Genomic DNA, 288,358 nt, shown 5'->3' on the forward strand with positions numbered 1-288,358 from the left:
GTGGGAGGAAACTGGAGCGACTGAGGAAAGCCCACGCAACGCAGAGAAAGACCAACCCCAGCACCATCTCAAACCGGCGGATATTCTCACTGTGAGGCGAGAGGAGCGCAAACAACTTTTCTTTACCTTCCTTTTTTAATCTCCTTTCAGACATGCAGTGCACGCTGAGGCACCGGATGGCCCGTGGCCATTCGTATGAAGAGCGGACGGCGTGGAACCCGAAGTACTGTGTGATGGCCGACAGTCAGATGCTGCTTCTGAACGAGGAGGAGGTGGTGAGAGCGGAGCGCACACACTAATCTGTCTGTTCCCTCTGTGTCAGCATTGTCTTTCTCATCCGTCGTCTGTGCCTCCGCAAAATTTATCTCACGTCCGAGCCATTTCATCACTTATTCCCCCTTATTACTTGATACGCAGCCACGGTTTCGGTAACTAAAACAACTTTATTTTAAAGAATTCATCCCGCTGCAGAAACAACCAGGTTCGCTGAGTCTGGTTCTCTGCCTCGGTTGTTTTGATTAGTGTCACACTGGATCATGCAGGTTTCAGTGAGATTAAAGAATTCTCTATTAGGTGCAAATGACAGAGTAATTGGAGTTACATTGTTCACTCAGCAATACCCTGACCCTGATTCAAAGCTCCCTCCGACATGTGGTTACTGTTTACCTGAATGCAAAAAAAAATAAATTGTAAAGATTGTGTGATATGTTTAAAATCAAAACAATATAGTGTGTGTTTTTAAGAATGAAAATATGTACTGTTTACAACAAAAGTAATACAATTCTTCAAATTGCCAACAGCTCATAGAGCTAGACAACATATTTTAGTACATTTTGACCCTTTATATAGAAAATATTTAAGATATAGGATGTTTCTTGAGTTTAAGTCAGTTGAAATCTGCACCATTATACATCAAGTATACCATCAAATCACCAAAAGTACCCTAAAACTAACCAAAATCACATAATTTGTTAATAAATTCGCACATTTTTCAACATTTACAGGCATTTTGAGCTTGAGTTGTAAAACCTTCTGTCATAGTGGACACACACAGCTTATATATTACATCAGAAATATATTATTTTTAAATGAATACATAATAATTTGCTTCACATGGATGTTTGTAAATGGACTTTAGCCCCTTGAAAATTGCCTCAATCAAAAATTGATTTCCTGCACTGCAGTGTTTCTTACAAATGCACATTAACACCCTCCCCAATAAAAAAAACCAACAAAAAAGTGGTGCTGAATTTCCTCCACAGTATTACTTGAATGATGTATTATTATTAAAACAAAATAAACAACAATCAAACCTCAGAAAGTAGTTCAATTCAGTTGCAGTCCCTTATTCAGCCACTGGGAGGCACAGTGGCATTCATATGTAAAGACATCAATCCATTGACATCTGTGTAATTCCCAGACCAACTGCATGCAAAACACTTCTGTCAATCTCTCCATCTCTCTATCTCATTAATGTCATCACTTTAAACATCTGCGACAAATTAAATTACAGCTTTTATGCACAATTTCCAATGTTGCATCAGCACTCTGGGGGAATGGAGCAATATTTACAAGAACTCACACCAAATGTGACAAAAGTAGCCAGAAAGCTCAGTTATTGGTCACGTCAAACTCTTTTTTTTTTTTTTGGTGTTTTCCTCCACCGACGTGACTGCTCCAGCTTTAGTGTTTCTTCGCTGGCAATTACCGAGACACGCCGCTCTAAAACAATTCTAATTACAGGGAGAAATATTTTTTCAATCGCCCCGCTTGGCAGCCTTTCCACAAGAGTGCTTTTTGTTTCCCCCGCAACATGGAACAACGGCTCTGAAATGCGTTTGTTTCCCAACACCCCGGACTCTGGTAAGGTCAACCCGAGCGCCGCTGGATTTCTGTCATGTCAGCAAACTGCAACGCGGAAGGAGTGATGCACTCCTGTAATGGCTTGTTTCAAATGAAGGTGCGATGGCGAAGCTTTGACAGCTGAACAAGCTGCAGGAGTGCGAGTCAAACATCAAGTCGCACAGCCCTGGTCAAATGTTTGGAATTAAAGGTCTCATGTGTATGATTCGAAAGGATCTATTTGCAGAAAAGCAACATGGTGCCTGTGACTACGTTTCGCAGGAACCTGAGATTAAATCTGTGTTGTTCTGGGGAAGCGGGTTATAATTAATTGAGGCTCTGGTGTTTCTACTGTAGCCCTCAAGTGAACAAACGACAGCGGGCAGTGCTTCAACCAAGTATGTCTTTGGATTGTGTGAAGTGGACAGAACATTACCCGGTTGTTTTTAGTGAGTCTGACCAATGTTTTCCGTGTTTTAAACCATTGTGTTTGTCCACGGATAGCTGCATACAGTATATGCTAATAGCTCTTGGCTTTAGTAATGGGGCGTTGTTGTTGTGGCCACTATCTTTAGGATTGTGACATCATTCTACCTGCTGCAGTAAAAGATGGATAAACTTAGCAGACAATTGTCCACCAGACCACTGATAGATATCTATACAGCTGTAGGGCTTTTGGTAAACAGAGATTGGCTTTCTTTCTATTTTTGTGTTTGACTCTTTATTATACCCTTTTTGCCTCTCTTGAATTCTGTTACTGCCTCTATCAGTTCATCATTGCTCCCCCTTTTTCACCGTTCCACGATGAGGCAATATGGAAATCACAATTAACGTGGCGTATCAGTTTAGATAGTTCATGTAAACACTGTTGTTGTGTGTATACTTTCTGGCTTGATGTTGTATAGAGTTTTTTTTTTTAATCAGAGCACAAATGATGCTCCAGTTGCGAGACAGACGGCAAAACGAAGAAAAGAGACACGTGAATACAAAACAAAGGGCAGAACGGTATCGACATTCAGCGAGTGCGTCACATTTCTGCAGGGCTGCGACGTGGAGGCAATAAAGCTGAGCGGCAGGTGCGATTCCAGGGGGCCCGCCACGATTCAGACTTATCTCATTTTCACCTTCAGCTTCTTGTGAAGTCTCCATTTGTTTCCCGAGCCTGTGGAGCGGCGAGTGTGCGCAGTGATCCTGCAGATCATTACTTTTTCCATGTAGCTGTCAGTAGAGGGGGCTCATGACGTGTCTTTTCTTTCTTTCTTTCTTTCTTTAATGCTGAGGTCATTAAAAGATTCCTCCTACGATCAGAATACTTAAAAGAAGGTTTCAATCAGCGTGTGTGTGTGTCCAGGGCAAGAATTACCATGCTGTTGACATCTGACTGATTTCTTTGGAAGGTTTCGCTCAGGTTTTTGGTGAAGGAGCTTCATCAGGACAATCACAAGTTTAAAATGTAATCCCTATGTGTTCCCATAGAATCTTTGCACTGCATTAATGCTCTTTGAACAGCTTGTGCCTGTGAGCAAGTTCAGTAGTCGAAGACGGTCGTTCTTCTTGTGCTGCGATTCCCTTCACATTTCCTTGGAAGGGTTCATTCACCCGAGCCCCCAGCTTCAGGCACACTTTCAGTAGTTTGTTGAATAAAAGTTGTAGGAGTGTTTTCTTTATATTATTAATTGCGTTATGAATTCATTTCAGAGATGTAAAAACATGCAAAATATCAATACATAAAGAAAGAAAAATCAATTTACACAAAGAAAAATGCCCGCACACACATATATATATACAGATATACACATACACATAAAATGAGTATGTATATACTTATACATGAACTACAGATAAATAGATAGATGGATATATAAAATAGATCCCTACATTTTATGAATATACATAAGTTGACCTGGGTTACATTTCATGTTCTTCCTGTGCTCCCCAGGAACTCAGCGTTCTCCTTTAATCTAAAAACACTTATTTAACCTGCATTTCGCCCCAGAGTCTGTTGGGAAAAGCTCCACTAGAAGCTCCACTGGGGGAAAAAAAAAAAAATACTCAGTCAATTCCACAAACACAAAAATAATTTGTGGAGTTAATGTAGTTTAATCATGTCACACATTTCCATCTATTCATGTCAAGTAGATTGAATCCCATTTATTCACATTATCTGAACATGTATTAGAATGAACCATTGAACAACAAGAAACTCAATATGCCCATGTTAATCAAACATATTTCTGATATGTAAACTAAAAAACTGCATAGTTGATTTTTTTTTTTTTTTGGCGTGTAAATATCTGTCACAAGCCTGAACCTGAATGAATCACCTCCAGGGGCTGGCTGACTGGATCCCAGCTATTTAACAGATGGATTATTAAATACTGAGCTTTTATTAAATTAACGAGACACGACATGTAACTCAATCCCCTAAAAAATTGGAAACGTGGAAGGCGATATACTGTAGATCTCAGATCAGGATAGATGTAGAAGAAGTAAATGGTTTCTGGCACCTAAATGTAAAATGTAGGTTCTCACTTGTAAAGTCAATTATTTCATTGGCTTTGAAAAGAGGATAGAAATTGGATGACAGAGGCTTAATGCTGAAATAGTACAATAAAGCCAGAGATTATACTCTAATCCCTGCATAACAGCAGGTGTCACTGAGAGCAAGACGATCAGGGTCTTCACGGTATTGTGCTGTGTGACATTAAAAAAAAATGCAGCGAATGGAGGTTTGGATTGCAGCTCATAATAATACTGCTTCGTCATAATAGCACTGACGTCGCACTTTGTCCTTATAACAGAAAAAAGTGTCATACAAAGATGCATCCTTAAGCTTAAGTCACGCAAAACAAGCAAAGAGCCTCACAGGGAGGATCAGTGAGATCAGCAGAGGCGCAGGGAACACGAGACAGACAGGCTTTGAGTTTCGGGGTGTGAGGGTGTTTGATAAGCCATTATCACTCCACTTGGAGGACATCAGGCCCTTTCTCTCTCTCGCTCTCACTCACTCTCTTTTTTTATTTTTTTTATTTCTCGACTCACACACCATATCCCTCCTTTCTCCTTTGTCTGTTTAATCTTCTTGAGCCAAACATTCGGCGTGCAGGAGATACGCGCCGACGCTGACTGATGCGCGCCGAATGTCTACTCTGTTTTTATTCAACGGCCGCTCGTTCATCAGCGCCGCCACGGCTATTGTGTGCTTCTGGCCACACGCGGCATTAAACACGGTGACCAGAGTAACCGCAAACGACACAGATAAGGAATGTCACCCAAGTATTTCATACATTTTTAAAGCCACCATTTTTCCCACTGTCTACTTTTCCATTCTGACATTCTCCCTATCTGCTCAGCGACTTTTAGTAAATGCATTGCACGTTTTATGTGCTCCGAGTTGTCCCCGTTCCTCTTCTCTCTCTTCATCTTCCTGAGCTTTACCCCCCCCCCCCCCCCCACCCCCCCCCCCCCACTCGTTGTTTTCGCAGGAGAGGCGCCCCGCGTCATGCAAGGTCCACCTTCTGAGACGCACCATCAGCGTTCCAGTGGAAACGCAGTTTCCGGAATACCGCAGCCAGATGTCCACTGAGACCGGTGGGTAGCGCGAGGACGACCCTCTGCAGTAATCATGACACGCGAAAGTTACTTCAATTACGCTCTTCGACTATTTTCACTCTAAAACCGACATGTGCGTTTTCTTTAAATGGAGTTTGAGTCGCTCGACTTGAAATCACTAGAGTACACTGCAATCCTTACCTTGTCCCTCTGGTGTGCAGCTTCCTGTTGACGTCATCACCATGGCAACAGAACACAGTCAGGTAAACAAAGCTCAAATCAAAGATCAAGTTCTTGTAGTTCGTCAACAGATCTCCATCAGAAGAAGTTTCCTCGTCTCTGCGTCCTTTTTACTTTTTTTTAAAATTGAAAACGAGTCGACCTTTAACCCGTCCGCCATGAGTGAAGTTGCTGATCAGCGTACAACCCGATACCAACCCTGGAATGTGAATCGGTTGGCTGATTCATCTTTCTCATGACATTTAGACATGCACACACGAAATGTTCACTCACCACAGAGCGTTGGGGTTATTGTGTTGCCCAGTTAGTGTGAAAACAACTTTTATAAAGTGATTAACAAGCTACAAGATCTGTTGTGAATGGTTGTACCAACTCGTATCTAGTTTTTTGCTGTGTTTCTACAAATTCACATTATAGAAACGGGCACATTCATTCAACATATGGGGGCCGGCGTCCTTCTTTATCCATCAGTCTTCTATACCGTGCTCTCCTGTTCAGGGTCACGGGGCGCTGGATACCAGCTGATCCTGGACAGATTGTCAGTCCAGCACAGGGGAAACATGGAGAGAAATAACATACACATAGTCAGGGGATTCAAGGACTCTTTATTGTCATAGCATTAGACTGTTAAATGAAATGGTATGAAATTCGGTACTGGTGGTCCGGGTAACGCCAAACTATAAACAAGTTAAGAATCCAATAGTTTAAAATCGAGAGTCATATAAACTAGGACGGAAGTAATGTAACTAAGCACAATAAAAAAAAATCTGTACAGTGTTTATAATTTCAGATAAATCAACATGTAAATAGGTACAAGATTCACACCAAGATGCAATTTAAGGTCATCAATTACTAACCTCACATGCATGTTTTGGACCACGAGGGGGAAAACCCTGGCCTGAATTGCATCATAACAATAATAGATTGAAGTTTTAGTTGGAGAAGGTGATTAACTGAGAATGAAATACTCGTTATTTCATTCTTCGACAGTACAAACTGGAGAATTTAAAAGCGTGTTTTGTATGAAGGCTCTGCGTTGTGCTCCCACAAGCAAAAAATCGGACACGATGCTGCGGAGGTGGACGTGTTGGTGGTCGAGGAAGTTACAGCAAAAAAAAATCAAAATATTAGGAGGCATTAACAGCAGCATCTCTGGACAGTTCAGATCCTTTTTCAAACTCGTTCAAAACAGATGCAATCACAAAATACATGTTTTTTGGACATTGCTCCCGATTTCCTGTTTTCAGGCAAAATCCATAGTGCGTGTTATTTTGAACATCAGTTATACAAGCGTCACAGTGTTTGCACAAGTTATCTTTTTTATGTATTTATTTTGTTAATTAAAACTTCAGTCGATCAGGCTCATCGTTGCCTGTTTCAGTCAGTGGAGCTCAAAAGAAGCACTTCCCTCGCCCCCTCAGGCTCGCACGAATGCAAAACGAGCCTCGCATTGCTCACAGGCCTGGATAAGACTTCTGAAACTCCATTCTTCTGCCTCGTATCCACTAGATGGAGAGCGCACCGCTTCAAAGCTTCACTCCGCACTTGCAGTGATTCGTCTTGCCCGCTAAAAGAGACACTCAGAAATTCTTTCAAAGGGCCTCTGTCAGGTTGCGCCTTCCCTGCTGCTTTTTTCCACTGAGTGAGCATACGGTTTATTTAATACTTCATAGAAATACAAGGATTCACACGGAAGTCAAGCAGAGCTTCAGTTATCACTCTTGGAGGGGATCAGCCAGATGAGACTTGAGGCGGCACTGAGGTTTCCTATTTAAGCGTTTGTAACCCACAGCCACCGTTGCTGGGTGGCTAGAAGGCATGCAACACATTTTAAACCCGTCTTTGAATCTGTGTCTGCAGTTAAATCACTTTTAAATGTTTCTTTTTAATCATTTTTGTGATGTTATTTTACCTAAACTATAAAAAAATGAAAGGAAAAAAAAAAAAAGATCCGTTATGAGAGAATTTCATGTGTTGGAGCTTGATTCATGATGAGATTTGCAGGTTTTGCAAATGTTCACCATTAGAGGGCGCCATTTAGGTTGATTTGTTCAGGAATGGGATTATTTCTCTGGTGAAATGAAAAGCATCAAGGAATGCTTGCTGACAAATATTTCAGTGCTCAGCCTGAATGCTTTTTTTTTTTTTTTTTTACACCAATGCTTTTCTTCCCATTTCCCTTTATCTCCCCAGTAAGGTCACATTTTCTCTGATATTATGACGAGACCTCGATAACGAGACGAGCTGAAACGTCCTTGTGTCACCCAAAAGTTATGACTGATACCCAGCGTTCCCTGCATAGCACATATTTTCCCCCTCATCTGCAGTTCTGTGTTCAATCACACACGTACACGCGTAATGTGAGCGTCAGTTTGTCGTCTTCGCCCGCCAATACAAGCGACTGCACGTTGATGAGGAGTCGGCACACGGGGCGTCATTATGCTGGATGTGTATGATTAAGTCACAGAGACGGAGGCTAAAAGAATAAACACAGTCTGCCAGCTTCTTCTCTAATTACAAGATGCTTTTTACAACCCTGTCAGCGACAATATGAAACATTTCAGGCATGATTATGTAAGGTAATTGCTGTGTTCAGATTCAGATTTTCAAAAGCAATATACATTATTCTGCAAGTTTGAGGGAATACATTATCATATATTAATTCACCTCTGCAGTGATTTTTTGTTGTTGTTGTTTTGTTATTCATTTAAAAATGTCTTATATGCTTCAGTGTTCTCTGGTACCCAAGGTGTTTGAAACAATTTCTATTTTGCAAGTTTTAATTCTGAAGGGAACATTTTTTTTAAATAAATTTTAACAATTGAGTTCATCACCTGAGTTGAATGGGATGTTAACTCACTGGTGAACAACATAGAAAAAAAATATGTGAAGCAGTTGTTTCCACACTGTGGAGAAACATTATTTCCATCTGTCCTGTTGTTCTTTATTCCTTCTTAATTTACCTTAGATTGGCAAATGTGTTTGATGGACAGGCCTCCAGGCCAGCACGGTGCAAACGGTCAGAGAAGGAGAGAGAATTCCGTACTTGCATGCAATTTAAAGTCAACGATTACACTGGTAAACATGCTTTTGCACTATGGGGAGGAAACCACAGTACATGGGGGAAGCATGCGCATGTTGAAATTATCTGGAGAGTCATTTGTTATTCAGATATAATGGGAGCTTAAGTAGGGCATCGACTGGACATGTTTTTGATTCACATTCATTATTTTCATGCACAGTTTTTTAGTGTGACGTTTAATATCAAGTGGGAGTGAGGTTGCAATGTGATGAAACACATGGAGAGTAATTTGTTCTCTGTTTGTTTGTCAAAACATGAAAACATGAGGGGAGGTTCTCTCCATCTCTCATGGATTAAAAGCGCATTCACCAGAAAAAACTAGTTCCACCTAAAACAAGCTGTCATGTAGTAAAAGTGAATTTTTAAAAGAAATTTAAACTGTCATATCCATTACTTTATCGTTCACCACGTCCTATTTTATTAATACATTTTTTATTTTCACAATGTTTAGCATTTACTCTGAAAATGTCCATTTTAACAAAACCAATTCATTCATTCGGATTCCTTGCAAAACTTAAATGAAGAGATTTGAGTCAATAACCATGGTTAGGCAAACAATTACCCCCTTGTTGTCACCAGCTTGGCTCCTCTGATGAGGCGAAGGAAGTCTATACACAAATTTTAGTGTATAGAAGTCAGTAGAACAGGTGGAAAAACAGCTAATTCAAGAGAGGGACCCACTTCCTGGTGTGAAACGGAGGCTACAGATGGGACACACTGTTTCCAGCCCAAACAACATAAAACCCACACGCCTCAATAAAAACCAGCCTGAGCCTCAGCCTGTGTAGGAATCATGTGAAAACCATAAATGTATAATAAAGAATACACCATAAACAAAGAAAAGTATGGAATAAACAAAGTTAAAAGGTCAGACAGTTTGGCTCCCCAATCGGGGGATAGCGGCCATACAGTATCTGACAACGCTGGACAGCGCACGTAGTTCCATTTTCACACGTCGATGACAAAGCAGTGGACAAGCGAATGAGGCCTGGGTCTGCTGTGAAAAAAAAAATCGGAATTTGGCGCTTTCATATGGCCACAAAAACAGGTCGGATAAGGGTCATTTGTGAGTAAAAAAAAAAGAAAATCTGAATTGGGTTGTATTTCCCTGCAGTGTGAACTGCAACCAACACATGCACCTTGCTAGAGGCCTTGGGTCCGTCCCAACTGTTAAAGAGTTTCAAACATTTGATTGGTAAATGGAGATGGCCTTGCAAAACTGTTCAGTCATGAATTCATAAATCAATATATTGAGGGGAAAAAAAAAAATTGCTTTAATATTGCAGCAAAATGAAACGACGTGAGAGCTTCATTTAAAAACTCTCAAAAATTCTAGTATAATTTAAAATAACCAAGGACCAGAATTAAAAAAAAAAAAAAAAAAGTGTGATTTTGGTGGAGAAAAGGTGCTTAAATCTGTCTGTCGGTGTAACCTTTAAAGCTCCGGTTTGTGACTGTGCATATGTGCATGTGCACCTGTACCTGTTTTCAAGCCCACACATTCACATCACAGCTCCACAAACGCCTGTTGTCTGTGTTTCGCTAAATTATTCATTGGCACAGGACCCACCTGCTTTTGTCCTTGTGTGACACCCGAGCTACGAATAAGCATAGAGATGAATAAAAAAAAAAAAAACTACACTTAGATGAATAAGACTCCACAGCGAATCAGCGAGCGCCCTCTCATCTCATCCCATCTCGTCCTCAGACTGAATAGCGAGCGGCTTCCGCCTCTTTTCTTTTGAACTCGTCAAGGTTTCGGCACAAACACGCGTGAGACGGCACGGCGCTCCCACCAGAACAACTGAGCTTAATTCTAGTGAGGTGAAAGGGTTTTTTTTTTTCTTCTCCCTCTTCATCAAGCTTTGAAAAGTTCCCGACTTGTGCTTGTTGGGCATATGCTGGCCTATTTTCTACTTTTTCTTGCTGCAAGCTGTGACGTTATAGATAGGATTAAAAAGAAGTGGGTAGCTGACCAAAGGCTGTTTAAATTATTTTTGCATGCCTCGGGGCTCTTAATGCTGCCTCATATGTATTTTAAGCACTGCTCGCGATCTTTCTCCTCGGAGGCTGTAATTACAATCAGCTCGCGATAGATTGTGTTTATTAACCTTTTTGTTGCTGTGGGCTAACATGAGAATTTTACCACTGAATGTTGCCAATCCGGTTCATTGACACGTGATTTAGCAGAAACTTCAGATGGCTCAAATGAACGTATTTGCTTATTATGTGTTGAAAGCCGGGGTGTCAAACTTATTTTACTTCAGGGGCCACATACAGCGCAGTTTGATCTCAAGTGAGCTGGATCCATAAATAATAGCCCTATAATCTATAAATAACTACAACTCTAAAGCTACGCCTTTGTTTTAGTACAACAAAGTAATGATATATTGTGAAGTTCATGACTATCCTTTTACTATTTACATCTTCAAAGGCATAAAACATTTGGTCACATAGCTGGAACTCAAAAATAAAGTAGGCTAGTTCTTATTATGTGCAGTATTAATAATTCACTTTAACTATGAGTACAGATGAGTATCGGCTTGATATGGAAAAAAAACATTACATCACAGCGATAAGTCAGACAATTAACTTTTTTTGCTGAAAACTAGAGCCAATTATAAATAGCTAAACTATTAAAAATGTTATTGATTGAATGGACTAGCATAAGTTCTGAAAAGCAGGATATTATCGAGTATCTGCGTGGAAAAAAATTGTTGTTGTTTCGGAAGCCTGTACTGTGTTACTCACAGTTTTCTCATGTAATTTCAACTGTTTGTCTTTGAAATATAAAGGATATTGAAAGAAATCTCTATTTTGTTATTATACTAAACCTATTTGAGTTTGAACGCAACAGTATTTGCATAATTAGCAACTGTTATCTCACATAAAACACCAAAATTGTATGACTAACCTGATATTGACCCATTAAAGAAATGTTTTTTCTTAATTTCATACATTTCTTATAATTTACAATAAACCTATGATAACAGGACTGCGTAATTACACCTGCTGTGGTTTTATTTGAATGAGGATGGATATCTGCTCCTTCTGTGCCTTTCATTTGTGGAGGTGTAAACACTGCGGTCTAAATAAAGACCCCGAGACCCTTTGAGGAGCAGGTCTCTGCAGGTCTACTTCCACATGAACTCCGGCGCGATTCTGAATGCCACACACACCGAAAACCTTGAAACCAGGAGTGTCAAACATAAAGCCGTGCAACAGGCTCCAATTCCGCCCAGGAAACAATTAGGCAAATCTGTACATCTGTCAAAGTGAGTTTGTAAAACTTAGTTTTGTAGAAACTGTAGAATTAATGTTGCAGTTAGGAAAGTCAAACTACAACACGAAAGTCTTCCAAAGTTTGTCGAGGGATTGTTTCTATTTGTGTTCCGATGTTAAAACTGTCGAACTGGATTAAAAAGGAAGTGTTTACTGTGGGAATACAGCATCGTTTCTGCTCCATGTGTTTCACACGATGTTGGCTGCATTACCATTTCTCTTTTTTTTTTTTTATTCTGACATTATTAGGTTCTCTGAGTGATGAGAGAAAAAAAATGAGCTGAGGGTGTAAAATTGATCAAAGTGGAAGCATTAAGTGCTGCCACACAACCCCATACAGTATCCCGCTCGCTCTCTCTCTCTCTCTCTCTCTCTCTCTCTCTCTCTCTCTCTCTCTCTCTCTCTCTCCTCCCTCTCCCTCTCTCTCTCTCTCTCTCTCTCTCGCTCCCTGCTCTCCAGAGAGTGGCTCAGTCAGACAGATGTAACACAGCGGTGGAAGTCTGAGCTGAGCTGGCAGGCTGCAGGGGCCGGACCCGAGCCAGCAGCTCTGACTGGAGAGAGGCACGGCGGCGCAGGGACGGGAGCGGGAGGAGATAAAACGGCAGTCGCACTTTCAGTAGCTGCGGCTCAGCCGTCGAGTTGACTTTGCCTCGGGACATGGGCGTGTTGATCTGGGCGCTTATTACCCCGCAAATTTAACATGGACCCCGACACCAGCACCCATCCAGAGGCACAGCATGGTGAGTACGAATTGGGAGCAGCGGGGGAGTGGAGGAAGAGATAGGGGAAAGGATGAGAGTGATACTAGTGGAAAAAAGTTGAAATGAGTGTTAAGTGAACAAGGGAGTCACATGGTTTTTTTCCCGTTGGCTTGTTATTACGACTCGGCTCTCCATTTGGCTCCCAAAAGCTGTTGACTGGGGCCTCTGTGGTCAGTCATGAATAGGACTTCAGTCTGTTGGGCAGGAGGTTAAAAGGGTGAATGGTGTTACATGGCAATTGTGAGGATTCAACTGTTTCTCTTTTCATGACCAGTCTCCTCATTCCTTTAACAGGGTTATAAAGTTTCCGCTTTACCGAGGCTGGGCGAGTTCAAAACTGCAACGCCGAGCGGAATCTCTCTCCGGGTTCCAGCCTGTCTTCAGTTTTTTTTGGCTGTGTTCGGCGCGAGCTTCAGAGCTGGAAAGCCCTCCTCGTGGTCTTTGAATAAGAATAATTAACTGTGGCATATGCGAGGGCCGTGGGTGTACCGTCTCTGCTCAGAATGCAGCCAGATGAATTGACGGTTCTGCGGGGTTCTCGTGTTATTTGCAGACTGTTTAGCGGTCGCACCATGTGGGTGTTTGTGTTCGCGATAGAGAGCCGAACGAAAAGAATGAAAGTGGGAGACGGGAGGGGGAGAGACAAAGAGAAAGAGTTATGTACACAAATAAATCCAGGGGGATCGAGACTTCACTGTAGGCCAGTGAGTGCTCACTCTTTTGCTTCCCCCTCATTTTTCCGCTACCTCTCTCTCTCTCTCTCTCTCTCTCCTCTTCCCTTTTTTCTCCCACCACTCTGAATGTTAGAGTCTAAACTAGGTAGTTGAAAGGCAGAAGAAGTGGCGTATTATTAACTTGGCTAGAAAAGGCGATGTTTTGTCTTCATGGCCAACGGGAAGGACTCTGCTGTGCTGCTGATGAAGAATGTGGTTAACAGAATGAGTCAACAGCGAGCATATTTCCAAGAGACCGTAGTTTCTCCTTGCCAGCGTCTAAGCCACATTCGCTTTATGCACTGGGCCGTCTGCCATCCCAGAGAAGGAGAGAGACAAAGAGAAAAGGCACAGAAAAGTGGGGAAAGTCAAAACTTTTCGGTTTTTTTGATCCATCTCCGGAGACGTGATAATATTCTGACCCGAATAAGTGAGAACGTTCAGCCTTTATTCTCACCTGCATAGTAAACTCACCTAAAAGTAAAATGTCAGCCGCTTGCAGTAATAAACTCTGTGCGAGGAACTCCTCTAAAGGTCCGGTATAAATAGAAAAGTGACAGTAGAAGGGGCAATAATCTGATATTCTCAGATTACACCTCAGGCTTGCAGGTTGAAAGAAGAGCTTATTAAGGCTTGCAGGCATCAATTTCCACTCTCTCACACATCATTATGGTTGTTTGTTACCAAAGCAGGTCCTTCCTGTACTTTTCTATCGATGTGAATTTCTCGTAACTATGGCAAGCATAGTTTCATCTGCAGTCTGATTTTATCACTGATTATAGCACAGATACTGTGACCACATCTGTTGTTTTTTATGATTCTCAGCTACACTTACTGATGATTAAAAGACACAATTTCCCACATAGTTATCTTTATTAATATTACAAGGGTTGATAAAGTGTGCTTTGGGCATTTCAGCTCACTTCTTTTCAGTTTATGCTGATAGAGATTCCATTAAGTGGGTTCACTTTACCAAAGCACAACTTTCCAACACACACGGATGCGAGCCAGCCATGAACCTAGAACCCCCATATCACACATGCCTTTCTCCTTTGTCACTCAAAATTACTTTTTGCCTATTAATTGTCCCACAGTTTATCACCAACAACAATGTTTCACTTGAAAAACGCTTTGTTTTGTGTTTTAGTTTCAGAAAAAGTTTGTATTTACATGGCAACATGTTCAATATGATCTCAGTTTACATGGAAAAGGCAGAAACACTGAACATGATGTTTGGCCTTAATTTCATAGGCATTGTTGGTTGTTTTTGTAATGAAACCATACACACATGCAGACAGAGAACACCCCGCTATAAAACAATGGCGAGTACACAGATATTTGTATGGACAGACAGCAAACTTGAATTTTTTTTTATTACAAGTGATTTAACATTAAAACTACCAACATTTAGGAGGATATGGACAGAGAGTCATGACACTATGAAGGTAGGGATTGTTGTCTCACATATGCAGAACTGCGCTGAAAGAAATGTGCAGTGGCAGCGTTTCAAAAAAGTTGTGTTTTTCCCCGTTATTCCCCATTTCATACATGCCCTTAATTTTAATGTTTTCCAAAGGAAAAATGTGCAATGCATCTTCCTCTTTCTCTCTGTCTCTCTCCCCCTCTATCTCTCAATATATATTGGTAGTTCTATTCAGAAAGAATCAACACCAGACGGAGCTCAATAATTCATTAGAGTTTGTCCAGGTTGACCTTGATATTGGTTTGTGGGATCAGCTTGGGGCATCCAAAATTATTTGGCAGGGCTGGTTGTGGTACAGCTGTGCAGCAAAACAAGTTCTTCTTATGGCAAATGTCCCACCACACATTCGCCTCATACCCGGCAACCACATCTCTATTAGACGTCACGATTATTACATTTGCCATGGTCGTTTACAGAAGCAGGCAGAGATGAGTGGAGGTTTCAGGCAGGGAAGTGGGTAGAGAACTTATCCACGGCCTTCATTGACATGTAAATAGGTCTGCATGTTTTTGTCCTAGATGAGAAAGGTTGAATGCCTGCTCATGTACTCGAGGGGAAAACGCTACAGGAACAGTTTTAGTGTGTGCGCTTTTTTTCCCCCCTCCTTTTGTCAGATGGAACTTTTATTAGACAAGAGGATTAAACCAGCTAAGATTTCTTAATGCTTTTTTTGGGGGGGAGGAGAAAATAAAATCACAAGTCATTTTCTTTCTCTCACTTTTCATTTGCGAAGTGAATTAGCGTCTCTGACGAGAATTCTTCAATTCCCACATATTATCCAGATGAAAGTGCAGCCTTATGAGGTGAAAGGGCTGCAGGGTTTTGTCATGAAGAATGTCGGGCTTTGCATAAAAGATTAATTCTCGCTTGTGTTGTCATGTGCTTAAACCCAGCGGTGGTCAGACTCGACATCGGGGTGGTACAAGCGTGATGTAAATTTCGGAGCTGGGCTGTCTGCTCTGAAGTTGTAATCCAGCTTTTAAGCCAGGAAACATGTACCAGACCACATGGCCAATCCAAGTTGTTTCTGATGTACCAGAGGAGTTGCAGCCTTGGCAGACAATTGTTGTCTCGAGGGTTGAGACACTGATTAAAAAACCACGATACTTAGACTGTCCTCTTTCCATCTGTAAACTGTTGGTGTTTTGAGGACGATGTGTTCTTTGTGTGCGTGTGCGTGCGTGAAGCACTTGCATTTTTGCGAAACATATCCAGACCGAAACCCTCAATCACGCCTTTTAAGAGGCGTTTTAGAGAGGCGGGGTCACTTGTATTCCTCTTTAAAGGGCTATTTCACAATCTCAGACTTCCTCTCAAAAGTTTCCAAGTTTTAGACTTGATTCAATTTAATATCTTTTTTTTTTTTTTTTCTCCACTCACTACTTTTTCATCAAGTCTTGCCGTCAGCTGTATTTTGATAGGCAGCTTTAAAGCTCTGTGAAATCAAGGGAAACTGCAGCGTCAGATATTCATTTCGCCTCACTCTGCATGCTCCGTCACTATTCATCTTCTCACATTGTTTTCACACTGTTTTCTGATGTTTTATGCTCAGAAAATATTGATTACAGCTCCTTTTAAGAAGTAGAATAGTCTATAGTTTGTTCACAGTTCAACAATGAAACTTTTGCCTCATGTCATGATGGTAAGCTTGGAGAAATGAATACATTGTCTGAATTGTTGCAACAATTAAAACTCCGAGGCTAATGCCTCCTTGTTATGCAACAGTCTGAGGCAAATTTCGCATGAATGGTTGGCGTTAAAATCACAAGTGAACAGCTGTATTTTACTCCCTCGGGGGTGCAAGTTGTAATGTAATCACAACTTGTTACGGCTGGCTACGGTGTGGTTGATCTAGTGTGTTGACTTCCAATTAAAGAGTCGATGATTCGATCTGCTATTTCGCCTTCTCCATACGTGACCATAAGCAACACACTGAAACCAAAATTGCTCCGAAGGGTATGCAAGTATGTTGCAGGACTCACAATTGGTGTGCGAGTGTGCACGAACGTGTCATGACTCAAAACACACGACGACACAGAAAGTAAGAAGACAAGAGTACTCTTGATCATAGAGATGAAAAAGGGGACGTGCAGTTAAATGCAGATGAGAGTTGGAACCAGTGACTGAGGTGTCTGTGAGAGTAGGCAGAAGTCAATATCAGATATTCAGTGGGTGGGCAGAATCGTAGCCGGATCCAAGGCAGGTGGGAAACGTGGAGCTCGGAAGAGATCGTCTGAATGACACAGATAAACTAGCAATGTACCACAAACGTGAAACCCAGTATATACGGCTATCACCAGGTGAAGACGATCGCACACTCGGGCACAGGCGAAACATATCCTGACGGGAGACGTCCAACTCAAACATGAAAAAGACTGATGTGTGTTTACGCTGAAGGTTTTCATGTAAAAACAGAAATGAGCGCAATACTAATTCTCTACTACTATCACTTTAGTGGTACTCCCAGAGTTTATGGCCGATTGCTGGATTAGTCATATTGGTAACTCACCCTTTTAAATGCACATATTTGACTTGATTATTTCGAGCTCCCACTCATGCCAAACCACATGCCTCAGAGAATATCTTGTACCTCTTTCAGACCTTGTATCTTTCACATTCAGATTGTGTTTACGTTCAGCAGTTTGTATTTCACACTTGGCTTTAAAATTAATCTCAAGTGGCTGCTGGCGATGGGATTTCACTTCCACAGTTATATTTGACTTTATCTGTGAGGAAAGCTGTAAACGTTTCTCAGTATAGAGAAAAACACACACACCCACAGAGACACACACACACACACACACACACACACACACGTCACACACATTTGTGGCCATGCAAGTACACAAAAGGATTGCTATTGCTATTTGCATAATAGAACTACTTTTTTTTTTTTTTTTTAATAAATTGATAATGAAAAGGCTGGAAACAAAAAGACCCTTGAAAACAAACACGGACAGTAGGGGACAGAAGAGGGGAGCTCACCTCGGTCGCTTCTGTTTCAAAGCGCTGCGAAGCTATTTGTTCCAAACTTGACCAGATGGTCCTTCAAAGAGGTCAGGGACACGTTTGTGTTGACACTTCATGTTTTGATAAATGTATTTCTCATCACTTCTAAATAAGGCTTTCGCAGTCTGCTCCTTATGTGTTCTTTGTTGCTTTTGGGTGTCGTGCTACCACTGATCACCGTAGCAGGAGGAAGCGTCTTTATGTATTTGACTGTTTTTATCTCATTTAGCACGTTTCATGAATTTTATTAGTATAATTTAAAAAAATAAAATTACCATGAGACAAAACAGGTGAGGAGAAAAGAAATACTAAATATGAGTACACTACAAGTAAACAGCATTAAAATGAATGATCACGTGAAACTGTATTAGACTATATTTAAGAATTAACTAAAAGAGAAAATGTGAAATAAAAAAGGCAATGTTTAATTCTGTTTTGAACCTGATCAGTTAGGGTTATAGATGATAAATGTATAAAAATTGTGAAATTAATTGAATGAAAGTTCAATGGGAGGATAAATAACCATCAAATAGGTTTAAATTGATTGCTTCAATCCATATAAATAAATGCATATACCTGCTGAAGAAGCCTTTTTGTTCACGTTTCCACACTTCCAATTGTAAAAGTATTCTTTGGCACGTCAATAATTGACAAGTGACAGCTCCAAACGATTAATTCTGTTTGCAAAAGAGGCAAAAATAGAAAATAGATGACTTCTGAATCACTGCATTGCCCTTTGAAAGTTCCAACCCTCTGCTGTTGCAAAGGAAAGATTTGGAGAACAACATGCCACAAACATGTCAGCCTCTGTTTATGTGTCTGCTACAGTGTGTAATTTGCCTGTTTATGGTAGAGAGCCACAATAAAGCATTTGGCAAACAACAACAACGAAAACATTCAGCCTTGCTTCTCTTGAGTTGTCTCTGCTTTCCATTTAACCTCTGAAAAATCGGTTTAACGTTACTATTAATAAACAAAAAAAAAAGTGGAATCTTGGGTTTTCAGCATATAATCACAATACTCCAGACAAGTCAGCAATATTCCGAGTGATGCAACCTTTTCCTTAAACTTCTTGACATCTGAGCAAAAGTCTTTCACTGACTCCAGTTTTCTCTCACAGTTTGGCTCACTTTTCTTTTTAAATGTATGCTATGGTAAAAACAGATCCGCTTTTTTTTTTATTTTTTATGTGTACGTATTGGTGAGGAATTAGGATGCTGATCCATAGCAGTCCAAGTTTCCTGACACATGAAAAGTTCATCACACACTCAAAACTAGTGGTGTGATGGCAGATATAAATAACACATTAAGAGCAGAGCGAAGCAATAACCTCAGCGAGCTGACTGGTGGCCAGCAGCAGCGGTGGCTCGGCTCCATTTGGCCCCATTTGCCGGCGAGCCTCCCTGATGGGAGACCGTCAGTCAACAGAGCGCTGGCATGTTGGGGAGCAGGGGGCAAGAGGTGGGGAAGGGGTGAAGATGCATTAGAAAGCCAATGTGTATAGAAAGAGTTTGCGAAACAATGGAGAGTTGGAGGGAACTTGGAATGCAAATATACTCTTACGTTCCATCTTTTCTGTGGATGTTAAGCCAGTTTGCATTGCGATGTGCGCCACTGCCTCTGTGTGTGTTATGGTCTCTGTGTGCGTCATATGTTTCGATGTCGAAATGTGAAGTGTGTGTCGTCCGCAATGAAAATCACAGCGAGGAGCAGGAAATGAGTCCTGAAGCTAATTACACGCTCACAACAAATTCATTGCGGGGGAAATGTGCTCTTCCCGCCCGTCCCCGTTAATGTTTGTGTTAATGCAGCGAGTGCGAGGAGGACCAAGAGCTGAGCAAGAATGAGCAAAAGGAAAAGGAGAGATGGGGAAATATTGACGTGGGCGTGCGATGGGGAAAGCTAACTGCAAGACGTCAGGAGAGGGATGCATGGCATAGCGAGTGTAAGCCCGTTCTTTTCCAATCAGATTCTAATCAAAGTAGGATGCTATCGCCGCGAGATGAACTGATTTTAATCAGTGCTTTGTTTATCGTTCGTCATTGTTTATGTGGCAAACTCAGTTACAAATCTGTCATAATCCACCAGAGTATTCATTTCAGCAGCAGGTCTGCTGGGGGAAAATTGAGTTATCTGAGCCTGAAAGTGGATCTGTGGACGACTAGCAGCAACAAGGAACTGCAAGTTCCTCAATCAAACAATGCTGCTCCTTATTTTTTACCATCTTACAGTATGGAAATCACAATCAACTTCGAATAATAAGAGAGAACCAAATATGTCGTATGCAAAGCCGCCACGGGTCCCAATTGGTGTATTGAATTGTGTCGTGTATTCATGAGAAAAAGGAGTAAAAGATTGCCTTATGAATAGAAAGTGCGATAATAAAATGTTTTAAGTGATAGAGGGATGGCATCTGTCTTTTTAATCATCTGAATCATTTGCGATTGACCAGTTCTGTTACCTACTTTATTCCCACTGACACGATTAAATCTGATAACCCTAACTCCCAAACCAATTTGATATTTTCCAAATTTCTCTGCATTGCAATCAGGCACAATCAAAGATATCAACAATATGAGTTTACTCGGTGCCATCATAAACTCAGGAATAATGAAAAACTGTCCTGAATTGAAGGTTAGTTATTTTGAAGAAAAGTGACAAAACTATTTACACGCTGCTCTTTTTTCTGACAATTCTGCCACCATATGATCCAAGTTAATTGTTCTACTAAAGGTTTATTTGTATGAAAAAAAATTACAAAAAATGGGATTGTACGCCCACACACGTGTATCAGCTGGTCTGCCAACATGGGATAGGGAACCAGTCCAGAGGGTACCTCGCCCTTCCTTCAGTGTCATCTGGAATCTGCTGTAACCCCTATGAATTTGAGATTGACGGTTCGGTGGATGGATTGAAAACAGCAGTAGGACACAAGCTTAATCCCAATCATTTCAAATTTCTCTCAAAATAATGTTTGCGGGGATAAACTCTTCAGCCCTGACTTAAAAAAAAAAAAAAAAAAAAGCTGGGATCAAAGATGACTGGATGGGCCTGAGATGAATTTGACAAGGTTCTGTTGCGTCTTTTTCTTGAATCCTTCGGAGAAGTAGAGCAGCTATTGAGGATTTCACTAGTTGAACTAATCCTCTCAGCACAGCAGTGTCTTACATTATCAGATCAAAGGGAAGTCAACAACACGCTCATATGGGGGGAGGTGGGATGGTGGATGGAGCTGCAGGATTGCCAGCAAACGGCATTTGGATGACGCAGTCAGTGGGTGGTGAGAACGTCACGACTCCCTCAACCGGCACAATGTACGTCCGCTTTTACTACTGGATTCTGACCAATGAAGACAGAAAGCCTACAGAGAACAAGTTGTAAATGAGTTGTGATCAATGTCTGAATATGAGTGTGGCCATGATGATGCATGTGTGCCAAACCACTTGCCCCCCCCCCACCCACCCCCTCCCTCCCAGTTGCCCCACTTTTAGCCTTTTATGAGTTGAATTCCCCTTGGAAACTTCCCACAAAAAGCACTTGCTGGCGCGGTCGGCATGGCAGCAGTTTGACCCTCAGCGTTGCACACAAGTGGCTTTTTGTCTCCAAAATGGCAGATTCCATTCCTGTCTGTTCAGCTATGTATGTGTTATTTATGTACATTAAGTTGAGATGCAGGTTCTTTTCCAGAGGAAATCATGCAGATTGTAGCTGATGACAAAACAAAAAATAAGCTTAAGTAAGTATTGTTGTTATCTCTGACTCAGCATATCTAAGGAGCGATGTCTTTTTGTTTATATGGGAAGTTTTGTCACAATGCAAGCATTTGTTTTAGTATTTCAGCTCAATCATGAAAGTCAGAGACAATCTCGAAGTGGAATGTTGGTAAACAGGTGTCGTTTACTGCTGTTGTCATTGAAGCCTCGGTTCTTTGGTCACATCGACTCTCTCTATGCTCTCTTTCCTGCAGGTATGCTGCTCTCCATTTCCCTTATCTCCACTCTCCTCTCTGTCAATCTCGCAACTTTTAAAATCTTGAGATTTCATCTTTTATTGCGAACATTTCATTCTCAAATAAATGCAGAAAGAATTCTAGGCACAGACTAAGTAAACATGCAGGCTGAACCCTAATCTCCACTGCTCATGCTCTTAACTTTTCACACGTTCTTGGAAGCAGACACACGGAAAATTGACTGAGGAACATAAACAGACTGACATGGGATGAGGGATCAGAGGGAGACAGAAAGGGAGACAAACAGAGGGGGAGATAAAAGGAGAGATGTGTCACAGTTGTGTGTTGGACTGAACTTCATTGCATCGCTTTTTGTCCCTGTGTAACTCTATAGCTTACATACCAATGCGTTCACCCACTGTGTCACTTCAGCTTTCAGCACTTCATCTTTCCCATTTTGGCACCTCTTCCTTTTTTCTTTTTTTTCCCTCAGTGATTTTCCTGGTAATTGTTTGTTGAAGGTTAGATCTTAATCAAACTTCGACTGAAACGCTTCGCTTTAAAATACCAGACGACCACGTGCTCAATTTCAATGTACTTTTTTTAGATAAGAAAAACAAGCAGCTTGGATTCATGACTGTCATGAGAATTGATGGCTGTTGTGTCTTTTAACTCAAGTCGCCATGGTTTCATCCGAATGGTGAAAACTCCACATCAGCGTTTTCAAGTAAAATCGGAAAACTTTTCATTTAGTTTTTTTCATTCCGTCCATGTGTACAAAAACGGTGCTTAGAGTTGCTACGTTGCTACAAATGCTACATTTTTTTTTTTTTTGAAAATGGCTCCCAAGGTGGGGCTTTTAAAAAATGCTCCAGCTGCATGGAACTGGAGATAAGTGCAAGTTTTTGAAAACGCTGTTACTGCACATGTGCACCACGGCATTATTAAATAGTTCCGCCGCACATGTGTGAGTTGATGGACAATAACAACAATGTCGGCCTCCAGTGTCACGACTCCCAGTCCATATTCTCCTGGGACTCGGTTGTTTTAGAATGTAGTCACGTGGAAGAGCAATCCAACTTTGTCGTCTGTCTTATGGTGCTCTTGGACATGTTCCAATCTCATTTTGAAAAACTTGGAGCAGGCAAAGCCTCGGGCCTCTCATGATCTCTGGCAACCCCCCCCCCCCCCCCCCCCCCCCCCATCTCCACCTGGGTCCAAAACCCCAGACTGGTAAGATCTGCTTGAGGAAATAGAGTTGACAAGGGTCTTTATTACATTGTCAACTTGCTATGCAATTGGTTAGTTAAAGAAAAAACCCCCAACTTATTTTAACCTTTTCATCATGCTGTTAAAAGAGCTTCCAAGCTTTGTTGTGCTCCCGCTACACACACCTGTGATCATCCATGCTGGCCACATTTAACTGCCGCGTAAAGTAGAAGAGCACTTTGCTTTGCAGCTAAAAAAGCTCCACTAATAGTCATAAACCCAGTTTGGACATTTGGAAGTCATTGAGCTGCTCTTTAAAAACAAAGGCAGTAATTATCAGCACAGGATCCATCCAAGAGCTCTCATCACCAGATTTTTTCTTTTTTCTTTTTTGCACCACAAATGAAGACAATCCCAACAACAAAATGTTAAATTGGAGACTTTTTATGGTTGTGATGAATGCCAAAGACACAGGAAACATATGAAAGCAATAGATGGATATGTTTATCCCATCTTCGGAAATGTCGCAGACTGCCTCTGCACCAGAACAATTTGTATCATTTTACATTTACTGGATTTGAGTGGGAACCGAGCCAGGGCTCAATAAATTTACAATGAAGGGGAACACATCCTTGTATTTTTTTTTTTGTTAAGGATATGAGTCAAACTTGTTTTTGCTTTTGTAATGATGTGTAGTTAATATTCTAGATTGTTTAATCTATAGATGTCAACGTTGGCCAGTATAGAAAAAAAATCCTGTCGTTTTACTGTTTAGTCTACTAAGTGATTGGCTAAGAAGGTACTAATGATTAAATCTGGTGTGTGTACATGTCACCACATCACAGCTTGGTTATTCAAGCGTTTATTTGAGTCTGTACTCAGCTGTAAGGCTTCACTGTGAGCAGATGTAGTGACAATAGTAAGGTAAGAAGTCGGAGTGGCCAGGAGAAAACTGTTGTGAATAACAGGAGGAGGAGGAGGAAAGGGGTAACTGTCACATCTGTGGACAAATGCCCCCGCTTGACAAATGTCCGTCCAAGGACAGGAGCAGAAACCTGAGAGTGCTGTTCTTTGGCAGGAAGGAGAGAAAGGGAGAGACGTGGGAAGAAACAGGGGAACGTCTCAGCTCAGGCTTTTCCTGCTTCGGCCCGCCGGTCTTTGTAGAATCCTCTGGGTTGATTTGGATACCCAAAGACATGCTGGTAGATTTGTGTTCTTTTGCCACAAGCGTGCTGCACAGATTAAGGAAATCTCAACCCCTGCTTTGACGATAAACATAAATATGTATTTCAGCTGCTGCGTCAAGCTTCACGAGCTGAAATGTGAATGCCAAACTCCAGTGCGAACAAATCGACAAAATAGTTCTGACCGTCTGCGTCGCTGTGGAAGGTTACATGTAAGTGCCCAGCAAACTTCAGTTAATGCTTTAAAGCTGGAGCGTGGTGGTGAGGCCCGGTCTGGTCCCGCGGTTTTTGGTCAGCCGCAACAAAGCTTCCCATTGGTCGGTTGTGAGGCAGGAATTCAGCTCTCTGAGGTAGAAACTCCTCCTCCTCCTCCTCCTCCTCCTCCTCCTCCTCCAGCCCCGGGCGCTGAGGCACGACGGCATTCCCAGTGCATGTACACACACACATATACAAAGGGAGGGGGGGGGGGGACTGCAGACTCGGGTGTTACAGACATGGGAAGATAGAGTGAGGAAGTGAGAGAAACCTACAGAAAACAAAGGGCACTCGTATGTCCTCTGTTTGTTTGTGTGTGTGAGTGTGTGTGTGTGTGTGTGAGATGTTTCTTTCTTCTTTTTTTTTTTCCACCCTCGGTGAGTCTGTGAGAAGGGGGAGGACCTGAACCCAGCTAAGAGTCAATATCCCTGCAGGAGTCCACGGGACCATCCACACACACACACACACACACACACACACACACACACACACACACACACACACACACACACACACACACACACACACACACACACACACACACACACACACACACACACACACACACACACACACACACACACACACACACACACACACACACACACACACACACACACCTCTCCAGTTCAGTCCACTGCAGCTACTGCAGGAGGGCAAAACAGAAGGAGCAACACAGCGAGGGAGCTGGAGTGTAAGAGGAGGAGGAGGGAGAAATCTCTGGAGTTGCTACTACTTGTTGCTCCTCGGTTTTTTTCTTTTTCTTTTTCTTTTTTTTCTTTTCGTACGGATAGATGGTTTGCCTTCAGCTTTCCCAGCGGCGGTGGGACCTTGTCTGAGGTGAGCGCTCACTCCACTCTTTTGTCTCTCCTGCATGAACCGGCCAGTCGCGCTGAGAGGAAAAGGGGGTCTCTCTTGGTGGAATGGCGGTGTGGAGGTACGCTGTGGGGGTATAAGGGGGAGGTGTGTTGGGGGGGCCCCCCGGTTTTTCATGTGCCACTGTGGTAGCATTATGACACTGATCTGTCATGCAAGAAGTGACTGAGGAGAGGAAGGTTAAAAGCCACAGAGAACTTTTCTATGTGCTTCTTAGAGGCATAGTAAAAAAAGTAAAATCATCAGTATGTGTGTGTCCAGATTGGGTCCGCCATGCAAACACATTTATGACGTCTATCCACCTCTTAACTTGTGTGTGTGTGAATGAGAGCAGAAGGATTTGTCTCCTTCCGTCAAGGCAACAAGGTAGTGTTTAGCTCCTGTGTAGTTTTCATTTATCAGCTGCTGCGTGATTACAGTGTCCCGGTAGATAGAGTTAGACGTCTGCAGCCTCATCATCATTCCTCCACCAACATGTGTTTACATGCTGCAAGTCTTATTACCCACACATCGAAGGGCTGGATGTCAACGATTTAGAAAGTTGCTCTTTTTGACCTGGGTGTTGGTAATTGTAGGAGAGGTAAGCATTTAGGTTAATTGTCAATTTTCTCTGAGTTACATGGAAATATTTATTTCAGTTTCCAAACTGAAGAAAAACATTTCTAAATATTTTATTAATTGAGTTTCTATTTTTTTTTTTCTTAAGATGGTGTATGTCCGAGTGAAGGGCGGGCATTGTTGTCCTATTATTAGACCGAACCGGCCGGCAGCTGTGGGGAAGGAAGTCGGCTCAGAGCAGCCGGAGAAGAGGGATTACTGGGAACGCTGAGCAGGAGTTATGGTCCCACTTCTGGAATGTCATTTCTTAAGGTGGCAGAATCAGTGGAGGGGAAGATGAGTGAGCCAGGGCACCGGGCATCGATCAGTGGTGGCTGAAAGGAGGGAAAGACATGGAGGCGGGAGGTCAGCGGTGGTCCGAACTCATACCCTCGGCTCTAATTGCAGCTTATAGCTGCTGTACAGCTGGATGGCATGTGTGGTTGCTGATTTATTAAGGCGGATTTGTCAGAGCGGCAATGAGATTTTTCTTCATCAAATAGCACATTGATGGTGTTTTGATTACCGGATGCTGTCCAACAGACAATTTTACGTCCCTTTTGTATTCAACAGACAGCCCAGTAAGGGTTTAATAGATTACAATAGTCATTCAGCGATCGCGTGTTAGATTGGAAGTTCAACCTTTGTCGGAGCAGCGACTCAATTATGCAACTTCCTCTTTTTAAATTTCTTTTAGCTTGACAATGATGAGTTAATGACGCTCACCACAGATAAGGCACTCATTAAAATAGGTTTGATGCTTTGGACACATTGGAGACGTGTTGAGCAACCTTTATTGCAATTAAAGAAAAAAACGATTGTTGGTCAGTTGTGCTGGATAGTGTATGAGATGTTTCAGTAAGGTTTGACAGCCTGTTAGAGACATTAAATCACAAAATAAACACCAAAATAAAGACATATTTATAATTGGCCAGATTTCCTTTTTTTGTGTGCAGATTTTAAGATCAGAAAACTTTCCGGATCGAGTCTGACCTTTCCTGGTGGAGTTTGCATTTTCTTCCTGTGTTGAAACTGTTGAAAAAAACATGCATTTCAATAGATTTTTGATGTGGAAAAATAAAATTTACTTGGTTACTTTTCCACTCCTGAACTTTGGCTGTTGACCCTCAATTGCAGCTGCTTTTAAACATGCTTTTGTTTCCATATCTCAACTGCAACTCTACACCAGGATTTACGGAATGATTACTTGGGGAAAAAAGAGTAGAAACGGCAGATAGACTATCTAATCTCTTTTACAGTTTCAGCGCTAAGTAATCCTGAGATCACATACGGATAAACCGAGCGATCCATTCGTCACTGATCAGTTGTGATCTGGTACATGGCTACAGATAAAATGAGCCGGTTTTCATCCAAGTTGCAGTCGGTGTCACAAAATACTTGATTCATTTTCCCTCAGCTAATCCCGCTAATGGTTTGGACTCCTGCATTTAATAAACACCTCAGTAAAATTTTTACAAACTAAGCAATTTTAGTTTGATTAAAAGTTGATAAATGAAATACAACCGGAACGGATCCGTCATTGAGTACGGCTTGCTTAATCCTCATAACATCTTTTTTTTTTTTTTTTTTTTTCCCTCCCCTCGGGCGGCTCGGGGAAGTGAAAGCTGACTAAGTGTTCTGATGCAGTGAAAGTGGAAGGAGTTGCTTGCAGATAATGATTACTTGGTGATTGACTGCTGTGATAAACTGCTGCCACACCGACTAACTCGATAGTAGAATCTCAGTATTATTCACATACAGCGTCCCTGCTATCTTATCCCTCTCTGGCCTTCGAAGCCAGCAGAAAAGGCTTTGTTTTGACTCGCTATTCCGGGATCCATTTAAAAAAAAAAAAAAAACATTTCACTGTGTTTGATGTTATTGTGTTAGCTGCAGGTTGCCTCACGCTAAGCTTGTGCAATCAGCATGGGGGATAGACTGATAGTCGTAACTTGTTTGGCCTTTTTTTTTTTTTAACATTGTGAAATAAAGAATTATGGTTAAGCTGACCAGTTATCATCTTAATAAACAACAGAAGATGTTAGTTTTAAAGCTGTCCACCTTGTTTCTGTTTTAAATATTCAGTGCTTTCAAGATATGGTCTCTGTATAAAAGTGGCTTTATAAAAAATATATATTTTTAAAAGTCAGAAAAGGAGAGATCACACACGTGACGAGACGTGCTTTCTCTCACCCATTTATATGTTTGACTTTGTAGTAGTGTATCGGTAGAATGCGAATAGTGTGCATTACTGCCCTTAATCCAAAGTTTTCATTCATACGCTATCAGACAATAAAACTCAAACATCCAGCCCTGCTTCTGCTGCAGTTCTCTGAATAAAAACAAAAAAAGAAAGAAAGAAAGAAAAACTGCCGTGAAATGAGTTAAACTCACAGTCAACAAAGAGGTTTTGATGTGTGTAATACAGCAATATATAAAAAGCATCCCCATCGTGTATGTGGATTTAAATGTGGTGGGAGGGGTGGTGGTGGGAGGTAGAAGAGGGTAGAGGGTGCTTGTTATGTGGCATACCATGCAATTACCGTTCAAACGTGTGTTTTGCTGGGTATGCTTGGTGTGTGTGTGTGTGTGTGTGTGTGTGATAGACTCAGATAAATGATCTGCTTAGTTTTGTGTCTTAATTTCATTGGGATTGCATGTTTGGGCATGACTCTTATCCGCACGCTTATCGCCCATTAGGATCTAAATCAATTGGCCGTTTCATTGCTTTCTGTCCCGTAGATCACTAATGACCGCCGAATTCAGTAATTGTTTGTTTTGTTGCCACAAAGCGCTTCTTAAACAGCAAATTACTCCCACTACTCAGTGCTCGGGAAGCTTGAACACACACTCAAAGAAATCCACAATAATCTTGCAGATCTTACTTAAGTAAGAAAATTAACAGCATTTTGTGAACCATTAATTGAATTTAATCACCATAGAAATAACACACAGGAATGCTTATCGAGGGGTTCTCATAAACAAATGTTTGCATATAAGAACATCGTTTTTTATATCTATATATTTGCAGTGTGTGTATGTGTATATATATATCACATGGTTGCACATGTGGATAAACTTGCACACTTTTTGTCATAAGTCGACATGTTAAACATGGTTAGACGATCCATATCTGAAATGAAACAACCATCTCGAAGCACCAGATGAGCTTTTTGAGTCGGTCTACTTGCTGCTCATGGAAGTCGTATTCAATTCTGAGTATGTTTATGTAACTAAATAATACAATTATGAATCCATTTTATTCGTATTGCGCTTTTTAAGACACCCAAAGGCACTTTACGTCATCATAACAATCAACAAGCATGAAATCGAGAATCATCACAGAACAGCCATAAAACACACATACATAGTAAAAGATAATAGATTTCTGCTGAACGTTAAACGCAGTTTAAGCACAAGGTGCTTTCTGACTTGTCCATCATGCTGCTTCCAGTTGCTGCAGCAGGAAATGTGACTGTTTGGTTGCTGTGATGATCAAAGAAGTACCAGTATTGCTACACACTGTCATGTAATGTAATGCCTGTTGTTTTTTGAGTTTGTTGTTGTTGACATTTAATTATCCACTCGAGCATCAGTGGATCTTTGTTTTTCCTTGCTCTTTACCCAGATTAGTTTGAATGAAGCAGCCAAAGCTGTGACAACAAGCTTTTTTTCAGTAGCTGTGACAGCTTCATTTTAAAGTGTCTATTTGTTTAAATACGGAGCAGCGTGGGTGGTAATAGTAGCAGAATTTCTTTTTTTCCGTCCCAAGTTCTGAGAAGAGGAATTCTTGATAAACAAAAAGTGAAGGTTAAAAAAAAAAAAAGGATCGAACTGAAGTTGTTTTAAGGGCAGTCATTTTAATTTAATGTTTAAGCACAATACTGCTTTTTTTTCACGGTCCCATGTGAAAAATATAAGAAAGCATGACATTCACCCACCAAAAACTTGTCATGGTCCACAAATTGTGAACTAGACCCCACAGAAAGTACTCACAAATCAATTCAGAACTGACAAGGATCCATATTTTCATCAATATTGATGAAAGTAAAAAAACAAAACAAGATAACATTATTCATATATAGCTACACGTTTGGCCATCACAAAAAAGAAGAAAAAAAATTGTGGAGTAAAAATATTTAAATAGAAGTTATTGTATGGCATTATGTGGGTTGCTCTGACGTAATATAAAAAGTTAATGTGAAAAACATTTTAATAATGGTTTTGTGATATATTTTGAATCTACGACATATAAAAGAACATCACCTAATGTACAGATAAATAACCTTTCATATCAGATTTACAGATTGCCAGCTAGACTTCTTGCTGTCGTCACAAGTATGTGACATTTCAACGCTATTTGCACTTTATGCTGCTCTCAACATGGAATAAGTCATTTTTTTTTGGCGCAAAATCTAAACCCATCTTTATGTCCATTTTCTTTTCTGCTTTATCCACCTTAAATAGTCAGTCCCATTAGGCTGTGGTTCAAAGCATAAAACCAACGCACACACAAGGAGAACATGCAAACTCCAAACTGGCAGTGGACTTGTTGTGGGAGTGAGAGTACTTCCATACCTACATGCTCAACCCCCCCAAAAAAATTCACTTTAGAATTCACAAATTTTTTTGTTGTTGTATTTGAATAGGGTGGTGTGATTCAGTGATTCTAAATAAACGTGTAACTCTTCTTTAGTTTGTGAGATGCCCATAAATTCGAAGTCTCGTGTCTGTCTGTCTGTCTGTCTGTCTGTCTGTCTGTCTGTCTGTCTGTCTGTCTGTCTGTCTGTCTGTCTATCTATCTATCTATCTATCTATCTATCTATCTATCTATCTATCTATCTATCTATCTATCTATCTATCTATCTATCTATCTATCTATCTATCTATCTATCTATCTATCTATCTATCTATCTATCTATCTATCTATCTATCTATCTATCTATCTATCTATCTATCTATCTATCTATCTATCTATCTATCACGCTGATTGCCTAATGTTAAACACAACCGGCTCTGTGACGTTTAAACTTCTTTCCACGCTGAAATACGATCTTTTAGAAGCTTTTATTGCTTGTACACTTTGCAAGATTTAGAGTTGTTATTCAGATGGATGAAAGACGCTGCCAATGAGCGAGCGACATTATCAATCAGGTTCATTTTCATAAGATTATTCTCGAGGACATGGAGTGAGGGAGTGTTTAATTTGCTGATTTGTTGCTCAACATTAAGGATCATTCTTATATTTGCGCTCGCGGGCGTCCCAATAGCAACCGCATTGTTTCAGATTCATGTATGACACTTTGCGAACACGCCTCTGGTGATGGATTGTACCTCTCTGTTTTATTATCCCGGCACAAACACGCACACACACACACATGCACGCATGTCGACGATGTAAGAACGCGGTCCAATAATGTTGAGGGCAAAACAGGAAAGAGGGGAAAATGAGCTCCACTCCCAGAGGTTCCCCCTTTCCCTCCAGTGTACCTCACTTCCTGTCGCATAACTCCCCCACCTTCCACACTTGCATTCCAGCAGCTTTATGTCACATCGGTGAGTTTGTAAATGCACGTAGGGAAAATGTAATTGAAGAGCATGCTGGTTGAGGCGCTAATGACCTGAGTGTATGGTTGCGTGGCCTGTATGTGCTTTCCCAGCCAGTGGGAGCCCGCATTGTCCCAGATAGGTGCCCCCGATCTCTCTGAATAGCTCCACGTGTGCAGCGACAGTAGCAGTGAAAATCCAGAACTGCGGATTTGCTTTGCTTCCTCCTCCTGCCACTTATTGGCAACTACTACTTCATGTGCGGAAGGACGCAGACATACACACGCCCACGGTGTGCATGCTGGAGACTGTGAGATTGCTGTTTATAGCGATCTGGATGTGGATTCCCACGCTACAATGCTGTTGCTGATCAGAGGGTTGACTGCACTCACAGGCCACCTTTGGTAGTGAAAGAATTCACTCTTTGAATGTTTTGATGTTTGTTTGGGTTTTTTTTTTTTTGTTTCTTCTATCTATACGTGTGTTTAAACTTGTTACAGACTGTTACTTACATCGCTGAAAGCGTTCGAGATCAGAAGGCTTGTTGCCAACTCTGCTTCTTCCTACCAGGAAATTGCAAAAAAAAAAAAAAAAAAAAAGTTGTTTCACCTTGATCAGCTGTTAAAGCTGTAAGATTTTCCATTAAAAAAAAAAACTAAAAAAAAATCTTTCAAGTTAACTTTGTTCCTCTTAAAAAGCTCCCTGCAGCAATTTATGTGGCAGATAAAAAGGAGCCATGCTGCTTTCTGAACTTAATTTCTAAAAACAAGCTCTTATATAGAGAGTGAGTCCAAATTTAATGGTTCCAGCAATTAATTAGTTAGCAGCCAAGAGTCATCATGAGGGCAGTACTTCTTCACCATTGTTCCTTAGTCAACACTTCTTGCTTCTTCTTCTCGGTAGATCTTTTTACACTGCAGGGAGCAGAACACTTTAATAAAGACTATTGATTTAGAACTTGTAAAATCTAAAGTGTCTTTGCCCGTCTGATTGAGTAAAACGCTGCTCTGGCTTAGCTGGTTCGATAAATGTTGCTATCGATCAGCCAACATAAAGCAGCTACTTCCTGTTGAGTTTTTTCATTGTAACTCATAGGAGTGGGAGTTTAATTTTTTGGGGGGAGAAACCAATTTCCTGAACCCCCAAAAAACAAAAACCCCAAAACAAGCACTATAGTCATGGAAAAGTTTTCCATCTTCTCTCAAAAACATTGTGTGAACAGGTCCTCATTTTCCATCTTTCTGACCAGTGCAGGTTTTATAAAAAATAATATGTGATTCCAGATTCCAGTTACCCCTTTATGAAATACACAAGTTACTAAATGATCAGTGAAATTAAAATTAAAATTATTCTTAATAATCTGCACGGAGCTGTTTTATCTGCACATCTGTCAGTGTTGTGTCGTTATTCTAAAGTTTGGTAATTTCCAGCACAGCCTCTCCACTGTTCAGAGATATTCTTTGGCAGTCACACAGAAATCTGCACAACACCAGTTTATAAAAGAAACTGATTTATGAACTCATGAGAATAAAAACAAGTGGTGACAAAACATCTGAGATTAACTACCCACATGCAGACAGCTCCTAATAAAAATAAATGGCGCTTATCCAGAGTTGTAAATGCATCACAGCTACTTGGGGACATTGCTGACAATTGGACAATCTCTCTTGTTGCTGTCCAAAGTTAGTTCTTGAGTAGACAGCAGCTCTTTAGCTATTTCTATTTATGACAAAAGTAACAGGCTCACCAAAAATATCTGCCATTGTGACTGGTGCAACCCTGGTGATGACCTCTCCTTACAAGTTCTCTCTGCAATCTTGACATGACATATAATCTCGCCTGTTAAACAGGTTCAATTAGAATAGAAACACAGACGCAGGAAAAAGAGGACTGTTGCATTTGACATGGTTAGATAATATCCCCGATGGCCTCTGTGGTGTCTTTTCGCAACTTGTTTGTTTGTTTGTTTTTTTTCATAGGACGCACAGGAGTGTGACAAGTGGTGCATTTGGCGGTGATCTCGATGCTGAGTTAAAGACGGGCTTTATTTCAGCCATGTAATCAAAAATACATTCGAGAGGCTGAAAAGAGTTTTAGCGGAGGGAAAGGGAAGTGCTTCCAGTCTCTGTCCATCCATCAATCCATCCATCAATACATCCATCAATACACTAGGCACACGCAGTCCATCACATGACAGACACCGGAAAGAAATAATAAATCGATATCAGGACAGAGCATAGATGTGTGTGTAAACAACAGTGTCACAATAACAGGGTTCAAGAACGACGTACACACGATGGCTTGAGTTGCAAAATAGTCGAGGCATTTTTATTTACAACAATATTGTGCTTGGGCATCGTTGGACATCCACTTCAACAAAACAACAACAAGAAAAAAACAGCAGTATTTTACAGAGGCTTCAGTCCTTCACAGGTTGTGTCTGGTTTGCCAGTCAGTCTAAGACTCTCTCTCCCAGACACATGCGGGTCACAGGCTTTAAAATGACTAGCCCCTCCCCTCTGGACCCACCGTCTTTACAAACCTTTGGCGGTATTTTTTCCTCAAAACCACACAACATCAAAGAAATGCATTGTGCAGTAAAATCATTTACATAAGATCAAAAGTGAAAATAACTTCTTGCCAACACTTTCTGTCTTCTTTCAGAGTAAGGCCATCTCATTTGGAGTCTGCAGGCGAGCCTAGAAATATCCTCATGTGAATTTATTTGCACCCCAAAAAAAGACAGATGGGATGGTGGTAAGAACGAGATGTGCTATATCCTCACACAAACATAAAGAAGTTAGCAGTGAAGTTTTACATTGATTTCTCTCCGTGCACAAACCTTGCATGAGGATAAAAATGTATAGTACAGTGACCCGATGCTAGTGCAGCTTCAGGCTGGGAGAATTACTCCACCTGATAACAAAAATTAGTTTAAGCTGCGTTTTTTTTTTTTCCCCACCGCTACTTCAAAAGATATGTAATTTTCCTACCATTGCTAAAAATCCTGCATAAAACTATATGGCCTTAACGATATAGTGGAAATTACTAAGTTGCACAGTGTGTGTGTGTGTGTGTCCATGCATAATAATCTCTGCAGCACATCGGCATATCGAAGCCACGGCGGTTACAGACATAAAAGCATGTGCTTGTGCGCTCGGCGTAAGAGTGTGCAGGTGAGAGCTCAATTAACAGTCAGCACATTTACACATATCAAAAGGTCAGCCCCTGATGGATGGAGACGCTTCACAGAAACCTCTGCCAGCTCCTGTATTACACTGGCAAATCCCTTCTCACCTCTTCATAGCCTCGCGCAGTGCACCGCTTACATTTCACATGGCCGTTTAAGGAATTATGCCTATTGTTCATATGACAATAGGGTCTCTGTGGCTGAATGGGATGTAGTAGTCTTTATATGGGCTGTCACGGGATTCCATAAATTCCAGCATACAGAACTTGAAGCATTATTGGATAATGCAGGGAACATGATCACATATTACCCCAATTGGTTACAATATGTGGGTTTCTTTACGACGTCTGGAACGGACAAGCTAAAATGTAAGCAGTTGTTTTTCTTCATTCTGTCCACAAAGAGAAGGGAAAGTATAAGGAGGGGCAATGAAATGCTGAGGAATGAACTGAGAAGAGGATAATTGAAGCACTAGAGTCCCACTTCTGTAATGACATGGTTCCTCACCTATAAAACTAGCTTCCTGGCTGTCCACTTTTTTTTTTTTTTTTTTCCGGTATCTTTACAGCCTGTCCTCTCAGGCAGTTACAGATTCCAACACTTGAAAGAATTTGTGTAAAATAAACGTGCAACTTGTTACCTGGACAAGGGGTTTCTTTTTCAGGAGAGGTTAGGAAAGCTCCAGAGAGACAGAAGAACAGAAACAAATAAGCGAACGAAAATAATTCACTATAATTCACAAAATAAAATAATTTTCTATGAAAACACACTTTTTAAGTATTTAAATTATGCAAGACAGAACTCTAAGAGACTTTTACACAACATTGTTAAGTGAAAATTGTGCTTTGGATGTCCGTTTTCATGAAAACGGTGCTCAAAGGTGGTTTAGTAACTATATTTGACAGACGCTGTAATAGAAATCCAACTTGTTTGGATGTTCATGTATTCACCATTGTTAACGTTTACGGCGTATTCTTCTCTGTGCACGTGCAAATGTGGTTTCATTACAAAAACAACCAATAGCGCCAACTGGTGGCCTTGCATGCTAACTCCAATGTTTTTAAATGTTGCTGTGTGGCAGCATTGTGATGAAACGGAAGATGAAAAGTTGTGTATTCTCTCCCATTCAGTAATGTAGAATCACACAAAAGAAATCTAAACCTAATTTCTGCTTTCCTTCATCTGTCTTTTTTTTTTTTTTTCACAGTATTTAGCGTGAATTCAGATTGAAAGGGAAGTGTCCCTCTGGATTAAATAAGAAAAAGGATTACTGAGAATAGATTGACAGTGAAAAACCTATCAAAAGCCTTTAATGAATTTGTGTGAAATCTCAATCTATTTATCTTCAAAAGAGATGAGCATACACGCATGATTCAATGTGAGCAGCGTATGCACCCAGCAGTTTGTGGCTTTTTCTCGGCTTGTTTCTTTATTCCTTTTTGTTGTTGTTGTTTTTCTGCTGGTCCTATTGTGTTTACCGGGAGGCTGGTTAGTGGTTTTAATCTGCAACGGATTGATTGGAACAGATTTTCCCTGTGTAAGCGTTCCGCTTACATGTCAACAGCAGAATGTGGGCTATTCAAACTGTAATCCTGACATTGTCCCTTTGATATCCGGCCTCACTGTATGTTTACTGTGCCACGGTGTGTGTGTTTGCGTGTGTATTACTGTTTAGAACGCAAAACCGACTGGTGATGATACGCTGATGAGCTGATCAACAGTTATTAATTCATACTGTTTAAATGGGAGTAAAAGCACTAAACATTAGTTCAAGTTCTTATTCTTTTTAAATTTCTGTATTACTTTCATATTGGATTATTGATCAGCTAATGAAATCATCCCCAATTTTTTTTTTGGGATTGATCCCCTTTGCAGCTCATAAATAAATGAAAACGAGAGTTTTAATTTATCGATAAAGTTCTTCCTTTTCCACATTTGTAACTGCAACTCCGGCTCACACACTTAGCCAGTCGACATTGTGGGCATTGTGAAATGCTACATAAAATGAGCTTGGTAAACACAACAAAAAAAAAAATGGAGTTGGCAGACCTTGAGTCCCGGAGAGGATTCGGAGCTTCACAATTGTGTTTTGTTGCTCTTTCGGGGGCCTATAAGGATCTGAAATCCACAAGTGGAGAAGGGAGATAAGCAATGACGTGCTGCAGGAGAAGGTGCCAACCTGGATCAGCACCACACAGTCTGCAGCCAGTAAACATGCTATGAAATAGCAGTGCTGCAACTGTGAAGCACTCAAATTAGGAGGTATTACAGCAGTAGTTAGGTAGAATGGTGCGCAGCGGAGTGCTTTCTTTAACCACACTCACGAACGCAGCAGCGCCGGAGGGGCTCTCTCCGATGATCGCTCTCTTTTGTTTGCCACCCACCCGAGGGCAATGCTGGCTCTGCACTTAGATGACTTATCGGGCTGTAGGTGCAGATTGGTGGACATGTGCTATTTCATGTATGTCCTCACATTGCCATGTTGGCCTACATAATATCAAAACATGTAATTTTTTAATACGGGGTGTTTATGTAATAGGAAGGCATCATAAATAATATGTCACAATTTCCCTGTGTTGGAGAGACATCCATTCTTCCATCCCACAGAGTGAAGGTAAATGATAAATATAGCAATTCTATACATTATAAATCCACTTTACTGCTGTGAATTGGCAACAAAACATAAAATAATGATGTCAATATATTGCAACTCTATACTATAATAGGGATGATTTGTGCTTCTCACTTCACTCTCCCTTCAATCATCCAACATTAAGATCAAACTTCCAACAGGTTTGTATAACTCAAACCAGCGCAAACATTTTAGATCGTGGCTGTCAAAGGTGTGGCTCACAGGCCAGAACTGGCCACATTGACTTAACCACGAGGGTATAAATGATTTTCTTTCCTCTCTATGTGGTCAGTTGTTTTAGGTGATAAAGATTATTACACAGATGCAAAAATGTATTTACATTAATAACAATTTCTAGAATATGACAAGTTATTCTTGTTGCTATATTTTTGAGTTACAACTATCCCATACACTGGAGATCAAATTGCGTTGTTTGCGGCTCAGCAGTTTCTTTCTGGATTAAAAGTCAAGTTAATCCTGCATACCTGGCTGACAAGTAGCTGAATTGGAAAACATTCAACTATGGGGATAACCTCCATCTTTTCATCTTTTAAACAGCTTTATCCTAACTGAGGGTGAAAGCAGGGTACATCCTGGACAAGTAGCCAGTTCTTTACTAGGAAAACACAGACGGTCACATTCATCACGTAACCTTACAGGCATATTTTTGGACTGTAGGAGGAAACTCATGCACGAAATGGGAAGGCAGAAAGGCCCAGCCCAGATTCAAAGCCACCCGCCGCCATGTGGTGAGAGTGTGAACCACTAAACCAACAAACATGACATTGCAGTGTATTTCAATTTGACTGTGTCTTATGTCACCAGCGTGACTCAGAGGTTTTCAGGATAGTTCAGGAATTGATAAGCAACTGAGAATTAATTCTGTTTATTTTCTCCAAATACACATTTTAAAGTCGGTGAACCCTTTGAAATCTCCTTCTCCTAACATATAAAGTATCACGCAACCTTTTCGATTTCATGCTTTGTATCGAGCTTCTATTTACTACAAATCTACTCCTATTCTGGGAAACGGTCTCCCCTGAGTTAACACAGCCATCTTTCTTAAAATGATAATACTATTAAATAATTACCTGAAATGGTTAACAGCAGTTTCTTGTGACTTCGCCTAATGGTGCCCACGAGTATGCATTTGTGAGCCATTTGTAGCACATTTGGTTTTGCGTTGACGAACAACATTGTCAGAGGCCTTTTCAGTGCTCATCTCAAGTGGTTGCTTCATTATCGAGATCCCTCTCATCTTCGCCTCTCTCGCTCTCTCTCTCTCTCTCCCTCCCTTGCTCTTTATTCCTTTAATCATGGCAAAAAAAAAAAAAACGAGTTCACCTCCCCTTCTCCTCCTCCTCCTCCTCCTCCTCCTCCTCCTCTTCCCCCATCTTGCATATCTGTTTGTCTCTGACCAGCAGTGTCACACAGACTCCTCTGTTCTCTTTCTGTCTCCAGTCTTGTATAATGAGTTCTGCTTGGTGGGACAGGACATTCTGCAATTTGGCCTTTACTCTGAGGCCAAGAGGGAGTCGGAGGCATGAATAAGAAGAGGAAGAAAAGGCTGCATAGATGGCACCCGTTCTGTCACTATAGCAGCAGAAGTGCGAGTCGGTATGGTCGGACCCGGGTGTTCAAAGAGTAATCTATGTTGGCTTTGCTTTAATGGCCACCGAGAAGAGGTCACATTGTAATGAAGCATAATGGCTCTTTATTCCTCTTTGTTTACGGACAGGTCATTATACATTCAGGGCACCATATGCCATCTCATGCAAAATGTATGTTGTGCATGCACAAATTCACTCATAACTACCATTTTATTCTGATTCAAGAGAAGAATAAAAAAAACTAAAACAATGTATGCCAACCGAACTGTTTTGTGTTGCATCACTGCTTGTTGTTAAAGTCAAAGAAATCGTTGGAAAAAAGAAGAGTGAAGTAAAAAATGTCAACAACATACTTTTTTTTTTCAGAGCAAGTAGATTAAGTGAGAGAGAAACCTTTTGATATGACTTTAAGTGGGCTGAAAAACACAAAAGTGATTGTTCATATGACGCATCAAAATTAACTTTTGGACATCAAGTACAAACTTTTACTAATCATAATATGTACCCAAATCATTCCTAATTTGTGAGCATTGTTGCAGAATTATGTAATTTATCTGGACTTATTTGTATGTATTTGTATGAGGTTTCAAAGCGTGTATGTTTGTTTTGTTCTTAAATGTCACTTGTGATGGACGGAGATGAAAATGGGTGTTGTGCCGGAATAGTTTAGAATATTTGTGTATGAAGTGCTGCTTGAGCAAGCTTGTCTTCAGTAGGTTGTTGGCCCAAATTTAGCCATCTTCACTACCGGTGCATTGAAGTTGGTATCAAAGGCACCGGATCCAGGCTGACCGGTTTTCAAATCTCCCGGGCAAATGGAGAAACAGAGAAAAATAGAATTCTATCACACGTTTTTGAAGTTTTCCAGTTCCTGCGCTGGAAAAAAAAAAATCAAGGTCCCCAAACCTTCCACTGTAACTTGTTTTCATAGTTAAAGTTCATTATGAATAGAATGAGTCCAATGCAGTAACTCAAAAGAGATGCCGCGCAGTGTTTTATGTCTGTTTAATTTTATTCTAATGAACAACTTAGTCTCCCAAGTGACTGTTGATCAGAGTCCCGCTTGTGCTTTGAGTTGTACACGATCATGCTTTCCAGAAGGGGTCAGTGTTGATACAGGTTGGATCTGCCTTTTTCCAGCTGGCAGGATTCACTCACAAGGAGACTCAATCTCTCACACCACGGACCATTTTTTATCACGTGAGTCGGGAGTCGGCAATGATTGCATTATAAAACAAAAAACGATGTGTGCAGCAACAGCGTGCGCTAGTGTGTCAGTGAGCTGTTGTTGATCGTTGAACTATAGTGAATTCTGATAACCAGCGATCAATATGTAATCAATGTTAATTTTTTTAAATCATCTATAAGCATTGCTTATTCTATATTTTTTTTCTTCAGAAATGTAAAACATAGCTTTGTACATTTTTACTGCATGGAAAATCATTTGTATTCCCATTGCTGACCTGTATGAGGTAAAGAGGCAGTAAAAGATAGCTCACTCTTTTCTCTGGCTGACAGGAGTTTGTTGCTGTTTACACCAAATAGGACGTGACTTCATTCTACGTAATAAAGTCAAGTTGTCTCTTAGAGGGTAAGCTATGATCAGCCCAAGGAGACTCGAGCAGGAGCAACTATCAATTTTAGCTTATCCGCTGCTTGTAATCCATACTAATGTGTTTTGCCATTTCCAGATGAATACGACTCTCAGTCCTTGAATCTTTACGGTTTCTAAGCACACGCTGGTTTTTCTCTATTATTCCCGAGTCGTCTAAACCCCCATGACTCTGAGGTGTTTTTTTTTGTTTGTTTGTTTTTTTTTTTTTTTTCGCTCTAATGGCTGGCAATATTTTTGGTGTAATAGCCAGTGTGTGTCACGTTCTGTGTGAAACCCACCATTCACGGGGAGACAATGGAGTGAGCTGTGTTAGGAATCAATGCATCTCTCTTTTGTTTGCCCTGAAAGTGGAATTAGCTCCATTTTCAGAGCAGCCTTGTTTTAGAGTATAAAGGTTCTGTAATTGACTTTCTGCTTTTTCGGGGACTAAGTATATCTGCAAACCCCTGCCTGGTCTGTTATCTCTATTCCCTATTGTTGAGGGGTTCATATGAATTCTGTGGTGTACTCATGTGTATAATTAATGTTGAAGTGGGAAATCAATGGAGTTTATATGTATATACAGTGTTTTGAACTTAAATGAACTAAATCTCATTCAAATTGTTCCCGATCTGCTATCATACTGCTGACGTTTACACTCAATGTGCATCACATGCTCAAAGTATTTCAAGTTTTAGTCTTTGTTGTTTCAATACTTTTAAGTTTCAAACTGGTCTGACTTGTGGTTTTCTTTTCTTTCTTTTTTTTTATATTTATTTTCCATTTCGGACCTGATCCATGCCTTCTGTTTAAAAGGTAAGACATTTTTACTTGTGATTATTGTTCCAAATGTCCTTTGTACACACAAAACACTTTTTCACACAGTTACATCAATGGATCTCTCAACGTATTAAGAAATGTAATTATTTGGTGTCATATTAAACTTCCCCTGTGATCATTTAGTTAACCAGAAAACAGTATTTCAAGCAACCACCATTTCCTCCATGTTTGTCTCCTGCTTGATGACTTCTTTTGTTGTACTTAATGTCCTGTGCAGATGAACACAGTCATCTAAATGGATTCATCATGATGGGCTTATATTCAAGCCATTAGTCATATCATCTGCAATAGTTTTTTGGGTTTTTTTTTTGCAGGTATTTTTCCCTCTCCTGTTGCAAATGATCAATTCAGTTGGCTGAGTCACTGGGTAGGAAGCAATTAAATAGCTATTAGAAAAGCCTTATTTTGGGTGAAATGCTGTCATGCAGAATAAAGAAACTGTAAATTAGAGTTACGCATTGTCAGGCCTAATGAATAATTCTGACATTATTTTGGAATTTGTGTTATTCCAGGCAAAAATACTAAACCCAATGCTTTGGTGTTTTGTTAGATTTCTCATTTCTTGTCTGAAAAGGCGAAAAGAATAATTAAATCCTGAACAAGCTGTCTTAAAAATACAAAGAGAAAAAGCTATTACTACTTCAGAAAGTGTTAAATGTACAGTATGTCAGTGGAAAGCAAACTGACAATCAGGAATGACACCTATAGTTTCGATCTCTGATATTTGAGTAAAACTATACTTATTGAAAATTCTTGTATTTTGTTATCACAATATGGCGATACATTCCTAAAAGGCCTCTTCTCATTGCAGTAACAGTTTTATCAAATGAATGATTACTTTTATTAAATGTTGCTTGCGCAATCGCAAATCATTTTATCACCAGTGTACATCACGCCATTTACTATGCCGCTAAACTCCTGTTTCCATGAGGAGGACTATCAGCTCAAACATCCTGTGCGAAGTCACTCCTTTAAATAGGAGTTCAGTGACAGGGTAACAAGAGAGTTCTACATTCATCCACTTTGGTTACTATATAACTACACCCCTGTTTACTGGAGGAGGGGCTCCACATGAATCCTATACTGAGTGATAGTGATATAATAACAATGCTGATATGAATTGGAAATTATATGTTGTTATATTGTTTAACTCTTGTTCGTAGGAGGATAAATCCTGAACTAAGCTCCCATTTACACGATTTATTCTGTCTTTTTTTTTTCTTTTTTTTTTGCATTATGGAGCTCGGAGCCCCTGAAAGTTGTTTGAAAATGGGTGCCCTAGTGGTCTGTCTGCAGGGGGGGGAACAAAACTTTTCTGAAGCACTGCTACTTGAGGTCAGCACCATCAGGTAGCTGTTAGCCTTTTCTATTTTAGACTGACCTGGACATTTTTGGCTTCCGGTGAGTTTTGTAGCATGAATTAGCTCATGAATCTCAATTTCTTTGTTTTGATGCTTACAGTTGGATAGTGGAGCATCTTCCTCCAACTTACTGATCCCACTCCAGCTCGTAGTTCGGCGATGTATACCGGTACATTAATTTAACAAGTGACAAAAAAATACAATAGTTACTTTCTTGACGTTTGTTAAAAAAAGTACAGTAATTCTTTTAAACGCAAATAGGGAGCGTAAACTATTTCTATTTTTTAACTGCTTTGGTTCTATAAAGACATTCCAGCTGGCAGACACATTAAAGAGCTATAGGTTTCCCTCACAATTCTGAGTCTTTTTATTATAATTTTTTTTTGCCATTCACTGGTGCCTTTGTCACTGAATCAGACAAAATCTGCTGAAACTCTTCATGACCCCGGTTCCCTGGTCTACCTTGCCTATAAACCTGGATCCTGTCAAACAAGAACTCATTGTGCCTCACTGCTCCCAAAGTGGCTGTTATATACAGACTGGGCAAATTAATGCACTTCAAAAATTCAGGAAGAAAATGGAGCAATATGTCTGTCATTTGTGTGTGTGATTAACACTCAATGTGATCTATGAATGCAGTTTTGGGTCTTTTTTTTCTCTGTGACGCAACAAGCATGGTTGCAGAATCCAGGCACAGTGCTCTCTTTGTGAGGGGTTTGAAAACATGTACAACACTGTCTTCAGAGTGTTTCACAAGCCCAGCAGCAGCAGTGTGGAGCCTGAAGGCTTCACATTCCCCCCCTGCACCCCCAAGCACGAGGCTCCGGCTCGATGTTGACTGATGTGCACTGACTAATGGTCCCGCTAAATACTCTCTGTGGGACCGGTGGGAACAGTCAGGCCCATGTTAGAGGCGTACAGAGACGTACACAAACCGCTATATTGTGTTGCTGGAGGTTTATGGGCTGAGGTAACGACGAAAAAAAAACAACTTCTCGCAGCGTGCGGCGTTATGATCCCCACTGCTCTCACTAGCGGCGAGCGGCATCACGGTGAGCGATCGAGACGCCGCCGAAGGAAAATGCAGAAGGTGAGCGTGAGAGAGTGGGAGAGGAACATTTTTGATTAGCTACAATCAACGAATAAACTCATTCAGCTTGGGAAACAGTAGGGGATGTTGATTACAACAAGGTTGAGATTTGAGTGGAGGATTTTTTCTTTTTTTTGGCGCCCTCTCTGTGCTGTTGTTTCTGCTCATGCATATTTATGGCAGTTTTTATGTTTCTGTTATTGCATGTACATTTGTATTTAGTGCTTTTGTGGCCTTTTCTGTGCTTTTACAATATGTCGGTTCACGTGGCGCGCTGCTTTAACGTGGTTTATGGCTGCATTCTGTTGTCGTCGTCAGCGCAGGGGAGTGTGATTTTGGAGATTTTATTATCGTTATTAGTTTTAATTTGTGTAATCGTGTGAAAATGCAAAGGCAAACATGGATATTGTGCAACATGGAAATGTAAATACTTTTACTTTGAGCCAACTGCCTCCAAATGAGATTAATAAAGTAAAACAGCGGGGTTGCACTGATGCTAGTGTGGGATATCAGGGCCAATCCACTACTCATCTGACATCATCCTCTTAGCAGAGGAGCTAATCAGTGAAGGAGGAGCAACGTCAGCTGTGTTGAGTTTTTTGTTGTTGTTGTTGTTTGTTTTTTTACCAAATCATCAACAATAGCAGCAAAAGTGAAGCTGACTACAAATGATACACTACATTTTTACTAATTGGAAATCTGATTGTGTCTCTGTGGACAGAGAAGGAATGCTTATTCATTCCCCCCCCCCCCTTCAGCAGTGCGACTATTCATTACTAAGTGTTGCTAAGTGGTGACGTGGTTTTAGGTTGGAGTTATGAAGAACGGCCTGCTGGAAAGCATCTCTGGTGGCACGAAGCATTTAGACCCCACAAGGACAAATAGATGGTGATACCACCAAGTAACTAGAAGATATTGAACATGAGGATTTTACAGCAATTAAATCTGAATTTCTGAAAAAGAACGTCAACTATCTTCATAGATCACGGATAGATTCAGGCCCTGTAATCTGCAATCTGAAGGACATTCCTGATCGTTCTCAATAACAAAGACAAACCTGCTAAAAGGATAGTGTGTGTTATTTTCTGTCAGCTTCCATTTGTGTGTGTGTGTGTATGTGTGTTCAATATCCAGTTCCTGCCTGTTTTTATACACAGAAATCTTTCGTAGATCAGGGCTTAGTGAAAATGGAGATCCTGGTCATTTCTTAATTAAGTTAATATATTGTAAATATTGTAAAAGGCTATAAAAACTGTATTTAATCAAATCTGCTGCATTTAAACTGTATGTATGCAACCCTACGTATCACACCTTTAAATCCATCACATTACAGTCATGCCCTTATTCAAACATCTGACATCTGCCGTTCCCTCATCGCTACTGAAGTGTGCCGTGTCGTCATCCTGAGATCTAAAGAGCTCTCTGTGGGGTTCAAAAAGAGGAGGCAGCGGAAGCCTGGGAGTCTGTCGGAGGATTTCAAAATATCTCAAAATGATTTTAAATGAATCATTCCACCGCACGGAAAAAAAGCATCTCCAAGTGACACAGATTTCAAACGACTGCCAATTTGTCCAGGACCGGCCCGGCAAATTTAGCCTGGGAGCAGAGCTTTTGATGTTTCCGTCCGTGCAAATAAGGTTCTGGTTCTGATACCTTCCTGGTGGAAATAGGACATGGCGGCATCCGGATTGAAAACAAGAATCAAGAAATTGATTAGGCTGGCAAGAGTGGTCATTTTCTATTAACTTATTGACGTTTCCAGTTGTGTTTGGAACCAGGAGTCAGAAGCAGAAGCCTGGCTGGCCTGAATCCATGCTCCCCAATGGCTTTCCATTATGTGCCGTTATATTTACTCATGGACTCTGGTCAGCCTGCCTGACCCTGGTCTTCACGGCACGCCCGATTGGTTGTGCTAAACTCTTTACAGCCTATTTACATCTGCTTCTGATAGGCTGTCACTCCCAGCCATGCCTTTCTTGCCCTGGGAGGCAAATTAAAGTGGCTGGATTGTAAAACCTGGAACGTGAGTGGGGGCGACCGGATCAGGAGCCACTGGAACTAACCCCCCCCCCCCCCCCCCCCCCCCCCCCGTGGTGTCAAAAACATTTTTTTTGGCCTGTGTACTGCGCCACATGTTTTCTTATCTCGAAGCGTGAGGTAAGATTGCTGTGGCTGATGGAGGGAAGTGAAGCGTGCCGTCATCTGCTTGCTGCCTTGTTAACTCCATTCCGCAGAAGAGCTTCTCTCGACATGTTTTCAAGGCATTCCAAAGTTTTCTCCTGTTGTTCCCAGCCACATAGCATGCTCTTGCTCCCCCCACCTTCTTCTTTCACACACACACACACTCTCACACACTCATAGGAGAGGGAGATAGTGATTGAGCATGTGCATGTCTGTGTTAGAAGAGGCTTGCTCTACCTGCTTTATGAAAGTGAGACACCAGCTTTATGGTTGTGTATAAAATTCCTTTGGTGCACTCTTGCACTGGGAACAGAAAGCGCTTTCCTGTCATTCAGGATACACACTCACACAGTATTCCGGACACCGTGCCTCTGGGACCTCACTGTGGGAAACTTTGAAGGGGGAGTGTTTAGAGCCGGAGCAGCAGCCTGAGCTCGTGGGACAGGACACGAGTATTGAGCAGAAGTGGAGGTTTGATGTTTTAATCTCTCCCCCCCTCTTGCTTCCCTTCTCGCTCTCTCAAATGGGAAATGATTTCACCGCAAAGTGGATTTAAACCCGATACAACTCTATGAGGTCTTTAACTCAAGTAGAAGCGCATGTCAGCAAGTGGACTCTCAAGCAAAGTTTGCTATAAAGAGAGCGGGACTCCAAAAACTTTGCCTGCTGTTTATCTTCACAACTCCAAGAGGACTTGCGTTGCGGATATATTTCTCACTGGCTGGTGGGCTTCTGTGCGAGGGGGATCATCACCATGGCTGGAATTTCTAGGAAAGGATCTGGAAGACCATCCTACTACTACAGATTCCTGGGCAAATCCCGACTGCAGCGTCAGCGAAGCCGGTCCCGCAGCCGCACCAGGCCGTCAGCCAACAGGGGTAATAAATACTACTAGTGTTGGAAGAAGGGGGGAGAAAAAAAAAAAGCAACCATGCAGCAGTTTTAGCCTCGTATACACAACGGGATGCAAGTAACAGCCTGGTAACATTGTTTCTGTTTGGATAGAACTCACATGACGTTGCTCAGTGGAAAGTCAGTAATCATTTTGACAGCATGTTTCTGATTACAAACTCTGTTTGTGGTGTTTTGTGCAAGCAGATAAGTTCCTCTGAATGGACAACACGGCATCACAAAAGAGACTGTTCACCCCTCCTGAGGTGTATTTCTGCATAGCTCACACCACGACAATGCTTTCAGTTAAACTGTTTCGACCAGCTTCTTGGCAACCGTTCATTGTTTGAGATGTGTTTGGGTTTTTTTGGCCCCCGTTGTTTAAAGAAAGGTGGCATGACAGTTTGGCGTCACTATTACCAATGTGATGCTACTCTCACATTTCACCATCAGCACTTGAGGGGTCACAGATCAGTGTTAACTTGCCAGGTCCTTGTTTTGGGCACTTTGCCTGCAAATATTTTCGTACTTTTTTTTTTCTATATGTGTGAACATTACTCTCTCGCTGTCTTTTTGTTATTTTTTTTGTCAGCACCGTGACCTCGAGCGACGTGTTTGTTCACTTTGCGGCTCTTCAGTACTTACAGCTGGCAGCAGTGTTTGAACTGCAAGGTTATAGCGATAAGTCTGCCCCCAAGGCTTTGCTGAAGCTACTTGAATTGAGAGAAACGCAGGTTCTCTGAAATCTTCTGCCTATTGATTTTTTTATTTTTTTTTTCTTCTCTTTCTCCAAGGGAGCTGCTGTAACTTGCCAACCAGGATATTAAGTAGAAAGCTGTTGCATATCAGTTGCTCTGCTGTGGTCATGTTGCAAACTTTCTCCAGACAAATAGTTTCGGCAAAAAAAACATCCAACTTCTTTAACTTTTGCTGAGTCCGAACCCCGTTTGTTTGGCTATTTCTTTTCTTTTTTTTTCCGAACTTACACCGCGACTATGCGTCGTTATGTTTTCTATAGTAAGAGCCAGACAAAGCCAGACCCGCTGCTGAAAGAGACAAACACAATGTGGAGGTGCCCGGTTGGTATGCCTTCACACAAACTGATGAAAGAGGCGCTTTGAAGTCTCCCCCTCTGTATCATTCGCTTCTTTAAAGAGCACACACAGACACACTCACGCACACACACACACATTCGGAAGCACATGAATTAAGTACAAAGACGCACACACACACACACAAACACGATCTGCCTTGATCTTTGTGGCTAAGTGCAAGCTGCACTCACAAAAACTTTAACACACCGACTGCACATTATCACAGTAGCACACAGGCGAGGAACGACAGCTCGCGCCCAGATGAAGGAGAATACCACGAGCAGCTCTCAAGAGCAATAAGCTTTTTGATTTTTTGCAGTAGCACAGATGAAGTAGGTTAAAGTAGTTGTCTAACTGTGCGCCGTTTCATATTAACGTGTTTGAAGATATGTTCATTTTGAGTACGGTCGGGTGTTCTGCGTCTTTTTTGTTTCAATAGGAGTGTAATTTTGGCCAATCGCTCTTTATAATTTGCACCACGGACCCAGCGATTCTTTTTTTACAATGCATGCCCTTTCTGCCACAACCAGGACTCGGACACAGCTCCCTGAAATTCCAGCCTTAACCTGTTGTACTATGAATAAAAGTAAAAGAATATTAATTACAAAGCACACTTGTAGAGGAAGGTATACCGTAATCTACAATGTTGTAGTGGTTGACTTACAGCAATCTGCTATTTCCAGGTACTCTGGTTTCCTCCTACATTCCAAAAACATGCATTTCAGGGTGATTGATATCTTTAAGGGTCTGTTTTACATGGGGTTTCAAGTGTAAGGGCATGTTTTTACGTTTTTGTTTCAGAAAAGTTTTGCATTTATACTGCAATCTTTTGACAATGTTATCTGCACAATGTTAACGATCTTGTAAACATGGTGCAACTTTCAGCAAAGAAAAATCCATGCCGCTTTACCCAGGAGTTGCCGGATAGCCAATACATTATATCACAGTGTTGTTATTGTTGATACAGACCATTCTGATGTGTAAATAAACATACATTTTGGTTTGGAAACTTCTTATGTAAAATATGTCATTGTTCTTCTTTTGAACAATAGTCAAGTAAAAATGTGCTGTTTTAGCATGAAATGTGGGCATAAACACCCCCGTGATAGTGAATTCAGGAAGATTTAACCCATACTTTAGTTATCTAAGGTTTCCTAACTGCGCAAATCCGTTCACAAGATATCTTCGGTGCACAAACAACACTATATGCTGAAATGTGATTTCTTTATTTTGTTTGAAAAAATGTAGCTGCTTTCGATCATGTCACTTAACTCTCGATCAATCCCCTCCTGGATTCTCTGGTCTCTGAGGAAAGTGACTGCGTTGCCTTATAGTATATCAGTGTTTCAATGTGTGATTGCGTTTCCATCCGATGTGTTCTCTAACTCGTTTGAATAAGATTTGTGAGGAGAAAACTTCTTTCCAGTAAACACTTCAGTTTGCCTGCAGCAAAACAATATGATATTACTGAAATGTGTCTCCTATGAGAGGCCCAGCAGCCTAAGAGAAGAAGGAAAAAAAAAAGCATAAAGGAGTGTCTTTGTTCACGGCGTATTCATCAACAGATGTGTGAGTTTATCTCTAGGAAGTTACTGTGGCCCCCTTTTGACGGACACACTGTTTCTGGTCCGGATCACATGGCGGTTGCGTGAGCTCATGTGTTATTGTTTTCCTTGCATGTGTCTGCGTCTGTGCATTGTTATCGGTGAATGGAAAATCTTATATCAGCTGGGCTCACCCCCGCATCACTCTGGATCAGTTTCCTCTTCTTTGCCGGGGGTTGCTGACATTTACATACAAAACTGACGCTTATCTTGGACGAAGAATAGCCAAAGAGACAGGCAGCGAAAAAGGGAGACACATTGTCTGATCAGGCTTGCTATGCTGCGTTTCAAAACTCTTGACGCAATCAAGAACTTGGGTCTCAACTGTTGTGTGATTGGCGCTCTGTCATCAGAAATGATCTCTTTTTGTGTTGCAAAACATAAATGTATGCAACATTTTTCCCTAAAATGATAATAAGAATGGCTCTACGGTCGTTTCCACTTTGTGGATTTTCACTATGCGACACCCGAAATAAGGGAAGGATTTGCTTCCAGGAGTTTGTTGAGCTACTCATCACTGCAAAGGTCCATTTTTTTTAATATGTTTTTCCAGGTGACAAAGGACAGGTAGGGCCTTTCTTTTGTCCTGGTCAGTGTTACCAGCCAGTTCAACAAACTCAAATATCAGACGCTGCACCGGAGCTTTTGGCACCGATCCGTTCCACATAGCTGCTCATCCTCAACCTGCTGCAGACACTGCCTGATAGCGTTGTGAAAGCCCAGCAAGAGAGAAATCGCTGGGCACTGTGATATGAAATGAGTCAAACTTCCAGTTATGTCCAGACGTTTGTCAGTTTCTTTCCTCCAAGAAAGTACAAAAGGCTCTTTGAGTGTCGAGGCATGACCATATAATAGACTTTCATATCGGGTTTGCTCTATAGTTCTCCTCTGTAGGCACCACTATGGAACATGGATTCCATTGGCTGGTTTCTGTGCCGATTGCAAAAATCCATTGTGATTTGTGGGCGGCTGTCGTTCAGGTCAGAGAGCAGGTCACCTTTCAATAACAAGGCTGGTGGCTTAATTCTAAAACACAAAGTGACTTTGGGCAATGTGAATCAATGTGTCTAGCCGCACATTTTTGCTATTGAGTCGTTCATTTAGCAAAACTGCCAGTGGAGAACTTTGCATTGAGGCCTCGCTCACAGGTGTAGCATTATATCTGAATGACAACGTGTTGAATTTGAATCTAGCTGATTGTTTAAAGCACTTTGAGATTGGTGATGTGGTAAAATGTTGGCTTTGTAATCGAAGTCAACTGTCATTTAGACGATTTTAAGCTTAATTGTACGCACAATACAGTAATTATACTATAGATCTTGCTTTATTAGCTATTGTTGCTGATACTCGGCAATGTCACAAACTGTTGCTTAAAACTTTAAAAGGATTTTGCATTGAAAAGTTTTCTCACAAGGAAGTCAGGGAAACTTTTCTGTCTCCTTGGAGAGAAACATATTGGAGGAAAATGAGGTCTCTGAAAAGGCAGATGGTATTATCAAACATAATATTCGGTCTTTTATTTCTTGTTAGGTCTTGTTAGGCAGATTCCCCAATCTGCTGAATTAAACACTCTTTGCTCACCAGATAGTTATCACGTATCAAACTTTAGGTTTACGGTACAAAGTGTTATACATTACACTGCCTGGTGAGATGTTTATCGACAATTTGTGGGATTTTCTTTTCTCTCCTGGTTTTATCATCCAAATCCGCAGGTTATTCAGTTGCAGGAGAAAAAATAAATAAATAAAAAAAATTCTGCCTTTGAACTCAGTCTGTTCTCGCAGACTTGTAGTTTCACTTGACAGCTTCTAAAATGTCATCTAAACACCACCTGGCAACTGTGCTACCCATGACATGTTGTCTTACTGTCCTTCAAGATGACATTTAAGGAAAGATGAAAGAACGAACCGTGCTTTTTTTTTTGATCCCCTTGGGAAAATTGCTTTTCGTATTTTACCCACCATATTTAAAGGTAACTTCAATTACCCGACTTGTAGTCGCCAAGTCCAAAGGTCATTGGCACCACTGCCACATTATTGTTCTCCAAGGTATCTAAAAGATTTACATCGACTTCAACACAGTTTTGGTTTTGTTGCAAATCTCAACAATATTGTGAAGTATTTCTTTGGGGGACAAAAAAAAAAACCTTCATAAAGAAATATAAGATCCACACACCACCTGATGGATGACAAGTTTCTTTTTATATGGGGTTCAATAGCATCAATCTTCAACAGCTTTAGATCCCATCCACACGGAGACATGAAATATTTTCGTGCTTCACACAGCACTGAGCTCATGATGCCTGTTTCAACATAGGCATGGTGTTGTTACTTATTGGTTTTATAATCCGATGTGACCCAAAGCAGATGTGCCACTTCATCATCCGTCCGCACAAATGATAATTGACTCTGGATTGCATGACCATCTAAAGAGGTTCCCACTCCTGCATGACAACAAAAAGACCTTGGCCATGACCTTTTTGCGTAGAATCATGTGTTTCCTCTAGACATGTCAGAAAAAAGTTTAGTTTTTTTTTAAGGTTAATTGGTGAGGCTAAATTTTCATCTAAAGCTGTTGTCTTTAAGATGAATGTATGAAAGAATTGTACCTTGCTCATGCTAAGCTAGGCAAGCGAGTGACTCGAGCACAACTTCTTGTATCTTCTATGTTTTATTCATCAGCTCAAGCACCTAGTTATCACCTGCAACCCTTGATCAGTGGAGCAGAGCCCTGCTGACTGAGGGTGTCGGCAGTGTACATCCAGGACAGGTCAGCAGTCCATCACAGTCACAGAGTGAGATGAAAGTGGGAGCCAGTACAGCACTGTGCAGGAAATTACTTGAGCAAATTATGCAAAAACATGAATCATTCCTTTAAAAAGGGTGCAGGAATTGGCTCTAAAACTCGCCTCACAGAGAAAGAAAAAAAAAAAAAAAAACATTGAGAAGAAGTGCTGTGAGATGAGAGTAGCATCCACAGTTTGGAGGACATGTCAGGTCAAGTTAAAGTTTGCAGCTCTCTGTAAAACTTTGTATCACATACAATCTCTCAGTGGACCGTGTGGGTCCACATCAGCAGTGCTTTGAAACGGACTGGGGGAAAATATACACAGAAAGAACAACCGAAGAAACTATGGAAGATGGAGCTACGTGGCAGACAAAGCTCAAAAAATGGAAATTTGCTTGCAATATATTACATTGAACACATGAAGTAAACCATAGCGAAATGTGCCACAGTAGAATATGTCGGCAGAGGTAATGTGAGCGCAGCAACCACTAAAAGGCAACGTTTCTAATTTTTCCTCGCATACAATACACACACATTGGCAGATCTTCGCCAGTGAGAGCAAGCAGCCGTAATCACAGCAGCGACTCAGGCGAAAGCAACAACTGCATCAAAGTGTGAAATATCACAACAGTAAAGAAAGAACGACTGCCAGTGGCTTGCAAGAAAAGCGTTTGAACCACTCAATAACAACTCAATAATGCAATACCACTGACAGTTACAGCTCGTAATCATATCCTCGCCGGGTTATCGCCACGAAACAACTTCTTGAGCTGCGCTGCTGTGTCATTGCGTCGATGTTATGAGGCTGTTTATGGCGTAGCCAGATTTTGTGTTTGCGTGTGGGCGTCCGCCGATGGGAAGCGAGGACGAAATCCATGCTGATGGAGAGGAAACGTGTTTGCAACGACACGCATGACTTACACCTTAACAATGCTTTCAAACAACCTGTGTGAAGTGTTTGATATCCATCTTAAATAGTGAGGTGATGGGCAGGATCAGACCTTAATTCATTGCCAGAGGAGGAATTATTCTCATTTTTTTCTCAACAGATTAGACCCTTTGAAGTGTTTTCGCAGTTTGTTCCTGAGCATCTGAGATTAAGGTCACATTTTAGTCAAACAAAGTTTTCACTAATAAACACAGGCAGCCGCATTCTTTGATAATTTCCACCTAATTTTCTGCACTGTGACATCATCGGGGCAAGGGGCTGCAGCGTATGCGAGATAAAAAAAATAAAAAAATAAAAACTGTAGAAATTAAGATGATGTTCCTGCTCACTTTGCCAGTTCAATATTAAAAGGATGAAAACTGATAATTGAGTCAATTTGGAGTTTCGGGTCGTATATGAGCAAAGGAAAGATGTGAAACAGAGGAAAGAGACGGTGGGTGTAGTAATAAAGCAGCGAAGAGAAACCACCAGAACACCACATCATCTCGATGTTTAACCCAAGATTACTTTCCAATCCCGGTCGCATTTACTGCAGCCTTCGTGCCCGTCTCCTCCCTTTTCCTTTCCTCTCAGCTTTTAGTGAATCATGGAGATGGGCCAGATGACGTGGTGCTTCTCAGCACCCGAAAAGAGTCCAATAACAGGGAGACAGGTGCAGGCTAATCCCCTTAATCCATAGATATCAACTCAGATTACGAACCAGAGCCAGGGTGCAGTTTTGGAGAAGCAGCTAGAGGTCTATAGATGATCGCAGCCATAACTCACCGTAAAACTGCCTGTCAACATCCAGCAGAATGCGTGCACTGCTCAGCTGAGCTGTATTCTCATGCACTTAGATGTAAAAGAGCTCATGCACAAGTGGCAAGGTCAGCAAATGTGCATCAAAGTGTATTCAATACATACGAAAAAGTTGCGACCTTATGTAAAATGTTATTATAAATAAAAATGAATGGTACGCAAAACCATTGAACGCTTGTACTTGATGCCAAATTGCACAAACACAATATTTATTTAGTTTTCTTTCCCCGCTTAAGAAGTTGAGATAGAGGCCAACAAATATTGTAAAAGTGATTTAATACACGAAGACTTTAATGAAATATAATTATAAATAATAAAAAAAATGATCAAAAACTGTGAGTTTCTATAATATATTAATAGTGTACAGAATAGATGTAAAGGACAACAGTGAAAATGAATATTTCAGACTCTCAAACATGCATTCATGAGTCTGTGGACACACCTTGCCAATGCAAAGAAGAAAGTACCTGCAGGTTTGACATGCATTTTATAGTAATTACCATAGGTATTTCCATTTTATTTAGAAATGTAGACATAAATACACACATCAAGTACAGCCCAGCAAATATGTTGGTATTAGTTCGTAGATAATGTTGTCAATATCAAAACATTGAAAACTTGAAGTAATGTGGTAAAGCAATAGTTTTATTTACTAGTACAACTAAAGCATTAAATCCACAAATAAGAATAATTCCACTATATAAAGCCATCATAAAGATAAGTTGCACTATTGAATCTAAATACACCAAAATTAACACCAACATAAAAAAAAATTTTAAATCATCAAGGTGAGTTTTCTCCAGCTGCTGTAGTTTTCTTTCAAAATAAAAAAAAAAAAGCATTTGAAGTTGATTGGTGACTCTAAATTTCCTGTTGTTATGAATGCGTTTGTTATTCCTTGATTGGCGACCTGTCCAGGCTGAAATTTGGCTTTGCTTGTATTCAGCTTGTCAGGTTTTATCTGAGCCTCATGTGGATAAAGCAGTATTGAAAATATCGGTGCAGTAATAATGTGAACTTGCATGCATAAGTTATTGTCTGTTTATTACACATAGACTTTTGTGTATACATTATGGTAATTAACACAATAACCTAGAGAGGAAGTGTTGCGTGGGCACAACTTAAGAAATGCAGCTGTGAGATTATATGGACTTGATGTATAACTTTAGCAACTTGAAAAGAAAGGCCAATGTTCTCAATTGAGACGGAGCGTGCTCGGGGTGTCTGCTTGTCCATGTTATTGAGACTAATAGGATCTCAGTTACTGGAATGCTTCTGCTGCTGCTGCTGCTGCTTGTCGCCCTCTGCACAAACACAAACTTCCACTCCTCCTCATCCTCCTCCTACCCGTCCTCCTCCTCCTCCTACTATGTCTTCCCATAACAAACTGCAGACAAAGGCATGCATGTGCCAAACTAAACATGAAGCAACGCTTTCGCACCCTCTCTTTGGACGTCACTTGAGCGTGGCTGCATATAGAGCGCTTGTGTCCGTGGCAAACAAACGCGTTTCAAGTCGGCTCGAGCGACACAAACTGAGTAGATCGGGTTCAGTTTGGAGGTGCACGCCTTGCACCATCAGCCCACAGCCGGCTAAGACCAGTGCGAGCCGCGAGTTAAGTGAGCGTTGACTGTGCGGTGAAATAATTCTCCTCTAATCCCCCCCCGCCGTGTCCACGGAGTCGCTCCAAGGAGATGGAGCAGCACCTCTTTATCACCCCATCATCTCCGCACTGAGCAAATACAGCATCTCGGAGGTCAGAAGTCCAGCGCTGTCCTCACAGCTCAGTGTTAACACATTATAGCCCCTGTGTACACACACACACACACACACGCTCTCTCTGTTCTTTTCTCCCAGTCTATGTCACACACCAGCACATGTTTCAGGAGAAGCCATAAAAGCTTGACAATCGAAAGCTGTGCCTGTGGTACAGTGTGTGCCCGGGTGGGCCTCGGCTCTGACCTCCATTACATGAATCACTGTCCAGCTGGGAGTCTGTTACACCACTAAGAAGGCTTTTCCTTGTTGACGAGATGGATTACGAAAAAAAAAAAAAAAAAAAAGAAACTTCTGAGCCCATTGGTTCTTGATTGACATTAATTTGTAGTTTATATTCCAAAGACAGATGGATAATTTTTTTTTTCTTTTTCTTTGCTCCTCAATCTGCCAGTCAAGACAAGTTCTAGTTGTCTTTTGCTTGTGGGGGGGGGGGAAAGAAAAAAAAAAGAAGTGAAAAGTGATGTATTTGTGAAGGAAGCGGGATGAGAGGCAGGGTGGACCGAGAGAAGATAGTCATCCAGGTAGAGAGAACACAGTAAACACAGCCTGACAGCCTGTGATTTTGGCTACACATTTCACCAGCCCAAAGAAAGAGAGAGCGTGTGTGTGTTTGATTTCTCCACTGCTTTTCCCTCCTGTCATAACAGGAGAACTCTGCATTCTCTGCGGAGGCTACTCTTCAGTCCTGTGGGTATCGACTACTTAAAATGCCAACTCATGCTGCCGTTGATAAAAGGATCCTGTACTCAAAACTTTTCAGACGTTGGCACAGTGAGCACATGTACAATATATTTTTTCTATTGTTCAAACTTAATAAAGCTTAAAGCCTTTATCAGGTGAGTGGCCATATTGGTCATTTGTTCATGTACGATTTCATGAAGTATTAGAAAAAATACAATTGCTGCATCAAATGGAATTGAAGTATGCACAAAACAAGTAATAGACACATTGAAAGCATGTTTAGCAAACATTATGAAAATATGACTTTACATGCGTTCTACTAAATAGTGATGAGATGTCAGGTAACCACCTATAGAAATGGAGTTAGAAATAATATATCTTTCGAATACGTTTTGAAGCAATAAAGTATGTTGGATTTTTGATCGTTAAACACTTTACAATACGTCTCAGTCTACATAAATGTTAAATATTGGTGTTAAGTCATTATATAATGTGACCTTAAAGACTGCTAATTGAAAAAAAACCAAAAAACAAATATTTAAATGAACTTTCCACTCCAAAGTACAGAATCCTTTTTCACCAGCTTTCCACTTCCCATGGCTTCATCGGGTTTTATTGCATGTTTGAACTTCTCCGGTTTGGTTTTTTACCATCACGTCTCTTGTACTTATTACATTTGGCCACAACAGGAAGCTGTTTGATGCTTCCAAAAAAGCCTAAAAAGCCCTGCGGCGGTTGCCACATGAAACAGGCACCGGGCTGGAGCAATTATCTATTGAAGACTTCATATTTCTTTTCGGAGTCTAATGAAAGTGAGTAGTAAACTCGTGTTTGTTAGTTGACTTAAAAATAAATAAATAAAATAAAATATTGTAACTCTATTCACAGGGTGTGCGTTTTACAAAGTCCTCTCTTTCTAGAAAGTGGCATCATGTGTTGTTGAAGATTTTAGTTCTTTCCTCTGCCCCTTGAACAGATCAGGTAATGCGTGACTTATTATTAAAGAGCGCAAGCTATCAATTTAAGAAATGTATTTTTGCTGAGATTTTCTTTTTGATCGCAGACTGTAATGTGATCACAGATCCAGATTTGATTTAATCCAACTTAATTTATACAACACAGTCATCTCAAAGCATTTTTTTTTACAGAGAAACACCATGCGATTCTACATTCTACATTCTACAAAAAGGAAAACTCAGTTTTATTACAATCAATAAGGTAATCACTGTCAATAATCTGAAAATGTATTCTATTTTACATGTAAAAAACCAATAATGATATAGCTTACCAATAAAGACAGTGTAAAAGGATATGTGAGCCATAATTGCAATATTACCACAATAGGACTCCATTTCTTTTTTTAATCAAAAATCTGGATCGTGGATGGCACAGTTGTAATATTCATCCATTGAGGAAATGCAGTCTTTCAATAATGGTAAGAAAAAAATATTTCTCTATATCATGACACAATTGGCAGGTTATTGACTTTATTACGCTCAAAATGGTCCAAGCATATTACATTACTGGCAGATATTACCTTATAGGTTGCTCACAGCTGGCGGCTTTCTGCTGTTCATTACTTCTCAACGTGTTTGTTTGTTTGTCAACGTGTTACCGGGCAAAATGCTGAACCTCCAAGCTGCTCGCAGTGTTGTGACTGCATTGGCAGCTTTCACTACCGCTGTTTTGAGGCAATGGTTGAACGTGAAGGAACCCATTCAAAACGGCTATGCACGAAGTGATATTGGCCGTCCCCAGATGAGAAAATAATTTGAGTTTCATGACCGGCTTGCCACTACATTGCACACTGCTGAAGATAATGTGCTGATCAACGTGACACCAAAACAATCGTTTGCAGACTCCCAAGTAAAATGCAGAATGATGCTTTTTCACTTTACACAAATGCTAATTTAACAACGTCTCCATTTTTCATTTGGCTTTATTTAATTAATTGACTTGCCAATTGCAGTGTGCCTCAGTACAGTTACTCTATAAGAATCCATATTTAAAATATACTCCCCATAAAAGGTATCACTTCCGCACAGGCAATAAACACATACATTAAAACAAGACCATTACCGCAAATCCACAGCCTGCAGTTGCCTAAATCCATCACAGCAAAGTCGATATATTTAAAAACAAACTGCCATCTTGGAAAACCTGAGCAGCAGGGGCTTCTGGGATATAAAAGATGGTGTCGCGGCAGCTCAAGTGAAAACATCAACAACAAAAGCCAGACTTTCTCAAAGAAGAGTATTGAAGCCATAAGAATACTTTGAAATGTTGTGAAAAGGATCGTTGGCTTTTTCTAGTTGCGAATCGAGTTTTTTGGTGAAAAAACGTGCACAAGTGGGATCAATGCCTCGGGAATGTGTCCACGGTGTCCATTGTCACCAAGACGACAACAAAATGGGGGATGTTCTGGAAATTTGAATGCTGGAAATGCGTGTTTTTATGAATGTGATGATGCATTTCCTTAAGAACAAGATGTAAATCAACCACTGAAACTGAGTCCTACTTTATACAATTTTTCTCAAGTAGATTCTGGGAGAGAAACTTTAACATACAGGTAACTGTAGTGTTATTCTTATATATTCTTTTCTGCTGTTGTGATTGTCACTGTTGATTCACTGGTCGCAAATAAAAATTCCCTTTGATTCGTTATGCAGGTAAATAGAGGTAATAAGCTTACAGATGCCAAACAAGACATCTCAAAGAGTAAAATCTGCAATACAGGTTGATTCCCCATTCTGTGTACTAAAGCATGTGTTTCTGGAGCAAGCAATTTTTTTAAAATGCACGCGGCATTTATCTATAAAGACAACGCCATCGACATGCATATCATGGAAGAAGTGTGAAATAAAGACCTCCAGCCACCCCAGTTCAGCAGGAGGATTACTAACACCAGGGAGACGACGCTGACTTTTCAAGTCGCTCTGGTGGTAGAGTTTCAAAAAAAAAACCAACAAAACTTGTAAAACTGCATCTCACTTACACCAGCTCCTGTGAATTTCATCTTCCATCACCGAGTCACTTAGCACAACCAGCTCCTTGAGAGATAAGAGATCACAAAAAAAACAAGCATCACTTCAGGCTAAATGAATGATGTGTGCTAAAAAAAAAAAAGTCGTTATTTTCGTTGTACAAATGCAGCAGAGCTGCTGCAAACGTGCAGAAAACACTCATCGCCATCCTTGTTTTGCCCTGTTTGGATGATTAACTCGATGCTATCGGTGGCCTGTCTGACAGTGTTTGTGACACATTACCACCTGCCTCGGTTGCTGTGCCGTTTGTTTTTTGGGATGTGGGGTAGGGGGGGGTTGGCACACGTGGATTGGGTTTTTAACACTCAGTCCTGCCTGCTGTGCTTTAATTTCAGCCCACATGGGAGGATTGGATATCACTTTGCTTTCAGAAGTGAGAGAAGCTGTGAACTGTACATAATAGGCCTCATCTCATGCCCTCGCTGCAAAAGTGTAACATCCTGTGCTGGTGAAAGTGGGAGAGGAGGGTGGACGTCCTCCCGATCACTGACCCAAGCACGTCTGGTTAGGAAATGCAGAGGAAATATGGAATCTGACCTTCATTACGGCATTTTAAATGGAAGGAAGGAAATGGTAAGGAAGGGAGGGAGCTTCAGATAAATAGACTGATCGAAAAAAATGTTTTTAAACCTTCTTAATCGGCGTCTCGTCATCGCCGTGTTCGCAATCGGTCCGACCTGCAACCACTCCCATCTCTTAACACCCAGGTTTGTGATTCGCATGCAGCACACACGCACAAAAATGGAGGCGATCATCACGTAGTCCATGCTGCTTTAACCCCCTAAGGCTACGAGCCCTGCGGCCGCTTCAGCCAACTGTGAGCAAGCCTGGAGGAGGGCAAAAATCAAGACTGAGTGGTTTTATCTGCGGTAGACGGCGACGGAGGATGGAGTCAGGAGTTTGGAGGCAACGCAGGCAGTTACAGAGCCACGAGGAGACGGTGACAGATGAGGAGAGGATTTGATTCGATTTGATGTAGGAGGCGAGGGGGCGCAGCGATACAGCACGAGAACTGAGGCCGAGCGTTAATCCGAGAGCACACGGGAGGAAGAAGGCGAATTGATGAAGGGGAAAGAGGACGACGAGAGCGTGATTAACACAGAAAGGTGGAAGACGGAAGTGCAGAGGAGGGATTGATTGTAAACCATGGCACTTCTCACTATTTCAAGAATACGTGTGATGCGTCAGAATGAAGGCAAAAAGTTGAGAATAAAGTCGTAATGCTAGTCAATAAAGTTAAAACAGTGTTGAAAAAGTTGAATAAAACAATTCTGGGAATGCAATGAAGACATTGAGAATAAAGAGAAGTTTGAAAATATCTGGAGAAAAAAGTGGAAAAGGATTGTGATAAAGGTTAAAGTGAAAATGTTGACCTTTGGCACTCTCATCTCACACAGGTTCCAATCCACTTCCAATCACCACTACTATGACTACTGCTATTCCTACTACTCTGCTACTAATACTATTACTAATAGTGTTTAATCCAAAGAGAAGCTTTTTTCTCAACAAATTCACGACAAAAAAGAAAGAAAGAAGCTGAGGCCCAACACTTGTTTCTTTGTTTTCTTGTACAATTCATAAAAACTAAAACATAAAATTTTTAAATAAATAAACTAACTAGATTTCAATGGTTTCTTTATGTTTGAATCTCTATCATTCATTATTATATGCCTTCATTATGAATTCCCATACCCAGAATATTGTGAACATTTTGACTTTTGACAGTTCAAACATGGCTGACCTTTTGACTTTGCAGCCGTGTGCAGACCCTCTGAGTTTTTTTTTTCCCATCCAAGCCCTCGCTAACAGCTCCCAACTCCAAATAGCTTGAATAAACAGCAGTTACACAGACCCACTAAAAATGAGAAGCGTTAACAATCCCACACCAGCCACCACATGTGCTACAAAAAGCCTCTTTTCATGATCTTCATTAGTTCGAATTCGTGTTTTAATTCAAGTTTTATTGACTGCGACTGTCTGTTTGCCGTCTGCCGGTGGGCGAATCGGTGTCGCCCCACAGAAGCTGCGGCGAGGCAGAATTTTCCATGCGCGTGCGGAGGTGCGCTCGGTATATTGCGTGCAGATGTCGGCAACATGTGGAAGCGTAGATTGCGATTTCACGAGACAATTAGCCGACCAGCTAATTGATGTGTGTTTCTATGCGTGTTTATGTGTGAACTTCCCCCTGTTAGGGCTCGTAGCAGCCAGCTGTGCACGAGTTGGGGAGATTTCCGTTATGAAATTACACAAGGCTTGAGGGGGGAAATTTATTGAAGATTAGCACAGAATCTCACGCCGCCGATTTAATTCAGTCTGCGCTGATGATTACCTTAATCAACCCCGTGTGCTCTCTGAGGGTTGTTTAAAAAAAAACAAAAAAAAACAAAAAACAAACATGAAATACACTTCATCTCATGGCGGTAGATATTTCGGTACCGCTCTTGTTTGTTTGTTATGATGGGGGGAAGTAAGGCAGGGAAGTAATTTCTGCAAATGTTTTACTGTGACGAAAGATTGCGACGGTTTCCTCATGCCCACATCCCCAAAACAACATGACAATTTTCCGCAATCGGAAAGGTTTTCAGCATCATTTTGTATTTATTTATTTTTTTGTTAACTTTTCACAAACGTATAACCAGCGCAAGAAGAACCAATGCACAGATTGTATTGACAGTTCACTGCAAGGATAAACATCCTCTCGGTACCACATCCACCTGAAGAATTCTTATTATATAACATGTGTAGAGAATAAAGAGGATGTTGAGGGCATTGACAGAACAACAAAGGCATATCAGGTTCATTGTTATTCAAAATATGCCTCCAAAGCTGTACTGAATATTTTATTTGCTCCATTTAATAAAGTGTCCATATTTTTACACATGTACTTGTATTCTATGTAAAAGATATGCATCTTCTTTCAAATAAATAATTATAAGTTCATGGCAATTATTCAATACATGATTAAATATTATGTTGAACATTGAAATTGATTGCGCTGCGCCTTGCTCTGAGAAATCGTTTCAGCTTCCATCCATTGCACCTATTTGATGCTTTCAACTTGAAAATATAATAAACTATGAAAAACTACATTGTACAGCCAGTTCAAGTTTTCAGCCATATATCTCATTCTATCAGTAAATCACATTTAAGATCCAAATCCCCCCCTTATCATTCATAATATAATTGAATAGTGACACCTAATAGCATGTAGCCAATTGTTCATAGAAATTTGCTCAAAAATGTGAAACGGTTTACACATTTTCAAAACTGAAAATTATTAAATATATGTGATTTTGCTCATTATGATGCCTTTGAATACAATTTACCATGTATAAATGGTACATAAAGCCGTATTGGAAGTGTTTGAATATAACTGAATAACTCTGCTGTGCATTATTCTGCTGTTATTCAGCAGAATAATGCTGCTGTGAATGTATAAAGTAGCTAAAGGGACTCGTTACACCTTCCCTCCAGGCCTGCAGGTTTTGTGGACAAAGATGGCCACTGTGGGAGTCCTTTGAAAGAACCTTGCGGGAAAGCTATTTCATAGATTCATGTAGGTGTTCAGCTTAAGGCATAACCTTGATATATGTGTACAATTAGAATTTCAAAGTTTTGACAACATGTACTGGAATACTCTTCTTTTTCTGTAATAATTAGTTTCTTATACTTGCATGTGTCATGTCCAACTGATGTAACCTTCACAGACTTGACACTTGGATGATCTCTCTGAGGTTTTTTTTTCCAACATATGCAAGAAAATCTGAAATGTTCTCTGTAACCTGACACCCGTATATCCGACTTCTGCAGCAATCTCAACTGCAGTACATTTACTTCTCCGTGACATCAAGCCAAATGAACTCTCCTTCACTCATCACATGCGTCTTTGGGCTTTGGCTGCCCATGACCCTGTGGCCAGTTCACTGCTTTTCCTTCCTGTGTTGATTGATGTTGGCCAGTGTAGGTCAGGAAAACCCCCACGAGAGCTGCAGATAAAAAAAAAAAAAAAAAAACCAAGACGTCTTACCATCACAATTCAACCCTGGTCATATTTGCTCAAATCTTTCATTCTTGTGCTTGCCCTAGTGGTGGCAAGGTACAAAGATTATTATCCTGGGTGGCTGTGTAATTTAATTTATTTTATTGTATTTTATTTTATTTTATTTTATTTTATTTTATTTTATTTTATTTATTTTTTTTTTTTATTTTTTTTTATTTTATTTTATTTTATTTTATTTTATTTTATTTTATTTTATTTTATTTTATTTTGTATTTAATTTATTTTTATTTTATTTTATTCAGTTAGTCGTACACCGCTTAGAGCACAGACACAAAAAGCACTTCAATACGTACGCAACGTTTGGGAATATTTTGCTAAGACTTTTTGTAACAATTTGGCTAACCATTTACGAATACATCCTATAAAACACTGTGAAAAAAATGTCCCGTACAAAGCGGAAGGGAGAGGCACCTCATGAAGGAGATCAGCGTCTGTTGGCAGCACAGCAGCCAAAAGCACATGAAAAGGCTTGAACGTTCAGGAATAGTGAGCTATGAGTTTTGTTGACGATTCAGCAAACAGTTTCTGAGAGAAATCGCCAAAAAACGGAGGGAAAAAAAATTCCCATGCAAAGTGGATAGGAGGAGATGAAAGAAAATCAGTCACATGAAATTTCCTCTGGAATTCCTGGTCTTTTCCCATTTTCCCGCTTCGAACATACCATATCGCACTCAATAACGGGCGGTAATAAGTTCCCCTGCCAGTGGTCTTAATGTTCTGGCTGGTTTCTTGTGGTACCTGTTAAATGGGCTTCATGCTCATGTCTCCTCACTAACTGCACATTTCTGGGCTTAACGTGTCTCGGCGGCATTACAAACTAAGCTAGTTTAAAATCAAATCCTCCTTCGCAGAGCAGTGGATCCCCCCCCCCCCCCCCCCCCCCCCCCACTCAGGGGATCGAGAGACGGGTCCGGATTTTTCAATTACAGGGATTTTTAAGGACGTCTGCTCAGTGTCTGCCCGAGTTATGTTTGTCTCCGCTTTGTTGCCGCAGACGGTGTTTACGTGTGTGCCGGGGAGTTGTGTGGGCCGAGAAGGCGAGCCGGGGCTTCCAACGCGCAGCGGGAGGCGCGATTCCTCCATTCGTTCTTCAATTACAGAGCACACTAATACAGTCAACCAGCCTGTTAAACCGCAGACAGCTAATTTAGCACGGCTCGGCTTGACAAGCTAATAGAAAGGACAGCGCTGACAAACAGAACATGGGCTTGTTAGGGTCGCTCCTAATGTAGAATATGTTAGACGCGTACAAACCGCAGGTGTTTTTGTGATGGCGTATTCATACATTTGTGCATATATTTAGTTCATTTATATGATCTAAAATAGTTGCAGTAATCAGTCACTACTTGTTGTAGTGTTAGCGTATCCTTATGTTTCCTAAAAGGTACTAAGTTAATTAATATTGGTAATAATAGGCATTGTTGTAATATTAATATGTTTTTTTTTAAGGACACGGTTTCATACTGGTAGCATTATTGCAGTAGGTGTTTTTAATATTGGTCCCCCCTCTCTCTCTCTCTCTTTCTCTCTCTCTCTCTCTCTCTCTCTATATATATATATATATATATATATATATATATATATATATATATATATATATATATATATATTTTATTTTTTTTTATTTTTTTTTTTTTTTTACATAATATTAGACATGCCTGTTAATATAATGCAGTCAAGCTCAGTGTTGAAACTTAAACTTCTCAAGTGGTCTCGAGCAAAACTGAGCCTTATTGCTTTTCTAACGGCTGTTATACTGAGTCACATTACATTATACAAGCATCCCCCAATAAAATTAATAGTTTGTGTATTAGGAGTTGGTGTTTTTAAACCTTAAAGCGATTCTAGGGAGCTTTGTGGCCCATATCTGTGAATCTAGATGATTAGATTAGCGGGTCTGTAGGGAGTTTCCTCATAAAATGGTCAATGCTCTCACTCCAAATTATAGACTGCACTGGGTGTGTGCGTGCGTGCGTGCCTGCGTGCGTGCGTGTGTGTGTGTGCGTGCGTGTGTGCGCGCAGTTTTATTCCTATTAGAATCACACAGTACATTTATATGTAATGTCATTATTTCCCAATGTCCTAGATAGTTAGAGGGCTCATTTAAATGATCCAACGTGGCCTGAGTGATGCCCTGACCCCTCGTGTTATACAAAGGCCTCGGAATGAGATAATGTTATATCATCATATCTGCCCTACTTATATGTGTTTTCCATCCTCAGCCCGGGTCTACTGACAAGTTTTCAGCACTCTGCGGATATTAAATTAACTTTTTTTTTGGGGGGGGGGGGGGGGGTGTTGTCATTGTCGAGTTGAAATGAGGTCTTGTGCATCCAGTTCTAACTCCTGGATGACTTTTCTATTCATCTTTTCATGGGCTGCTTTGCAATGTTGTCTGCCCTGTAACTATGTCCCGGCAGTGAGCGATGATCGCTGTCTGAAATCTGCAAAGACTTGCATGGCTGGCATCAGTCGCATTCCTCTCGGACATGTCCAGATCTGCTGCGCTCTGCGCACACGTGTGGTCTCTCCGCTGACGCGCTCGCCCTCACCTAATGGCACGCGGTCTCCTGTGTCGTCATCGACCGAGCAGATTACAAAGACAGGCACGTGATAACTAGCGTACGTGGAAAAAGTCGACTTATTGTACACAAGCAAACTCTTGACATGCAACATTTTGAGAAAAAAAAAACACACTGTGAACATCCCACATCTCATGCTCATCTATAAATGAGTCATATTTTTAAATGTAAAAGTTTCACCGGTGTCAAAACGCCGGCTCTCTGCAGAATGAGTTTTGAAGTGAACCCAGGTCACTCTAATCCAAGTTCCCTCTACGCCCCCCCAACCTCCACAGTCTTATTTCCGCCATGCTGTCGGTGTCAGAGGTCTGTCTTTGGCGCGGCGTTGTAGCTCAGTTTGACGTTCTGTCGAGGTTATGTTTGTTTGGAGCGTGGTATGTTTCCCTCGTGTGCTTATGTCGGTTTCTTCTTGCCCTCTGGTTCTTCAGACGGGGTTGAAAACGGTGGGTCAAGTGAATTGGGACTTTTAAGAGTGATAACTTGCTGACAACCAATAACAGGCTCCGCACAGTCGGAAGAGAAAATATCGCACGGTGGACCACTCTGGTGGCGTATCGGCTAAAAAGCTCTGAATTCTTGACATTGTTGGAGTTAGATAAACAGATCAATTCCACTCTTGTGTTGGTATGCTAAATATGAAGGTGGAGCAAGCGAAGATGAATAGGTGAACTAGTAACAGAAGAAAGTACAGGGGTGCTTTGTCCAAAGCAACATTTCTCCCCTGGGGGCACCAGGGAGTTTCATGGGTGGTGCAACAGCAGGAAAAACCTGAAGGAGAGGGGAATGCTTGCCCTTTTTTTTTTTTTTTTTTTAAAGAAATGATCTTAAACAGAAAGATTGGAGAGTGAGATGTATATTTTTACAACTGAACATATTTCAAGTGTAGTACAGATGAAATTCAGCTTGAAAATAAGCTTCAGTGCAACTCAATCAGTTATGACAGCCACAAGCTACATATAAATACAAGCTAGTTTATTGCTTGTAGATCCCAGCAGCTATTACCAATAATATCTGAATGGGAAAGAAACATAAACTTCTCATTGGTGTCAGAAACTTTAATTTCCACCACATGTAAACAATTCAAATGTAGCTGATTTGAAAGGAATGCTGTTTATTTCTTGGTACAAGCCCAGACTATTGTGTGCCATTCAATCACGTCTGGCAGACGTAACCGGCCAGACTGCTTATAAAACCATCCAAAAGTCAGCAGGTTGTGTTGAATTTAATTGTGTCTGGACCTCCTGGAGCCTACATGAAATTATGTTGTTGTTCAGGGCCGGTCTACCAACCACTGTGAAGCACGAGGGGAGGGCTTCTTCTCTCCCGCATCTCCTAATGTTTTGGCTTTTACAGTAAAGTCTTGATGCTAACTAGTATGGCTGCACAACATTTATCACATTTATTCTTACTGTAATATTAACGCGCAAGATGCATATAAAAACTACCAGTGAGAACAGGTGATGCACGTGTACTATATATGATGTCGGTAAAAAAGAGACCAGCCCAATCAAATCTATTTAATGCTCATCATGACCAAAAATCCCTGTCAGGATGATATAGGGTTGCATGTGGCCCCCTGAACTTAAACAAGTGTGACACCTGTGATCTACAGAGTCTCCTCCAGAGAGGACAGGACGCCGACGCAGTATGCCGGGGTCCGCAGACAAGGCCACGCCCACCATGGAGCCGACGTCCACCGCCGCCACACCTTTCCGAGTCACCGTGAGTACTGTGAGTGTGTTTTTTTTTGTTTGTCTTCAGTATTTATTTTACCTCGAAACTTTGTGTCTGCCTCAGTCTCTCCTTCGAAGGCTGATCACTTTCTTCTTCTTCTTCTTTTTTTTTTTTAAACCCCCCCCCCAAGAGGCTGGTCTGGAGTCCAGACGGATTCACGCCAATCTGAAACTCATTTACTTCAAATGTTGAAATGGGGCCTTTGATGTTTGCCGTCTACACATCGCACGTCTACAAACTCTGGGTTTATATTCAGAGCACTATCCCCCATTGCCCTCTTACATCCTGTGTGATTTTTTTTTTTCCATTGAATTTCACAGGCAGAGCTGTTTCCACACAACACTCCCACACCAGTTTTCACAACCGCACACACACACACACACACACACAGCGGTGTCATTCACTCACTCATACGCCCCCACCGTCTCTAGTCTTCTGGATTCATGAGCAAAAAACAAATGCAGATCCATCTTTTGGCTGTCATCTTCCTTAATTCCACGATGCCTTCCGTCATGTTTAATTCAGTAGATAAACAGTCAGTTAATGAAGCACAAAATTTCTCGATGAGTCATCAATTTGGAGATAATTAGCAATTAGCTGTGTATATTTCCATTAATAAACAATGAGCGGGGAGATGATGAACCGGAGGTGAACTGTAAACACTTCAAGTTAGGCCAGCGGGGCCACCAGCACTCAGCGCTTAGCCTCTCATAAATAATCTGCCAACTTTGTGTAAACTTCATCCTTCGCACCCGCTTAGCACAGACACTAATGACTGAAGTTAAAGGCTACAAGACAATACATTCTTCCTGGAACCTGACAGTTTTTAGATATGTACTTTCATTTTATTTATTTTTTTTGTTACGATGATCACATTTATACATGTAATGTTTTACGACAAAGGTGGGGGCCTGATAGTAGGGGAGGAGAGGGATCATTCAAAGGGATTTGTAAAAAAAAAAAAAAAAAAAGTAAAATAACAAAAATGAAATTTAACAGACTTCATCTTGAAGTGTTGAACCACCTGCAGAGTGAGAATTAACTGAACCAAAATAGCGAAGACCTGATTTTTGGAGTGGCACATATCTCTGACAGATGTATTCACACTTCCAAGTGACAAGAGTGTCAATGAGATCCCATGGTATGCAATGCTCTGATAAGCTACTTTATGAAATAATGACTTAACTTTCAGGGTTATGTATCTTCCTGAAGACAACTTCCTTTGTCAACTCAACAGAATTTTTTTTAAACAATGGGTGGAATACTTTCTCTCTCCTTGAGATCCCTGTGGAATCTTATTTAGTTGTGCCAGTGAGGATCTGGAGCAACCAAACTGTTACTGACGTGTCAAAAAAATTAGGTTTTAAGCAAAAAAAACAATGTCCATGTATCTCAAAACATTATGGATCGCTCTCCGCTGCATATGTGTGCACACATCAGTAAGTGCACCGTTGGTTGTTTTCATTTTCATGTACAAACCATAATCCAAGTCATATTTTCTTGTATCAGGCATATATTGCTTGATATTAACTGAATTAACACACAAAGAGAGGAACAGGAGAGGAAAGAAGTGTGGGGAGACAGAAGGGGTCAGGTGGCGGGGCTACGTATTGATTAAGTGTCTCTTGAGCGGCTCTTCCGCTCTCTAGAGGGAGGAAGGTTGGGGCAGCTCTGCAGTAAAGTCGTTCCGTCTCCAATCACATGAACACTTAACTTGCTCCTCTGGTTGCATTTAGAAGCAATTCTTGCACTGGGCAAGTATAAGCTTCCCAAGTCGACGCTTGAGCCAACGCATGCAGTTTTCATTATACCGCCCCCTTCTGGCCGCCAAAGGTGTCTTCCACAAAAGTTATCCCTGCAGCAACTTTGGACACGTGTAAATTATATAACACTTTGCTAAGCTTTTTAGGCGAACCCCTATTTAAATGAATGTGGATACGTCAACAGTGATTAACAGATAAGACACTAAAAGTGAGATTTAGTAAGTTCACTGCAGGATAGGGTACAAATTTCAGGATACAGTCAGGTACACAATGTTGTTTTTTGCCACTCATTTTCTCCTGCATTTCCCACTTTTAGCAATGACAAACCACCCCACACTTTTCTTCCTCTGGTGAAAAGAGTTGTGGTGACATCTAAAGTACCCCTCCTAGGCCTTGAGCTAAATCTGTCAAAATGTTTTTCTCTCATGTTCTTTGTAGAAACCGGGCTCAGTGTCTTTGTGCGCACACACGCACGCACGCACACACACACACACACACACACACACACACACAAATGCATCCTCTCGATCCTCTCTCTCTCTCTCTAAAAAAAAAAAAACTATTTCCCACCAACGGGCACGGACAAAATCTCTTCAAAGCCTAATCTTCCACAGCCAATTCAAAAATAGCAGAAGATTTCAAACGTTAAATCTAGAAAGTTACAATTTAGTACTTTCTCTCCCATCCAGTGCTTGCTTAAGGAGCGAGACAAACAAACCTTATCAAAGTCAGTCACGTCCACATCCCCCTGATTGCCAGCTGGATTGATTCTCCTTTGCGACTGAGCTCCCTGTCCAATCAGCCCATGCCTCCCATCTCCTCTCAGATAATAGCAGGGGGTCTAATTGGACAGGTATGCCCCTTGTTTTCATCAGGGTGTGCTCGAGGAGGACAAGAGATGTTGATCTGGAAACGGGGAACACCCCCGCCGATTGTCCAGGCACTGATTCTATCTGGTGCTTTAGGGGAGCGTGGAATTGGCAAGGCAACGGGAACAGCAATAACTTGTTGCATGCATTTTACTTTAATTTCATGAGGAACGATGATTACATTAAAAGGCACACTGACGTAACTGGATTGAACTCCTGGTGCTGATTTAATGGAGTCCTGCCGGCCGAGATAACAATCAACTACTGAGACACTTAAACTGTAAACAAAGTAAATATGAATGCATACATTTCAGAGTCAAAGAATTCCCCTTGGACCCCGTACAATAAACCAGGACACAAGGGTTATAGAAAATGCACATTGAATCTGCCTTGAATCTGATTATTCCATCCCCTCGTTCCCCTTAACTGTCAACCGGAGAAATATAGAATAATTAAAGAGCTCATCGAAATTCACAGTAACATGTGACACTGTAATGTCCCCTGTGAGGTTGCATTGGCTGTGATACCCTTATCGTGTTTCTGCGGGCATGTCGGGGGTGTGCAATGTGAAACTGCAAAGAGACAGACATGAAGCTCAAACAAAGCATCGTAGTGCCAGGAATGAATTTAAAAGCAGTAAGCAAGGATCTCTGCAATATTTACACGCTCTACTCAATTAAATTTTTCCTTCAGGCATCGATGATTTGAGTATTTTTGTTTTTTTTAAATCCAAATAGGTGTTCCGAAAAAAAAAAGCTCTCCCTCGAGGCATGGAGTTATTTATTCATCACTTCTACTGTACACCTCAGTCTTCATGGTTGTAGAATGTTGTTCTCCACAAAAATACAAAAAAATAAAATCATTTTCAATCCAAAAACTATTGACACAAACAAACAAAAAAAACCATCAGAAAAACATCCCTCCATCAACCCCCATGGTGCAAGAAGATGTCCAAAAACTTTCTCCAAACTTTACATTCATCTGCTTTGCTCATATTGTGGTGCTGGAGTTTGCACGTTTTCCCTTTGTGTATATTAGTTCTCTCTGACAGTCCAAATGTTTTGACTCTTGGTGATTTAAAACTGCTAATCCGTCACAGGAATAACACATCCACACCTACAGGCAATCCTGGAGTTACAGATTAACATTCAAATGCATGCATCACTGTTAGAAGTGACTCAAAAGAAGGTTGGCTTTGCGACCAAATGAGCTTCTTCGGATCACACATCACTTCGATTATATGAGCCTGAAATATAGACACGCAATAATGAGCTTAGAAAGCATATAATGGTCTTCAAAATGTGACTTTTTGAAAACAAGGTGTTTATAGTAATGGCAATGAGGAACTTCAACATGTCATGGCATGTATTTAGGCAGGGGACTGAAATCAGTGCTTGGCCCTAAAGACGAAGACAGATACAGATGAAGTCTGTATTTCTTCTGCATAAACTACATGCAGAATTTAGTAGGTTATTAGGGAACTAGCAAATGGAGTAATACCACTGATGAGCTGTTGAGGGCGGTGTTGTGCTGTATAGCTCATGTGCAACCAACTATAGAAAAACAGAAGACAACAAAAGTCACGGATCCACTCAAGGAAAGTCTGTGAATGTAGATTTGAGTACAAATACGTTTTGAACCAATTTCATTGGTGTTTGGATTAGAAATGTTGTCCTTCATGAAAACCAATAACTTGCACTGCCCTCTACTGGATGTATTGATTAACAACCACACCAGCGTTCCAAACACAAGACAACGGAAGCAAGTTTGGCCGTTTCCTCAGAGTTTCTGCTCAAGTGTAGTGGTAAAATAAATAACATCCCATAGTGAGAATAAAGGTTTGAGTACAATTCATGTCGAGTAACATGTTGAGCTTGTTTGCATATTCTCCCTGTGCACACATGGGTTTTCTCCAAGATTCTCAATTTCCCGCTGTCCAAAAACATTGATGATGACCAGATTAGTGAAACAGGAACCCCATACATTAAGATATAAGCGGAATAAGCCAACCTGACCTCTCTCAGTTATGATTGTCAGTTCTTTCTTCTTTTGATCCCTGAAGTCTCTTGTAACGATTTGTCTTGCACATTTGATAAAAACCACTTCACAATATACGCCTTACAGAAGAATAAACCATATTTGATCACTTTCTCTTTTTTTGGGGGGGCGCATCGTCCTTCCTCTGCCTGCAACCTTGTCCCTCGTTTGCTGTACTTTTTCCTTCACTTTCCTCCTCATTTAGTTTCATGCTTCTTCTATCAACTCATGTTCTGCCACCTCCACACTCTGCTCCACTTTTTCCATTTATCCGGCTCCTATAGCTCATCCCTCCCTGGCAGGCACCGAATGTCATTTTCTCCATTTTTTTTTGACTGGTCTCACCTCTATTTCTGTTCTCTCTCTCTCTGTCTGTCTCTCTCTCTCTCTCTCTCCTTTTATTATTCTTGTTAAACCAGCTCTCCCATTTCCTCTCTGTTCCTGAATGTTTCCCCTACCCTCTCAATCTTCTCCCTACGAGGAGGTGCTGAAGGCAAATTAAATGGTAGCGTTTTCACAGTGCTCCCACGGGGTCCCGTCTCCCCGGTGGGGTTTAATCGGATGTTAATATCAGTCACTCCTATTCTCCAGACTGATTGTGAGTGTGAAAGTAGCGTGTTCATATCTGTTGACCTTTAGCCTGTCCAATAACTGACTGAATAATAGAGCTGTGTGTGTGTGTGTGTGTGTGTGTGTGTGTGTGTGTATTTGTGTGTGTTTTTTTTAATGTCGCACTTCTGTCCACATGCTCCAGAGAGAGTGAAATGGAGATACAGGATACAGACAAATCCAAGGAATGATGGGTTTGTGTATCCTCTCTCTCTTTCTCTCTCTCTCTCTCTCTCGCTCTCGCTCTCTCTCTCTCTATTTATTTTTTTCCTATTTGTCTTATTTCTATGGATGAGTAAAAGAGAAGCCTTTTAATTTGCCAGCTGTTAATATGCTAGCACACACACACACACACACACACACACACACACACACACACACACACACACACACACACACACACACACACACACACACACACACACACACACACACACACACTCCACAGGCTACGCGGGCGTAAACATGAAATGACTGACTTAGAAGGAGGATTGTGATCGCTGATATGTGGAAACCAGGACATGTGTGCGTCAGTGTTTGTGCGTCTGTGCGCCATCGTTGATTTCTTTCCTATTTTTTTTTTCTTTCTCTCCTCCGACGTATTTCTCCATCAGGCAGTGGGCATCTTTCGCCTTTTCACTTCAAGCCCCTCGTCATGTCGGCGAAGCAGCCTATCCGAGGGTGACGCCGAAACACAGTCCTTCATAACCGAGTCTGACTCATATCTGTCATTGTTTAGAGTGGCGACTATGCTAATGTGTCCACATGCCCACACACACACGCACACTCATCCGGCGTATGGGGATGAATTGTGCACCCGCACGGCTAATACTTAAAGAGAGGAAGGGGGGAGTTCGATAAAGAAAGAGGCCCCGTCAAGAGCATTAGCGCGTGGCGCTCGCGGACAGCGGTGACTCAGCCCCGATCATTTAGCTAATAGCTCCTGTGCACAGCTCACTGGTGGCAGGTAGCAATAGTAACCCATTTACTGCCCACTTCTTTGTAGAGGCACTGTGGCAAATTTTGACCGAATTGGGAGTTATTCATACAACCACAAAGTTTGATCATTAATGATGGTTCAAACAATGTGATTTATATGGCGAGACCTCTCAGTCGAGGGATCCATCATCCCCATCTAATCAACACATTCCCCCTGCTGATGGGTTATTGTTGTCGCTCGCTGAATAAAATCAATTTTCCTCTCATTGCGATTGAAAGTTACCTCACCTGACTTGACAGAAATACATGAAATGATCGTATCCATGTAAAGCAGAGCTGGAATACCGAGAGTGAAAGTCACACGATGAATAATGTCCAACGCGACAGTTATAGTTTCACAATAAGTTAGATGTTGATGTCAGATTTGTTCATGAGGCGAGGGCGTTTTCAAGTGAATGCGAAAAACCTTCGTTATGTTCTGGTTACTGGTTTCTGAATAGTTTAGCAAGTAAACAACAGTGGCAGCTACTGGAAAGGGTTGACTCCCAGTCCATATCTTCATGGGTTGTGGTAGTTTTATTATATTCTAGTCACGCATAATCCAACTTCGTCGTCTGCCCATATGAATGTCCATGTATTTGCCATTGTTAATGATTATAGCGCATTGTTATCTGTGTGCATGTGTGTTGTGTGTGGTTTCATTACATAAACAACCAGCAGCACCCACTAGTGGCTTGACAGTCTAACTACATAGTTTTCAGCGTTTCTGCCGTCGATTCAAAATACTGCCATGTTATCGCGAAACCAATGCGTTTTCACTTGACACCGGTCCTGAAATTGACAACGATTTTGTTTTTTAGCAAGGATCCATGATCAATGGAAAGTACTAAAAAGGGATGCTAGTTGGAGGTTTTAAATTCGTAAATGGCAGTTACGTTTTGACATCTCTCACACCTGTCACACGCTTTATTTCAAATTTAAATTGATCTCTATTGCATATGTATTAAATTCCTTCTAATAAAGCAATATTATCGTAAACTCTGGTTCCTTCACAAATCACATCCTACTCAGATGTAACACAATTTTAACCATATTTATATTTATGATAATTACCATGGTGATTTATGAGCTTAATATTTAGTTACAGTGCATTAATGAGCTGCTGACAGTGTGAATATGTTCAATTTCTTGGTGGAACAACTTTCTAAAATCCTGTTTCTTAAGCTTGTGTTCTCATTTGCATTTTTTGATCTATCGTTAATGGCACTTCTACTGTCGCAGCACAGCACAGTAATGAGAATCAATGCAATGATTGGGAATGGCATCTCTGCTTCAGAACAACTGCAATGCATCAAAATATGCAGAACTGCAGTGTATGACTATTATTGCCCTCTTGAGTGTCATTTTGTCCCTGTGTTGGTTTATATTTTTTTTGCTCTATTTTTTTGGGAGACTTTCATACAGTGGCCTTGTTGGCTTTAAGCACTCTACTTTCAAATGGGATGTTCAAAGTCCCCATTGCCTCCGTTCTGCAATGCACAAATACTTGAGAATACTTTATCTGATTGAATCTGGTTGCAAAACTCATTTGAATAGACAATAATTTCACAACCATCACAACACTTGAGCAACAAACATTGTGGCTTTTTTATTGTGTGTTTTCTCCATGACTGTCTCCTTCTTATGCATGGTTGAGTATTTCAGCATAACATAACATTATACTGAACTATAAGGACCCTCGGAGTTAGAGCAAGGGTGTGAAATATATGACATGCAGGTGAAAACCACCCCGGAAATGGATTGAATCTTTCCCAAGAATATGATTAAAACACTAACTACTCACAAGCTCCCAAAGGGAACTCTTCTGTGGGTGTGTCCCTGTAACTCAAATAACTGGGTCAGAGCTCAACATCATAGTAGTAATACATCGTAGTTGTAGATGCTGGAATTAAAAGAGCAGGTTCTCTATGAAGAAAGTCATGATACAACACCTGACTCAATATTTTATTTTTTATTTTTTTTTTAAATTTGACAGGGACAATGTAGTCATACATAGTTACAACATGAAAGATGCAGCTGATGCGACACATACAGAGTGTGTAGCTAATGCTAATTTTCAACTCCTGTCCCGGGTTGAGCTTTTCTCTGTAGTACATACAAATTATACATCCAGGCGGTGTATTTATTTGCACTCGACATACAGTATCTCATTTGCACACGATCGAACAATTCCATCCATATCTTTCTGCTGTTTCCTGTATGCTTTTTTTGCACCCTTGAAGGAAGTCAGGGTCAGTTTTTCACTTTGTACAAAGAGAAAATTATGCAGTTCTCTTGGCGGTGGTGGGACTTTATGAATAAAGAAGTCTGGTTCCAAAGGTACAATATTTCCAGTGGTTTGAAATGATGCAACTTAAAATGTATTATGATGGCATTACTGATGGCCTACGCCTTAAAAAGATATACATGCATACTATTATTAAAATGAAAATGACTATTTCTCTCCTCAAGAGACATTTACAATCATGAGTCAGAACAAATAATATCTGATGATACCTGAACATCCTGATTTTTCACTCCCCGATGTGGCTTAAACTCTCAAAGTGCTTGATCCTGCATTTCCCATGACGCAACCCTTACAGTTATTTTTCCCCTTTTCTGGTAAATCATCGTATCTTTCAAACGCCATGTCCCAGCTTTGTGATGCATAATGGCTTTTATGAATTTGTTATCACCGTGCTCCAATTGAGTTATTTTCTCAGAGTTTTTGAAAAGCTGGCCCCAGAGGCACGTAAGAAATCGCACAGACTGACGGGTTCCCGAGGAATAAACTGGATTTTTACATGTTTAAAAAAAACAAAAAAAATCAATTGTTATGTGTTTTCCACTCACTCCGTTTGGTGTTATTTTCCAGCATTTTTTTCCCTCTCAAGCCGTCTTATTTCATCTTGTGGGCTCCTCTACAGTTACCCCAGTTCGTCTCGTTTGATCCATCAACGTTACGACTCAGAACAACTTTGGGGGTTTTCGGCCACGAAGGCAAACACGCTGATGAAACATAAACATGGACTGCATGGACTTAAATATCCAAACATTAGCAAGTCTTTGTTGCCAGGCCAGGGAGTCTCTTGACAGCAGGTGTTATTCATCAGGATGCTGCGGCTCCTCTGATCAGCTGGCAGCCTGTCTAGAAGTCACCCTCTAATTATCCCTGGTCCATTGTTGCCCAGGTCGTCCAGTTCACACCGGAGGTGGTAATTATACAGGTGTGTTAATGGCCTGGATGTGAAGGAAGGAGGAGAGGTCTTTGAAATGTGCCTTTTTTTTTTTTTTTTTCCCTGTCAGTGCTACATGAAATGTGTCCCTGTGTGGATGTGAGATAAGGTTAAAGCTTTGCTCAGTGTTTCTGAGGTTATACGAGTTTTTTTTTTTTTTTTTTTTTCCCTTCGTTCATTATTTAGATCGTGGGTTTTCAAAGTATTGGATTCACTTCCCAAGAGGGGTGCTGGGTATCTTCATATCTATGGGAAGAGAAAATTACAAGCACACTGTTGGCTAATGTTAACAATGCCCGGGGCAGAATGCATCAATTTTTAGTATCTGCAGTGAGTAAGTGTGAATTGAACAGAAAACAGGACTTATGCTGATGATTACATGAAGTGTGACTTTCTATAGACCGGTTCCGATGAATGAGCGACACAGTGGATAAGTGGTTAATAAGGCTGCACAATACATCACAAAGGTTTAGTTATTAAGATATCAACATACATAATATACATACCCCAAAGAATTTACAGAATTTTTTCCCATGGGGTTATTAAAGTGATTCAGGCCATGTTTACGTGTACCCAGTTTAAAAAAAAAAAAAAAAAAAACATTTTAAATGGATATTTCCCTCTATACGTTTAAAAAAATATCTTCATATACAGCTGGTTCAGAGCTGCTATGAGTATGCCAAACCTGTAGGTGGCAGTGTAGCAAGAAGCATGAAGCCATGATAGGCCACCAAAATCCTGGGAAAAAAACAGGATGTCAGGAATTGTGAAGTAAATATCTGCCTAGCTGCATTGAGATGCAAACAGAGACATGGATTTTATCCACATCTCCACTGTGGACAGAGTTTTCAGGAATCATCCTTTGTGGTGAGTCGTAGCTGCGTTTATGTGTAAATGCGAAGCCCAAAGACAGAGAAATATCATAATTAAAAAAAAAAAAAATTCAGATACCCAGGTATGTGTAAACATGGCCTCAGATTCTGCATATTCATATGCAATGAATTATGTTCACACACACCATGCATTAATCAGCATGCTGGTGAAATCAGATTGAAGCAGATGTGAGTATCTGAAGCAAAAAAGTCTGAGAAAAAAAAAAGAAGATATTTCCCAGTCTCAACTGGTGTAAATTCGGTGCAAGGGAAAGAGCACTGTTGTTAAGAAGAAGGAATCTCAAAGCAAAATGACTTGACCTCAAATGTGTAAGCGCTTGTATTTATAAGATAAAATAAGGTTGGACTTTATTAATCCCACATGGAGAGATTCAGTATCCTAAATGATCATAAATTATATTACAAGGTCATTGTCGAGGCATAGGGATCTTTCTGTGACGATTTTTCATAATCTCATTGTCTCAAAACCTGCTTTTGCGGCGAATCCTTAGTACCGAATTAGGTTTGAATGTGACTGTGTTTGATTGTCTCTTGTGTTTTGCACTGTTTGCGCCCTGTTACCACAAGTTGGATGAAGTAGTTTAGAAGATGGATGGCTCTGAGGAAGCATTGCCGGCACCATGTGTTATCTCCAAACAGCTGCTCACGAACGGCGCCTCGATGCAGTTTAGACACAGTCATTATGTTCATATGTCAAATCCTGGCGACCGAAAGCTAAAAGAACTGTGGTGGCGGGAATAAATTATTCCAACCATTCTAGCACACTAGATTTAACCAAAGTGTCTGGTCATGTTGCGCTACACATGTTTAAAGCAGGATAATCTCATTAAATTGACAGTTATCTTTTAATAGCCATTGTAGAACAATGTAGACATTTTGAAGTAGTAAGAAAGCAGGGATGCATGGTCTAATTGTGATTACTTTTGTATGATTGTATCCATTTTATTTAAATTGGGGGCTGTTGTAGTTGTAGCTGTTTTCTGTTTTGTAGATCAGGGGTGTACTAAACTGAATGCTAAATGACTTTGACTAAATGAAAAAGAGTTTGAAACTTTAATGAATCTGTGCTCCAAATACTTTCAACGAGCTCTTCAACTATTTGAAAAATAAACATTCTGCTGCATTAAGTTTAGCTAAAAAAAATAAATTGTATTTAATGTGTGGGAAAGAAGTTGTGTGGGTATATGTTATTGAACCATATGGTATGTACGTCACAGACAAGATGATACGAAAGCTTTAGGATCTCATTAGTGAAATTCAGACATTTAATTTGATGTGATTATTTATTATTGTTCCAGCTGTGGTTATATATTTTTTTAACCACAGCTATGACAGTGGGGGCGGGTGAACGGGGGGGTCAATCTCCGCTGACAGGTTGTGCTAAAAAGCTGCACCTGAGTCCCAACTCTCACTGTTTTACCACTTTGTCTTGCATATTGGCGCTCTCGTGAAGTTTCATCATCTTTGTGTGTGTGTGTGTGTGTGTGTGTGTGTGTGTGTGTGTGTGTGTGTGTGTGTGTGTGTGTGTGTGTGTGTGTGTGTGTGTGTGTGTGTGTGTGTGTGTGTGTGTGTGTGTGTGTGTGTGTGTGTGTGTGTGTGTGTGTGTGTGTGTGGCGCCGTCTTGAGTGGCTCGAATGCCCCACATGCCACGTGCACACTCCTCCATTCAAGTCCACCTCTTGTCCTCTTTTTTTTTTTTTTTTTTTTTTTTTTTAATTCCTCCTCTTCTTTCTCCTCCCTGCAGTGAAAATCTAAATTGGGTCTCAAAAAACTTGCAACATCCTGCCATTCCGGCACCACATCTCATTTGTTCATATTCTCTCGCCGCTAATGCCAGCCAACAGTTGCCATGGAGACGGCGAGGTGCTTGGGGGAGTGTGATTGCAGATGTTAGAAGAAGCAAACACACCAAGTCAGACAAAGGGAAGAATGGGAAAACTAATAAAAGAGGTGGAGGGGGGGGGGGGGGGGGGGGGGGGGGGTGTACCCATTGAATTAGCGCACAAAAGTGATTGCGAAGCGGGCGGTGTTTGTACACTGCAGCATTTGTCACAACTACAAACACAAGAAGCACTATAATTTCTGTATAAATACAACCTTTCAGCCTAATCTGTCTGTCCTCTTTGTGAACATGCCGTTAGCCCAAGTCCTGTCTGCAAACATCTTAGATAATGTTTCGTCTCTGTTATTTCAAATGTGTCAAACCTGATTTTATTTCTTTTTCTTCCTTTTCCTCTGAAAAGAGCTGTACTCATTTATTACCTTTCAATCATCCACAGCTCTCTGAATCTTGAGTTGTTGGAGCATAAATACTGGTCGTAATATGTCCTGTCCTGCTGCCAAGTCATTGACTTTCTGAGACTTTTCTGACAAAACAAGCAGCGACGCGGTTTTATTGACCGTCTTTTTTTTTTTTCCAACAGGGCTTTTTGAGTCGACGGCTGAAAGGGTCCATAAAACGCACCAAGAGTCAACCCAAGCTGGACCGCAACTCCAGCTTCAGGAACATCCTGCCGGGCTTCAGGAGCGTCGACAATGACAGGTATGTGTTTGTTTGTCACCGGCGACGCCGACTTGTGCTCATGTTTGCTCAATTTGTCCACGTGTCTGCGCTCAACATTGCTCCGTGGATTAGTATTTAGGTCACTGTTGACATTTTTCACATTGCATTGTCAGCGCATTGTGAAAAAGGAACAAATACTGACTCTTAAATCTGTCATTTCTGATGGTCCTCGTTTATTCCCACTTTGAAAACATGACAAATTCCCTCTCCTCATGTCATATCAATCATATATCATATTGTTTTGTATTTGAGTTGAGGTGCTCAGTTCATGCTTGTGCATCAGTGTATGCTGAGATTTGTTGTTTTTTATATTATATTGTCAACAATCAGAACAAAAAAAAAAGTGTGTATTCTTCAAAACGTACTTATTTGCATTTAAGTCAATAAGGGGCATCAAATGTATTGAATTCTAAGTGTCAAGGGCTCAATTCATATTATAGTATGAATTTAGATATTTATCCTAAACTCTCTGTGGTGAATAACTTCGCTTAGTTATTTTCGGTTTTGTCGCAGTTTTGCTTTTAGTGTAATTAAAAAGATCTTTAAAAAAAAAAAGATCATTCAGAGAAAATGGCTGCTTGACAGTCACATCACAGAAATATGGTGTTTTCTAAGCTCCTGTCAGGCAGAAAGAGACGGCCCACCTCCAAAAATAGACACCACAGGGTCTGTTGGGTTTGCTGAAGCCATCTCATGCTATTACCTTGGTGTCAATGTCAGGCTGAAAGGCGAGCGCTCTGCCCTGAAGAAATAGTTTCATATCAAAGAGAAACTCATCACAGCATTCGCATCAACCTGAAATTTTAAGAGCTGTAATTAATAAACAAAGAAACAAGCTGTCTGCCTGCGACTTGTGGTTCAGCATCACCTATGAGCGAATTACAGCTCAATAAATGCTCTCCGGCCACTTCATTAAATACAGTTTAATATGATCCAGAGCAATGGCTCTGCCATAAATTCCACCTTTACCAAAATTACAATGTTCAGTTCAGCTTCAGATCATCAGAGAGATGCTCTTTTAACGATGAATACATATTTTAGTTGTAACCCGCACTGCTGTTGGGCTTGATTTATTGTATTATGATGTATTTATAATAGCTTGCCAGAATCCTACCTTGATAAAAATCAATAAATAATGAGTCATTTAATAAATGTTAGACAATAGCGCAACATTTAAAGGGACCAAAGGTGAACTGTTGTTTGAAGCAGGAATGTTTTAGTTTCTATATTTGTATTGAATAATTATAATAATTATCATTATTATTAATAATAATAATAATAATATAAGTAAAATCACAAGGCTAGTTGAAGTGTTTGGTCTTATTCTGCAGACAAGCCACCATCAAGTTCACCTTGGCACTCTTGTGAAAAAGAAAACGCCATCCCACATCAGACACAGTTCTCATAGACAGCGTCGAGATCCCCAGACCTCTTAAGAGATAAGCATTTATGACCTGAAGCGTCCACATTCAATTAGGCATGTCGAGTGCGAGTGCACTCCTCTTAAGAAAACACCTCTGCAGCAACTTTAACCCATGTCCTTTTGCTCGCTAATTACTTATGCTGAAGTTTTTCACTGAGTAAGGACACAGTTGCTGATGAGTGCAGGAGGAAAGCGAAAGTAATCAAAACTCTTCTCGCTGTTTGCCGCTCAAGGATTCGTCAAATTGAAAATTATTTCTTTGCCTCTGTTGGTATGAAGTAAACCAATGTGTTGACGAAACACAGCGGCTGGTGGTTTGAACTGGACGGTGGCTTTTCTGTGTGAGGTTTGCGATCCCTGTGCCTGCGTGCGATGGTTTCTGGATACCAACAGATATATTTGATATGTGATTGTTTTCTATTTATCTCGACCCTTTGAATGAATATAAATACAATTTTGACGGTTTTGAAAGAGTCTACTAAACAGCCATTTTCAGGGTTGTCGAACTCAGGGCCGCAGAAAGTAGACGAAAATGCAAAAGCGATGCGTTTCACTTGATTTAAACGGGGCCCAAGCCTGCTGTATTTCCACAGTCTGCAGGAGCACTTAGCTGGTTTAGGCTCCATTGGCCCGAGCTTGAATAAACTGTGATTGAATGGCAAATGTCTTCGCATGGCGCCCACTTTTACCACCAAGGTGCCAAAAAAACAAACAAACCCCACATCCATCCATTTTTGGGAAGATCAGTGCTGTACAAGTTAAATCTTCAGCCCAAATCCAGCATGTTGTGGTGTTTTGCTTCTTGCTGTGATAATTGCCAGTTCATAATAAACTCTCCCAGTTTCCCCAGGAGGTCATCCATTTGGCAAACATTATCCCTCTCCGGCAAACCATGTCAATTAGGATTCCAGACCAGACTATGTTGATCTGTAATCACTCTTCCTGCTCACGCTGGATTTCTTTCTTTTATTTCCATCGCCTTCTCACGTATGCACAGCTAACGGCTATCGCTTCCCCACAACTATCATTTCCTGTCTGTTCCTGTGCCTGGGAGAAAGCCAAGGTGTCCATCTGTGGAGTTTAATTAATGGAGGTGCAGCGTTTGAAGAGATGTTCCATGGCTTTCAATATCAAAACTCTGAGCTGTGAGTTACTGCCTCTCTTCATACTTTTAATGAGGCATTAACATCACTGTCAAACTTACACAAGGGAACGCCACCAATTGTTCGGCGCGGAACACGGTGAACCGTTCCTCTGGTGCTTGGCGGACAAAATGAGCTCACCTCCTCTCTCCTTTGTCCCGCTGTCTTTTCTCATTCTCCTTTCCACTGATACGTGTATTTTTTTTTATAGGTTCTGTGTTTCTAATCTCGCTCCCTTCTCTCCGTCTCATACCCATCACGCCCCGCGCTCAAAATCGCCTCCTCTATTTTTCAAACAGCCGCGAGGTTCCTCAACCTGTCGGCATTTGTGTGTTTTCCCCCGATAAAGCGCCCGGCGAAGCAAGGCAAATATGTGAGGGGGGGGGGGGAAATGGGAATGTCCAGGAGGCGCCCTATCTCACCTGGTTCGACACCGAATAACACATGCTATTATACACAGCTCAGCTGCAAATGCGCAACTCCAGCTCCTATATAACAGTCGATCTTCGTCCACGTATTGTCACAGTGCAGGAGAACGAGGAGTATGTCATGCAGACACATTGTATGGGCAGGAGACGGATATAATAATACCTGTGTATGTGTGTATGTTTGTTTGGGGGGGGAGGGGGGAGAAGGACGAAAGCATGAAAAAAAGATGCAGCGTGAAAGAGTAATGTGCTGTGAGAGGAGTCGGTGACACTCCCTGTCAGCCTCGGAGCAGCCTCCCCACAGAGCAGAAAACACTGCACGAGAAGACAGGCTTGGGAAACTGGCAGAAGAGGGAAGAAAGATGATGAGATGCAGGAGAGTCGGAGGGAGAAAAAAAAGAAGAAGACGAAGAGGAGGAGGAGGAGGAGGAGGAGGAGGGAGGGAATCCAACACCATGAAAATTCCCTAGTGAGCAGATGCGAGAGATGCAGTGCATGCAGAGATCATTTAGTATTCGCTGTGTATCTCAAAACGCTGACCACTGTTGTACATTAGTGGTTCTGCTTTAGTCCGCGAGGTTGCACTTGGTTACTTTTCGTAATTACAACAACTCTACAGATTACAGCCGCTGTTGTCGGGCCTGATTCTAGTGTGGGTTTTCTCCCCGTGTTTGTGTTGTAATGACATTGTTAGCCCCCGTGGCCCGAGGCGGTCTCGGGAGAGGGACCTGCAGATGCGGAGCAGCTGGACTTCCAAAATGAAATATTAATCTGCATTAATCAGAGGCTGGACACTCTCCGAACACTCTTATCTCAGCCAGAGCAGATGCCAGCAAGGCGCCGGGTGCACGCACTAACGCTGTACACACAAAGTAATTACTTTGGTATTAATTTTGTTTAAAATAGACCGAAACAATCGAATGTGTTTAGTTGTACCTCGGCACTCATGCAACTGACTGTTTTGACAAATTATTGACAAAACTGACAAATTATAGTCCAGGTTGTTTTGTGCGATTTTCGTCCCTCCCAGATGAAAGATTCCAATCATTATATATTATGTCTTGGCTATAAATCGGTGAAACTCAGTGAGACCAGTTCAAGGACAGCGGTTGTCAAAGTCAACCTGCGATTTGAATTCAGCATCAGATATAAGGTGTGACCTTTACTGCTGCTGCCACCGACGACCCGTTTGTTACGTTTACATTTACGTCGGGGTTTTTTTTCTTGTTGGAAAATGAAAGACCACTACAGTAAATGCTAACATAAAATGCTAATACATGCTAACGGTCGTAGGCTACGATTCAGGTTGTGTTTTCATCGTGCAATCTGCAGACCGAAACATTTTTGTCTCTGAGATAAATCATTGCAACGATAACAATTAAGTAACTGGAAATTTGCAACTCAGATTCTAAATGCAAGTGAACATAATACAGATAAATTCTTTCTTTATTGCTTCTTTTTCAAGTGGAGCTTCTTGGCATCAGAAATGTACTTTTTTTACTGTATTTTTTTGACACGGAGAACATGCATCTGTGGGATGAGCAAAAGAACCGTAAAAAAAAAAAAAAGGGGTTCACAAACCGAATTTTGGATCTGATAAAAGACTAATCTGATAAAACACTGCAAACTCTACTGTGCTTCACTTTCGGAAATAATGTTTGTGGTATTTTCTTCCATAAGCCACTGCAAGAGCAAAGAAAGCTTTGTGAAACGCTGGAAGAAAATAACGAGATGAAGAAATAGATAATATGAAAGCCGGAACATGGCGTCCGCGTATCAAATCATATCAGTTTGCTTTCAATCAATTAAATCCCTTCCTTTCCATCAAACGCTCAGGAAATCAAGAGAAGTTATTTAAAAAAAAATCATTTATTTATTGATTGGTTTCTTGTTTATTCATAAGATATTACATTGCATATCTAGACATTTACAATCGTACAATATTGCTTTATTTTTTTTAAAGCTTTAATGTGAGGGTAAGGAACAGATGAATCATATTATATTGTATGTTGTGGAAAATTAGATTTTAGGTACACATATTTGAACACCAAAGCTCGACGGCATGTCTGCTGCACATGGACAACTTTTCCCCATCTTTCCTGACAATGTCAAAATACATATTTTGCTTCAACCCATCCAATTTTATTTCAGATGCTATGTTTTTGAAATTCCTGAGAAGCACGACCTGTATTCTGAAGGCAAACCATGACTGTGCTGCAGGTATTACAGGCTTCACGTTCAAACCCTCACCTTCTGAATGCCCACTTACCCCGAGCCATGCTGGACCACGTCAGTAACCGTGTGTTTTAATGTGTTGACCCGCTTCGTGCCCCGCTCGCCTCCGGTTGCCCTCCTCTGCTCGGACGCGCTCTGCAAGCTTGCCGTGTATCAAACATTATCTGACCCTCACGACTGTAGCCGCCGCTCCCCCTCCGTCTGATCCGCCTCGACCTCGCCCGGACGTGCTGATGAATATCAAAGTGCAGGCGATGCGCGGGCTACTCGGTCCTCTTTCGAATCGGACGCTGCAGTGCCGAACATGCCGAAGTTGATTTTGGCACATTCTTAACGGAGCGCCCGGCCCAATGTGTTCACGGCCTCTCTGTGAATTTGACCGTCGTACTTTTCTCCCTGCTGCACCGTAGTAGACGTCTTCATGGCCATTATGACTTGGGGTCATTTCCGGAGTTGTTGGACTTAATAGCTGTGCAAAGAGGATGTGTTTTAGCATGCATTTGCATTTTAAATGACTTTGACATGTCTGTGCTCCAACTGGACTCATTAAAACCCAGACGCACCGAGACATCTTCCTCACCGTGGAGATGTATTATTAAACACACTCACTTTGGGCTCTGTCGTGGGTCTCTGCGGCTTCGCTGAGCATGCCTAAATTATTTCTGACATTGCTACCCCCTCCCACACACACACACACACACGCACACGCACACACCAAGATGACATGCTGTCCAGCTTGGTCGTCACTGAGTAATGAGAATAGTTGGATTTTGTAGCCACAGCAAGGACTGAATGGGAATGACTGTGATACTGTGTTCAGGAGTTAGTATCTGTAACTGTATGCGTACTATAGAAAGACTGCTTCAGGAACACTTTATGTTTTCCCGTTGACCAAAAAAAATGAACAAAAATGTGTTTCTGATCAATTCAAAACTGTCCCACAAATGTGTCTCACTGATACTTTTGGTTAAGTCCCAGGCTTTTCAGGCGTCGCCTAACGAAGGCATATTTTGCATTTCTTTTTTGAGAATATGAAAATATCTTGTGTTGTATTCAAAGGTGTGAAGTAAACCTCATTAAAATATCTCGCTCTAATTCCAGATTGTTTCAGAAGTAAAAGCACAGTGGCGCATTTTCATCAACCATACGAGGTATTAAAGTGATATTAGTTGGTGTGATGTACGACGATTGATCGTGTGATTGTGAACGTCTCTGTAATGGCTTTGAAAGTCTTTTCATTTTTGTGATGTGGTCTTGGTTAAATTTGGATTTAATGGCACCTGAAATGAAGTTTTGGTGTCTGTTGAAAGGACCTGGGAATATTTGAATATGCATTAAACGAGGCAAGCATATGACGTACCATGGCTTATAGTGCAACCATGGCAACAAAGTAAAGGTCACTGTTTAATTGAGTATTGGAAAAGATTAGAGTTTATCCTGAACTCATAATAATACAAAGAAATCGCTGTGATGTATTGAATGTAGAATGAATTAGATTACATGTGTTTACATTTTGTTTATTATAGGATGTGGGCTGTGGTGAACCATTACAAATTAAGGATTTACCCCTGGGATTAATACAGCATTTTTATTCTATTCTATTCAATTTTTGTCAGGTATCCTAATAACTCAGCATTACTCTTTTCTAAAGCCCAAGTAATACATTAGGAGTAACTTGAGAATTTTTGATTTGCAGTAATGATTTACATTATTTTAATATCTTTCAATGCTTCTAATTTAACAACATTTTTTTTTTCCTATATGAAACTTTTCTCTGTAAGTTGTTCAAGGTTTCAGTGGTGTAAAATGTGTTATGGCATAAAGGTGAAAATGGGCGGAGATTACATGTAAATGTCAAGTAATGGCCGCTCAGGAGCGTTTACGCTGTTACATGTGCGATAGCACCAGATGGAATCTTCGATTTCTGCCACGGAAAATGAAATTAAGGCATTGTACAGCTTTGCCGTTAACTGCATTAATTAATGGTGACATAAAATAGAATAGAAATTCAAATGTTCCAATATTAGTCAATAATTTATTGGACCAAGGGGCTATTGTGCATTAATTATACACGAAGTTGTCCTATCGCGTTGTTTGCTCAGCCAGATTAGATTGTCGTCTTCCAGGGTGGGACAGATGCATCTTCCCATTTAATCTCGGAATGGCTACCATGGCAATTGTTGCAGGTGGGGATGATGAAGCATCTCCGCATGTCTCGGAGTGAGGAAGACTGATGGCGAGAGAGCGGCATTGTGAGGGAGAGAGACATCCATCCATAAATCCAATAACGTGATGACATTTAGAGTTATTAAATTCTGTAAACATTCCCCAGGTAATCCGACCTGTAATATCCGTTTCTATCTCTTCCTGCCTTCTTCCCTTTTTCCCCTCCTCGTTCTGTGTCCCTCAAGCCTCTCGCACACTCACTTAGTTACCGACGTTCACGTTTTTGCTCTCCCAGCATCCAGCATCTATCAAGCTTTCATATGTGTGCCTCTTTTCCCTTTGACATGCTGGGGGTTTTTTTTTCTTTTTTATTCATCTATATATATATTTTTTTTCTGGTTTGTTTCTTCTGTCTCCCGGGCCCATTGCAGCGTGGCAATCATTTGTCACTTTGGCCCGCTCTGGCTTGGGTCTCTCATGCTAATAGTTGTGTTTGCTGCTGCAGTTCACTGGTGGAGTTCTGCTACATTAATCCCAGTCCGGCGCTCAAATACCTCAGCTTCTATCCTCCTCTCTCTGCCCTCTTTTCATTTGATGCAACAATCACATCCGCACTTTTTCCCCCCCCCTTTTTGCTCCCTTGGTCATGACTTGCAAGATCCTTTATCTTCATTCTTCATTCTCCTTTGTTTCCTGTCATTTCAGCACTGATGCTGATGGTCACATGTCCATTCACCCACACATCAGCCATTATTTATTTATTAATTTTTTGCTGCGAGCCACATGGTCTTTTTAAATCTTGGTGCAGTCTTCTTTTTTTTTCCCCCACAGCAAAGATAGCAACCTGGATGTTGTCCAGGGGAAGGAGTGCACTTAGTGACAACAATCACATGCTCAGTTACAGATTTTTTGCCAATCTGGAGGAGAGGGAAAAAAAACAACAACAAAAAAAACACACGCACACACACACGCAACAGCAGTGCTTTAATTATGTTCATTGCAGCAGTATAATTAGACAGAGGCATCTTTCTGCTTCTCTCTCTGGCATCCTTCCCCTCTCCTCCTCATTTACATTGCATCAGCATGATTCGTGGAGTTGAAACACAGCTCTCAGGGTAATAATGTGTTTTACGCAGCTGGTTTCCGCTGGTTTCACCTACCACGGTGCATTATTGAGGTCTCTTCCATACAGGCATGAATGCATCGAACGAAGCCATCAATAGCGTCTCGAAACTTAATGCCTCTAATGTTGTGATGGTTTCCAAGGCTCGTCCTTTCAGTTTGAGATCACATTGAGGGAATTTATGGATCCTGGAGTAATGCAGTGTTGTTCAGTTGCTTATGCAGAGGTGGATGTTGTGAAAAGGCGGGTTTGTCATGTTTTTCCGTTAACTAAGTGCACTTCACTTTTATTCAAGGGCAGAGATAGCTATTCAGTTTTAAAGTTCTGTGCACGCAGGTGTGTGTGTGTGTGTGTGTGCGTTTCTTCTGTTTCAATGCTATTTCAGAGTCAAACAGAACAACCTTCGTAAACTGGGATCTGTGGATAGAAATTGTGTTACAAAAAGTCCCCGAGGCAACTTCATTTAAATAAGATTAACTTCCAAGACAATCTTCTGAATGTTGCTGTGCTGCCGTTGGAGCACGCGCAGCTACAAAGTCCATTAGCTGTAGATTTGCTGAAATAGACCTCTTGAGCTCTGAAGAACCCTGTTTGTGAGTGTCGACACAGGAGAAATAGTTAAATTATCATTTCTGTTTAATATTTAAGAATGAAAAAGACAAAATAAAATATTTATTCCTAATTTACAATATGCAGTCAACCGTATTATACAACTGCAGGCAAATGATTGGACTTGAAGGCCCTGTTTACAATGATTCATACATACGTTAATCCAATCGTTTTTCAATTCAGAACCTTTCAGCATTTAGATGCCAACATTGCAGTTCATCTGTAGGGCCACTAGTGGGGGCTAATTATATGTACTTAAACCACTTAGGTATCCATGCAGAAGAATAATATGCTGTATACAATTCATCTCCTTTGGCTCTGGTAGACAACAGCATTTACTCAAAGGCATAAATTAGAAATCAGTCCCACAATGGAAATATATAAATTGACTTCTTTCTGTAAAACAAGCCATACACATACATCACCTGAATCATTATGAGACTTTATTTTCTCAATGACTTTACCTTAAATTAATTAATTATTCACAATTAGGCAGACTTGAAAGTGCCTCAAACAAATGCGAATACATTCCACAGGTGAAGGTCTAATTATAGTACTATGCAGATGTGCAATTAGAGTTCATATGACCTTATTTCTGCCTCTTGGATCTGCATCTATTCTCGTGATTTTCTGTCTTCGGGCGATGCATGCGTCTTTCATTAGTTCATTTCTTTTGTTTAGTTTTTTTAAGATAGCATATGGGAGTGTGTGCTATTTGCATTACAACAAATCAGTTAGACTTGTGTGTCAGTTCATTCTAAGAAGATTTTTTTTTGTTCCTTTTAAATACATTGCTGGTATGATTGCTTCATAAACTACGCACTTTGCAGCAGACACGCCCCCGGGGCAATCATAGTGCTGCTGACACCTGCCCAGCTGGTGGGATTCCATGGCTCGGTTGATGTTTAACCCCGCTGGGTTTTGTGTGAGCTCAGGCGAGCATGGCCAAGGGTCTCCTCTTTTTCATTCTTTTCCCCGGGTAATGAGCTGTAATGGATCGGGCCTTGGGCGTGACAGGAATACCGAGGCCCCCATCAAAGCAGCGCCCCGCGCGTCCCTTTAAAAGACTGCTCAGTGCGCCTGCAAACACTCATTTACTCATTAATTCACTTCCCTCTTTAATCCAAGCCGGTCGCAGGCTTTTTAGTTATTTATCGCAGGCTGATAAAAATATTAGAAATTGTGTAACCACATCAAAACGTCACGGTTTGTGTTTGAATGTGTGATTTTTGTACCAAAACAAAGGTGAAGTTAATGGTAAAAGCCTAAAGAGTGGGGACTCTTTTTCTTGTTTATGTGCCGATGGTTTCTAGCCTGAAATAATCTGTGCAAATATAATAAATAATAATTTAAAAAAAAGCTTTTGTTTGGGTGGAACACTGAGAAATATTCTACTTTTTTGAAAGCGGCACATATTGAGACGTTTCTGAAATACACTGACACCGGCTTTCCAGATGGTTTTCTGTTTCTCGCACAGACCTGCTAAATTACTGTGGCGATAACACGAGATGCTTTTTAACCACTTTCACTTCTTTAACAGCCCTCTACGCCACTTTGCAGCTCTCTCGCTCTCCATTTTCCCCCACTTATTTTGTTGTCTGTGTCTGTGGCAGTGGTATATAATCTTTGTGATGTGTTTTTTCTACTCCGTCATCGGCCAATAAAATACTATATTTTGCCATATTCAGCCTCTTTAAACCATCTGAGATCTTTTTTCTTTTTTTTTACAAGCGATTCAGAAAACGTCTATTACGACTGAAGCTTCACAATTTATGTTTGAATTAATGAGTTAGTGAACCTACCATCACAAATTGGATCCTCTCTGTGATAGTGCCTTGTCATGATAGAAGACCACTCGATGGAGCTTATATGTAACGTTCAGTGTGATTTAATTGGCGAGGGTTTTTTTTCCCCAGCGTGCCTCGAACACAGGACAAAACTGAACAGTCTGTCTGATTGTGGACGAATATTAATCCCTCCATGTATAATGAACATTTCCTGTGGTTTCCTTCAAAGCAATTAAGGTAGCTTGAAATCTTCTGGTCCCATCGGCTTGCTCAAAATCTCAAATCTCAAATGACAAGTGATTGGTATTTTCAAACATCCTTTTTGAATCACTTACCAAACTAAAAGTCACCAGAAATATTTTCTCTGAAGGTTTTGCGATGATGATAGCCACGAACAGCAGAAAGGGTCAATTCCACACTTTATGAAGTTCACATTTGATAAACTGTCCTTTTACAACACATGGAAATCCTGAAATCTGAATAAAAGAGCAGCAATTTCAACAATGTTGTGCCTCAGTTCAGTGTGTGCTTTATAACATCACAGCAGATCACAGTGGATTTCTATTAGACTATTTACATTTTCAAAGGCATAAAACAAACTCAAAAATATAGCAGACGAGTTTATGTTATGATCATAGTAACTTAAATTATCTTTAATGTTGACACATTTCTACATCTGTGTATTAATCCTCATCACATGCACTGACTTAGCATGTAATACAAACTAAAAGTGGAAAGAAAATAAGGCATACCTCTGTGCGCCCCTGGTAGTCAAATAAATATATTGCAATTGATGTCATCATTCGTCACAGCTGGCAAATTTCATCTCGAGGGCCAAATTGGACTCTCTGGTGGTCCAGTTCTGGCCCACAGGCCGTATGCTTAACACCCCTGTCATAAATAAACCTTCAACCTATGAATTTTCTTGGTGATTTAAAGTTAATAGTATTTTGTTTGCATTTGATTATGAGATGTTTTGCGACTAAAAAAAGAAAAACAACATTCATTCATTAACACTCTTGGTCAAACTTTTATTTACATACTGTAATTACTAAATACATGCAATTGAAATGAGGCTAAAAGGACTTGCCAATCGCATAAAGTGTGAAACTATTTGATTCAACTCAACTTTATTTATATCGCACCACGACATTTCTCGGATAAACCCGTCAAATGTCTTATATCAATATTGGTTCCAACAAATTCATTTAAAAAAAACACCAAGTGCCTTTTTGCATGGTTTAAGAGACATCAGATGCATTATAACGCTTGTGATTTCTCAAACTCTTAGATATGTTACCGCATCTGCTTTAAACACCGTTTGCGATGAAGCTGCGTGTGATGGCAAGCTGTCACGCTGGGTTTCCTTAAACACCAACTAAAAGAGGGATCGTGAGATTTGTGCTTCACACCTGAAGTTTCTAGCACCTGGAGGAAGTATGGGTTACACACTTGCATTCACCATCTGCTTATCCAGGATGTAAAAAAAAAATTAAGAAAAAAAAAAAAAAGAAACTCTCTTTTTTAAATTGCAGCAGATTGATCAGCCGTCGTCCTCATGTCTGATTCCGGGGATGCTAGCCAGCCAGCCAGCAGCGGCTTGGATGGCTCGGCCGAGCATCATAGGCAGGCCGGCTTCCCGTCGCGTTACTGCTTCTTATGATTTTACATGGCCAGCTCCCAGTTACATCTGGCTCGCATCCCTCGCCGATAAACTCAGTGTGATCCTTATTAATCGCTCAATATAGAAACGTCGGCCTTTCCAACTCATCCTAATGCACTAGTGCAAAGATGGGCACCCCCCCTAAAGATGGACGATATCATCACTTCAGGACCCGGTAGACATTTATTCAATTAAAATGGCCGTCCTACACGTTATTGTGTTCGGGAGCCCTGGTGTGAAACGGAGTCTTAAAAAACTTTGATTCTCCGCCTGATGATGCCTGATGGGCTCCCGCTGTGCTTTATTATCCACCAATCACCATTCCTCCTCCAGACGCTGCCTCATCAAGGTCAGACTGTCGCCGTGTATACTGGCGCGTCCGCTATTAAGTTCCAGTCCGTGTGACCATATCTTTAAAAAGTAAATATGTTGTGAATATGAAAGTAAGAACAGTAGACACTTGCGTGCCCAATAGTTTCTTTATCATCCTAGTTTCATTGTGTTGAATTACCACATTGTCCTGCTATGCAGATGTTTGACTGATGAATACTTTATAAATTTTTTGGACAAATAATCAATTTTTAGGTTTTTATTAATAAAATATTCATTCCATAAGGCTCGTACAGAAACTCAGTGAAGATGGGGGGGGGGGGGGATTGGCATTTGGTGTAACAGCAGCTCAGCTCTGATGGTGCTGTCTGACCTAGTTACAGACAGAAATGTAAGCCTGTTTACATCCCTGCCTGCTTATAGCCAAGCTTTTGATCGTGGATGGGCTAATGCCGAAGTCAACAGGTACACTTTCCCCATTTCCAGAGCACTCTCCCGTCGCTCTCTTTTGCATACACAAGACAACCATTGTAAAGCGGCGTTTCAGTTAGAGGTTTATTTATTTATTTATTTTGCTGCTATGGAGTAGAATCAGTCACAATCTATTAGGCCGACTCCAGCGGTGCGGTCCCCACTGAGGCCTGTCATTGCTTTGCAGTGCATGTTCATTACATCGAGGGACGTAAATCCACGGACACACAGACAGACACACGCGCCGAAGTGAGCGCGATGGTGTCAGACGGATCTCAGGCCCTCTTTAAAAGTGCCGTCATTGTGAAGTTGGATTGTGTCTGGGTCAAATGTTCAGCTTTTCACCGTGCATTGACAAACCCTCTCGAAATGCTGCCTTCACTCAGGCTGCACTTTTCTTTTCCATGAGAAAATGCAGCTTTTGATTTTGTTTTTTTTTTTAATGATAATTTTTTTGCTCAAAGTTACAATTTACGAATTTTGAACCTAACATTGCTTCGACACCTTTTGCATAGTTGCAAAGTGCAAAAGCCATATTGATATATTTCAAAAATTACTGTTTCGTTTAATGTTATATTTATTGGAAAGCGTTCGTGTTTACTGGAAATGCTCTTTATATCAACTATAAGGGTGGCAGATTTGATACGAAGCACCAGTGTAAAGATCCTTAGCTTTAGAGTCGTTCACTGTGATAATTAATTACTCATTAAAGACCATGTTATAAAGCAGCCATATCTTTTGTTTATCGGCATATGCCTCTGTGATAAAGGAGATTTGTGTCTGAAGGTCGTGCTACCTTTTCACTCCTCGCACTTGTTGTAAAGACAGAGAAATGCAAAGCCTCAGTACAACAGCAGCTGTCAAGATTCTGAGTGGGGCCACAGACACAAAGGTTTTTCTAACTTCCTGAAAGACATTTTATTTTTCAAAAAAAGTTGCTTTTTTTCCTCTGTTTCTACGAAAAGTCAAAGCATGTTCGAAACATTCCACCTTGTGAAGCCATTTTCAAAAAGTTGACTCCGACCATCATCTTCATGTAAACAGTCCCGCAAAAAGCAATGGCCGTTATATGTTTTACGAGATTACATAGAAATGCAAACCAAATTCAAGACAATGCGAAAACAAAAGAAAAATGCAGTTTAAAAGCAACAAGGTTGTCCTTAAATATGAAATACTCCACACACACAAAAATAGTGGCAATGTGAAATTAAAGCTAGCCGACCAGGAAATGGAATCAACAGTATTCGATTCCTTCAAAATCAATTGAAAGAATAGACTTAGACCTACACATCCGGGCTCAGCTTGCCATTAAATGATTGAAACGTGTATCTGTCGTCACTAATGCTAGTGAGTATTGGATCATTCCTACTCGGGAGTCCTGATGAGGAGGATGCTGGTTAAATGTTGCTGCAGGAGCTGGAGGCCGACTCCATGTTACTCCGCGTTACAGGTGCAGATAATTGGGCCGATAAAAGGAGGATGGTGATTAGTGACTGGTGTGTGTGTGGGAAGGAGGAGGAGTGGTGGCTCCAGGCTTCCCTAATTGGATTAAGCAAAGAAGTTACCCTCCAGATTCTAAACCGATAGAGAGAAAAAATATATGAATGAAGGAATCAATGAAGGAGAATTCCATTTAAAACCTCCACTATGCTTGGTTCAGGCAAAAAAAAAAAAAAATATCATCATTGCAGTAGCAGTTCTTCCTTCACTGAAATATGGAAAACAGTTTAAATGAGCGGTTGGCTTTTTTGACACTTTTTACTTGATGATAATTATCACCTTCGACCTGCAGTTTGGTGGAGTACAGGCTGTTATCAAGGCTTTCTGCGCCCTGCAGAAACAACGCCAATATCTGACAGTCAAATGTGAAATACATTGCCAGTAATCTCTTCTAATACAACATCATCATCCTTCCCCCTCTTCTTTGATGGCACCGGATTGGACCTGACCCGGCTCTGACTGTAAGACTGAGTAATTAATCCATAAGCCACAGCGGGCCAAGCTGAGATCAATTCAAATTTGTTTTTTGCAACTTTTTTAGTCGGCTCCAGTAAGTATTTCTATTTTTAACGCCGTCTTCGGAGACTCAAGTTTTTAAGTACCTGCACTTAATGGCTGTATTTATCTATTATCTGAAGATGCATTCATCTGATACTTTCTCCGTGCACACTCATCCAGTGCGGAAGGCAGCAGACTTTGCAGCACTGTGAGTGCGGTATTACAGTCACTTGGTGACAAGAGAGAGATGATTTATTTGGGGTGGAGGGGAAACAGGTGTCCAGAAGCCAGAAAATAGGTACTTTTCTTTAAGGATACAGTCATTTTTAACTGAACGATGTGGATATGACTTGTTCTTTTGTTTGGAGAGGGTGTAAATATAAAAGTGTGTGTGTGTGTGTGTGTGTGTGTGTGTGTGTGTGGGTGTGTGTGTATGGGTGTGTGTGTGTGTGTGTGTGTGTGTGTGTGTGTGTGTGTGTGTGTGTGTGTGTGTGTGTGTGTGTGTGTGTGTGTGTGTGTGTGTGTGTGTGTGTGTGTGTGGGGTGGGGGTGATGTCATGTTTGATGACATCATTGGCGACGTGCAGCGAGTGCAGATTAGTGGCCGTGGCTCCTCTGAAACAACTCCTCCACAGCTGCCCCGGCTTATCGGTGCGTCCCGCCCGGCCCTTTTGCCTCCCCCGCCGCTCCCACCCCCCCCCCCCGACCCATGCCCACCCTGCCAGTGGTGTAAGCTCTAGAAATAGCATCTAACTCGCCCCGATCTGCTCTGCTAGTCTACCAATCCCAGCTTAAATTGAGCGTAGCGACACCCTCCCACCCACATTCCGGTCCCTCCGCTACCAAACCCTTTCGGACGGCCCCCTTCGGCCAAGTTAATTTCCCCAACACTGAGCTCCTGCCTCACATGTACAGTGTTTTTTTTTTTTTTGTTTGGTTTTCTTCTTGCCGTCTGTGCTCCAGATGACGCGAGTCCACGCTTTGGGCTCGCCGGCTGGCGGCGCAGCAGCAGCGGTAGCTAATAGCGGCTCACCTCACACTGGAGTTGACAGGACAAAGAGCACACACACACACACACCCACACACACACACTCCCACTGGAGCCACACAGGGGGCAGGGCCAAACTAGGCTGCACAACATACACATGTGATTCCCCCCCCCCACCACCACCACCATCACCACCACCACCACCACACTATCCACAGGCTCCTCCCTGCACAGGGAGACAGAGACGGGAGGCGCAGTCAGTCACTAACTGTGAAAGGGAGAGCTGGAGTTACTAAGAGGGGGGAGGGAGGAGAAAGAGGGGTAAGGGTGGTGGGGGGGCAAATCCTTGTCACTCCTAAATGTGAGTGACATGTCGGGGTGTCTTTGAATACATGTGAGAGGAAAGAGATAAGCGGGGGAGAGAGAAAAGGGGGTGTGTGTGTGTGTGTCCAGTTTTAGAGACGGCACAGGAAGTAGGACAAGGGTGGGAGAAAGAAAGGAAGAGAGGGAGCAAGCGGGAGAGGCAGAGCACTGTAGCGCTCATTCTCCACCCCTCGCCTTAAAGCAGCAGCGGGAGGGGAGAGAGACGTATTCGGGGAGTGAGGGAGGAGGAGAACAAGTAAGGAAGAGGAGAGGCGAGCGGCAGTCTGCATCGGCAGCAGGGGGAGGGAAAAAAATGGAGCTCTGAAATCGCCTTTGCCCTCATCCATCCATCTCTTTCTTTCTTTTTTTTTTTTTTTGCCCCCTCTTATTCCGGCTTAAGCCTGGGCTTCTCTCTCCGCCTGCCTTCGATTGTTCTGAGAGATTCTTGACAATGCCTGGTGAGTGCTTTCCTGCTTTTCACGTGTCACTCCCCATCCTTTGTGTGTTGAGTGTGTTGGGTCTGTGCAAGGAGGAACTATCTTCATTTTTTTTTTTTTTTTTTTTTTTGTGAGCGTGTGGGGGATTGTGCCTGCAGATGCTTCAAGCGAGACTGTTTACGCTCCTCTGCCTCTGCCTTGTGTTTATACTCCAGCTGTGCTGCTCTCTTCATTCTCAGCCTTTCCCTGTCAGTGACAACGCTTAGGGAGGATGCCTTTTGCCTGAACACACACACACACACACACACACACACACACACACACACACACACACACACACACACACACACACACACACACACACACACACACACACACACACACAGACACACACGCTACATTCTGCGCACATCCAGGGAACTCATGTCATTATTATATAATTGTTTTAACTCCCAGTAGGTTCTCATTCAGAGCAGTGCATATACCATGAGTGAGATTACATAAACCGCCACAGATGACTGTGCAACCTTCTAAAATATGATCGGTTGCCTGCTCATGTGAGTGACGGTCACATCCGACTTGTAGCAACACCACACGAAGCCGGCCCGTGGGACAGAGGGCATCCAGCTAACACAAATCAGATGACAGGGCCACACTATGAGGTCAGACGCTGGATTTTATTTTTGTTTTTTTTTTTGGGGGGGGGGGGGGGGGGCTGGCAGTCCAAATCGCATGTTGGAAGGCAATTTGCAGCTCAAACAGAGCTGTATTGTTGGCAGAGTTTGTGAATGACACGGAGCAACAGCTCTTTTTTTTCTTTTCTTTTTTTTAATTACAGGTGCGTTCTAATGTTGGGGAAATAATCTTGTTTGTCCAAATATCTAAGCGGGTCCTGCGTGTGACTTCCCATTCAGCTTGATGCAATCTTCCAGAACCCATTTGCACGTCAGCTGTGTCTTGATGAATATTTCATATTCACATGTACACAATTTTACAGTCGGAACAGAAATCACATGAGCGTAATACATAATATACATGCTCCATGCATGCATGAAATTAGCAACCCCCCCCCCCCCACGTACACACACATAAACCATAACTACATTATTCCGGTGTGTTGAGTTGTTCAGCTTTAATTCTGTTTAATTAATTAATAAGACAGATTGAAAAACTGGACGCCTTCACTTCCCTGTTGCTCCTGGAGAGGGTGATTCAACCGAATGGGGCGAGTGTCATCTTTGGTTTTGAGAAGACGTAAATGGCTGTTTGGTGGGTGATGATTTGCCTGCTTGCTTACTGCAGAACGCAGATAGGTTTCACTGCGAGAGCTCAGTTGGTGGCTTTTTATTGCAGCTTGCTGCTGAGCACCCCCCCACCCCCCCCCAGAACAAAACCGAGCTCGACTTCTGCGTCTTACAATGCAAGCATTTGGGGCAGTCTATGTTATGGACTGACTCTCTCCCAGCCCGAGGCTTAAGATCTCCTTGCATGCATGAGCAAATACTTCTGCACACAATAATGTATGTCCGCTTGCTGTTTTCAGATTTGTTTTTCGAGGGTGGGTGTTTTAGTGTCTTATTTGTATTTGTATTTTTTTTTTTTTGTGAGCTGGTTACTCATACAAGGAATGAAAGTGGGAGAAATCAAGCCGTTAGTCACGGAGTCATGGCCAAAAGGAACGCTGGGGAGGGTCAATTTAAGATTTAAGATAGACATAGGATTTAAATTTAAAAAAAAGAAGAAGCCAAATGGTAAAATATGCGCTTTAACAGTCAGCAATTGTTTATGCCCCTAGTATCTTGTGCACTAGTTAATTCTGGGTGACTAAATCTCTTATGCAATGTTCAGTCACTTTCCAGATTGTTGCTCTTAATTCTTACTCTTTGGCTGAACCCTGTGCAATGGGGAATACTGGAGTATTAAAATCACGGGCCTGCATCTGTGGACGTTGAATCACTTCCTCGGCATATCCGTGTCCCAACAATGTTTGCAGGGATTTGCTCTGTGCAGCATCCTTGCGCTGCCCCGCCGTCCTTCACATCATGTGGAACATCATTGTTCTGCTTCCGTGCAAGTACTCTGTCATTGTGCAGATCATCTCCGTGAAGCCCATTGATTTACTAAAGGCTGATGAAGTGGGGCAGAGTATTTGATCAGACATGTCGAGAGAGAGGAGAGGGGTAAGGGAGAGGGGTGCCGGGCAATACAATGCCTCGCCCTGAGGCTAATCAATTGGAGGTTAAGACAATTTGGATCACTGTTAGTTTAGAAAGCGGGGGAGTGAGAAGCAGATGCTGCTGAAAGCTTAATCAGCAGTGTTCCACCATGGCCAGACAAACGTGATCATCCAAATAAGTCACAGGAGTTTGTTCAGGATCGCCCTGTGTGAATATCTGCTAGATCTGTTTACATGCATCTGTCTTATATATGCGGTTTTATCCAAACCCAGCTGACTGTGGGTGAAGGCGGGCGATACCCTGGACAGATAATCGATCACAGGGCCAAATACAGAGAGACAGTCACACCTCTGTGCAGTTTAGAGTGAACAGGTAACCTCATGTGCACTCATTGGACTGAGGGTGGAAACTGGATTACCGAGAGAAAATCTACACAGGAAAAGAATACAGATCCCACACAGAAAGGCCCTGAGCTAGACTAAAACCGATTATGAGGTAGACTACACAGTGTTTGCAGTTGACTCTCAATTCCAGTCTGATTCGGGACCATTCTGTGTTAGGTTTTCATGTTATCCCTGTGCAAGTGTGGGTTTTCTATGGTTTACGACCAAAAAACATGCAATTGGGGGTTAATCTGTAATTTGCCTAAAAGTGTGAGTGGATGGTCAATAAAGTCAAATCATAACAATGTTCTGCAGAATTGTCAAACCCTTCTAAATGTAATGAATGAAATGGAAGTTCACTTTTGAAGTCTCATCTTTGACATGCTCAAGTTTAATTTTTTTGACTTGCCATTAATTTTACTCACATTTCTCCAGTGCACTCCTAAAGAACCCATGACCGTTTCTCGTTAAAGCGAGACATATCCAGCAAGCACAATTAAACATTCTGATTCTCCAAATGTTTCCTATTTGCAACAGTACGAGTTAATTTTCAGTAGTTTCCCTTTTTTGCATCAGAATTACCCCATCTTCCTGTTTTTATTCAATTTGCTTTGGAGGAGGACGAGTGGGTTTGAACAGGCATCAAGCTGGTGTAACACGTTTTAAATACTTTATTTGAATCCACAAATTACATTCAAGTGTGCAGGATTCAAAGGGGAGACGTTTGACACGTGCTGATTGCATTTGGTCTTGTTTTAGTCAAAAATGACTCATCTGAAAAGGATTTACAGTGTTTAAAAAAAAAAAAAAAGGAAGCGGGAATGTCGGGGCTTACACACACAAAAAAATGTCTAAATTCCAAACGTCGGTATTCAGTTGGTTTAAAGCTTCGAAATTCATAATCCACATCGGCTAATTGGAGGTTAGAATATCGGCTTCGGTCTTTACTCGCCACCTCAAGTCGACATTCAGCGACGTTGTTCTGGTTCTCCTCCACCCTGTTAGGGAGAGGATGAAAGAGGAACATATGTTCATGACGAGGCGGTGTTGTGCGTTGTCAATAATTGAATCACTCATTTGCTCTCTCTTGCCCCGCAGGCCACAGTGCAAAGTCAATAGGAACAACGGGAGGGGAAAGCTCTCAAGCTTCCGTCTTTGTGTCCTTCCGCCCTCATACACTTTTATCTCCCCCTTTATGTGTCGCTTCTGCCCAAACAAACACACTGTAGTCAATGTTCCTGCCCCTTCCCCGTTCTATTTGTGTGCCCGTCTCTGTACAGTAAGCTCCTTTTCAATGCCAAAATGGAGGGCAGGCCGTAACGGAGGGATCCTCGGCTTCCCATTTTCCTTCTGGGGGGGAAGAAGAAGACCGAGACACCGTCTTTGGCTCAAGGCTGATCTTTTACCACTTTGGTTAATATTGACCCACCGTGCAATAGCACAGAAGTCCAATTGATTGGGCTTTTCTCTGACTGCATTAGGATACTGACATTGCAATGACCGTCGATTTACACACAATAAAATATCTCATTGTAGCCGGGGACTGGATTCTGACACTCTCATTACCGTTACCTACTTGGGAATTGGAAGCCGGTGATGCAGATAAGATCTTTAAATGGATCATTTTTGTTTTCAATACACTGAAGTAGAGGATGAGAACAGTGATGTATTGTACTTTATCCAATGACTTTAAATTCCAGGGTGGGAAAATACAACAATTAGTTCACACTGCTGTTTAGTTTTTCCCTATGGATCCTAATGAAGCTGGGCATTATTGCTTTGCAGTGTTGTGCAAGTTACTGATAGAATAGTACTTGATTGCACTGTTAGTTGCAGCTAGTAGTGGAGTTATTAACGAGTTACTTGGAGGATTCTCAGTTGGTCTTGTTTTATAGGAATATTTTAGTGCGTTGTTTCTGTGACACATTAATTGAGCGTTAGTTTTTTGTCTGACTCATGCATTAAGGCCCAGGTGATAAGACAGCGTGTTCAAGGAAAAACAGAAAAACCTTTGGCGGGTTTTTGGTGTTAGATCTTCAGAGCCACTGCAAACACAACTTTGTGAAAATGGCTTTCAAAATGGAAAATGCTCCATCTCCATGGAAACAGGTGCGAAATGCAAATTGTCTGAAAATGCTGCTTCACCGTCACCACAATAATCAATCCAACTTCCTCTGTTAATACAAAGATCTGTGTACTCACCATTGTTAATGTTTATAGCGTATTGTTCTCTGGGCACGTGTGTGTGGTTTCCTTACAAGAACAACCAACAGCACCCACTAGTGGCCCAGCGTGAAGGCCTAGTTTCTGCCATTTTTATGTAATGTTCAAACTGTTGCCATAGAAACACAAAGCCTTTCTGAAACGAAAATGCAAAAACAATGCGCTTGATTTTGGCTCAAATTCCATCACTTAGTTGGACGAAGATGCTCTAAAAGTCTTGATATTTTAGCTATTATAATAAATTATTAATGTTATTATTATGGGTTAGGGTTAATATTATTAAACTATGTAAAATTACTAATAATTGTTCAGTGACAAATGTATGTATATCAACTCCAGTTATTAGTCACAGAATATCAGCCTGAATGTCCTTTTTTAAAATTCTGAATCATTCTGAATATTTATGGCATGAAAAAAAAAGTACCAAGGTCAGGACTTGTAGTTGTTTTGCTACTGCAACTGTAAGCATCACAGTCCTCAATTACTTCAAAATGTGCCATGCCTTGAGTCATAAATTGAAGCGATTGACTAAATTACTGTGTAACAATAGTTACCAAGACACTCCTGTTTATATGACTTTGTAAATTTAGTAATAGTTTTTCTTAACCGTTCGACCTCAATATGAAGCAACTCAGCTCAGAATAAGGAAATTAGAAATTATGACTTGTGACAGAAGCAAACAACTATAAGTTGTTTACTTCTGTCACAAGTTTAGTTCCATCCATTTAGTTCCAAACATTCCATCCTCATCCCCTTAAATATTGCATAAGAGCTTGCTTCCTTGTTGCTTTGCCACCACAATTACTCAGGAGATATGTACAATTTTACCCCAACGGATACTAAACTGAAAAATAAAATAAAACAATCTCCAATTCAGGACACGTGTCTTTAAACTCCCAAACCGACACAGGATAAATCATCATCACCCTTTACTTTTTACCAGCAGAAGTGCTTAATGAAGCTTGATAGTTACCAGTTAGTCATTGAAGCTTGACTTTGGGTTCATTTTGTTCTCCTCTCCATCTTGTCAGCCTCTTCATCTTCTCCTTTTTATCTCCGTCTGCCCTCGTCTTCGCTGCCCTCTATCAACATCTCCTCGCCTGGCACGTCTTGTGTTTTTTTTTTTTTTCTCTCCATCCACCGCCCACCACTTCTGCCGCGCAGACTTGTGGAAGCTTGCTTGGAATGTGCTGCAGCCACTGATTATTTCTGTCTTCCTGGCTTTACCTCTGCGCGTGCAGGTGGTGCTCTCACAAACAGGTTAGTGGCGGCCAGGGGAGTGAGATCTCGGAGGGAGTGCCTCTCGGGGTCTGCCCACAGACGGCCGGTGAGCGCACACGGCCTCCTACCTCCACCCGCGACCTCATCCTGCTGCTGCAGCTCGGCTCGTGACCCCGCGCATACCCACCCACACACCCGCTGGCTGGATTTTTTTTACACGGATTCTTCTCAGAAAATCAGATATGGAATAAAAATGGATCTTCTGTTTGTGTGATCGTACATGCAAATTAACCTCGTGCACAACATGAACGCATGTGAATTGTAAAAGTTGTGCAGCCACATGACTCACTAAATAGAAGAGGCCTTTGTCAAAACTCCTTTTTCTATTCACTGATAAAGTTTTAAGACACTTTGCTACATTCCTCTTCTGCTGCAATGATTACAAACAAGCTCGAATAGATACAATAGCCAGTGTCCTGTCTTCTCGTATATTTGGGAGCAGTCACACTCCAAACAAACCCTATGAGGTATGATTTTTATCTCGGCCCCAGACCAGAGGAATGAGGAAATCCCCCAGAGTGTTTAGTCTCCCAGCTTCGCCTTGGCTTTGTAGTTAACCTTTACGCAGCCATTCTCCAAAACAGCAAGGCATGCAGGCCTGTTTACTCTAGATAAGAGCCAGCAACTCTAATCCATTGCAATGAAGGGGACAACTCCATTAAACCTTGTCCAGTTTCTCCTTCCAAATGATGCTTAAACGCCGCGGAAACCCGGGGAGCGGTCCACCTATAATGGAGCGCAGAGACTTTCCCACTGTACAGGTCACAATGAATCTCATTGTTGGGATAAACGACTGCCACTGGCTCCTGTAAAGCCTCACTTAAGTATTTTTACATAATGATGCCGATGGTAGCTCCTGCAGACTCTTGGATGACATAACATTCGGCTGTCATTCATAAAGTATTTAACTTGTAGTCAGTGGACTTTTTTTTTTGTATGTATGTATGTAATTATTTCTCTAAAAGTGACTGGCATTTCTTCGGGGCTTGACTGGTTTGAGTTGAAGTGCCTCTTGACAGCATGTCTCAGTTGTGACATCAGTCTTCTCCCACTGGGTCGCCAGCTATGTGAAAACAAGCATGCGGTACATCTGGCAGCATGTGTCCTCCCAAAAAACCTGGCTGGCCTTGTTTTCTTGCTCCCTATTTTCTTTTTTTTTTTCTTTTTTTGTGCCTCCCTGCCTCATTTCTTTCTCTTTTCTCCTTCTCTTCAAGCCAAGGACCCGACATTTTCCCACACAACACAGTGCTGAAGGCTGGGTCATTGTTTCCTGCTACAGGGGGAGCAGTGAGGGAGGAGGGGAGGAGAGCCGGGAGTGGGCTAACTTCCTGGCTGCCAATTCAGAGTTTATGTCAGTGTGAGAAAAAAGCAATGGAGACAGATCTGATGATGATCTAGAACTGGCTTAATACACAAAAATACAGATGTATTTTCCAGAAAGCAGCACTGAACAGAATTCTTTCCCTTTTCACCCCTTATTGCTTGGTTTTCCTCTATAATAAGAGTCAGCACTGTCACATTGAAATCATTAGTATGCAAACAGAAACGTCGAATTATATGTAAATTCCCGGAACAATATTACAGTGATGCCAAAGGAGTCTTAAAATATCTGCCATCGAATGAAAACTGCTTTTAATCTATATTTTATCATTGTTTTTTATGATTGCATTGTTGAGATGAATAAAAGTCGAAACAATAAGTCTGTCTCATTTGCAAACATGAGATGCAACTTTTCATTTGCGCCCCGCTCCATCTCAGTGGAAGTTGCACTAGTTTTAGGCAGGCTTGTTCCAAATAACTGCACTGTCTTTTTAAATAGGATGTGGAGAGGGGTGTGTTAGTAGCAACAGGCATCCTCAGGGAGCGGTGTGGTGTAACTCGGAGGGCAGAGGCTCCAGCCACGTTCCCATAGACTCAAAAATAGTCGAGGGGGGGAGAAAAAGCGCTGAAACCAGCCACTGGTGAGGAATGCGACCCAAAGTGAAGCCGTGTGTTTTCAGGGATCCGGCTCAGGGAGCTTCTGCTGGACCATGTTTCATATATTCAGTAAATCGTAAGTGTCACTTTGTTGTAATACTCGGGGATCGCCGTTGTTGCCGTGGATCGTCGGGAAGCACAGCTGCACGCTGTGGTTTTTATGAGAACCTCTGTTGCTGCATCCGCCCACGGTTCACCAGCGACCGTCCGCCGTGGCTGCACCCAGCTCGTTTTAGTAGCCTGGGTGTCATAAAAGTACTTTCCTTGTAAATTATGAATGTCAAGAAAAAAGAAGAATGCTGTAATGCGTAATTAACATGGAAAGCAGTATAGCTGGAGAACAAGGGTGCGATGAGAAAACAACAGTGACACGTTTGGACATGAAGATGAAAACTATGCAGAGCCCGAGGCAAATCTGCCATTTACAGTGCAGAGAAGAGCCGGGCTATTGACAGCATATTATACAATATATAACTAATTGTGTGCTGAAGCTACTTCTGTTGAAACGAAGAAGGGGGAATAAGCATTTGCAGAGATCAGAGGTTCGATATAGTTTTTTTTTTCCACTATCTGAGTTGTGCCGCGTCGCGTGGGAGGAAGGTCTCTGCCTTCTTTTTTCCTCCTGGTGAACTTGAGTGCTTCGCCTGCTTCTTTGTCCAATGCCACCGGGGTGTTTGAATATTCAGGTCAAGAAGTGAAAAACACTTCCTCATCTCCTCCACTCTTTTGCATGTTGTTATCAGTTCCCCGAGCACTTAACAGTTACGCAAGAGTTCGAACAAACGCTTTCTCGAATATGACTAATTTATGTTTTTATCTTCTTAAATTGCGCTCACAGATAGAATCACAATCATTCTTTTTTTCTGGGGGGGGAGGTGGCATTCTTGCTGTGCAGATGCACATATGTGAATACAGCTGCATCTTGTAATACTATACACATACGTACATTTGCACATGACCACAGATACACAGTCCATTTCCATGACCTTGGCATGCCTCAAGTATTCTCAGCGTCTCGGTAACAGCTGAGTCATACCCGCTCATATGTGACCGTTTTGCTGCTAATAGTCTATTATTGTCACTCTGGAGGTTTGGGGTCAAAGCGCAGTGATATTACCGACAGTTGATGGGATTGAATAACAAATCAATGCTGGCTAATGAGAAATAACAAGTTGGAAGTGCTGTATTCAATGTGACAAATGTTTCTACCCCCCCTACTCCTTGATGTGATTTGGGATTGGGGTTAATAATCCTCCCGTGAAAATCAATAACGGCATTGCATATATTCCCAAATTGACACGGTTGTAGTTTACTGATTGATGCCGGTAACTTTTCTCTCGTCTTGCTCCTCTGATATATTCTATTACTGAAGAGTTTCTTAAACTGAAAACACCTCGCGACACCAAGACCAATCGTATGGCTCCGAGCCAGATAGTCAGTCGGTTAAATTGGACAGACGTCAAACCAATTAAACCGCCATTTCCGCCAACCTTTGTCTCGCTTGTGTGATAACTCTATCATCCTTGCCTTTGCTTTCTTACCACTGCCCCTCTCTTCTCACTGCTGTGCTGTTTTCTTGAATTAATGAATCCTTAAGCAGCGATGGTGGCCGTAGGAATTACTAAGTGAAACAGCGTCTCTCTTGTTGTAAACGCCGCTTTTTTAGACTCCGAATAATGATTCACCCCTGACCTGTGAAGGTTATTTCTTGGCCAAGCTGGTTTGTTTCTTTACATAATTATGCATATACAAACACATACTTGTTAAGATGCAGCCATTCTCTCACACATCGCACAGCAAATCAGATATCTGCTTCAGCCGCGGAGGACTTTTCTTGCAATTTTGAAGGAATGCACAGATGTTACAAATGTAAATATGCTATTTACATGATTTCAAGTCACATTTTTTAATGGATTCACTGTTCATTATTCACATTGATAAACAACAGGAACCGGACATTTATTGTGAGGTTGTCTTATATTCAGAAATTTAAATTAAAAGAGACTCTCATGCAACAAATAATACAGTAGATATATACGTATGTTGCACAATCACAGTTGGTCAATTCTTCCTCTGTTCTGGTAAAACTTCATGATGAAATCTTCTTTTGAGACGACTCACCTGCCGCTCCACCTCAGAGAGCTCATCCTATTTTATTGAATCTCAGGGGTGAAGTCAAGTAGGGTGCAGATTAAAAAAAGAATGGAATTTTAATACTCAAGTACATATTTGCTTGCCGAGCATGGCATTTCTCCGCAATAAATTATTCATCTCCCTTACATAAGTCGTCATTGTAAGTCCCGAAATAAAGACGACATTGATACCATGTTTAATCAGTCACTTGCTCTTCCCTGCTTCCCGTTTTCTGGCAGCCTCTTTATGTGTGTGTGAGAATTTTTTAGTGCCTGTGGGATACTGTCTGCGTGGATGAACCAGGGGATATGAAGCTTGAATGAGGATCCCACCTGGATGCATGACAGGCTCTCGTAAAATCAATAAATCACGATCAATCATCAGGATGTCTTTTTCTTTTAATCCCTCATGCAGTGCATTGTTTCAATCAATACAGCATTCATAATGTTCAGTGGTCATCAGTCTGACATGGGTCCTTCACCCTCTGACATCGGAGACACTTTAAAGAGTTACTCATTAGTGTGACCTTTGACCTCATTATGAATTCTCTGCTATTGCAATGGTTTGGCTGCACTCGTTGGATGGCTTTGCCCCCATACATTGAAGAAGCCACATAACACCCGCTCTTGAACTTCATCTGGAATAAATAACAGGAGAAGGATTGAGTGAACTTCAGTGCAAATTAAAACTGGTGTAATCGCCACAAATGTTAAAAAAAAAAAAAAAAAGCCCTCACAGATAATCGCACGTAATTAGCAATGTGTGCTTTGCAGCTGCAGGTCTGATCGTCAACGTCCAGTCATTGCAATCCGCAGCCAGCTGTTCTGTCCTTTTCCCGCTCGGATCACAAGTTCAGAGCCAAACCCCAGACGGCCCTCACCGGAGCGGCTCTTCAGCGTATCCATGCCGGGCTCCTGCAGTGAGTGTCCTAGCAGATGTTACACTGAATTACCTCCCAGCCTAGCGGGAGAGACTGCACTCTCACTGTAATCAAGCTGTGTGTGTGTGTGTGTGTGTGTGCGTGCATGAATTGCCAGACAGCGCTGCCTCAGTGGCTGTGTTCGCTCTCCCAACAGTTGTTCTCCAACCACCTGATTTCAGTTACCAGCCAACCTTTTCCCACAATGTGCTGTGTCTGCCAGAACTCTGAGTCAGGCTTCCCTGCAGACTCCTAAAAAGAGGCCTGGAGGAGCTGATCATTTTGGAGATACTAAATGCTGAATGTGACTCCCTCCTTCCCTGTGTGTGTTTGTGTGTGTTGCAGGGAGACGTGTGCATGTGTTTGTATGTGGCTCATCCTTGCCTTTAAAAGCTTCCTTCCTCTTTGTAAATGAAAGGTCCTCTTTGTGGAGAGCTACCCTTTTCTATACTTGAAAGCTAATGTGTGCTCCCATCTATAGCTCCTAAGTTATTTTTCTTGACAAAAGTGGTCACACCAATGGTGTTTTATTCCCTCTTGTGTGACACAGTGGGGCCTGAGGCACTGTCTCTATTCTCCATCTCCTCAGACTAATCTGCCTTTTGTCATGTGCGTATTTGACCAGTGGTGGTATAAAAGCTTAAAGTGCTCAAGCCGCCGACATGCACAGGTGCTGCGGAGCACTAATGCACTGGTTATGGACTGACATCTCTGTTGCCTGTCTGTTTTAAGTTGTATTTATGCCTTTTTTTCCATTCCGCTCTCGTTGTCAACTGTCTTGATCGCTGTGCTCCGCAGCCCGTCTCGACTCACTGAGGACATGGATGGATGAGCAGAAAGGGGGTTTTTCGATTAGGATTGTCAGAGAAGGAGCGACGTACGGAAATGTTCCCTGTCACATTTTTCTGATGTGCTCTCTTCCTCATTTTAGCCACAACCTCAGCCTCCATCTTCATCCTATTCCCTTTTCCTGCACTGTGCCCGACTTCAACAGTGAGTGAGCTTTGCGCTGCTCGTCTGTTGAGATGGATCTCCTTTTTTTTTTCTTCCCTGGCCCAATTGGTGTTTGGTCTCCGAGGCCTGTAGCCACATGTCAGCGGTTCTTCTCACACATCCACTGTTCTGCTCCAGCAGCATCTGACAGGATCGCCTTTGTCTCTTTCCCTCACTTACCTTGTGGCTGCGATGCTGTCTGAGTCTCGCTATGGGCCAAACGTTTTGTTTTGTTGTCTATATTCTCCTGTTACCCATCACCCAACTGTTCAGTCCGGCGCAGACGACAGCCGACAGATGGCAGGCTGATGCACACAAACATACATTTTCATGGGTTTTACCCGCAACACAAATGCCATGCTGTGAATGCATAAATAATGAAACATACAAGAGGAATCCGACTGCAAATTCCCCCCCCCCCCCCCCCCCCCCCCCCCCAGCCTCATTATCCGCACCGAGGCCTCAGAACAACTTAACTGTGCCTGCTCGGATGAAATGGGCGACAGGGTCGTTTGCCGAGTCCTGCCCGATCTCTGTGACAGACACTCCGTTGTTTCACCGCAGCCCGTCGGACCTTCCCACTGAGTCAGCGCCAAAGCGGAGAGAATAATGGACACTTGATTGTCTGAGGCTTGATGCATGAATAATGGCCCGTTTTTTTTTTTTTTCAGGCTGCCTGTCTTTGCAGTGCACGTGTTTCGTAAGCATCCCTGAACAATTCACTGTGTCTGTCAGTGTACAGTACACGGTTTCTGTTAGCTGTGGTGTGTTCATCTCTGATGTTCCAGTCGAGGCCCAGGTGCTTGCAGGCTGGTTGGTGTTCCAGGCTCACCCCTGTTTGGTGTGAGCGTTGTCTATAAGCCCAGCAAGTAGTTAGGAAATCGCTACAGGCAGAAATATGACGACAACTTCACTGCACTATTGCAGAGATGCTTCTCAGACCACCAGTCTTAGTTCTCACCATATTTTCTTGTGTAATTCTGTATCTATAGCACTTGATAATAAATGTCCTGCGAGATGTATGTCTTTACCTTTGCAAGTGATGTCCTAGAGGATATTCTGTTCTGGCTTTATTCATCAAAACCTGTAGTCTTGAGCTCAATTATGAACTCAACAAAGCTTTCTGATATTTTTCATGAAGAAAAATGTAATTGGAGTATGTTGCATGTACTACTGAGATTGAAAAGTCATCATGTGCACCATTGCAATTTAATTTAACATTACAGAACAGGGGTGATGACAGAATTACTTTTTTTTGCTTACAAGTCGGAGAAAACTATTGAGAAATAAAGGCAGGATCTTTGAGTAAACAAGCAGAAGTTAATCTGGAAAAACACTTTTCCAATACAATGACCCAGAAAATGGTCTCATTGTAACAATTAAGACAGCAACAACAACAAAATATCTTGTAATAAAACTTGTGTTGTATTGTGTTTAAAGATCTTGCGACTTAAAGTTATTTCATAACCGTCTTTTAAAGCTAAATTAAGCAAGCTAAAGTTGAAAACGACAAGCTATTTTTATAGCAAGTGATCACATGATCTGCGTCTTTGTTGGCAGTATCTGAAAAAACACATAATATAAATACCCAGAGGATCTCTGAAAAAGGAAAATACAACTTTCCCTCGTATCTATCGATTCATCGCTGAAAGATTTCTCAACCGACGCCATTGAAAAATGCATGCGCTTGCACTCGAGAGAAGACGGAGAACGAATGTCAGTAGAGACGAGACAGAATACATGTGTGTGAATGAGAGGGAGGCAGGTGGAAACGTGAAGGTACAAGGAGTAATGAATGTAATGAAGATCGATGCAATGGATGTGGCACAAAAGAGGTGAAGAAGAGAGTGCATGCATGATGGAGTGGGTGCAGTCTCGTGGCTGATGACGTATGGATGGCAGCGGAGGGTGGAAGAGAAGGTGTACAAGACAGTGGTGAGACCTGTTGATCAGCACAAGAAAAGGGCTGGCCAGTTCTCAGATGGAGAGCTCAGGTTGAAATGGTTCGTACACGTGCTGAAGAGACATGGTTATATTGGACTAAGGACATTGGAGATGGAGGTCAAGAGGAAGAAGATTCATGGATGTCGCAACAGACGTCATGCAGATGAAGACAGAGGATATTGAGAGTTGTTGGCAGATGAAGATAAATGCAGTGGTTTTATTTATTTATTTATTTATTCATTTATCCATCTACTTATTTATTTACAAATGTGCAAAAAAAAAAATATCTACAAGAGAAACAAACAGAATGAATAAAAACCAAAAAAGACACTCATCCAAATGAGTAATGTAGAGATTACTTGACACACACTCCACTATGACAATATGTGCATTGCATGTCCGAAGAGGGGGCACGAAGGAGCATAACTAAGATGCGCCATGTTACTTTGTATGTGTATGATATGATTTATGTTGTATTTATGAAAATGGTAAATAGATTTCACTTCTGTTACATGTTTCCACTGGTTTTCCACCAGTTTTCCAAAGCACTTTACACTCTTAAACACATTCACACAACACTGCCACTCACTGGGGGCAGTTTGGGGTTCAGTGCCTTGCTCAAGGACACTTAGACGTGTGTGCAGGTGGAGATGGGGGAATCGAACCTGCGATCTTTCAATCGAGAGACAACCACTCTGCCAACGCCGCCCCAGTGAGGAAAGCAGAGGATGCAGTACTAATATGCAGTGGGCCCAAACCGAAGCTAATGAGTCAGTTTAATCTTGTATGTCGCCTCATTACCAGTGCGTGAGTACCTTTTGCAATAGTTCTCATTTCTTCCTGAATTGTACGCGACACGTCGTGAATTTAGTTCACATGGATGCCTTAAGCAAGAATAACTTCACGTGAGCATGTCAAGGAAGTGGATCCTTGTGAGCAATCATGGGCGCAGTCATTTCTCATGTTGTTTATCTTCACCTGACTCCGCTCGTTGATATGCAGGCCTGCTGGCACACAGGTCTCCTGTGTTTCTTTGGTCAAGAGCATTATTAACAAGTAATTGCTGTGGCCGGTGTGTGAGCGGAGAGCATATTGATTTTTTTTTTTTCGTAGGCGCGGGACCAATGGCAAAGTGAGGCACTCGGCAAACACCGCGGCGTCCACAGTAAACACTGTTAGTCAAAAGATTTAACATCAGGCTGCTTAATTCTGGCTTCAAGTGGAGGCTTCTCTGCCTCCCTCTTGAGAAAAGTATTTGTTGTTTTAGGTTTACGTCAGAGAGGTTTATCCTAAGTTGTTGCTTGTTGGCTGGTACAGTAACTTGAGTAGAAGAACTGCACAAAGAGAGTATTATTTTCTCCACGGAAGATTAACATCACTGCATATACATAATAACTGCTGCGACGGTGCACGTGATTGTATGGAAACAGAACTTGCTCAGTATGATGAAGACTTAAAAGCGTGGTTGTATGGAATTGCACTATGTTAATGCAGGCTATTTCGTACTATCAGTGCAAACACAGTCCCTCGTGGTGCAGCGGGCGAGTCGGTGTGTTCGAAGGCTTAAGTGCACCGACGCCTGTATGGTCCCGTTATTTCAGACTATATCAGATCGCAGACAGGCTATCAGATGAACTCTTTTTACAGGATGCTGGGACAAAGCGCACTGGCCGCAGCTCCGACACACTCAGAACCCATTACTCTGCTCCGTCCACCCCCCCACCCCCCATAGTGCTTATCCCTAACTGAGTTTTCATTGAACCTCGGGAGAGCACACATCTCGTTCTCACACGGTCCTGATAGGATTTGGCCTGATTTAGAGGCATAAATTCCTAAATAGTGAATTCACATCTACATCAGCCGCCAACAAAGTGTTTGGATAATGAAAATGTGAAGGGTAACTTAGAATGAGTAATGTAGTGGAGCCTCTTTTTAAACATTCCGCTGCATACGGCTTTCACCAAACAGGACTTTTTTTTTGTTGTTGCCATAATTACCTATTTGATAATACATTTACAGAAATTGAAATAGTTATTGACCTGCTTTGTTCCACTTGTTTTTATTCATCTGTTCTTTTTTTTTTCACATTTCTAAAAGTTTTCAAACTTGAAAAGCAAGCTTTATCAAAACAGAAATTCATGTAGAGAGAGAGTCAGACATTCGTAAGTCTTAGCCGTTCTGCTTTTTCTCTATTGTGGGGGAGAGAGAGAAAGAAATCATTGGCTCACTGTTGCATGCCTCAATTCCAACAAAAGGCGAGAAAAATAACGAATGGAAGGTATGGACATAACTGCAGGGTCTCCAATTTGAATGCAGACATGGGGCTTTTTGATACGTTACCTTCTACTTGCAATCACAACGGGAGAGGCGTACGGATCAGGACAGACATCTTCGTTCATTTAGAAAAATCAATGCTGACAATGAAATGTTAGCATTGAGTCGATGTCAGTGTTTGAATGTCAGGAAAGTTGTTCCATTTGAAGTCCAGGCTTGTCGGGGCTGCACGGTGGTGTAAGCGATGAGCACACTCGCATAAACGTAACAATCTCTGCAGTTTGAGTCGAGGCCGTGCGTCAACATCAGAAACATGTACTTAATGTCAATCGGTGGCTCTAAAGAGCCCGCATGTGTGAATTTCAATGTCTTATTAAGGATGGATGACCTTTGTGTACTTCGTCCATCAGATAAAGCAATAAAGAAGATGGATGAAGTCCTCTTTGTCGTATTTATATAAAGCACGCTCGCTAAATTGCTCACCGGTTGATATTTGATATACCTAAAGGTTTTGAAATTCACAGGAAAATCAGTCTAGCATTTCTTCTATTCGTGTATCCAAGGCATTATAGAAACAGCAAGCGTCTCCTGTAACTCCTAACAAGGTCTGTTCTTTATGAGTCGACCTTTTCAATAGAGCCTTATATAGTTACTGCTGGAAACACAAGTAAACTGCCACACGCTCGCGCATGACCTGCATTGCATGTGAAATATTTATACGGCCAGAACAAAGGTGTGTGTGTGTGTGTGTGGGGGGGGGGGGGGGGGTAGTTGAAAGGGGATAAACACAGTGGGAGAGATAAACAGAAGAGTGAGAGAAGTAAGGTGCGAGGGTTACGTGCCAGACAGGCTGTAGGAATTCGCTTAACGTAAACTTATGCCCCCGACCTCGGGTAAACACAGAGCGAGAGGAAAGTGGAGCGTAGGAGAGGAGTGGAAGTGCAGAGCATTGGTGGATTGTCAAGGGCAAAGAAGGGCATTCGCAGAGGATGGATTGTGTTGAATGGGGGGGGCAGTCGAGGACAGCGGGCCCCGCTCGTATTGCCGGTTGTCAGCTGCGGGTTGACAGTGGCAGTGTGAACAGTGTGTCAGACGCAGACAGACACATGTCAGACCGTCTCTCATTGTGACGATCACAAAGTGGGCCACAAAAGGCTGTAAATTACACGTTGCAAGCGCAGTTTTAACACAATGCCTCGTGGATGACAGGCGGCATTATTATTCATCAATTCATACTTTCACCGTCTCCCACCATTTTCACCGACACCAATGTTCTGACAGTATCATGTATTGCGGGTAGAAGAATTTGAACAAAACTCCCTTTCTGTGGTGGATTTTCATCATGTGGCCGCACGTCAACAGCCCGCATACCGAAAGTGTCCGCAAAATCAACACATTTCATTTCTATGACATATGTGAGTCCGTCTCTATGTAGAATATGGAATCATGGGGTCGTGGTTCGAGTAAAGATTATTCCCATCGCTACCTGTTTCTAACGCCACATCTCAACGAACGCTCCCCGTTTTCCCCTCCTCTCCTCTCACTTGACTCGCTCTCTGTTCTGCCCAGTACCCAGTCAACCAATCACAAAGCAGAGGTAGGCGCAAACACGCTTCAGCTGCAGCTGTGTGTTGGAATAGTCTCAGTGCTCCTAAAACTGGATTTTTATATGCAGAGCTGTCCTTGAGGGTGCATATTTATTTGTGTTGAATGCATGTCGTATTTGTGTGTGTGTGTGTGTGTGCGTGTGTGTGTGTGTGTGTGTGTGTGTGTGTGTGTGTGTGTGTGTGTGTGTGTGTGTGTGTGTGTGTGTGTGTGTGTGTGTGTGTGTGTGTGTGTGCTCAGGTCATTATCTACTTCACATTGGACACTGGATTTTACTACAAAGCTGGCTTACTGTACAAAGGGTTACATGCGGGTTTGCTAATCTGTCATTACGGATGCTTTCTTTTTTTTTTTCTCTCTCTCTTTCCCTGGAATGCTCTTTTTCTCGTCCACAGACGAGACGTACAGTACAGACACACACACACACACACACACAGGCACTCACTCCGCGGGCTCACACACATACATGAGATTAGTGTGTAAGCCATCCATAGAGGGGACTATTAAAAGAGTTTTCTCACTCATTACACCAGCAATTGACCCTTTGTCTTCATCTTCCTGCCTGTGTCGGGGTATCAGGGGTCTAATGGTGGTGCGGTTGGGAGCTCACACTTATGTCCCCCCACTTGCACATTCAGCCCGTCATCCTCTCACCACTGGGAGGCTGACTGGAACGTGGGTGAGGTTGATGAGTGACAGAAGCAGGACTTTATGTGGCGTACCAGGACGTATTGAAATTGAAAGGCAAATTTATGTCAACGTTCACCTGCAAATTGTGGACACGTGTATAATCCACAAGGTCGTTAGTGATAGTCAGGCACTGCAACTCCAGAAAACAGTGGGAAGCTTCTTACTTTGCCTCCTTATCTTCTCTGGATCAAATATGTCCAAGAATTAGATCTGGGGACTGTATCTCTGTCTAAATTAAGCACTTTCTGAGCTGCTGTGACAGTGTGATAGTCGAGATGTGACAATTCCGATGAGGATGTTCTTTGCGTAGCGTGCATCAAAAGGAACTTTGCAAAACAGCGAGCATGTAGGTTATCTCAGTAAGAGCGTTTTACACATCGTAGGAAATATCTGGGCCCGGCCATTAACGATAATCAATACTATGAATCACCTCCTATTTATAGCGGCTCCAGTCCATCAGCCGGCAGCGCGGCTTGACTTAATCTTTCGAGCTTTTCCATTCATTCGACGATGGCCTCAAGTTGCAAATGAGATGCCGCGAAGCTTTGAAGTGGGAGCGCGAGCGTGTGCCGGTGTACAGGAGTGAGCGGAGCTCATCAAGCCGAGAGCTCGCTGACTTTTGAGGCAAGTGGAGCATCCTCTCCTCGTCATCCTCACACTCTCTGCCTTCGCACTCGCCACGAGAACACGCGTTGAGACGTGCGGCGCATATGCTCCCTCTTTCTCTCGCCTCTTCCCATCCATCTCTGCAGGGTGACTCAGTTCTCTTCTTCTCTCTCTCTCTCTCTCTCTCCTCCTTCTCGGCTCTTAGATCTCAACTGATGCCAAGGCTGAAGGAGTCTCGCTCCCATGAGTCACTGCTCAGCCCCAGTAGCGCTGTGGAAGCCCTGGACCTAAGTATGGAGGACGAGGTTATCATCAAGCCCGTGCACAGCAGCATCCTCGGGCAGGACTACTGCTTTGAGGTGAGGAGGGAGGCACATCCATCCGTCCATCCGTCCATCCATCCATCCATCCATCCATCCATCCATCCATCCATCCATCCATCCATCCATCCACACGCAGCTCTACTGTTGCTGTACTTGTGAAGTGGGATGAATTAGTTGAGGTGCCCCGAGCTGCAGAGGTTAAAATGGACAGCTTGTTAGTTGAACCTCAAAGGATTGCATGCATACAGGATTTTGCAGCTTCAAGGTCAGTACAAAATATAAACCTTGAAAATAGGTCAACATTTAGCCTGGAAGAAGCTTAAAAGAAATCAGAAGCTTTATTTATTTATTTATTTTCATTTTAGCTTAGCTGATAACAAATAAGTGTTAAAACAGTCATTGCATGTTATCACAAGGTAACATACAAACGTAACAATAGGGTGGAAGAACAATATCTTTATATGAAATTGTTATTATAATCATATTCCACAAGCAGAGGTGGAAAAAAACAAACTACGAGTACTCGCATAACTGTAGCGAAGTAGTGGATTTTGTACTTTCATGAGAATTTATTTTTTCAAACATGAAAGTTTTGCTCATCCTTATGTACAATTTTATTCATGAGATCTCCTTCAAATTCCCAACAGATTACTGAGATGTGAATATCAGAACATTTTAATATGTATTATTGTAGTGAATATTTCCATTATTCTAACTGTTAAAAGTCCCAACAAGTTCCTATCTGTTTATATATAACTATATAAGATTGATATAGTCAATTGTCTGCTTTAAACATAGATATTTGATCCAAGTAAATTGAATGAAAGCAATAAAACATTCAACATTTGTTTTTCTATTCATGAAGTATGACAGTAGTCATATCTGTAATTATGTTAGAGCCCAATCTTGTTAGAAGTTTCCCATTTATGCGTGTGATTTTCTTTAAAAGTATGTTGTCATTTATATGTGCAAACTGCACATGGAAGCAAGAGACTCCCAAGGCACCGCTGTACATTTCTGCCTTTAAAGAAACTACTCAAATTGATTCAAATTTTCAAAATGGCCAAACAGTCTTCACTTGTATGTCACATTTTCAACACTTAAACAGTCTGGATGAGCTTTCCTGTATCACATTCACCCATACATCAGCAGTGACACATACAAGGTGTTCATACTTCTCCAGGATTCAACTCTTTTGCCCACACACACTTTAACATGTGAACAGGGCAGCATGAGGGATTTAACCACCAACTTTGTGAATATCTGTATGCAAATACTGTCAATGAAGAAAGTTATAATGAGCAAATTTGCATTGAGCCCAAATTGTGGCCGCCAGATAGTTTTCACAGTCTGATCAGAGTTGTTGATCAATTGCCGTACTTAAATCCGACTCCCAACCATATAGAAAGAGTCAGACGGCATTCAATCAAAAGTGGAAATGATGTTATAGAAATTAATTACTCTGCATTTAAGCATGAAGTGAATGCTCCAGAAAGTATGCAATTAATTCCAATCCAGTGCCCAAGTGAGATTTTGAAGAGAATCGTAACTGGAGTTAATGGAAAAGAAAAAAAAAAGAAAAAAGTAGCATATTTCCATTAAAAAGTGGCTCTTCATGACAGTCCTGCATGTAATTTGGCATAATGTTTTTGAGAAAAAGTGCAGAAGGGGGACTAGTGAAAGAGAGTAAAGTTGTAGACAGTAAAAAAAACAAAATGCTTTAAAAAAGGTATAATTTTCCATATTGTGTGCAGCATTGGAGAAAAGCTTTAAAACATGCTGGTTGTGAAGCATGTTTTACATCACTGGTGATTAGCAAAGCAGAGCTAACGGATGACTTGGTGTTGAATCCAGTGTGCAGACACACGTCCAAAAAACCCTCACCAAGCACATCTTCATTATTCGATATGCGAAAGTGGTGTTTACAGCTGCTGCTGCTGCTGTTTATACGCTATTTCAGAAGTGCTGCAGATGCCCAGGAGGAGCCATAACATTCAAACTTTCACTAGTTTTAATTAGTTGTTTTTGGTTTCTGGGTCAAGGGAAGCTCCAGCACTGTATTTTGTTTTGAGCTTGCAATAACTCGGGATTTGCCCCACTGTCCACAAAAAGTAAGACGAAAAAAAACAACATGTTTTGTTAATATTTCCATTTTTATATGCTTTTTTTGATTTGTCCACCCTAAAAGAATATGATCAAGTTTTGCACAAAATAATGTTTATTATTGGGAAAACTACTGATGTGGTTACTGATTCATTAATTGAGTAATTTTTCTAACTCTAATAGCAAGACTGCCGGGGTCTCTTGGGCAGTGTAGTGCACGGAGCCATCTGCTCTCTCCGAACAGCGTGATCTGTCATGAGTTTGGGAAATTAAGTTGAAATAATTAAGAGCGATCGCCCTTGGAAAACTTCTAACTTAGAGACATCGTCCAGGAGACTTTTGTATTACTGTATTAAAAAAATTAAAAAAATCGACTATCCATCCTAATTTTTTTGCCAAACCAGACTATCTTATTGAACTACTTTAGGATATTTACCAATTTAATCTCTATATATAATACATTCATCTTTCAATCAAATGTACATTTTACTGACATAACTGCAGAAATTAATGCAAAAGACACATGTGCATATGTTTAAAGCCTCCATCAAGACGTCAGGTTTCCAGAAAAAAAAAAAAAAAAAAAACCAGAGAAGGAAAGGACTGAATGTGAAAAAACAACATTTTTGACCATTCGTTAAATATTTGGCACAGATTAGGAGATAAATTAGCATGTAGTCTGTGAAAAAAACAACAAAAGTTATGGAATATGTTTTTCATATTAAATGCTGGATTATTTCTAAATTATTTGTAGAGTGAATCATCTGACCAATACTTCCTCATGTAGTGGAACAAACGGTTGCACAGACGTTTGGAGGCATCTCAGCAAATCTCCTTCAATGAGACACTATGATTGAAATTAAACTAATTTATCCTTTCAGTAATTATTCTTTTGATTTACTACATTTATTCATATTTACTATACATACCTTCCTAAAATGATTACAAACACAGTCCTGCTCGGATAATATCAGTGAGGTTTCAGAGTGAAACTTCCTTCTATAATAAGATAGAGAATACATTTTTGATCCAAATTAATCCATTTAACACTTATGAATCTGTGTTTACTAATTACTACATATAGTGTAAGTGAAGGGGGTCAAACTCAAGTATAATGCATAACATTGTGTTCAATTCTTTTTTTTACTGAACTGTAGTAATTCACGGATGAATTTCTGAATTAAATGTGAAGAAACTTAAGGACACAGAAGTTTCTCATTACTTTATGTCCCACAGTGGCGACGTTAGAAACCAGAAATCTGCTCCAATCTTTATTATGCAGCGCATTACTTTTTTTTTTTTTCTCCCTCCCTTTGTGTTGTTTTTCTGTTATCAGCGCTCTCTCTTTCTCCTGCCGTTCATTTTAAGAATCAGCCAGTTATCAAGCAGACTGCCGAACATCGCCGTCTCTCTCTCTTCTGTTCATTAACACCATTCAGTCATTTCTAATGGCTGCCAACTCGTCTTCATCCTCCTCTATTGTCTGTGTGTGTCAGTTCTTCATCATAAGCTCGTCTCCATTTTCTTTTTTTCTCTCCCCCCCATTCCCACGAACAAAGTGCTGTTTGTGAACTGAGTTTAGTTTAAAAAAAAAAAAAACAACCTCCCTCCGCTCCACCTATTCTCTGTCTTTGTTTTGCACGAGGTTTGATCGTTTAAGCGTCATGTTGTCTCTTCTCGGCGGCAGGTCACTACCTCCACGGGAAGCAAATGTTTCTCCTGTCGCTCGTCAGCCGAGAGGGACAAATGGATGGAGAATCTGAGGAGGGCGGTGCAACCCAACAAGGTGAGCAATGTTGACGCACGGCGGGTGGGACGAGACAGCGCGAGGTAATCAACGCTAATGAGTCCGTGTCCGTCGTTTTCCAAACCGCGCTTTTGCGGAAAATCTATGCAAACGGCGAGGTTTATGTTGTGACTCCCAACAACTGTCTGTGTGTGTGTGTGTGTGTGTGTGTGTTTACCTCCAGCTGTGTTCATGCACATTTATCGCGTGTCAAAAGCAGAGCGTGCGGAGGTCGGTGTGGGTAAATGCGCCTTTCTGTTCTGTGCATCGACACCATCTGTAATCTTGACAAACACAGCTGCAGCAGAGGGAGAAGGTAGCAAACATTTCAAGCCAAGAAAATGGCCCTAATCCCAGCGTCTTCGCTCCTTCATCTGTCATTGTTTAGCAAATTGCTCACTAATGAGAAGTTTTTAGTGGGGAAAGTGATCCGAAATGCCATCGCGGCTTTGGTATTATCCTTGCCTTCTTTGTAAATTAGTTTAGCAGTTCTCCTGTGGTTTCAGGATTTACGGTGAAATGCTTGTTTTTTTTGTTTTTTTTTGTTGTTTCTTTTTTTTTTGGGGGGGGGGCGATGAATCATCCATCCATCCTCGAAAGCGTCGGTGTCAAAAATTAGGCCAAAAATCACAAGAAGGTCAAACCCGGGATCATACTGTGAGCCAGTAGTGCAAACCACTACACCATGCAACTAATTGCTGGAAGTTAAACAGCCTACATGTAAATGAACACCAGAAATTAAGACTTGAATGGACAAGTGAAGAGATCCAGGAAGAAAAGGAAAGGAACTTTGTGCTTTTTGTAATGATAAAGAAAATCTTTATGAAGTTGCAAAAATTGTCGGGACAAAGAGTTTATTTGCAATACCTGAAAATAATGTCATAATTTAGTCGTCGTTTGATATTTATTCCAACATCATACTACCATGTTGGCGATGTTTTAATAATTTACTTCGAGTAGTATTAATTATTTAAAATTTAATAGCTGCAGCCAATAATGTAATAAATAAAACATAATTTCTTGGAAATACATATTTTGTGCTGTTTGCTTCTGAAAAAATGGTATCGAGAATACATACTAAGCAGCTCTCTCTCTCTCTCTCTCTCTCTCTCTCTCTTTCTCTTCATTATGGCTCTGAATTCTTTTTTTAAAATACTTTATTGGCTTTATTACATGTAGAATTATTGGTTGCTTCTTGTGTCTGGAAATTACAAACCCAGTTTAACTGATTTATTAGTCATTATATTGTCATTATTGGACTTTTGTAGCGTCTGCTTTTTCTTACTGCATGTGAATATGGTTCATTTTGATAATTGACAGTTTATTGAGGTGCTTTTTTTTTTAGATGTATTTGCTGGTAATTACAATGTCCTTAAAAGATACACAAGTTCAATCATCAATAACAATGTGCAGAGGGTCTGATTGACTGATTGGAGAATTGAGAAATAGTGCTCACAAGGCAGCGGATCATGAATAATCATGCTGAGCAGAGGCACCGTATCACAAATAGCAGGAAGATCTTGTTGCAAATTAAATGTTCATATATAGTCGGTGTTCCACTCACACAGCACAGGGACATTTAGGGACTTTTTGTTGAGTCAAAGAGTCACGCCGTCCTTTATGTTTGCCATGTGTACCTGACTCAGCGGGTGAATCATGCAAGTTAAGGTATTTGCTGTCCATCGAGCGTCTAAAAAAAAAAAGAAAGAAAAAGGGGAAAAGGAAATGTTGTCGTCATGACTGTCTGTAGGAGGGGTTGTTCTCTAAATCTGTGAAGGATGAAGGGTGGCGACCTAACATTTCCTCAGAGTCTGAGTGGAATAACTAGACAGAGATGCATAGATGAGCCTCGCAGCTTTATGATGAATGTGGAGATTCCTGGTGAGAAATGTGTTGATGTGGCATTTCAAGAACAGTTGGGGGGAGAATGAATGTTTCTTTTAGTGGCGGATAAAACTGCCTTGACCTGTTTGTGGAAAGGCTATGAGAACTGCCGCTGCCTTTTTTTTGTGGAAAAATCATGGATATAAAGCCCTCCGAGTGGGTTTTAGTGCAGCCCGGATGTAAAAAAAAAAAAAAAAAAACTCCTATTTTCAGCTGGAGAAGTGGAAAGGACTGGCGTCTTGACGAATTAGTCGTTAAACCTTTAAATGCCTCAACTTGTAGCTCATAGCTTTGTGCAGATGCACTTTGAATGGACCACGGAGACGTTTAAAAAAGATCAAATGTTCAGAATGAATCCACTTGACAAAAGTAACTGAAACATTTGGCATGAGCTCCATTTTATAGCATTGAATTGGGCTTTTGTCTGCAATTAAGAAAACTGTTGAGAAACCGATGAGCGACTGGTTTTTTATTTGTATCTGTTTCGCCATTTACAGTGGCCTCTACGCTGGTCTCATGAAGGTATCTTAATTATAATAACGTGGTTGTTATTGTGAATATTTTATTAATTTGAAGCGAGGTGCTAACACAAACAGACCCAAAAAGCCTCTTTGTCATTCTGAGAGGCTTCACAGTTCTTTTCATTCGTGTCATTTTTAGACATCTCTCATTTTCTGAGGTACTTTTAAAGGAAATATGAATAATGGCCAATAATATGCTTTATTATTGGCAAGAATCCACAGATGCCATAAGAATAGGTTGTGAAATAATGTAGAATGGATTCTTTTTTTTCTTTTTTCTTTTTTGTCATTGCTCTTTAATGATGGCAAATAGAGGAGAGAGGATGAAGGAATTTTAAATTACCCTCTCTGAAAGGTTTCAAATAGTGTTGTTTCTCTCTCTTACAATGGTGCAACTTGAGAAGTAAAGCTTTAAGGCCGGTTCTCATTTGAGTGTTATCAATTCATTCCTCCGTTTGTTTGATTTGTTTATCTCCCTGGTTCTCTTGTCATTCAGTACATGTCCTTTTCTATTTTCCATCTTTACTAAATCCTAAAGAGATCCGTATTGTTTTGGCCGGAACAGACACGATGAATAAATGTGTTAGAAGCAGAGAATGAAACACGCATGGTTGATTAACTCAGACTCATGTTTTGTCTCATTTCAAGAAGCACTGTTTGTTTTTATATGTTGTTTCTGGATCCGATCCGGCCCCCCAAACCACCTGAGCTGTAAAACTGGTGATGCTGCCATGAAAGATAAATACCTCGCTGCTATTAAACTAACAAAAAAATGAATCATTAAAATGTTGTTTATGTTGAGGTTTTTGTCATTTTTTGTCATAATTGTTTGGTTTTCGAGTAAAAAAACAAAACATTTTCATCACGGATATTCAATTGAAAAAAATCAAGTTTAAATTTAAAGGTTATTATGATAGTAGTTTACCAGACTGGCCCACTCAAGTTGAAATTTGATGACCTAAAATGTGTTTGACTCACATATTTCCTCACATATTTCAAGGTAAAAAATAACAGAACGCAACATGTTATGAAATGGCCTTTTTGCTAATCCTACTTCTTCTTACTTCCACAGTCATTTCTAAAACATATTGCTCTTCATGTTAGCTTTTCTCTCAATGACTGCGTTGATTTCCAACCTCCTGTTATTGTCTCTGTCTTCAGGACAACAGTCGCCGGGTGGAGAACATGCTGAGGCTGTGGATCATCGAAGCCAAGGACCTGCCGGCCAAAAAGAAATACTTCTGCGAGCTCTGCCTGGACGACTCCCTCTACGCCCGCACCACCTGCAAGCTCAAGAGCGACAACGTCTTCTGGGGCGAGCACTTCGAGTTCAGCAACCTGCCGGCCGTCAGGAGCGTCACGGCGCACCTCTACAAAGACACGGACAAGAAGAAGAAGAAAGACAAGAACAATTACATCGGGCTCGTCAGCATCCCCGTCGGCGCCGTCACCGGGCGGCAGTTTGTGGAGAAGTGGTACCCGGTCAACACGACCAACCCTCCCAAGGGCAAGACGTCCGGGCCCATGATCAGAATCAAGGCGCGCTATCAGAGTATGAACATCCTTCCCATGGAAATGTACAAGGAGTTTGCAGAGTACACCACGAACAACTACATGCTGCTGTGCTCGGTGCTGGAGCCGGGGATCAGCGTCAAGAACAAGGAGGAGATGGCCTGCGCGCTGGTTCATATCCTGCAGAGCACCGGCAAGGCAAAGGTTAGCGTCGTCAATATGCTCCATCCCATTTTTTCTTCCCATGTTTATATTTCTCCGCTGGAATTAAACACTCGTCGGGGTTCACCGTTCCTCCGCTGCCCGGCCTCGCAGCGTGAACTCTTGACCCCCTGCAGCCGTAACACAGAGCAGACAAAGACCAGACAGACAGGTGATTTCCCCTCGCCGCACAAGGCTGTATTACAGTTTTAACTGGGGCTAATCCCCTACGCGTATCCCCCGCAGCGCTTCGCGGCATACCGATGCAGGGCCAAGCGCAGCGTATCCGCGGCGCCGGGAGCTCGGGGGAGATTAGTTCACCACGGTGGTAGCTAAGCCGTCCGTGACAGCAGGCCGTCGGACTCAAACAATCTTTCATCCAACCCAAATAACCGCAGTTCACTTTCCTGTGACGGCACTGCCTTCAGTCTTTTTGAGAAATACAAACAGAAATAAAAACAAAATGTTGGTATACAAACATCAGTGTGAGAAATAAGGGAAAGAAGCTATCCTTTCTGCTGCTGCTGCAGTAGATATCCATCCATCCGTCTTCTCTTAATCCTGTGCTGGAGCCAATCCCGGTTAACTGCGGGCGAGTGCAAGATGCACCCTGGACAAGTCGTCAGTACCTCACAGGGCAAACACACAGAGACTGACAACCACAAACCTTCAGAGCTAGGGACAATTTCCAATGCATGTTTCTGGACCTGAAGAACATGCACACTCCGCACAGAAAGGAGGTTGGTATTCGAACCTGGACCTTCTCACTGTGAGGCGAGAGGGCGAACCACTGCGCCACCATGCGGCCCTGCAGTACATGCATACAAGTTGAAAGATAAATCCTAACAGGACAAGACGCTCAAATGAGCCTAATTTTAACAAATCCAAGGCATCTAATTGAGAAAATAATATGGAGTGTAATCAAATAATGAAAATAATCATCCGTGTTTGCCTGTGCAAGGTTTAATAACACCAATGAGTTGGTGCACAAGGGTTTTCTTTTTGATGAAAACAGCCATCTTGTTGTTCTTTTAATAGTAATTACTGGCTTTTAATCTGCTATTACATCAGACTGCTTTCATCGCTGCGCATCAACATCGCCTCTTCTGCCTCATCGCTTTCCAGCTGCAATCCATGCCTCCTCCTCCTCCTCCTCCTCCTCCTCATTTATTTATTTATTTGATTTGGACAGTGTCTCATCAGTGGCGCTTTTGAAACTTTCGTGACTTTATCGCGGCTCAGCAGAATGATGACTGATTAGCGCTTAAGCGGTAATGCCAAATCCACGCTGCACCACGCCGCCCCCCCCCCCCCCCCCCCCCCCCCCCCCCCCCCCGCTGGTCGGTCCTGATGGATGGGGGGAGGAGATAGGCCCTCTATTGGTCCCCAAAGAGACAGTCCTACACTTTTAATCACCCCCAATTAATCCCCACCCTCGAAGGCGAATCACTAAAACTTGTTTCTCACCTAATGAGATTTCCTCCACAAGCTTGATAGCGATTGGGCAATTTTCGCAATCTTGTAACTTTATTTGCTACATCGAGCAACGCCGGTCTCCTAAACTGGTGCGCGACATCAAGTCAATCCGCTGGAGGATAACGTCCACTTACGCCTTACGTCTTCAAGTGAGAAACCCACAACCTCTGTTGCATTTCGGGGGTCTGTGTACACAGCGGCGTCGCTCGAGGTCACTGGAAGCGCAGCTTTCTGCTCGGCCTCTGTGCAGACGGTGCAAGCGCTGCTGCTGCTGCGCGTGAGCTTGGTAACGACATTGTTTTCAGTATTTCTTGCCGTTGTAGTGTAAACAAGAAACTCCTCCAAATCGAAAACGCTAAAAAAAACAAAAGCTTCTTCGCTTGAAATTTAGTTTAAACGGGGGCTGGGATTGGAAGTGACCACAGCGGCGTGTCAACAAGCAAGATTAACTACATCATTCACGTACACATCGGCTGCCATCAGGAGATAGATGAGAGGGAAGGGAACTAAGAATGGAGGCATTGTTCTTTTGGCATTTATGTGCATAAATAAATGGTGGGGCGAGAGAATTTAGACACGACCTTGCATTTCACCCCATCAGCACACCATTGTTTGGTCGTAGCACCAGTGTCATATTGACCGTTGCATCATTTATTGCTTCTTCTTTCTTTTTTCTTTTTTTTTTTCCTCATGTGTTGTGCTGATTGATGTCGATGGTAACAGCAGCAGTAACACTTTGAGACAGCGTTCCCAGGTGCACGATGTGCGATCAATAATCCCAAGAAAGGCTGAATGTACAATAATTTGCCCATTTTAGGATTGTGTGGTTGTAATCAGCTTTCTTGATCCCATGTTGCATGTTTCCAGCCAGTTGTGCTTTAGATGTAATGAGATAACATGCAAGAAAGATTCGTCTCAGGAAAAAAAAAAAAGAAGAAGAAGAAGAAGCAGAGCTCGATTTGCTGAGTGGTCGCTACACCTGCCCCACAAAATGTCCAGTCAGGACATATGAGGTACAGATTAGTGTAATGAAACTGTGAGTTGGGACTGTTGATGTAGTGCAGAGAATCCATTCAGTATGTTTTATTTTTTTTTTCCCCACACAAAGCCCAGAATTCCTTTTGGATGCTATTAAACGGGTAGAAGTGGGAACAAACTTGACATCGCACGCTGACTCGAGGCGAAGATGATCACGCTAATGGGATGCACCTGGGGAAGCGTCTGACAGACGTGCTAAGTAAAACACACTATCGATTTAACACTTCATGAATATGGAATATCGAGAATGTGTTCCAGATCACACACGACACTGTGAGGAACTCATGCAAATACGTTAATTTACGGTGCAAAATACGATTTACCATATGTTGTCGACACATTTGAAGAGTAAGTGCAGATAAGCTCAGGCTCTAGTAAAGTTGCTGAGAGACATTTCTTCAGCTGGCTTCTTCACAACTTTTACATGTGGACTTTATTCTAAGCCTTGCGATCTTTCCCGGTGGTCTTCTTTTTCCGACTGCTATAAATTTGCGACATATCATCTCCCATGTTTTGTTTTTCTTCTTTCTTCCTTCGTCAAACAAATGAACGATGCTGTTTATAGCAGTTAAACAGGGTTTAATGCACACAAAATTACCATATTAATACATCTGTTTGCATGTGACATTCACCCTCAAAATGTAAACAGACAGAAAACGCCAACTATGTGCATGAGCATGCAATTAGGCACACTTACTGTCTTATGAGGGGTATGCAAAAATGTCCACAAAACGAGATTCATTTCTTGTCTCCGGTATGATAATCCCATCGGCCGTGATAAAAGATGTTGTCATTCCTGTTCCTATTTTGTATCAGGCAGCCCAACATCACACAGTGTATATACCTGCCTTTTCTGCATCTATTTCTTATGTTCTCGTGCTGTCATCGACTTGTTTATTGCCCAGAAAGATGACTGCGAGTCGTCTTTGTTGGAGAATAAACAATTCCCTTATATGCAAGCAGCTTGTGTCTCTAGAACAATAGCCAAAACAGAAGCCCAAAGACTAACAGGAGGAATTAATGAAAGCGGCTGTCTGGATTTTATGTGCTTTTAACTCTTGTAGCTTTTCTTTTCTGAAAATCCTTTTCTCACCCAAGACATTGTAAAGTCGTCTGACATGTTTAGGCAGTACACACATATTCGGGTTATTTCTCCTGTAGCTGTAGCCGAGGAGTCGCTTCACGTCAAACAGAACACCAACAAACCGCCAAATCCCCCATAAATGTGAGGCCTAATTGGGACATCCTCTGCACAAAGCCTTTCTATTGCACACATTATCGCAGCACGTTGCACGGCTTTCTCGGTCCTGTCCTCGTGTACTTCCAGCTTTGGGTGCGGCCTTTTCTGGAATTTGGTGAGTTATATTTAGCGAATCGAGCAATTCACTCGGTGAAGATAAACTCTGGAAAATCCCCTAAGCCCGTGTTTTATTATTTTATTGTTTTGGGGTTTTGCTGTTGTTTTTTTGTTTTTTTGTTTTTTTTTCCCAGCAAATGTTTAATAGCGCCTTTGGTTATTTACTTCCCGGGGTGTTATTGCGCAGTCTTCCAACCGTGGGAGTCAAATCTTGTGAGTCCGTGTCTAGTTCTGTCAGCACCACCACGGTGGATCCCAGCGGCTCGTACAGTGGCGTTAAGACAGTCGCGTAGCGGCGCGGCGCCACCCTCCAGGACCCCCGGCTTGGGGTGAAGCTGAGGTGAGCTTTGATGCCGCGTCTGACGTGCGCCGCGTTTAATCTGCCCCTGCGCAGGTGAGACGGCAGCTCCTAATTGCAGCTTGGCTGTTGTTAAGAGATGCAGATCGCAGGTTGTACCAATCATTAGCATGCAACACTTGGAGACTTCTGTTTCTTCGCCGTGTCATTTATTTTATTTTTATTTATTTTATTTTTTTTATCACCCATCGCCGAGTAATTATACCCCCGTATATATTCTGCTCTGTCGAGCACTCACTTCTTTTCACTCCGCTCCTCTCCCCGCTTTTTCTGTCTTTGTCTTTCTTCATCTCTCTTTCATGCTTCGTTGCGTCCTCAGGCCAAAGCTCTCTGGAGAGATGTCATTACTGGCGTCGTATTGATGTTTGGATGCGCAGGCACACCCCTGCGTCACCTCACTAGTTTGGGCGCGCACGTCTATGCAGAATGGCGAGGCATTAACAGGTGATTTACAGGTCATTCATTCAGTTTTCACGCATGAGCAAATAGGCTTATATGTGGCATAAGATGGCGTTAAAGGAGACGGGGGGGGGGGGGGGGGGGGGGGGGGCACTAATGAGTTCAGATTTTCTGTAATTTATTTGTGCTAGAAGCCATAAACCTTTGCTTAAATCAAAAAGGGGAATCCATTTATATCAATTTGGCTGACTTCCTGTGCTATAAGATCATGACATCGGGTAATCCTCCACCCTGCGGGACATGCGGTTATATCCGTACGCCTCCATTAAAAGATTCCTAATAATAATAACCAGCCGTATTGGAATCGCCCGGAGAAGTTCACCTTCCTCCTTTCTGAAAGAACCTGACATGAATTCCCAAAGTTATCGATCCGGCTTTCTCAACGCCTCAGCCCTCAGAACTATTACGTTCTAATTTTGTTTGGCTGTGTCTCCACGCTGACTGTGGGAAGCGGCGATAAGAAGGATTCTTTTTTTTTTTTTTTTTTTTTACGATAACCGGCCAGAGGAACACCGTGTTCCGGTTATTATTCCGTCTTTATGTCACTGCTCCTCACGCTAAACTCAACAGTCCTGCTGAAGAGGGACTCAACCTCTTTTTTTTGTTGTATTTCCATTGGCCTACAGCGCAGCTCCTCCTCACCCCGACACCAACGTTTTATCAACGTGTTCGGCACTGTCGTCAGAAGCGATGCTCATCACCGCAGCTGTGGCGCACGAGCACAGTTAATCGCACGACCATAATACGGTGTGACAAATGATTTACTAACGTGACATGAAGGGGCTCGGGTAGTTTTGTGTTCCTCTGGGCTTTTTTCTTCTTTCTTTTTTTTCTGTGTCATCTTCAATGGATCATTTCTTAAGTAAACATTGAAAATCATGATTGCGGCATCGTCAATGACAGGACATTCTTTTTTCTTTTAATGTGACAATAACGAGCGACGTCTTTATTGAAGAAATGACCCCTCTCACTTGGAGAAGACAGTTTAATAATGTGTGGGTGCGACGTGTCGGAGGGGGGATAAGAGTGGACATTAAGAATAGGAGACATTAGTGAGTCATAAAGCCATAGATATGATGCATAAGGCCCTGGTGACCACAAGAATACATGCAAAGCACCGGAATGCCCTTTCTCCTTTCATTACCCTCCTCTGTACTGTTTGCACTACATCATACCCTTCGACTCTTTCATAATTCCAACATCATTTTTTTTTGTGTTGTTGTTTTTTTTTATTGACCGTCCCCCTGGACGGTGTGGGGCGACAGGAGGAGGAGGTGAAAACATTTTTACCCCAGAAAGGTTAAGGGCATCCTCAAACAAACAGCAGAAAAGTAAAGCGAGGGAGGGACGGAGGCAGAGCCTATAGAGCAATCTAGTTTCACCTTGCAGCAACACAGTTTCTTGCTGTGGAGCCAGACAGCAGCAGCAGCAGCAGAGAGGGAAACATTCAGCTCTTAAAGCGATGCGCTACACATTGATCTGTTGGCACTGAGCTTACCTGCAGTCTGTGGTTTTTTTTCTCTTTTTTTTTTTTTGCTCTTTGTTTCTCCTCTGAGTTTTAGCAGGTCAGCATAGGGACACGCTGTTATGGGTTTGCTGCCAATATCAAATATGCAGATATTCTGACACTCTTTTGACTTTGATGAATGCTTTTTAGTCGCAGTGAGTTACTTAAGCATTCACAGTCTGATATCATTGATCCAGAGACGCTGGATTTCTGATTGGTCTGAGGAGATGATGTAGCTGGAGGGGGTCGAAGATGGGCATCTATTCTATTCTATTCTTTTCTATTTTTTTTGGGTAAAGCAAATTTCTTATGAGTATCGGACACAACACAACCTTGAGATTGAGTTATCGGTGACATGCTATGAAAGCTAGCAATCTAACATTACTTGTGGGAGAGAATTTGGAAGAAAAACACCCAGAATGCATAAAGAAGGGTTTTTTGGGGGGACCTTTCAATGTATTTTGCACCAGAAAGTTTAATTAAAATTGACTTTATGTTGAGGTTGTAGTTATTTCCTGTAGTAATTGTTTGGTTTTGCATAATTAGGAATTTGTCATCACATATACTCAACAGAGAAAAACCTTTAAAGTATAAATTTGAAGCTTATTATGGCACTATTTTACCGGTCCGATCCACTCAAGATGAAATTTGACTGCATGTGACCCCTCATCCAAAATGTGTTTGACAACCATGATGTAGCGCATCATAATTATCACACAGAATCTTAGTCAACTAGTCATAATTAAAATGTTTTGTTCGCACTGAGGCTCAAAAACCTGCTCCAGGACCGAGTGGAATTGTGAAATAACATTTTAACACCGCAAATGGAATTTTTTTTGTTTGTTTTGTGTTTTTTTACATTAAACACATTGCAGACTTTTGTAAAAATGATGGAGCTAACACTAAATATAAAACAAGCACAGGAAATAGACACAGAATGAGTCAGCAGATACGTTGTTATGGTGCTGATGACACTTGCAGTAAGACCCCTTCCAGTTAAAGTTATCACATAATGATAACCAAGAGCAGCTAAGTCGGGGGGGGCTTTCCTGTTTTTAAATGCAGGGACAAAACCTCTGTTGCCTGCAGGAGCAAGTGCCTCCATTTAAATTCGGCCTCCAGTATTATCTGTCAACCCAATGTGACCCTCACAGGAAGAGCTGCAGGCTGTAATGCTGTAATACTAGCCAGCGGTCCCCTGGGAGAGAACGAGAGAGACTAGTAGAAGCAGAAAGCGTTGGAAAGATGAGGAGTGAGAGGATGGAGTGGCTGGAGTGCTTCCGTTCTTTTCTCCTTTTTTTTTTTTTTTTTTTGCGCACCCCCCCTCCTGTCATATACCGCCACCATTTTTACCCCCGGGCCAGAAAACCAGCCTCATCGATCAGTCGAATTGCTAATGTTGTCGTGCTCCCTTCCTCTTACTTTTATGCAATCGTTTCATTTTCTCGCCGTTTCCGAAGCGAATGCTATAATGATTCAGTGCAAAAGATTGGCCTTTTTTCTTTCTTTTTTTTTAGATTCGCTGATTTTTATCTGCATGTCAACACTTGAAGCAACAATAGGGAATTTCACCTTTCATGAGTTTCATTGTTTGTGCTCAGTCACACGACAAAAAAAAAAAAAAAGCCTTGGTGCCCAAATTGAAAAATCTATTCATGCTGTTAGACATCATTTGAATGTCATTTACCAGGATACATATACGTATGGAAATAAACATATCCACTGTTATGAATACATTTTGATGTGTCATAATTGTTTACTTTGATTTTTTTTTTACACTAAACATATGAAATATATTTATGGAAGACTGATCCATCAGAAGACATTTCCTCCTTTTTTTGTGGCTGAATGAAAACTCCACATTTTCTGCTCCTTTTAAAGGCATTACATCCACCTCATGATTGGATTTATGGGCTTTGTATTACCATAGAAACATGCCAAAAAAAAAACAGCGGTCAAAGCATAACCATGGCCTCCTTTTTGTGGATGTTCCCTCTCTTTACTGTTTGAGACTCGGCGTCCTAGTTGTTAGAGGCTCTGCGGTAGCAACGCTTCCAATTTGAAACATCACAGAGCCCGTCACTGTGCGCGACACTTCCATCGAGGGCCATTGTTTTAAGTCATCCACGTTGACATCTCCTCACGCTTTAGATGATTTGTGCGTTCAGAGTTCCACTCTTAAACCTGTGGCTGCTACTCTTTGCATTGGAATATGACTTGATGGGGCTGTTATGCAGGTTGTTGTTTGTTTATTTTTTTCAAATGCATAGAAAACGTCAGTGTTTTCAACTGGACTTTATTCGATGTGATGAGACTAGCCGCATCGCCTACCCTCTGCCCGACCTCGCATTAGCCCCCCCCCACACTCCTCCGTTCACTGGGTGTTTTTGAAGCATGGTTTGGCTGATGAGATGTGGCAGCGATATAGAGAGCGTTCTACTTCTCCTTATTAGCACTGAAGCAGAGGGAAGGGAGGGCCTGCAGGATTGAGACCGAGCTGAATGATGACAGGGAGAGAAAAGGAAGGCACTCCAATCAATATTTAGTATCGGACCGCTCCGGCTTTTATGATACTGATGCTTCCTTATGCTGTGGCCCCCCTGCAATAAATCTGAATAACAGCTTCACTATTGTAGAGCATTTTTGTATGAATTTTCCTCCTCCCATGCAGGTTTTACTGCATTATTCATAAATTTGACAAAAGACCGAAAAGTTATCTAGCACAGGCACATTTTGGCTTTAACTTTGACATGTGAGACACGCCGAAGCTGTTAACTACTGATGTGGATGTCAGACTGTCAGGTGGTCCGACGCTTAAGAGGAAAACTTGACAACTGCAACAGATTTCTATTAAATCCTGCAGAGCACCCTGCAGTCCACAAAAGATAGTTCTCAGAATGAATTTATGGTTTTTAGGCAATTTTCTGGCCAGGACCGGTCGACAAGGACAGAAAAAGCTGGTATTTGATGCACAGTTTACACAAGAACCTTTCCAACTGAAAAAGCATTGTTTCTTCATTTTCGTTTCAGAGAAGTTTTGCGATTACATGGCAACGTTTTGAAAATGATGCACATTAAGACAGAAATGGCAAAAACCATGAAAACAATGTTGTTTTTATGTCGGGCCACGAGTGGGTGCTGTTGGTTGTTTTTATAATGATACGCTATAAACCTTAATAATGGCAAGTACACTGACATACGGACAGACGACGAAGTTTGATTGTAATTATGGTTCACTTTTATGAAACCACCAAGTTTCAGGAGACTATGGACTGGGAGTCATGACATTCTGGAGGCCACCCTTGTCGTTGTTGTCGATGTACTCATGCATATGAAGAAAAACTATTTGCATAAGCAGTACATGAGTCAGTATCGGCGTTTCAGAAAAGTTGCATTTTTGCACCGCGACAGAAATGGAGCTTTTTCAAAAAGTTACGTTTTCAGCACCACGGTCAGGTACGCCCGAACATCCGAAACACAAACATTTCCATTTACACTTCGAAGTTTGTGTAAGCTGAGCCGCTTTGTATTTAAAAAGACATCGCTTGTGAAATGCATTTTACTGTTAAGCCATTCTCATGCGCACACAATCATGTCACACCAATGTGGAGTGCTCCAGAAATGCCACATGTACTGATGGGAGGCCCACTAATGGAATACAACCGGCTCCACTAACTGATCCGCAGCCGCCCCATTTGAAATACTATTTTCTAAAAGTTGACTTAAAGATGTGTAAAGCTTAACTGGGTCAGGTTTTCGTGAGACACATTATGCAACCTGCAGAGCTTCCACAGCCATACCTGGTAGCGGTAATGTAGTGGGTTTTCAGGTTGATCACGTGAGGAGGATTCCGAACGCTGCCAGGATTCCCTCTGTTGCGCACACCAAGTGCACGGCAGTCCTGTTGGTTTGGAAAGTCTTTGGTCTCCGCTGTGTTCAGACTTCTATCGAACCTCACCAGAATGTGTTTGGAAGGTGACCAAGCTCTGTTTTTCAAAGGCTTTCTGTCCGATTGCCTTCTCGCCTCCACAAATTGAACAACAGAGCAATCGCACCGACGTTTGTTTCAACCAAACCGAGTCTGCCAAGTGTAAACACACGTTGAATGACTTAAAAAAAACAACTAAAAAAACAAACTACCCTTCACTTTTCTGCCACTGACTGGTCAAACTGTTTTGTTTTGGGGGGTTTTTCTGTAAAGACGGAACATAAACTCTCATCCTTCTTGCTCTGGTTTTCACATCCCGAGTCTGTCAGTGCAGCCGGCTGTCAAATCAGGAGGCGTGACGTGTCTGCGCACATAAGAGATGTCACTTTTGTCCCTCCAGCGACTGTATTAGCATGCTGTAATGACACAACTTTGAAATAAAAATAACCGAGGAAATGGTCAGGTTGCAGCAAATCTATTTTAGTTGCAGACTAAAACGAGAGCCGCTTTGACAGTCGCCACATGAAAGGAAAAACATCGAACCCGAGAGCATATGGTATGCATTGGAGAGAAAAAAAATACTAAATTGTCCAAAATAACGTATATGTCGAGTTTACCCCAGGTGGACTTCCTCAGATTGGCACCCTGAAATAAAATTTCAGGCTTGTTCAAAACTGAAATGCATCCAGACATCCAATCTGCGCCGAGGCACCGCCAAATGAAAGCTTCAACGAAGAGTTGGTGAAGATCGTTGGATCTATTTGTTTTTCTTTTTCATACTATGAGCATAAATTATTGGCATTAATTTGACAGCAATTTTTTTTTTTTTTTTTTACTTTCCTTCTCCTCTGCTCCTCCACTTCACCCGACCATCGTCTTTAATCAGGCCGGGATTTGCCTCACTCCAGTGGTCACAAAAGGAGCGCAAAGCAGAGAGCGAGGGAGGACGGAAGCAAACCACAGAGGGGGCAGAGGTTAGAGGAAAGATCATAATTGGGATGGCATTTCTTACAACGATGGGAAAAAAAAGAGGCACACATAACGCGCGGTCTAATAATGGGAAGGGTGTCTGCACACCACAAAAGGTCAGTCGGGTTTCTTGAGCTGTCTGTGTTGAGTGCGCCGGTCTCTGCGGCATTCTTCATTTAATAATGGTGAAATAAAAGCATGAAGCTCTTACAATGGCAAACTAATGGCATTTACACTTTGGGGCTATATTTCTTTACCAGTTGTAGCTGTAAACATCTTTACTTCCATTTATATAGCTGCTTTGTCCGCTATTGTCGGGTACTAGGCGAAAGGTCTGGCCCATTGAAAACAGGTCGCCAGTCCATCACACTTACACCTTTTAGAAACTGAAGTATTTTGTGGCTTTTCAAAAAACATTTTTGACTCCGTCTCCTCGGAAACGGGGGAAACGCTGCTACTGCACATGCACACGACAGTGCCACCTCGTGGCCCGACCTGAAAACTACATCATGTTTTAAGCGTTTCTGCCACATCCACGTAAACAGACGAGACATTGCCATGGAAAACCGAAACTTTCCTGAAAGCTTCCTGTCCTCTGTACCCTCTTTATCCAACTCGTGAAGTTTCCACGATTGTTGGAGGTTTATTGTTGGTCACGCTCTGGTCAAATCACTCATCCATGACAGGGTGGCACAGTTCTTAAACAAATAGAACAGAATCAAATAGCTCTTCTATACTACTTCAGACAGTTCAAAATCGCGTCCAAGCTGTACTTATGGGCGATTTTAAGATCCTCAATGCATGTCTTTTGGAGCAAAATATGACACAGGCAAAGGTTGAGCGTGCAAACTCTGCACAGAAAGACTTGAATCGATCCAACTACCCTTGAATAAAACCTTTGGATATCAAGCAGTAAATGAAATATAGAAGAAAGATTTCCAGTCCCCAGAAGTCAGCATTCAACTTTAATTTCTTGTGGCTTCTTTTTTTTTTTTTTTAACGGGGACAAAGTCAAATGTCAACAGCAGCACCACAAGTGAAGCTTTAAATTAATCGAGAGTCCTATCAGACATATTGACCTTATCCTCGCTGTGTCGGCAGGTGCATTTTGAGTAGAAATTCTAATCATGAATCAGTGAGCGGCTCTCAGCTCTGACATTTTGCCAACTGTGTCCAAAACTATTTCAACTTTCGATGTTGCATGTAAAACCTGACAGAGCAACTTTATATATATATAAGATCTCCTGATGCAGAGCAGCAACACTATCCTATCAAATCTATATGAAATACTGCTTTTCAATGACAGACATATTCATAGGATTTTACCAGAACTAGCACTTTTTTTTTTCTTTCCATGTGGCCTCCTGAGAGAAATGATAGAACCACTTGAAGAGAATTTTTTTTTAATACACATTAAATGCATCTGGATGAACAACTGATGTACTACAAGAAGATGAATCAATTTAAAGAAGTCTTATTATGGTTGTTTTTGCTCATGATCAGTAGCTAAGCAGGCTTTGATTCCACTTTCAATTTCTGTCTCGATACCAATCTAAAGAAGAGCCAAGCAGCTATATATATATATATATATATGACAGTTCACGTTAAGTTTAAAAGTTTTCATTACACTGGAGTTTTGGATTCAGTGTGTGTGTGTGTGTGTGTGTGTGTGTGTGTGTGTGTGTGTGTGTGTGTGTGTGTGTGTGTGTGTGTGTGTGTGTGTGTGTGTGTGTGTGTGTGTGGCTGGTTTAACCGAAAAAGGCTCTTTTTCGCTGCACATCAGTGGATGATTGGCTCCCCGCGGTGCGTCTTTGATTAGCCGGATAACAGGCTTCTTCAGCAGCGGTGGAAACAGTCCGTGAGGCTCCTTTGCTTTCTCTTCACCTCCTTTTCTCTTCTTCTTCTTCTTCTTCTTCTAAAGACCACTGCTCTGTCTCTTCTTCCTCCTCTTTTTCTCCCCGCGCATCTGTCACTTGCCTCCTTCCTCCGTGTCTGCGGCGCCGGCTCCCTAGTTTAACAAGCTGCCAGGGGACTTGCACCAGAGCACACCCAGAAATTTGTAGAAGGGATCTAAACAAGGGATGATTCATCCCCAGATGGCTTCATTGCCTGCTTTTGCCTTTCAGAATTTAGATTTTTCTGGAGTTTTAAGCCTTCTTTACACTTGCTTTTTTTTTTTTTTTTTGGTCATGGCATTGTCTATCTAAACCAGTGGCTCCCAGCTGGTTTTGTTGTTGTTGTTGTTGTTGTTATTGTTGTTGTTATTGTTTTTCCTGGATGATCGACAGATTGCCTGCATGAAAAGCTTCAGACCTCCAATCTAATCTCACCAAAACACTACAGTGACGCCAAACTGTTGCTGGCATGAGACAAACCTGAAAGCACAGGGAAGTTTTTCAGGACACTCTGGATCGTAGAAAATTTCAACTTCAGGGCAGTTACCAAACACGGTTTTAGTACATTTTGATCCACCAAGCTTGATTTAAAAAAAAAATATATATATATATATATATATATTTTTTTTTTTTTTTTTTTTTTTTGTCTTCCTCTAAAATACATGGAGAATATAATGGCATGAAATAAGAATTAAGAATGTATACTTGCGTTAAAGTCTTACCTTCATTCACTGCTCAACACTTTGTATAATCTGACAGCTTCATCGGTTCATTTAGGTTTTAACTATTAGGTATTCATCTTCGTTTTTTTTTTTCCTCTCTCCTGCAGGACTTCCTCACAGATTTGATGATGTCTGAGGTGGACCGCTGTGGGGAGAACGAGCACCTCATCTTCAGAGAAAACACGCTGGCCACCAAGGCCATCGAGGAATACCTCAAACTGGTGGGGCAGAAGTACCTGCAGGACGCCCTCGGTGAGTGGAGCAAGGACGAGAGCCGGGATCTTTTTTTCTGATCGCCGGAGAATTTCTTTTGACGCAATATATTATTGTTTCATAGATGTGTTCGAAATCTCCATGTCGCCATTTCCTCTCAAGTCTGAGGCTCCGTTTACGCAACGTTTTCAAGCGAAAATTGAAACCTTTCCTTGACTTTTGGGTGTCCATTTACCTGAGAATGGTGCTCGGAGTGACTGACATTGCTTTTCCCAAAGTCTGTGGAAACACAGAAAACACAACTTGTTGAAAACACTCCCATCTACATGGAAACAGGGGAAATGCAGCTTTTCAAAAAACATTCCCTGTATATGGAAACAGGCAAAATGCAACTTTTTGAAAACACTTCATGTCCATGGAAACAGAGAAAGCACAACTTCTTGAAAACACGCTGAATCAGTGAAAACAGGGAAAACACAACTTTTTGAAAAGACTGTGTGCATGGAAACAGGGAAAACTCAACTTTTTGAAAAGACTGTGTGCATGGAAACAGGGAAAACACAACTTTTTGAAAAGACTGTGTGCATGGAAACAGGGAAAACACAACTTTTTGAATACACTCTGTATGCGTGGAAATGGGGAAAACAAAACTTGTCGAAAATACTCCGTCTCCGTGGAAACTGCAGCTTTTCACAAAATACTCCATATCCGTGGAAATGGAAAATGCAACTTTCTGAAAACACTGTGAAGAGGGGAAAACAGAACTTTTTGGAAATGTTGTGACTGCGCCTGCACACCATGGCCATAGTAAATAGTTCATCTGCACATGCGCAATCAGATGAAGAATAACAACAATGTTTGCCTCCATCCTGTCGTGACTCCCGGGTTTTATAGTTGAGAGTCAACATAATAGTAATCCAACTCCATCGTCGGTTTTCTCACCATTGTTAATGTTTATAACATATTGTTCTCTGCACACATGCAGTTCCATTACAAAAACAACAGCACCCACTCGTGGCCCAACATGAAAACACAATGACGCAAAAGTTTTCCACACCGAAAACTCCAAATCAATGCATTTTCACTTGAAATGCTGTCTAAACGGGGCCTTATTTTCTCACACAACCATGAGCTTTTTCTTTTAAGTATTCCTAGCGCGTCATTAACGAGACATGAAGCAGGTCAACCACCATTGATAGCTTGAGAAGATAAACTGTAAATGTATACTTCTCCATGCAGGTGGAAATGGCAGCTGTGTGTGTTTGCGACAGCATTTCCAAACACCTATTTAAACTCATTTACAGAATTACAACATAATGCGCACCGCTAACTCAAGGTCAGACTAAGTTTGTTTGTCCACCTGCGATTCCTACAATAAACACTGCCTTCGCTTTTCCAGCTCCCTTACACAGGAATGTGTGCAACATGAGTTTAATCTGCAAGCTGCATGCATCTTTCCTGGCTTTCCCCACTGTTGTCTTTGTACGCCGTCCATATTAATCCCAAGGGACGTGTTTACTGTATGTCTTTGTCTTCATGCGTGTCTCTTCCTGGCCTGTCTCGTGCAAACAGAAAGTGCCGCCTGGTTTTTTTGGGGGGGGGCTTTTTTTCCTCTCCACCTCTCCCTCGCAGTTTATTCAGAGAGAAATTGTGGGCTGGTGAATTATGCATCGCTGCGTTGCTTTTATTGTTTGCCATCTTTCCAAACTATTGAAACCACTGAACCTGCGACTGGGGGGCAACGCAAGGACAGCCGAGCTTCTCTTCAGGCCACCGGAGACAGAAGACACTCTTGTTCTCTTCTCGCTGATACTGATTGGAGCTGAATAACAATTATTAGACAAACTAAAATCGGCCTCTGTTTGTAGGCTCTGGACTCGTTAAGGTCACGGCAGCAATGTTTCGACTTTCATTCCAGCTAAAAACACTGTTTGTGTTTTCCACCAAGGTCTTTTGTGCGTGGCCTCATTTGCCTTGCAGGATTTGTTTAAGCAAGTAAAAATGTAAATTCCTTCTTTTGAAACTGTTTCATTAGTATTTATCTCACAGACGGAAAAGAAATGCTTCCGTAAATCAAATCCGTATGGTAATGGGTTTAATTTAGTTTTTCTCCTTTGTGTCTTATTTCCACAGGCGAGTTCATCAAAGCTTTGTACGAGTCAGATGAGAACTGTGAAGTGGATCCATCAAAGTGTTCGTCGGGCGATTTACCGGAGCACCAGAGCAACCTGAAGATGTGCTGCGAGCTGGCCTTCTGCAAAATCATCAACTCGTACTGGTGAATATTGGACATTCTCTCGTTTCATTTGTTCACTTAGGGATTTATCCCATTTGAATCCTTTTTCCTAAATCGGTATAATCACTTATAATGGACATTATCTTTGATTTCTTACTTTTTCAAAGCTGATTAAATGTAGTTTGCAAGAAAGTTAAGTGCTTTGGGTGAAAAAAAATGACCAAACATGACAGATAAAACTCAAAAATTTGTGTCTGCCACTCGCTGTCAGCTAGTCGTCGTAGAAAATCCCATCCACATTTTTTTTTTTTTTATTGTTAACAGTTTGCCAAATTCTTAACAAAATTCATAGCACACTGTTCCCCAATTTCCCCCACGTTTTCATGTGCTTTACTCAGCCCTTAGAATAGTAATCTTTGTGCCTCGCCCATTAAAGAGGCAGGCGCAAAGAATAAATAATTTGATCCTGCAATAAAAGTAAGTGATTATAAAAAAGTCATTTGCCAATTAAAAACCACTCTCTTTCAATGAAGCGGAGGAATGAAGGCGATAAAACAGCCAAATAGAAACAACTTAAGTGGGAATTGTGGGGACATTAAGGAAGCAAAATTCTTTGTGTGTGTGTGTGTGGAGAGAGTTGCGTGTCTCTCATATTGATACTTGTGTGTGATGAGAGTGAGTCTGTGATGTGTGTATCAATATTTACCCTCCACACTTATAGCCCACCCTGTCTTCTTTGCTGTGCTGCCTTCATATCATGAAGTTGCACTGTAGACAAGTTCTGTAATTACAAACGTAACATTAGAAGAATTTAATAGGATGGGCCAGGAAAAGACTTTACTTGAAAGATCTAAATTGATGGCAGTAAAACCCTTCTTGAAGATGAAAACAATAGAAAGAAATCGATTTACAGGTCGCACACACTGAACTTGTATAATACAAGTCAAGATCTAATCAAACACATGCAAATCTGTGTAAGTAAAGAGTCTATGAGTCTATAACTTATCACAGACCCACAAATAGCATTACACACGAACCAAGCTCTCCTCATGCGTGCAGAAGTCAGTTTGTGATCATCGCTGGCTATGCCCTCTGTTCTCTCCCAGCCTTTCTACTCGTGAAGGGTGTTGATATACCTGCTGTAGAATCTCTCCACACACAACTCGTAACACGTGCTTTAAAGAGTGGAAGTCATTCACAGGCTACTTGCTTCCGCTTGCAGTGAAGCCCAGAGGTTTAACTTAATTCATCGCTTATTCGGTCGGTAGGAATGGCCCGAGGATCAGATTTAATTTCCCCCAAAGTAATTCGGTTAGTTTAGAATCCCGATCATGTCCGGCAGCAATTAAGGAATAACATTAGAAAACAATTTTTTGATATTTATGGCCATTTATGGGTCCCTGTTGGGTTAAATTTTGCCTTTTGAATGTGAGAGAGTGGTGGTTTGAATCCTGGTGGGGCATCTGGGGTAAAAACTGAAGTCTTACAGTACAAATTTCACTGTTAACAAAAGGAGCAGATTTTTTTATTTTTTTGGATTTATGACAAGAGTGGCAGAGTTGCTTAAAGGTTAGCTGTTGTGAAAATACCAGTGAGTTTGCATGTCCTCCCTGTGGATGTATGCATTTTCCTTCTTTTGTTTATTAGGCTAATTGTGACATTTAAATGGCAATATGATGGTCTGACTCTATGTTTACCTGCGTAGGCACTAGTAACACGCCTGCGAGCTTAAATAAGGACGAACTGACGCAGTATAATTTCAATTAGTAAATATGCAGAAACGAAAAGAGAGTCTGAACTTCACAAAACCCTCTTTTTTTTTTTTTCAAAACGATAAATAAGTTTCCAGTCATGCTGATTCTCTCTCTCTAAAAGTGACTCCCATCTCTCCCAAGTGTTTTCCCGCGGGAGCTGAAAGAGGTGTTCGCATCGTGGCGGCAGGAATGCAGCAACCGGGGCCGACCCGACATCAGCGAGCGTTTGATCAGCGCCTCGCTCTTCCTGCGCTTCCTGTGTCCGGCCATCATGTCCCCGTCGCTCTTCAACCTGATGCAGGAGTACCCCGACGACCGCACGGCGCGCACGCTCACGCTCATCGCAAAAGTCACGCAGAACCTGGCCAACTTCACAAAGTACGACCTCCCTCCCTTTTGTCGTTGCGCTGTCGTCGCTCAATTTATAACACCCCCTCCCCCCGCAAGCAGCATTTTGACCCTGTTTCCACTTCCTGTCCTGGTTTGCGAACAGATTCGGTAACAAGGAAGAGTACATGTCCTTCATGAATCAGTTCCTGGAGCACGAATGGACCAACATGCAGCGCTTCTTGCTGGAAATATCAAACCCAGAGACAATCTCCAACACAGCAGGGTTTGAGGGTTATATCGACCTTGGCAGGGAGCTGTCTACCCTGCACTCGCTCCTCTCCGAGGTCGTCTCACAGATGGACCAGGTACTGATGATGATGATGATGATGATGATGATGATGATGATGATGACACACTCCATCATCGTCTTTGTTCAATACTAGATGTATTCATTCCTTTCACTAAAAGCATCTTACGAATTAATTTAAAGGCACATCTTCCCTTATTTTTAGAATTATTAAATCAGGTCGCGATGTGCCAGAACCCATCGTCTTCCAAAAAAATGGTGACAAATGTTCATATCGTAAACATAAATCTGTACAGTAGTTTGATCGATATACAAAAACCATGAGGTTTTTTATCTGTAAAGTTTCGATCCGGCATAGAGCACTTAAGATTTGAGATGCACATCGGCTACATCGGGATGTTTATCATACATCAATCAATAATGCATTATTGCGTTACATAAACAGTGCACAAGGGGGGGAAACACTGGGATGCCTCAGAGGGCGCCTGACGCATATTAATGCATCTTCAAGGGCATTTACATCAGCGAATGGAAAGCCGCGATGGCAGATTTGTAGATTTTTCTTTTTAGTTCTGTGAAACCTTCTGCTTCAATAATTCAGGCTTCACAGTCTGGTTGATACTCCAGTCCATCAGACTGGCCGGTTTGTTTCATTATTCAGCATGTTGTCTGAATATGTGATTTGATTGTATGGTGCAGGGGAAATAACTCGGCCCACAAAGTATGCCGAGAGGAAATCGGACTAAATCTGATAAATGCCTCGACCTAAGTGGTCTGAAGTAATATCTTTATGTCCACAGAGTGCAGCTTCGAAGCTGGGCCCACTACCCAGGATCCTGCGGGAGGTGAACACGGCCCTGTCGAACCCGTCCAGCATCCAGATGTGCGGTCAGTCGTCGGAGCCGATGGGGTCACCACCCGCCGAGGCGAGCTGCAGCATCTCCACCGGCCTGCAGAGGATCAGTATAGACAACGACCTTCCAGGGTAAGAAATGTGAAACGTAGCACATGTAAACTCATTCATCAAAATGAGAATATTTTGTCTATGAGATGATTCAGATGTGCAGTCGCATGCATGATGTTCAATTGTGCAGCAAAGAAAAAAACAAAGTTTATGAACATGATTTATGTTCATGTAGTAGATGATGTAATTAATATCATAGTTATGTAGCAATGTAGGAATTCAGTATAATTGAAAAGTTCCGATTTTTCTACATTATGAGCTCGGTATTTGTTCCATATTAGCTCTTAAAGCCCACATTTTTTTCTTACTGAAGGTGAAATTATGCGTTCAAAAGAAAGAACAATATCAATATCAATTATTAAACAGTTTTTAATGGCCCGTTCCTGCTCTTTATGTCTACAACATTATACTAGATAAGAGAAAGTGACACATGTAGCCCTTTCCCACATACCTTGCAGCATAATTCTATGGTTTCAAGGGTAATGGTACAATGACAGTCATTTTTAAGCTGATCATTTTTCCCAAATATTGTAATAATGACTTTATTTCAAGGTTGGAAAAAAATATATCAAATGCATGTCTATTGAATAGCGTTAGAGAATAAAATGATGGTGATGCGGTTAGTCCTTTTCATAAATTAGCTGCCATAATTCTCATAAATCTTTACTGGTAGATGGGCTTGATCTCAATTCTACCCCGTGGCAATGCGGAGGAAATTTATGCGGCTCTCAAAATGATTAAAAATGTCTCTTCCTACATTTTGAGTCTTTCTTTTTGGCTTTTGGCTTTTTGGCTTTTTTCCAAAAGTAGCCATGATTGATTCACTGTTAAGTAATTACAGGTTTAAAGTTATTATTGTTTTCCAAGTTCGGGTCTGCCTAAAATGTGTTTTAGAGGTTAAAAGTATGAACATTTGTGTTGAATTCTATCGAGTTTGAGTTCAATATCAAAAATAAATATTGAACGTGAGTATAGTTCAATTTGTCTCAGATTATGGGTTCCTCAGTAAAAAGTTTGAGAATCACTGGTCTACACTTAAAAAATAATGACTTAAAATTAAGTTTTAGTGCAACAAGTGATCATACCTGGTGCCTTTCTTCTCTTATTCAGTATGTCTGTGTATATTACTGTGCAGCAGCCCTCTGAGAATACAAGACAATTGACTTTTAAGTTAAGTGTCTTATTGTAAGCCAGAGTGGACGTTGTATCTGTATTTACGTTACGCATCTTTAAATCTATTGCAGTTTAAATAGGTAGTAAGCCAAGCCATGGATGTCTCGGGTTCAGAGCTGCACGAGTTTGCATGTTGTACTCCGCTTTGCTGCCAATCTAAAAGATGAGACGAAAGTTTAGATGCCACAAAAATAAACCCCACATAAATACATGAAGTACGTGTTTGAAATTATTAATCTTCATTTAAACAGCAAAAAGCTGCAGCAGTTCCTTTTTGTCACTAAACAAACAGAAAAACGCAGCCGCTGAGATGTATTAGTCACCCAGTCTGTTGGAACAGCTCCACAGTTTTTAGAGAGTAATTACCGTGAAATCACTGTGCTTGTCAAAAACATGGCGCATAGATATGTCTGAGTATTTTCTTTCCTCCATCTCTCTCTCTCTTATGATTTTTGTGTTCTCTGTTCTGCCGTGTACCTGGTCTTCCCAAGCTTTTTTTTTTTTTTTTTGCTGCCAACACAAGCAGCTTGCTCCAGGCATATTTGATTACCGGTCAGATCTGGAATTGATTTAGAGACGGGTTACATGCAAACATGCTGCAGAAAACACACTCGTACACAAACAAGGCTCACTGTACCGTCTTCCACTTGCTGGTATTTTTTTTTTTTTTTTTTAAGAGTGCCATTTGTTTTCCCCGTTCGTCAAGCCAGAAGAGGCTTGAACAACTCTCTGTCTCTATCTTTTTTCCGCTGAGTGTTAATGTTTGCCGGGGCAAGGCCGCGACACCGCGCGAGTGTCACCCCTGCTTGTTTACATCAGCCGGACGAAGCCTCATTTGCTTTTCCGGTAGATGAGATGAACGCGCTCAGGCGGCACCTTATCGCGCTTATCTGCCGGCCCCTCGCTCCCTGGCACAACAATGGCAAGGTGACACTCAGAGATTAATATGAAAGCGCAGAGGCCAAGAGGAGCGGGGGGGGGGCATATGAGCAACGGCCGGAGGAGGCAACGGCAGTAAACAGACCGACGCCAGCAACACGGGCGGATGAAACCGAACAACAGGAAGAGAGCTAAAGAGTCAGTGTTGTCGCCCTCATCAGAGCTAATTAAAGCGATGTCCCTATATGACCCGGTGTCACGGCCTACCCCTCATTACTCATCGCAATAAATATTTGCTCAGATATTGACGCAAACGTGAGAGTCTGTGGCGTATCTTCATCAGCGAGCGGTGAATTCCAAAGAGCTCGCTATTCTCCTTTTAATTACCTCTCATCCACTAACCAGTGACATAACGAGGGGGGGGTAAAAGGAGAGAGAGACGGCGCCGACATCGAAGAAAAGAAGAAATTGAGCAGAATGACGAGCAGAAAGGAGTTAAAAGGAGGGAAGGGTATTGGAAGATGGAGAAAGGAGAGGGAAACAGGGAGGAGGAGAGCGTGATGTGAATGATAGAGATTATTGGGAGATAAGACGCATCTGTCAAGGTAATCGTCTCGGAGCAATAAAGCCTCTATCTGCAGGGGAGAGGGGAAGAATAAAGAGAGAGAAAGAGAGAGAGAGAGACGAAAGCAGCGTTTGAGTGCAGAGTCGACATATTTGGTTGTGTTAGATCTCCAAATCTAAATAGATCTTAAACAGGATTATGTAACTTCTGACCGAGGGGGGAAAATAAATAAATGAAAAGTTGATTTTTATTGCTTGGAAAAAGTGCTGTAGCAGTTTTTGTGCACCTGATCTGCACTTGTATTATAGCTTGAAAATATTGCTTAACAGCAAGAGCTTGTTTTAGCATCAGGCTTATGGCCAGAGTAACATTAGAAATTTGCCATACCAACAAAATCAATAAAAGCGCGAAAGAAATAAAGTGCCCCATTTGTCTGAATTTAACTATAGTTAACCAGAATTGCACAGGGTCAAGTATCATGCTCAGGGATCCTGAAAGCAGTGGGATTCAAACCTGCAAACCATTCTCCACCACTACTCCTGGTTATAACTTAATGAACTGCATGCAAGCAGAAGTGTACAAATTAAGTGTTCTCCTTTGTTGTTATTTTAGAACTAGACAAAAATACTAATAAAAACAACAATATAATGCCACAAAGTCAAAGCGGAGGCTGGAAAAAAAAAAAAGTAACTTGTGATATTCAGAAAGGATTGGGCACAACATAAAGAAATATGTTATAACGACTTAATACAAATGTTGTGGAGGTAGCTGAGGAAATACTTCATCACAAAAACAGCAGCATCTCTAATAAACGTGGAGCACCATCACCAAGAAAGCTACGACAGTCCTCAAGATATATGGTTGAGGTGCTTTATATTTGATATATTTTCCACATTTATTTCCAAAAGCATTCTGGTCCAATCGACTCACGCTGCCACCGACCGTCGGCATTTGTTGTGTTTTAAAGATGATTTCTTATCTGCTTTCACTATCGGCATTTGTTGTGTTTTTAAGATGTTTTCTGATCTGTCTTTAGTTTGAAGCACTTTGTGTCTCTGTGCCTGTGATTGTCGGCATTTGTTTATGTTTTTAAGATGTTTTCTTATCTGTTTTTACTGTGAAGCACTTTGTGACTCTGTGTCTGCGCTATACAAATAACATTTACTTGCTTACTTACTTACTTTAAGTGCACATCTAAAAATGGGTGATTTTTTTTTTTTGCTGTGACTATACCATGGGGATTTGTTTTTGTGTCTTTCAGACTGGTGGACTTCACCAGGTTACCTTCACCCACCCCAGAAAACAAGGACCTGTTCTTTGTGACGAGGAGCTCAGGGATCCAGCCGTCTCCCGCACGCAGTTCCAGCTACTCCGAGACCAACGAGCCCGACCTCGGCATGGCCAACGGCAGCAAGAGCCTGTCGATGGTGGACCTCCAGGACCCCCGCAGTCTGGAGGGCGTCACCGGTCCCGGCACCTCGGAGGCCCTGGGTGAAGGCCCCGCTTCTGTGGTGGGATGGTCGGCGCGGGCCCCGCAGGGCAACATCCCCGGAGGTCCCACCCTGAGGAGGCCGGGCCAGACGCCCACCACCCCGGGCGCGGAGAGCACCCCGGGCCGACCTGCCCAGCTGCTGGCCCCGCTGTCCTTCCAGAACCCCGTCTACCAGATGGCGGCCTGCCTGCCGGTTTCCCCGCGCGGAATGAACGACTCGGGCTCGGAGTGCCACAGCTCCGTCAGCTCGCACAGCAACAACGACGACGGGCCAGCGGGCGGGAAGCAGTCCTTCTTGAACCACGGAGGCGGAGGCGGAGGCGGCGGCGGCGGCGGGAGCAGCGGGGACGAGTACACCCGGCGTTCGGGGGAGTTCAACCGCCGGCAGCTCTCGCTCACGGAGACACAGCACCAGCCCACCGTGCCCCGACAGAACAGCGCGGGCCCGCAGCGGAGGATAGACCAGCCCCCGCCGCAGAGCATCACGCGGGGTCGCACGCCGCCGAACCTGCTCAACAGCGGGCCGTACCCGCGGCCCTCCTCCGGCAGCATGATGACGTCGTCGCCGGACTGGCCCGGCAGCGGCGCTCGGTTACGGCAGCAGTCCTCGTCCTCGAAAGGCGACAGCCCAGAGACCAAGCAGAGGGCGCAGCACAAACAGGTACGCAAACCACGAGAACCGCACGCACACGTCAAACCGGCGGTTCACACACTCGGAATTTTCACATTCGAACAGGCCTCACTGTTCAGGGTGTTACGAAGTGTGAGCAGCTTAAGGTGCTTAGACCCACTGAAAATGCAACTTTTTGTAAATGGGTAACTTGTGGGAACCAGCTCTGTTTCCTTGTAAACAGGGGAACAAAACTACTTTTTCTGAAATACTGCTACCGCACGTTCGCACCGCAGCAGTATTAAATAGTTCTTCTGAACTTTTCTGGACAAAAAAAAGAACAAAACGATGCATTTTCAATTAAAATGTCATGTAAATCGGTCCAAGTTCAACCCAGCATTGCAAAGTCAGAAAACGTTATATGGAAGCTGTAGTGAAAGACAGTTTATTGTGTGTGTGCATGCGGGTGTCTGTTCATAAAAGCTTCTGATTTTAGGTTTTTATCGATCCCCTAAAAATCTTAACAGTTTCTAGCTTTTAAATCTAATATAACATCAAGGCTATAATTGAGAAAATAACCATATGTGTTGTTTACCTGAGGGTCTCCCACACTTTACTGTCTTCAGTGGCAATGACTAAAACGATTATCCACTGTCAATATTTATTGTTCTGCTCACTTTATTACCAGTAGCAGGCTTGATAAATTATGCACATGGTACCTGGTTAAGATAAACACAAGTGCAGACGAGGGTCTCGAAACTTCCTCCAGTGGGCAGGTTTTATGAATCTCAGCATCCCGAGCACCGGGGACAAGCGGAATTCACCGCACTGATGAAAGAAGACAATATCCATAATATTCAAGTCAACCAACGATCTTCTTTTTTTTTTTTGTTCTCTTAGGCTGTGTAATTACTTGAAATTACAAGTTGCCATTCAAAAAAACGCCCATGTGTGTCATATCATGTTGGGAGAAGTCCGTGTGGGCGTGCAGACGCCCTAAATGAACTCCACTCACAGCTCATGTTATCATAGTCATTTGCATGCGGGCCGATCTTTTACTGGCCAAGTTCAACGGGACGGTATAGGCACAATTAGCATCTCATTTGCCAGCCACACACGCTGCACACATGTGCTTGCGGGGGCAACAGAACACAAACCTCCCGGATACGGACAGATTGAGCGTTAACGCTGCAGGCGTGAGTGCCAGCGTCGTGCGCTCGCGGAGGAAATATTCCCACTTGAAGCTCGCTCCTCGTCGCCTTTTCTGGTAAGTCTGCGCTGGTTATTGGCGCGTTGGGACTCTCCAGGCCGCAGTTGTAAACACAGGTCACTTGAAGCCGCTGGTGACTGGTTGAAGGAAAGCATATTGGCGCACTAACGATAACGCCCCGATAATGAATGTTTGACACGGGATTGGCTTTAGACTGCCAACCTTAAAGCACAGCATTCAATTTGCAGGAGAAGTCTTCACAATGTCATCGTCGGGTTTTATTCATTTATGTCATCAAGGCTGGATGGGTCCATTTATAAAAAAAAATGTTATCATCTGCCTGTTTTAAATCGATATATAAGCATTGAAAGTTGGCAAATTCATCAACTAACAAAACCTTTTATAACAAAGTGGCTTTTTATCCCGTTCTTAAGGAAGAATATTGTTGATTTTTTTTTCCATAAGAAATTGAAGAGAATTTGCCGAAAACGACAAACATTTTGAGTGAGTTATAACTGTATGAGAGTAAATGAGTCATCACTGACACTTTGATGTATATATACTCTCGTATATTTTTATAATATGAGCCAACAATTAGCTGATTGTGCAAACAAACTGCATGTTAATTGCACCTCAATTTAAATAATTTCTCACCAGGCGTTATTTAGAAAGCCAACAGCTTTCTTAAATATTATGCATTTTTTTGTTTGTTTGTTTTTTCTTCAGATATTGTCATTTAGATTTTTTTTTTTTCGGGGGGGGGCGGGGGGGGTTTGTTTTTCAAAAAGCTTCATGGTGTTATAAAAACTGATGGAGTTCACCTCCACTGTCCGTCACACAGCTGCCAGGCGGAAACCAGCCACACTACTTCACCGCTGCTTTGTGCCTCGGGGTGGCAACCGGTTTTAATCTGACTCATTTATTCCCACGCTGCCTCCGCCGCCGCCGCCACCGCCGCCCGTGTGACTCTGGCGGGAGTGTGTATCCATTCCACCTGCTGCGAGTCGGCGCATTTCAAGCTTATTTCTGTTGTGTTTTCTGTGGTGATACTCCTTCCTTCCTACACCCCCCCCCCCCCCTCCCCCTCCCCTTCCCGTCACCTTGCACTCAGCTCATGTGAGGTGTGTGTGTGTGTCTGTGTGTGTGTGTGTGTGTCTGTGTGTGTTTGTGTGTGTGTGTTGTGTTGGTTTTACTAGGCCCCCTCCCCAGTGAACCCCAGTGCGCTGGACCGCACAGCCGCCTGGCTTTTGAATATGAATGTGCAGTATTTAGACCATGAGGGGACGGAGCCCGAGTCACTGAGAAACAGAGAGGATCTAACTCAGGTGGAGAAGGTAACCTACCATCCAACCTCTGACCTTTACCGACCCCCCCCCCCCCCCACCCCCACCCCCCACTCCCACCCCCTCCTTTCACAAACCACCTCAACTGTCAGCCTCTGATTCCCCCACTCAGCTGTCCTTCCTCTCTTCACCACTCATTGGCTCCCGTCATGAAAACATCTCCTCTACTCTTATTTATTCCCTTCTTCCTTTCAATCCGAGGTGGCTTACCTGTAAAACATCTCACTTGAACGTCCATATGTAGCATTAAAATCAGTGAAACGTCTTATATTTTAATCTTCCTCAACTCTCACGAACTCCCGTTGCATTCTCAGTGAGGCGTAGACAGCTTACGCGATGATGAATACAAGTCATTGTGCTATTTTATTGTGAATATAAGAACATAAGGAGACTTTGTTCTCACTCCAAACTTGAAAAAAAATGTCCAAAATGAAATGGCAGCTCAGTTTTCAATGTGATGCAGCAAAACAAGTCATAAACATTCAGAAATGGGCAGCAAAGTTCTGTAAAAGTAGATGGAATAATGTAAAATGGAGCATTTTGCATTCATTGGTTGATGAGTAACATTGACTGGGTGAATAATAATCTTCATTTCAACATTAACATTGTCCGTTCTTGTAGGTTCACGTGAATTACGAGGCGTTGCATCCTGTTTTTATTCACTTTTTACATGGTGTCCCAACCTTTTTTAATTAGAGTTGTATTCACCCACCATGCACACGCATGATTTTAAAGTAAAATCCATGCGTGTGCATGATTTTCACTGTATCTTTGATATTGTTTTTCTGGTAAATTTCCAAGAAGCTTGACTTTACTCTCAATATTATTCAATTGTTTTGATATTTCAACTTTATTCTTTTAAATCATTATGTTTTACTGGAAGTATCTTGTTAACATTCATGAATTTTTGATTTATTGTCTTTCTTTTTCCTTTCGTAAAATTTCAACCTGGTCCTTTTTGAAGATCTCTCTTATTTCTGAAAATCCTATATTTTGAATAGATTTTTGGAAAAAATATTTATTTTTATATATAATCACCGTATCACCATTATGGCTGCAAAGAAAATGGCCATTCATTATTTCTGGAATATTTTTTAATAAATGTTACAGTCTGAAAAGACATGAGAGATTCTCACAATTTCCTTCAACCTAAAGTTGCATCACACATTTCTATATCACCGAAAGTCATTCAACTTCAACAACGTACAAGACAAGACAAAGTGTCCAAGAAGCACTGGATGGTAGTATAGTATAGCCTAGTATAAAAGTATATTTAATTATTTAAAGAAAAACATATTTCCAGTGTTAAGTGTTTGGCTATTGCAGTTTTATCCGTCTTCATAGAAAAGAAAAACAACAAAAACAACCTCCCTTCACCTGCAAACACCTTCCCTCACAGCTCTCTCTCCTTTTTATTTCCACCTTCGGAAGTTAATAGACCAAACCGTGTGTGTGTGTGTGTGTGTGCGCGCGCGCACGTGTGTGTGTGTGTGTGTGTGTGTGTATTCACATGCGGTACATCCACGCCGACGTGTCGGGGCTTGTGTGCGCTTGCATCTGTGTGAGAGATAGAGACAGAAAGAGGCTTTCTGCTGCTTCCTCTGCCTACGTTTCCCCCGCTTCAACCTTTACAACCATTCACCCTCAGCGCTCCGCTTCCATGCTTTGGTTGGCTGCCACATGCTCCTTCCCTTTTTTTTTTCTCCCCCCCCCCCTCTCCATCTATAATGAATACAAACCTGTCATCCCAACATAGCTCATACTTTATGGAAGCCAGCGGCCCAGGCAGGGAGAGCAACCCAAAGAAGGCAATAACTTCAGTCTCAACAAAGAAGCCACAGCCGCCTTAAAATAGCCGAGCGGCAAACAAGAGAAGAATTGGGAAAAACAGCACCGTCTTCCACGGCGGACGATATTTAAACTCCCACGTTGATTTGTATACTCGCGATATTATTGTACCCAGTCGTCAAAGCGGGACATTCGTTTTGTGTTTTGTCGGCTGATTGACGGATTTGTTTCCGAGCACGTTACACATGTCGATTGCTTGAGTTGCGTTAAAAAAAAGAAAAGGAAAAAAAAAGAGAGACAAGAGGACAACCGAGCCTTTCATTCGTCGATCTTCTATACCGCCTTCATTCAGAGCGCCGAGGCTGCAGCCAATCCCAGCTGACACTGGCTGAAAGGCAGCGTACGCTAAGGACAGGTCACCACACACACACACACACACACGCACACACACACACACACACACACACACACACACACACACTGAGCCAATTTAGAGTGACCAATTAACCCAAGAAGCACGACTGGATTTTGGGAGGAAGGCGGATTACGCCGAGAGAAAAACTGTTGCCGAAAACGAGTCTGCGTGCAAACTCACAGAGGACAATGTTGCAGTGAACTTTTTAACAGCTTTCCATCATTTGGAGCTTTGGGATTAATTCCCAACAACGATTTGACGACGTTTAAAAGGTTGAGTCGCAGCAGATGATCTTCGGCAGTGGATCTCACACTAAGGAGTTTGGATCATTTAAATGAAATAAAAAGGTCCTGTTTGAATATTTCTTTCAAAATGTTTTGGTTCTACATTTAAAGATTTAGACTTCAAAATATTGCTGCTTTCTATTTTGTCGCGAGTTTGTGAATTTCTATAACAACCTCTATGGCCTTGTGATTTTATTTCTCGCCAAAAGCTCAGTGCAAATGGATGTTATTTGACACCAGCTTTACTATTTTAACCAGAAAATGTTTTAAATAAAGGCTTAACGGAAATCTGCTTTAAAAGAAAACCCCCCAAAAAAACAAGTTAGTTGCCATCTTCGTTAGAAATTCAATGTGTAATACTCATGCAGCAGCACTAAGGCCAGTGTGGTTTGCTGAATGAATTTTTTGTTCATTTTTTCATTGCATTTGTTCATTCCATCCAAAATCAATAATTAAAAACACTCCCGGCAAAAAAAAACTTCCAATCCGACACAGTCTGAATGAAAAGGAGCAGAAGCGATCAGTCTTATGACATAACTTTCTCAATATTTACAGTTTCACAGATATCTTCGTGCATTTCTGTACAGTATTTACAATATCCAAATACAAAACCATCATTCCCACGTTTGTTCAAATCAAGTATTTTGTGTTAAAAAAAATTTACAATTGAATTTCTTCAGATATCCCTCCAGCATTTCTGCTCTTTCAAAATAAAAGGTGTCTTTTGGGGGGAAAAAATGTTTTTTTTAGACATCGCGTTAAAAAAAGAAAAAAAACTTGCTTTGATTATGTTAAATGTATGTTGATATGACATGTCACCAACCAAAATAAATAAAACAATTGAATAAATGTCCATGTCATCACTTTTAAGCGTTTCTCTCGCTGTGACTCAAATTCAATCTTTATTTATAAAGCACCTTTAAAAAAACCAAAAGGTAACCAAAGTGCTGTACATCAAAAACATCAAATAAAATAAATCAAAAGTTAATTCAAAAGCACAGAAGAGACAAGGCATAAAACATAGAAAACATGTAAAACAAACAAACAAACAAGCAAATGTTGAATTTGCTGCATTTGGCCCAAATATTCGGTTCAACCAACCTTCGTTTTGCGTCGTTTCAGACCCATTTACACTCATCATGCCTGTCGGAGCCAAACTGGGTTTGAAATATTCACATTATTTTTTTTTTTACACCGACTTAAAAATGCATAAATATTTAGCCGGCGTTGCAGAGGCGCAGGGGTTACATTTCGGAGAACGTTTTATCTCAATAAATATTCAAACACGCCGGCTTCACTCAAAAATAGATGTTAGATGAGAAGATGTTAGCGCATGAAAGCCATTCTAAGTTGATTTATTCCCTGAATGTTCCCGCAACGTTTTCCCGGTGTTTGTAACGATGCAACAATCTGTTTTTAGTTCTGACGGAGAAGAGAAGAAGAGATACAAAGGATGTTTGTTTTTTTTAAGCATCTTGGATGAAAGTCTATATTTGACAGCAGCCTCTATTTTTTTTTTCCCCTCTTGACATCCTTCGCGTCTCATAGAAATAGAAGATGCAGGTGAAAGAGCAGGACGAATGAAACTGGACATGTCACTCAATCCTCAGAGGCTCGTAGAAACACGAGTGCAGTGATATTGAAGACGCGGAGGAGGGGGGGAGCGAGGGGCGGCCGATAAGATGAAAATATTCAAGGTCACTCCTCCAGCGCTGGAAAGGAAGGGATTGATGGGAAAAGAATTTCCCTGTGATGAACAGGAGAGTGACGTGAAGATGTGGGGGGGGGGGGGTAGAAGGTGACAGGGAAAGATAAATTACCCCTGTGTGGGGAATTTGAAATATGTCAAGTTTGTTCAAGATATTACCACATAGTTTCATCAAAACTTACTTCACTGTGTATAATCCAGAAGTTCAAAAATTGCTCAAATCCATATTTCCCTCACAATATTTAAGTTCCCTCTTAACTTACTTACTTCAGTTTAGCAAATTCCTGATTTATTCCTCTAAAATCCCGTTTATTCTCATAGACAACTTTGGAAATTCCCGCAACCCTTGTCTATGAGTTTGCATCGTTTTCACAAGGTGAAGTTATAATTTTTCAATGGCAAAATCAATGTTTTGAGATAAATACTTTAGTTACTGATTCAATTATATTATGTGTGACAGCTACCTTTTGACGTATGCCACGGCTATCGCGTTCTCTTGTATTGTTTTTAATTGTTAGCTTTAGCATTTCTCATGGAACTCCTGTTTACTGTAGGATGGGCACCTCGGTTTAAAAAAAAAAAAAAAAAATGCCCAGCCCTCTTTCACCGCAGCCGTCAGTAAATATAACTTTATTACTTTTACCAGCTTTTGTTTATACAGATCTTGAGAATTCGTTCTCAATAAATTGTAGTTTTATTGGATAGTATGAACTCGTATCCATGGTAACTGTAACACGAAGTAACACGCAGTCGCTCCTGCAACAATTCAAATTTCCCCGAATTATGGGACAAATAAAGGATCATTTTATCTCATCCAGATTTTAGAGCATCTTCCTCCAACTGTACCAACAAGACAATACATGTTGATTTAAGTACTTAATTTGAGTAAATATGAATGTAACTTGTACATGTAATCAAATTGTAATCTTCATAAATCAGCCTTAAATTGAAATAAAACTTAGGTGTCTGATTTATTCAACCAGGAAACTGTTAAATCATGTCTAATGTGTAGGAATTAGTTATTTCATTCATGAGATAATGATTTGTAGAGCCACGTCGACACACTGACAGACATCACATCCCTCACTGCCCGTCCAGAAAACATTTATCTCCTGAGGTTTCAGGGGCTTTTTTTTTTTTTTCCATCATATTCTACTACACTGTTCGCATCCCCTCCCATCTCACCTCCTCTTGTCTATATTCATCGTTAAATCCCCTGTTCTTTCTCTTTTTTCCCCTCTGCTCTTTGCAACATTCATCTTTTAATAATCTGCTGCTTTCAGAGTTTTTAAAAAAAAAAGGTCTGTTTGAATTTGACCCTGTATTTTGGTAATTGTTTTTAGTTTTGGGAAATGAAAACTATTTTTGTGTTGACGAAAGCATCCATTCTAGTGTCAATAAGCAGTTTTTTTCTTTTCTTTTGTATGGTAGCTATGCAGGTCTAGTATAAAATTGCCTTTTATGAGAATTGCTTGTAAATGAACCGTGTGATTCCCTGATAGAGGCTGCGTCGCCATTCCAGACAGGGATCACACCCGAGAGACAAAAACGACCTAATCTCCGTCCTGATCGAGAGATTTCCTTTTCCGCAACTAGTCAGCTATGATGACAATGATGACGGTCGTGGCGATAAGAGACTCCAGCAATGATCCCCATCGGCTTGTTTCGTCAGTACCAGCAGGAGATCGCCGTGCTGCAGGAGAAGCTCCGGGCCTCGGTGCAGAAGCTGGAGGAGTACGAGGCCCGTCTGAAGGGTCAGGACGAGCAGGCGCAGAAGGTGCTGATGGAGTACCAGGCCCGGCTGGAGGAGTCGGAGGAGCGCCTGCGCCGACAGCAGGACGACAAGGACCTCCAGATGAAGAGCATCATCAGCAGGTCGGGAGCCGGAGCGGCTGGCGATTCACTCCGCACGGGTTCCTCGTGTCTTTTTGTGACTCATCCGTCGTCTCCAAACTCCTCCAGGTTGATGTCGGTGGAAGAAGAGCTGAAGAAGGACCATTCGGACATGCAGGCGGTGGTCGACTCCAAACAGAAGATCATCGACGCACAGGTCAGTCTGGAGAGCCCGGGGCGGCCTGGGTTCACAAAGTCCAAACTATTGAGGTCTGAGACATCATTTAACTTGAATTCTGCTCAATAGGAATCATCTCTGGATTAAAAAAAAAACACTTTTCCCCCCCCAAACCTGGCTTGGACATCATGATCACATTTGTTTAAATTTCGAGCTTTAGTATGGTATGCCTTTTCAAAAAAAAAAAAAAAAAGCTAGTACTAGTGATATTGTGAAAATAGCAAATCCAGCCCTACCCCTATTCTATCTTAATTATCTACCTTAAATAGTAAAATAAATAATAAAAACACTTATTTTGTGAGATAACAATGCTACCAAAGGTCTACATCCTTTATGACCAAAAGACTGGTATTTTAGATTTTTTTTTTTTTTCCCACCAAATCAAATGTAGCTGGAGCCACAAAAAACATTTGAACTTTAAAATGAGGCGAACACAGCTTTCAAAGTCTCATTATGTACTTTTGATACTATCACAGAATCTTATATTGCATTTATGAAGTTTCAATTATATTTATGGATGGTGAACATTTCATTACATTTGACCTGTTTTGGCACCTTAATTTAGCAGTTTCACAAATTTTTTTCCCCGCATTTTGTTCAGAGGCTACTTTGATATTTCAGCTGTTTTAAGCATTGTGGCTCTTTTTAGCTATAGTTTTTTTTTTTTTTTTTTTTTACAAACTACTCAGTTTATGGTTCTTTTTTAAGACATTTTAATAATATTTTAATAGTCTTAGTCAATAAATATTTAATAATAATAATACATTTCTATAATAATTTTCCAGATTTTACTTGTACTCACTTTTATATCCTTTTGAAAATTACCCTGATGCCTAAATATATTACAAATTAATAAAATATGTATTTGTGTAGAACTTAGTGGAAGCTTCACTGAGCCACTCCAGGTTGCAGAGCCCTGTGCGAGACACAATCATATAATAATGGCCAATCATGTGAAAAGTGTGATGATTCTACAAGTATTCACTCTCTGTACTCACATTTATTCACATTTAATATCTGATTGGGAGCTTTAGAGTATTATGTTTTCTAAAAACATCATTTTAATAAGTTTTATAAATTGATGAAAAGGTGTCATTTGTGTGGGGGGGTCAAAGAAATATAAAGAGATGTTTAATTCATAGCCATCTCCACTCTGCTTGAATGGTCTTTTGCTCTCTCCTATGAAAGATAGATTTACACGTTTCCTCCTCTTCTGTAAAATTGTAGCTCCTTTATAATCCTTGATGGTTTTTATTCATGAGAAATTGTACTCAAAATCCACCTCAGGTATCAAAAAAATGCAGCTTTTAAGGATTTTTTTTTTTTTGCATTGAATTGTGAATGTTGATTGATACGTGATCCATTCACCTAAAACTGCTTATGTGGGATTAAGTGCGGGATTAAACCATTGATGTCTCTTCATGTGTGAAAATGGTGTTTCACATCCCTGCGAACACGGGCAGGCGGAAACCTTTGTGCAAACGTTTAACATTACGGGAAGGAATGCAACTGTACTGTAACGTGACGTAGACACACATCCAGATCTGAACGCAGGTGATTAATTGTCTCCTCGGCCGCCGTACTGACAGTTTGCAACTGCAGACGTATACGCCCAAGTCAAGTGATCGGTGATCTCCTTTGGTAAAGTCATTACAAAGGCGACAAAAGAAGCTGTCGTGTTAAAAATATAATGTATAAAAAACTCTGATACAGACTTTTTGCTGTTAAGAATACAATGCAGGATTTTTCTAGTCTCCTTTTGTGGAAGTTTAAAGGCAGATCAGTTGTTTCACAGGGTAACAATCATCACAATGTGTCCCAACATCTGGAGTTTGATTTGGCTGCTTGGTGGCGGACGCCGTGGTTCAAGTCTATTTGAGGGTTTTGAGGAGTGTGTATCTGCCTGCAGAGGGCAGCAGGTGTTGTCCACAGTGAGTTGAGGATGACGTATAACAGGGGTGTCAAACATGAGGAGGCTCCAATTTAACCAAAAACAAAAAAAATATCAGTATTTTCTATGTGACACCAAAGTAAAACTTACATTTAAAAGTCATCATAGGACTTTTTTTTTACATAATTTTATTTCATTTAATTAAAATTTTTGTTTATGTTATTTCAATTCCGTGTTAACGCGCCTCCATCTGTGTTTGCAGGAGAAGCGCATAGCGTCGCTGGACGCCGCCAACGCCCGTCTCATGAGCGCCCTCACCCAGCTGAAAGAGCGCTACAGCATGCAGACGCGCAACGGCATCTCGCCCACCAACCCCACCAAACTGCAGATCACGGAGAACGGAGAATTCAGGAACAGCAGCAACTGTTAGACGGGCGGACTGGAGTGAATGTCGCGTGTGTGTGCGTGTGTACGATTTCTCAAAGAGCGGACGTCTACGTGCATGCGTGGATGCATGCCTGGCGGAAAGACTGCAGGAGCTGCGCGAAGTGTGTGCGTATGTGTGTGTGTGGACTTCTGGGAATGCATGTCCACATTTTGGAGCCTGTGCAGGAGCGAAGACATGGCTGTGAGGGTGGGGGGTGGAGGGGGAGGGGTTGGGGGTGGGGCAGCCGGACAGAAAGGGAATGTGCAACGTGACGGACAGGAAACCAAGAGAACAGGATCACCAGATGGCCTTCATTCACGAGGGGTGACAGCCAGAGGAGGCGGGGCAAAGCTTGTACATATGAACCTCGGAGCTGTCAAACACTTTGATCGGTTCGGTGTGGGAGGGAGGGGTGGAGGGGGGGGGGTTTGGCTTTGACCCCGCCCCCCCACCCCCACCCCTCTTCCCGCTCGCGCCGGGGACAAACCACTATATAACCACACGCAGTGACAACCGCCGGTCACCCTCTCAATCCTCTCCTCCTCTTTCCTTCCTCCCCTTGTGAGGATGATCACTTTATTTCCTTTTTTCCTCCCGAGTGCTTTATTTTGAAGAACCAAATGCAAGCGAAAGAGTTTTAACAAAAAAGGAAGAAAAAAAACAAAAACGTGCTGATATTTTTCATCCAAAACGATCCTTTTAACCTCCCGGGTGTGTTCCTGAGCATCACGCTGACCTCTCCTCCTCCTCCTCCTCCTCCTCCTCCTCCCCCCATCGCCCCACCCCTCCATCCTTAAGGTGGATTAATACGGCGTAAAAACAGAGAGATTCATTCGTTTTCCGGAAAGAAGAAACTGCTCAGGACTTTTTAATACCTAACAAGAAAGTCTATGCGCAGAACTCCTCCGAGGAGATCGCCCAGCGTTCACGACTTCAACTTTCTGACCAATCACAGCACACCGGAGAGGAGAAAGAAAAAAAAGAGAACGCCGCAGAGATCGTTTGTGACGTACGTACAAGCTGCGAGCGAGGATGGATTTCTCTGTTCTTGCGGAGTGGCCACTTTAACGTAGTGCACTTTGTGAGAAGCTATTGGTACATGAAACGCCTTAAATAAGGAACACACCTCCATAACTCAACCCCCCCCTTCCCTTTCTGCAAAAAAGAATAAAAAAGAAAGGCACAACTTATACTGTGGATTTGTAAAGAAGACAAAAAGAAACACATGTATTATAAACGCTAAGATAAATGAATTCTATGTGATACTATATTAAAATTTAATATAGATGTATGCAGTTTTGTTTTTTTGGTTCTTCTATAGAGTATATACACATATACCTATATTTGATAATGTCGAATATAAAAGCAGCCCTTTATTTAGGAGATGTAGTTTTATTTTTCTCCTCCGACAATGAAAGACTTAAAGTGTGTAGCGTGTTTTCAAGCCCCGGAGAAGGAGACGGCACTGAGCAGTGATCAGGACCGTCGCCTCACTCGTTCATCACGTCGTCTGAGACAAAAACCTTCGCATAAGATCTTTTTCTCGAATTTCTGATTTCAGTCAGAATTTTAAACAGTTTTATTGTTTAGATCAGAAATATAAGACATACGTGAGAAACAAGAGACATTATTTCAAATTTTGCAAAAAAGCAAATCCCAGGGAGAAAAAAAAACAGAATTTTGTGAAAGTGGTTAAAATTCAGGAAAATAAACAAAAAAAACAAAAAAACTATTCAGAGTGAAAAACTTCTGGGAAAAGAAATGTAATAAATAAAATTCCAGGTGAAAAAGACAGGACATTGAGAACATGGTCAAATTCTAGAAAATAGACAAATTATTCTTCAAAGAATAGAAAAACCGAATTCAGTGAGAGGAAAATTTTAATTCTAAGGGAATAAATATGGAATTCAGAAGTGAAAATTATGGAAAGTCTGAGGAGAAAGAAAAGTCAGAATTCAAATAGAAAAGTTTAATTTCAAGGGGAAAAGGAGAGATTTCAACAAAAAAAAAGTCTGAAATCTAAGTGGGGGAAAAGTCTGTAGTTTGAGAGGAAAAAAAGTTGTAATTCTGGGGGTGGGGGGGGGGGGGGGGGGGTCTGGCAAACATGTCAAAAGTTTAAGAAAAAAAAAATCTGAAAACTGTGAGAGAGAAAAAGTACGCTTTCTGAAAAAGAAAGTCAGTAGTCTGAGGGGAACGGTAATTCTGTGGGAAATATTCAGCAAAAATGTCAGATTTCAACCCAAAAAAAAAAAAAAAAAAAAACCTCCCTGGTCCTCTTTTCCGAAGGGAACCTGGTGTGATTCCTCCCTTCTTCCACACAGCAAAGGTTCTTCGGTTCTTCGGTTCTCCGGGTGCTCCTCACTGCTCAGACGTCCCGGATCCGTCACGGCAGATCTGCGCCGGGCTTCTCAGTCCTGATCTTTACTTTGTCTCTGGTTGCACAAGAGCTTTTGAGAGACGTGTTCAGACGCACTCGCTCAGACTAAACACTGGACCGGGACGCCGCCCCCCCCCCCCCCCCCCACCCCCACCCTGGACGGCGGCGGCGGCGTCCCCACAAACAACATTTCCTCTCTTAACCGCTTTACTCGTCCGTGGTAATGGAATTATGCTGCATCCAAACTGTGACTCTTGTTGATCCTTGTGGGCATCGCCTCTTTTTGTTTTCCTCCCTCCCTTCTTTCTTCTGAATGTGAAGACTCGGGGTCGGTCTTAACGCGGGCTTCGGCCCCGCCCCGACCTCTCCCGCCATCCCTCCATGTTCTTATACGCTTGCATTCATTTTCCTTACCTGTATCAGACTATATCCATCAGGCGTGGGGCTGCACATGCTTCAACGCGTTGGTGTCCCCATTTTGAGTTTTATCGGTTGCCAGTTGGACAGTGAAGATTAAGACGACGACGGTGGTGACGGTTATGAATGGCTTGCTGCCGGCGCGACATGAATATATGATAAGTGAGTGTGTGGAGGCGGCCCGACGGTCTGGGAAAAGTGTAAATAAAATGCTCACACTATTTTTACCTGATGTTAAACGGAGCTTTTTGTAAATGTATCTCGTGCTCAAACTCTGCTGTATCATCATGGATATTGTAAATACAAGATAGCGCAGTCCGTCATCTGTCCTCACTGGGTAGAACTATACGAGTTAAATTAACCTTTCAGTGTCTATCTCTCTGTTGAAGCTATTGGTTTTGTATTTAGAGTGTATTTCTCACTAGCCAAAAACTGATTACGCTAAGTAGGAGTTGGACTCTTGGGGATGTCCAGTCCGGATGAGATTCACAAGCACAATCCCTGTATTTCTCATCGGTCTAGCTCTATGCACTTTTACGTTCAGTGGTCGGTGTTTTTGATTCGCTTTTTTTTTTTTTATTATTATTTTGTTTGTTGATGCAGCACAGCACCTCTTTCAGGTGTTAAAAACTGTGGCAAAGTTCAAACCCCTGAAAAGACTTTTTTTTTATATGAAAAGATTTATATCTGATCCACTTGATGTTTCTTTTACCCGTTTGAACAGTAATAAAAATCAAAATACATATATGAGTCGAGTGCCCTAAAACTGCACATCAACATACAAAAAAGCAAGACTGTGTTACTTCTGGCTGACAAGTTGGCAATAAAACATATTCAAAGGTTATGTTGCCAACAGCTTTAGTTCATTCGTTTTAGCTTAAATAAGAACGTTATGTTTGATTCAGTTTACTATCAATATTGCTTCGTAGCCGCTAATACAGTAGCTCGGCTAAACTCTAGTGTTGATACGTTCTAGTCGCTTAGCATTACAGCTAAATGCTAAAAAAACAAACAAACTGATTAGTCCTCAATGTTGGCATTGATCATTTCAGTAACTCTAAAAGTGGCAATGCCACAACACAATCATTTGCGGTTTTGCTTTGCTAGATTAGCATTGTTGACGGATTGATGTTCCTAAAATTTGAAAAGTAAAAACCGTGTGGAAGATTGGCGGAGACGAGAAGTCAAAAATCTTTTTGGTCAGTCCATATAGGATTTGACTTTCAGCATTTTTGCTCAAATGTTCAGGCGAGGACATATTGAAATGACCTATTAGCAATTAGTATTCCAACAAAAGTCACATAGTCTTGCTTTAAACTTGACCCCAAAATTTTTTTTATTGCAGTTCACACAGAATAAAGTCAAAGTGGCACTATTTTGTTTTTGTTTTTTGTTTTTTTTGTTTTCCGTTTCTGCCACCCATAACAAATCTAACTTTTGTAAATTGAAAAAAAGAAAGAAAAAAAACCCACGAGAGCAATCTACATGCTACTCCGCCACACTCAGAAAAAAAATAAATAAACAAGATGAATCAAAACTATAAAAAGCTATAAATAAAAGTCAAAAAGATGTTGTATGTTTTCTATTATCTTGTAGAAAATACTTTTGTAAGTATGTTGAAAGTATAAAGTATTTGCTGGATTCTGCTTCCTTTGATGACGGTGACAAAAACAATAATGTACAGAGGAATTTGTGTTGACAAACTGTGGCTGTGCAATTTATGTACATTTGCAATTAGACCTATTAAAGTTTTATTTAGCTATTTTAAAAAAAAAACAACCCTGTCTCTTGTTTCTTTGTACCGTTGATGACGCTTTGCTTACTTAAATGTAAATGACGAGCTGAATGGCGGAGTCATTAAATACTTAAAGCATGCTGAGCGACGAGAGAGAACATATGCTCGGATTCGGGTGGAGGGGACGATGGAGCGATGCGAAAGAGGCTTGACCTACATACTGCTTGATTGTTAAACCCCCTCCTTCAGCAAGTTGCGGGGAAATATGACTGAACGACATCGAGGAATAATAGCTTCGCGTTCGGGCTCTAATTGCGGGAGAAAACGCACTTCGAAATGTTGGTAATGCGATTGCTTGTTGAACAAGGAGGAGCGTCATTAGCAGGCGGCGCTCCTCTTGTGTATTTTAAAGGAAAAAGGCCCGTTTGTTAATTGCTCCCTGTGAGGCTCGCTCACGTCTTCGGCCAAGTGGAACAGGCTCCCTGCGGCAAAGACACACATTCACAGGGGGAGCCGGGCCTGTGAAGAACACGACGGCGAGTGGAGAACGTATCAAGGAACTCCGCGCACATATACTTTCATTTAATATTTTACAGACATTAATTCTATTATTAATAAACTAATAGATTTTCTCAATATGATGTATAGAAACTGCACGAGTGTGTGTAAATGGAACAAATACCAAAATATTGGTGTAATTATTCCCATTTAAAGTGGGAAAAAGGATCCCTCCAGGATCTCGGAGACAATCAATTACATGGCTGATTTTGGTCAGACATAGTCATGCAAGTCGCTCACAGAAAGAAAATCCCTGGTTTGAATCCAGGTTTTGGGTTCTAGTTTTCATGTACTAGATGAGAAATGTTCATAAAAAAAATAAATAAATATGACTGCAGTCAGAAGAACCACTTTACTACAGTCGGACATGTAAACGTGGATGTCGTCTGCTTAGAGATGAAACTGACATCGCAACAGTGAAGGATCGTGGTTGACTTTTGTTCATTTTCAAATGATCTGATATGTTGCTTTCACATCTGGAGTATTGAAAGTACTTCTAAAAGTAAAGAGGCAAGTTTATACAATGTTTTAGGGGAACTATAAAGATGGTTTCCTACATTTTAAATGTCTTTTAACCCGCCGTTTTAGATTGACTGGCGTTTCAGCGTGCACAAACCCATAACAGGTTAATCCATCCAGAGAGTCCTTTTATTGTTTTATTTATTACACATCAAAACAACTACTCAAATACCGTTCCAAAAAAAAAATCCCCTCCCTGGTGATAGTGCTTGTCAAACCCGATAATGTGCCAGAGAACATATAAGCTGTGTATTTTGTGTAAATACAACACAGAAGAGCTCTGCAGATGGTGGTGAGTTGATGGAACAGTTGGGGCTCTCCTCAAATGATTTTGGTTAATTTGCTGTCCGTGAAGGAGAACTTTCATGCATATTATAACGACCTCTAATTGCACTAAGTTTTTGTTGGGATTCATTTGCAATTTTCATATATGGCTGCACGGTGGCGTCGCAATTTGATCTGATCAGACAAATGTGTGGTTTGAATCCAGGTTTGGCTTCGCCGCTGAGGCTGAGCTGCTGATTGTTAAATTTCCTCGAGTGTCCGAGGAGCAGCCTGACTCAGCTGGGATCCACTCCAGTTGGATAAAGTGCACCAGAAGACGAACGGATCCTCTTCAATTTTAATAATGACGAGTGAAGAAACCAGAGGGGGGGGGGAACAAATAATGAATTCTGAAGAAACTTTTAAAATTGACGTATAAATTGTGACGTGCTTTAAAACAACACTGTTAATGAAAGAATCAAGATTTTTATTTTCACTTCACTAAGACTTTCAACAACAGTCTCCATGTGGTTTCATGGAGCGAAAGTAGTCAGATTAAACATCGATATGATTGAAATTATCCCATGTGCCAAAGTTTAAGTGAAAACTCAAAACTTGTGTTGTGTTTAGGAGGTGCGTTTATGTGGTCACTTATTTTTGTCAAAATGATTTGAATTCTTTCCGATTCTAGAATGAGATTGTCGCATTTACGTGGGCCCTGAATAAAGTAATCGGAATGTGCCAGGTTATATAAACCAAGACGTTCGAATGTATCCGGTCACATGGCGTGAGGTGAATTAACCCGTAGGAAGTAACCCGATGTGACTATGATAATATCAAAAACCAAACTGCACCACCCCCTGCGATTGTATCGTAATTTCAATCGGATGGTGCAACTATAATCGGAATGAAGTGTTTATATTGTGCAGATTTAATCGAATTACTTTTGGTCGATGTGACCACGGCTACGGAAATCAGAACGACTTGTATCGGGCTCTCAGATCAAACAGAACAAGAGATTATAGGAATTATATTCATTTACAATTTTTGGTGAATACATTGACTGAAAAATGTATTTGATTCATATTGATTCATAACAAAAACGCCATATTGTATTTACCACCTGTGTAAACGGAAAGATTTACTTTTTGGGGGGGATTTCTGTTACTATTGAACAATTTACTTAGCCATTCTTTATTTTATTATTTTTGTGTGTTTTGTTTTGTCCTATGCTCTGTGTGTGTTCACTTTGTAGTGTTATATTATGAAATAATTAAAAAAAACTGATTGGAAAAAAAGAAAACAACTTTTGTTGCTGCTACAGCACCCACTAGTGGCCCTACATGTTAACTACATCATTTTCTGCCGTTTTCATTCGAAACATTGTTGCGCAATCAACGGGCCTAAACTCTGATCGAAGGACATGGCACAACTTCTGTTTCCATCCCAAATGGCAGACCGATGATAAAAAAAGATCAAACGTGAGATTTATGAATGGATGCAGATTTAGCCGCTACTGGATATGAAGGGTCGCTAACTGAGCCTTGCATCGGCAGTGGAAATGGAGGCGGCAGCGGCAGCCTCTGCAACAGAAGGTCGAAGAAACACGGGCAGATGGTTGTGCTGTGAAACATATCTAAGGTCTTAAAACATGTAAAGATATAAAAAAAACAAAAAGAAGACGAGAACCGTTTCAAATGCATCCATCAGCCTCTTTGCAGACGGAGATGTAAACAGCACCGAGTGCCAGCGGTGCCGCCATTATATGTGACAAATGGTGCCCTTTAATTAGCTCATGGGGGAAATCACTTCGAGGTGAGACAATAATAGAACACACACGCCGTGACGTAGTCTCATCGTGCGAGTAACAGTAGCAACGATCATGTGAAAATTAAAGAAACAGAAGAGAAAGACACATTTCAGCATTGCAAAGAGCGAAAGGGTTATTTATTTATTTTTTTTTGCAGGTTATCAATACACTTTGTGTTCTCTGTAACGCCGCAGGCTCGCACATCTACGTGGCGATCAAATCCCAGGAAGTAAGTTCGCCCGACAGCAAGGAGCGGAAACTTCAAAGTCCATGGGTTGTTTGACCTCAGCTGCCCCACATTTCAAGTAGTTTCTATTCTTTACATGAAGGCTTAAACAAGAAACTCTAAAAACAATTACTTTTTCTTTTTTTTTTGGTGTGTGTGCTCACAACTGCCAGCCAAGTCACACATCAGAGGGACTTTTTTTCCCACGAAACGCAACTCAAATCTTTATCTGAGACACAATGCGATGTCATTTAACTTGTGAATTCTTGTGCCTCGCAATTACGGCAATAACGACGAGGCGGTCGTGTGGCAACAAAGTCGTGACGTCACCTCAGCTTGGAGGTCCGAAGCTGCACCGAGGGAAGAAGCAACGCGGCCTTTCTTTTTTTTTTTTGTTCTTTTCTGTCCTTTCCCTCTTTGAAATACTTTTCGCTAATAGAGTTCGTGGGAGCTGAACCCCGTGACGAGCGACAGGCTTTCAATCGCCGAGCCGCACACGAATAAATACAGCACCGAACGGCCGCTCGCGCGTACAAACGAACCACGCGCACGTAAAGTCGCAGTCACAACCGATTCTGTGCAAAACGTTACAGATTGAAGAGTCGCTGTGCAAATTCAAGGGACGAAATACAGCGAGGAGACGCCCTTATATCCTCTCTGTTTCGAAGTGAATGCGTGTGAATCTGCTGAAGTGGAGCGTCTCATGTTATCCCTGAAAGGAGCGTTTGTGTTTTGGAGAGAGGGGGGAGGGGGTGGGGGGTGGTAGAACAGCTGCACGTGCGAATCAATAAGTGTATTTAAAAAATAAAATAAAAACTCCTTCTGCCGGAAAGGAACGGTGCAGGATGGATGCACCCACCTCCCTGCTGCTATGAGCTTCACAGCAAAAAAAGAAATAAAAATGGCCACCTAATTTCTTTGCACCTGCAGGGGGAAAAAAAAAAAAAAAAAAAGTCCAAAGGCATGTGTGGGGTTTGGGCGACTGCTCCGCTCGCATCAGTTCTCCACGTTGGCTCTCAGCGTGCGGGGCTTTAGCCTGGCGTGCGGCCGGGTGTCCTGGCTGGCCGCCCGCCGCAGGGGGGCCGGGGAGCCCAGCTGAGGGTTGGTGAGGCACAGCGTCTGAGTCTTGACGGCTCGCGGCAGCGCCCTGCTGCAGCTCACCGAGCGTCTCTCCTCGCCGCCCGACTGCGGCCCGAGCTGGGCCTCGCAGAGCTCCAGCAGCGAAACCACCTGCTCCTTCAGCGCCAGGGATTTGAACCTGCGCCCGGCCAGGTAGAAAAATGCCTCCACAAAGGCTTGTAGGCCCATTCCTGTGAAAGCAAGAGGCAGTAGTTAAAAAAGAATAAAAAAATGAAGCTGCAGAAAACAAGTCTGAAGCAATAAAGTGAGGAGATCTCGTACATGAACACAAAACTAATTGTTTTAACGAGCAATAAGTCGTACTTTTAATGGCAACGCATCCCGAGTGTCCACTAGTTAGGCCACGCCACCACATGGACAAGTTTCCAAGGGAAAAAGCAAAACATTTATTTGCGTTTTGAGCATGTTTTCTTAGCATGGGGCTCTCGAAGCTTCTGAAAATGCAACGTTTTTGAAAACAGCTACCGAGATTGAACATTGTTTTCAGCGTTGCTGCTAAATCCACATAGACTGACTTTTCTAAAAAGCAAACGCAAAAAAAAAATGATGTTTTCACTTGAACGGGATCTCTGCGACACAGATTTCTTATTTTCTCATCATTCGTGCCGTCTTTCGTGCTCCACAGTGTTTCATTTTGGAATATGAATGAACCTTGCGTGAGCGGCGTTGGGATCCATGCTGCGTTCCAAGTCCCTCACTCTGATTCACTCGTGGTAAAGATTACCTAATCTATGTAAAACAAGAGGTTTGAGGAGCAGATGAACGTCACAGCGGGATATAAAAAAACATGTGCATGAAGTAAGAGCTGCTTTACAATAGAGCTCTTCTCTGTTTACTGCGAGAGTCGTCTTGCTAAGAGTCTTTCACTGTTTATGAGGTACACAGGAGTTCAGCTCAAAGCTCGGTGCAGAGGGGAAGCTTTTAACGAAAGCAGTGGGTTTGATGGAAAAACATCTGCCTCGGGTTTTAGCTGAGGGCTGGAAAAATACTGACAATTTTAGTGGCAACAGCTAAACTCAAAACACGGTTAAAAAAGACTCCTCGGGAAAATATTCAGTCGTCCAGCGTTTGTGTTTTTATCACGTCGCATCATTAATGTTTAACTGATATCTGATAAGACTGTCAAATTTTAATCGACGTGTTTTACTTCAACTCAACCTTATAACCTCCATGAAATGTTGGCGGCTCGTCGCCCAACCATTTAAAGGGTTTACATAAAAATTTCTAAGCGTCCATGTACGCTTAAATGTATGATTTTTGGTCTCCGAACAGAGAAAGCGTGTTTCAGCAAAAAAGAGCCGGGTTGGACTCTGCTCTCGGCTCATTAATCCACTCCACTGTCGGTTCCTATCAAAGGGTAAAAGACGATGCAGAGAAGCGTAATGTCGTTTTAATTTGAGCAGTTTCAGATTTTCGCCCCTGGTGGGGATGGAGGTCTGTTTGATTCAAGGTCAGAGAACGAGCGAGAAAACAATGAAGAGTGGAATTTGGATTCATTGTGGTAGAAAATACTGAAAGGTATTCAATGGAGAGAAAACTGGCAGCGAGAAAAAAGAAGAAAAAAAGAGTCGGGTCATTTCCTGTGGCGTTTAGTGCAAAAAAAAAACCCAAAACGTTTTTGCATGTATCTTTAATTTGTCCCTTTTTTTTCAAACTTCCACCACGGCTCCGCCAAAACAAAACTAAGGAACTATTTTTAATGCAAAGTTGCCTCTCGGTTCCACACAAATCCTCCAATGCGCACACGAGATACAACAGAGCCCGACTTCAGTCTCTCTGAATACGTATGAGCTCGTTCTAAATTCAGCCCGGCAATCTCCTCCGTATAGGCCCTTCCATCCCGCTCCGTGTGATCCCCATCCATCCGCCGCGCCTCGCAAACATCCCGGCGCAAGGTGCAACGCGTGAATAATTCATGGCGGACGGTCTCCGTCTCTGCCGTCACGCTGTGATCTCGGCTCATTTCAATTACGGGAGGCGCAGTGTCAGTGAGAATCTGACAAAGAATGACAAGCAATTATCTCCCGAGCGCATTATTTGCTCCGCGTCTCAAGGATGCCATAGCTCTCCGTCCTTTACATATTGTTTCTTCGCGGAAGTGTGTGTGTGTGTGTGTGTGTGTTTTACCCGCTTCTCGGGAGTCGGGCATCGTTCCCGACCAACGACGTGTAATGTCTATGTAGAGGATGTCCACTGAAGCCATGGTGAAGTTAGTGTTGCTCAGCTTACAGGTCCTGGAAATGAAAAAAAAAAAAAAAAAAAAAAGTTTCTTCTCTGAAAAATAAGGAGCTGCTACAAATTGTCCACAGTTTGGAGCTAGGTTCAATAAAATATGTGTTTCTACGCCTCATGCAGTGTTCATGGAGACAATTGAATGAAAATAACCACCTAAGTAAAAATAAGCATAGAGGATGTACAGTATATGGCTGACGGGGCAACAGTTGCCAATTTTGGGGGGGGGGGGGGGGGGGGGGGAAACGGCCTTAAGATTCATTCATTCTGTTAATGTAACACAAATTTTGGCCTTTTTTTGAATTCAAATACATTACCAGCTTCTCGCAAAAACAGTTGCAAAAGTTTAAAATTAGTCTGTTGATTCATTAAAAAAAAGAAACAAACGTTTTTTAACAGTCACCCCATTAATTCAAATGTACAAAAAGGCCAAAAATAGTGAATTTTAAATGAAAAGTTAGTTTTGTGAAATACTTTCAAGGAGCCTGGTCACTTTTACAGCCAGAACTATTGTCAACATGAGTCAAGTTTGATTCTCTGATTGACTTTTTCATTCAGCTCAACAGAAATGTCCATTTACGTCCGTATTTGATCGAGCTGAGATCGTTATTATCTATTTGACCGTTACCTGATGAAGGTCCGGAAGGCGGTGGGGCCGAGCCGCATGTTGCCCTTGACCCCGAGGAAGCGTATGAAGAGGGCGGCGATCCGCTCCACCAGCCGCAGGTGGTTGAACTGTTTGGCGTACTTGGGATAGACCTGCTTGAGACACAGCGAGGGCAGGGCGTCGTCCGGACCCCGCTCCTGGGACTCCGCGTCCGCTTCCAACACGTCGGGTTTCGACTGGGTGCTTCTGTGAACGGGAAAAAAAAACCGGCGTTACGTTTCAAAAGAGACGCCGCGTTAATTAATGAGCCGAGTGAGACTTACAGACTCGGCGTGCGTCTCAATATTTGCTTCTTCGTGTGTGTGGGCCGCGCTAACAGCCCCGCAGCACTCAAGTACCAGATCATAAAACCAACCGAGAGAGCTTTTGTCAGCGGAGCTTACCGACGGCACACCACCTGAGGTGAATAAGTGCACCCGGCTTCTCACTTGAAGCCGCACACACCGTCGAGCTTGGCAGGAGAAAAGAGGGAAATAAATGTTGTTTGAAGGACAATAACTCTTGTCGTTTCCTGCCTCACAGCCTCCTTTTTTTTTTGCAGTCGGCGTTTAGGTCGTCAACAAATTCCAAGCGTTACACTGTTTTTGTTTTAATTGGCACCGGGTTTTTTTTTTTCTTTCTAAAGTCAGCCCCAAAAGGAAGGAAAATGAATGAGTCAGCATTTTACATCAGTCAATAAAAAAAAAAAAAGGGTACATTCGATTTTAAGTACAGGTGGTAGACAAATTACGCTTTTAAAAAGGTTGAATTAAAGTGCTTTAACCGAAGCAGAAATAACTACATGAAAGCACCCAGGTTGGTTGCTTCAATGGACCAAAAGGATCATTTCTTTTCGATTAGATTACCACGCTGGAAAGGCAGTTACGAGTCTGGTTGAGAAGATAAGAGGAGCACAGCTTGGTTTTCATCTATTGTTGGTTGCATTTTCACGACTGCTGCAACAGGCTGTCAACAACCAGATACTCGACCACTGGAAGACTCTGTGTAGCGATTGAGAAAATCATTTTAAATTCCACTAACTGCTCAGGGTTCCTGAGATTTTTTCATTAAAAGGGAAATTTGATCCATCTTAGGCCTAACAGTCTTGGAGAGTTTGACAGAGTAATCTTTTGGAGAATCAAGTCGGGCTTGTGCAATTTATTATTTTTCAAAACTGTTTGCAAGATGTAACTGAATGTTGGAGCCATTGTAAGAAGTTAGTGCATTTATTTAGAAAGCGCTTTTCACAGATAAAAATCACAAAGTGTTGTACATAAAATGGGAACAGTTAAAAAAAAAAAAGGTAATCGGTGTGTTTTTTTTTGTTTTGTTTACCTTATAGACTGGCCATAGGTGCAGTTCATTTGTTAACCCACAAGGTGAAGCTGGGGTCAATATAATGGGGAAATAAAGGGAATCCAGGGAATGAGGCCATGTCGGTGACGGGACAGCTTTTAGACTGTGGCAGAGGGTCCGATGTGAAGTTATTTCCTTTATATTAGAGAATTGAAACTTAATTGAACGGACAATGATAAAAGCAGCGATTGTGAAAATGTGGAAAATCAATAAATGGATGATCATATCGGTTTGCCTGGAACACGTGTAACTCTTATCGTCAAACAATCCATCCATTCCAAAGACGATTCTGCTTTATTCACCTTCCCACTGGGAAGTTTGGGAGCAATCTCAACTATTCTTGCTGTAAAGCAGGAGTACTGACAACTACGCCACCATATATCGAATATATAGAATTACGAATGGTTACAACTTCCCTGTGGTGCCTGTAAGAATCACGATAGTTGATTAAACGCAAGGGGGAATAGGTTAAGGCTAAGAATTGATAAAGAAACAAATTAATGGAGGCTGTATTCCAACATCGGGCAAAGCTTGGGCGGCATGTTTTCCGAACACAGGGGTCTAAATTAAACGTCCAACTCCACTGAACCGCGTCACTCGCTGGCCTTCCTGATTAGTTTCAGTCAGTTCAGTTGGCGTCTGATCCTCTCAGCCTGCTGCTTCAAAGATAACATCGTTTTGATCTTTCAAGGCAGAGACGCCTCAAAGATTCAATGATTTCTTCCAATTGTTTCGACACCTGTGCCTAATTTGGCTTTTTAACGTTACGATGGGTATAGGAGCCTTTGATCGGCATGTTACTTCAGATTATAATAGAAATCTATCACCATATCCATTAGGAAATATCTTATAGTAAAGTTGTATGTGGCCATTTATGCATTTGTTGCATTATTCAAAGCGTTCGATTGCACAATGTCACAGCAGTTAGCACTCTTGCCTCGCAGCAATGAGATCCTGCCTAATTCTCAGTTGACTCAGCATTTCAAGTGAAAATGTTTGTGTTTTCTTTTTAAGGAATGTTCACGTCTATGCTGCAACATTTTGAGAATAATGTCCATTTACAAGGAAGTGACGACAACGCTGAAAAACGACACAGTCATGTTGGGCCACGAGATGGTGCTAGTTTTCAGTTTCAAAGGTTTTCAGTTTTAATTTGACAATTTGTGTGTGTGCTATGTTCGCTCAATTGCCCACTCTAAAATTGCCAGTGGATAGTAGTAGTTGCAATAGTTTATTCGGGCAACACAGTGCGACGAAAAGAAACAGAAAAAGAAACTACTTCTGTCTCATTTTGTCAACGAGAACATCCCAACTCAATTTAGGTTTAGGCTGAAGTTGAATTTATTTTTGCCAAACCCTGTAAATAATACAAGTAAAGCATCTTCAATTAAAGCAACACAGACAAAATAATTTCTAAAAAACTTATTACAGTATCAGTAGTGTCGATTCTTCTCAATTCCTGAAAGACGGCTGGTCATATAAATGAAGACATACATAACAAAACTTGGAAGCCTATCAATAGATATTCTTACTTTCCTTCAAAAAATGAAGTTTACTCTCTAATCTCTCATTATTTGAAGCTAACAATTCATTTAATTTATTTTAACTTTGTCCCCCGCCCTCCCTCTGCAAGCTCTCCCATTGTGCATTTCCCGGGAGATGTGCTGCATCTCATAGAAAATTTATGCGAGCTTTAACTTGTGTGTGTGTTTGTGCCCTTGGGACTGTGTGGGTGTGTTCGCGCCGTGCTTGACTGGCATCTCCCTCACTCTCAATTTAGCTCTGTTGCACCTGATAGGTCAGCACAAATTGTATCGTTATCGTTCTTATTACTACACGCAGCCCGGTGACCTTAAATAATTCCCCACGTAACAACCTGAGGACGAGTCTCACCAGGCAGAGCGAGAGAGAGAGAGAGAGAGAGTAAAAACAAGAATAACAAGACTGGGGAATAAAAAAGAGCCCCCCCCTCATGGTTTTTCAACATTGTTCGTATTCCGTTCCACTAGTGATGGCCAAATGAAGCTTCATGAACCACTGTCTTTGTTTTCTACAGCCACTTGATGGCGCTGTCTGTTCAACAAATGTTCAAAAGTAGCCACCGTTGCCGGTCTCTCAGCCTCGATCGTCAAACCGAGAGCGCCATCTGGTGGAGTCAGAAAATATAGAAAGTGGTTCACGAAGCTTCATTTGGCCATCGCGAAGTTCTACCATCCCTTGTTGGTTTCCGTAGTTGCCGTTGCATTTTTGCTTCTTCTGGGTTGAAGCTTGAATTTATTGAATGACAGAGCCTCATTTACTTTTTTTTTTTTTTTTTTAATTTTGGGATTGTTTACATGCTTGGGATTGTTTACAACTCTGTGGACATTCAGCAAAGTTGTTCTTACGACAATATATCTGATGTCTGCAGTCATTTTTATGTGATTTGAGAGAAAAAAAAATTGAGAATCGATACTGTAATTTTCCTTTTAAAAATATCCGAGATGTTTTTCTTCTTCTTCTTTTTTTTTTTTTTTTTTAAGGCCAAATCAACCAACTCTACCTGATGGTAGTGAGGTGGATGAGTGGGGCGCGTCAAATCAAGTCTACGCGTGCGAGTGCGAAGACGACGGAGCGACAAAGGCATCAGGACGTACAGTGCCGCCGACTCTCGTGAGACGGTTTCTTTCTCCATGAATTAGTAAGCAGTGTGAATGGCACCGAGAGAGAGAGAGAGAGAGAGAGAGAGAGAGAGAGAGAGAGAGCTGTTGAATGTTTAATAGAATCAATCATCCTCCGGCAGCCAGAAGGACACCACCCACATCTATTTAGACGGGAAAGGCACGGCTAAAAACGGACACGTCTTCAACAGAGGCTGACAGCCAGACAGACAGTGAAGGGAATGTCTACAAACACTGCAGCAGAGCGAGCGAGCGAGCGAGAGAGCGAGCGCGGAGGACGCTGGAGTCAAAGCAGGTGGACAAAAAGTGAAGAATGGCAGGTTATTAAAAACACACACAAGAGGGCCGCTGCCAAATGTTAGTGGAGTGAACATGAGACTGACGAGACGTAATTCTCTCATCATTAACCGGCTTTAAAAAGCTGTAGAGGTTCTCAAGGCGAACGGACATTCGGAAGGTATATGAATATGATGTGTCAACAGACCTGTCGTGACTGCACAGATCTCTCTCTTTTTTTTTTTCTTTCTCCTTTCCTTAAGGTCTAAACTTTTCATATTGTAATACAGAGCAAAAAAATAAAGCAATAAAAAAACTTTTCAAGTACCCTTCAGTTTCTCAGGTGTCGATTCACGAGCCCACGAGAATCGAGAAAACTGAAGTTTTCAAGGCGCTAGAAGACAATGGAAGGAGTCCATGCTCTCAGAAACTAGATTCACCGAGCCTCACCTGCCATGTTTCTCTTCATGCAGATTTTTTTTTTGTGTAAATTGTGTCCCTTGTCCCTTACTTATTTGAGGCCCGGGACCAAATGAATATCAGCTTTTTGTGCTCACCCACACTCACCTCACATAACGGCTCATAAATCACCCCCAGAAGACATCATACACGGGATTAATGAGCAGAGTGTGTCTCGGGCTTGCAGATACCATCATGCACACCTTGTTAAAATTCCACATTCATCTTTTTTTTTTTTTCATCCCTTCTCTGCAAAATGCCACTTTGTCTCTCCATTCCTCCTCTTGCTTTGTATTTACATATCTCTCCTTGCGTGAGCCTTCTTTAAATAGCAACACTTTTGTTTTTTCTCTCTTCATACTGCTATAACTTATTGCAGGTCTGCTCGGTTCACACATGAATTTCACCTCATCTCAACAGCTGAAATTCATACATGGGTGGATTCAGCCTAAAACTCTTGCGTTCTGATTGACTGAGTCCCATCCATCCCACTGCAACACCAGCTGTCGGCGCACACAGCACAGATCTACTTATTTACTACTGGACCATCTGCGCAGTAAACACATTGCTTGACCTCCCTGTAACAATGTTGGGAACATTGCGTTTGTGCTTTAAAAAAAATACCCATTAATAATCCTGCTGAAATAAAAAAAAAAAAAAAAAAAGGTAGACTGTTCAGTCTAATAAAACACTGGCTAAAATTTGCAGTTTGGCTTAAATTGTGTCTTCTGGTTGAAAGCTACGATGGCTACAGCCTCGATGCTTAAACATTCTTATACTCTGAAATGGTGGTGATGTATTTGGTGCTATATAAATAAAGTTGAATTGAATTGAATTCTGTGGATTTTGCATGTTCCACCTGTGTGGGCTCGGCTTTCTCTCGCTATTATGGTTTGACATCCCACTTTTTGACATCTTAATTTTTCTTTTTCAGGTCCAGTAAAGCTATCGCTTTGGTTGCTATGGTAACATGATAGCTAAATCAAAAGAAATCCAGTCCTCATTTTTCTTGTTTCACCCTGTGAGGTTTACTTTTTCTAACATCATCGTAAAAGAAAATCATCTTTCACTTCAAATAATTGTGTTGTGGTTGATTATCTTCAGACAAAGTCAAATGTCTCGGATGTTTTTCCCCTTATCCAAGCTGCTTCATCAGCTCGTGCTTTTTTTCCCCTCGACTCGGCTGGCTAGTTTTTCTATTTCTGCTCCGGTCTGGATGGGACATCACTCACTACCCACCCCAAAGCGGATATAAAACAGCAGTGAATCAGTATGCACAGAAGACATTTGGAATTTGACAAGACGGTGTTCTGATAATAACCTCGGAAACCCGCAAAAACCTGAGGAATGACTTCAGATTAGACTGGAGTCCCCCCCCTGTGTCCACATTTCAGCTGAGCTCAACTTGTCACCTGTCAGTTGGAAAAAGGCTACGGAGCTTCACCATTAAGCGGACGCAAGCTCCGAGTTTGGGATCGAGACGCCTCCTGACCCACTGCCGCACCGTGCAGTTCTCCAGTTGTAAGGCTGAGAGCATGGGAGGACGGCAGGGCGCACAATTAAGAAGCCGCCGTGAGCAGAAGAAGGTCGGCTGTACCTTACGGACGCCACCCAGACTGGACATCACCAGCCCTCTCTGGAAGGGGATCCAGACTCATAAAAAATGTAACAGACAGACAAAAACACGGCTCCTACGTCGAAGGAGCCACATTCGTCTGGAGCCTCTCCATGACACTGAAACACATTAATCCCCAAACGGCTGTAAACGTACTACTCTACTCAATTGCTCCAGACGGGTCTGTGACTATAAGGCATGCAGGAAAACATCCAGGCATACTGATACATTTACTGTGATTATTATACACCTGTACATTTATATATACTGTATAAATCTATGCAATAAAGACTGTCTCATAACCGAAATATATGCTTTGTTTTTTTGTGCCAAATACATATAATCCTTCCAAATGTGTCAAATATACTTTGAAATCCTTTGAACTTAGTCATGGACGAGATGTCCAGGGTTGCAGGTTTGTGGACGAGTTGTCCCACAATGAGGACTAGTTAAAAAGCAGCGGAAGAAAAAGATCAAAACTAAACACCGTCTTAGGACTGAGCCTCGCTCATCTATCAATTATAATAAGATGGAAAATATTTTCTACTTTTTTTTTTTTTTTTTTTACTGTTTTATTGTACATTTTATTGCCATCTACTTTTTAAGTTAAAGTGTTGTTTTTAAACTGTGAAGCATTTTGGTCACCCTCCAGGCAATACAAAGAAACTTTAATTGATTGATTGTTGCAAAAAAAAAAAAAAAAGAAGTAAGAAATACTTATTTGATGCTACTGTTCTACATAAGAGTCGTTTACATTAGCCACAAATTGTATTCAAAGCTGAGGCTTAACCTTCCGGTGAATGTGTTATAAATACTCACTTGATATTCCTTCAATTGATTTCTGCACTGTATGGACCTGAGTGAATAATGAATGCATGTTTTTTTTTTTTTTTTAAGTATTTCACTGGCTGATTTAGGTTATGATGACATTTTTTTTCAAGCATATCCAATCTAATGGCTAATTTAATAAGCATTAGCAATCGCTAGCTGAGACCTAATTGGCCTACTTCCCTCCTCGACGACAAGATTTGCACACTGCTTGTAATGCAGACGGCACATTTTTCTGCATCCGCAGCCTGACTTGAACTCTAAATCGCTTGTTTTTAATTCAGATCACAGCAGAAGCACAGTTGCAGTCCACTTGATCGTGTATACAAAACGGCACACAATGTTATTTTCGGTTCTAAATTGTCCAGGACTATCAGCTGACAATCATTAATTTTGCAGTCCTGCATGTGTATCGTATGATAAAAATATTTCATTCATGCATGAGAAGTAAAAAAAAAAAAAAGAAAAAGTGTAATTAAAATCCAGCTTAGCTGTCGGTACATTGACTACTCCGCTTAATGTAAAAAATGATTTGGGAAATTAGATGAAAGGATTAAAAGTCTTCATAAACGAGCATTTAGGAAGTGAAAGTCAAAAGGAAAAAAGGACTGAAAATGTGTAGACATGTTCTTCCCAGATAGGCAAAGCCAAGTGTTTCCACTATATTTAACAGCATAAAAAAAAAAAAAACACGACCAAGGCAGAGGAACAAATATTAAATGTATTATTAGATGGGGAGGGGGATTATCCCAATATGTTACTGGCCACAAAAATAGTTAAGTGGGTATAATGCAGCAGGAAGTGTCCCTCTCACTTGGAGAAGAAAGCAGATCAAATGTCTTAATGGAGAGAATAATCCATGGCGGAGGCGAGAAGAAGGAGGGGAAAGAAATTGAGAAAAGGCCAGAGATGGAAATGGTGAAAGAACAGCAACCATAAATCCCCTTGTCACAAAGGAAAAAACTGATTGAGAAGAAAAAAGGAGAAGGAAAAAAAAAACACCAACGCTCATAGAGGAGGAGATTTATTGTGAGGCACCATGCGGGGGCCAGAGAGCCGGTGAGAGACTGAGCCACCAGACTAGTACAGTAATGTGTGAATTTCCACTGCGGCTCAGCTGAATTTAATTTTTTTTTCCATTTAACAAGCTTAGAGAGAGCTGTTGAGTGGCACAGAGCCGGGCTCCGGGGAGGGCAGAGTGAGATATCATGTCCTTAGAAGTGGACATGCAGACAAAGGGTGGAGGAGCCGAGGACTGTGAGGCTTTAAACCCAAAACATGCACATTTGCATGAGTATGTGTGTGTGTGTGTGTGTGTGTGTATTTACATCTTAGGTTTCACGTGGCCTGGATCCATAAGGCGGAGAGTGTCCCTTATCACACCCACTTTCACCCCTTCGTCCACAGGACTGGGAACGTATTCGAAAACCCCCGGCGCCACCTGAAAACAGACAGCAGAGTTACTCCAACGAAAGCCAATGATAATACTGTGATGAAAGTGAAAGTTGAAGTTAAGCTTTTACCTCCTGCTCATGCTCTATCCTCATGCTGGGACTGGAGTTGACCTCTAGTAACACTGGCTTCAGGTTCTTCATCAGCAGAATGTCAAAACCTAAAATCTGAGAACCACGCGACCTTTGTCATTGTAAGAGTCCATAAACTTCAATTCGGCATGTTTAACAGGATCATTTTTGCACTGTAAAGTTTTCTTTTTGAAAAGTGCTCGCTCAGGTTATCCTGAAACTCTTGTTTTAGGTCAGCTGCTGCGGGTTTAGCCTGGTGGAAGGATATTTTCCTCTATTACCAAACTCCCAAATCCATAAAGGATAGATGTTTCCTACGGTCTCCTACACAAACGTATTCACTCATTTACTTTATTTACTTCAAAAATGGCTCCAAATTAAAATTTCAACCAAGAATCCACCGTGAACTATTAGCACATAGCCGCATCACAGTTTATCCACTGTCACGATACATATATACACAATATAGTCGTCACTAGGTATGTGGTACTGTAGAACTGAACTGGGAAAAAAAGTTTACAGGCAGGTAAATGGGCTCTCAAATGGAGTGAAGGCGTCTGCAGTGAGCAGTCTTTTGTGTACAGATTGCACCTTGACATCATAGTCCAGGTTACGGTGACTCTTCAGCAGCTCACATTTTAAAAGCAAAGATCTCAGCTTCACCGGCTGAACTGAAGCGATGAAACAAGTCTCACTGACAGGCTACAAAATCCCTCACACGCCTCAAGACAATGAGACTGATAGGTGCATGCAAATCGTTGCACTTTTTTGGAGTTGTGTTTGCATTTTGGATGCCTTCCCCGGAGGGATTCTCTTGTTTCTTACGACTCCGTCATAGCGGAGAAAAATAGTGGAGAAACATTTAAAGTCTTATGGGACATTTAAGTATTCATGGTGAATAGAATTTGATCTCATCTTCATGTTTTTGACATAGTTTTCCCATTTAGATTCCTAAATTGCTATGTTGTTTCCGGGCACCGCTGCCATACCTGGAAGCAGGTGGGTCCCGGCTTGCCAGGCGGTATGTCGGCCTGATAGTACACTCTCAGCTCAGGCACCACGGCGATGACGGTCTTGATGACGAGGGCGATGATGTCCGACCACACCCTCTTGATGTCGACACCTTTGGACGTCAACCTGAAGAGGACGCTGGAGAGCGTGCGCTTGCTGCCCGTGCTCTGGCTGTCGGAGTGCACAAAGTTGCCGCTGTGGACGTTGAGGGAGTAGTTGGTCAGATGCATGAAGACGTGGCTCAAATTCTTCTGGCTTGGCTCCTGAACAGTCACAATGAAAGTTAAGCTGATTAGAAGGAAAAAAAAACAAAAAAAAAACATCAATAGAGTCTAAAGAGCTTCAAAGTAAATGTACGAGCATCATCAGCAGTGTCCTGGTTACCTGGTAGGGCTCCGTGCAAAAGCGTGTTAAGCCTTCTTTGGCAATGTAGATCTCCAGTGGCTCCAGGGACTTTATCAGCACGTAGAGGCGGATATCAAATTTGAGCTTGTCGATGAGTAACGGCCTTTGGATGTACTCCTGGACTACAGCCTGTTTGGCATGTGAACCCGCCATGAGCTTGAGGTCGCTGGGGTCACGGATGAGGTAGATACCGTCCCCCTGAGAGCCCCCGTCCGGCTTGACGATGAAGGTGGGATTGACGGTGGGATCTTTCTCTTTCACCATGCGGATCTGAAAAAGAGTGATGGATTTTTAAAAAAACAAAACAAAAAAAAAAAACACGAAGGTAACAAAAGGTAAACCACATTAACCGAGTGGACGAAGATCGATAATTTTAAAGGGATTTTGAAGTGTAATGACGCATGAATTTGACATTGACAATAGTTTTTATTATTGTCTTTGCACGCCTTCATTGAAAATCATCAGTTTAACACAATAAGGGACAAAGAAAGTTACATCCAAATTGCTTTGGTTGAAAATATTATCTAATAAAAATGTTCAAAAGAAGTCGTGAACAATAATACAGTTGAGTATGTTAAAAGTGATATTTGAGCGCCCTCTGCTGGACAAAATATGGAGCTGCTGCCATTTCCTTCCTACAATGTGAAAACGTTTTCTTTATGAAGTTTTATTCGACATTTTTCCAAGCTCAAGTGAATAAATATGAAGATTCCATCCATCCATCCATTTATCTTCTGTAACCACTTTTAATTGTCCTCGTTGTGTGCACAGAAAGATAAACATACCATGAAACTAAAATTCTCTTCATGCGCTCGTTTTAGCTTATAAACACTCACGACGACTCCAAAAATATACCTGTGAGGAAAACTGCTGGTACTCCTGAGGCAGGATCCAGGAACGGGGATAGAAATCGTACTCTTCTGGGAAAAGCTCCTGCATCGTCCGCACCGCTCGACTCATGTTAATCTTCCTCAGCATTTCAAGCATACCTACAAAAATGTGAAAAGATAAAAGTTTTAAAAATGGAGCCGAATGAACTTGGACACTATTTTTGTGCTGTTCAACAAATTTCAGCAAATCTAGAAAAGAAAACACAATGGGATTGCTCCAGTCTATCTATGTGTTTAAATCTTTATTTGTATCATATACAGTCAAGAAAAGTAGTTTTAAATTTTCTCTTTCTATCTTTCCTGTAAAACTGCGTCATATATACAGTAAGGCTTCCTGAAAGCTTCCTTGAAATGTCTGTGGGTGAATATTTACAAAGGAAATTGTGTGACATGGTGGCTTAAAGCCTGCGGTGTGTGTGAGAGGGGAGGTCATGTGACCTGAAACAACGCTGCCTCGAAACAAGTTTGATGCCTCTCAAACTGGTAAAATGCTGGAATGAGAATGAAAAGCAAGGCGCAGGGATTACCATCCTTGGCGCCGGTTTGATCTTAATCTTTTTCTTCTGTCGGGTTTGCACGTACACAAAAAAAAGCAAAGTTTTGGTGGTTCAGCAAAACAAAAAACAAAAAAACCCCAAAAACCTAAACGTTTGCCAGTCAAAGCAGATGGGATTTTGTTGGTGGAAAGAAAATGGAGGGGCAGCAGACACAGACTTTAAAAGTGTGAAGAACTGTAATAGTGGGTGATTTTATCCTATTTTGTGACTCGACACTATATCATGACTGCATAGATCAGGGATGTCAAACATGCGGCCCGGGGGCCAGAACCGGCCCGTCAGAGGATCTAATCCGGCCCGTCATGTGATTTTTCTTTTCTTTTTTTAAAAAAGTATAAATATGAAAACTGACAGAGGCTGATCTAAAAACACTAGATTGGCAAAAAAATTACATTGGTCAGAATTTGACCCCCGACATTAATGCATCTGTGGAGGTCACATAACGCAACACCTTTCACAATAAAACAACGGGTCCAATTTATGTGAAGTGATACTTTAGACACGTAAACTCAAAAAAATGTTTCCAGATGATGACAAATTGTTTTAATTCTGAATAAAAATACAATATCCAGATACAGGTGACTGAGGTTTTTTTTTTTTTTTTGCAACTATAATAATATCTCATTAACTTTAATATGTAAATTTCAGAATAGACTGGTAAATTCTTGCAGTTCCAAAAGGATCAAAAGAAGGAAAGACTTTGACATTTGTCCATATCTGCAGTTTAATATGTTACGTTTGACTTGTTCCGCCCTCCAGAGGTCAGATTAGGGTGGATGTGGCCCCTCAACTGAAATGAGTTTGACACCCCTGGCATAGATGAAGCGTGTCAAACACAGTTTAGTTCACAATATCACCTTGAGTGGGCCAGACTGGTAAAATACTGCCATAATAACATTTAAATGAACTTTTTTTTTTTTTCTTTGTTGTGGTGCAGAATATACGTGATTAAAATGTCTATACTTTCACAGAACTAAACTATCCCAAATTACCGCAATGTCCTCAAGCTATGAGAAGAGTAAAGTACGATAAATCCCGTCTCCAGGAAGAAGACGCTGAAGGGGCCATTGGGAGATGAGTGGAGAGGCGGGCAGCAAAAATACCTGGGAACTTGTTGACCTGCCCTGAGACGATATTCTCGTTGTCGTGGAAGGAAACCCCGTGCCAGTAGATATCGCAGGCTGCTCGTCTCCCTAAAGGAAACTTAGGGGGGGGGAGAAAGGAAAAGAAAAGAGGAACAGTGAAAGGGGAGAACGATCAATAACATAGTTTATTTTTGTTCCAAATCATACATTCGCAGGTGAGAAAGAAGGTTTAATCTGCTAGTGTGCACGAGTGTGTGTGTCCTTCTGCTGATCCCAGCATGCGGGGATAATCTTGCCTAAAGATGGCGTGTTGTGATGAGCTGGGAAAGACGTGCAGAAGTGCGATACTATAAAAGGATTTCGAGCGAGAGGAAATCCTCCTGGCACCGGGCATGGCTTTTGTCCTCTTCACCTCTATAGAACCCCGTTTCACACACTCCAGAGCACGCAACAGCTGGCGACAGCTTCAGAGTGACGCCCAAAGGGTGGGGGGGGGGGGGAGTTAATGCTGGCAAACCGGGTGAAACAAAGCACCAACATGAACCAGTTTAAAAATCTTTTAAAATCAGATGTCATTAATAAGTGAAAGAAAGAAGAGCAACAATTTAACCTAGGACAGCAATAATATATAATATGTTAATCATGGTATAAAACGTATTAATACTCAATAAACATAATTAAAAGGTGTATATTGTGATTGAGAATATTATTAATTTAAATATTGCCACACTGTATTTTGTATTTAAAATGTAATCGATTAGATTTAAATAGTATAGTATTAATATTACTATGTACATGTCATGTCTATATATGTGTGCATGTATAAACTGTATATACAAAACTTGTGTATAGTATATATTGAATGTGTATTGTAAAAATAGTCATATTAATTTAAAAGAAAATTGTCTGGCATTATCTAGAGAGTTTTGTTTTGTTGTGATGGGATAGGCGTGAATAAGCTTTTGCTTCAACCAACACCCTTTCGGCTGTTTAGTTGAACAACTGAGCGTTTGTTCTGTTTTGTTTTCTGAAGACTGCCGAAACGAAATTGAAAAATTAAAAATTAAAAAAATAAATAAAATCCTGACAACAAGCTGAGAAGAGGATGCAATATTTGAATAATAGGCAATGAAGAAATGTTATATATCTGTATTGAAGGATGAGTTTTTACAGGTTGCGATTGGAAAATAAGCTGAAGCATAATGCTTAATATGCTGTGCAAGTTTTATAGTTATAAGGGGCTAATGTGTGGAAATCGGTGAGGTTTTTATCTCAATGTGTGTGTCCGAAATCAGATTTGTGTGTGAGTAATGAGATTTTGTGACTGGAATTAGATTAGTGCATACACCAATCTGTGTGTGCATGAGGATATCTCTGCGCGTGCAACATATTTGTTTGTAATGGAATCTGTGTGTTAGAGTTGTGCTTGCAGCGATCTGTGTGTATAGCAATTGAAAATTAAAAAAAACAAGAATAAAGCAAATAGCTACACATACAATTGGAGTATGCAAAAGTCTAATTCAGACAGAAATATTGCATCAGCAAACACACAGATCTACATTCACACAAATGTCCAAACTCACACACCTATCAGTGTGCCCACATATTTCATCACATCATTCCAAATACATCTATATTCCACACAAACAAATCGAAAAAGAATCTACTATATTTTCCCCATTCAGGTGCTATAACATGCACTTATTTAAGTTCAAACTCAAATTTGAGTCAAATATGGTCATTTTTAGTCTGTTCCAACTAAAATGACAAATAATTGAAAACTCTAATTCACTAAACTAATTAAATGAAAATTAAAAAAAAAAAAAGTCTGAAAAGGAAACTTGATTTAACCAGATATTGAGTTTAGATAACTTATTTCTATTCGTACAATTTAGGGTTATGCATTAATATGGTCATTGTAATTGTTAGTAGGCAAATATATATATATATACACACACACACCAATTTTTTTTTATCATTATTTTTGTTTCTTTTTATTGTGTATATTTTTCATAACTTTTCTATTCCATTTTACTTCTATTTTATTGTATTTCATTCTTTACTATTATGTTGTTGGGAACACAATTTGGTACCAGAACATTATGGAATGTGTACAATAGAAATCCTTGAATCATTGACGTGAACTTGTTGAAGTCAAGAAAAGTTCTTCGACACTTCTTGTTTGTTTCGTCTTGGTCACCAAATCGTAAATCTCAAACAAACAGCGTGTTGATCCCAATATCGCAAGTCCCCCCCCCCCCACATCGGCAATGAACTGGAAAAGTTTGAATGGCGGACTTGACCTCATCAGGGGCGGGGACTTTGTGTTGGAAAGTCAGCGGCGTAACGTCAGTGACCTAAATGGCGCTCGGCCAAGTTCCAAAATAGACCCCCCCCCCCACCCCCCCCCAGCAGCGACGCAGCTCATTAATGCGTTAGAGTAAGACCGTGTGAAACGGGGAAAGACCTGCTATATATAGCTGCCTTGTTGCATCGGGGGAGGGGGGGATGTCCAATTTCTTGGAGAGGTTTCCGAGGATGGAATAACCTTATTGAAAAGATGGACTGATACATTCAATTCATCATTTTCCATGTTTTTTTTCTTTTTTCCTGTTGCCTTCAGCTGTGAGGAGTTTCAAAAATCCAATTCGAAATGCCACCTGAGTCTATAAGAGGATCCTTATCAAAATACCAAGCTGATGATTAACTCAACGCTTATTAGTCTAATTTTCTGAAGCCGTCACTCAGACCCTCAAGCTGCCATTCTCTCTGCCTCAAAGAGGACTACGGGCCTATTGGATTAGAAAGGCTTAAGGCTAATCATTTCCCACTGTCAAACAGAATGCCATATGCTGGGAGTCATTGGGACAGATGTCTCTCGAGGCGTCCACAGATGTAGAAATGTAGTAATCCATCCATCTATTGAATGGAAAATGGAGAAAAGAAAAAAAAATGACTTTGTTTTGAAGAATCAATTTCAACCCGCTGAACACTCTTCAGAAAATAAAGACGTTGGCATTCTCTTTGAATTGCATGCCTGACCAGTGGTTGGCCCAGAGGCTAGGATGGGCCAATGTGTTGGGGGGGGGGAAAATTTGCCCAAAGGGTTTAATAAAGTCTGATTTACTTTGTCGTTATTGGTTTTTCCCCCCGATGAGCCGGATCAGACATGGACCACTTTCACCCAGCAGGCCCGACTTTCCAAAATCGATCCCACACCGGGTTGTGCGCTACCCCATCACAAATCAAATGTTCCACAATCAATACTCATTTTTATAATTGACCTGGAGAGAAAACCCCACGAAGCTTTGCTCCACTTGTCTGTCAACAGATGTCGACAAGTACTTTCAGAGCGATGCCACAAGTACAGCGCGCCGGGCCTTTGTTGGGGGGGCGTACGGTGCGGACGAACGCGTGGTAATGCATCGGCCTTCAGGATATTGTTGCTGATACCAGACCTGAACGGGCTTGAATGTCCTCGCTTGGACGCTGGCGAAAAGTGGAGTCTTTATCCCGTCTCATCCAATTGCCTTTCTTTACTCCTCATGCATTATGAGCGCCGCATGAATAATGGCTGATGGCATGGGATTAATTGCATCACATTGAAAATGACCTGATAGTGTTTATGGCTCAGAGAAAGAAAAACTGGATCAATTAGCTCTCTTATAAATGTTTGAAAGTTTTTTGTTTTGTTTTTGTCTTTTAGAAGAACCTGTCATTCAATCTATCTGAATCTGAGGTGAAATAGTAATGATGGGTAATATACAATTTGAACTGTAAGTACAACTTTTGTTGAGCTAAAGTTTGTTCTGTGAACTGAAATATATAACAAGTAATGATAAAGTTATAAATGAAACCATTACTACAGCAGTTTAAATAGTAATGTAACCTCAATGCGGGCCTGTTTCAGTACATTATGCAGGTTGGATGGACAGCAACACAAATCCACATAAACTCTAAAGCTGTAACAGTTCCTTCCATCAGTCATTTCTCAATCAATTTCAACCATGTTTGCTCTTTGAATTTCACAAAATGGTGCAAATATGATTAAATTGCTCTTTAACTAAACATAATCAGTTCAGATTAATAGGGGAATAAATAATATAAAACTATCTTATAAGTAAAAGTTACATTACTTTACCCAGAGAAAATAATTAAGCAGACATCTAAACTCAAGTTAACCCTTTCAGGATTACTGAGTACTTTAAGTGTATTTAAAGAGTCAATTCTAATGCAATAATTAAAACAAAAACTATAAAGGTTGAACTTTTGTGCAATTTATTTATCATATATTCAGTATAAACCCTACAAAAGTTACACATCTTGGTGCAGTAATTAAGATCAAGATTTGCTTTGGAAAAGCAAAACACATCCGTGTTTATGTAAGTTATGGGAAGTTTCAAGCAAAAATGTGATGCTGTGTTGTTATTCACACAAACTCCCAAAATCTCCCACAGAAACAGCACCTACTTTAATGTGTCGCCCCACTATTTTTTTGATGTCTTCTAAGTTTTGAAGTTACAAGCAATGAAGAAGTCATCAAATATGGCTAATTGTCAAATTAAGGGTCAAGACAAAGATTTCTACAGCACACAACCGTACAATGTAAACCAGTCATTTCAAATGGACAGTTGTACCATCTTAAAATCCTTAAGAAATCAACTTCCCAAGATCTTTATATATGCATAACATACATGGAAAATGTGCAGTATTCCTCTTTAATGGCCAGGTACAGAGTACATCCGGATTTCTTCATCTGGTCTCTTTCATCTATTATTGTTAAAACCACCAAACCTCAGACAATCCAACATTACAACATCCAGCTTTTGCAATTATTGCATTGTGATTCACACTTTCAAAGCTGGAACGGTGAAGAAACTAGACAACAACTGAATGGGGTTTCAACCAAATGCAAGATTGCAGGTTAGATCCCACACCTTTCCCCGTCATTGTCCTTGAGCAAAGCAAGCAACCCCAAGACGCCCTTGAATGGGCTAAAGTGATGTACAATGTGGGGCAGCTTGCTAATAGCATTATGAAACTGATGTAATAACTCATTGCTGTATTATTTATGTACTGCAGTGCTAAATAAAAACGCTCCTGTCTTGTATCCACACCTGCCATGATAACAAAACTCAGGATGTTATATAATTTTATCCACAGTCGGGTGAAATATACACCGTAGCGTTATTTTATGTAGTTCCAATCTCTAAAAACTGAAGATAATCTGAGCAGACGCTGCTTTAATACACGATCATCTTGGAGGGTCGGTCCTCTCTTAAAGTGACCATTCAGTCAAACAAGAAGCCACGGAAGATTACTGGTGTTGTGTGGCGGTGACTGAGTGGATGCGAATAAACCACAAACATGAGCCAATGGCACTCAGCTGGAAAACACAAATAAACATTAGTGACACATGCATAAGCTGGTTGAAGACTCATTTCAGCAAGGGGGCTGAGGGGGGGGGAATTAAGTGAATTGTTGCACACCTCTTTCCACTTTAGCAGCTTGATGCTTATTTTCAGGGCCTCCAGTGAAGTTTTGGCTTTCGAGGTGTCCACGGTCACAGGTCTCCTCTTCTTTGCCACTTTGCATCCGTCCTCACCGCGACTCCCCGGGGTGTTTCTGGGCGCTTGGACGGTCACGTAGTTCCCGTTAGGCTCCGCTTTGCCCTGCGGGACCTTCTCGGTTCCCTTGACGTGAAGGGCCCGCTCGTAGCCCAGCTTGTTCAAGTTTTTCTCGGCGTGGGCCACGGCCACGGACCCGTGCGGTGACAGATCGGGAATGTGTCTGTCGCAGGGAGTCTTGTCATCCCTCCCCGGCTTGCCGCGACCTCTCCCTCTGTGTTTACTGGCGACCGGAGTGCCGGAGGGCGCACGATCCGCGGTGCCGGAGGGGTCCGGCGACAGAGAAGCAGAGGGGGAGGACGGGGGCACCTGCCCTTCTGGATCCGCCGCATCCTGCTTCTCCGCATCCTCCTCGCCGAGAGGTTTCATCTGCTCGAGTTGAACCGTGACTTGGTCATATTGGTCGCCCATCATGTGAAACGACGCCGCCGGGCAGGGCTCGGCCGCACCACGGGCTGCAGTAATCCGGCGAAGCTAGCGTTATCCACAAGCGGCGAGGCACGCATTGCTGGAGCGAGTAGCACGTTTTTTGTTTTTTGGTTGGGGTAGGGGGGGGTTATTTTCTAAAGAGTCGAAGCCATTTGTGCGCTTTTAAATGAGCCACTCAGGGAGGCTATAACAGGGTTTTTTCGCCGCCGGCTCCTCCCTCCCCGACGCGAAGCGGCACTTGTAACCGACACTGCTAACTGCTACCTGATGATGAGAGCTCAACCCCGCCGGTCAAACTTCACTCAGCTGCGGTTCCCCTTCAAACTCAAGGCAGTCGTGTCCTTACCGGTACAGTTATCTAGTTAGGCGTGGCGGAGACCGGGCTTAAAGTCGCTGCTCACGGTCTTGTGTTCCGACTGTGTGAGTGTGAGGCGGCAGAAGGCAGAACCTGCCCACAGTCCAGCCTCCATCTGTTTTTTTTTTTTTTTTTTTTCGAAACACAGCTGACGATGCGTTTGGAGTCCCTCGTAAATGTCCCTGCTCCACGCCGAGTGTAAAGCTGTATGGGGGCTTGTTTGATCAAATCGGGAATATCGAAAACTGTAGCTTCCACAACAATGCCAACCAAATACATCAATATTTACTTTAACTTGAAGTAAAATACGATAGTACCGTTAATTCGTTTGACTTGCGTATCGTCAAATTTGATTCGTGTAATTTCCCGACTGTCCATGAAGGCAATTTGTGACGCCATGCATCTGTGGCATTACGTCCGTTTATTTGAAGAAAACTTTATTTAGGCAATTAAAAAACAATGTTTACAGAGTGTATATTTTTAACGTATTGCATGAGAGGGGAAACAATTCAAGTGCCATAGTCATTTGCACTTTCTTCTCATGGCGAGAGGGCCTCGGTTTAAGTTCAGATTGTGTTCGGGGGAATTGTCTGTGTTGAATTGTACTTATTTTCCAAGGCATAAAGAAACTTATCAAAAAACATTCGTATGAGTGAGTGTATGTCGAGACAGACTTGGTGTACCCTGCCTTCGCCCATAATCACCAACAATTTTGTTTTGTGCAAACAACTAACAGATGACATGCTAAATTTAGCTCTCTAAATCATATTATTATAAATTCCTATTAATGTGGGAAGACCCTGAAGCTCCTGAAAACACATGATGTCTGCAACCTTCAGCATGCACAAATCCACACTCAGTATATCTTTGATGCCAATGCTACTTCACCATCACTATGCAAAATAGCTTTAATTAATATATGAATGATCATTTGTGCCATTATTGGCAACAGTCATATTGATCGGGCAATTCTGAATCACCAGTTAGCATCAACCTGACATCTTCTCACCGTGCATCAAGAGCGCTAATCTAGAAGCAGACGATATAACTTTCAGGCTCTCGTCAATGGCCATGAAAAAAAAAAAAAACAAGTTTCAAAATCGTGTGTAAGTCATGCTCTTAAAGAACAGCTATGAATGCAGAGGATGCTGTTATAAGTGGCAAAAACAACTAAAGGTCAGTTGTACAACAAAGCTTCTCCCAAGAGGAATCCTTTTCTTGTTCTATTGAATAAAGAAGTCATTTGCGAAACTGTAATACATTTATTCACGCTGCTGAGGGCAAGTTTAACATGATTTCATGGTGAGGTTCAATGACAGTTTTCTAACCATGATCTGGATTAACGTGGTTTATTGTAACTGGATCTTTTGAAGCTTGTTTGACTAAAGAGATTATAAAGATTACAATTGTATTCCTGTTTAGACTGATACAGCGTGCCTGCTTGCATGTGTGCGTGTGTTCCCTAATAGAATCCTCCTATGTCATCAGAATGGAACTATGCTCCTCCCCCTGCAAACATCTCCAGCCCTCATTTACACAAGCTGTGTTTTTGGAAACACAAATACATATATATCTGGGAAAAATGAGAGCGACAAAGTCCACAGTGAGAACAATGGTCGAGTACTTGATGACAGCGACAGGCCAAATTCAACCAAATAATATTCTTGTCCTTGCCAGAGGAAAAAAGAATTACATTGGAGGGAAGAAATAAATTAAGTCATCTTTCAACATTAAGAGCAGTGGGGTAAGTCTGTGTGGCTGTGTTGTACAGTAATTTAAAAGACGTGACTTATTCAAAGCTTACATTCCTATAAGGAATGTAAGTCTGAATCCCTCCTTGTATCACCGGCCAGACCAGGAAATGCAAGAAACTGAATCTGAATTGAATAGTGTGTGTTCCATAAAAGACCTAAAGGAGAACCAGGGCACAACTGTTTAAAAACAGAGCCTTTGCTTTGCTTAAAGTAGATTGGGGAATGTGTCAGAGGAGCAAAAATGCACAATTTCCTCTAAGGCTTTTCAATCCTCTACACTAACTTACTCATTTTCGCAGGTGACATCCACACTTGGAGATACCAGGCCATGCCCGCACAGCAATCCAAAAGAATTTGTCCATCAGTTTATTGTGAATTATTTATGTACAGAATTTTACAAAGAAAGTAATACGCAAGTGTCCTGAGAATATTATGTGCAAACATATTAAATGTCACTGAAATTAAATCATGATGGGGCTTAATATTCGGTTTATCCACTTCCTGGTTCACATTATGTATGCAACAGTTCACAGTTTCTTGCTATTCACAGTCAATGAAAAGTTAAAATATATTAATAATCATAATCCCTCTGAAACATTTGGCAAAGCTGCGTGAAGCAAAAAAAAAAAAGAAATTGCCATAAAATACTTCTTTCCTAATGTAAAAAGCGCTATGAAGATCATCGCGGCCATGTTTTCAGGAGTACTGTGTGTTTGAGATTTCCTTCCACAGCAACGTCTTCAGGTTGTTAAGGACCAGCGAGTGGTGAACCTCCATCTGGCTTGCCAAGCCACTGAGCGTCACGCAGGTGCGCAGCTGCTTCTCCAGATCCCCGCGGAGGTCCGACGGCGCGCCGAACAGCAGAAAATCCTGCAGGAGCACGCAGACCTTGGCCAGGTTGGGCTGCACCACCTCCGTGTTGCACTGCTTCACCAGGCGATCGCAGGTGGCCGTGCAGTCCCGGCCGTACGTGCAGTCCGCGTTCGTCTCGCACCGCCGCCCCTTCAGGAATCCCCGCACCACCGCCTGGGACGCCACGCTGCGCAGGTTGGCCATCTTGCAGTCGTACTTGGCGTTGTAGCCCACGTGGTGGGGGTTGGCGTCGCAGATGAGGAAGCTCCCGTACGAGCCGTGGAAGACCTCCTCCACAAACTCCAGGAGACCGATGGTGATGCGAGCCCTGCGGGGCCAGGCCGGGGCCAGCCAGTGATTCAAGCCGGTGCTCAAGGCTTCTGGGACCACGGCCTTCAGGTAATGAGGCACCTCCACGCTGTAGAGGGAGCCGTGGCCCACCCGCTCCGTCACATACAAGTCGCCACAGAAGCCCAGCAGCTTGGGGGTGTGCTCTTTCTCCTGCAGCGCCACCATGAGCAGGAACTCGTTTATCTGGAGCAGGGCCCAGATGGATTTGGCCTCGGCGAGGGAAACTTTTCCGTCCGAGTTGACATCAGCCAGAGTGATGACCCTGTCCACCAACGAGTTCAAAGAGGGCTGTTCGCCGAGGTTAGCCTGCAGGGAGAGGGTTAGATTTATTGGTCGTTATGCAGTAAAAAAAAATGATACGGATGAACTGAATGCTGTTAAATGTGAATATTAAAGTTTGAAGGCTGCAGAACTACTGCTAAAGGCCACGGACATTCACCTTACATCTTTAAATCAGAGCAATTTCAAACATTTCCTATAATGTGTACAAGTGGGTTGCCTTTCAGATGAAAAGATTATGACTTCTATAGTTATGGCTGCTCTGTTGAAAGCTACACAGGTTAGTTTGCTGAGAAACCTTGAGGAAACTGTGAAGCATCTCTTTAAATTCATCCATGGAGGTTCCACGAGTGGGTTTGTCGAATAAGGTCATCTCTTGTCGCAGTATAGAGTCTGGCGCTCCGTCCATTTTCACCGGATCTTCAATGCCGCATTTAATCACAACAGGCCTCTCCTTCCATAGCCCAATGTACACCTGCAAATAATAATCATAAAAAAAGAAAAATAAATCTGTCTATAGTGTAACCTTAGGCCAATCCAAAGAACTCCTGTCAATAATTGCTATGAAAAAGAAATATTTTCTGTGAAATATCCAAATAACCTTTGACCTACCCATTAACGGATGACGCCCTATCATTTTAACTCTCGGCATAAAATCAATAATTTATTCTTTAAACCAAAAAAATAATAATATTTAATTTAAGTGACACCTCTACATTAAATTACTTTTAACCAAATTTTGAAACACAAGATGAATTGTACAAAGTAAAATAGATCAATTCGTCAACATTTTATGGAGGCAACTGTATATAAAAGATGAATTAGCTTCAATAATGTTTCCTCTTAGTACATTTTTGAAATACATATTTTGAGATTATGCCAGGGTTAACATGAATGCATACATAACATGACAAGCGCTACTCATTTCACTTTGCAATGGGAAACCAGATCTCCAGCATTACATGTAGAAGTACTTTCTTCACCATGTTTGGCGTGTATTATTCTTACAATGTGCACAATGCGTGTGTTTATTTGTACCTGGTTTGTGGAGGAGGTGGACATGCAGCGGTGAAATGTCAGCGCTCTCTGGTCACACAGTGCCTTGCAGGACGAGCCAGATATGATGCCTCTTCTGTAGTGGTCACACTGGTGGGAGAAAAAAAAAAAAAAAATACAAAGCCAGAGAAGCCTCGGTGTGAGCAGCAGGAAACAGGAAAGACCTTCCAAAGTGGCTCATCTTCCTGCAATGCATAATCCAGCGTTCAAACGTCGGGTATTTTAAGATGTGTGTATGTTTATTCCTCCGGGGCCTGGCGGTAACCTTCCCAACCCTTTGTACAGAAACGTTTGCTCACAAGATAAAATGGAGGAGACACTGGTGCCTCATACTTTTGTGCTTTCTGTTAGCCAACAAGCAAATCCAAAAGAGAACAAGCATATTTTACCAAAACGTTTCTACTGTTTCCTGTCTTTCTTAGATGCAGAGTAAATTTCAACCAACACGCGCCAGAAAGAAGCCACTGCTCTCATGTGTGGGTGGTTTGCACGATGTAAACCTGGAAGCAGATTTTGTATTGTGTCGGCCAACATCAAATGTACACACGACACACACACACACCTCCACCTGCACAACTTTCCCTCAAAGCTGTAATAAATATACGAGAGAAACAAGAGAGAAAGGACATTTTGGAGCTGCACGCCCATTCATACCCGCACGGATGTAATTATTTGTAACAACGAGGTCACAGCACTGAACCTTCATAGCGCTGTGGTAATTACTCTGATTTGTTATTGTGTTAATCACTGTCCTGCTCCTCCGGGCTCTCAAATGTCACCGCCTGTTTTGTTCTCAAAAGTCCACGGCTTTGAAAACAGCTGGAAACAGCAGGAGAGCCGTCGAGCTATGAGAGACTGACCATGCAAATAAAAAAAAAAAGAAAGAAAGAAGAAGAGGCCAACCCCAGAGTGTCAGCCTGTGGTGGAGGTTGTGCTTTTGATTAAATAAGACAGCAAAACACCACAAAAAAAAGAGAAACCTTTTCACAAACATCTTATATTGCTTAGCTTATATCTTCCCGTGGCTCCATTTGATTTGCCCCTGCGACGCTCCTATCGATTTTCATGCAATTCTATACTCACGATGACCATATGGCAGACGTGCCCGCGGCAGAGCTCCGAGTACGAGGCGTACTGCATGTACATGACCCAGCCGACGACCAGGATGGCCAGCCATGCCAGCAGGAGGTATTTCACTTTAATGGCTGGCAGACGACTCTGTGAGAGGTGGGACAGAAAAAAAAAAAAGAGGAGGACGGATTGGGATGAAGAACGAGAGGAGAAACACTGAATAAGGCAACATGACACCCGATTAAATGGATGGACGGCTTGAAACCATGAAAGCTGATCTGCAGTGATCAATGAACTATGGAGATATTTTAAGTCGAAACTGAACTGAGTTTCTATTTCTTTTTTTTTTTAAAGGTAAATGTACACAAGTAACTGTGTGTTAACTATGTCTGACCTCCAGTTATTTCCCTATTTAGTTTGATTGAAAGGTTGCCTTTACTTCATAAAAGTTTGATTACGCTCAACTCATTTGCTTTCCCGAAGTAAAATGATGCAACAAAATACTGAAGAAAAAAATGTGCAGACACACTTTCACTTTCATCCATCAACCAAAAAGAGGAAATGAGAGAGACAGTATATTTATACGTATAGTCGCCGTAAATGTGGGGGCTCCCCCAACTAATAAGATTAAACTATCATGCAAAAATACCACCTCGGCTATAAACAGGCTTTAAAAACTTAACACTAAGGTTAATGTTTTAAGTATTGATGCCACGATTTGCTCATTCTGGTACTTTTATGAAGCAGTTAAAAACATTTTTATTCAGTTGGCCTTTGGCCGGTAGCTGCTCAATTTGACTTTTTCTTGCTTCTATATTTTTTCATGATCTTATCTCCCTTTTATTTTTTCTATTTATAGTGCTTTAAAGCACCTTGTGACTCATGTCCGTGAAAAGTGCTATATAAATAAAGTTCTACTTCTATTCTATTATTATTCCAATGCATATGTTTTATTTTACAGGCAAAGTGGGTCAACAGGAACATTTACAATGTGTTTTATCAATGCAACAAAGCTGCCCCACCACTATTGGGGTCAAAGATTCTCTATCGTAAAAAAAAAATCCATCAGATAAATAATCAATGAGCGACACTGACTGGCAGATCATGTTAATCTTAATACGAAAGTGTATACTGAATTGGCAGGTTTGCTACAGTGGTAGGGTGTTAAATATATTACTTGCAGACTTGCAAAGAGAAAACAAATTTTAGGTATTCCCCCCCCCCCAACAGTATTAGTTGTTGTTTACAATATATTCACTGAAAATTACACTGTTTTAGGAACAGGAGATGTGACACAAATTTCTGGGAGCCAAGACATTGATACAATAGAAACAGCATCAGTGTCACCATGAAATATCACATCTTCCATTAAATTTTCCCAAAAGAAGCAGAAAGTCAATTCACATATATTAACATGCCATAATGTTGAAATTTTACTTACTCAAACTATCCGATATACCCGAGATACTTAATTGCATATTGAGTATTTTTAACGACAGGGAAACATTGAGAAGTTACTTTGCGGTCAAGATCAAATTGTGGCCTTTCAACTAAGATGAATTTGACTCTATAAAAGAGAAATATTTAACAACAAGAACGTATCGAGATAAAAAGTACTCATTACACAAGGACATGGTGACAAATAAAACGTGTAAATCGGAATATTATAACCCATTGGACTGCTTTCTCCACAACTGATCCAACATTGACCTTCGAAAAATGTAATTCTACAAGGATTTTTTTTTTTTTTCTCCTCCGAAATTTTAGGACTCGCGACATTTTGTGACGCACGTGAACTGGGCTCTAAAACCAGAGTATTTACATTTTGACAGGCATAATGGTGTTTTTTTTGGGGGGGGGGGGGCAACATGATAACATACCTGCAGGCCTTTGGACAGAGGACAGAACAGCATCAGATGGACCAGTCTCCGCATTGTCCTGGGCATCATGAGCGACTCTTGTCTGGACGCGGCGGAGCGAGAAACGAAGCGCAGACCTCCGCGTTCTGATCACATCCTCACCGCCGCGCGTCGCAATCCGGCGGAATTATCACGCGCAGCTAAGGGGCATCGCATCTACAAGCTTGTCATGTATAATACAAGCAAACTAAAACAAAAAACAAAAAAAACGTGTGGCTTTTTGTTCGCATTCACGCATCACTCGCCGGGTGAGAAATGATCAAAGCGCGCGCGTCCTTGAAACGGAGCGATATTTGCTGATCCATATGAAGGGAAAAAAAACAAAAAAAACACCTCCGATTAAAGTCCTCATCTCTCCCCTCCAGTGTGCGACTGTGACCGCGAGTCACCTCCAATTAATAAAAGGTGACATCTTCATCAAGCCACCAGACGGAAGTTGTCGGTGATTGTGGCTGAGGAATGAGGCAGTGGTGTCGAGCGATGAGCGCACAGCCTCTCCGTATCCCAGCGACTCGCCGCTGCGCTTCTTTAAAGGGAGAGAGCGTCTTTTTTTTTTTTTTTTTCCTTTTTTTTTATTATCAGCCGACTGAAAATCTCAGTGCACTTCCTGTCCTTTAATATCACATGACCACGTGTCTCTTTTTTTGCAAGCATCGTTTTAATTGTGTGGAAAAACCACCTCGGGGGAGCGTGCGTAAATAGTGTTCATGGTATTACAGTAACCTGAAGGTGGGCTACACAATGAGAGAGCGGCTTTATCCGGGAAAATGAGAACATAAACAAGTGAGCCAGGGGTGTCAAATGTAAGGCCTGTGGGCCAGAACCCGGCTCACGTAGAGGCTCCAATCCGGTCCATCGCGACATCAAGAAGATTGTAAAACAATTCAAAGAAAACATGGATTTTTGTTTCAAATTTCTCAAGAGTAGCAAACACAACACAAAACAGAGACCGAGTCACTAAACTAGCAATGATTAAAATAGTTTCCCACTAACTTAGTCATGATTAGATGATTTGTAGCCATTTTTTTCACCATTAACATTAAAGGGGAGCACTGTGTGAATGCATATATATGAATGCAAACTTAAAATGTGTACATATGTGTGTATATATGAGATGAATATGGATACAGTATGTGTATATATACATATATGTATACATGCCCTCTATATTCGATAACTTTCTTACCATTTTATTTGCCACTACTTTTTAATACAGAACAATAATTACAATATATAACCATTACATATGGGAGTTTGGGTATGATTTGATAAGTTTACTTCGTCCTACCCTTTTTCAGGCATGTTAATCAGATGTGAAATATGAATGTCTGTGTAGATAAGTATGTGTGGGTCTAATTAAACATATTTTTTCAATAACTATATTTTCACAAGATATAATTTATTTATATATTAACATCAAATTGTGTATATATTTATGGTTGTGTCTATAGAGATATAGAACGTGTATGTGATTGCACAAAATGTATTAAATGTCACATGCTTAAAATGAACACAGTTTTTTTAAAGTTTAAAATTGAATACATGTCTCTAAAGAGTTCAGCCTTTGTCATTTCTAATATGATTTGTCAATTAAGAGAATAGATGTGTGGGTATGTGGGGTTGACAATTGATATATACACATATTAAGAGCTGCCAAACAAATTGAAAGCAGTTTTTTAACCAGTGAGACCAACATACTATATACTATATGCACATTATTCCTCCCAAAAGATACCGGTACACAGATATTCCACTTACTGAAGATTTTTTTGCATGAAGCTTTTTTATAGATAAGAAATAATGCACACATATTCCTTTTTTTATTTGCTTCTTTAAATACACTTTTTTTTTTTATTCCACACAAAAAAGTTGGGTTTGACTTAATTGTTGACATTTTGACTAAAATCTGTAAATTGAAAGCTTGATTTTTCCCATGAACGTTGCCATAATACGCCAACGTAGAGATCAAATAATTAACATATTGCATCTTCATTCAGTTAAAGGATTCTATTACATTTGTAGGCAAAAAAAGTGAATAAGTGAAAAAACAGGTGACAATGCAGGAAACTGTCTTAAAAAAGTTTATTGATTAAAAACAATATATCTACTGTATCTATCCATCAATATATGGACTTACCTGGTTAAATGATCACTAAAAAGTTCTAATAGCCTCTAAATGATCAAATCCTAAATAATAGGATGCTTGTTTAATTTCATAAGGACTTTGAAAATCTAAATAACTAACATATTTTTGCATAAACAAATACCAATTTTAATTAAACAAAGACAAAGTAGTTACTTTAAGCATTAACTTTCAAGCAATTTTAATTGCGTTTCTGAATAAAATACATACTACTTGATTTTACTATTTTCTTCTTGTGAAACGCTCACTTTCCGCCACGTATCAAAAGCCCTTCGTATCTGCAGACATCTTCAACCAACGTTTCCCCAACTTTGAGGCAGGTGAATGTTTCCACATGTTGGAAAATGCCTCTGGAAAGAGAAATGATCGTTAGAAGTGCGATTCCCATTTTGCAGCTACGACAAATAAAAGTTTTCACTGAAGCTCGTCGAGTGTCAAAGTAACAAAACGGGTTAACCTCGCACCCAACTTCGCAATGCAAGTAAATATCTGGCCCGGTTCCATACCCAAAGTCCACTGCGCAGTGGAAATCGAGCTATCGTGGGCCAGTTGCTTTCTGCCCTCGTTCTGCACAGCGGTGACACCGAAGTCAGAGCTGCGTCTCAAGGGGCAACGACAACCCTCAAGTGTCTAATACTCACTTTATGGCTACTGATCGTCAAACTTACCAGTTTTATGTGACCTGAGCAGTCCTCACATGCGCGGGAGTGAATCCCATCATTGACCTCTCCACTCAATTTCCTTAAATGGATCACAGCAAAATCATTTAAAGAAAATGTGAATCTGGTGAAATAAATGAGTACTTTTCACATACTTGCTATACTAGAGCTGAATCTCATATCCATAATATACGAAATGACATAGAACACGTTACCTGATGGGAGTATTTTCTTTAAATCTTACTTTGGAGAACCATTGTCAGCACCATCTGAGGTCAGAATTTAACTTTTGAGGCAGTTTTAAAATGTGTCATTGTACTTGTAACATCTTTTAATGTAGTATTGTGTCAGAATTTAAAAAGCAGTACATGCATTTCTGTATCATTTCAAGCTTTCTTTATGTTTTAGGTGTCAATCTCTTTGTTTAAACGCATTTCTTAGCCCTTTTTGATCGACTACATTGTTTTATAGCATTATTTAATTAAAGAAACTAGTTTTGCCTTTAATGTACTGCTTTTTTAAATGTTGTCAATACAATGTGAAGGGATAAGTCATCCAAATGAAAGGTTATATGGTAATTGTGTGGATTCCACTACGAAAATGTAAGAATATATTGCACAAATCGCAACTTTCAGAGGTTATTTTGCTCTGAATTATTATTTGTGAACACTAACGAACCGCTAATGAACACTGTTATTTGCAGGCTTGTTTTCAAAGAGGGTGATTATCGATAGTCAAGAGTTTTGCACAACACAAGAACACGAGTTTAATTTGAATTATGTAACACCAACAATTCCTTCATATTTAATGATTTAGCAACAGGTTTTAAAGACACGAGGGCTGAAAATGCCCGAAGCGACCTCATCCACAGCCACCACACTCAAAAACAATCTGCTAAAATCGAGCAGACTTAATCCTTAAATATCTCCCAATATGTCACTGCAGTTAAGCTCCTCGTGGCCTTCACATTTCCAGAAGACGAACTTAAAATAGCCTGTTGCTCACCACTGAGAGAACGAACTGTCCTAAAGCAGGAACACTACAACAAAAGACGAAAATCAAAACTTTTCACCGACATTTACCTGAAAAAACACGTCCAACAAGATTTAAATACACTTTTAAACAGAAAAGTGGACATTGTGTAGATATGTCAAAGTGCGAGTAATAGACACGTTAAATATATGTTAAATAAACAGGTTCAACGTTGTAACGTAAAAATACACCTTAAAATATGAAGTTTTTAATGATCGATATTCTCCCACTCACCGTATTGACGTGACAGTCTGGTTGTCTATAAGTGTTTGCCCCTCGTGGCCAGAAAGGGAAATTACACATAACAAGAACTACGGAAGCCGAGAGCAACCAAAGCACTCTGCGAAACGCGTTTACAAAATAACGTTAACAACTTGCCTTAGAGTCGAGAAACCAAATTTAACACCCAAAGCCGCAACTTAAACCGTGTATGTTTGTTTATGCATACCAGAACTGTAGTTGGTTGCCACATTCAAGAAATCAGGCAATTACAATTAAGAAAATGCATTTTAAATATGTATCTACCCGAAACACTATGAAAAATGGGCTGCAGGATTGCAAAACATAAAGACGTAATTCTTTTCAATTAAATTCAACTTTGTTTATATCGTGCCAAATACAAAACAGTAATTTCACTGCACTTTTGCAGAGAAAAAAGGGGGGGGGGGACTTCATTTTAACAGGAAGAAACCTGTAAAGCCAGACTTTGAGATGGAGACTTTTTGGTGTTACAATAATTGTGAAAAAACAACACACATCTCATTTTGAAAACGCTTTTACTTTCAGCTTAATAAACAAGACATGCAATCGATATATTTTTATATATTTTTTGTACAAGTGCGGGTGTAATACACTAACAAATCCACAAGAGGGGGTGGTAACTACACTATGAGGGTAATGCAAATAGGTAGGAACCTTTGTGAGATCAAGCTGGTTGCTCGACGGAAGTGAGCACATATGGTTTCTGACTGTAACTCTGAGACGAACTGCATGAAGTTTATTTTCGCCGGTTGTTCGTATGAATGGACACTTGGTTTGGACTCAATTCCGTGAGTAAATAGAAGTATATTGCATCTCCAATTCACGAAGTTCCTTCAGTCAGTTCCGAATTCACGGCGCGCGCGTCGGTCACTTTAATCAGCTGATTGTGGAGGACCGGCGAGAGCACGTGCGCTTCCAGCGTGACGGCGAAGGTGTTATTTCCTAAGGAGGACGACGACAACAGTGGAACACGCCACCTCTGCACACGTCCGAAGAGATGGAGGAAGTTAATGAGGTCAGCGATGAGGAAAAGGGGGAGGAGGAGGTGGTCCTCGAGGAGGTACAGGAAGAGCCCTCCCTGGTGGTGGGCGTGAGTTCCTGTGGCTCCGCCCCCCTGCTGTGGCGCATGCAAGACCTGCGTGCAGTAAGGAGCCATGGCATTGTGGGGGCGCTACTGGGTTCGCTCCCCCGAATGCCGCGACAGAACGGACGCCTCGGACGACCCTTGCTGCTCCTTGAGGAGGAGGAGCGCCTGCTGAGGGAGCACCGCTCCGCCGCCTCGCAGCCTGCACCGCAGCAGCGGGTTCCAGGAGAGGATCTCCGGCGACGCTACGAAGAGCAGCAGAGGCAGAGCTTCTCCGAGCAGAGCGTTATCGCACTGGAGGACCGAAAAGCAGCTCTGGTCCGCGCCATGACGATCACAAGTAGGAGTGTCGCCATGACAACCACAAGTACAGAGTCTGGGCCAGGGACCTCCGAACAGGCTGGCCAGGACCTGCTGGAGGCCCAGCACGACCGCCTGAAGGCTCTGGACCAGAGCTTTAGCTTCCCTCAATCTGCACTGGCTGTCCAGCTCAGCACGGCTAGGGCGGGGCTTAGCCACTGCCCAGAAGCCCGAGCATTCCTGCGGGCCGACGAGCCAATCGCAGCACGGCAGCAGCAGCAGCAGCCTGGACGGGAAGCCAGGTACCAGGTGTTCTCAGACCTGCGGGGGCGGGGCTTCTACCTGACCTCGGCGGGAAAGTTCGGAGGAGACTTCCTGGTTTATCCAGGTGACCCACTACGGTTCCACGCTCACTTCATCGCGGTGTGCGTGGAACTGGACGGCTGCCTGTCCCTCCTGGACGTCCTGTCTGTGGCCCGTCTGGGCTCCAACGTGAAGAAGACGGTGCTACTCTGTTCGCCGGGTCCGGACGGAGGCGTCATCTACACATCGCTCCGCTGGAGTGGGATGGTTTGACAGAACAGGACTGGTCCGGTCAGCAGGTCCGACTTTACTTCGTACCTGCTGGGGACACATTGGGATTCAACTGTGTGTAAATAAAAATGTTTTTACAATTCGAGAAGTCAGACGTCGGCTTCTTCACGACCGCTCAGGTGTTCACGGCGAGCACGCCAGTCACTTTGCATATCCGTCAAGGAAGCTTTAAGCATTGGGCTTAGCGATCACAATACAGCTTGCTCGTCTTACAGGTCAGCTGGCCTGACCTTTTGTTCAGGTTCTTTCACTTTTTGCATATCAAAATAAATATATTTAAATAATGGACGTTTGCAACGTCTCCATGTATCTCATAAAGGTATTTCAAGAGAAAATAAGCAGAACCATTCTCTGGATCACGTGTGAACTTAAAATTTTGATAGCCAAGTATAATTGAATTAATTGAAATAAAAAATGTTATGTCTCAAGCAATGATACAGAATTTGAAAACATCTCACAATTGACCGCACGACAGAAAAACTGAATTTAAAGTAGTGACCCAGAAGGCATCACATTATGCGAACGAGCTGTGTCACTTAACAAAAACTTCCACAGAGATTAAAATGTTTGGAGTTAGTTATATCAGAAGTACTTATAATCAACTCTGCTGTGACATGGAAAATCAGAAATAAAACCACAAAACCCAATGTCACCAAACACATTTATTCATAACTGAACTTCAGACCAGGTTTTTGTTTCCAGATGTAGATGGGCAGGTGGGGGGGGGTTGTTACACAGTCTTGACGTTAAAATGCATTTCCATTGTCTCTCATTTCCAAACACACTTGGTCACGAGCTCTGTGCGTTTGGCACCGAGAGGCCATGAAGGAGCTCCATCTGTCGCCTTTTGTCTTTGGCTCGGTTGATTGTCATCTTCAATAAGCGACAGTAGAGCTCCACCGCAGCCGGGGTGTCGTCGTTCCCGGGGACGGGGTACGTCACTAAGCTGGGATTGCAGTTCGAGTCCACCACGCCCACTGTGGGGACGTTCATCTTGGCGGCGTCCCTGATCCCTACGTGCTGCTGAAACACATTGTTGAGAGTGGAGAGGAAGACGACGAGGTCCGGCAAGCGGACGCCGGGGCCGTACTGGATGTTGGCGTTGGTGAGGAGACCGCCCTGCCAGTAGCGCGTGTGTGCGTACTCCCCGCAGTCCTTCGCGGTGCTCTCCACCAGGTGGCAGAACTGACGGCGGCGGCTGACGAACAGGATGACGCCGCCGCGATATGCGATGTGTGCCGTGAAGTTGAGGGCCAACTGAAGGTGCTCTACGGTTTGATCGAGGTCAATTATATCCTGATCCAAACGGCAGCCATAGAGATACGGCACCATGAGCCTGTGAAGAGACTACGGTTAAATTAAGTCACACAACATTCTTTACTCTAAGTTATGTTACCTGCTCTACATTTTTGTGTTGGTGGCAAGTTCACATATACTGTATATCTTTCTCCTAGACATGGATCCACTTTTGTCATTATTGCAAACATGACTATGTTATTACAGATGTAAATAAATAATATGAAGAGAATTTCTAATTTTTAATAATGGATCCAAAAGCAAAAGAAATTGGAGTAAATCAAATGTACATTTTATAGTCAATCAAAAAGGAAAATACTAAAATAAGGGTTTGAAATAATTTTTAATAAATTCCTAAATTTGAATAAATGCTTACAAGTATCCAATTTTGCACAAAAGTCATTATCATTTTGTGCAAGTAAAAGGCTCAATGGGGAAAAAAAACATACACAAGTCAACGGATGCCTAATAAAGTCGACTTGCATGGCAAGCTGTGAAATTAACTGGCGAGTGAAAAGCTGTGGGGAAGCACACCAACCTGTGCCTGCAACCTTTCTTGTGTCCAAGATGCACCCTGGCCTCAAACAAATCCTTCAACGTGAAGAGCTCAGACACACGGAAAAAGTCCTTCTTCTCGAGCGGCTTGTTCAAGATCAAGTCTGCAAGTGGGAGAAGTGAGTGAAAAAATGTGAACAAGACAACCACAGAACGACACTTCCATCACTGACACAAGACGTCAGCTCACCTGTCACATCGTCACTTTGAGGCTGAGGAACTTCAATGGACGGTGCGGTGGCATAACGAGGACCACCGCAGGAGTATCCAACCGTAACAGCCCGTGAATGGAACCCCAACAGCCCTGAAGACAAGACACGAAGTATAAATAACACATTGTAAACTACCTACCGCTAGCACTTAGCCTAGCCGCTAAGAAGAAATGCACAATGTAACGTGGAATTTAAACAGCAATGCGAAAGAAAAACCCTCATTATAAAAGCTTACACTATTTTTTAACAACCTGTACGCAATATATTCTACAAATAGCGCTGCTTTTTCAAGATATAAACAGACTTTAGAGTGGTTACCTCTCGTTAGCGCCCGAGCTGCCATGCTAGCTGGAAGGTCAGCGTGTTTGTATTCCGAGCTGCCGTAAAAGTGAACAGTCTGTCGCGAAGACGTCCAGGAACACTACAATACCCATGATGCAACGCTGCTTCCGTTTGAAACAACTTTATTACGACCAAAACAATTGGGTGTCATATCTTGGCTTAAAACCGAAGAATAAAACATTTCAGCTTAAACATTTTCTTTTAAGTCTTTTGGTACAAAGAAACCCAATACGAAATTTGGAGTTAATTTTAAACTGAACAGAACATGTAAATCCATAAACATATATTCTGTATGGTGTTTTTCTATTCCATCATCTTTAATGCATTAAATGAGGAATACAAGTACACATTTCAGACAAATTTGAACATAACTGTCTAAGAAAATTAATTCAATTCAATTTACAACAGTTGGGTATCTTTCATTGATTGTTCATGTATGAAAATGTAAACCTATATTTCATACTGTTAAAGGAACAAAAGAACTTCCGCAAAGGCAACATTTAAAATTAACATCCTGCTACCTTAAAAGTCTCAACTGCCAAATGTCCTACAAACATCATGTTCCAAACATCCTACATGAATCATGGGAACTGAAAATGAAGTTTGACTCAGCTACACAGTGCTGACCGGGTTTCTCCTTTCTCCTGTTTAAAACAGAAAATTGAACATATGTCAAATTTAATCATGTTTTACTGTGATGCCAAACATTTCGGGTACACTCGCATACCTGTCGGAATGAACTGCAGCTTTCTTTTGACCTGCTGAACTTGCTTCTGGTGCACAGGGACACTCCTGAGAACACCTGTATCCTACAAGTGTTATTACACACGATTCACAATCTGGATTCTTTATTTTCCACAGAGCACAGGTGGAAAACATTTAAAGGTTCTCTTGTGATTAATGAACAATAAACACTCGACTTAAAACTTCACTTTCCCTGTGTATTAATTGTACCTTCTTGTACGTTTCTTGCTGATACGTCCTGGTGAACATGCTGCCTCTCTCCTGTGTGGTGAGAGCTATGCAAGGTCTGATGGTGATGCCAGGGTCAATGGCACTGGACAAACACCTGAGCAAGGCAGAGCAGGAAATCATCAAACCAGAACTCTGTGACGAGGTGACATTTTGATAAATAATTCCAAACCGATAACAAAGGACTGTGAAACAATGCATTTCCCCCCCATAAAATCAAAAAGAGAGCGGACTTTATTTTCTGACTCAAATCTTTATTACACTGATGCACTTAAAAGACACAGCAAGTTTTTTTTTATCTGAAAGAGTAAAAGAAAAACACCTCTTACAAAATATTTACAAAAAAACTGGCAATGCACAGCATGTTCAGTAACAACTGGTATTTTTTTTTAAACCAAAATAAATAGCCTTTTTTAATTCACATAGGAAAGCCAAGAAAACTTTCCCATGCCAAAAAAACAACAACAAAAAAACACACTAAATGTCAGATTATGCGAGACAGATGAGAGTAATTATGCAGTTTCCTATGGAATCTGAAGAACACCAGTCCGAGATCGCTATAGTGGCTTTATATCCATCGACTGATATTTCCATCAGTCATTACACCCAGGTGGAGAGGGGGGGGGGTAATTTATTGCTGGTTTGTTCCCTTTGCCCACGTGTTCAAAGACTAATCGAAGGTGATCCCTACTGACATTCAAAACTTGACTGTTTTTGCACCGAATGCAAACGATAGAAAGGTTTCACTGAATCTGAAAGCAAGGTGAGGGACATTTTCTAAAATTATCATCATCATCATCATTAGAGGGACTGTTATTGTGAGGTGTCGGGTGAGTGTGTGAAAAGGCAGAGGGTGAGGATGAAATTAATGTAAAGGTGCTGACAGAAAAGAATGGCTCTTTTTTTTTTACTGAGGTGATGGTCTGATGACATGAGCGGCAAGAAACAAAACCGGTGCAGCTGAAAGTTAGATAGGGAGAAGAATGGGATTTCAACATTAAACCTAATCAACTTACAACATTTATAGCCAAATTATAAGGTTGAAAAAAAAAACCCAAACATTAATTATACTAAAAATACCCCCACACATCATTATTGCTTAGGGCTTTAGTTTTGATTTATTGTACATTACAGTTGTTTACCTGATTGACTGTATTGAATTTGATTCGTTCTTTACATACAATATGTCCAAAGTCATGAAAAGTGGACCGGTATATGTCTTATTTGATGAGCTAAGATGATTAAATGTTTGGCATTTTTGCTTGAAATATAGGCGATTAAATATGATTTTGATTTACTGTGAAATTAAACCAAAGAGTTTCAATACCACATAGTTGTTTTTTTTACTTTTACTGAAAAATTCAGATAAAAGTGTTGGAAATAAAAGCTTCAACAATTCCTGTATATAAAAATCACACTTTGTCTCCAATCAGGTGACTAAATTACACGTAGTACCTGCTTGTATCCTTTCACTTTAAACATGATCTTCCTCTACAATTCCCCTTTATAAAGCCTCTTTTTCCTAGTTTTTATAAACACACTTAATTTTTTTTTGTAATTCCTCTATCAGGTTTCCTTTTGACAAGATATTTAGATTCATAACATATGAGGTGACAAAGAAGGTTCATGGTACTGGTGATAGGCCTTATAGTAACTGCTGCTATATTGCTTGATGATATGAATTCACCTCTATGTATAAATAAAGTTTTATTGATGGCACCAATGTGTTACATCACAGTATCAATGTACGAATACACTTGGGGAAAAAAAAGCCTGTTTTGTTATAACATATTAAACGTTCCCTCAGAGCCTTTAACTGAATGAGCATGACTATAGCCCGCATTGTTTTTTCCTTCTTTTTTTCCCATTAGCAGTGCAAAATTGAGGAATTAGGTAAACTCAAGATGCTATTGGGGCATATAGTGATCAAAGAAAATACTTACAATGTGGAAAAGCCCTGCGTCTTTTCTGGACTTCTCCTGTCGACTGAGTCACAATCTGCCTCATCCTTAAATTCGTCCTCTTTCCTTTCAAGATGCAATCCTTTATGATCTATCTTCACGTTCTCGCTTTCTCTCTGTCTCTCACTCAGAGAGTCCATCCTCTGCTTGCCCTCAACCCTGTCCCTGCTTTGAACCTGGACGTGGTTGGTCCTATTTGACTCCAGTTCGACATACACACTTTTGTCCTTGGATATGTGCACGGTCCTTTCTCGCTCCCCCTCGGCAGAGCACTGGGACCTATGGCCGGGCACAAGGCTCTGCGAGAAGGACACCCTCGGATGCTGCTTGGCAGTGGAAAAAAGGTTCAATACAGTAGATCTGTACGCAGTATTCACACTTGTCTCTGGAGAGCAGGGAAACGGTGCTTTGCCGGTTCTTGCAAGGGACCAAACAGCATCCGGAGTCTGTGATTTGTGACCGAGGCCTCCGCTTTGATAAGGCAACGCCGTTGCAGGCTCACTGACGTCTGACGAGGTGATCTGGAATGGTGTCCGACTCGGAGCCCTCACGACAGGGATGGGAAGTCCCAGGCTCTGGCGCCACTTGATTGACTCCGAGCGAGAATCGGAGATATTTGGACTGGAAACTGGTCGAACTCTCTCCATCCGTGCACTGATGTTGTGAAGATCATCCCTCCCAGTGTGTGGCCTCTTTTGCTCAGTTTTGGCTGCGCCGGCCCCATCTGCAGGCTCCAGAAGACTGGGGCTGCACGGCTGGACTGAGGACAGGCGCGATTGTCCGCCGGCGATGGATATGTCTTGAGGTGAGGACTGCGACGCTGGGAACGGTCTGTTTTGAGCTGGGCTACTGTGAGGAGAAAGCCCAGAGAGGGGACTGACGCATTGTGTTGGAATCTCAGCCAGCTGATTTTCCCGTTTAATATCTTCAGCCCCACGCGGGTTGCAAACTGCCCCGGTGCCGCTTGTCGACACGTCTTCATCCTGGCTTTTTCCGGCAGTGGAAACTTTGGCCTTTTCAGCCAGAAACCTTCTGATCTCCAGCTCTATGCTGTCGTCGCTGTCCACCGAGCTGCTCTCCTCTTTTATCTGTGGGGGAGCTACAACCCTGGGCATCGGTTGGGTGTGTTGAACGCCGAGTCCCGTTAGTATCTCCCCTTTATCTTCAAGTGTGCCAAGCTCTTTACTTTTGATATTTTGCCTCTGCTGTGAAACACTCATCTCACTCAGTCCAAACTTATCTTTCATGTCATCCTTACTCTTCTGTGCTTTTTGCAACGGGCTACACTTGTTAACAAGATCAGGCTTCGACTTTTTGACCTGCAGAACACTTCCCGATAGTGTTTCTTCATCCTTGAGGCACTTCCTTGATTTCCGCTTTAGGTCCCGCACCTTTTTCTTTGACCTCTTTTTTGTCTTGAGTAGGTCTTTTATTGCAGTGTCTAGATCCTCATCACTGTCAAGGGAGCTGCTTTTGTCTCCACTTTGCTCTGCCTTGGATAACCCAGAAACTGGGCGTGTTTGACTTGACTGTAATAACATCAGGGGATTTGATTCTTTTATAGGCTCCGGTACAGGCTTTGTGGCTTTTTCTTGAACGGTGTAAGCTTTGTCCAACACGCTAGAAACACTCGGGCTTTTCTCTTTGATTTTTCGCCTCTGCGTTAAAGACAGTTTTTGTGGTTTCTTCTGACACACAGGTTCTTTTGCTTTCAATTGATCTTGCTCACTGACACAACAAGGCTCCTTACTCACAGAGGAGCCGTCGGACGGCTGCTTCTGCATCTGAGCCTTCTGCTCCAGAAAATTCCTGATCTCCTGCTCAATGCCGTCTTCACTGTCAATGGAGCTGTCGTTGCTCTCGTCATCCGGGCAATTATCGGGGAGAGAAGACTGCAAAGAAGATTCGGTGGTAGCGCAACTACTGAGGCCAGCAGTTTGCTGGAAGGGCCCGGGCATCACAGTTTTCGAAATGTCGAGTATTGCTTCGGCACACATGAGCTCAGCGCTTGTATTAACTTTTGGAGCAGCAGGTGCGGTCTGCTCCCGAAAACCTTCAATTTTAATTGAATGCAGTCCATTCCCTTTATCTTTTGAGCTGTCTGAAAGTGTCTTCGATAATAATCCAGATATAGCAGTTTGGGAAGCTCTTTCTCTGTCCGTTCTGGCCCTTTTTTTCTTCAGTTTGTGTTTCTTTGTGTTCTCTGTGCTCGTGCTTCCAACAGGGTGTATAAATGACTTGCTGAAGGATTTTTCCTTGTGCAGGAATGAGTTCAGGGCACTCCTCTCCTTGAGCTGCTCGAGCTGGTAGCAGCGAATAGCTTCTTCTATCCCATCGTCGCTGGTGGAGTCCGACTCCTCGTCAAAGGCATGCAGATTGAAAGGTTCCCTTTTTACAAGCTGCTCCTTTTTTTCCAACTGGTATCTCTGAATGGCTTCCTCAATGCCGTCATCACTGCTGGAATCGTTGGATTCTTCATCCATCTTAATTTCAACTGGGCACTGAACTGTTTTGTTGGCGGTTGTTGTCGAGGAACTTTTTGTCTCCTCCGTAAAGCAGACCAAACTTTTGGTTGCACTTTTACTCAGATCGAAGCTCTCGAAGGTGTTGTCATTAAGGGATGTCTTGTTTTTGATAGGTATGGCGGGTGTTGTAGTGAGAGTCTCTACATGAACACATTTTGCAATCTGGCCAGCAGCAAACGAGAATGTATTGCCATCAGGATTCTGTGTGGGGACCTCGGGATCAAGTGGACTTTTTCTGGGAATTTTGGATGCCTCGAGAAACTCGGAACATGGTTCTCCTTTGCGTTTGTGATCATCCTTTTCCTTCAGGTACTCAAGTATCGCCTCCTCGATTCCTCTGTCCACAGAATCATCACTATCAGAGTCAGTGGTCTCGTGGATGTTTGGGGAGGAAACATCATCATGTGGGTTTTCAGTGGGACTTTTAGTTTTGGATCTGGCTGCCATGTAGGAACCCACTGCAACCTTGCAGACTTGGGGATGACCTTCCTGTCCCAGCAGCCCATTTCCCTCGATCTCGTCGCCCATCTCGAGTGAGGACTGGCTGGTCCTGAGGCTCTCTATGATCATCTGGACCTTGTTTGATATAGGTGTGCCTCTGGTGGATAACTCTGTGTCAGAGTCATTGAAGCAAACTGGAAGGCTATAGCCTCCAGGCGGGCCACATGCTCTCCATTCTGTTTGCGTCGCTGCGACAGGAGGCACGTTCATCAAGTACATTCTAGTGAAGTGTGGTGAGGTCGGCGACCATTGGAGAGCTGCTGTCTCCGATCACAATCACATCGTTCAACCTGAGGAGAAAACCGAAAGAGAGGCCATCATATACAGGTCCAACTACACCAGATTTGAGATTCTGTCTGTCAGATTTTAACATGAATAATCTGTTCTGAACAAGAAATGCAAAACATTTAAGAGTGTATATGAGCTGTGTAAATTATGGCCCCAATTAAATGACAACACCTTGACCGTTAAAAAAATTTAAAATAAAATAAAAAGTGTTGAGTTTACATTGATGCAGACACACACTGACAATGATGTGGTTAGTATGCCAGGCTACGAGTGGTCACTGTTATTTGCTTTGGTGATGAAACCACACGTGAGTATCGCAACTGTGAAAGATGTGTTCCGCCTCGGGAGCTGGTACAAAAAATAATTCATGGTTGTCATGGATCCAAGCACCAGTGTTGTGTTAATAGACCCTTCCCAAAAGTGAAGAAGGTTTTGTGGTGACACTCATTGTCACTGCTATGTAAATGGGGCCAAAGCCCATCAGATCTTTACTGTGGCTCCAGAGTCTAGTATTCAGTAAACAGTCTCTGAATTGACATTTCATTTCATTCAGAATTTAACAGAGATTTAAGGGTCATTTAGCATTAATATCAATGCACATTAAGCACAAATAAGACCTTGAATTAATGACCTACTCGGGTTAGATTTGGCTGAAGTGAATATAGTTTGAATATGGTTGTCAAACATCGGGGCCATGGGCTAAAATCGGCCCACCAAAACACTCAGCAAATTGTAAAAGAAAGCTCATCTGATTTGATCCCAGCACTTTATTCAGCCTTCAACATTCATACTTGTATTTTTGTATGGAAATGCAAACCTCTAGTTCAAGTTATTTTTCTGCTCCAATAAAATTTTTTACATGACCTAACAAAGTGCTGCAAAGTGGAAGAAAGCTGAAGAGTACACTCAGGTGCATCAACAATCTCTCATGCTGAGAGGAAGATTGGATTTTATCACAGCTTTGATGAAATATTGCAAATAACCTCGGGACATTGAGTCGAAGCCAAATCACTGAAGCTCTGCCAAAAAAAACAAAAAATAACAACAACAACAACAACTCCAAAACAAAACACAGAGCTCCCCATGACCGCATTAACCTGCTGGTGGACCCGTAGAGAAAAATGAAGTATGGCATTGTACTCGCTGGTCCTTTCAAATTGATTAAAAGGTTATGCAACAGCTTTTCATTTTGCAGTGGAAGGGAATAAAAAAAAAAAAAACCCTGAAAATGATTATATTAATTTTGGACTATATAGCCTTCTGCTTAAAGTCGAGATACTGGAGCCTCAGCTTATCAGGAACAGCCAGAACGTTTTCATACTTTCAAAACTTGAACACACCTTCCCAAATTAACAGCCACTTTACTCAGTTTATCCAACTGGCCGTTTGTTCACTCAACAACTTGTTTCACTTTCAGCTGCAGAGCAATATCGAGCCACCTGCTCCTTAAAATCTAGACCTATAACTTTGATTTGCATCCATTTGAAACCTGAAACACATTATGTGTTGCAAGTGCTTAGATGAGCTAAGTCCTACCATGTAGTTTATGTATTATAGATCATCAATAAAGCAGTTTAGTTTTTATTACATACATTCAATTAAGGCAAATTTTAACTTTATGACGTTTTTCATGAACATATCTCCCCTTTGAACTTGTATTAAAGCCCAAAAATGAGGCAAAGTATGCACAAAATGGAGAAAGAATAAACGGTGTGTTTTACTGACACTATGAATCCTCAGGATTGATCTGGTAAACTGGGGGTGTCAAACATCAGGCTTGTGGGCCAAAACTGGCCGGCAAGAGGTTCCAATCTGGTCTTGCCAAACCACCAAAGAAAATTGTAAAAATCTCAGCGAAAACACAATATTTTTGACCAAGTAGGAGACACAACTCTGAGGTACCGATGCTGCTGCCATGGAAGCTGGCAAACTAGCATTAGCCTCAAGTCACGCTGTCAGGAGTTTGTAAAATCGTCCACAATCCAAACAGCTGTAGAAGTTTGTTGGACATTTCACTGTATTTTTGAATCATCAATACTGTCATTTTCTTAATCGTAATTGTTTTTTGAAAAAGATATTTCAATCATGTATACGCTGTGCTGCATCAAAGAAGAACATTATTATATTTTTATATCATCTTGCCAAACTTTCTCACAAACAGTAGATGTTTTTAGGTCAGTTCAAGTTTTTTTTTTTTTTTTGTAATCATCACTGATAAACAATTGCAGCCTGTTAAATGGCGCCAATATTTGTTCGAGAGGATGGATCCCCGTTACTTCCTGACGCCTAGCCAGGTTGATATTCACACCGGTGTGATGTCCAGAGCTGAGCCCGAGAATTGTGGCTCCTTGAGCGGGCATGCTCCAGGACATTCACCCCACACGGGAGTCGCTATGCAACAGCCTGTGTTCGCCAGGACTGCAACCCCCCCCCCCTCCTCCTTCCCTCCCTCCCTCCCTCCCTCCCCTTAAAGCTCACCCTGCAAAGGGGGCAATCGTAACCACAACTCTTCACCATTTAGATTAATTATAACCCGTTGAAAAATTGTAAATATCTGCAGCGGATCGCCGAAGACGCCCTGACGGAGAGAAAAAAAGCGAAGAAAAATAAAATAAAAACGGAGCTGAACGCAGTTATAAACCAACTTTATTTGATATATGATGTGTAAAGAAACTTTTCTCACACACGCAAACAAACAACGAGCAGCTGTTTAAAAAAAAAAAAGTACATATATTATATAAGTGAATCGTGTCGTTGCGTGCGTTTTTTTTTTTTTAATGCCCTCCCTCCCCGGACGTGTTCCCGGTTGCGACAGAGCAAAACCCCGGCCGTCCCCGTAACCCTCTAGCGGCGCGGACTGCACCGCTGCCCGGCGTGCATCGCTAGGAGACTCCGCAGAGCAACCATGTTTCTTGGTACCGGCCACGGTTATCGGAAGACCGACATAAAAATAAAACAATTACAACTCGGACAAATTGGCCATTGAACGCGAGAAAGCCGACGCGTGTTACACACAAGAGAAAGGCAGGGGGGGGGAAAAAACGAGGAGATGGGTGCTGAGAAGGGGGGAAAAAAGGTTGGAGGCTAGGCGGCGAATTGAAAAGACACAGGCGGGCCTCCCGGCTGGTGCAAGCCCGGTACAGAAAGCCTTTGTATCGAAGCGAAGCTCTCCTCGCTCCGGCGACAAATACAGCCACAAAACACGGTTGTTGTTGTGTTTTATTCACCCACCTGGATGTAGCGACGGATAATGGAAGAAAGACCTGCGCGTTGAGGGGTTGGTTTTTCGGCTGCTTGGAGATGTTTCAGGTCGGCAGTTAGCGAGCTCCGCCTGGAAGTCTCGCCGTCGAGTGAGTTCCCCCCTCCGCCGCTGCGTCTGCTCTGCCGGGCGGGCGGGCGGGCGGGCGAGTCTCCTCCGAGCCAGCGTCCGGGGCGAAGCGTGGCGCCGGTCAAACATGGCTCCGGCGGGTTTAACCGGAAAATGCAGCTCACTTCTTCGTCTTTTTTTTTTTTTTTTTTCCTTCTTCTTCCCCATTTTAACCTAATCGCTTGTCACCGTGTCGCAACTTTACAAGGAAGTTGTTATTGGTTCTATTAATAAGCTTAAATTTGATTATTTCCTGTATGACAGTGGATCGGGAGCAGGTTAAAAACGTCTAAAAATGCATTTTATTTGAAAGTCTTATCTCTTAAGATCACATTCAAGTCTGATATCAAGTATAGTATTAGTGTGAGCCATGAATAATGCTTTAAAAAATAAGAATAATACTGGGGTGTCAAACACAAAGCCCGTGGGCCAAAACTGACACACAAGAGGCTCTAATCTGGTCCAGCCAAACCACCAAGCAAAGAGTAAAAATGACAAAGAATTATTATTTTTTTAATTATGTAAGTGTATGCACCAACAACTGAGACCCCAAGCTGAGATTTCAGAGATTGTGCAATGAGAACTATTTACCTTTTTAACCACAAAGCTATGCTGTAAGGGTGATTTGATTAAAAAAAAACAAAAAACCAACAACAACACATAATGCTACAGAATATTTTTTGTTTTTTTTTAGAATTTCATTGTATTTTGCACCACAAGGTATCAATAAGATTGTCTTTCTGTTGAGATTGTAGTAATTTTCCACAGTAACTGTTTGGTGTTGTGAAAATATAGAGAATTTAATCACATATACCAATTTTAAAGGTTATCATGGCACTATTTTAGGTGCAACAGCAATGTATTGGGACAATCTTGAAATGTTCACATTTATGACCCACATACCACATGTTTGACACCCTTGATCTCAGCCATGAGTGATGATTTGATTTTGTGGAGACGCCACATTAACAATTCGAGACTGCTGTACAATGTCACGTAAATATAGATTCAACTGTTAATCCTTGAACACGCCAATATATGTTCCACAAGAGAAACACGGTACAAAATTATGTGAGAAATGGTACAAAGCAAAAACTTTCAAATAGTAAAGCTTGTATCTTTAAAAACAAGTGCAAGGCAGTTATACTGCATGTATCTTTTGCATGAATTTCTCATTGGTTAATCATGTATTTAAGGATTTGCAGGGATTATAGTTAATTATTAATTGGATAATAACTAGGCAAGGACTCTTTTTTAAATTGAGGTAGCTGATTTATTGATTTTAACTTTGTTCCAGTGTTATACAGAGACAACACCAAGACATCACTGCAGGCATGCAACTGATTATTATTGGCATTACCCATAATGAAAATATATAGAAAATGCTCATCATTGTATATTTTGCATTCAACGATTAACACTTGCTTGAGCTTTTTAGTCAAATACATGCAGCAACTATATGATATATTGCTTATTTCACTTTTTTTTTGCATGGACGTGCATCAGCAGGGGTGTCTGATATGAGGCCTGATGTCTAAAACCATCAGCAAGAGGCTCCCATCCAGCCTGAATTTTTCAAAAATTCTAAGAAAACATCAGCTTTTTTTTAATAAATTTCTTCACAGTAGTGGACACAACACAATACCAAGACCCAAGTCACGGTGAGTTTATAAAAACATGCAACAACGATAGAAGGTGTGATTCTTTATTGTAACCCCCCCCAAAAACAAACAAACAAACAAAAAAACTACTCGATTATCAAGATAGCTATCATGTATCTCAATTGGCATTTCTACTTAAAGTATAGTTTTGAAATTCCTTGTTAATACAATAAATGCATATTTGAATGAAAGTTACTCTTAGAAATGCCAGTTAATTGACATAAAACCATGTATTGGACTTCGACTCTCAACAGAAACATTCAAAATGACACAATTTGAAACGAGCACGGCACAAAATTACATTCTTTTTTGGGATTGAATACGATATGTGATGTAAATTTCTTTAAATACTGAATGAATGCGTTTCATTGCTGAGCCACCTGGCAGTAAACAATTTAACAGTACCTGCTGAGTCAGGTTATTTGATCGATAGAGACTGCTATTATATATTTGAGGAGTTATCGCTTTGAAAAATTATTTGAATTCTTTTAAATTTAGGATTGTTTCACTGGGACTGTTGGACACAGACAACCTTTATGCTTCACAAAAATCCTCGGTTATAGAATAAAGATGGAAGCTTTTTCTTCCCCAGTAGGAGACAATAAAGACATGGAAGGATCCAACTATTGTATCAGTAAAGTACAGTTTAAGACTATCATCTGAATTTCTGAGCATTCAAGCAAACGTGTATCCATTATTTAATCATTTCTTTTTATTTCTATACACTTTTATGAAAAGTTTTTGCACAAACTGCAAATATTTGGCATGTTACAGGATGTACTGTTTTCATCGTAGCTGAGAATAAGTACTGTGAACTTCGTGGACCTTGTAGCGCCGCATTATGTAATAGTGGTGCAATATGTATGTATTACATTTTTTACTCATTATATAATTGTGCTACATTTAGAAATAATCTGTCGCTTTTTGTCATATAATTCTTGAACGCATATTCAAATAAACCTGGCCTATTTTAATAACTTGTTACATATTGCAACAGTTATCACAAAATGTGGCTATTCCACTTTTTCTTTTAAAGAAAATTTCATAATTTGATGCATTGTTTAATAAATTTAGCCCTTTATCCATATTTATCCGATTTGGACTCGACCATTTGGACTAGAATTACACGTCTCTCTCTGATTTTGCTCATGTCCTGCTAACATAACTATTGTAGAACCAGGGCTCTAAATCAGGTTTAACTTTTTAGATCACCTGACAAGTAAGTCGGTATTTCCACCAGCCATTAATTTTTTTCTTGAAGAAATAAAACTAGATCGTGAATGAAACCACATTGTAAGTGCCACTGAGTGCATTTAATCATTTAACCCGCATTTTGTAATAACTGTTGCAGTTTTTACGAAATGCGGCAAAGTTTATTACAAAATGTGTTCAAGAATTTTATTACAGAATGTCGCAGATTATTACAAAATGCAATGTTCTTACATCACAAGTTGAAAAGGTATTACATTATTACATATTTTACCATTAGTACATAATGCAGCGCTACAGGCTTTAAGATGGAATATGTAAAGCGAGAGGGCTGTTTTCCTTTTACGACACCACATTGGATCAGATGATCCCACGTATTTGATTGATGAGTATGAATTTAACTCTGTGATACAGTCAAAGCTATTATTAGTTAAACCCCTTGCTTGATGCCTCACATTGGGATTTGAACCAGCGACTCTTTTGGTTACTAGCTTGCGCATTAAGAACCAGGCCATCACCCTTTTAAGTTGAACACGACACAGTTTCAGTGTTTCAGTTTTGCTTTCTCCCCAAAACGTAAAGATCGTCATAATGAATGCAAACAACAAAAAGCAACAAATTCTTCCATTTGAAATGCTGAAACCAAGAAATATTTATTATTAAAATTTTTCTATAAACATATCATTTTTGCCACTAACAAGTTTTTTCATACCATCTGTCTATGTTTCAGACACAAGGTTTGTGCATATTGTTAACACAAATCAATTATTATTTTGCGTTATCATTTTAAATTAGAAGCTCGCTTCCTCTTCCCCATGAGTTCTCAAAAGCAGTTTTTATGTTGTATAATAATTAATGCTCTGGGTTGATTTGTTGCAGTTGAAAGAAGTTTGTACCATATTTTTGTAGATCATGAATGCAGCATTAACATGTTAAGAATCAATGTATCGACGCTCAGTTGAGAGATTGAATCAGTGTCTAAATTCACTTCAAACCATGAGCTATACATCTCCCAGATGGAATTCACCTTTTAACCTTTTCACATTTAGAATTCTGCACTTTCTCAAGAGATTCTTCCTCCTCCTCCTCCTCCTCCTATTATGGAAAATACACTGTAAATCTGTAGTATTAAAAAAATTGCCATTGATCATTATTAGTATCATGAGCAGACCCATCTGAATAATAAAATGGTTATGTCACAATAAAATCAATCAATCAATCAATCAATCAATCAATCAATCTTGATGCAACGAATTGGGAAACTGCAGACACAATCGGAAAGTAAGTAATCAGACAAAGTTGAATCCCACTTTTTATTTTACAAAACGTTTACTGTTGTGAAATTGTAGATAGATAGATAGATAGATAGATAGATAGATAGATAGATAGATAGATAGATAGATAGATAGATAGATAGATAGATAGATAGATAGGTAGGTGATGGATGGATGGATGGAGAGTGTATGGGAGAGATTTTGTCCTCCATCCTACAACTTTATCAATTTGCTGGGGAAAGAAGGTTAAATATACTTTTATTATAAGTGTAGTATACACATGTCACTTCTTCTTGTTCTATTTTGGTCAAATTAAGTATCATGTGTAAACATTTGTTACAATTTCTCTTGTACTATCCATGCAATGATCTGTGGCTATTTATGAATCACACTGAATTTTCTTAAAGTCTTTCATGAGGCCACACAAATCACTATAATATCTTTAGAGCTGTAGACATTTAAATCAGACGCGCACAGAAGTTTTGTGATCAGCATTAATTACAACTTTAAAAGTCTTCTTCTTGAGTACGTCTTGATTGCGCCTGGACTTTATAATTAGGGTTTTTTTTTTAAATTGTGCTTTGTCACGATGAAATGTCTGTGTTTTCCCTGCATGGAGTGGCAACCTGTTCAGGGTTTGTGTATATCTTCTTCAGTCAAAGTCATGGAAGGATATTTAGGTTTGAACTGGCATCAATTTACAATGAAGTTAGCTTTTGAGCTCTATTTTCATCCTCCCACCCAATTCGCCACAACAAGGATGAACCCTTTTTTTTAATAATAATCAAAAAATCCAATGAAAGGTTCAGTGGAGAGCAAATGGCTTTCTTTGCACACATTCATATCCTATTGAGGGTTATATTGCATAATAAATAATAAGGAATTAGTGTTTGCACCTGTTGTTTTTGGTTTATAGTCAATATCCTTAAGAATAGTTTTACTGATTGAAAAGGTTAACATACAGGAACTGCACAATTTTGATGAGATAATTTTCAGTCTAGACAACGACGCTTTCCCGTTGCATCATTTACGTCGGAAATGAAGTGACACGACTTGCACCTATTGATAATTGACTCTGTTGTCATTGCGTTGAAAAGTGCACTGGCACTGGAAACACTGTTTGTTTTTCTTGACCTTGAATTGCACTTTGTGAGTCCATTTGGTGTTTTCATTTGCATGCAAATGAGGAAATGACGGGTTACATTCTGGCACTCGGGAATAATTGATTCCGACACGGTGCTGAGAATAGACTCTGCTTGTAGTTCACACTCATTTATTTGATTATCAATATATATATATATATATATATATATACATATATATATATATATATATATATATATATATATATATAAGGCATGATGGAAATATAAAACTGCTGACTCTCCTCTTTTTCTGTTTCATTTCCCCTTAATTTGCCATATGCTGTGAGCACAGGTGCAAAAATGAGTGGGAAAAAAAAATTCAGCACCATGGACAGCAGCACTATTTACTCCAGAGGGAAAAAAGATGATTAGTTAAATTCAAACAGAGTTATCGAGTGCAGCATTCCTCGGTAACACACCATTGATCCACAAAAAAACAAAAACAAAAAAATTTATCCAACATCCTGTATAACATTTGAAAAAAATCGTTGCGATGAAACATCTATAAGTTGTCATTGCTGTAGCTTTGTGTCATTTTGGATTTATTTTCATCGACATTGTAGTAGCCTTTAAAATGAAAAAAAAAAAAGTTTAAAATGAAAAAAAAAAAGTATGTATTGAAGGAATATACCGGTAGTAGTTAAACATTTGTTTTCTGTGTGACAACTGACCATATTGTATTCAGGTTGTCTTTCCACACAGCTGGGATTTCTCCCACTGCCCGAGATGGAAAAAACACAGCTATAAATCCATGTTCAGGGACATTCCAAGTTGGTTGGCGACGTCTCCTCAGCGCTCCACTTTGCAAAAACATGGTCAAGGTAAGATAAGAGGTCAGAGGTCACTTTGTCCCACAGAACGTCAAGCTCTGAGAAGAACCAGTTTGAAGCAGTTTTGGAGACAAAGGAATAGCAACTTCACCACAACAACGCGTACATCACGAGGAACTGACCAACGTGAGGTTGAGGTGGTGTATGCAAATGTATAAATATGCACCACGCGTTGCAGTTGGCCTGCACATTTGGGTCTGCAAGGAAGAACGGTCCGAGCTCGTATTACGCAATCTCTGATATATGGAATTTTGTGGCATCATGTAATCTGATATGGATTTTTGTAATCTCTTGTTTGTGTGATTACTAAATCCACTATTGAAGAAATTAACTCTGTTTCTGCCTCTCTCAGATCAAATGAACACGCAGGAATTCAGGGGAACACAGGTACGAATTCCAACAGTATGCATGCATATATAAGTATATGTACTTTTCACTGTAAAGTATAGCATTGTCAAGTAAATGTATAGTTTACAAATGTATAGTACATTTGTATGTTGTATGAAAACAAATGAAAACATAACAACCGGTGCACACATGGACTAGAGACTTGCCATGGTTTGTACTTTTAAACACACAATACATCTGAGATTAATTGGTGATGCTAAATTGCGCGTAGGTATTGATATGAATGTGCGTGAGTGTCTGTTCTGCATGTCTAAGATGGTTAAAACACCATAGTGGATGGATGGATTGATGGGATTTAAAAAAAGAAAATCAATACTAATATTAATGTAGGCGAGACTAAAAACACCAGGGAGAATACATTTGATTTGAACTTAAAATAAAAATGATCTGATATGACTGGAGAGACCGTTGGTTCCAGTGTTTTGGGGCTGCAGCTGAAAATGCTCAGAGTCTGATATGAACATAGAGGCAGACAGCTACTGCTTGATATTCCCAACATGTCCAATAACAGATTGGTCATATATCCAGATTCTCTGGAGCAGATAATCTTTGAACCAAGCATTTCCCGACATGTCGGTGCTGGGAAGGCAATGTCCAGCATATTCCTGTCTATATCCAATTTTCATTAACTAGAACTAATGTTGGCTCAACAAGCGACTGTTTGATGCAATGTTTGAATCAGGTCTGGTGAGTCCAGGCAAACCTAAAACTGTAGTTAATTTCTACCAACATGCGGTATGTGCTCATTAGCAAGCGAGCCTGAGGGTGCTCATAAATGCAGGAATGGACCACTTGGAGTCCATAATTAGGTAGAATTGGAAGAAGTGGAAACAAAGTCAATGCTGCAGAACATGTTCTCAAAAGTGAGCGAAAGAAAAATGTAAAGCATGCATACATGCATAAAAAGGGATTATTAAAAGGGATGTCTTGCCTTTATACTAATTTCAGCATGAATAGACGCAGCTCTGTAGATTTACTTTGGAAATTGGTCAATACAAGTGTAATAATTTTAATTTCAATGAATATTCTTTGATGGTATGTTGCATTTACATTACTTCAGCAAGTAATACATTAGATAGAGATAGAAAAACAGAGGTAGAAGTAGATTAATATATATGGAAAAACCTCCCTCATCCCACAAACTTTTTTTATTTTCACCACTTTCTTTCTTTATAATAGTATATACATGTGTCTTTTTTTTTTTTTTATTCTCACCTGTCTATATTTTTTTTATACATTTGTTCATACTTTGATTTATTTGGACAAATGTCTTATTTTATTTACCTGTAAATCTGACTATGAATTAAGTGTACCTGTATTATTTTGTACCTGTAGAAATAGCAAAGATCATCTATTCTATTCTAAAACAATCAATCTGGAAAAGGCTTGTCATGAGCAATGAGTGCAAGTGTACCTTGTGTGGAACGATCTGCGCAGACAACTGGCTGGTAAACCAGTTTGTACTCTTGTCAGACACTTACAACAACATCAAGTTTGCCTGGGGACAGCCCATGGCCAACAGAATGAAATACCTTAAGGCACAAACAAGGTACCCCAGTGAAGCTTGGAAGGCATTGAGAGGAGTTTTCCACCAACCCACTTAATCAAAAGAGCAACACACAGTGTTTTATGACAGCTAATCATGCCAAACACTATGATGGAAACACATTTTGGAAAGACACTGTCAAAAAAACCCCCAAAAAACCCCAAAACCCCCCAAAACAATCCAAACTCTAAAATCTATAAATACATATAATTTCCACTAGATGGCAGTGTAGATTTGTACAAAAACAGACGCATACATGATGACTTTTTTTCAGATGTGAACATCATAAAGATAAAAAGAGGTATATCACATGAAATGCATATAGAAATGTCAATAATTTAGTTTTCCACAATTTATATATTTCTTCATTTGAAAAAAAAAGTAACATAGAAATATTTCCTATAATTTCCCATGTCATTTTACTTATTCTTCTACTGTGTATAGGTGCTGTAGTGGTTCACATTTGTTTATCATTGCACAAAAGATCCTGGTTGAAATCCAGGTTGGGCTCTGGGGCCACTCTGTGTGGAGTCTGCATGTTTTCCCTGTGCATCCCTACCTTTACCCACAATACATCAGCTCAAGCACCTTGAACTGACATATAGCATATAGAGTGACAATAAAATGATGTCTATGGGCAAATTGCATATCGGCATAACAACAACAACAAAAAAGTAGCCTGATGTTAATCGTTACTTCTTCTATTTTCACTTGATATATGCAAATATGAATAATTTCATTATGGCATAAAGTCAAGTTTCAGTGTGGAGTCAGTGAACTACAGGGGGCAGCAGAGACCCATTTAGAACCTATGGTCCCCCCCCCCCCCCCCCCCCTCCTTGTCAGCCAGATTGGTAGTATTCAAATGGGCCAAAGGTAGTACAGTTTCAGACTGAATTAAATCAACATGGTTCAATCACAGTTTGTCTCTTCTCATTCAGTATCATCTCCTGAGAGGAGGCCGACAGTCATGATGTGAAGCCTGATGCTCATTCATCAAAGTTAAACTGATATACTGCTTGAAATGCTACTTGGCAGCACCATTAGTTCCAGAATGTCGCTGTCAAACACCCCACCCTAAAAAAAAAAAGAAAAATCAGATTTTTCTGGCAAATCTGTACATTCGCTGCAGGTGGTCTGAAAGAGGGAGATTAAACACCTTTTTTTTTTTTTTTTTACCTGCACAGATGAGGGTGTGTGGGGCTCAGCTGGTGTTTGTTTTGCAGCTCTGCAGTTGGCTCCATAGCCAGATTCAGCGGAAACCAATACAATTCATGAGCTCAACAATATACAGTAGACAATAGTAAGAGGCGACCCTGAGAGGAAACTAAGGGTGCATGAGCCCGACTGGGAGCTGAAGAGTTTGGTGAGCAGAGGTTTTCATAACGAGATCTAAAAAGGCTTGAAGATGGTGTTGAGAGAGAGAAAGCCAAGACCCCAGCTGTGCTCCTGCTCCCACTCAGCACACATGTAGTATATGCACATATGCAGCTCAACCCACACACATAAACAACAGCAGGCAAGTGCTGCGTTTGTGTCTCAAAAAGCATTTGTTTTCTTTTCAGCAAACCAGAAATACAAATATTTCTCACTACAATCAAACAGATAGCGTTTTTGTTTGTTTGTTTGTTTTTTTTAAGAGGCACGAGGGACTCATTTCAGCTGGGAAAGATTTATACACATTTCTATTTTTTTTTTTTTTTTTTTTTACTAAGAGAAAATCATTTGTGGTTATACTGAATATTTCTGCAAAAAACCCCAAAACATTTCCACTCAAAGGCACATAACTATTATGTTGCTCCAGCTAACTAATACAAAAGCATTGTGACACCTTGTTGGTGTATTTTGCATTTTACTAATTAAACCAGAAGTTTAAGGAAGGGTTAATTGTATTCAATTGTATTTTTTTTAATATAATTACAAGTGGCAATTATATTTCCCCAATAGTTTGACTCCGGTTACAGTCTGTTTTAGCCTCTCATGTGAAAACCGGTGTTTCTGCAGGGTCTGAAATGTAAAATGATTCAATATCACACCAATATGTGACATCTTCTTTATGCACACGCCACCAAACATACACAGCATGAGGGATGTATGATGACAGAGGGCGGCATCATGTTGGGGATGAAAAAGCAAACTGTCACCCCAGCAAATGAAACTTGTTCTGTTTGCTCTCAGCATTTCCGGGGATCTTCTCCACAGAAAAATAGTGAATGCATTCAAAGAGAAGAATTCCAACATTATCGGCGATATGAATCTGAATAATTCAGCTCTTAGTTTGTACCATGTTAAATTTATTTTTGGATCACACCGAGGGGAGAGTAATGTTTGGCAGCGTGTTTGCTATTGACCAACAAATGAACGTGAGCCGGTATCTTATCGGATTTGGCCCTCCTGGTATTGCAGCTTTCTCAGGCCTTCACAGCTGTACACTATTTTGCTCGAGTGAGTTTATGTCCTTGGTTTCTCGCAGCCGGGCCGTTGAGATGCTCTGCAATGTCACTTGGAGGCCATGTTGCATAATCCCTTGGAGTAGATGCATTTAAACTGCAGATTTTAGCAGACATTCGTTAAAAATTGATTTTGAGTAGGACTATTTTGTACATCATCTTATTGCATTGAAATATGCGAGTGTGATAGGTATATCCAAAGTTGTCTGGTATTTTTCACATATACAGAGAGTAGATGCACAACTTCTTTTATTTAACTTGTTTTCAAGAGTAAAAACTTCTGAGGCCAAAAGACTAAAACCTAATCGTGTAGGTTATTGATACAACCTGTCTTTTTGTATACCTTTTATGGGGCAAATGTTTCTTTAAAATACATATTCTTAACATAACAAATCACTTTTTCGATTAAAAAACAATTTTTTCTGCCTTCTGAAAGCACCCGAGATTTTATTCCAAACAATAACTTGTGTGAAAATACTTAATGATATGTTGTTAAGATAAGATGAGATTTTCATGTATCAGATATGTAAACACAACTGTCCACCGCGCTCTATGAACATGAAAAAATGTCAAAAGCAAAAGATGTGGAATACAAAAGAAAAACACGAACAATACTAAATTATCATAAACAGGTAAATCTATATTGTATAAGAAGCAATTTTGATCAGTTTTGTACCTTCCAACAGCTATTTTAATTGCATACACAGTAAATACAATTTAACTGTATTTTTAAAAACTGATTTCTAAAAAGTCACAAGTGTATAAAAGTAGTTCTTGCAATTCTCCAAATACTTCAATGTGTGCTAGCAAAAATATTTTCTAAACCAAAGCAGAGCCGGATTTCATATAAAAGCTAATATTTCATTTTAAACTTCCATCTTGTTATTCAACCATTACTAACATTAGGATCGCTCCTGAATATGTAAATTTGGTCAATTCATGAATTCTAAATCATAGTCAGAAATGAATACTCAAAATAAGAACTCTACCCAACAAAGTACAAGTAATTATTTATTTATACTCCCTATCTGGGTATACACATACCCATCATTAACAAGCATGTGGAAAGAGTTGAACACTTTGTTTTACAGTCACAGTTTCAATTTGAAGGCAGTGAAGTGCCCCCGAATACCCTGACATTTAAAATCCATATTCAGGACAGATGAAATGAGAAACATAAAAAGACAAATGGTGAGAACACCCCAGGGTGTACAACATCTACTTTTGTTTCATTACCACACACTTTGTGACACATAATTCCTTCTGTGGGGGGGCAATCAATAAATTTAGTACTTGAATAAAATCTCCCTCATGAATGAGTTTATTGTGGCTCAGTCAGAGGCGGACGTAATGATGGAGGATTTTAACACGCTCTGTTGTGGTCTGAGCTAAAGTTTTTCCGATGCAGAGTGTGCCGTGACCCTCAGGAGCTCTGAGGACAATACCGCCTCAAATTAACACTGTATTTCTAACCTCAACAACCTTCCATCATCTCCACACAGCGGGCTAGTCATTGGTGAGGAAAGTACATTTAATTTCTCTCTCAGCAGGTTGGCTGTGCCCAGCTGTCTGTCCGACCCCTATTTCTCTGCTTAATGGAATATTCCGGAAAAAGAGATAGTGACACACACACACACACACACACACACACACACACACACACACACACACACTATGGATGTGTATGTTTTCCACAGGGAGATGCTGATTTGACGAGTTTCTGTCATGGAAATCACACGACAGTTATGCACTTGGGAGTTGTTTTTTTTTTTTTTTTTTACTCCCCCACTCATTCATTCTGCCATTAAAACATGATTAATGTTTCTGAGATAATGAAGCCTACAGCAGATCATCTGCTGTTGTTCATGCTACAAATCATGTTTGCCCTCCCAACACAATACAAGTGATTCAAAAAGAAGCTCAGCAGACAGTGTCACATGGATGCACTTATCAATGTAGCTATTAATTTAGATTTTGATTAGAACATGACTTTTTCTTTTCTAAGTTGAGTCAATAAAGAAGTGAAGGCAAAATATGGTGATGCAAAAATTAATTATCGTGGTAATTCATGCAAGAAAACCAACAGGGAATTCTTCCATTCTGGCACAATGATGTGTCTCAATGGGGTAAGATAATGATGCAAATCCATGACCTTTACCAAGAGTACAGATGGAGAAAACAGTTTGTCAGTTAAGAGGGTTACTTTAAGTTAAACCTGGCTGGAGACACTTCAGGAGGTGGCACAGTGGTGTAGTAGGGGTTTAGGACTCTCACCTCACTGTGCAAATATCCCTGTTTCAAGCTGTGGTTTGGCTTCGACCTCCCTGTGCATGCACAACGTGAGTCAACCTTATTTCTAGAGCACTTTCAAAACAAACACAAGTGAACCAAAGGGTCGTACATAGAAAGACATAAAAAAGGAAGGTATGATCAATAATTGTTTTTTTTAAATAAAATAGTAGTCTAAAGTTGTGTTAAAAGCCAAGGATTAGTTTAAAAAAAAATGTGCATTTGAGGTAATTTGGTGACATTGCAGAGGTACAGATACCTCTATGAGTTTATAAGATGAGCGGGTGAACGTGCAAAACACAATGCCTTTTGCAGGAAATTGTCTTTTGCCACTGTTGTGATCAAGGAAATAGAGAGCTATCTTAAAATGTGTTTTGTCCAGTGAATTCTTCCATCACATCAACAGTTAATGTGTATAAATATTTATTTTCTTACCCAAGAACTGCGAACAATTGCTCAACTTGAAGCAATGTAACATTGAGTACATCATCCATCATTTCACAATTCAATAAAGGAAGCCCATTGATACCATAATAACAAATGACTGAAGCGAAAAAAAAAAAATATTGCCATAACACATCATCACTAGTAGGACAACTACTCAATGGTGTCCCTGCAGGTCATCAGTGGTATTACTCAACTACCTGAGCAGCCATTTGCATTTGGTTTACCTGGAACTCCGCAGGCTGGCAGCAGGACGATCCTATTTCCTGCCACATATGAAGAGTCTTCCCACCGCCACGAAGAATCTGTGCACAATGTTCTTCTTCTTCCTGGGTTGTCTAATGCAGGACACGATGTGTTGGACCACGGCTGTGTTCTGAGTCATCAGAGCTCCAAGTAAACCCTCGACACCATCATAAAGCGACCCACACAATATCCAGTGGAGACAGACCGTGTGCCAGAGCTGTATTTTTTTAGTCATTATCACGGTCTTAAAATGTCTGGTGGGATAAGGAGGGTTCTCAAAGAGATTTCCTTTGCTTCTGGAACCAAACCAGGAAGCTCCGATTTCATTTAAGCTGTGTCTGAGTCTGCTATTGTGCATCCTGATGACATTACGTCTTAGAAAGGAGGATTAGGGATGGATGTATCCACTTGTTACACAGACTGCAAGCTATCGAGCATCATGCTTGAGAAATGGAGGAAAATGAAGTGAAATGAATCGAGGAAAGCGTTTGACACTAATCATGAATGAGAAATTTTACCGGGTGAAAGGAGAGGTAGCGACTAGAAATTCAGGACTTCCACGTGGAATGCAGGAAAGTTTGGAGACCTTTAAGATAAAAATTTCATGTCAGTCAAATGGCATTTGTGCATCCACATGATGCTTAATGATACCCTCCTTAATAAATCGTATTGTAGTTAAAGGAAACAGCCAGCAACAACATGGAAAGTAAATGAGAGCCTCATATTGAATATTTACAGTAAATTTTACAAAAGAACCAAGTTTAGCTGAAACTACATTAACAATCACAAAAACACCACCAATCTTTTCAAGTCTGAAATGGAAAACTTTGCAAGGCTTGTCATGATTTCCTATTTAATAACAGCTCTGGTTCCAATGCCAAGCAGTTTGCAAACTCCTTTCAAACAGCACAGTGTGAGAAGGACTAAGCGACAAAGAAGATGGTTGGATGGAGTACGAGACTCACAGGTTTGCAGTTACGACAAGTTCACTTATTTTCTCCAGCATACACGAGGGTACACAAATTGTTAAATACTCCGGCACAAAAGGAAACATTCTTGTGTACAGATTTTCTGTGCTCTAAGGGGTTGATACCTTTTGCCTTGGGGAGTATTTGTGAATTTCAAAGTATAACCATGTCTTCTGAAGGGACGGCAGTCCCATGCATCCTGTATTTTTTTTTTTAATACTTCCTAGTGATTCAACCTCAAGGGCTTTCACAACAACATCCAACCTCATTAGGAGCACAGCTGACGTAATGTGCAGTCCTCTATGGTTTCCCTGTGGACCCAATATGGAACAACGATAAACTTGGTCTTGAGCACGGATAAACACAGGAAACTTGCTTATGTGTCAGGCTATTTACTACATTCATGTATTTTTTTGTTGATGGGACAACATTACAGTGTGAATTCAAAGTTGCCTGATAAATACGAAGACCTGGAATTATGTCATCAAATGTAGTGAATGTGGCCAAAAAAAACGGGCAAATGCAAGAATATAAATGCTTTTAAATTTAGCCTAAGGCAATTAAAAAAAATTCTGCATTAACATTGGAAATGCATCTGAGAAAATAGATTCTTCTTTTATTTTAAATGGTTTCAGAACTAGAAATCCTGGAAAACAACCCTAAAAATGCTTCGGATGAATATGTTTTTATTCGTAGAAGCTTGTCTGATTAACTGTAGTAGAATTTTACCACACGTCCTGTTTAGTTCTTGGCAGCTCTGAAGGAACTGTTTGCCCAGTCGATGTGACTTTTAACCAGAGTGCCCCCGTGGGTTCAGGACTGGGATTGGAGTGAAAGGTTGTCTATAAAATATGCATGTCACATTAGGGGTGAGTGCTGGTGCAAGTGTGAGCATCCCTCCTCTGGGTGTTTGCGTGTGATGGCGGCATTGCCAGGGGATTATGCTCAAGAGTCGCAGAGGTGCGGAGGTGCAGTGTAAAACGCACTGCTGAGCTGGGAGTAGATTTATGTTGTGACTGCGCAGAAATGGAGTCCGGCTAAATGAAGGTGGCCAAACTCACAGAGAAGCAGAATTTAGTTTCCACTTGTGAAAAAATCTACCAACTTAGAAGATCTTGTAATATAGATCGTATTCCTATAATCATTCTCAAAATAAAGTTGGAGAGTGCTTCACAGCTGAAAAATAAACAGAATACGAAATATGTGTCTTCAAGAGAGATAACAGTCATTCCAGAGTGTTGAGATGAAAGTTAAGCAATCAATCATGGACAAACTCCAATCTCAATACTGGCATGGAGTTTTTCTCCATGTAGGTTGCATGTGGGTTTTTTGGGGGGGATTTTTGTTCTTGTTTTTTTTAACAGGTACTTCAGTTTATTCCCTAGAAATATTTGTTCTAAAAAAAAATCCTTGAATATATTTAGCTTGGTGCTTAAAATGTGAATTCTCTTCCCCCAAAGAGTTCTCTGTCATTCTCTTGATGATGTTTGAGCTCTTTTGTTGCATTCTCATGGCGAAGACCAGTAAACATGTTATTTGCTGCTGATTCCTTTGAAGGTACACAATTCATGACAAAATGTGTTTTTTCTGAACTGAATAATGAAGCTTGCATGAGAACAATCAGATGCAAGTCGAGACTATTTATACAGTGGAAAATATATGGAAAATTTGAAGTGAGGGGTGTGTTTGTGAGCATTTGCATCTGTGTGCAGAATTTGCACATTTTCCTTGTGCATGCATGGGTTGAATATAGGTACTTTCATTACCTTCCATAGTTCAAGAACGCACACTTTGAAGTTAACTGATGATGCTAAACTGATTGCCCATAGACACGAATGTGAGTCTGTGTCTCCTCTGTGATGAACTTGCAACCTGTCCATAAGCTGGATTAAACAATTTATAAAACATATGTTTGGAAATACCAGTTCCCAGTATAGGAAATGTTCTATTTTTACAGTTTCATCCCATTATAAAGCCTTATTAGTGAATGTTGAATCTTTTTAGCTTGTTTTTTTCTCTTTCTTATCAGGGGAAACTAGACTCTGTTTCAGCGAAATGCTCTTTGTTTGCTGCCTGCAAACACAGCTGATGAGATTAGTGAACTGGAAAGGAATTGGTAAAATAAAAGCTGCTACAAACGTTCTTTTTGATTTTTCAGCACTTAGATGTTTTATATTACCCTGTCATTTAACCACTTGTTTCAACAAAGATATTGATCAGTGCATCTATAATGTGTGTTTTGAAATCAGAATATCAATTATTTCTAATCAGGGCCAACAGATGTTTGGACGGTTCATTCTGGGAAGCTGGCCGGAGAATTCGGGTCTCCTCGCGTGGCTTCACACTTTGCCAGCTCCGGTGCGATTAAAACAGACCTTGGTGTGTTTGCTGCATTAGTGCGGTCCATTGAACCCTTTCATTGCCATCAAAAACCCCTTTGGGTCCACCAAACAAGCAGACCGATTCCATTTGCAAACCAGGCCTCAAACGGCACCGGAGATAATTTGAAGTGAAGCTGATTGTTGAATGCAACATGGACAAATGACCTTTAAAGGAACCACACATAAGCTGTGAAGGGCTTCAGAAGTGCTGTGTCCTTGGAGACCGATAGTGATTGACGTGCACAATGGAGAAATTACTCCCATTGTCAGAACCGAGATTGCTAAAAATACACTGGGAGAATCAGGCAGGAGAATATCAGATCACAACTGCTAACCCAGATTGCTCTTTGTTTACATCTTGGGTTTAATCTTGCAAATGCTGGCATAAGCACAAAATGAGCCTGCTGTAGTAGTAGTAGAAGTGGTGCACAAACTCACAGTGCTATTGTCTTCGTTGGCAAAGCTCAGACAACAAAAAGACACGATTTCATTTTAACCCTGGTTTTCTTTATACATCTTCACCACTGAGCCAAAAAGCTGTCAACAGATGCGTAAAGGGTACTTTTATGATGTAACTTATGCAACAGAGCCCCAAAAAGGATGTTTGGAGCTGGGCTAAATGCTCTTGTGGGATTATTGCAAAGGCTTTTTGTGTGTGTAAGAAGACAGAGGGAGGAATCCCTCGGTTGCACACACCAACAAGACCGAGGTACCAACGCCTCTTACATCCTGTGTTTGCTCTGTTTTGATGTGTCCGATCTGTGGTCCACTGGTCCCTTTAAACTTCGATCAAAGCACAAGTTTATTTGTATGTGAACTGAGATACACACAATCTGCTAGTTTGTTGGGTAAAAGGGTTCTGACTGGAGTGTGTCAAACTCCATTAAGAAACTGCACTTACAGAGCATTTGCACTTGAGATTGTTTTAATCACACACCATGCTCCCAATAAATCTGATTGGACTATTAAAACTGCATGAAGTAAGTTTAACTTGTGGATCATGAACTGTATGAACCCCTGCCATTACATAAAATTGATTTCCTTGATTGGAAACTGGCTGATGAGGTTCAAAATATGCTCTTGGTTCTTGCATGCTGAGTGGAGCCGAATTTGTAGATAATGCCGGACTCTCGGCTCCCAGCTGAGCTGCAGTGCTCCACATTGTTTCTCTATCTTTCCTCCTGCAGAACAGCACCAAGCCAACTCCTCCCTTCAACCAGGCAGGATAGAAATGTAAGGGCAGCACAGTGCCAGTACAATGGAAATGTGAAATCTCTACTAAGGTTCCCTGTAGCTCCCCGGCAATGCGGCCGGCATGAAATATGAATTCAGCTGCCTCTGCAGACAAAAACATTTGTTCCTGTGCTCCCTGTCCTGCTTTTGGGTAAGAAATGGTTTGCTGTGAAGAAATTCAACACGATCAATACCTTCCGAGAACAGTGTTTATTTACTATATCTGTAATTTTCCTGGCCCAATCTGTTTATCCATCATTTTTTCTGGGGTGTGTTTTGATAGTCTGGTAAATGGTTGTTTCTCTAAATTATATTATTCCTGCAGCATGTGCATGTTTGCCCACAGGATAGTACGAAGTTTTGACATTGTTGGTGACAAATGTGTCATCACACAGTAGTTCTAAAAATTCTTACAGTAACCCCTGAGAAAAATTGGACTCTGCCAACATGACCATCCTGAACATATATCAGAGGAGGTCTTTAGCTTTGGTCGATTAGCTGTGGGCAGTTCCCCATAGGAGACATGTTCAGTCCTAATAAGAGGAATATTTATTGATCATTTTTTCTAGCCACAGCTAAATTGTGTAAACGACAAGGACAAGGACCTCTTCATAAACTGGCAATACAACTAGTGAAAACATTATTATTAACAGATGTTTTTTTTAAGTTTCGTACCATAGCTGTTGCAAGAGTGGGAAATACATTTTTTTACATCATCACAATGACGTTATCATCTTATAATAATGATACATATTGTAGTTTTTATCTTACGATCTAGCTTTAGAACTGCAAAAACCAACCTTACATCTACCTCAAGCTATATTGATTGCTGGTTCGAATAAATGATCAAAACCAATACAGATAATAAGAGACATTTTACAGGAAGTGATACGGCTGTAACGACCTCTGACACACTCCAGCTATCAAGGACAGTTATCAATATAGGCTGAACAGATAACTACTGTTTCTTTTCTTTTGTTGGTAGCTGGTGTGACATTTTCACTGGCGCAGATCACTAATGCAGAACGGAGTTTTCCCTGATTTCCTAATTGACATTCACAAAGTGAAACCATTTCTTGTTCATGCAACTCACACTCTGTGCGGTGGTACAATCCTTAGGGTGAGATGAGCTGGATTGTGGTTGATACATTTGCTTTGGCGTTTTCAGCAAACTCTTTTCCAGTGCCATTCACATTTTGCGTGTTATTTGTCATTTTTAAATGTGTCATTTTAAAATTCTGCCTCTACTGCACATACCACGAGAAGGAGCTTGCATACATCATTTGAAAATCAATAGTAGACATCTTCTAGTATTTTAAATGTTAAACACTAATGCATTCAGCCCTGAATGCTTTTTATTCGTTGGTTTATTTTTCCAGTTGCTGCACATCCCCCTCCAAAATTCCCTAGCATCCCCCAAGAGGAGACATGCCCCACATTTTGAAAACCACCGGTTCAATTCTATCACAAATGGCTAAAACAATATTAACCTGCATAATCCCCGTCATAAAACATGACCACACACGAGTACTCGGATATAAAGATGGAATTTCGAGATGGTGGTTTGGGATAATGTCACCTCACTCTGCACCACCAACCCCCCCCCCCCCCCCCCTTTTTTTTTTTTTGGTTGCTAGGAGACAACACTGTAGTGCCTAAAGGTTTTCAGATATAGTGTACTTTTCCCGAGCCCTACTTTTTGCAGCTAAAGTGTGAGAAGAGGTGCTCAGGAAAAAAAACCCCCCAACATATTGACATATTGTCCAAAATAAGCCCGCCAACACGTGAGGATGTTACGGGCAGGTATCATCCTCTGAGCCATGTGGCAAAGATCTCAGGGAGACGGGTTTTACAGCAGCGTGAGCAGCAGCGTTCGGTGGTGTTGCAATGTCACAGATTAGAGAGAAAGAAAATAGAAAATAAAGTAATGATCACACACATTTTATAAAAAGAAAAAGAAATACAGGAGTTAGAAAAAAAAATTGAAAGAAGAAAAAGTACACTAGTTCCTCCGTCTTCTTGACTGACTGTGAAGGATCTGTCCGTCTCCACCAATGGGGGGCAGTAAAGGTCTTTATCAGGTTGACACCCATTCATTGGCATCCTTGCTCTTCTCATTTGCCTTGCTTTTCTCCTCATTATATTTCAATTTTCTGTCTATCCTCTCAAACTAAGCACCCACAACAGGGAAGTGGAAACAGAGCAGGCAGTTCATTGGCAACCAGTAATTTGGGGTTGAAGAGGTATTTCCCAGGTGGCTGCTCAGTGCTCATGAAATCTCCTTCCTATTTAACCTCCCTATGCCAAATAAATAAACAAAGAAACCAACAACAAAAAAAAATACAAAATCACATGTGCAAAACACACATTCTGTTTCACATTAGGGCTGTGTCTCAGCAGGGAGCGGCTCTCTGCAATGCAGTGTGCATTTGACCGCTTTTGGAAGAAAATAACACACTAATCCGCCAACAAGCATTTAGAGCTTAATATTTGGTCTTAACCCACAGCAGACGATCCTGACACTTTTCCAAGCATCTGACCAGAGACACTACAGGCTTTGTCTAAAAACAGGTGCTTTTAAGGTTAAATGATGGATCCCTTGAGGCTGAGCGATAAGCAGGGGAATGTTGGTAGGATGTAGGATTTAGGAATAGGATTCATTATGTTTTGATAACAGTAAGTTTGGGTGGAAAAAACAAGCTTCATGTGCAGAGAGCCTGGATGGCGTTCCCTTTGCAGATGACCTTGATTTGATCCGAAAACACAGCAGGCTATTTAAGTAATTAGCAGAGGTTATTCTCCTGATGAAGCAATCTGAGTGTAAAAGCCTTGATGTCATCCAATGGACTTGATCTATTCCACTTTTCCACTTTTCACACAATGCCTTTTTATATTTTAGACATAATGCATTAGTTGGATTGACAATTGCAGATAAATAAAGAACCCACTAGAAAAGGGGCTGCAGGTTTCTAGCTACAATATCTACAGTTCTCGTTCAGGCTGGGTTTTAAATGGTATTTCGGTGTGGAACATGCACATTCTCCCTATGCATGTGTAAGTTTTTCAATTTAAAAACATGCATTTGAGCACAACTGGTGACCTATACTGAGCTTGGATTGGATCCTGAATTTGATAAAGCATTAAACGAGATGATTAGGTAAAAACATATTCTCAAACCAATTATTATAATGCACATTTCAAATTGATCCTAATGTGTTGGAGATCTCTATTTAAGCAATGCTTTGCTACCTCTGTGCAATTATCTTCAACTTCAGACTTGATCCTTCATGGTTGCATGGCAATACAAATTAAAAGAAAAGTCTCTTATGCATGAAACATATGCATCTTCCATATGTCTTATCAGTAGGTTTTTATTCCTCATCTACACCTTTCTAGTGAGTGCATGGCCTCCGAAACTAGAGGATTCAGGGATATGCAGCAACAAAGCACCACAAGCACAATTTAATATCTACTCTGTAAACTGACAAACCTGCCTGGAAGGAGGACACGCTGTGAACCAGCACTGCAAGCGGTTACCAGTAAGGTTTCATATCAGCCACTGAGAGTGTCTGACAATTCAGACGAAGAAGAAGAGAGTGTGCACATGCTTTAAAATGACTGGCTGTGGGGAACCTGTTGGTCTAGCCGTTACTACAAATGGAAAACATGGCTCCTTGTTCCTTTTGATTAGAAGTCACACAGTCAAGGGTTCTGTGGGGCAGCAACAATTTTAACGTTGCCCTCACCAATGAATGCGGGAGACAAAGTCATGAGCAAATGAAATAAGCTTAATACAAGGTTTTTTCAAAGTGTAATTTAAGGATTAAAACTAGAATTAGTTTGAATGTTGTCCTAGGATTTGGCTAACATCAACACACATCGCAAACAAAGGAGAGACTAAAACATTTTAGAGGTCATTTTTATCTGAAGTAAATTCCATGTTAAAATTGTTTTCTTGGCTGCCGGCTGTCATGTATTTCCATAAATTACTGCTATACATTTACCTCCTCAATCCTTTATTATAGTTTTTTGCCTGCAGCAATAATGTGAAGACTTGCTGCATGATCAATGTTTCGTATCTTTAAGTTCTGTTGTGATAGTTTCACTTATCTGAACATACACTTAATATTTAGTTCCTTGCTATTTCAGAAAGTTTGCAATCTTGGAGTGTTTTGAGATATGTGCTGACCTTTACACAGAAAGTAAGAAAACCTGTTTGACACATTATTTATTTCTGACAGAGCTTCCTGCCAAGGGATATCATGACACTGTAAATGTATTTCATGTATTGCTCCCAGGATTCACTTGCAAAAGAGATTATTAATCTCAATGCGTTTCTCCTGAATAAATAAAAGCTAATGAAATTAATGAAAATATCACACCATGCTATAGCCTGGTTTCAGCATTCCTGAAACAAAAAGGAGATTTATACATCATAAGTACATTATCATTGCAATTTGTGCCAGAACGCCGTCTTATGTGAAATAAATAAATCCCCAAACACAAATGTCTTTCGAGCAGCTTTGTGAAACTTCAGAAAGGTTAGCGTTTGATCACTTTGGAATCAACTTGAGCTTCTAAATGTGGAATTTGCATGTTCTCTCTGTACATGTGTTCCGCCTGGGTGCTCCGGTATCCTCTCAGTCCCCCCCCCAAAAACATGCATGAAAAGATTATTGGTACCCTAACTATGTGAATGTCAGTCAATTGGATTGTCCATCTCTTTCTGATTGCCTTGTGATTGGCTGGCAACCTTTCCACCCTCACCCATAGATAGTTGGAAATGGCTCCAGCACAATGCAAACCAGAGATAAAAAAAACTCATAGCTCATGAGCTATCACTACTATGTGATCACTCATAAATGAAGCTTTGATTCAAGTTGTTAGACGTCAGTTATCTGGAAGTCAGAGTGAGGTGCACACACACTATCATAATCACTCATCATCAAAGTCTGCCGATTTAAACTGCATGAGTGGGATGCACTTTTTGGGAGTCACATGGGACATCTGCTAATGACAGAAACAGCTGAGACGCAGCAGCAATGATCAGACAAACATCGCCTATAAAGGTGACCTAATCTTTATTTAGGGGTTCAAATACATCCGAGCTAATGTTACAGTCAGACATCTTTCATATTGCTATTAGGGGGAAAATATTAGGCTCGTAAAAAGTGATGGAGGCTTCGTGTTCGCAACATTGGTCATGTTAGCATGTGGACTGTTGTTAGTCAGCTTTAAACAAAGCGAGGACAAGGCAATGTGTGGCTCATGCAAATATCAGGATTAACAAATCAAATATGTTTTATTCGTCACCCGGAGGTGAATCCTTGAACCAGTGCAAAAAATAATACAACACCAACCTCAATTTTGACAAACATGGTAGAATAGAGTTAGTCCTCAGGTGCACATGGTGGGGGTGTTGTAAAAGAGTAGGCAAGGTAGAAAATTGCACCGGGCCTTGAGGTGAAAAGGACAACATCTTTATTGATGACATATGATGAGATCAATAATGTTGTCTCATGAGGAGCCTCTACACAAAACTATGTGCTTTGGGCAATAAAACAAACAGCCTGCGGCGCTGTTTATGCAACATTTCAAGCAATAATGCATGGTTTTTGCATTTTCGTTTCTGAAAATATTCGCATTTACAATGTTGCACACACAAATGGCAGAAAAGTCAGCATGCTAGGCCACTAGTAGGTGATTTGTTTGTTTTTGCAATGAAACCACACACACATGTGTGCAGAGGACAACATGCTATAAAGATTAACAATGAAAGAACACAGACATTTGTGTGGACAGACGACCAAGTCCCAGGAGAATGTGCACTGGGAGGGTGCCATTATTATTACTATTGTCCATCTACTCACATGCACAGGAGAACTATTTACTACGGCTGTGCTGCACATCAACTTACTAATACAAAATGGCAGAATAATGCTGTGTCTAAATTTGTTTTCTTTTTTTTTAATGCAACTACATTTTCGAGTGTCATTTCAAAACATAGTCACTCTAACTTTCTGTAATATATAATGACAGCTATTATGTTTGATTCAAGTGATTGCATGTATTCCGCTTGGAAGCAAGACGTCTTTGAGTAACCCCATGCAGCCATTAGCCTTTCTCAGCTCATTGGTTTTGATTGCTTGTTTTCTCACGAGAAGCTCTTCCACACCTCCAAGCCCACGCAATCCGAGTGAACCCAACCTGCCTTCAGCAAGTCAGTACAACTAATAATTTACCGAAAACTGCTTTCTGGTCCAAGCAAGTATAAAGGCAGTAATCATCAGAGGAAAATTTCCAGTTGAACGTTCGTGTTGCTCTTATCAAAACACAAGTCATGTGTTTGATTACACGGTACCCATAAGATGTTCGCTTATTACCGATAACGTGTGTGGAAATGTGCTTTCTTCCCCCTCAGCAGTCAACATTTAAAATCTCATTGAGAAGACACGGAGGGTGAAATTCACTTCGTTCTCCTGGTTTTTTTTTCCCCGCTCGGGTTCACACTGCACCGCAGCAAAGTGTCAGAGCTACAGCTGCCACAAACAAGTCGGCTTTCCGAGAAGAGATTTGCAGGCTGATCAAATAAATCTATAAACCAACACTTGTGCTTGGTGCAAAATTACAGACCTGTCTGTTTAGGATTCAATTTGTTTATCCATTTTATTGCACCCTACAAATATCTGCCTTGAATATGTTTTTTTTTTCTTTTATGTTTAGAATTGATAGATGCCGAATAGTGGGGGGGGAAAAAAAGCTTAATTTGTTGTTTATCTCTGGAGATGTTTAAGCTGGTTGTAATCCAGATTTAGTTCATTGAAATGAGACTTAATTGAAAAAAGAATGTGAAAACAGATTTGTGGAGAAGAAACAGTTTTTCTTCTTGTTAGTATTCCTTCAGTGTTTTTGAAGGGAGCTTTTTTTCCCCCCACGCTATTTCTTGTTGTTGCACCCCATAGTGCCCCCCGTCTGAAGTGATCTTCATCTTCAGAGACTCGAGAAAGGCTGAGAGTTTGTTGGCATGCCTGCAGGGTCACGTATTCCAGGTGATTTGGGATTTGTTGTAAGATGCTTTTATAGCGGCAGCATTTGTGAGGTGGAGAAATTGCACCGAGCTAATGGCCCATTCATCCCTGCCTGACAGGATGCTGCCAGAACTGGACTCAGGCCATATGCTGAGGTTTTTGTGAGGCCCTCTGTAGCCCCCCCACCCCCTGGAAAAAACCCCCCCAAAAAACAGACAGACAAAAAAAACTTCAGGTGATCCTCAATGGATCAAAGGCTGGAAAGTTATTTGTTAAAACGAAAAAAGGAGCAATTTGTTTAGTGGAGCACCGACTCTCCTGAGAAATCTCAACAGCTGAAAATAGTGAGAAGGGGAGTCAGCACTCTGAATAATTGCTGGAGCAGGTAAATCATACAACAGGTGACAGGTGTCAGGATTATTAAAGGAGGTGGTTGGGGAGGGGGGAGGGGGGGAACTTCTCAAAGGCTTCCACAATTAGGCACCCAGAAAAATACAATAAAAACTATTTTTTTCAAGCAACAAGCAAAAAAAATACAAAATAGCACTGTCAACGTATAAATGTTCCTATTAGAGTAAGATAAATGCATGACGGAGGGACCAGAATTAATTAAATGGACCAATTAACACATTCGCTTCACACTTTTGGCTGTGATAGCCTGTTGTAGCACTCGTGCTTCTTAATTGACCCGCAGGGCTTGTTGCTGCAATCACGTTCGGTTTGTTGATTTCCTTAAATAAAGCTGGGATCCTGCAAAACTTTCCCACTTGTCTGAGTAGGACATGTTGGCGCGTCAATAAAACTAAATGGAAACCGAATCGCTGAATAAATCATGACCCGAAGGAGGCCTGAATGTCCACTGAAGCTTCAATTCCACTGATGAGAAAAAAATCATGGCGGCAGATGGAAAATTTAAACCTGGTTGGGAGCCGATTAGTTCTTGAGTTTTTTTTTTGCGTGAGATGGGTCCAAGACGCAGATGAAGGCGAGGCGAAACACTGTCCTTAATAGGGATGGAAATCCAAGAGTGGATCTTCTAAGTCCTATAATAACATGAGCAAAGTCAAAAGTAAATGGGAACCAAACATAAGGAAGCAAACAGGTAGTAATTGTATTAAATGGTTATTTAACACTTGACTGGTCATCTTTCCCAGTATTATGCATTGCAAGAAGGTTTTATTTTAAGTAAGCAGCTATAATGATGTAGGCTTCCAAGATCTCACCATTTGTTAACTATCATGGTTAAAAATCATAGAACTGCTGTCTCTCTTTTGGTCTCTGGCTCATCTGTTAGCTTCAGTGTAAATTGACCTCTTTTGCATGGATATGTCCATTTTTTTCTGCTTGGTGAATGCTGTAAAAAAAAACAGCACACGGCAAGTTCATACTGTGAAACTCCATCACCATTACCTGAAAAAAACAACACACTGTCATTAAACAACGACAGGCATTTTTGGGTTATTTTCTGCATCATTAATTGTGGAGGACAGATTATTTTAGGCATAATAAAGCAAGTTGAGCAGACCTGGGTCACATGTGGCAATTTGTTTGTAAGAAAAAAAATTATATTGAGCATAGATAAGAAATGCTTATTATCATTTATTTATTTTTTTTCAGTTTCGCACATATGTCGTAACATACCGATTTTGGGATTCCGTTTACACGACAATGGTAGTCAAAGCCTCTGAAAATTTAAATTTTGTAATCGGCTCGTGAGATGGGATTTTTTTCAAAAACACTCCGGCTCGTCTCCATGGAAACAGGGAAAAAAAGCAGCTTCAAAAGAAAAAACATTATCCGACTTCATCTTCATGTAAATGGCTTGGTTGGTTTAGTACATGCAGGCATAGAGACATTTTGTTATAGCGTGTATCAGAATTTTCTATCCATCAAGAGGTGTCGATGTTTGAATATAATAAAATGATGGATTACTTTTGCAACAAGACATCACGAGTAGGCTAAATCTAACCTCACAACAGTCTAATCCCAGCTCACGTGCCCTATTAGCGGATGAACAACCCAACACCTTGTGAAGCCGCTCAGTAAATCTGCAGTGTGTTGAACCCGGGCCAAGTGTAATATGGTCACCCAGTTAAGTAGATAGACAAAGCTTTTGTTTACTGAAGGAGGCTCGATTCTCTTGATCTAAGTCAGACCTCATGACAATAACCTCGAATGAATATAACTAAGTAACATAAAAATAAGCCTGAAAAACAGCTGTAATTCCCTGCCCTGAATGAGTGTTTATCTGTTGTTTATCTGTTATTTCTTATTGCTGTTTCTCCTCATCATTGGTTTATATCATTTCTTCCAGGAACAGGTGTCCTTCTCCACAGCTATCAAAAAGTGTATTTACCTTGCCTGAGTGTGTGGAGTTAATATTACCCAGCTTTAAAAATGACTGGTTTTGTGTGCACAAACATTTGACTTCCAGTCATGCAACTTCCACTGAAGTTAATGAATAATTCAGACATTAGAGTGACTCATCCAGCTCAACCAATGCTTCACAGCAGCATTTCAATAATACAAAAGCACATTAGGACAATCAGGGGAATGCACAAGTTCGTTTGTTTCTCGTTACTAACGACACTACTTCTTAAAAAAAAAAGTCCTTGGGTAATATTCACAATCTTTGCAGAAATCTTATATACGAGTCAAAAAGTGAAATTACCTTCCATTCACCGCTGAAGGGAGACACGATAAGAGGATTATATGGGTTCAATTTGTGCAAAAAAAACACTGTAGGACTTTATTACTTTTCACATTACTTCTTAGTCAGTCTCTTAAACACAGGACAGTTAGTCATTCCCCCCGTCATCCAAAAAGTTAGAATATCATAACCTAAAGTTATTGACAACTCCAAGATGTTCCCTCAGTTTTAGTGTAAAGAAATTCAAGTACGTTATAAAAAGATTCACATTTTGACAAAGACATATTAGTACAACCTGTAAAAGTGCTCATTCTTCTTCGCCACAGTGATTCTCTAAAATCTATCGATTGGAAAAAGTCTGTTTCATCCTAGGCCGTATTTACACGCCAAACGTTTTCAAGTGAAAGTGGAAAAACTTTCATTGCGTTTTGGGTTTCTGTTCACACGACAATGGTGCTTGGAGCCCCTGAAAACAACACTTTTTGACAACACTCCGTCTCTGTGTTGCCTTTTGTGAAACGCTGCTACGGCACATGCACACCACGGCTGTAGCAAATAGTTCTTCAATGAAAAGATTTCTTTGAAAAGAAAGTGCAAAAACCGACGTGTTCTCACTTGAAACGTTGTTGTGTTGTTGTGTAAATGGGACCTTAGTCGAAGATTCAAGCTGCTTTCAGGATTCTCCTAAATTGGCACAACTTGATGGATTTAATGCTCATATAATTTTCAAGCAAAACTGTTGCCCACCATCATTGCAGCATCTTGCAGCAGTTTTCTGTTCTGGGCTCCAATGTCTGCTAATGTTACTAAAACACCACTGTGATGCATCTTTGTAGAGCGAAGCCGTATTCACTAACAGCAGTGCTGACTTTAAGGTGCAGGCTCATTCGGTTAATTCATCTTGTCAGCTTTTCTTTTCTTTTTTTTTTTTTGCTGCATTTCAAAAAGGTATTAGACTACAGAATTGGCACCACTAGTTGTTTATCTTGAATTATTCTGCCTTTGATATTTAGATTGCAAACATGCATCAAAAGATGCATGAAATTCCTTTTCATTTTCAGAATCATACAATTCATGTCGGGTTACTGGATAATTTCAATAGGCGTCCATTATTATTGAAAGAATTTGACTGAACTGACCTCATTAAGCAGTCTCTGTTATACATGATGGTGTCACGTGCAAAGACGAAAAAATGTTAGACAAGCTCTGAAAACTAGAGCAAAAGCAGCATATATTTCCATAAAATGAAAATACGTTCATGATCCTGAATCTATGACATCGTAATCAGCATGAACTGCATTTAAATGTGTTCAAACAATATGTTGAAAACGTGTCATTCCAAGTCAAACACTGAAGTTAGGCAAAACGAAGCTTTAAATATGGACGAGTTCCTCTTGTATTTCTTTTTTCTTTCTTTCCTTGTAAATGTTGGCATTGTAGTGATCGTTATCAATCTGATTCCAGGCATTGGAAATAGGCACCCTGGAGAATTGCGAGTGGGAGACGGGATGGAATCTGTCTGTCGGTAGCAGCCAGATGTACTGCGCGGCGTACAACCGAACAAAACTGAGGCTGAATTATTGATGTACATTTGTGAGCTCGAATAGACAGCATGTCTTACTGTGTTCATACCTAATGCGTGTCGGTTCCGATGCCTTTTACATGGACCGACGACAACCAGATCTCGGCGTACGCCTTAATGAATTGTCCGACCTGTTGTAAACATTGCGCCCGTGGTGTAGTTTATAATTGTCACTCCCGTGTGTGTGTGCGTGTGTGTGTGTGTGTGCGCGTTCACGTCAAGGTTTCCGCCGACGCCGAGGCCACTCTTCTCAACGGAGCGCTTGATGAAGGTGGTCAGGTGCAGGCAGGGCTGTCAAACACAGAAAACACTTAAGCAGACTGCATCTGTCATGGTTGTGTCGGGGCACTCAATGCGCAGCGGGCGAGAGGGAAATGTGAGCGAGAAGCTATTTTACTGCACAATGCCCTGCTGCTTTTACAACGCTTAAGAAGCCGCTCGACTGGAAACGTGACGCCATCTTGACAAAGAAAGCGAGCTCTGAAGACCACAGCTATGAGCATTTATTATAATAACCTCCGCTGCACCAATGCCGGAGCCCGCGGAGTTGAAGGGAGAACAAATTAAAGCCTAATGAGGTCAGAAGTTAGTAAAGTGAATCTCTCAAGTACTTATTGTGGTACTATTACATGAGAAGAGGCTTGTGCCAGAGCTCATCGCTGCTTTGAGGATTTAAAATGTGTTGGTAAATTCGACTCACTGGAAAAAAAAAAAAAAAAAAAGATATTTCTCTACTTTAAATTTGTTACCATGGCAATTTTACAAACATCTCTTCCGAAGTTGTGTGGATCTGATTAAAATAGAATACATTTCATTATTTTTATTCAGGTAAAAAAAACCTAAAACTATCTGAATAAACTTTAATCTCTTCAGATCCTGTCATTTAAAATGTTTTTATGATGTTTTTTTTTATTTTACAAAATAGTACACAATAGTATGATTCTTATAACAAGTGTTAGGTACACATTAACTTGCTGTGATGGATTGATAAATCTGTATTTCAGATATGTAAAAAAAACATTTAAATTAATTAGTAAATATGCAACATAATTTATCTTCTATATGTGCTAATCTGGATTTACATGTTAGTAGGAAGATGTGCACATTTATTTAATCCCATCTTTGTCATTAACGTCATTCTTAAGTCACATGGTACCTTTTTTGTAATTTAACATCTTTGTCACAAGTTACTTTTAGCCCTTTGACCAAATTAATAACTTCTGTATTCTTCCCCGTTTTCTGCAAAAGTTAGAATGTGAGGTTTTCAATGTGTGATGTCTGATGCTTTAGGCTTAATTTTTGCAAATATCCTCCTCAATATTGTATGATGGGACAAATTTTTGTGCAACAATCTTACCAAATGAAAAAGCCATCTAATTTCCTATCGATAAATGGTAGAAGTCGTGTTTTGTTGGTAATCTGTTCACTTTCCAGGGGGATTATATGGAGAAATGTATACGACCATGACACCAACAAGGACCAGATTGCCATTATATTCAGAAAAATGCACTTCAATGTGGATTTGGCTTCAATTCAGCTCTTCTTGGAAGGCTTACCACAAAACTTTCTCATGCTTATGTAGGAAGTGGTGAACAATCACTGGTGGTCATGGATCAGGTCAGTCAAGTTCCTCTGTATCAAGCTCATCAAATCACATCTTTGCATTTTGCACTTTGTGAATGTGCTGAACCCTTCATGACTTTTCTCTGTCTTCTACCATTTCTTTGAATTTACCATAAATAAAATTATACAAAAGAGCAATATTTTGTCTCTTGTGGAAACTCCACGAAATTCACAAATCAAAGTTTGTATACAGGTTGAGCATTGTAAGTAATGACTTCAAAACAGTACTTTTGTGGCAGAGGGAGTGTCTCAGTGCTGCGGATTACCTGAGTCAAAGTGGCATCAGTTTGAGCCGGGAGACTACAAGTGGAAACATCTGTGGCTGTGGAGTCACAAGCTTACCCTGTGGCCCGCTCCTCTCTTCTGTTCAAAGTTTACAACCCGAGGGAAGCCCGGATTAGCTGCTACAACCACAACACAGCTGACGCTCTGACTCAACTGTTTGTGAGAGGGTTGCATTGTGGGTAACAAAGGTGCCATCTTTGATGGGAAAGATAAAAAATCAGGAGACAAAAAAACAAAACAAAAACAATTTCACTTATGGTTTTGCTGTATTTATATAATGTAAATGTACATTATATAATATTCTTCTGGGAGGGAAAGGACCAGTATTATTATTAGTATTAGATTTGCTTGTCATTGATTTACTTAAAATAAAAGTACTGAGCCGACTTTGTGCATGTGACCTTTCATAAAAGCAGAGGACGCGAGGGACAATCAGCTTTGAAGCTCAGGAGCATGGGTCCGCAGTAACATTATTTCCTCACACGCTTTGTTAACTGCAACAAAAAATAGATCTAATTTTCCAGTTTGTGATCATCAATGTGTTTAAAATAGGAGCTCATTAACAAGCAAGCTCATTAAAAAAGTTTTGTTATAAAGTTATTTTTTAATCTTCTATTTTAGAATTAAACAGATCAAACAAGACAGAACACTGTCGGTCTGCAGTTTAGAGTTGCCTGCTTTGGGTGGCGTGGTGAAACAGTGGTTTGCATCAGTGCCTCACAGAATGAAAGTCGCGCTTCAATTCCAGGCTGCAGCCCCTCTGTTCTCTTTCATTTTTTTTGCCTCTTTCCATGATTAAAAAAAGTATGTAAGGCCCTGTTTTTGTGTAAAAAAAACATGAAACTATCCACACAAAATTGCCCCTGAAACCCAACCTGGACTTGAACCAAAGAACTTCTCGCCCTCCTGGGCGACCTATGACTTAACTTTTTTTTCCCGTTTGATCCGATTTCAACTTGTGATGTTTTATTTCAGGTCCACCGATGCGCTATTAAAATCTAAAGCCTTGTTATGTTTCTTTTCCCCTTCCGCTGGATTCATATGAAACTTTAATGATCTCCGTATAGAAACTGGGTCATCGCAGCAACTGTGATGACAATATAAAGAAAGATGAGAGTGCGGTGGAAAATACCAATGGATCTTAAATATATGAAAAATTAATACACACGAGTATCTGTGATAATGTGCAATACGTGCAGATTGTGTGAATTTAAGTTATTTGAGAGATATACATGCTTATTTAACATGGTCATTTATTTCTCTGTGTTTTTGTACTGCTTAGCAAAGTGTTAGAATAAACTATGCTTCGGGTTTGGACCTTTCTATTATCTTTTTACTTCTAATTGATATATTTCTTCTGTTTTAGTCTTGGTGCACATCTTATCCACCTCTGCCTCGCTGATGGCAGCACTCCCACATGTTCGCTTATTCTCTCTTTATATATATATATTTTTTTTTTTAATTTGCCTCACATCTTTTCCCCCAGGAATCCTGGAGGCCCAGATGGACTACTGCTCCTGTTCTGGGGAAACTAAGTGGAGCGGACACTATTCCGGAGGGGGGTAGTTTGTAAAAGGAATAATGACACGGTGGACAGGCTTTGCCCCGTGGCCTGATTGTCAAGTGGATTGAGGATTTCCTCAATTGTAACCTACGACCAATTCATGTGCACACGGAGCAGCAATGAAGCAATAGAAGAACACCTGCAATCTGCATTGTTGTCAACACACACAGAGGAAACACATTTTGAAGCTTTACATTGTTAAAATGAGGCCAAGTAGTGATACTATCCACATTACGCTTGATGAGATGCCGGTATAAGGTGCTTAGCACTAATGCATTAACTATTTCAAGTTACTTACCTGATTAAGCCAATTAGCAGTTTGAAACAAGCTCAGAACAAAGAACTTTAAAGCGACTGTTTTGTAATGGACTTTAAAATCTATGATGCAACACAACCAACTGACCAGATCTCGGAGGCTATTTTAAGTTTGACATGTCATGCATTTAACCGTCTATTTTGTAACTTTTTTTTGCAATTTTCCACCAAATGAAATTAATTTGGAGCCACAAGAATATGTTTAATGTTCGACATTAAGGTACCTCAGCTCAAAGTTTCATTTCTCATTTTGAGTCTGTAACAAATAAAAATGTATCTCAAGCTGCATTTATGAAGTTTCATAACTGTAATTGATAGCCGTTTCATAATTTGTATCTATTTTTTTAACACTCCCTTTACTCCATCTCTGTATTAGCTATTTTAATAGCTATTTACCTCCACTAGTGAACAATATTACTTCCCAATAATACTGCGGTGAGCGCCGTGGAAGAATTGCTTAAATCGAGATTATTTTCTGCCAGCTGATAACCAGAAGCTTTTATTTTGACATGAACACGCACTACCGGCACTTCGTAACAGGATGACACTCCTCACAACACATTCCTCACTCATGATTGCACACCAACATCCAACAAACCAAACCAAACTCGACAAAATAATTAACTCCCTGAACTGAGGAACAAAAACACAACACAAGCACAAATCAACACACACAACAACCCCAACAATAACCCTCGAAAACCTCCGGCAACACATAACCTGAACTCCCATCATGCCCTGCAGCGACCAACTCCGTGATCGCTACAATACTCTGGTCAGGAAACGTCATGGAGCCAGTATGGAACTTCAAAACAGCCACATGGCTCCAGAGCTGATCCCAGTAGACTGTAAAAGCTGAGCTTAATTCACCAGTGTGAAGCACACAGGGACAAAACGGGCAATTTACAGTCTTGAAATAGCATCAAATACCCATTTTTAAAATTTTTTTATTTCTGTGGGAGGATATTGGATGCACAGAAAACCCAAGCATGCATGGGGAGAACATGCAAACTCCATTAAGAAATTCTTTAAAAACAGGCAATAGCGGTGCGGCTGCTCCATAATATTATTGAAAACGTCTTTGTGGTGTGTGTGCATATGTGACGCACGCGCGCACGCGCACACACACACACACACACACACACACACACACACACACACACACACACACACACACACACACACACACACACACACACACACACACACACACACACACACACACACACACACACACACACACACACACACACACACACACACACACACACACACACACACACACACACACTTGAATTGCAAATAAGCAAGTTTGCTTCTTGCCCCCGCCTCGTTCCGTTGCTCTGTCACACATCATACGTTAGCTCACTGTTTCTCTCCTCCACCTTCACTTTTACTTCCTGCAACTTATCTCTCCACTCATTATTTCCTGCTCAGTTTTATTTAGCCTCTCCTCTCTGGTCCTTTCCTCCCGTCGAACCTGCAGCCTCTCTGACTGTGTCCAGCCTAAAATATTTTTTTCATTTTCTCCTCCTCCAGCTGTTTGCTGATTTAGATGCAAGATTTATGCAAACATCAAGCAGAATGTGAAGATAATTTGCGTTGTTGCCATGGAGAAGGTGTTTATCTCTTGCTTTGTTTTGTTTTTTCCTGAGGTCGCTCCGAGCTTCTTTGCTAATCGACGCCGTCGCAGTTTTTATCTCATCGGCAGTTTGATATATGCGCGTTCATATTAAGCGGCATAGAAAAGAGTTGCCTTGCTATGCTGCAGCTGAAGGCTCATTTTAAAAATTGGATGTGTTGGTGAGCTATAAAGTCCATCCATCTTCGACACAGCTTTTATTCTCCTCTCAGTATGAGCATGAAAAGCTGGTAACAGCCTGAGCAGGGTGCCAGTCCTTCACGTATTCACACCAACTGGTAATTTAGAAAGATCAATTATTTATTTAGATCAATTTAGCCTCTCATGCATGTAATGTGAACTGAGGAACTAAACTGCAATACCTGTATAATCTGCATGCATGCAAAGGGAGAACATGCAAAGGCCCCAGAACACCGGGAGCCAAGTTGAGAGATCAGGGGTCGCTCACTGCACTGACAGCGAGTTACAAAATTCAATGATTATAGGAAAAACACTATTTCGGTTCGATTCTAAACACTCTTACTTTGTAGTTTGCAATGGAAATCCTCATTTCAATTGGCTTTATGTTTAGATTCTACTCGTTTTCTGTCGTAACTGTTAGGTTTTTGCGATAATATACACAGTTCCATCATGTTTATGCTGCACCACAATAAAGACAATCTTCAAAGTTTGAATTGAATGATTATTATGGCACATGTCTACTGGTCTGGCTCACTGAAGATGGAACAGGGTCATTTGTGGCCCCTGTTTTAAAGTTATGATATAAGATGTTGGTTTTTTTCATGCATAAGCAATATGACATATACACATCAGCTTTGATTGTGTATCTGATGATGAGCATCAGCAGGATGCTGCTGATAGTTTGGCAAGATCCTCTGATTTTCTGGCTGGGCTGCAGACCCACTTTTTGACATCTGACTTGTCAAAACATTACAGTGTTTCTCCATCAAATTTAATGGAAAAGACAGTTTTTATGTTTCCTCTCCATTCTAGAAAGTGTCTTTTTTTTTTTTTTTTTAATCTTCTTGTAATCTTGGTTGGGAATCCCTGATGCACACCACAACATTAATCAGAATCAGGGATTTACTGTGATTCTGGTGTGACTCCTCCACATGCGTATGCGCCGTTTCTCCGAGAGTATCTAACTTTATTATGTCTTATATTTTCACTTTGATTCAATAAATGCTTGCAGTCTAACGTCGGAGACAAATTAGAGGCTTGCTGATTTATTTCCAAGATGTCTGCGCGAGCAGCAGGATTTTGTTTACCCGTTAAATATAGCTCTAATACAGCTTGTAATTTCATATTCTTGGGAAGCACTATGCATATTTTTTCCAAATCATTGGCATCTTTCAGGAAGGAAGCTGATAAGATCATCCCATCGTTGTGTCTCTCTCTGTCTCTTGGCGTCTATATTTGGTTTCTCCACCCCGCCGCCAAGTGCTCCTTATTTTTAAGGACTCGCACTCGGCCTCATGTGTGCTGTCATTTCTATAGGATCTCCAGCCGCTGCTGTTGTACTGTAATAATGGAAACATACTGGTAAAGCAACTCCAGTCAGTCCCCACTGGCTGCAGGCCTCATTAAAGCTGTGGAGAGCTCAATAGCCTGTCACACCACATCTCTCTGCCCATTTATCTGGGGGTGACTACTCTCGCATTGTTTTGTGTGTGCGTGTGTGTGCGTGCGCGTGTGTGTGTGTGCTTGTGTCCATACATGAATGAGCCACAATGTGTGCTAGGGTATCAGTAGGTCACTGTGCTAGAGATGTTCATTGTCTCTTCTGACTGCTTTTCATCTCTTATCACGTCCTCTGGCCTCCATTCACACAGAAACATGAACATTTCATTGCCGCACAAGAATAAAAACTCAGTTTCATTAAGGTTGTAGTCATACTTTGGTGGAATAGAAAAGTGGGTCAAAGTATTTTATAAATGGCCAAGGTTGCTTTCAAAAGACCAATTCTTTAGGGTCTCTTCCTCCAAACACAAAGTGCAGCATGTGCTTGTAATAACAGTATTTAAGCTATGGATGAATACGCAAGTTGTCTTTTTGTTTGTGCTCGCCTCCTGCCTGAAAGTCCTTGCATTTCTGACATTTTTCATCTTATTAGAATTCCCTGCAGGTGTAATCCAAGGGCGCTCTTGTTCTCCAGGTGGATCATTTGAGCTGTCGGGCCACATTTCTGCAGGAGACACGGTAAACAACACGTGAGGTGAGTGACATAGAGAAATGCTATTAGGAGAGGGTGGGGAAGAGTGAATGTGAGAGAGAGAGAGAGAGAGAGAGAGAGAGAGAGAGAGAGAGAGAGAGAGAGAGAGAGAGAAAGTATGTCCGAGTGTGTTAAATACATAAAACCATAAAGGACACACAGTGCATTGGGTCAGATAGTGTGCCTTGTTTCTTTTTTTTCTTAAAAAAAAAAAAAATCCCATCCAGCCTAAATGGATCTCTTAAACTCATCAAAACTTTTAAACTAGATTGATTGATCTGGACAGAATCCAAACTCTTTTTTGACTTTGGCGCCCACAAGAAGTGTTTCTTTCTTTCTTCTTCTTTTTTTTTTTTTACTGGAAACTAATTTTCTTCTGTTCTGATTGAGCCTTTAAATCCCCCTCTTAACTCAAGCATTTTCCCTGACCTCCAGGACACCCTCAGTTTTTATCTGAACCGGGATTTGTCTCCTGTACATTTCCACGCACGCACGCACGCACGCACGCACGCACGCACGCACGCACGCACGCACGCACGCACGCACGCACGCACGCACGCACGCACACACACACACACACACACACACACACACACACACACACACACACACACACACACACACACACACACACACACACACACACACACACACACACACACACACACACACACACGAGACTTGGATCACGTCCCACTATAAACCTCTGTTGCCACCCTGATTTGACCTTGACGATGGCTTTCACAGACTGCAGACACTCTGCATTTGATTACCAAGGTCACATGGTTAAATAGTGACATGGTAAATATTCCCACCTAATGAAGAAAATATCATGAGTTACAGTCTGGGCTCGTGGGGGACTTTTTCTATGGAGTTTGCTTGTTCTTCCTGCGTATGCATGGTATGTGTGAAAATGAGTGTGTGTAAACTGCATTTATTCTGTTTTCATCCACAGTCAGTTGAGATTGGCTGCTCTTAGATGGATAAAGAGATATAAGAGATGTATGTATGGATGGATGGAGCAGATATTTTTACGCCATTCGAGCATCTATTCCATATCTTAGACATCTGACATCGGTGTCCTTCACTACCGGTTGGACATTTTTGCACACTAGGAAATAATAGTCTCAATTGTTGGACAAAAAAAATCTCATAACAGCGGCTCATTTTCACACACTACTTAAACTCGCTGCTAAACAAGCTTCACTACTATTGCCAAGCACTTCTCTAGTGGCACAGAAGTCCAAACTTGTCAAGTTTTGGAAACACTCGAGCCCTTTTAGCCACAACTTGTGGGACCAAAACCTTACTAATGGATGAAAATATCAGCCCATAATGCTTTTAAATCTGTTTTTCCCCCCAGTGCAGAATCATATGTGTTGCTTCTGTGTGTATATTTGCTATGGATTTCACAAAAGGGTGGTTTAAGGTTAATGGTCACTGCTGTTTATCACAGCAATCCAGAGAAGACAAACATGAATTAGCACTTTGTCCTGTAAACAATTTCTCTTGTCACTCTATATCTCATTTTGCCACTGAAGGATTGCAGACACAGCTACTGTGGGGAAATGCGATTAAGGAGCCGTTCCATCATATACGATCCATTCATCTTGTGTAGCTGTGGTTATACGGATGGGTAAAATGTGACACCCTGCTATAAATCACAATCTCTGTTAAAGGGATCTAATTCTGGACAGCTATTAACCCTTATGGCGGTTATGAATCTAGCTCGAGTGCCACACTTCCAAAAGCGAGGGGACGCATAAGAGAGTTTAAAAGGTTTGTAAATTATCTGTTAATATAGTCCATCAACAGAGAAGAAACACACGTGGAGAGTGTATTAGAAAGAAGTATTTTGCCTCCAACTGAAACCTGCAGAAGCAAAAACAATATCAACAAAGAAGCAGATAAACTCCCTTTAAAGGAAAACTCATAAGCAGAGCATAAATTGCATTTCGGGTGCGATGATGAAAAAACCCCCACTAACGTGTCTCGACTAGTTTATGTCGGCTCAAACTTATTCTGGAGACAATGCTGTACAGTGGATGTGATGGGTTGTCCATGATTGACTGGAGCTTGTCTAATACCACTGATGTTGGACATTTACATTGAAAAGACCCTGATCATATGCACATGATGAACTGAAGAGCTGTTCAGGGTCCACACTGCCATTTTGCCCATATTCAGTTGAGGTTGACTCTGGCTGTCTTTGACATTAACTTATGGATTGATGGATAAACTAATCTTACTGACTGCCATCACCCCTATTAAGGCAATCCCCAGGTCTCTGCTATCAAATAACCAGTAAATTGGTCTTAAAGCCTTGGGGTCCTTAGAGCAACAAAACTCAAAGTGAAAACAACCCGAGCCTTTGAACAGGGTCGATGATGTCGATCAGTAGAGAATCACTTCTGAAAAATATGATTCTCCACACAAGTTTTTGTCTGTTTTGAGCCTATTCCCAAGCAGTTTGACCTCCCGCTTCATTCTATTTTCTCAAGCATTGTCAGTCTCACAGTCCCAGCAGGCATCTATTTCCAGCAACACAAAAGAAAGCTCCCAAAAAGCCACTGTTGAGTGTCTTTGCAGCAGCACACAGCAGGCAAAGTTAGTGACTGGCTGGAATCTCCCACAGGAGCTGGTAGAGATCAAAAACAAAGTCAGAAATAAGGGAAAATATATTTGCCAGGTGGCAAGAAATACATATCTAAATGAATGCTAATCCTGCCCTTTATGGGCTGCATGATAAGCAGCTGTTTTTCCATTTCAACCTGAAAAATGATGGCATGGCATCTGAGTAATGTTCAAAACGTTGGCCTCCTGCTCCCAAATCACCCTCCCAAAAAAAGTCTGAATGAATCCTGGCATTTCAATACTGATCCTTCCTTTGAAGAAAGTTTCTCAGAACATATTTGCATAAAAACAAAAGGCTCCTTTTTAAGAGGGACAGTAAAAATCCAAAATATAAATGACACTTTTTGCTTGCAGCTACACAAAAACAATAGTTCAAGTTAAACTTTTGGATACAAGTTTGGTTTCCTTCTTTATCGTCAGGGCAAATCCAGTCTGGATGACTTCAAATATTTCTAATTGATAATATTGTTCAGTTAATTTCATAGCATTCACTTGTAGTATGAATACAGAAAGTAAATTCATTCTGTGATTCATTGATGTTTATTTTACACATTACTTCTTTCTGCATGTATCTCATACATTGAAAGGTTTGAAAATGATTCAATAAGTTATTGCAAACTTAATTTTCTCCTCATGAGCTCAAACTGTAGATGAACACATTTCAGAGTCATTCCCATGTAAAAAAAAAAAAAAAAACAACTCAAAAAAACCATCTCAAAACTGCTTTATAATCTCACTTGAAATTCATCCATTCATTTTGTTCATCACTTAATCCAACTCAGGGGTGTTGGAGGCTTGAGGAAAATTCAAATCAAGCTATGAAGGCCATCACACACTCTCACATTCAAACTTTTAGGCGATGATAGAGTCAGTATTTCAATGTTTGTAGAGTGTGGAAAGGAAATTGAAGAAAATCCACGTTGGATGAACATACAAACACAGCACAGACAGAGTTGTAAACACTATGTTTACTGGTCTGGATTGACAAAATATATACGGTATATAAAAAAGAAAGCATTCTAGGATAAGACAGCAGAGAAGAGTCTTTATATCTTCAACACCCGAATAACAAAAATAAATGTGTCCATTTAAAACATTTTGCCGTAGAAGTGGGAACTGATCCTCAACTGAGAGCATTGTGGAGTGCTCCTCTTTGTCGATTAGGAAGCACGTGAGGAAGAAAGAGAGACTGTTTATGGTTCCGCGGCATTGATCTTGCACCGTTTTTCTTAAACGGTTCATTGCGAGTCCACTCAGTGCAAAGTTAAATTGGTTGAGTACACACAGCGTGCGGCGTGATCCAGCCCGCATTCATCCAGTCACATGAAAACATCCTATTAAGGAATAATTCAGCAATCATACTTTATACAGCGGTGGTGAGTAGCTGCAGTTCGTTCACATGTACAAACCAGCACATTAGTAATGAGCAAGAGAGAGATATTTGAAAAACTGACGCGTTTAAAAAGACAGGAGCAGAAAATTACAGTCTCTCTCACATGCACACACACACACACACACACACACGATACAGCAGCTTCTGTTCTGCTGATTGCGAATGCTGAGGCTGAAGTCTTCTGTATGTAGGTCAAGAAGAAGATATTGACAAAGAACAAGCTACCGCAGAGCAATGAATTGAGTTATTGGTAGCTTGTCTTTTCCCATATAAACACTCTTGTGGAGAAGGGTTGGGGTGATGCAGATTGACAAGATTGATCAAAACAAATCCTTGAGTTAGCACCAATAATCTTGTATACATTTCGTATACAAGTTGCCCTGAACAACAGCAACCATGTTCTTTTAAATTTACTTTCAAATGTGCAATAAAATGCTCGCACGGCATGAACTACTTCTACTTGTTTGTGTTTGTTTCTGTTTTGCCTCAGATGTCAAGATCCGTAAAATCTGCATCTTATATAACATCTGTGTCACTGCTGTGATTTCGCTGCGTCACCAGTTTGATGATGATGATGCACAAAAGACAAGCAGAAATATAGTTCTAGAAATGCTTAATCTCTTATATCACAGTCATTCTCATCAATCATACTTACAACTTTGCTGCGTTTCATCTTCAATGCTAAAAAACACTGCTTATTTATACGACTAAAAAAATGTATCTGCGTCACCATATGCCATGGCTCTGGCTACAGATAAGATCTCTTTACTGCCCTTTTTCGTGCCAAGGCAGGACTACTTCCACTCACATTTTGCCTTTCTAGTTTAGGAAGGATTCCCTTGGATATCATGAATTAGTAATGGAAGATCTGCGAACTGCGCAGAGAAAAGTGCATGCTGAAAGAGACAGGCATGGCAGTTTGGCTCCAACAGTTACTCTCCAAACAGCCATTTTACATCTCAATATAGGCATCTGATCAAATGATCTGCATTTTATTTGTTAAAAATCAGCAGTTTTGCTTGAACACAGCACAATGTGGGACCACCGGTTGTCATTTAGTAGTAGAACTGAACCAAACTGTACTCCTCCTTTCATATACACCTATGAGAACCTTCAGTATTCCTTCTTGATCCCGGGGTGTCAAACTTAAGGCCCTTGAGCCAAAACTGGCCTGCAAGAGGCTGCAAACAGGCCCTCACCAAGCAAATTGTAAAAATTGCAAGGAAAACATAGCTTTCTATAAAGAAGCAACAATGAGAGCCGAGCTGCGATATCGGTGATATCAGGGTGAATTTTTTTAATCAATATAATTAGCTTTATGTTGCGATTGCCGTCATTTTCCGTATTAATTGTTCAGACTTATGGCAAATATAGAGTTTTTCCAAAATGTCTAATTTGTGCCGCAACAAAGAAAAGCTTAAAAGTTTAATTAAATGTTATTATAGCACTATTTCACCGGTTTGATGAGATTATGCTACATGTGGCTCCAGAACTAAAAATGGCTTTGATACCCCTGATTGAGACTGTAGGAAACTAAATACATTTAAATTTAAATCGATTAAGATTATGTAACTTTAAGTAAATAATTAACAGCTGCAAACAGATGCTTACTGTTGACATGATGCAAAACTTTTACAATGTCAGTATAATGCTGAAAAAGAAATATATTGCACACATTGAACAGGTCAAGGCCGTTCCAATTTGATACCATCTACTTAAATTTGGTATTAAATGTGATTTTTCACATCCCATTTAAAAAAAAGTTTTACCGCAGCTGTGGGTGGTTCTATTCAGAAAGTAGTTACTCTGAATTACCACAGGGCTTTATGTATCAAAATATGTCAAGACTGAGCCTGTTTTTGTATTAATACAACTGAAGAAAACAATATTGAAGAAAAAAAAAAAAAAAAATATATATATATATATATAAAGAAACAGTTCGGATCTAGAAGGGGGAAAAAAAGGAAGCTTGAACTCCACGACACAGCTGAGCAGTATGTGGACATCACTCTCCTCGGACCTCATACAAAAGTGCCTCTGGATATCACAGCTGCCTATTAGTTTTTAATAAGCAGCCTCACATCCGTGGTGGGCCATTAGAAGCCTGAAAATAATAACAACACGCTCCAAAGAGTCCATCAACAACCTGAGCCAAAGAGAGGCTGGATGGAAGTGGAAAAAGTACATTGTGTGGAGGCATGCAACAGGAAGAAAAGCTGTGTGCACAACAGAAAAGATGCCAGGCTACTTGGATTTTACTCTAGGAAGTGACTCAGAAACATTGGGAAAAAGATGAATACACTATGTTGGGAACAGAGGAAGGGGGCAGATTTCTCCATGACAAAGATTATTATCTCTCAAGTTAAACAGTGTCAGATTGAAGTGGTGACAGGCCCTGTGGCAGCCATGGATCTGAATCTAGTTAACCTCAACAAAGACCGCCTGCCAGAGGAGCTCCTGTGATCGTGGTGGCCGAGATGAGTCGGCCGGTTCCAACAATCAACCTGACACCTCCCGGCTATGTGACCCCTCAGCTGTGAAGGACCCACATGGGCATTCTTCCTACATACAGCACCCCCCCCCCCAAAGTATGGATGACAACTTTGCCCACGAGTGACACCTTTCCTTGCTGCCTAATCATGCATACATTTTTTATCACAATCTGTGCACACAGATATAATCCAAGCTTCATGATTTATTAAGCTTCTGTGATAGTTATCGAATGCCTCAGAGCTCAGCTGTCACCTTGTCTGTTTCTAGTCTCCCATTGAAAACGACGAGCGGAGAATGTAGACTGGTACAATGTTACAGGCATTCATTTGTTCGGTGTTGAGCTCACTGGGGAATACGGTCCTGTCGGTGGATTGTGAAGTTGTAAGTAACATAAGACTGATATACAGTATACTTTTTGGTCCCCTTGGGTAAATTTGACTTTACTTGATCTATTAAAAACAAATGCACATGCAGAGTCTGCAAACAAAAGCCATCAACAAAACCACTTAAATGCATAAACAATACATTGTATTTAAATATATAAACTGCAGATGATACATCCCCACCCCTTACTGTAGAGCTTTAATATATTAACAGCCACAAGTAAATCAGATGTATCTTTAGGGTGTATTATACCAAAACAAGGCTTCATTAAGTGTAAGATATGTTATTGCTATCTGAAATCTGGTTCATATCAGCCACAGTTGATGTAGCATAAATTGAAATATGCCTGGCCTCATTAGCTTCTATATAATAGATGTAGACTCAAAATGACTCTCAGTTAACTGTAGTAAAGAGGATATTTAGTGGGTGTGTGTAATGTCAGACCTAATATGTCGTGATCAATAGTTCATCGGTAAGAATTAAAATTTCAGTTTTATTCAGCAGTGATGTATGAATCCTTGCCTTTTCTGATGAAAGTCAGAAAAGTGTAAAGTGATTACTGCAGCATGCATGTGTAAAGGTTAATGGAATTTCTCCCTCATTTTGGCTAAATGACATAATAAATGAATCCTATAAATTTCATCCTATAATTTTGAAGTAAGAGATTCACTCTGTTTGATACAATGGGACTAAGGTGGTTCATGGATGAAGTTCTGCTTTGAATTTATCCAGCTTGGATATACCTTCTCGTGATGGGGGAGCTTGCGTGGCTTAATGATACTACCCACAGAAAGCCATGGCCCATTGGGAAATTGAGGCCAAACCAGTGGCACCCTGACAAATCCAGATGAAAGCCAAACTCAGGATGTCTGAAGTTTGAATCAGAGTTTTCTGAGAATGTCTGCAAGATGTTCAAAACCTCTAAAACAGTTCAAGGGGCTTTGATATTTATATACAAGTCCTTACTGGTTCTTAAAACGCATTCTACAGTATAGGAAAAATAATCTGGCATTTAAAATGAACAACAGCATGGCAGTGCCAATACCAGCTCATTGAGCTGGCAAGACTGTGGATTAAAAAAACAAACAAAAAAAAAACTTTCCCAGACATCCATACATATTGGAGAAAGTGTGGATATTGATGTGGAAATCATTATCACATTTTCTGGGACTGTTCTATCATTACAAATGTTTGAAAACAGATACAAAACATTCTGCAACACATTTTTGAAAAGGACATATCTTTGGACTTTTTAACATTGGGCCTTACGCAACTGGTTGACAGGGGACAAATATCTTATGAACACAATGCTTGGTGGCCAGTAAAAACACAATTGCCAGGAAATGGTTATGGTCATGACTCATGGATAGACATTGTGACAGAAATCTATAGAATGAAGCAGCTCACAGCCAACATCAATCAAAGAATGGAAGATTACACCACAACCAAATGGCCTGATCATATTTCTTTACTTTAATGAATATAAAAGTTGCTCTCTGTGTGCCTATAGTTTTGTTGTATTTGTTTTTTCTTACTTGAAACCTAATACTAGTACTACTTAAAATAGACAAATAAATAAAACAGCTCAGACCATCAAGGAAAGGCAAAGCTACTACTTGGAGCTCCTCTGTGTGAGCGAGTGTAGATGGACTCCAACTGGAAGGACTGAGAAGAGGCAGGGCCAAAAACCAACTGGCAAAGGACTGTGATGAGAGAGCTGGAAGATGGATCTATCATGGGGCGAAACGCAAGCCAGAGCTCAGGACAGGGTTGATTGTATGTCCCCGGCAGGATGGGGAGGTTGAATGACTGAATGCACGTGCACACATGGAGGGTGCGTGAACTGCACACAGAAAATCCCAGAATACAGCCCCTTCAGCCAGAGTGCTAACCGCGGTACTTCTGTCTGGTATCAAACCAGGGATAGTCTCACTGTGAAGCAAGAGGGAGGACTATACCAGCACATGGTTCTCATGAGCATTTAAAGTTAATGTAAGCCAAAACAAATTTTAGAAGGCATTGAAAAAGGCTAAAGAAATCCAAATTATACATTGATCACAGCTTTTGTTTTAACATGATTCCATCCATTATGTCATATCTGTTCAGAAATACATCTTTAAATGTGCTTCCCACCAAAACTAAATGTGAATTGACAATCTGGAGAGCTTTAGCTCAACTTGGAAACAGAGAAAAACAGTTAGGCAAAAATGTATTTAAAGCTCACAAATTAAGCCGCGTCTCGATTTATTCTGTGCAAAAAAAAAAAAAAAACAGAAGAGTAAAACCAACAAGTTTACATCCTGCAGAATCACAACTTGTCATTTCTGTGCTTTTTGGCAGACATCATTATCTTGGGAAAGAGCCACGCAAGCTATTTCCCCCTTGTTCACAAAATGTGCCAATTTGAGAGCAATATCAGTCTTCTCACCTAAATTCTCACCACGCAAGCGAAAAAGCATATTTGTCAAAGTGCTTTCTGTACATCTCTGTGTGATATAGTATGTTCAAATTCATCTGCTTTTCATTTCCTCGTTGTTTACCTCAATTCCCAATGTATTTCTTCTCCCTCTGCCCACGACTCTTTATAATCTCCCATTCTGCTCATTGTTTCAATCCGCTCATCCCCCCGCCTTTTCCATTCTGGATGGGAGGCTAAATTAGTGTGTAATTATGGTCGTCAGCTCTTGGCTGTGTTGCTCTAATGGATCAGGGCCTCTCTGTATACCTCGGTAGCGGTCTGACAGAATCCAAATGAGAGGGGCTCAGGCTCCCAAACGTTAACTTGATTCTGTGCACACACCTTATACAGATAGCTCACTCCAGCCTTGGCTGGAACTGGCAGGCTACAAATGAGATACACAAAGATTACATGGTGGATAGCTGTGACATTTCCAGTGATTGTCATTGGCTCTGCAACAGCAGCTGTTGTTGTTGTTGCTGCATTCCTTTCCCCTGTGATGTTTGCACGCATCATGCATTGTGCTGCTGTTGTCGCTTAGCTGAACTTCTAATACTGAGCTCGCAAGAACAATCTCATAGTGTGCATTTTACTTCAGAGAAGTTGATTTTCTGTCCAGTAATTGGCATCACTTCTTTTTCGTTAATATCGCAAGGTACATGCATATGTTTCCATGCAATGCAGGGACGTGGCACTGACGTGCGTTCAGTTTCTGCAGACATGAGGCCAAAATATAATGTACGCACATAAATAGATCTGTGCATCACAGACATTGTCATGCTGCCTGACACATGGTTGTCAAGCAATACATCCACTTTAACAGCATTAAGTTCGAATTGCCTCGCCCTCACCTTAGTCTTACCCTAAAACATGCCCTCACCTCATATGTTCACAAATATCTACATGGATTTCAGTTTTAATCTACTCAATGTCAACATATTCAGATAGCTTTTGTTTTTAAAGGGATTTTGTCCCCAAAAACTGCAGAAAAACAGACAAACAGAATGTTTTCAAATGTTCCAAGAGCCTTGCAATGACTGGCATTTATGTATTTTAGACACTATTAGAGCCTAAGCTATGAACCTAAAACCCTTATCTAAACCTTAACCTATAGTGTAACATGTATTGTTTAGCGACATGCTTTTTGTCCTTGTAAATATAACACGTTTCTATACTATCAGTGTGTAAAGAGCTTTCAGTTTTTAACTTCGCTCATACACAGAATACATATATGCAGTGACTTACATTTACTGTAGGGTAGCTGTACTTTAATCTCTCAACAAAATAGGACACTTCGCCCGGCCTCTACATGCTTAAATGATACTAAACATCTACTCAAAGAGCCTGTTGATCTAATATAGTCAAAGTGTCCCTTCTCTTTATGGAAAGAAAATTGCGTTATGTAAGAAAATCATATGGCTCTCTTCCAAAGACAGAAATTCAGATAGACTTCTCATAGATCACTCAACCTACTCTTACCGTTGTGCCTGAAATTATCTGTTTTTTGACATTCAATGATAATAAAAAATATTTTTTAAACCCTGGGAATCAAATAATGCTTCATCTATTTGAAAAAAAAAAAAAACATCCAGATTGAACAGTATTGAACTGTACATAAAAAAAAAAAATTGCTAAAACAGCACCCTCTCAAAGATTCAAGCTTACAAATTAAAAATATTATTTCAATCTTAAGTGGTGTTGTGTTGTTCCCAGGGCATTTATTGGAGAGTGACACACTGTGCCACCTTTGCAGACAGTGTACCGCTTCCGACAAATACATTTCCATATTTATCCTCCAGGAAGATATATATGGAAGTATAAAGGGCTGTGTTCATCCACTGACACTGACATATAGATCTAACATTAGACACTGCACAGTGACAGCTTGTAATGACACATCTGATCAATTAGTAGGGTTAATGATGAGAAACAGAGAGTGTGTGGTTTCCGACGAATTTTGCAGTACTTTTTGTGCTATTTCAGCACCATGGACAGTTCCATGGATTTATCACAAAGCAGCGATCTGCTAATAATCTAGCGCCACAACTGCCAATCTGCTATTTCAGCACCATGGTCAGTACCATGGACTTTATAATTTGCTCAAAACTGGGTCAGATGAAGATTAAAAAGATAAGCAGACTAAACCATGAGGTGGGAAACAAAGGATGGATGATGGATGTCGCACAGTCCTATAGCCTGCATAATCAAGTCACATATGATCAACCCATAAAGGACAATAAACACATGTAAAAGTAACATGCGTGGCCCCCCCATCATTAATAAAAACAATAGTATTTGTGAAAAAGGCCAGACAGCCAGCATCTATGACAAGCTCAGCCTATATCATCACAAATATCAAATATAGAATAACTTAATGATGTTTTCATCCAGAGGTGGGCACGTTGAATCTGATCCAGAAGAATGCCAGCAAAAATATATCCAATCCAGCAAAAAAAGAAAAGAAAATCTACCTGTAGTCTACCTGAAATGTACAGAGTGTCCAAAGTGTCTGATTAAAAAAAACAAACAATCTCAAACAATGAGAACAAGTCAATCTTGAACGTATTTCCGAACAATATACAATTATGTGGTCTGATATCTTAAATTACCGTCTTGATCTCCTTCGTCCACACAAACTTTTCAGCTGCCTTGTTTTTATCAATGACAAAGTCCCTCTTTCTGGATAACAAAGTGAGGTTCGAGAGTCTGGCCTCGTTCATGCATGCCCGTATTGCCCAGAACCGTGGGTCTGGTGCGGCCGCATCCTCTGCCACGCTATTACCTACTGACACAGAATAATCCCGATCTTTCATGCAAGGTATAAACCACTCCCAAACATGTTTCAACTCTGTCCTGCAGTATGTTGTGATCAACTGTGTTGAATGGAGCACTAAGATCCAGTAACACTAAAACTGAAACCCGAGATGTGTCACTGCTCACATAAATATCATTCTGTGCTGTGGTTTCACCCAGCAAGGATGACAAATCCCCACAGTATGAGTGTGTTAACAGCTTTCAGTTCCAACAACAGTAACAAATGCATGTCCTCACACAATATCCTAACAATAACACAACCTTAAATTCGGTCTAACCTGAAAATATGTCTACACCACAATATGCAATCACTTAAATTTTTTAATTTTATTTCCAAAATGAGAACAAGTCTTCATAAAAGAAATACCATGATGTGATATTGTGAACTGATTTTCGTCTCTACACCAGTACACACACACACGCAAACATGCAAGCGCACACTCACAGGCTCATTATCTCCTTGGAGTTGTCCCCATTTTCATTCCTCCAGTAGCAGAGAGGAGGTTTGTGAAATCTCTCCTGGAAAATCCTAGCAGTACCACAGAGGCCAACGCTGACCCAGATTCCTTCTTCTCATTGTTTGGAGGCAGGGCTAAGTCTGAGTGCTGCAGGTGCCTTAAAGGTAAACAAAATACTCCCTCCTTTCTAAAGATGAGCTGTCAGCCATCTTGTCACAAATTTTCTCAAATCAGAACAAGAAGTGAGACGGTTACATAAGCCATTTAGGATGGTGGCACCGCAGAAAACCTGCGTAAATTAATATAGTTGTGTCAGAGAATTGCAAGGATCAAGGCTAACAAGCTCCAGGTGATAGAGAGGAGCGCATCGGCTCGGGAGGAGGGAAGTACAGACGAAGGAGTGCGATAACAAGGGAGAGATGGGATAAATTAAGGAGGTGCTCGGGGTTGGTCGTGAGTGATAAACTTTGCTTAAGGGGCGTGGATAAAAAGCTAAAGTGTAGCTGGAACTCGTCGAGATGCCACTTATCTCGCACAGTGAGATGTGCTAACAGATATGACACTGCTGTCCCCGAGCAGCTGAATCCTGTGAGTCACTTCAGTGATACTGCAGGACAAAAAAAAAAAGCAGCTGTGGAGTAATTGCCCTTCTCCTACAGCTTTCTATCACCAAAAGGGGGAAAAAAAGTGTAATGGAACAAGCCACTATAGCTAACAATAGAGATGATTGAAAAAATCATGAATGAACTGGAAAAACAAGCTACACAATAGCATTTAAAAACAACAACCAGTTTTTGTCAAGCAAAAGAAATAATGGAATCTCAATGGCATTAGTTCCATTCATCCTGTTCTATTGCAAGTTATAGGTCTAATTTACCGTATGGCCCTTTAAGTATCCTCGGGGAAGTCTATAGTAGGTCTATAAAGCCCTACACAGTGTTGTCGATGTTAGTTGTTCCCAGCAGTATGGCATCTGGAGCAGCTTCTGATGGAATATTTAATGTGGGAGACTCTAAGAATGGATCTCTGCAACATTGCTCACATCTCCTAACCACACATATGCGCTCCTCCCTGGTCTCTGCCCTTTCTCTCGCTCTTCCTACACTGGCATAGGAGTCACGCCGCACAGCTCATCACAGATATTTCAAAAAGAGAGAAAGATATCTGTGTTTTATCGACATTTTAGCGCAAGTATTGTGCAGAAGCTGAGGTCTGAAATGACTGTCAGGGACCAGGAAAAGCGGCGGGGAGCTGTTCCACGGGACCAAGAGTCGGGTCATGATAAATTAAGTGCTGCTGAAATGATCCCAGTTCCCATTGTTCTCTCCAAAGAGACGCACCCTCTCCACAAGAAGACAGTGCCACTCTCTCCATCAAACAGTTACCAGATACAAGGGCACGGAGAAAGAGGAGTGGGGGCTACGAACAAACTCCCAAGCAGGTTGAAGGCAATTAGAGGAGGGGACAGAAAATTGATGTGTTCATAAGTCAGAATGACATTTCATAATATGTAAACTATATTTTTAATTAGCGTCTGTGCAGGAGATGGGATGTGCCCTGGGAGATAGGTCAAATACAGAGAAGGGAGACAAGAGGAAGGGTGTGAAATACAGATGTGAGCCAGCCAGAAAAGGTTTTACTGGATGCGTGTTCGAAATGGATGGTAGGAGACTGACTTCCATTAGATTATGACAACCGGTTCCCTCGGAGAACACAATTTTAACCACTGAATACACTGACTGGACCTTTCATTCACACACATTAGTGATGACTCTTGTACATGTATTTTCCTTTAATAACTAATACTCAATAAGTAAAATTAACATCAACTTGTATTGTAATTAAAATGATCGTAATAAAAACATGCTGAAGCATTGCTGGTTTGCCATGCCAAACTGCCTTAGCAATGTCTTTTTAAAGCAAAACTAATTGCTTCTGATTATGTCTGAGGATTTTCACTCCAAGTGCAGCGTGTGCACATAACATAGGGAGGCGGTGAGGTGGCATCAGTGCTGTCAACCCTGCAGATTGGAATCAACATAACGACTTTGTAAGAGCTAGCGTGTGAGAAAACGTAGGAAGATAATAAAGAAATGCACTCCAGCACCTTAAATTACACTTTCCAACATCATCGTGAACAAATCTAACAGGCTGGAAATGTTCCATGTTTTGCATGGATAATTTGCTTCTAGTAATTAAACACATGGCAATTTGCAATGTCACATCACTAAACGGTCTCGCAAGTCTTGAAGAAAAAACGTACAGCTGGCATAATCCCACTGTGTGCATTGACTTTACATTTGAAATCTAATTAGCAGTGGTAAAGTTTTACAAATGGAAAAATTGATTTTCAATTGAAGAGAATGCATTTGGAGCTGTGGTTATTGAGACAAACAACAAAACTGTGTGGTTGGACAGCTTCTGTCATATTACATAAAGAAAAGAAAAAAAAATCGAAGCTGTGCATTATTCATCCACTTTCTCTACCCTTAATAAGAAGTCTGTGGTCAGATTGTAGGAGAAAACTTCTAAGGGAGAACATGCAGGCTCCACACAAACAACGCATTTTGTAATGCCACCATTCCACACCATTTTAATTTGCGTGCAAATTATGCAAACCAATGGTGGTTGAGAAAATAGAGAAGCAAGCGGGTCAATGAGCAAGACCGTTGACCCTCTTAACTGTTCCCCTGGTGGTCCTTGTGGTTATATTAATCCATTAAAGAACTCTCGAAAGCTCAATAAAGGAGCCTCTGCAAGATGTATTAATAAACAACGACACCAAGGCAAGTGACGGCACTTGAAACGCACAAAAATTTACATTCGTGAAGGACGTACAGTATGTTGGCCCTGTACAGTGGGCATGGATTGTGCTGCAATGTTTGATTCTTTATACAATCTGATTATCTAGGTAGTGCGTCTCGGTTAGAAACTCTCTTGAGCTTTCTCCACAAAAGTCTTCTGATCACAAAGCAGGACTTATCTGTGCATCACACAGACAAAACTTGAGGCGGAGGAGAGCCGTACTCCTACACCCGCCACCGAATCTCTTTCCTCGTTTTGTGCAGGATACAGTGAAATTATCACTTAGTATGTATCAACTGCGCAGAGCACGCAGCGTCGTCTTTTGCTGTGGTTGTATGAGATTTGTAGATTTGCATAGTAATGTCTTGCCTCAAATTGGTTTTTCCTCAGCGTGCTGGATATAGGCATATATTTCCACGGTGCCTCATACAGGCTGAATGGAAATAGTGTAAATGCATCGCTATCATTTCCTTCCATTTGTCAAATCGCCTTTCACTTGTGATGTGGACCTTTTTTTTTGTTTTCTTTATTTGAAAGCCACCTGTGGTCCACATTTTACCTGCCATTTTGAAGAGGTTTTCCTGCAAGTGTATGGATTTTTTTGTCTCCTTTTTCTAGACATAATCCACAAAATAATTCATTCAAAATAATTCTAACTTCACATTAGTTAGAATAGTTTCAGAAAAATGTAGAAGGAAAACTAACAAGCTTTAAAAACAACTACTTTCAGCTTTGTTAGAATGTATTTATTCTATTACTTCTTTATCAGAGGATGATATTTATAAGACAAGGTCAGTAGGACTGATCCACTTATGGTGTACACTTACTGCTCTCAATCATTGTTTACATCTTATCATTTAGTAGTGTTATCTCTTACTGTTGTCACACTAAAGTTCCCTCTTTATAAAGTCTCTCTTATCTAAACTTATCTTATGTATAAAAAAAATGTTTTTCCATATCTCACACTCACACAACCCACAACATAATACAAACTAAAAAAGACACTTTTCAAACATAGCATGTTTTACCGAGACAAATTTAATTGAGGCTTTCATAATTAAATCATTACATTCCGCCAGTGGATAAATCCTCTGATGTTTTTTTGTAGTGACATGGCCGTTAGTGCCATGTGCACATGATCACACGTCTCTTTACCGGACAGCCTGGCAATATAGAAGATGATTTGTTTGGTAGACTGGTAATTTTTTTCTTCGTGAAACAGTCGATACAGTGCAGTATGAACGAGATTATGTTTTGACTCAAAGGCAGCAGCAAACTAAAAAGCCTTCAGCCTGGTTTTAAACGAACTGAAAGTCGAAGCCATCCTGCAGTTTTCACAGAGTTTGCTCCAAATATTTGGTGCATCAGAACTAAAAGCAGCATCTGCCTGTTTGGTTTTGACTCTGGGAACAAAAAACAGACTTGATCCACATGACCCGACGGGCTTGTAGCATAATCGAGGACCAGTAAATACGGTGGTCCAGTAGTCAAGTTCACTGAAGACAAATGTATAGATTAACTTCTCTAAATCTTACGCTCCTACTGAGAGAGAGATGGAAGTCTAGGTGTCATCTGCCTATGGTGACATGGAGATTGTGGAAAACACTATAGGAATCTAGTCAGAAAGAAGGGTTCAGATAATACACTTTTAATCATTATGGCATTTAATGAGATTACTTATGACCTCCAGCTTTTGGAAACATTCACTTTTATTGATCTTTTTAAAGTCCCACTTGAATTCTAGTAACTGTCTATTCATATTTAAAGAAGTCCCCACAGTAAGTCTGTCCTGCACTCAAAGTGAAATCTGATCTTTATTAAACGAATATGCATTCAAAAACAATATAAATGGGTAACACTTCAGATAACCACATAGCCCCGATACAAACAAATATGTAAAACAAAGTAGCAAAAACAAACAAAGAAAATGCATTTAAAGTGACAGAACGTTCCAGCGAGGAGTCAAAACCATGTTCAAACGCAGCTCCTGTGCTGGCGGTGATGTTTTGTGTGGGGGCGACTCTTCAAAGCTGAGCACCAAGGTCCTTCCGCTGTCAGCGAACATCCCTGCCAGGAGGAGCAAGCGGCGCAGAGCTCCACTTTCCCTGCTGTTCTCTTCATACCGCCGTTTCTCATTGTCACAAGCTTCCCATGGTCCTTAATGAAGTTTTTTTGAACCCTAATTCCTTTCAAGCTTCCTGAACATCTAAAAGAGCAGATACTAAATACCTCTAATGTGTTGTAACCAGTGCAGTGTTAAATTGGTGATTTAATGCGATTTTAGGGAATACATAGATAAGGAAGTATCAGATAAATAAAGGGAATAAAATTAGTTTCAGTAGAACAAGATAGTTTGAAAGGTGAAATGATGAATGTGGGAGGCAGGGTTGTTACTTGGGACTCTATATCAATTGCAGGATTTTCTTTGTTCTTTCTGTGTATTTTAAATACGTAACAGAAGACAATGCCGATTGAAGTTAAGCTAATTCAAACAGACAGTGAAATATGAAAAAAATATGAATTTACAATAATGACAACTTCACGAACACCTAAAACTGTTTTAATACCATTTTTCCTTTTACCGCTTTTACTAGTTTTCACACTAAGTGTTATCAAATACACCCTTAAAAATAATAAAGAAAAATCATATAGGCTACATAAAACATAATAAACAAAAAAATAAAGGTCATGAAACAGAAATAATTTACAAACCACTAACTCTAACCCTTGTTTGCAAAGTGTAAAATAGCCAAGCAAAATTTAAGTAATGTCACTTGTTTTGCACTGGGTGGCAGTAGTGAGTCACTTCTTAAGCACTTATTCAATATTTCAATATGTTTCAGCATTCATTCATTAATGAATTTTATTTTTGTATTGATGTCAAACTCTATTGCTATCATTTCTTTTATTCTTCAAATGACTGCAGGATTAATGGCACAGTGACTCAAAACACCACCTTGTGGTACAAAGTGGTATTACAAACTGATCTGACAAGGTATCTTGTTAATATTGGTCAATTTATCTGCAACATCAAGTTCATTATTGATAGCATTAAAGAAAATATATTTTCTTACCGTCCCTTTATACAATTACACATTTCTGGGTTCTTTTTGCTACCGCTGGCATAGTGACAAGCTAATGAGGTGTCGCTCATGACTCCAGAGATGGAGAGCTAATTTCTTTTTCTAAATGACTTTTGGATACAGAAAATAAAATGCAAAATTTCTCTTCTAGATCTTTGGCACCCTCAAGTTGGGCAGCACTTTGTGGTTACGGGGCAGGGGGACATGAGAAGACACACGAAGGGATAGAAGTGGATTCTTGCAGAGAGCTGGAAACATGCTTTCACTAAGTGCTCTCAGAACTGCAAAGCTGGCAACACACTCGGGTGCCATGTTTGGAAAAAAGGTTGAGTGATCTCTCTGCTCACTTGGCCTTCCTTCCCACAGTTATTTTGCCTACTCTTATTTTTCTTGCTTTCACCACTGCAGAGGATCCTTTATTGTTTAGGCTTCTGTGCACACACAGCGAGGTGTCACAACAAAACGAGACATGATTAATGCAGAGTTTCATGACTTTGGTTTTTGTTGACATCCGATTGGGTAACATGCAGTTTGGATGATCAGCAATGGCAGTGCTAATAAATAACCCTCCACAACAACTGGATCACATTATCACCCTTCTAAAGAAAGCCAGAGACCCTGCGGGCTTGTTTGTACTGTATCTCATGCAACATGTGTTTTTAAAAGTACTTTGATATCAAGAATTCAATATACCTGGCAGCTGTTTTGCCATTCTGATGCAGAATATGATGTGTGGCTTTCATATTGCTTTGTACAACACACGTGTTGGACGCAAGAGAAACAGACAATGGTATTGAGTTAGAAGTGAAAACATAGCTTTCCCATCCCATTAACCCGCCGAGCAGATGCAGCGAGGATTTCAGTATTTGCTCTGATGTATTTATCTGCAAAGACTTTTTCACAGCTTTGTTTTGTTGGTGGTTCAGTCGTAAATCATATGGCTATAAAGAGATGCGGTGCAGAGATTTTAAAGCGGCCCCACTAAAAGATTATTTTGTGAGCCGAGAACATATCTTTAGGGCAATTCAGAGCAGATCTGAAAATACCACCTCCCAGAATTCTGCACTGCGTGAACATAGGAAGCACATTACCTGAAGGCACTGCAATGTGGAGCACTGTGTTCGACTGGCACACAACCACTTGTGTAACCTCACCATGTTGCGTTATCCTCTGCACAAACCTTTGGATGATTCAGAATAGATTCCTATTGACAAGGATGGCCTACGAAAGGACAACAACACACATTTTCTTTCCTGGAATTCAACCCACAAAAAATGATTTACACAGAGTAAAAGAAATAGAGGTCAGGGAGGGAGAGCTGATGCACTACTTTAAATTTTGTTCATGAATGATAATCAGTAGTTTGAATTTGTGGAGGTGTACAGTTGAGCTCAGGTTTCACTCTTTTCTACTTGGAATTTGCTTCTGATAATGTCGTGATTCCGGCCAGTTGTAAGATTAGAAGGCTTGCCAGTGGAGTTTGCGTCCTCATTGTTTGATGCAGTGATTAACTCTCACAGCAAGATGATCCCAATTCAGTCCCAGGCCTTTTTGCATATTCTCTTTGTGCATGTATGGGTGCACTCAAGGCATTCTGGTTTGATGCAGTTATCCAGAGAACTTTTTAACTGGTTAGGTTGAACCACATTTTCGAAAGAGGCGAGTGTAAGCGCTGTGATCAGATCAAAGATCCTGCCACAGTTTTTTTAATAAAGCAGATGGATGGACTCAACATTAATACCTCAAATGTCAAATGACGATGATATTTAAGTTACATTTCAAAATCAACAATTTAAATTACACCACATTTCTTTTAGTTTTCTGTTCACTTTGGGTGGTATGAAGAGCAATGCTCTCTGTATATGGAATCTATCACTCTGCACAGTCTCATAGACCAGCATACAGAACAGACACAAATGTTTCATTAGAAAATTTTACATTATATTTTCATATGCGCACAAATCTTTGGTTCTTGCATATGTACTTTTTAACCTTGAAACAAGACATCGACTGACATAGAACTGCCAGTGAGAATCACGAAGCATATGCAACTTGTTCAGCCTACATTCAATCATAGTATAAATTACTTTTGATGTTTATTGATAGACAACTTGAATTGCGGCGCAGAGAAATGTATTTTCTAATGATTAAATAATACATCTGAACAAGGCTTCTCTTGGAAATTTATGGAAGCTATTCTGGAACAATTATTTTGAGAAATTGTATATTTGATATAGAATATTTTGTAACATGGTGGTAGAGCGGATGTTCCACCAATCCCAAGGTTGGAGGTTGTGGGTGTTGAAATATAGTTGGGGGAGTATGTCTGGGTGCATTCATGTATGTCACTAACAGTGTAAAGCTTTTAGAGACTGAAAAGGTAGTGAGAAAAAACTGAAGAAGTGAAGCCCATGCATGATTTAAGACATTAGAGGCGTGGTTTACACAAGCCCCTTATAAAACATGCTGAAATACATGCTCATATGACAATTTTGTGGATGATAAACTAGGATTACTTGCATGAGCAACAACGTGCACAAACAAGAATATTCTAATGAGGGTTTTGTGTACACTCCTGTATGACAGTGATTAGAAAAAGGGCTGAGACTCAATAAGATTAAAGAGATATAAAGCAAATAAATCTGAATTTGTCAAACAAATAAAAAATAAAGATTGCAATCTGGGTGATGAATCACCGCAAAATGAAAGCTGAGGGAAAGGCCAGAACAACAGAAAAGATTCAAATACAAGACCAGAGGATGGAACACTGAAAATAAGTTGTAATAAAACTCAACAAACAAAAGTTGCCAGGGGCCAGTAGAGGAAATTATTTTCACGACAATAACATCTGTGCTGAAGGCTGATCTGATTGCCTTTTTCAAACATGTGAAATGCATATGCAATAAAAAAAACAAAACAAAAAAAAACAACACAGACAATATGATTTGCAAATCAAATTACCTGCTGTAAATTAATATACCCGCAGAGACTCCTCTCAGTATTTTATATGAATTGGTGTACATTTCTGATATCACATATTCATGAAGGCAAACATGTAGCTTGTGTGTTATTTAGCACGTCTGTGTAATGGAATCCTCACTGCTCATATACAAATATATTTGCACACAGTGTCGAGTTTGTGTCAGGTTCCATACAAGCAAAACAAAATTAGAAGAAACGAATGAAACGATGAAACTTTCATTTTACAGCTTGAAGAGATTAAAGCATGATGTTGGATTATAGAAACCAAAGCATGGAGTGGAAGCAGCTCCATTGATTGTTGCCTGGGGTGCCAGACACCAAGACATATGAATTTTGAATGTTTACGCTCAGCGACATGAAGATGAAGTACCACCCACAATAAAAATATAGAAAAATAAGGAAAATGAGGCATAGAAAAGGAGCCTGATTGAAACCTGATGAAGGCTGCTGCCAGCGGAGGGGACACATGGATGAGCTGTGGTTGTGGTATGAAGTTGGAATAATTAGTGTGGTGCCACAAAACAAGGGGTGTTGAGCTTTAGCGAAAACAATGCACGTTTTATTTTCTCACTTATATACGCATGACTCGGAATCAATAAGACTGTCGACTCACAGAATAATTAATAATGGACCTCATGCTCATGATCGGTAAACAACACGGCAACAATTACAATGTTGCTTCGTATCAAATGGCAAACAATAGCAGCTGTGCGTTCTACCTGTGCCATGTTAAGCCAGTGGCGTGAGAAATAATTCGAATACATACAAGTGCAGAAATGAAACACACCTTCCCGTCTCTGAAGCAGGCCACATGACTTGTACATCCATGTTTTAATGAAGGCGCACGGTTACGACAGCTGTTGCAGCTGCACTATCCCTTTGTCCTCTTGCAACATTTGCATTTTCTGGGGAGCCCACAGCGGTCTAACATATTAAAGTGTTTGTGTGCTTACTGGAGGTGCACAGAGTGTACACAAAGGTGATGCTGCTGCCGTTACCAGATCTCAGCCAAACACTTTAACGTGCGCTCTCAGTGGATCCACCACCAGCGGACACCCGGCAGACAATCACCAACCGGGGCTTTATTTGCGTTAATGAGTTTTCTTACCGATTGTTGTTTTATTTTCATTATCATCATAACTCTTATTATTATTGGTGAACATTATTTGGAATGCATCACCTCCAATTATGACCCGATCTTTAGTCAATTACTACAGGGTATATTTCAATGTTGTTGATTAGTAAAACTGAATTGCAAATTGGTTTCTCTCCATGTTTTTCATCTTCCTGCCGTATACTCTCCGTACGCCTGATTATTTGTTCGCTGCTTTGTGGCGTTCCTCCCCCACATACACCCCATCCCCCAACTACACTGCTTATTTGCCAACTCCAGCATGTTAACAGTGTCACCTATCAATAAAAAGACATTGCAATTCCTGCAGTTGAAATGGAAATAGCTGGCAGATATCCCCTCCTCCCACGTTTTTTGATGGCACACCACATCCCTACAAGATATGTGCTTTGGCACAAGTGGGAGCAGCCTGTGCTAAATATTGATAATCTCTGTGACCTCAGATATAGCTTTAATATGTACTGACCATCATGCTCAGGCAGCATTTACAAACAAAGCACTTTTAATTAGAATTAAGTATGCACCCAAGTAATTCACCGAGAGCTTGGATAAAAAAAAATTTAATAAAAAAAAGATGGCTGGTGCTTGTTCAGCTGCATTGTAGCCTCCTCTGCTGCAGAAACGGGCAGTCTGTAAATATCTAAAGCCTGATGCACAACATCGTAAGTGACGTGCTGTGCAGCGGAGAACAACCGAAACAGGGCGCAACGGCAGGATAGCATAAGTGCTAGTCAGTTCAAATAAATCAGGATCTGTTGGGGCAAACCAGAGCTGTCTTGTTCTCAATATGGGAGCTCTTAAAGCAGTTAAAAGCATGCTGGTCCAACAGAGAATCTGCTGTACTTCTACAAACTTCTGGATGCAAACAATCCGAGTGTTGCTTGATAGAAAATAATGTACCGGTATGTAGATTGGGTTGGAGAAGACACTTGTCGCCCAAAATGAATCCACTTTATCCTGTACAAGAAACAATTTTAGCAGGATATGAGCAAAGGCAGGTTATGTCCTGAACAAGTCTTTCGCATGGCAAACACGAAAGACTTGAGCGAAACGAGAGAAAAAATCCATCACATTCGAAAATTAATATAGAACCACCAATTAATCTCAAGTGCCTGGAGAAAATCCAAACAGAAATTCTACTCAGAAAGCCCCCCCCCCCCAAATTAATCACTGATGTAATCATTATTCTGTCCCCTTAATCCCACCATGAGATACTGACTGACCACTGTGAGCATAGCCACAGGTGTTCTCGGGTGGGAAGTTAGAATTTTAGCTTTCAGTGTCTTTTTAAAGGTTTTTGTTTTTTTGATTGGTTGAAAATGCACTATAACAGTGTCATTCACCCTCTATCTTTGGAAACCACATCACAAAGGCCCGCTATCGACACGTCTACAATGTGGCAGCTTTGAAGAGTGTAAGGTGATATCAGCTGCCAAGATTCGTAGTCTTCTAATGCTAAAAAAATTTTAAAAAACAACATTGGATGTTTGGGTCATTGACTCATTCTTCAAGAAATGATTCTTCTGTCTCTTTTCACAGTTTGTTAGGTTGGCTTGGGAGAGGACTCACAATGCTGATGGCCATTGATGACCAAGGTCAAAATCAGAAAATCCACAGTCCACGAGATCATGGAAGCGTTAACAACAAGAACACAAAAGCACAGCAGCACAGGAACAGAGCGACACAAAAAAAAAACCACAGATGGACTGACACCAAATATAATCCAAATCCAAAACATGTTTCCAGCCTTGATGTGTTTCACGCTCAGGTGAAACACATCAGGGCAGGAAACAAGGAGGCAAAGCCAAGGACCCTGAAATAACGAGTCAGAATAAATACAACATATTTACAGATTGTTATCAACCAATAGAGCGCACTAAGAGGATGTCTCTCATATTGCAACTAATGTTTGAATCAGACATATGTTGAAAGGGAAAATATCTTCTTAGTTTATTTCAGTTTCACTAAATATTGTGAAACATGTTAAAGAAATTCTCAATTTAAAAGTGTTCTCCTCATCCTGTCCTAGTTTGTGCACAGGTTTGGAATTCAAGTGACATATTTGTCCTGAAGCTATGCTAGTATTTATCCTAACACCTGGTTTCAGGGTGATTTGTAGTAGTGAATAAATTTTTACTCAAAACACATGTCCTGTACAAGTTAGACTTGTGCTTTGAAATTTGTAAGCCAATTTTATTCCTGTAACTCAATTACAACTAAAATAGCTCCACCCAAAAATGCAGTTGACAGACGCATGTGCATTACTGAAGCGTGCAGCAAATTCCGCCCTACATGAAGTCGCTGCCTCCGATGAAGCTTGTGTTTACTTTTCCCTCCATTGTTCGGTTTGTCTTTCATTTGTCTTCACTCTCTCTTTAGCAGTATCACACATTTCCCCCTCTTCTGTCTCCATCTCCATCTCAATCTGTCTCACTCTCTTTCTCCTTTACTCTTCTTTTCCCTCATGTTTATTTCATGGCGCCCTCCAGCATCTCAGAATAAATAAATTATACATTTCATTATGCACTCATTTCAAAGCTCCTTTCAGGAACGGGACTAAGCTCATTTGTCCCTGAGCTTCTGTTTATCCTAAATGACTGCATCAGACATGATCATGAGCATCTGGGAGCCCTGACTGTCCATGCCCATTTGTCATGTACCAGACCTAATTCCCATAAAGTTCACATTCCTCTTTCTAATACTGCAGCCTGGCACTGATCCCCTGGATTAGCTTCAGAAAGAAGACAGGGAAAATATGTGGAACCACACACCAAAGGAATGCTCACATAAATTATATTAGGACTGGCGCAAGTCACGTTGACGCTCACACCTGAAGTAGAACCTTTTAAGGTGTTTTCTTTTAAGCATTTGATGGGCTGTTCCATCCACGTTCCATTTATATACATCACAGCTTTTCAATCGGGAGGAAAATCCTTTCTTTTTCGTTTGTTTTTTCCCCACCCTCGGTTTCTCCTTGCCAACACTGGTCCCACAGGTCACGCGCCTCTCGACTTCGTGCTCTTGTGCTTTTCTGTATGCTGCTGTGCGGCGATGGTGAACCGTCGTGTGTTGTTTGTCGTGCAGCTGACCGATTGACGTTAGCAATGTCGTGTTCCTGGCCCTCCTCCTGCAGACAAGCCGCTCATGCTGGGGGTCGGTTCCTCCCTCGGTGGCGGGAATATGAGGGCCGCTGAACCGTCCCAAGAGGATTTTCTTCTCCAATCAGAAATTGCTAATTTATCTGTGTGTGCCCGGCTTTCAGTTGCACAAAATACATAATCCATAGGTGCACATATGGTACTCTAAATCATGTAGATTCACACATGCATGTGCATGTATGTGTTCATATTGACACACAATGCCAATAGATTGCTTGGGCACACTCGCCACCCCATATGGACCCTTACGGCCATCTGTCCTACTGCGTACGTGCCAGGCGCTACTCAATGAGTCCCCTCTGTTGGTTTTTTTTTTTTTCCCTCTCCACTATTGGACCATCGTGCTGTCCTGTTCTACAGAAAGCCATAGAAATGTAGCCCTTTTTGTATGAACTGTGGCAACCCAACATGAATACTTGCTACACTTCAACAAACAGCGTCCCAAAAGAGCAGCTCCCAGGAGCACTCCACTTTTAAACTATTTCCAGTACAGTGAAAGAGAGAGAGTAAGAAAAACACAAAACACAAATGTGGGATTTCAGCTTGGATAATTTCCCTGTTACAATGGCTGCAAGTGACTGCAAGATGTGCTTGAATTATAGTTTCTCTTTTATAACATGAAATCAGCATAATTAAAATTTTTCACCTGCAATTTTAGAAGCATCGTGTTAGCATGCTATGAAAGCCAGAAATCACTAAGAGATAGAGAGGGAGAAAGAAAGCCATTATTTCTTTTGGTTTTAAAAGTGGTGCAACACAAACCAAAGAAAAGATCACAAGCACATCAAATATGCAAAGTGTTTTCAAAAAAGATGTGGCCAATGGGGAGGAAATGGACAATGAAGCAGATGGAACCTAAGACAGAGACCTGGTGGACACCAGAAGAGAGGGTACATGATTGAGCTGTGACATTTTTTCTTTTTACTGAATTAATGGAGATATGATTTGAATTACATTTTAAATGACATGCACATGTCGTCCTAGTGTACTGTCTGTCCATCATCAAATTCTAAAAATGATGTAAATGGAAGCCTTGTACCTATGATTGGGGTCCAATTTATCAGGCTTAAATGCCCCCTCTCTGGTCGAGATATTCCTTCTTCTACACCCTGCAGCACTTGAAACCTCATTTTATGATTGTAGTATGTCTGCATTACATTTGTGAAATTACTTTTGCCAATACAAGATTCTACATTTTGCTCTTTAAATGAGACCATTTTTACGTTTGTTCATCATAATTTCCTCTTTAAAGAATCAATTCAAAGGCATTATTGCCCCCTCTGCTCACATCGTGTTTATGATATTTTCAAGGATGTCAGTTTGAGAGTAGTCCGATATATTTGAGAGCACCGAGAAATATCCACAATCCTCTGTTAGATTGGTCATGACCTCTCTTTAAATCCTCCATGTATGTACTGTGCATGTTATATGTCTCATACATACTTCTGCAAATGTAATTGGGCTCTTTCTGGCAAGTGGCTTCTCGTTCCTGCACCAGTCATACCTCAGGAAGCGTGTGACTCATAGACTGTGGATGTGAAGCCCCGGGGGAGCCAGTCTGTTAGGAAGGCTGTTCCATGGAGCCGATAGGCTCACCTTAAAGGTGTGATGCTATCCTCAGACGTGCCACCCCTCCCCTACCCACCCTACAAAAGCAACCTTTCCTCTGCCTTCTCGGATAAAAAAAAAAAACAAGTCAGAAAACCCAGGGTTTTGAGTTATTTGTTTTTTGCCTCTCCTTTGATCACACGTCTCTTTCTTGTTTAAATTACAAACAGACTGAAGTCCTTGGGGATAGAACAAGAATAGCGGTAGAGATGGAAGGATAGTGAGCGGAGGAGGGGGGTAGCTATGCGGTTGCTAGGACTTGCCAGGCCATTATTTTTTTCTATTATATTATGACATAACGTTGAATGAGAAAGATAATTTTACTTTGTGGATAAACCGTGGAATAATAAGGTTGTCAAATCAGAATAAAGAAAACCTAAAGAGACACAAAATATGAGTGAATGAACAGTGGATATATTCTTCATATTCACAATGATTAGTATTTTCATAGCTTGAATGGATGAATGAATGAATGACATAATGAATTAATCTTTACTTAAAACATACAACCTGGACATACAAAATGGAAAGCTCTAACAATGTTCACGAAATGTCATATCCTCGTAAGCATATATATATATATATATCATATATCATAATATATCATAATTTTGGGAAATATGGCTGAGAGGACAGTGATTAAGAACATTGACTAGGATGAACCCTAAGACAGAGCCCTGGGGGACACCAGATAAGGGAGATGGCTGAGATGTGAAATTTTTGTTGGATGAGTTCAACAAGAGATACACGAGTTAGACCAATCAATTTTAACAATAGTTATTGGTAACATCCCAAGAAAGTACAAACATTTTTGTTTAAATGGATAAAAGAAAAGTAAATACTTACAAGAAAACTTAATGAGCTCTCTGAAAAATTTGCTTTAGCACTGTAAAAAAGTATTTTCACACTGGGTTGTCTTCATAATATAAAGAATATATATATATATATATATTTTGTGACTGCTAATCAGTGTTGTGTATGCTGCATATAGGAGTAATATATAGATAGTTTGGATTTATTGTTATGTGTATAAGGAAGTAGAGCATTATGAATAAAACAACCATAAAACCAACAGAAAGAATTAAGTAAATATTCACTGGTGACAGTTTTTGCCTCGCTGCTTTGTACAGGATCAACGACATGTTTGACAAAGACAAGTTACCTGAAATATCAGCGCTGCTTCCTTAAAGTTGTGCGGCAGGAGATTCCTCTCCCAGCACGCCACTGACCTCAAACAAGCATCAAAGATCAACCAGAGCTGTTTGAAGCGCGAGAAACGGCAACCAGCGCCGCCTCGGAGAGTTTCCCTTCACAGTCACCAGACGCCGTCTCTTCTCTCGTATAGCATGGTGTGTCACTCAGAACAAACTTCAAAGATTATTTCACGAGAATCTGAGAATGTGGCATGAAGACTGCCGCCACCAAGTCTCTACTTCCCAAGCACACAGCTTTACCTTGAGAAGAAAAAGAAGAAGAAGTCGAAGAAAAAAAAAACCCTTTTAAGTTTCACATTAATGATTTTAGCCTCAATCATCAACAGGATACTTAATAATTGAACTCCTTCACTCATTTGAAGCAGGCTCTTTCAAGAAGTTCCAACCCACAGTGCTGTAACAGGGGCAATGATCTTCATTTTTCAACTGTGTTAAGACTGTATAGGTTCAAAATTATTTCTGGTGTAGTTACTTAATGCTGAAAGATGGTAAAACTAATGGATGAAATCCCTTCCAACAAACTCTGGTGTGGTTTAATTGAAATCTGTATGGACTAAAGAAATTGAACCAAAACAAACACAGCGTGAGATGTTTTGGAAGCGTATCTTTGCAGGATTTCCTGCCAGTGTTTTGACTACTTCATCCATTTTACAAGTGATTCCGAGTTCCCAGCTGGTAAAAATACTACCACAGTTATCCCAGGAGTGCGTGTAACTCGACATGCATTGTTGGCATGGAAGTTGGGAATGTAGTGTTGCATGGAATTCATCATGAAAGTCTTAAGAGTCCCATCTGATAGCATCAATATTAAAATAACAGAGTGCATATAAACTGGGGGGAAAAAATCATTTATATTTGGGGTGGAGGATGTTTTGGTTATTTGGTGGAATAATCTATATGACAGCATTTTCAGCATAAAAGGTGCAGCATGTCAAAATCAGTAGAGAAATCTACGGAAGAAGTTAACCAGCTGGCGTCAACCAGATCAGTGCTGTATTGCCGGTTTTCTACCAAAAGATGGTGTGCCAAGTCACAACCTGCATTCAGTAGTGAGAAATGGAGAACTCAACAAAAATTTTAAATGGAGTATTAAGTTCATGTTCTCTAGGATCTTTGGCTCCTTGAACTTTCTGAATCCAAAAACATTCCTTTCCAATTATTTCCAGAATTTAAATTGAAGGTGGATTTCTCTTTCTCTGTCCCAAAGTTATCACTGTGATGGATTAGGGTATCTGTCCAGGTGGGTTTGGCTTCAGCCCCCAGTAACCCAAACCTTGATAACGTGTGATAGATGAATGCTCTTTCAAAAGTGATTTGCATACCAATATGTGCACTTGACAGGCGAGTGTTGGGGCTCCATGAGATTGCAAGTTCAATACTATAAAGTCGCACATAGGTATTCCCAGGTTGTGTTCTTCAGCAAAGCGCTTTACCACACCTGTTTGTCCTGTAAGAAAGTGGTGTCAATTATTTTTTCAGTCATTGGGATGCATAATAGCATGTTAAACAGTGGCTGGCCTATTGAGTGGACATTGATGATCTGATCCACAGACCATGGCTGGAAACTGTAGTGTATCAACTGTGCAGAGTGTATTTTGATGCAAATATATTCAGTGGCATGGTGTTAACATGCTTGTGGCTGTTAAAGGGGAGTCAACCGGAGAGAGCAGATCAATTCATTGGTGACATAAAATCTATGTCCAACAAATTAACTCCTTTACAGTTACCTGTAACCTACAGGAATTAATATGTGGCATTGAATGTTTTTTTAAGCTGCATTTAGTTAAAAGGATATCTTCTAAAAGTTGCAATATTATGTTGATGGAACACCACAACCAAGTTCTTATAATCCCTATAACCAACCAACAAACAGAGTGACAGTTAATTTTGTAACCAGCCATTGTATTTCTGATGCTGGTCATGAATTGTGCAAGAATCATAAAAGTTGGGTCAGTTCGAGGTATCTGGTGTAAAACTGGTGCCAAATCAAGTCAAAGAAAGTTAGAATGAAGAACAATTTGATAAAAAGTTTCCGAAATGCCACTTAGCACAAGAGAAAAGCATTATCTGGACAGATCTAACGAGAATGATATGCAGAAATACCTCATTGGCCTAATAGAGAAGACACAAGCGATAAAACAGCAGGGTTCACGGTTTAACTCCTCGAAATAAAGGGATGATGGGGATTTTTATTGCAGGTTGTATCCCTGTCTTTCATTTTGTGCTTCCTTTAAATTTCCACCCTAACTGCCCCCACCCCCTAAAAAATAATTGTGGACTTAATTTCAAACAGAAAGCCTTATGCAACTTTTCTTCATGTGCTGTGAAAATCGATACAGACACAAACACTACAAAGGCGTGTGGAGATGGGAAAGCGCATTCCCTTCTGACCAGCAGGGACTACAAGACTGGAGGGGATGAAGGGGGCATCGAAAGGGCTGAAAAAATTCTCAAAAAGCATCTGAAGAGCTGTTCTGGAGCTCCTATAAGCCCGGACAATGCTGGAATAACTTTCAAAGAATCCCTCAGCTTCTGTGAGTGGCCGAGCCAAAGCTTGGGTTTTATGCCTGTGATCTCAGTGAAGATCACAGTTTGCCGAGGAACATCATCCAATCCGTGAGTGGGAAAAAACTGGGACAAAATGCACAAGAGCCAGGTATCCGACAAACATGGAAGCAGAAAAAAACAGCCTGTTCAGGGCGTACACTCAATTTAACTACTGCCTGAATGAGATAAAGAGGTATAGGAGGGATCTTTTACCTCAATATTGCCATAACAAATCTTCATTTTTCTATCTTTACCGTGTTCAATATACACTCGCGAGTAGTTCTACGAAAGATTTCTTTTTTTTTCTGTCACTCCTGACAAGTGTCTACAGAGGCACCGTGGCAGGTAAAGGTACAAGACATGTTCTGAATGCGCAAAAAGAGTGACATATCAACAAATCCCAGACCCACTTACTCACTCGAATGAGACACGCTTTCCAATATAGTCATGTTGAGACAGCGTACTCCACTTTGATACCTGTCATAGCTGCGCATATCACACAAAGCAAAAGGCAGTCTGCAGGAACAGGAGAACATGAAATATTTATCAGCACAATGTCTTTTGATTTAATCCTCAAATAGCTTATAACCAGACAGAATTTTGATAATTAGTCTTTTTATATCGAGGTTTCTACCAATAAGTACATCTCGAACCTTCTGAGCTGCCTCCGAAGCTTTGTATTTACAGCTGATGGTAAAGGATATCATCAGTTCAAGCTCCGTGGACGTAGAAATGATAAAACATTCATCGAGTCTAATGGATCTCAAAGAAGAGTGGAGTTGCGGACCGCTAGACTTTGGTCCGGCCCCATCTGTCCTTGATTCAACTCTTTTTCACGGACTCTCAGTTGCGTGACAGGAAATCTCGGAGTCACATTTTAAATAAAAGATTGAATCAACTTGTGATATAGTTGCATTCATCAAAAGGTTTTCTTTCTGAAAAAATGCATTGAAACATAACAATTTTTGTGACTCCTATGTGCTACTTACACTACTAAAGAAAATAATAATAGACAATTTAGTCATCCGTAATTGTGTGGTATATAACAGCATGAATTATTAAAAATAATTTTTCTTGCATTGCTCTTTGCATTAATGCAGTGACACTGCAGAGGATAAAAGGTGCACCACACAGTAGTATATTTTGATCTGGAGTCTTTATTTAGCTTCTATGATTTTTTTTTGATTTTTTTTTTTTTTTTGCAAGAGATAATGAAAATTTAAAGACATTTTGTGGTTACAACATGCACGCAAGCACAAGTAAAGATGATGTCTCGGACGGCATCCATGCAACTTCTATTCCTCCCCTCCAGCACCAGCCGAGCATGAATCTTTTATGAGCTCTTACTGAAGAGCAAGACAGATAAACTGGTAAATAAATATATATAACTAAGAAAATGTGTATAAGTCACTTTTTTTTTTTTTTTTACAATGGGGCGCAAGAGGCTCAGGCAACACTGGGCTTTAACGTAAAGAATAAACAAACAAAAAAATCTTTTCAAGGTAGATTTGACTGATGTTTGAGTTGAACTGCAGACAGGTTGATGAATATTAATGTTCAGGTCGGAAGGTTGAGTCTCAGACCGATGCTCAGAATTGAATTTTGCTGGGTCGCAGCCTCCTGACCACGAGTCAATGCCGTGAAGGCTGACTGGCTTAGTTTTTGTATGGTGGCGGCTAAGAAAGTCTGCATGCGAGGGGCTTGAATTATGTCACACAACTCTAAGCTGGCCGATCCATACGGGAGTATATAATTGCTAAATATTGATCGCTTAATACACTTGAAATGAATGACTAACGTTGTTGTCTCAACTAGCCTCTTCAATGTGTGTATTTATTTCATGAGCTGTTCGTTGCACCAGGAAAAAGACAAATGTGAAATATTTGAGGTACCTTGAATTGAAGGATTTTTTTTTTCTCTCCTAAATTGTGGGGCCCTCAGATTTAATCATGCACATTAAGCACCAGCACATTATAAATAAGGTGTTGGCATCTGGTTGATCCCAATCTGTGTAATGGCATTCCAAATCCCCTTTCTGCTAATGAGGGCACATTTACAACTAAACTTTATCGGGGTGACACAGACACCAAATCCTCAGGGTACTTTCAGACCTTCGGATACTATAAGAGTGGAGAAAATTCACAAATAATCAATGTTTGCAAATGGATGACTAGACACGAGAGCTGAGCCACAGAAGACAAAGAAATTGGCAGAGTAAACAGAATGGCGTGTGTACACTCAAAGTGCAACACATAGTGTGGAATTGTCACTATCGAAGCTGCATTAGGAAGCAAAACTCAAACCCTCTCACGCTTCACAATTAAATAAGGGTGGATGATTGAGGAAAATGTTTCATCACATAACCTGCATCTGAAGCTGAAGTTGTTTCAAAGTTTGCTTTGGGTGTTTGCAAGTGAGACAGTATGTGTTTGTAGTGAGCTTTAAATTTAATTTAATGTTTTAAATAAAGCTGCCTCTGAAGAATGGGTTTCTTTACGAATGCTGTCAGTATTGAGCATGACTGAGCTTGAACTTGTTGTTTTGCCCTCGGATTTCTCACCCGGGCATTGAGGTACAAGCTTGAACTTTGACCCATGAGATATCCTCCTGGGGCTAGAGCATGTTTGTTTTTTTTTCTTTAAGTTGAATGTTGGACTTTCTAATCTTTAATAGCAAAAAATAGTATTACGAAAAAAAACTATGACTGTGTTCTGGCTAAATGATTTAAATCTTGCTGTAA

At 41.0% G+C, this 288,358-nt stretch overlaps 6 protein-coding genes across 9 annotated transcripts; 2 read left to right on the forward strand and 4 right to left on the reverse strand.

Annotated features, from left to right (window-relative positions):
- Positions 1–12,504: 12,504 nt before the first annotated feature.
- Positions 12,505–161,297, forward strand: dab2ipb (DAB2 interacting protein b). 4 transcript variants are annotated; one of them, XM_080509958.1, is made up of 16 exons: positions 12,505–12,738; positions 67,961–68,079; positions 80,891–81,009; positions 117,603–117,756; positions 121,511–121,609; positions 125,176–125,730; positions 139,544–139,688; positions 141,783–141,927; positions 143,781–144,017; positions 144,133–144,334; positions 145,077–145,261; positions 149,119–150,010; positions 152,366–152,503; positions 158,380–158,582; positions 158,670–158,757; positions 160,932–161,297. In XM_080509958.1, the coding sequence occupies exons 1-16, from the start codon at positions 12,699–12,701 to the stop codon at positions 161,097–161,099; spliced, it is 3,489 nt and encodes a 1,162-aa protein (XP_080366084.1). In that variant the 5' UTR covers positions 12,505–12,698; the 3' UTR covers positions 161,100–161,297. The 4 variants fall into 4 exon arrangements, with proteins under 4 accessions (XP_080366084.1, XP_080366085.1, XP_080366086.1 ...); XM_080509959.1 differs by having other exon boundaries at positions 67,961–68,070; XM_080509960.1 differs by lacking the exon at positions 152,366–152,503.
- An 8,647-nt stretch (positions 161,298–169,944) lies between these two features.
- On the reverse strand, positions 169,945–192,162 carry ttll11 (tubulin tyrosine ligase-like family, member 11). The gene is made up of 10 exons (XM_080510161.1): positions 191,175–192,162; positions 185,704–185,803; positions 184,009–184,142; positions 183,133–183,423; positions 182,727–183,011; positions 181,738–181,833; positions 181,543–181,655; positions 173,003–173,227; positions 172,270–172,376; positions 169,945–170,312 (listed from the first exon to the last, which is right to left on the reverse strand). Exons 1-10 carry the CDS (start codon positions 191,724–191,726, stop codon positions 169,999–170,001), a joined length of 2,217 nt encoding a protein of 738 aa, XP_080366287.1. The 5' UTR covers positions 191,727–192,162; the 3' UTR covers positions 169,945–169,998.
- A 2,384-nt stretch (positions 192,163–194,546) lies between these two features.
- dipk1b (divergent protein kinase domain 1B) lies at positions 194,547–199,408 on the reverse strand (the record flags this gene model as incomplete). The annotated part of the gene is made up of 5 exons (XM_080510581.1): positions 194,547–195,359; positions 195,631–195,807; positions 196,371–196,478; positions 197,472–197,606; positions 199,340–199,408. The coding sequence occupies 5 exons, from the start codon at positions 199,406–199,408 to the stop codon at positions 194,547–194,549; spliced, it is 1,302 nt and encodes a 433-aa protein (XP_080366707.1).
- A 4,856-nt stretch (positions 199,409–204,264) lies between these two features.
- tsen34 (TSEN34 tRNA splicing endonuclease subunit) lies at positions 204,265–205,433 on the forward strand (the record flags this gene model as incomplete). The annotated part of the gene is made up of 1 exon (XM_080509815.1): positions 204,265–205,433. Exon 1 carries the CDS (start codon positions 204,471–204,473, stop codon positions 205,431–205,433), a length of 963 nt encoding a protein of 320 aa, XP_080365941.1. The 5' UTR covers positions 204,265–204,470.
- Positions 205,434–206,140: 707 nt separating this feature from the next.
- Positions 206,141–207,889, reverse strand: mrps2 (mitochondrial ribosomal protein S2). The gene is made up of 4 exons (XM_080509625.1): positions 207,833–207,889; positions 207,493–207,606; positions 207,286–207,406; positions 206,141–206,787 (listed from the first exon to the last, which is right to left on the reverse strand). Exons 1-4 carry the CDS (start codon positions 207,855–207,857, stop codon positions 206,241–206,243), a joined length of 807 nt encoding a protein of 268 aa, XP_080365751.1. The 5' UTR covers positions 207,858–207,889; the 3' UTR covers positions 206,141–206,240.
- A 566-nt stretch (positions 207,890–208,455) lies between these two features.
- On the reverse strand, positions 208,456–217,511 carry ppp1r26 (protein phosphatase 1, regulatory subunit 26). The gene is made up of 5 exons (XM_080509787.1): positions 217,335–217,511; positions 210,772–214,105; positions 208,811–208,925; positions 208,584–208,665; positions 208,456–208,500 (listed from the first exon to the last, which is right to left on the reverse strand). Exons 2-5 carry the CDS (start codon positions 214,032–214,034, stop codon positions 208,469–208,471), a joined length of 3,492 nt encoding a protein of 1,163 aa, XP_080365913.1. The 5' UTR covers positions 214,035–214,105; positions 217,335–217,511; the 3' UTR covers positions 208,456–208,468.
- Between the last annotated feature and the right edge of the window lie 70,847 nt (positions 217,512–288,358).

Source organism: Blennius ocellaris (assembly GCF_963422515.1).
Source record: "Blennius ocellaris genome assembly, chromosome: 15".
Lineage (NCBI taxonomy): Eukaryota > Metazoa > Chordata > Actinopteri > Blenniiformes > Blenniidae > Blennius > Blennius ocellaris.

Excerpts from the sequence above, each read along its gene's own strand:
- dab2ipb (XM_080509958.1), top strand. The coding sequence starts at position 12,699 with ATGGACCCCGACACCAGCACCCATCCAGAGGCACAGCATG. Across the intron at positions 141,928-143,780 it reads AAAATCATCAACTCGTACTG|TGTTTTCCCGCGGGAGCTGA; the intron begins GTGAATATTGGA and ends ATCTCTCCCAAG. Across the intron at positions 145,262-149,118 it reads ATAGACAACGACCTTCCAGG|ACTGGTGGACTTCACCAGGT; the intron begins GTAAGAAATGTG and ends TGTGTCTTTCAG.
- ttll11 (XM_080510161.1), bottom strand. The coding sequence starts at position 191,726 with ATGATGGGCGACCAATATGACCAAGTCACGGTTCAACTCGAGCAGATG. Across the intron at positions 183,012-183,132 it reads TTTGCACGGAGCCCTACCAG|GAGCCAAGCCAGAAGAATTT; the intron begins GTAACCAGGACA and ends GTGACTGTTCAG. Across the intron at positions 173,228-181,542 it reads GGCCACGTGAAACCTAAGAT|AAGCACCCAGTCGAAACCCG; the intron begins GTAAATACACAC and ends TCCCGTTCACAG.
- mrps2 (XM_080509625.1), bottom strand. The coding sequence starts at position 207,857 with ATGGCAGCTCGGGCGCTAACGAGAG. Across the intron at positions 207,607-207,832 it reads AGCTCGGGCGCTAACGAGAG|GGCTGTTGGGGTTCCATTCA; the intron begins GTAACCACTCTA and ends TCTTGTCTTCAG. Across the intron at positions 207,407-207,492 it reads TCAAAGTGACGATGTGACAG|ACTTGATCTTGAACAAGCCG; the intron begins GTGAGCTGACGT and ends TCCCACTTGCAG.
- ppp1r26 (XM_080509787.1), bottom strand. The coding sequence starts at position 214,034 with ATGTACTTGATGAACGTGCCTCCTGTCGCAGCGACGCAAACAGAATGG. Across the intron at positions 208,926-210,771 it reads ACGCAGGGCTTTTCCACATT|GTGTTTGTCCAGTGCCATTG; the intron begins GTAAGTATTTTC and ends TGCCTTGCTCAG. Across the intron at positions 208,666-208,810 it reads AGCAAGAAACGTACAAGAAG|GATACAGGTGTTCTCAGGAG; the intron begins GTACAATTAATA and ends TAACACTTGTAG.